This window comes from Motacilla alba, chromosome Z (genome assembly GCF_015832195.1).
Source record: "Motacilla alba alba isolate MOTALB_02 chromosome Z, Motacilla_alba_V1.0_pri, whole genome shotgun sequence".
Lineage (NCBI taxonomy): Eukaryota > Metazoa > Chordata > Aves > Passeriformes > Motacillidae > Motacilla > Motacilla alba.
This window is the reverse complement of record NC_052046.1, coordinates 53,632,371-53,887,906: the sequence shown is the minus strand read 5'-3', so window position 1 is coordinate 53,887,906 and position 255,536 is coordinate 53,632,371. Positions and strand designations below refer to the sequence as shown.

Here is a 255,536-nt window from a genome sequence, read left to right as displayed (position 1 = left end):
ATTATGTTACAGGATAAATGCTTTCTTTCTCTTCTGCCGATTCTTTTTTCAGCTGAAACTCTTCTGTCTTCTTGACCTTACTTTTTACTTCCCAATGTTGTCCTTGTTTTCAATGATAAAAACCACCACCTTTAAAATAATTTATTCACAAGGAAAAAAAAACCAGTAACAAAATCACAAAACACTACTTCTATTATTAGAAAGAAGCCAAATCTTCCCTCTGCTTGACCCTTCCTCCAAGTTATTTTCTTCATGTTCTTCTTCTCTAACAGAGGAGTCATGTTTTCAGGCTATCTGCTCCATAGTAATCTTCTTCCCTTTACAGTGTCTTTAGTGTTTCTCTCCAGTCAGGATGAAAGTCCAATCTTTCCATAAAGTGCCAGGGTACTGTATGACCAGCTCAAAATTATGTCCTCCAAATGGAGTAAACAAAATAAAATATGTATGTAGTGTGTGAATGAAACAAAGTCCATAACCTTAACTAATGCGTTCTATTCTAATTAAATAATGTGAGCTATTATGCATTAAAAAAAAAGGAGACAGAGAAAAAAGTAATGGCCTATAGATATTCTAATAACTGAATGCCATAATTATGCCTCAAGAAATATTCCTACATATATAAAAGGTATGTCTTATAAAATTTTTAAAATGCACAAACAAGAATCAGGCAATCCACATGTATTCAACAACCTTTTAAAAAGCTGTTTAGCTTGTAGTTTTGAGTTTAAAAAATCAGGAGGTTGGTCCACATGATTTAAACTGTCAGTCAACAGTGTGTATGCTTTCATTAATGTAACCTTACCTGCTCCCTCAATCAAGTGGGTTGCCAGTGCCACATAATATAGTGTCCTTTTTCAGCATTTACATTGTATAATGAGAATGCCCTCTGATATTTGTATGACTAAACTTAAAAAATGTGTTAATCATAAAATAAATTTGTTCCTGTTGCATAGACTACATGACAATGTCAGATAAATGTTATAGATGTATTTGCTGTGTACTGTATATACTGTATTTAGGAGTATATGGAAACATCACTAAGCTGCTTCTATTGCACTGAAACAGTAATTTCAACAGATTAGTCCTTTCCCTCGGTACAACCTTATATCTTGCTGCTTATCTTCCTTTTAAGCATATAAACCAGCAGTGCATAATTGACCTCTTCATCTTTTAACAATTAACTCTCAATACAGACAGCAAATACACTTTGTTCCAAAATACAGTGTCCGATTCCCTTTCACTCACATGCCTCAAGACAGCTGCAAAGTAAGGAGCTACAGAGCTGGGCACCTGTGATATCCAGGGGACAGAAAGGAGTCTTTACCTGTATGTGTAGGCATGCAGCCACCAGTAACACACTCTAGGTGTGGACCTTCAAGAGAACATCTGCTCTGACAAAACAAATGTTTTCAGACAACCTATGCAACCTTCCTACAAGTGAAACACAGGGGCAGAAATTATCTAATTGCATACACGTTAATCAGCATACACAGAAAAAAAAGACTGGTAAGCAAATGTTTTCCTTTATCATTCAGATGCTGGAAAAATAACTCGGTATAAAATCAGCTGAATTATAATGTCAGCCTTTCTTTTATAGATAATTTCTTATTTTGCATAAAACAATGTTCACTGCATGCATCAGAAATCAATTTAGAGATATCTTTTTGTTTCCTTGTAATAAAATTTTCTGAAGCTCTGCTTCAATTAGAGAAACATCTCAGTCTATTCCTATTAATTATATGGTGAGCTTCAAAACTCAGATTTTACTGCCTATTGGTTAGATTGCTTTTAGCAAAGGTAGCATGTTGTTTCACTGAAAAAGCTGATGGATTGCTTGGAAGACAGAATTTTTACCATAATTCTTGGTAAATATTTGGGCTCCTTGTATTTAAAAACCTTCCCTGTTTGTTCTTATTCGTGTGGTTGCCAGAAAATAATGAAAAGTAGTCCACTGTGTATTTTGATACCACTACTTCCATTTGAATTTTATTTCATTTTCTAAAGAGATAGTTAAGAATACTTAATAGATACTTTAAAAAAGCAGTTCTCATTAAGAGGAAATGTTTTCAATCCTTGTGTTGCAGGGGAACAGCTGAAAAGGAAAAAAGGACAAAGCAGAAAGAATAAGTAAACAAAACCCTGCTTTTCCTTGCTTTCAGACTCTATGGAACAAAAAAGCTATGACAAACCAAACCTAGTGAGTTTGGTGACCAGTTAAGTAATTAATTAAATTGAAATTTTGTGCTTGCAAATTTCAAAGCAGAGATTATGTGAAAATTGCTCAAAACACTAAGTCTTTTAAAGTACTATTTCCACCTTGCAAAGCTCATATGAAAGAAAGTCTTGTAAGCATTTTTAAGGTCATTGTAACATTAACTATGAGGGCAGTTACAGAAAGACTTTGTTTCTCAGGTATTTCAGAGACATCTCAGATCCCTTAGAGAGCTAGGACATGAAGGCATAGAGGCCAGCACATAGGGCTGTTTACATTCCCCTGAGACTGGAGAACATGTTTGGATAGTTTTCCTGGGTCTTTAAATGAGTGAATTATTTTTACTATTGCTCTCTCCTGTACATTCCTTGCCTCCCAGAGTTACCCTTCTTGTGCAAGCAAAGCTGCCGACATGTTGTAGCCTGTGTTCCAGGTAGCAGCTCTGTTGTCCTGTTTTCCTTTTCTCTAACAGAATAATGCCAGATCAGAATGAGGCAAAGAAAAAGGGAGTTCTGAGAAGAGCTAGCAGTCAGTTTCCATTGGATTAATACTTCTTTGGCATAGAATGCTCTCAACAGATAAACAGATTAAGACTGAGGACTGGAAATAACCAGACTGCACATTAATTAAAATCAGGCTAAAGGAATTACTCAGTTATTTTAAGATAATTGTTCAAATGCACTTTCCAAGACTTCAGAGTCAATTTACCAAAGACAACATGAGAAAATATTCTAGAGCATCCAAGGCTGGATGGAGCTCTGAGCAACCTGATCCAGGGCGAGGTGGTCCATGGCAGGGAGGCTGGAATTAGGTCATGTGTGAAGTCCCTTCCAACCCAAACCTTCCATGATTCTATAATTCTTCATGGATTTATTGGACTAAGTTTATTTCTGACCATGCTGAGATAAAAATCTCAACACATGTGCAAAAAAAATTCCACTTCATGGAAACCTGGTGAAAATAATGCAAAAAAGAGATAACACAATCAGATTTCATACTTTGACAGACAGCTCTAAAAAAACCCAAATGCAACCAAACAACCAAACCATGCCAGAACTTGACAGTAACTTAGTAGATGATATTGTAAGAAGGATACAAAGGATTTGGTTAGACTGCAAATGAAGCATACATTTAATACCTCCGTGTAAAAAAACTGGTTTGCATTTACAGCAGAATCAAAACTTACTTAGAACAGTGCATGAATTTTTTTTCCAAAGTGTTTTGAATTTGTCTGAATTTGAGAAAACATTTCATTGTTCTGAGCAGCCCCCTCATTTGGAGTGTAATTTAATTTCCTGTGCATGTACTTTTGCGAAGGCTTTGGAGAAAACTTACAAGCAATAATCAAAAGCAAGCTAGATTGTGTTGCCAGAATACTGCAGTCAAAAGCAAGCATCAGGCTTTTCATTCCAGGCATACAGCAGGTGACAACCGCATGATTTCTCCACTGCAGCTGGCTGTAGGACTGTAGTCTCTCTGACAGAGATGCATGCTCTTTCACAATAGTCATTCTTTCCTAAAATTCACTCCTTCTCTATATGTTCTATATTTTCCCTTTAATTTTCTTTGTTTTCTGCTCCATAAACAGTATTTTGCTCTTTTCCTCAAACAATTGTAAAACAAGAATTTATGGACCTTTCCAACCACATTCAAGTGTGAAAAGGGTGAACCAAAACTAATCCTGACACAGCTTTGAGGAGTAATTTTTTTTCCCCTGTAGCCTGCTTATTTTTCCCTCTTTTTTTTGGCAATAGAAGTAATATAAGAATGCTAAAAGAAAACCAGGACTGAAACCTAGTCTAATATCATCATCCCTTTTATTTTCTCTTAAGAATATGTGTTTATTGGTTCAGTTTATGAAATCTGCCGATTTGACTTTGCCTGGAGCTAAATTGACTGGTTGATTAATTTCAGTGAATCTTGCATACTTGCCTGTGGCAAAAAAAGCTGAGCAAAGGTTTCCAAGTAATAGACAAGCCATGACACTCAGGAGGTCTTCTGTTTGTGCCCTTGGCCATTAAACAATAACATTCTGAGAAAGGCAGAGGAGCCATATGAGCTAAAACAGAGGGTCTTTTAATGGCACATCTATTGTAAGACTAAACTTGCAGCTACTTCAGTTGTTTCTTAACATAGAAAGATAAGACATTTGGCCAGATAGGTAACACAGTGTAATCAAGAAGGATTAACAGATTTCAAGGTAACCAAGAATGTTTCTTCACAAACTGAAGACTTCAGAAATTAATGGGTTTAGAATTTTTGTTTAGAATATTAAAACATTGTGCCTCACATGCTTTAACTTCATTTGTATGTTTATGTGCAATTAATCCTGTTATGATTTCATTTTTAAGCTGCTCTTGTACCAATACATTTCAGATGCTTTATGGTACATACAAGATCTTGCTTTCTGCAAGAATTCCCTTGAATTTTACAAGTATATTCCTTGAACATGGCTTAAAATGTAAACAAGCTTGAGGAATATAACAAAAGTACAGTTTGTCAGTAAGATATTTCTAAACTACGGAGTGGAGATCACACCATTTAGAAAAGCCTCTCAGTCTGCTGAAGCGTTCCTGAATCCGAGATCGTCACATAAGACATTTCAAATATTTGTAGTAATCATGGCTGAAACTTTGAAGAGGAGTCTGATCAATGCTACCTATATTGCATTTTAAGGATCTTGCGTGATCTTCACAAATTCTCCCCTATGACTGTTTGAAAATATGACAATTAATTTTTGCCTGAAATACTTCACAGAAATTAATAATTGTTATGCTATAAAGGTTGTTTTCTAAACCTCAGTTTGTTTTTGTGCACAATCTTGTTTGAGACTGCAGGATGCTATTGTAAATAATGTAAATAATATAAATATTGCAAAGTTATTATTCACTGTTTGTTGCAAATGCCAGAAAATCCTATGGTGAAAACTGGATACTTCAGAAGATGCAGAAGTTTCACAATATGGTGCAATTTGTGTATGTTCAGTCTGTTGATCAGACTGTTCAAACTTTTGGTCTCAAATGGTCTCAAATTCTATCAGACCAGAAAATACAACTTAGGCAGCAAAGAACATTTGGCGCATCTTACAGGTGTATTGTCGGTAACATACTTTCACATTATACATATAATAGTATATGCCTGGCCTGTTTGTTTGCACCTTTTTTTTAGGATTTGGCATGGGACAGTAAAAAATCTAGACCTAGTTTTGATTACAAGTTAAAAATCCTGCACAATCCTTTATTTACTCTTATCTCCCTTCTTTTTTGTACTTTTGTGGGTCTTTTTATTCTAGTAAATGCCAATAAGATATTTTTTACAGTTCTCAAATTAACTACTGGAATTGTAATCAGCTTGCTAACTTCCAGTCTATGTCTTAAAACTCAGTGTTAATTATTATAATGTATGTATTTTATATGTCTGAGATCACAAAATCAGTTATTGCCCTGCTCCAGACATGCTATGCACGTGGATTTCAACAGTTGCCGGAGGAATAGTGGTGCTGTGTGTCTCCCTGAAGATCTTTCTCCCCTATTTCTGGGCAGACCTGATCTATTTCTTGAGATGGAAGAAGTCAAAGGCAACAGTAAAAAAGTGGGCAAAAAATGGAATTCTCTCCATAATTGACCTTTTCAGGCAGACAGTGGAAAAAAATCCCCACAAGCCATTCCTTATCTATGAAGGGATGGTGTACACTTACCAGGATGTGGACAGGAGGAGTAACAGGGTAGCACAGGCCTTCCTGCACTATGGGAATCTGAAAAAAGGTGACACTGTGGCCCTGCTGATGGGTAATGGACCTGACTTCATCCATGTCTGGTTCGGACTAGCCAAGCTGGGCTTCATCGTGGCCTTTCTCAACATCAATATCCGCTCAAGATCTCTCCTGCACTGCATTAATACATGCGCAGCAAAAGCACTGGTCATAGGAGAAGGTAAGTTCTGTGTTGTGTTTCACTTACTGCTCACTTTCTACTGCTTCCTGCTTTTATCAAACATAGAAAATCAGAGCCCTTCAGAGCTGCAAGCTCTTTATATATACACACACTTAAAAGAAGGGAAGAAAAGGAGGGGAAAAATAAGGAAAGAGATAGCATTGTCTAAAAAGGAGAGAAAAGAGATAATGTTTAAATTTCAAGGGTATAAGCACAAAATAAACCGCAGGCAATTAATTAGTAGAATAAAAAGTTTAAATCTGAAACTCTTCAAGTTGATTGTTGCTCCTGGACGACGTACCAGGAGCAACAATCATGCATCAGCAAGAAAACAGCCTTGGGAGATACTTTAGTATAATTTCATTTCCATTTCTATTTATTAATTTATATGGCTTATATAAAACTTCACTGACTACAGGAAGACACAGATTCCCTTTGTAGTTGTGATTTCCTTCAGCTCAAAATACGCACACAAAAATTTATGTTACTTTATAACTACTTTAAGTAGTGATCCCAAGGTAGCATTGCTTGGAGCAAAGATTACAGCACAACGAGCTGCACTTTTGTCCCTGTTTATGGCATATTATGTAATATTAGGCAATTTATTTAACTTTCTACTCCTTTATACAGGTCAGCAGTACTACTATAATTCCATATGAATCTGTGAGGGTTTGTTATTTGGTATATGCACCAAGTTTTGGAACAAATGTGATTAAATTAAATCACATATACTAGCATCACCAACTAAGTTCATGGTGTTTTATCAATTACAATTAAAGCCACATGAGAAATATAGGGAAATTAAGTATCATAATGATTTTTTCACTGTCCACTATGCAGGTTAGCCCTCCTGTGGCTGTGGTGGGTTTATACAGTGATATGGCATACAATTTCAGGGCTAGTAATCAGGTCTGCAGTTGAATTTATTTTAATAATTACCATGAGTTTTTTGTTTGTTTGTTTTAACTTGACAGATTGTTTAGGATCAATAGAGAAAGAATTTATTTTGAATCTCTTGGAAAATAATGTTGCTGTCTGGCTGATGAGTGCCAGTTCTCCTTTCCAGCATGTTCACACCCTACCAGACAAACTAGACAAGGTGTCTGATAATCCTACTCCATCTCATCTTAGAGCTGTCACTGACACAAGAAACACAGCTCTGCATATCTTCACATCAGGAAGTACAGGTGAGGATATGTACTAACAAAGTACAGATGCAGCTCTGAAAATTAAGGCAGTATAAATTAAGCAAAAAGACAGAAAAAGACAAAACTTGAATTTCCAAATCAGGACAGGGAGGATTAATTTATTTAGAAGCACAGTACACTTTAAAGTGTTTTTGCCATAGCTTAACAAGAGTGTAATTTCAGTTACTGAACTTTTACATAGATACTCCATGGCTGAAATTAATTTCTTGAATATAAAGCAAATACAGTCTCTAAGAGTTGCTCAGAAAGGAAGAACAGTAGAACCTCTGTTTTTGATTCTGAAGTAGGAGTTATTTTTAGAGTGGAAGAATGGGGAAATCCATCCACTTGTCAATGCTAACAACTTCATAGAAGTTATTTCTATTGCAAGTAGAAGCTGAGTGACACAGTGGGTCTCCAGAGGTTTTCCCATTCTTGCTTTCTGGCAAGGGAAACCTGAATGCAGAGTTGGCCTGCACACGCCTGTGTAGGGTGTGGACTTTTCCCCCCAGATGAAACAGACATGGCAGGGGGTTGGGAGTACATTGTCTTGCATTATCATTATCCCTTCCAAACCTAACCACTCTATAATTCTATGATTTAATAGCTTTACAGGCAGAAAGAGTGAAGGAACTGAGAGACTAAGGAGATATACTCATAAAACAATGACGAATAGGATGAAGACTCAGAACAAGAGAATTCTCCCTGTACATTGCCAACATAATTCTACCTATAGCAAAATTATTAATGCATGCTGTACATTTATAGTTATTTGCTCTTTCCCTTTGACAGGTTTCCCAAAAGCTACTATCATCACTCATCACAGAACTCTGGTTGCCTCCTTAGCATTTACTCAGTGTGGTGTGGTTTCTCAGGATATTGTATATGTTACTCTTCCCTTGTACCACATCAGTGCTTCTCTTCTTGGTGTCAGTGGATGCATTCAGTTAGGTAATATTTACCTTCCAGTAAAGTTTCATTAAGGCTATAACATTTTAATATTAGGTGAATAACTGCTTGATAACTCAAATATTATGTTTACCAAAAACCTTTTGTAATTTTGTCATTTTTATCACTTCTCCCATTTGCGGGCAATATCTAAGGTATATGCATTGTTTTTAAGCTTAGAACAGATACTAATTGTATAAATTCAGCATAAAATGCTAGTTGTATAAATCAAGCACAAAATGACTTGAGGTCTCTGTATTGTTAGCACCACTGCATAAATTCTGTAGGTTTAACCTGAAATCATATTTCTACCCTATGCCAAAAGTCTGTAAAGGCATTCACACAGGCATCTGAGGCTTGGTTTTTAGTGTCAGAAGCTAAAAATGCATTGTGGAAACTTTGAGGAGGGTGAGGCTGAAGAGCTCTGAAAGGTTTCAAGATCAGGGAGGAACAGGCAAGATGGGAAAAGTGGACTAGAAGGGATTCAAAATTTGGAAGGCCCTGAGATACCTCACACAGGACAAACAGGACTTGGGCAAAAAGAAATTTTTGAAAGGATAGAAACAGGGAAATTTGTAAATTCTTGACTGACAACACTTAGGAAGGGATGGGGTGGCAGATATGAGAGGTGTAGGATGAAGTGGCTTTTGGAATGGAAAGCTCTAAAAGAACATCAGGATCACAGAAAAAAAATAGTGTTGATTCTCAGTTGTCAAGGAACAGAAAAAGTGGAATGAAATGGAAACAACAAAGACAGCCCATTTCCTTTCCACCACTTGTTACACAGATAGAGAAGCTGTGAGCTATCATTTCGCCCATTCCAAGATCTTCTTTTTTTGGAGTTAAACTAGTTCATGATCTTGACAGAAACAAAATGTTTAGGCTGTGACCTATTCCTAACAATGGGAGATCATTAAAAGCTTTGCTTCTGTTGCTTCTGTTACTTTAAGTTTTTTGTTACTACTTGGAAAATGAAGCAAGGCTTAATTGTGCAAGTTTCATTTAACAGACAGATCCTGTTGGAAATAGCTTACAATTTATTTAGTTAGCGGAATTTATCATTAACTGAATTAAGAGAATGACAACTTTTTTTTTTTTTTTTTTGTTACAATAGTGGTAGAAGACAAGGGGTTTATTTTAAAGGTTGTTTTGAAATTTTTTATCTGTTTTCATCACATAGGAGCGACCTGTGTTTTGAAGAAGAAATTTTCTGCGAGACAGTTTTGGAATGACTGTAGGAAATACAATGTTACCGTGTTTTTATATATAGGAGAACTCTGCCGCTATCTCTGCAATCAGCCCTGTGTAAGTTCTGTTTGCAAATGCAGCTTTAAGATATAGCAAATCTGAAAGTCAGATGGATTCACTAATTTCTGAATAGTGTAGTATTTTCAATGTTTGATAGCTTTTTACAGTGTATGCAGAATTTAAGTCTTGTGTTCCCTGCTATTACCAATAGCAAACAAGTTTACACCAGCAAATGAAGTTGTGACAAAGGAACAAGCCTGGCAGGATAGGACACTTATACCCTGACACTCACAGAAGTGCCTCTGCAAAGCCAAGCTTGTTGGCTTTCTATCTGAGCGACCAGCAAGTCGTGGGTCAGTCAGGAAAAGGTATAAGCTGTAAAAGCTTAATCATACACGATGACCAAACAAGAGCCTGAACCAGATTGAATTATTAAACCATTTCAGTGCTCTGTTCCAAAGTAATTGTTTATCAAGAGAGGCCTATTATGTTCAGCATTTAGTGGATGATAGTGGATTTTTAACTTTGAAACCGATGACTGAGTTTTTATTAGTTTAAATCTTTGTCTTAGAGGTCTTCCAAAGGCACACTTTCTTCCCTGCCTGTATATATGATGATGGATATATCTGTATGAAGCCAAAGTACTAACAGTGTGGTACAAAATCTTGATCCCCCCTGAGATAACAGTCCTAAAGATCATGACAACTAAATAATGATCAGGTTTGGAACAAAGTAAAATGTCACCAAGCAGTGACAAGTCTGAAAATACTAATTTGCAAGTCTCATTTCTCAATGACAGCGTGGTTAATTTTTTGGGAAAGCTTGGTTAACTTTTTAAATTTTATGCTTGGGAGTTAGGATATTACTGAAGGGAGGTGACAAGAAGTATTCCTACCTGCCTCAGAAAACCTCATGCCCAAGCACAAAGTTCAAATGATCTCCAAAGGTATTGGTCAGAGATTGATGCAAGGACTAGGAACAAGGACGTATCTGAAAGAATTCTTCAGGGTTTGAACAGAATCTTATTATTGGGTGGTCTGTATGTAGGAGAGGGATCAAAGACAAAAAGTACTAAAGGGTACAAGACAGGATAGCTGTTGGCCAGAACTCAAGCCTGTACAAACAAGCCTGAAACAGAACTCAAGCCTGGCCAACAGCTACTACTGTATCCGTAGTGCATGGATCAAGAAACCACAAAGGAATAATTAGCTAGGCCCAACCAGTTGTGTAAAGGTTTCTCCTGCAGGAAAAAGGAATGAAAACTATATTATCTTGACTCAATAACAAAAATTTAACAGAGAAGAAATAGATACTTAACTTGCAACTAGTAAGAGGGAAAAACAGATGGCCTGGATGAGTTGAGGAAGGTGAGGTTGCTAACAGAAGTCGATCAGGTACATCAGAAGCTCTGTCACGATCACGTATCTTACTAGACTATGACCACATATAACATATAACCAGATGTTATATACATATGTAACATGTAACTTCTACTGTACCTCACAAGTTCATCTACACTGAAAGAAACCCATGTAGGGTAATAAGTCTGGTGTGGTTCAGGACTAGGACTGAATATGAGGGACCTATTGGAGTAGGCTCTACATCATACACAGGGTGTCTGTCCTGCGCTTCTTTCACTGAGCATGCCCAGGTCTCACAGTTTGGGAAAGAACATGGATTTGGAAACTAGGAGGCACTTGGGGATTTCTTCATGTGGCCAGAAACACTGTGACTAATTACATCTACTGCAAGATAACCAGCCTCATGTACCTATCAGAAGTAAATATTAAGCCCATAGAAGGTAACAAAATACTGAGAAAATATGGCAAAAGAATGTTTTTAAAGGGAACCATATAACTTTTAAATAAAGACATTTAAAATTCAAGGCAGTTCAGGAAAATGCTGCAGATTGTTGAACCAGTCATGAACCAAGGTAAGAATAACAGTTTCTCCTATTGCTTGTAATCTCTCAAACTCTTGAGTTTTACTTCAAGTCTTACAGTATCACAAAATACATTGGGGAAAAAAATCAAAACCTGTCATTTCATCCTGAAGACAAAGTGCTGAATAAGGGACGACATTACACATGAAGGAAATCTCCCAGTCAGCCTCCCAGCTGGTTTAAAATTGAGTTGGATTACATATATGTGATTAAAACATTTATTCCTTCAGAGTTACCATTAAAATTGCAAAAGAAAACAGATCTGCTTAGGTAGAAGCTGGGAATATCAAACTCCAGTTTCACTCCTGTGTTTAACAGTGAGGTTTAGTCTGCATTACGGTTGATCCTGTTGTGGCAAATAATTAATCTGCCATAAAATGCAGTTCTGGATCAAATGAAGTTGTCTGCTAATACATAGTTCACAAAACAATTTTATGTGAATGTTTTTAAAAGTCAAAAGTTTGAAATGCTGCTAAAATATTTCAGTGTAATTACAAGGCAAAGTTCCATCTTTAAATCACCTTAATATTATTTAGAAATCAAACATAATTTTACAGTTTTAAAGATTAGAATAACACTGTAACAAAACCAAAAGGCATTTATTTGATTTGAAGAAACCATTCCTGTTGACCTGAAATAAGTTTATTTTCTGCTGACATTTAGCCATAACAGTAACTTAATCACTCAATCCCAATTATACCTCCAAAAAAGTGAGGGCTTCCAAGAGTCTTGACCATAATCCTATAGACAGGGGGCTGAGCAGTCTGCTTCTATGCAGAAAGCACTTATATAAGTAAACTTTTGAATAGTTTACCACAATAATTACATCACTAACATGTAACAATAAAATATTAGCCACTACATTTTCACTGCAGATTTTATTATAAACTTTTGATGAATCTGGATTTAAGATTAAAATTTAACCTAATAATACGAGGTATTTTAAGCAGCTTTGAGTTATTCTGCTGCTTTTTCAGGTTCCATGAGGAACATGGCAGATGTGCAAAATTTTCTACCAAGTAGAAAATCGATCTTTGTGTATCACAAGTGTTTTCTAAGGCACAATTTTGTTGCTACAGGAAAACTTCTCTTTTTGGTGGGAAAGGAACTTCCATAACTTTCTATGGCACTTCCATAAAACCTATTTATTTACAGCTAAAATATTTTAAACTTTGTAACATACATCCTCTTTTTAGAGTTCATAAGGGAAAAGTCAAATAATTACAGAAATAAAGTTTTCACTCTGCAAAAACCCCTCAACCTCAGACCAAGATTTCTTATGCTTTTCTGTTTTATTTTAAAAACTAACCACAACAACAGCAAAAAACCCATTCTGTGAAGTATATTAGTCAAGGTGGCAGTTCACAAATGAAAATTGTTCTGTTAGAAAGTATTAGGTCAGTTTTAGGTATTTAGATCCACTTTTCCCAGCTACAGAATGTTTCTTTTTGCGTGTTCACAGAAAGAAGAGGACAGAGTTCATGAAGTGCGCATTGCCCTTGGAAATGGTATTAGACCTTCTGTATGGAAAGAATTTCTGATGAGGTTTGGCCCAGTTAAAATATTTGAATTCTATGGGTCCACAGAAGGAAGTCTTGGTTTCCTGAACTACACTAATAAAATAGGAGCTGTGGGCCGTGCTGGCATTTTCTCAAAGGTAAGAGTTATCAATCAACCAACCAATCAACCAATTAACCATATAATATTATTCTAAAAATTTAAAAGGCATGGGAAAGGCAGAAATCATAAATAACAGGAAGGAAGAAAATGCTTCCTTCTTTCCATATAGAATAATAATAATTGGTTCGTGAAAACAGAAGCCTTATTCTTAGCCACTTCCTTGACTCTATTCTCTGTACATATATTTTGAAGCCAGAGTAAATATACACAGTGAGTATGTAGAAGCTTGTGTACCCAACCTTTCCCCCAGAATATATTAAAAAAAACCCCAAACTGACTTGTAGAAGTGACTACCCACAGGACTGGGTAATGACGATTTTTATTAAAGTTTACTTGTCATGCTGAAAACTCACATATAATAAATGATGTGGCCAGAAACTAGTTTTGATTTGACTTTTGGTCTGAATCAGGAGATAGATATTCCAAAGCAAACTTACACGAATTTGTTCTTCGGCTGCATCTACACTCATTAAAGCTAGTGTCACACTTTCTCTGAAATAAAATTAGCAAAACAAAAAAAAAAAAAAAATTCTCAGCAAATAGAGAAGAAAAATATTAATCTCAAAATATCTGAGTTATACATTTACACATACAACCACTGTTGAAACTCTCCGTGTTTCTACCATAAAAACGCCCTGACAGTCTCAAATGCTTTTCCAATTTGTACAGTTTCTGTGAATCATGAACATTATACTACAATGAAATACTATTCAAGCAACACTAAAGATTCAGATCAGTTAAGATCAAGACCAGATTAATGACTTCTAAATGATTTCTGCTTTATATCTGAGATGCCAAAAATGCCTTGGCATGACGCTAACAATTCTGCAAGACTTTCGATCTTCTAGCAATCTTAACCACGTGAATGGAGGATTGAGGCAGGAAAGACTAATTAAATTATTAAGTTGAAAGTTTCCACTTGCATCTATGTGGTGTAATTTTTGAGATGTCTGTAAATTTTTTTTGGATTTTTTTTTTTGTCAGAGAATCATTTTGATTTGCATTCCAGCGATATTAGAAATGGATGGCAGTTTTAAAGCAAAACTGACAATTTGATCAAATGTACTTAATCCTTCATATAAATTATTTGAATCTGATCCTACTCTTAGACAATAGGCTTCTTTTTATCAATAAAGGAAGTGAACACTTACCTAAATATGTATACTTAGTGCTGCTTATCATGATATAAACACTTCCTGACAATTGCCTCTTAGAATACTGTCAGCTTATTTCAGGCTGTCTCAGGTCTCCAAAAGTCAATAAGGACTATTCATTAATTCAAAGCAATTTTTATCAAAGCTAGAAAATTAGTAAGAAAGAGGTGGTTTTAAGTATGCATATGTGTTTTGTTTTGTTTTGTTTTGTTTTGTTTTGTTTTGTTTTGTTTTGTTTTTTTAGCTTCTACATTCTTTTGAGTTGTTGAAATATGATGTCTGGAAAAAAGAGCTTATAAAAGATGAAAATGGAAGGTGTATGAAAGCACCCATAGGTAAGGAAAAATATTAGTTATCAATTAACTAACTGATAACTCAACCTAGATGATGATATTTCTGTGAGCAACAGATTTTTGGCATACATCTAGAACTTGAAAATAGAAAAAACAGGAAAATAGATCCAAACAGAGATCTGTTGCTAATATATGCAATAATATATCCAAATATTTATAAATTAACCCAAAAGAAAAAATTACAATCATATAAGAACATTAGTAATATTTGGGACCCATAATATTCTTATTCTCACTTGAGAAGAACTTGTTCCTATTCCTGGAAAAATCAGATTTTTAGTGCTTCTTTTTTTTAAAGAAAAAAAAATACCATAATTCCCAGATATGTTTTGCTCTGAGGCCAGATGTTTAAAGATGCTTTCTAAGCTTCAAATTTAAAATTCTGAGGAAAAACATAAAAATTTCAAATTATGGATCATATTTTTATATTTAGTGACAAACCCAGATTTATCTATTTAGTACCTAGAGTTGCACAGACTTTCCAAACTCCTACTTAAAATGGAATACTCCACCTTAAAGAGTTGAAGCTCCCAGACTGAAAATAAGGTAGCCTCCAAGCTGAGAATATCCTTGAGAAAAATCCTGAAAATTGAGTCTCACCAAAGACAGCACTGCATTTATTGAAGCCACATCAAATATTTATGTGCCTGTGTGCACATGCATGAATTAATCTGTGTCAAAGTTATCAATTCTGAGGAAAAGGTCTTTAACATCACTAGTTTTAGTATGTAGATTTAATTATTGTAGAGATAAAAATCCTGAAGGTAGAAGAGAGGCTTGTACAGATGACCTAAATGATAAGAGGTTATGATAGTGTCAGATCTCAATGACACACAGTAGTACTGGTCATCAAATCAGCAATTATTATTGCTTATCTTTGATATTATTACATATAACATAACATAACATAACATTACATTACATTACATTACATTACATAACATAACATTACATTTTATTGTAGTAGTACAGGAAAAAAAAAGTAGCAATCTTCTACTTTTTCTGGTAACATATTATTTGCTGCCAATATCCAAATCAAGAAAAATATTTTCTTTTTCTTGAAAAGAGTTTACTTCCTCACTACAGTCACATTAGAAACTGCACAAAAAATTATTGGGTTCTCAGTGAAATTGCTAAAATTCCCAGTTTCATGACACAACTAGAAAAATTTTGCAGGTTATTACACATATTTTTTAGACAAGTCTGAGGCTGTCACTTGATGCAATGTGAGATAGTAATGACAGTAAATTCACAAACTAGACTAGAGGATCCTCCTGTAAAAATTACTTGGGGTTAGAGCAACTCTTTTTTTAAATTCAACGTTTTTGTTTGGTTGTTCTTTTCTTATGAATTATGCATTGTATTTGCAGCAATGCCAGCTCCTCTTCTGAAAGGTAGTATGAGCTTTCATTCCATTTTCCATATTGAGTGTTCAAAAAAATGAAGAGGATCAAATTTAAGATGCAGAAATACAGCTATGAAGAAAATTACTTGTTTGAAAACATATCCTTCCATCTGCTGAAGGAGTAAAATAAAAATTTTTCGAAGATGGAATTATCTTTTAACCTCAGGAGAACATTGAGAAAAAATCCAGTTCTTCTCAGAGATAAAGAATAATAAAAGAAACATGTTAAAAGGGTATTCTGAATCAATTCCAGTGAAGTCAATGGAAGTTTTGTCCTTGTTAAAAATAAGACACAGACAGGCAGCATCAAGGAGTGATGCCCAGTAGGGATATGCTTCAGACCCCAGAGACTCTTTGATGATCAGATACATTGTGGATTAAAACCTGTTTTGTCACACCAGCACACCAGTGCTAGGGCAGTAACATCCCTATCCTCTGGAAAGCCTCAAAGCCCTCAAAGATCTTAGGGTACTATACATTTTGCCTCTACATGTATTGTTTCACTACCATCACCCTTTTCAAACAACAGATAAATAATCTTTTCAATGGGTAAGTGCTTTTACCAAGTAAGTGATGTACAACACTCTCCAAAAATCTCTTCCCTGTGGTCCAGAGTTTTGGAAGAGAAGGAAGCAAAATTATATTCCCTTTTCCACTCACCCATTTCTTCTGTTCAGGGAAGAACTGAGGTAATGTAGCAATAAGACACATAAAACCAATGTGGCTTTCCAAAGGATTTTAACATTTTAATATTTTAATATTTTAATATTAACATTTATGCTCTTAATAGCTCATTCCGTGTGGTTTTTTTTCCCCTTTTCATGGCCTGCAGGTAAACCTGGTCTTCTAGTTTTTCAATTTACTGAGGATGGCCCATTTTCTGGATATGTTGGAAATAAAGAAGCCTCAGAGAAGAAACTCCTGCGTAATGTGTTTGTGGAAGGAGATGTGTATCTTGACACGGGGGACCTCCTAGTGATGGATGAGGATGGGTTCCTCTACTTCACTGACCGGGTGGGAGACACTTTCAGGTATAGCACAAAGTTAAGAGTAAATCCAGGGAGCTTGGAAGAAATCACACATATGCAGGCTTGGATGACACAGGTCAGACTCAAACATGATGAATGTCAACTTTGTTTAAACAAAAACACTAAGGATAGAAATCAAGTCTACCAAAGTTCACTCCAACATATTGGAATTTTTCAAATACGGCACTTCTTGTATCACTGGGATCTCAAATAAGATGGCACTAAACCAGAAAATGATTCTTCAGTTAAGAACGTAGCCCATATTAAAAGTAGTCCTCTGTCACATATAGAATAAAACATGTATAAGCTAACATCTATATTAATATAAGAAATATTTTCAACAGGTGGAAAGGAGAAAATGTTGCCACTTTAGAAGTCGCAGAGACCATTGGTATGATGGATTTTGTCCAAGAAGTTAACGTTTATGGTGTAAGCGTAAAAAGTAAGACATGCTCTATTGTTTAAGAACATAAAATGAAGATAGTAATTTCTTACTGTAATTTTTCTTTTCTTGCAACTGCATGCGCAAGTACATGTAAGGATATAAGTGGTTTCAGTTTGCCAATTCAGGCTTTTCTACAGTGTTTTGAAATTTCAGTTTCAGCAAAATGCTGCATTTAATAAACATGACGTGAAATTTTGTAATGAATGGAAGAAAAATTTGGATACATTAAAAATTGTAACACAGAAGTGAGAAATATGAATTGAGAAATACGTGTTATGAAACACACAAGTTATGAAATACACAAAGAGTTATGTTATACACAAGACTTCTCGTAGGCTAAAGGCTTTCATCTGAAAAATGGTAAGCTAGCGTATATTAAAAGATAACATCTGAAACCACTATCTTATGAGTGCTGTCCAAGAACATATGTATTTTTTCATAATTGGAATGTTCTCAATTATATATGATGCTTCATAAAAATATACAATATCATGCTGAAAAGCTGTAGGAAACCAAATTACAAAATTAAAAATTTTCTCAGAAGATGCAGCCATTGAAGAAACAGGTTGAGGAAGACAAACTTTTTGTGGTGCTGAGTAACTGCTCATCATTTCCTTTGGAGGCAAATAAAGTCTAGTATTAAAAGAAACTAGCCACATGAAGAAGAAGCTGTCAAGAGACCACATTGAGAGATGGGAAACACAATGGGTTCAAAGAGAGAGGATACATAAAAATAAAATCAAAAGGCCATCATCTGAATGGTTGATCAGCAGGTGGCAGTCATGCAGTGCATGCAAATAAAACTGTAGTTCAATGTTCAAAGCATCTCTCATAATGATCTACAGTTGGAGCTCATGGAAGCTCCTCGAAAGAGTTGTTGCTACCCTAGGCAGTAAATAGCACATTAAAAAATGCCTCAAGATTCACATCAATCTTTGGTTGTAGTGTCAATAACATCTAGAGAGCATAGTCTTTCATATTTCTATATTGACTTGAGTCTCTAATATTGCCATAACAAACTTCATGCCATATCACCAATTCAGTACCAGCAGATTCATTTTCAGGAAAAGGAATACCCATATTTTTTCTTTCCAGTGCCTTTAGGCAGACTTCAAGGCTGGACTTTTTTTCTGAACAGATTTAACTGTGGCAGCTAATTTCTTCCAGCTCAGATATTTTCTCCACTTTAGATTTTTTCTTCTGTTTCAATAAATAGGATGCAGGAACTAAATCTGGTACATATTTTTGAAAAGGATTTTGTTTCAGTTTGCATGTCAAACATAATTTGATGCCTGTAATTTACTAGGAGCCACTTACCTTTTTTGTCACAAATTTGTCTGTGGGATAGAGTGCAAAGCACTCATCACTGCCTTTTCAGTGTACAATAGGCATTTAACTTTATATAGAACAAGTACAGTCTCATGCATGTCTATGTCCATCTATTGCATTACTCTTTGTGTAGGTGCATTCAGGTTTGTTTTTTTTTAATTAAGGCTCCCTCTGATTTAATTAGGTCATTACGTTGCCAGTGTTCAGGTAGGAATAAAACCTAGCAGGCAGTTCCAGCTACAGAGAATTACCAATAAAAAGACATCAGTGACTTTTTTAAATTGAATAAACCCACTGAAAGTAACTTTTAAAGTTCTCCAATACCATGTATAAATAAAATAAGTAAAGTAAATAAAATATCATATACCCTATAAATAAAATGTCATATACTTTTATACTCAGTGATGTCTGAGAAAACAGGATGGATATTTCACAATATCAATTCATTAGTTCTGAATATTACTAAATCCCCCCAAATGTTATAAAATATTCACATATACTCTTACTTGTTATACTATTTTTCATTTTTTTTTAGATTATGAAGGAAGAACAGGGATGGCAGCTATTGTGCTTAAACGTTACCACAACTTTAATGGAGAAAGACTTTATAAGCATGTTGAGGACTTCCTTCCAAGTTATGCCCAACCACGCTTTGTGAGAATCATGGTAAGACAATCAGATGTGTGCCACTTGTATTTATCTTCTGTCTAACTTGAAAATTGGTCTCTTCAACCATGTAATGCAGAATGCATTTTACAAACAGTTTCAATAATTGAAAACAAAAGGAAATAGTAGCCTAATTTCCTGTTACTATGATTGTTATGATGAATTTTAGCAAATATATGATGAATTAGACTTCTATTTTGTTTTATGGATCCATCCATAGCTAAGAATTCTAGATGGGATTAATAACTTGGCTGTTGGATTTTGCTTCAAGTTCTTTAACCAGTGTTTTCTTCTAGTCAACAGAAGACTAAGCACATACATGTGTAGCCTTACTCATAAGAGTGTCTTCTTATAACAGGGTGACATGATACATTTCAAACCTTTTCCTGATGTGGCTGTTCTTGAAGTGATTATTATCCACTGTTAATGACAAGGCACCAAAGAATTACCAGGTTATTTACAACAGATAGTTGAAGTTTTATGGAGAATTCCTAATGTGAGAATTAAAATGCACTCACATGTTTCAAAGTACAAAAGCAGAACTGGGATACAATTCTTCTTTAATGTCCACTTTCAAAGTACAATGATTATACCCCTTGTGAACACCCCACAGGCTGATCTGCAGCCAGGCAAGAGAGCATGAACTGCAAAGGGTAGGAAAAGGCTCCACATTACATCATCTGAAAGTTGGTAGCTCACAGTTTTCTACTGTTAGGGGATGCTGAGAGGCATTTGGCAGTTTTGGCTTTCCTTAAATACTGATAGATTGTCTAAAAGGCACAAATTTAAGAATTTAGAGATCGAGAAAAAATTTTTTTTTCACTAACAGATTACTGTACAAAGTAAATGTACCTTTGCATGCAGTAAGCATAGGTTATAGTATCTGTGGTGCTTCAGGACATAAGTGGTGTCTTCTGGAAAAAGATTTTGTAACAGATCTGTCTTTACAGTTCGACTAGATTGAGCAAATCTATACAAAGCTCTAAGGTTTATCTATGTGGAACTGATTAAACCTGTTTGCATTTATGTGTTTTCTGACTAAATATTTTTTTAGATAACTGAGGAGGAGCCAAAGTAAACAAAGTTACTAGCAGTACTAATCAACTAATATTTACACATGTGCAAATTTTTATTAGAGGAGATAACTTAAATTTTATTTTAAAAAAATTAAAATGAGAAAAAATTGTTGTTGCTTTATAAAATATCTTAGGGGACTACAACAGGATGAATGCCGAACTCACAATTTTCTGTTTGGAAGAAAATTTATTCCCTTCTCTAGGTCCTGAGAAAGAGGTCGCCCTAATCAAGAGTGACAAACAAGTACTTAAAATTCTCATGAAATAGTGGATTAAAAACAAAATCATTCTTGAAAAATTTTCAGCAATCCGTATGTAGGCTTTTTCTAATATAACTTGCAATTATGGTTGACTGGTTTTATGCAAATAAGACAGACTGATTTTCTCTTCTCAGTATCTTCTACTTGTTCTAAAAGAATAGCAGAGGCATGGGGACAAGGATGCAAAACAACAGGGAACTCCAGGGCTCTGTTGTGTTTTCCACCTGAGTTTTTTTAACTTCCTTCCAACAAGAACTAAAAAGTGGATCTTTTCAGCGTGGGAACTAAAATGAAACATTCACTACATTGAAAACAGATATAAGTAATAACAATGCTTGAGAACAGTCTGTTTTAAATTTTTCTCTTAGTATAAACAACATTTGAAAGGCGATTTATTTATATACCCCTTCTGCTTAAATATACCAACCATTGTGTGCAGAACAACTTGTTCATGAATTGGCATTTTAATAATTGCTGTATAGAAACTCCTTATACAGACAAATAAGACAAAAAGGCATTTAACATTGTTGGGTTTAATGTTTTAAATCAAGTTCAACAGTAGGAAATCAGAAGAGAGCCAATAGTGAAAAATCAGTCACCTCTCCACAGAGTGTCACCGAGTGCTCCGTACTCTACTGATTTTGTGGCAGACTGCCCTAAGGAAAGTTAAAAGAAGATGCATATGTTGAAACAGAAACTTGCCATCTTGTATGTTGCTTTAGTAGGAAAATTCATAAATAAAATATTCATTGAGATTTAGATTTCACTGCGCTTGTGATTCTGATAAGTGTTTAACTAAAGAAATGGTATAGTAAATGGTATGATCTATTTTATTCAGTAGGTACATCATGTTTTCACTGATATAGACTGAAATGGAATATTGCACTTTACTTGAATTATTTCTTTTGTAGGATGTTATGCAAATTACTGCAACTTTCAAGCATCAGAAAATGCATCTGGCAAATGAAGGATTTAATCCAGAAATTATATCTGAACCTCTGTATTTTATGTATGAACCTGCACGTTCCTATATTCCTTTGACAAGAGAGATATACCAGAAGGTGGTTTCTGGTGAAATACGTTTATAAAGCATAGATATAAAATTACTCTATAATACAGAAAATTTCAGATATACTCCTGATACCATTTCAGCAGGAGCCACTACGCAGTATTTGCTATAAAAATACAAGATATTCAAATTAATCTTATGGTATTAATCTTATGTCACTTCCAAAGATACAGACACAATAGCTATGTGCATTGTGTAGGCTGCACTGCATCTGCTCATAAGATTTCCTCACACATGGGTTGACATATGCTGACAAAATTTTTATTTTACATTTCTCACTGATTAAAATTATTTTTGTCTGAGCCACCATTATCTTAACCTAGATGAATATTTTACACACCTACATTTTATTCTGACTCTGCTTTTAAAATGAATAAATTATTAGACCAATAATGTCCTAGGCATTAATAAAGTCAGCCATCAGAAACATAAGCAAAACACTGCATAAGCACTGCACGTAGACCTCAGTTCAACGTTTGATAATTATACAATGTAATATTTAATTGCTGTATTTTATGTGATGCTCAACTTCACACTTTTATGGAAAATAAACATTCAGTGGTGAAATATACGTGTAGTATGTACATTATTTTCCACAATTTACACCAGAACACAGATTATTTGCAAAAATTCACGCTTGATGGTACATTATCTCTTCTTTTACTTACCAGTTGTCATATTCCTGAAGCTGAGTTCTCATGAAAATGGGACAAAATTTACTATAGCTTCTAGCTTTTACTGGAAGTGAACACCTAGAAACTCCTTTAAAAGGAGCTAGAAAGTTTCAAAGGCAGAATCAGATCAGAGAATATAACATTAGCATACCTGCTGGATGTACGTTCCTTGAGTATACATATCTGGTTTCATTTAAAAATCAAACAAGTCTGCACTTATGTGAGGGAAAACCTCCCTACAGTACAATTCCCTGAATTCATGTGACCTTTTGCCTGGATTAATAAAATGTCTGTACTATAAAGCTACAGCTCATCCCAGTTAGAGACTTACAGACTTGCATGATTTCCCCAAGCATTAGACTTATTTTTTTCTTGGTTTTCAGTATGTGCTATTACTACCACTGCTAACTCTGCTACTACCACCATAATGCGTGACACATGGTAACTGACCCAAACACCTTTGGTGCATTGTAGAGCACAGGACACAAGCAGCCCCACACCAGAACAGCTCATCACCTAAAGTAAGGAACAATTTAACTAACAAAGAAACTCTGTTATGATCACAAAGGTCCAACCCCCTTGGTGATACCATGTATCTCTCAGGATCCTCTGCCATTCCATATCAGGAGAAGTGTGTGTGACAGAAGCAGATGCAGCTTGAGATCTGGAAGGCAGTAAGTGTGTGCAGAACTGGACAGATGGCACCCAGCATACCAGACACACCCAGGGCACACAGACGTCTCCTATGAGACATAAGGTTTCTGAGCTTGGAGTGAGAGCAAAACTGCAAATAAAAACCTTTTCTTTTAAGAATTGTCCATTTGTGGACTAGAAAGTGTAGTGAATATAATACAGGTTTAAGGAAGGCCCAAGGAATTTCAATGGTTTAAATACATTATGGGACTCTATAGCACCCCAAAAATCTCCTTTGACTGAGGCAGTAAACTTCTTATGTCCTGCCCAGTTTCTGGGAATCCTATTACCAAGAAAGGAAGGGATTGGTTATTCATGACTGTTGAATACAGCGGTTTCTCCAACTACTTCTACTGTGGTCTTCTAACATGTGAAACAATAGTGCTCACCTGGAACTCTTCTTATAAGCTAACACGTAATTTCCAAAATGTCAATAATTTTCAAAACATGACATAATATTGAGACAGCTCTGAATTGGCTACTATAAATAAAATACTTGTATTTTTCCTACCACCTAAAGATTTATATAACTATGCATACATATAACACTTAAACATGTAGAACATTAAACTTTATGAGGACTATCCCTATATAACTGCTGTTACCAATACACTTAATTAAGTTTACAACATTTACAAAGCTCCAAAAGCCTCAGAAAAAAAGTGTCATTGTCTCCCTTTATTTGTATTAAGGAGATGTACAACAAACTACTGTCCTACTGCCTGTTATTTCTTTTCTCCTTCATCCTTTTAATTTAATTCCTTTAATTTAATTCCTTTCCAACATTCATTCTTCAGAAACGGTTAAAATAGAGCACAAGACAACAATCACATTTACCAGGATCTAAGCAGGAGATGGTTGAGGAATGGGTCTCTTACACCACAAAACTACTGTGGTTTCAAGATCCAGAAGAAATGTCCCATGCATGTGCAGAAAAGGACAGCTACCTATAAGTCTTAAGCACCTAAATACTTTTCTTCCTCATCTGTTGTTATAAGTTGCTTTTTGGGCTTTCAATGGAGTAATTCCCTATCTTAATTTCCACAGAACAGGAGAAAAGGATGTGAAAAGAAAACTAAGAAAGTGAACAACTATTTTTGCTACAGAATTTTAAAAAACTAAAATTTTAGAATATAACCCAGTTATACCAGTTGATTAAGTAGTCTCCCATAAGGAAGACTCAATTGGAGAAATCAATGAGAGGGAAGAAAAAGAGCAGCAACATTAAATGAAATATGGCTTTAATGCTGATCATGTACTCATAAGGCTCTCCAAGTTTACAACTCAATCCTATGAGGGACTATTCCTCTCTGGAAGGGCAAACTTTTTCAATGTTAAAGCCCTGGATTAAATGTTCCACAAAGCAGAATATGCCTGCTAGTTTCCTATGTTACTCTATTTTGAGACAAGACACAGAATTAAGCTTTCATATTTGACATCTATTAAAAAATAAATTGAGATACTATTCTCTGCATAGTATAATAAGAGGTATAATGTTATATATTTACTATATAGAGTAAATACTAAATTTAAATAAATAGCTGATACTTCAAAATTTACTATAAAAAAAAGAAAACCACAAACCACCAACAATCTCTTACATCTAAAATGCTTTGTGTAAGTCAAGTTCTTTATTTTCCCTCAAAAATTTGAAGTATTTCACTTCTCTGGTGCTTATGCTACTAAAAAAGCATTGTAGTTCCCTAAGGTATATTAGTCAGGTTCAGAGTTAATGCAAATATACATACATGTAATATTGTATTATCTGGATATTAAAAGGATTAATGTCTCAAACCTCTTTAAAATGAGGGGGTTTTAGTTGTTTGTTTTTTGGTTTTTTTTTTTACATTAAAAAACATTTCAGTAGTTGGTGTATGTTTCTTTGCTACAATGAGATGTCATAGGGAAATTTTTCAGTTTTATCTAAACACATTTTTTTAAAAAAACTTCACTCTGAATTTCACCAGAGGAAAATTAAACTCCTTTATACTTATTGGGTCATACCATACTCCAAGGAATCAAATTGTTTTGAAGGCAAATTCAGTATAATAATTACAGCACAATAAATAATTCATGGCACTGTAGTATGAGTTTATGAGTTCTACATATGTCAAGAATAAAATAGATTCCAGATAATGGCATGTAACAAGAAGCCAAAACACAGATACATTTCTTGTTATACTTTGGGGCTTTACTTACTTAAAAACAAATATCACTACATTTAAAATATAAGAGGTTTTAGAGACCTTTTAGGGATAGCCTTTAGTACATCCTTATAAAGGTTTCTTCACAATTTGAATTTGCCACTTGCAAGTATGTGTTATGTTAGCAATTTCAATCTCATAATAGCACACAATTTTCCCCAGACTTCTTGTCTTATTCAGTGTGGCATGTGGCAACTTGAACTTGCTTAACAGTTCAGTAGCCTGTGTTGCACATATTGACCCATGCACACAGCTAATTTTATCTTCCCTGATGATAGTAATTATTTTACATTAATTGAAATCATTCATTTCTCTGTAAGCCCATCAAATCCCATGCTACTTACTTAAAAAATATTAATAAATATGCATACATCTGCTTTGGATAAAAGCCCTGAAAGTATAGAGAACAAAAGTACTGAAGGCAAATTTAACTTATCTCCTAACTATAGGGGCTAAACCAGCTACCTAAACGGAGGCATCTTAGTACCCTTAGGATGCATGATGCTTTTAAGTCCCACTGCACACTTCAGTTTCTTTCACTTCAGTATGAGCACTGCATGAAAAATCAAGATTGAAGGAAAGACTTCAGTGAGAATGTCACAAGAGTAGGTACTTCTAAATGCTGGTTATGGGAGATAAGTGTAGAATTGCCCTTCAGCTTCCTGAAAATTTCAGCCTTGAGATATATTTTGAAAGAGACCTATATACAGACAAAAATAAAACTGTTTAAGTATGAACACTGAATTTATTTTAAAATATACTTTTTAGAGCGATGAATACTATTAAATACTGGAAATTATCAGTAAGGCAAAATGAACACATAGTCCTCATACCTGGGTGAATAGCATATCAGAAATAAATAGTATTACATCAGAAGGGATGAATCTAGAAAATTACTACTTTCTCACATTTAAAAATAAGTTATTAGACTTCTACTACAAAACATTTTAAACTGCCATAAGATTATTTTTAATTATTAACTTCTAATAACTTACAAGGCATATTACACTTTAGGCAGCTAAATAACATCACAAAAAATCAGTCTTACCTATTTAGTAACAAAATAATTCTGAATTTTAAGACTTTGATGTTTATTTACAATAAGGTATTTGAAGCCATAAAATACACATCTATGTGAGATTAACAGTAGGAGGTTTTTAAGAATGCTTAGATGTATAGGTTATTGGACGTCACTAAAACTATTTGAATGAGCCACAAAAAACGTAAGTATTTCTATTGTTTCTACTACATGAAAAATAGACACACAAAATAACATCAGCTAAAATTCTCATTGAGTGCTTGAAAGTGTGACAGGACATGTGCATGCAGCTGACCGTTCTAGAAGGACTTATTTCAGTTTTTCTTGGTCCACCTAATTTCAAGTGTACTTTGTCCCATTAATACTTGTCACCAGTTGTGGAGATGTTCCTCATGGAGCAGAAATCTTTTTCTTCCTCTCTTAGGTTTGAATGAATGCTATGTGTGAATCATCTGCTGAAGGTAAATGGGCCTCTCTCAAAGTTATTAAGGTTCATTTTCACTACAACTTTGAGAAACAAAAAGCATAATACAAATTCTTCTGTTGGCGCATGAAAGTGCCCAGTGATTCTGCTCCTTCCTATTCCAGTATGTATGCAGGTCAAACTCAACTGTATTTCTACAATTTTGAACAAAAACTAAACCTTCTCAGTTCAAACTTAATGACAAAATGGAAGAATTGATTGTATGTAGTGTTGTTGGTTTTCTATTCTCTAAACCCAAATCACAGAACAGTATCACATAACACCTTAGAAACTTGGCAGAATTAACTAGAAGAAGAGTTTAAAATTTTTGTTCCACTCTTCGTTATCTTAATCGTATTCTTTTTAATGCAGTAGGTGTCCAGAGTGAGTGAGTGAGTGAGTGAGAGGGAGAGAGTTTGGGCTATAGTTTCTTATACTATTTTTTGCTAACAGTGAATTTTTAGGAATTTTTCCAGGTTGACTTCCATTTTTCTGACTTACAGTAAGGCAACCAAGATTATTTTAGCTGAACAACTGATGAACTGCATTAATCCTTCTGGTTTACTCCTGCAATAGTCAGGAAGTATTTTCTGATCTTTATTGTTGCTTCACACACCCATTAACTCATGTCGTGTATCTAATTCTGAATTCTATTACTGTTCTGTTGTGCGGAGTCTAAAAAAGAGCAGATGTTCCTTGTTGGTAGGGGAACCAACATTCATTTTTAAAACAGACAGGTAAAACCCATACAGCAGCAGTACATATTTGAAGCACTTTTATGAGTGAATGAATAACCTTGTGATCCAAGCAGAAAAGGTAAAAAAATTTCATAGAATCTGGCTCTGCAAAAGATACCAAATGTGGCAGTCCTAGCTTCAAAAAAGAATTGCTGTAGGCACATGAAAGCATAAATGTTTACCCAAAACACAGAAACATGACCATGCTATTCTTTTTCTACATGTCACTCTTCTGAGTTCTGTCTCAAATGTGCCTACAGGTGGAATACCTCCAGCTGTAATCTGGACAAATCTCTCTAGCCACTTGGAACCAACTTTCACTTAGGAGGCTTCAAAGCAAACTACTGTTGCAGAACAAGGTGATGATTTCCTTTGCTATTAATCTGTTTTTAGCTTGTGCTGTAGTAGAATATCAGGATATGACAGACCAGCATCATTTTTTTCTAGAATGAAATTGGAGTCATCCTGTGAGATATATTCCTGCACAGAGAAAAAAACCCAAAACAACAAAACAAACAATTCCACAATATACAATACAAATATCTATGATCAGACTGATATATCCCAGTTGAGTCCAGAAAAAAAATCATAGCTGAGAAAACAGTACTGATTGAAGGTATGTTTCTACAGATAGATTAGCACAGGTAGTATGGGCAGATTTGGGGACTGAGAACTTAATTTTTCCAGTCCAGAATTGCATTAAATTAGACTAGTGGTGTTTCTTTGTCACCCATTTTGTGTGCTTCCATGGAGGTATCTGAAAAAAATAAAGGAGGTCTAAAAAATAATGTATTCATAGTGCCGTCAGACCAAGCCATCTACACCTACACCTCATCAGAAATGAGATCTCTGTGACTATTTGGAAAGGTATTACTGTCTTCCCGTTAACAAATTCTGTAGCCATTTTCAAGTCTGGTACCTAAGATTTCCAAGAACAACAAAGAGTTTTAGTGCTGGAATAGACTGAATGGGCAGAGCACAACAGTAGCTTCTTAAATTAATTAAGCCTTAGCTCAAGAAATGGTACAGTGTGATCAGTTTCTTGGTTTCCAGAAATAGAGGAGATGAGCTAGATGTATGACAAAGTAGTCATAAAGTAGATAAAGTCGCAGGAATCAATGTGACATTAAGGCAGAGCCTGGCCTGAACGGGATTTTTTAAAAGAAGGTGTTTAAGTGAAAGAAAATCACATAGAAATGCCCAAAGAAACAAACACCAACCAACCAACAAGAAAGTACACATAATTGGTAAAACCAGCTCAGTAGGACTGAGTACAGTTTTGTCTTTAAAAATCCATAAGAGCATAACAATAATCTAATGAAGTGGTTCATCTGGAGTAAATGCTCCATTTATAGAATATGGTTACTTTACAGTACCCTCTGATCTGTGATTCCATAAAAATTTCAGATTCACACATCATGAACAGGGAACTTCTACATGTTTCACTTACAACCACAAGAGCTACAGACTGAACTTTTTAAACAGAGACTTACAGAATCCTCAAGTAAAGCATGGTAGTAGACATCAGAGTAGAAAAAAGTACAACAAAGCAGTTCAACAACAAGACATGAGTAAGCATTTGTCTTTACATAAGACTTGTTTTAAGCAAGGACCAGGTGCAGGGGGTGCAGAAGAGATGAAGTCTCCAAACTGGCAGTGTTCCCATGAAGGCAAGAAACTCTGTTATTAATTAATTCGTTCTGCAACATTTTTGCAATAACCTGTCATACTTTCCTGAGTAAAATTTTAACTGACAAGTTAAAGATCTTTATATGACTAAACCCAGTCATTTGCGGTTTTCATTCAGCAGTGGTTCAAAGGCCAAGGATAAACATTTTACCTTATCATGACTGATTATCTTTGTAACTTTGTGAGGCTGTTTTGGGGGAACCTCTAGTTACATTACTAGAAGTAATACTCTGCACAGGTTTCAGTAGGAAAATCTGCTGTATCACAACTGCTCATTCTACAAAGTTTTAGACATTAAAAAACATTAAAAATTGTTTTAAATAGAAAAAAATGTAATTCCACTCCTTTTGTTGGCAAGAGAAGTGTACAAATTGAGTCATTTAAAAATTTATACCTGATTGTAACATTAAAGGCTGTCACTTATGAAGCATATTAAGACCACCTGCTTGTGTACATTCCCCTCTGCAGGTGGCTGGCAACTATTACAGAAAACAACAAAAGCTGCTAAAGGAGTAAATATTAAAGCCAGGGGGCAGGGGGCCTGTACTTCATCTTAAAAAAAGTCTTTATTTTTACTTGCAAGGCTTTAGATGTTCTTGAAATTGTATTCTTCACTGGTAGTTAATCTGTTCTTAATATAACAAGACAAGGAGCCTATTTTATTGCTTTTTTAAAAATATATATTAAAACAATTACCTTATCAGGACCAAGGTTGATTTTAAGCGTAATTCAGCTATGCTTTTGGTTTAGTTCTTCACACTCACAACCAGGGTTAAATTTTTAAAACTACACAGAAATTAAACGAAACATAAGCCAGGGTAAAGTAGATTAATGCAAAGAAGAAAAATGAGAACTACCATATATTACATAGATTTTAGAAATCTCTGACAACAGAATGGAGGATGTCCAACTGCAGGTAGACACCAGAAAGAGAGGGGTCTTTACTTCAGCTAAGATTTTGGAGTAAAGTGAAACACATTCCTTAAAACTATATGGCTGTCCAATATACCATCAACTACTTGACACTTTTTCAGAGCATGCCAAATGACCTGTGTCTAAAAGGGGAAAATAACTTTAGGATTTACACAGCAGTGGGGATAGAAGAATGGAAAATGTGAGTACTGCTCAACTCAACAAAATTAAGATCAAACATCCCTTAGACTATTCCTTGTTTATGTTTAGAGATGAGACCAAGTAGGATACTCTGTAAGGATTTGTTCAATAATAGTAATGAGAAAATATGAAGCTAGAAAATAGTCTCTCAAAGCCTGGAGACAATGAATTTCTGCATGACATGAGATTGATGAGAGGTCATCAGCCAGTTGCTTTGAGTGCTATGTGTATAAGCAAGATAAAAATGTGTGTGTGCTAGCACAGCTAGGTACATGTAGAGGCTTGGGAGAGACTTGGACTACACTCTACTCCCAGGGACATTGAGACAGACTGGGCTGATGTACGTTTTAATCTCCTATGTAGAAAAATGCATCTTCAGCAAGAAAGAAAATAAAAAGCAAATACAGACAGTATGTCAGTGAGAGAAAGAAGTTATTTAAACTCTTAGGACCTTGCCAGTGCAGGAAGCCTTGAAAGACATCCACATACTTCCTCTGAAAACAGCTAAGGAAAGCAGAAAAAAATAATCATTCTCCGCAGGAAGGATGAAACTTACAGGAGAATGGAAAAGGCATTTTAAAAAGTCTTTGTGTCTTGTCCTTCACTCTGCTAGTGGAGTAGCTAGTCATACTACTAATGCATACCAAAATATTTAACTAATACATAGATACAGCAAAGAAGCTAGTTGAAGCTTTCTTCGAGAAATCATGGAGCACTGGGGTGATCTCTGCAGCCCCTGAAAGCTGGAGATGAGGCACACCTCTCTACCTGCACTTGGCTTAAGTTCAAATGGCAGAATGAGTTAGTGGGACATACCACACTGAATAGTACTGGGTTTGGTTTTTTTTTCCATATGGTAGTCTGTGATAATTTTGCTAACACTCTGACTATAAAGATTCACTAATCTTGTATTTGCACTGTTATCTCTGAAAAGGAAGACCTTGAAATTGTTCTTCTGTAGCCATTATTGTTCTTCCCCACTACTTGACTGGCTGGCATGCTCAGCTGAAAAGGATTTCAACTCTTCAGAAAGGATAAAAGCTTAATAGCGTGGGGATGAGGTGTCGGGCTCCCATGTGCTAGATACTTGCCCTAATGTAGCCCTTCCTAACAATCCTGATTTCTACCTCTCAGAAAAATTAGCCAGCAACTCTTCAATCAGACATCCTCACCAACATCCAGGTAAATATGCTGCACTTGGACCGAGTGACTAAGATGACTGTTTCCAGTCTCAGGGACCTGAATGACAGCTTTTCCTTCCTGCCCCACTTACCCTCCTGCTCAAACTACCATCTTCTCGCTCATCTTGCTCCACTACTTCTGCATTGAGGTGACTCCACTGCAGGGTGACTCCAAAGAGGTGCTGTCCAGCTCCTGGATGCTCTTGTTGCTCACTGAAACTGACTTCAAGTTTTGAGTGTCCCAATCCGCTCTTCTTTTGCCTCTGACATCACAGTGAGAGGCAGACACCTGGTCTGCTTGCCCTTAAAGTTCCCCCCCTGCACCACAATTAGCTGTGGCTGCCAGGAGAAACTGGAGCTGATAATAAGAAAGAGCAAATAAGAAAGCTGGACATTCAGCTTAAAGGAGAGAATGGTCCTATGAACATAATTGGCTAAGGCTATGAACAGTTTTTCACACTAAATGTCTGTGACAATTTATTTCCTTAAACCAAGTTTAAAAGTCAGTGAAGCACATCAAATAGAAGTATTAAATGTTCAGTATAGCTTACAGACCAAGAGAGTTATATCCCTCCTGAACTCCTTTGCCATTGCTCGCTCTTCCTTTCAGACCCTCAATTATGCAGCACAGGCTGTGACAGCTGACATTTTGCTGGTGTCAGCATTTCAGCCTGGGTTTCATGTCCCACATTTGCCCTGACAGTCTGCATCTTTCTTCTGTTTTGTGAATTATATGAAGAATCCTTCCAGGACTCTGCAAATTCTCTGGGATCCCTCTTCAGGGCAGATGATAGAATGATGACAACAGCAAAAAAGAAAAAAGGCAAAAGTCCATCACAGTCCTTGCAGTTCATGAAGAACTGTTCCACAAATTTCAAAACATCAACAAAATCTGCTTTGTAGGTACTCAAGAGTTTCAAGATGAGGCTCAACATTCAATTTTTTTAATACTGACCTTCTCTTGCTAGAGATCTCACATGTGATTCTTTGTGAAAACAAACAAAAGTGCTCAGTGTGCATTTGAAGGGAAGTTAGATGACTTTTTTTTGTACTGTGATATTGTCTTAACTTTTTTCCGAGGAAAGAGAGCATTTGGGTGTGTACCTTGTGCACACAGATAAAGTTTATTGGGTGAAATGCGCAACTCAGGCTGTTTTGCAGATGAATACAAAGTCCAAGAGACACGAGGATAAGAGGTGACCATTTGGAGGCATTTTCTCCTGCGATTTGTACACTGAACTTTTAACTATCGAACACAATGTGAACAATGGAGAATTTCCTCAAAGGATAGGTTGTCTTTTGATATTTCTCTTGTGTCCAGGTAACATGCCACTGTACAGTGAAGAAGGCTGCTGCCCACCCTGCTGTGGTGATTTCAAACTGGCAGACAGCCCAGGTTGCTTTGACAGTAGCAAAAATCCCAGGGTATGACCTTGCTGAAGAGCAGTACTGGCATTTAAGGACTTTATGACTATGCTGACTTTTAAAAATGAAAAGCAGAAAAAAGCCAAAGTGTGAGTGTGAGCTGAAGGCACACAACAAAATGCCTCTGCACCATTACCAGAATAGGCCGGGTTTACTTGAAGCCAATTTACAACATGTCACCTTTCCTCCCATGTTTTTTAAAGCATCCGTGCTTTTCACAAAACAGTTGACTAGAAAGAACTATTTCAATGGATAGCAGTCTGTATCATCATGCCAAAATTACCTCATTGGCTTTGAAACACCTCCAGCATCTTGCACATAGATTTGTGGAGTGAAAAAAATGTGATTAAACCAAACGGATACAACTGGGAAAAGCAGGCTCAGGCCACACAATCACTCTTCAATTTTTTCTAAAGTTAAAAATGTTTGAGGGTTTTGTGTTTCTAGCCTAAGGTTGGAAGTGAGTTGTATTTGTGTCCCTGTTAGCTTCTCTGCTTCTGATCATTCTTAACCTAATAAAAACCGTATAGCTGCCCTACCAACCCCCTTTTCCTTAGCCTTATACCATCACAGCTATGAGAATACAACTGCAATATTTGAAACGTAAGACAGGATCTCCAAAACATTAAAAACAGCACTCTAACCTACACTTCTACCAGGTCATTTAAAACAAAGACTCCTCCTACTCAATTTCACATAATTTCAGTTTTTAAAATTGCTGTTGTCTGATGACTGTGTACTATAACCCATTCTACCACCAGAGAGGAAAATCCAAGCCACTTACTTTCTTACCAGCTGATTTGGCTTTCCTTTTACTTGGAACCATGGATCTGGAGAATAAAGCAAGGCAAAGCCACAGCTCTTAATGGAGGAAGGTATAAAAGGCTGCAGATCAGTCTGAAGCCTTTCCTTCCCACATAAGCAACTACTACAAGAACATGAAGTGATTGAGACTGGAGATAAAGATATAGCATAGATGGGATAGGATGGCAACAGTTCAATATAGATTTCGAAATAGACTTCGAGGGACAAGAAAGATGTGTGTGAACAGGATGGAAATCAGTGGTTTAGAGAAATTCTTACTACTTTATGGATTTTCTATGCTGCCTTTGTTAGAGAATTACTGCACTTTATTTAACACTTTCCTAGCATGCTGAGCTCAAGACTTCAGATAAAGATGATGTCAAGAGCATGGTTCCTAAAATATGACAAGGGCAGTTTTTCTAAAGCTTTAACTATTTTGCAGGCTTTCAGATGCACACTGCTTTAGGAGAATGTATTTCTGGCTACTCTTTAGAGAGCAAATCCTTTGCCAATATGCATGTGAACGCATTGTAACTACTACAACCATCCATTCAAAGCATGCCCTTGCACTTTTACCAAGAACCACACCAGTCACTACCAAAACACAAAGAGATAAACAAGAATTATCTAATGCCACTGGATGGGTGCCAGTAGTTTACTATGATGGAATTATAGTTGGAAAGCAATTCATAATACAGTAGCTCTTGTACCCAGACTCGTAGGCATCATCTGGTGTATCTGTGTTCCCCAAAGCTGATGGTTTTCGTCATAATCTTGTAGTATGTTTCCCAAAGGAACTGCATTTATGACATGAGTTCTTCCCCCAAGTACCTCCACAGTATTCCTCATTTGTTTAAAAAAAATCAGAAATATTATACACATCACCAACAACTAATTAATCTAATTCCAGTAGTTTAAATAGTGTTTCATCACAAATAGAGAGTTTGAATTTATTGCGAAGTGAAATATAGTCTAGAAGGGCACCGGCAAGAAGTACTACTTCTGTCTTCTTCAGGATCTTCCTGGGCTACAGAGAACTGAAAAAAGCAGAGAGCATTTACAACAGAAATTTTCCACTTATCTTTTAAAGTGGTTCAGCACTTTCAAACTATGCCAAAGGGAATAAATAGCACTCAGCAGGTAATCTACCTTAAAGGGACACAACAAAGCAATTTTTTTAGCATTGCTGGATACATAATGCTACAGAAGAGGATGCTCTTTATAGCCACTTGCTATGAAGAACAAAGTCTTCACACAAAAGTGCACAGAAGTGCTGTCATTTGTTGTCAGAATGGTCTGATGGCTAAGAGAAAAGACTGAGCCTTAAAACAGTTCCTTCACATTTTTGATAATAAACAGTTCTAGAGCTGTTAATCACTTAAGGCTTATCTTTACAAATGAATTAATTTTGAGAAGGACTAATTTTTAAGCCATAATTCTTGAGTGAATTTTTTTTTGTGTTAGGTACTCCTAAAGTACATGATCACCTGTAACTTTGGCATCGTTCTGTGGATTTCATTATTGCACCTTCAGTAACAAAGAGAAATACAAAATCAGATTTAGAAGTCCAAATAAGGCAGTCGCCCCCATAAAGCTTTGCCTAAAACTGAAACACTAACATTGCTGGGAGTGGCAAAGGAAAGGAAATCCAGGACAAGAAGGATAATTTTGTCAATTACAGTTCCTTTAGTAAGAGTACAGTGCAACAACATCAACCAAAATACAGCTACTTGTACACAATACAAAAATAAAGTTTATACTAGGAACTATGTATTGAGCTTAAAGAGTGATGTATAACATTTTCTCTTAAATAATATGGTCAGGTACACTCAGCCAAATGGATGTGCTAACACACTCTCTTTGAAGACAAACACATGAAGAGCAGTTTCTTAGTTCAGTGTATCGATATATCATACCTCAGCTAGGATTTGAGAGCAAGCTAAGTCTTTCAAGTTTTCCCTTTGCTACTGTTCTTTATCCATAGCACAGCAGTTCTACAATCAAATGGTGAGTTGAATTTTTTATAGTGGCATTTACTAGCAGATACAGAAAAGTATTATTCACAACCAGCCTAAGGCACCGTAGTTTCTACAACAGACTCAAGACATTATAAGCAAAAATCAATTTTAAAGGCAGCTATGAGTGTTTAGCTACAGTACCATGATGAACAACAGTCTAATGTTGACAACATTCTCTGTTGACCAGTGTGGCTTCTGTTTATTCTCTACAAGGAGTAGTAAAATATAGGATTTTAATTTTACTACAATCTGAAGAATGCATAAACGCTTAGCAAAAAAAAATCCCCTTTTATCTCTCCTTTTAAAAATTCCAATCATCAATCTTGCAAGACAATTCTTTTACAGACGTTTTAGAAATACAGTTTCCAACACGTTATACAGTAAAAAACCCACTAAATTATTTCTCTTCTCCTTTAAAAGAAAGTATATTGTCCCATGTTCCTCTCTCCCAAATGTATTGTATCTGCCTCTGTTATCAACACCACTGGTGAACAATGCATTTAAGCAAAATCAAGTTTTCTCCTGAAGTCCTAAAGAGCAAACTTGAACCCTTGATTTCCTCAAGGCATCTTCCCTAATAATAGCCCATGATACTGACTAGAATTAGAAGCAATATGAAATGAAACTATCATCTTGACAGCACCTGCCACAAAGACCGAAACAGCTGCCTTGCTAAAACTGCTTTAAATTCTAGAGTGAAAAGCGGGATTAGAATAGGACAAAGAGTAAATTCATAAAATTTCACTACAGAAATTGTGCGTTCCATATTGAACATCATAGTTCAAACAGAGAATCACAGCTGAGACATATGTAAAGAAGTACTTTGAATTTCAGAATATGTCCCAGACACATCACATGATGTGTCAAAAAGTTATGATTGTGACAGCCACTGTAGCTAACCTGCTTCCATTCCCCAAGGGATAGAAAAATTCAGAGGAAAAGAAGACTAGGTATTGAATTGCACACTACATACTTTTTTCAAAGTATTTTTCAAATTACCGTCAACTCTCACCGTACTCCTTCCACTTTTCTATCACAGAATAGTTAGGGTTGTAAGGGACCTTCAGAGATCATGTAGTGCAACCCTCACTTGTATCCCCACATTTCAGAGTAGGACTTCCTGCAACTACTTATAAAAAATAACCAATATTCTTAATAATGTTGATACATTATGTAATAAATCCCCAAAGGTTTTCATTGGTGTATCTATCTACTTGGTCTGCCAAAACCTTAGCTCTTACCTGCACTTAGTGCAGAGTGTTGATGAGATTCTTCTGTGCCTTACAATAATGCCAACCTTGAAGTCAGACACTTTATTGACAGTGCAGTGAATAACCTCAAGATTTTCCTATGAAAAATACCAGCAGCACATAAAATGCAAATTTGTGTCTCACTACCTATTTTCCTTTAAGGCGCAAAAAGCAGCAGTCTTGTCATATTGTTTCTGCATCTTTTACGCCTGAATCTTTCACACTTATACTCATTATCACCTTTCACACTTTTACTCATTTTTTGAAATTAAGTGAAACACCTTTTAAGAATTAAACCACACAATCATGAGTTGTCATATGTTCAGTCAAGTGTGAAGAAATATAGATCAGATTCTAGGAACACAATGAGCAACAGTGATTTCTTCCATTTCAAATACACTTAAAATAAATAATTTCAATTAAAGTAACAGCTTCAACCATAACAGCTGTGTATCATATAAAAAAACCAATAACTATAGGGAATTAATCTTGCTATTGTTATCTAATCATATCTAACCATAGGAATTTTCTGAGTCAATCAATAACAACATTTTCTAAGCTAAAACTCAGATCTGAGAATGACATAGAAAATGGGACAAGAACATTATGTTAAGAACAGACATTCTTCATTAAACGAGCTAATCACACCTCATGCTTACAATTACTTTGGTCATGTTCTAAACGTGCTCAGATCTCCAAAGACCTGGTAAAATTAACCAAATAAAACTGAAGTCATCTTGTATGGTTGGTTCTGATCTCAGTCACCTAACAGACATATGATACCAAAGTATCTATGAGGGTAGTGCAAATACAAAAGCTCCATGACAGGGGATAAATTAAGAAAAAAGAAAGAAAGGAAATTAAAAAAAAAAAGGCTGTATGGTTTTTCTCAGCGATTGTTTACTATTTTGCCTTCTGGCAGATGAAAAAAGTTATCTTCTTTGAGTTTAAGATGTTCTGGTAGATCTAGCTGTCTTTTTGCTTCTTCAATGTCTTCCTGAATTGCTGAAATGAGTGCATCTGAAAAAGGTAAGAATAGGGATATTTAAAAGTTGTTTTGTATTCTGAACATGATAACAAGTGAAAATAAGGCACCACAAAATATCAAACAACAATCATAGAAGTAGAATGTAACTATGAGGTTTGAAAGGCAGAATTATCTGCTTTTAAAATGTTTTTTTTAACATGCTAAAGTTGCATTTTTACCTGTTACCAGCACTATCCTCCTCATTTGCCAAAAGACATACTAGCAGCTCTGTTTCAATACTAACAAAACTGCATTTTAAGAAGAAATTAGTACATTTGACTTTTACGACAAGCCCATGATTTTAATGTTACTCCTCCAACAAGTGAAAGAAAAGTGTAGGATTTTAGTGTGACACATAAGAAGATGTGGGTATGTTTTTTAAATTACAAAAACATTTTACTGACATTTTAAAGGTTAACCAATAAAACTTACCAGGATAGAAAGATGTCAGTGAAGACACAGAATTTGCATGAGTAAGGCAAAAAAAAACTAGTCTGAGGGAGACCTTAAATACTGACCTAAGGAATCAAAATTTTTTTCCGGTCGAATGTATCCAGTTATGACTATACTAAGAATTTCTCCATAAAAGTCTTCTTTGAAGGTGTGGATAATGTGTGTTTCCTAAAGGAAGAGAAGTAAGTGGACAATTACAACGGACTTAAGAGTTTATTTCTCTCTCCGTAAGCATGTAGGCCTAATATCCAACATTCAAATTCTCCTTAACAGATAAAAAATAAAACGGACATTTAGTATAGCATGTATAATCCAAAATTAAAAGGCCAGAGCTTTAGTTTGTATTAGGAAGTAGAATTGCATTCTGCATGGAATTTAAAAAAATTACTTCCTTAAAGAGTAAAAAATGTTTAAAGAGAAAAGGAATGGAAAAAAAAACCAAACAACAAAACCAAAACCAAACCAACAAAAAGTCCCCAAACCAAACAAAAAGACCCAACAAACCAGTTAAAAAAGCCCCAAAACCCAAACCCCCAGACATCAGAAGTGCTTCAAAACGTCTCAGAGTAAAGATTTCCAAGGCAGGAAATGTTACTGTTTCATCAACAAGTGGATACATTAAAATAACTATGAAGATCTTGATAGAAGTAGTTGCCTCAAGGAGAGCTTTTACAGCTATCTCCTAAGGGAACTGAATGACAAAGTCGAAGAGCAAGTCCAGACTAAGACACAGACCTGACACTCAAAACTTTTTTATGCATATCTTGATCTCCAAAACAGGACAATCCATAGCATCTACCAGCAGAGCTATCATTTGGGAAGATTTTAACTACTAGCTCAAAAAAGTTATCTGCAAAAAAATTTTAAAGTATGGATTTGCCTAAGACAAACACTTAGAAGTAGAGATTCATGTACAAATAAAATAGTTTTCAACAAATAAAAGAGAGCTTTGCAAGACTCAGGAAAAGCACCAGCACCTGTCAGCAAAAAAACCCACAGCTGTCACAGCTCAGGATTTTAACTTCTCCATCCTTACATCCTTATGTGCCTTCAAGTATTTATTCAGTACATTAAGCCACCACACCTTATGTATCTATTTCATCATTTAAGAAAAGAATTAATTAAAAATTCATTACAAATTAAGCTGCCCAACATGTCCTATATGAAATGCAGATACATTGCAGAGAACAATGGATTATTACTATGTTCTAGCTTATGCTAGGGTGTCATAACCAGTAAATTCAATGCTTAAATTAAATTCAATTTACCAATTTCATGCTTCATTTGCTATCAGCAAGTCAAGCAACCATCATTTCAAGTACTATTATATTTTAGTTTTGGAATAAATGGTGGAATAGAAGAAAAAAAAACTTTATTCAACGTCCTCTGCATACTCTCTGGTTACAGAGAGTATATTCTTTTCAGAATATAAATATTAAATAGACAACAAATGCATTTCTAATGGTGCACAAATGTCTAGATACCATTCATCAATCAAATTCTGCATATCTTGTTAAAATTCATCCAGTCTTTTATTACAATAAAAATCCCACAAAAAGCAAAATTCTTACCACTGATTTCTTAATATTCTTATAGAAGGGATTCCATCCTATGCTCAAAACCATTTTATGCACATCTCCATTTCCAACACAGGCCCATCCATAGTATATACCAGTAGGGATATCAGATGGAAAGCTTTCAACTACTTGCTCAGAAAAGTTAGCTGTAAAAATTTTACAAAGTGTGAGTGACTTTGCCTAAATCAAGTATACAACACGATCTTCAAATACTTAAAAGCCAAACTCTACCTACATACTATTTACAAACTTAACACTGGTGATGATAAGAATGATGAAACATACCATCAGCAAAGTATAAAACAGCTTCATAAAATTCAATTAGTGTGGCAATACCTGAGTTACTACATCTCCTACATACACACACACACACAGAGTATTGTATAGTTTTCTTTCTCTTCTGCAGTAATAATTAATAAATACGTCACACATACAGCGAGAACATATTTCATTCTTAGGACAATTATCACACATTTACCATGAGGAAAAATGAGAAGGGAAAAGTCAACTTTCTTCTGCAGTATAAAATAGCATCTCAGAACTATTTATTAGTAAAATATTTACTGGTGAAATAAACTATATAGAAGCAAATGTAATCATTGTTTAGTCATCTGTCAGTTTTGCACAAGTTCCCTTCCAGAGGCATCTGTGGACTTGAGATTTCCTTTGAAAACTATGTATTTACAATAAAATAAAATTTCCTTCTGAGTTGAATCTTCTCTCAAAATTACTATCCTGTCTCTCTTTCCAAACTGAACAGATCTCTTCATGCAAGATACCAAACTGATTTGAAAAAATAGATGGTTACCAAATTTTTATTAAAGCTCACAGATAGTTACAGCTTCCTTTCCCTGCTCCCTAATACCATCACAACATTTATAAACGACCAAGAGAAAAACGTGAAACATTCTCAGAAACTGATGTCAGAAATCCAGCACTACAAGAGTGGTCTTATAAAGTTTCGTATCTGTTAGATGGAGTGCAATATGACTACTGACTTCAGTGTCTGGTTAAGAACAGTCAAAATTCTCTTGCAGTATTCATTTGCCTGCATTTAGACATCTGAAAGAGACTGGCAATAGGAAAATATATCCTCTGTAGGTCAAGCCCACCTGCTCTGTTTCAAACTCTGCTTTAATCCCCTTAAACTTTCTTCCTTGAAGCGATTCCCAATGCCTACTCCCTTTCCTATTCCTATCGGAGATTTATGCGAAGGGATATTTTCCCAGGCTGCCACACCACTGCATCGAGAATGTGACACTCATCTACATCCTGTATATCGTGACGATCACTAGATGAGAAAAGGAACAAACATCAAGAATCAGGGAAACCTCTTTACAGACGGGGGGGCAGGCAATAACACAAGGGAAGGGGCACGACTCTAAGCAGTGTAGGAAAGGGGGAAGAAAGGCGTCACGAAAACGCGAGTATGTAACAAGGCAGGGCCGTTCTCGGAAACTGCAAATCGTAACAAAAGCGCAGCTGTGCCGGGCAGCCGGGCGGCGCCGAGGTCAGGCGAGCGTGGTCACAGCGCCGCCGCCCCGCTGCCTGGCAGGAGCGGGGCACGGCTCCGCCCGAGAGCCGCGACAGAGACCGCCTGCAGAAGCCCCGGCCCAGCATCTCGCGGGCGGGAGCGCCCCCCCGGGACCGGCGCGGACCCTCAACCCCACGGCTGGGCCCAGCCCCGCGGACACCCCGCCCGTGTTGTTCCGGAAAGATGTGCCCTCCGCGCCCGCTCACCGGTGGGGATGCCCAGCTCCTTGGAGCCCCTGCCGAAGCCCTTCACCACCTCCCCGCGGCAGAAGTACGGCAGGTGCCTCATGGCCCTGCGCTGAGGCGCCCGCGCCCCGAGCCCGCCGCGCCGCTGCGCCGCTCACCGCCGCCTCCCGCACGGGGCGCTACCAACGACAGGGGAGGAACCGCTCGAGCCTGCGAGCCACACAGCGCTCCCGCGGCTCCTGCCCACCCTCCGGAGTGGACGTGCCCGTGCCGCATGCCCAGTGTGCCCTCCCTCGCCGGGGGCCGGCCATCGCGGCCGCAGCGGGGCGGAGCTGCGCGGCCGTCCCGGCCGCAACGGGCAGGGCTGGATGGAGAGTCCTGCCGCAGCGGGGCGGAGCGGAGCTGCACGGTGGTCCCGGCCGCCGCGGGGCGGGAGGTGCTTGTTGAGGGCGGTAAGCGTGGCCGTGCGCAGCGTGGTGCTGTCACTCGTCAGGGCCACCGCCGTGCCCTTTGCTCCTTTGCCCGCGGGTTTCGTCACACTCGGCTGCTCCGCGGGCAGCCGGGTCTGGCCCGCCCTGCAGTTTCTTGGATAGAAACTGCAGTGGCAGTTTCTTGGATAGAAACTGCAGTGACAGCTGCGACTGCTGTGCTCCAGCTGCCACATCCCGACCCTCTTACCTGAAGGGCTGCAGTGCTTGCACCCGGCGCCTACGCGTGTAGATAGGCATTGCTGCCCCCTTGGTAGCCCTAGATTGGCCTTTTCGCTCAGAAAAGACAAAATGCTTCAGTGCACAGCAGACATTCAGGAAAGCCGCGAAAACAGGTCTTTTTGTGACATGCTCCAGCGAACTGCAGTTCCTTGCTTAAAACAAAAACAATAATTCAAACAACCAAACCCCAACAGCAAACTAAAACCACACCAAAAACGCAAACCATTTTTACCCAATCTCTGCTTTTACCAGCGTGCTCACGTCTCCCCTTCTGCCATTACCACTGCTAGTGCAGAAGTCTCCTGTGGAAAAAAAGCACCGGGAGAGCAGTGCTCATTCTGTGTTTGCTCAAAAGAAAATGCAGAGCATTTCTCTTACTTCACTTCCTGTCTCTTCATGTTGATAAAGCTTATTAATGTATTTAGATGATTAGCACTTTTTTTCTATTGCCCTGCCTGATCCAACTTAAATAAATTTGAGATGGAGTGAGTTCAAAATTGTATTTCGTGAAAGATATTCATAATCTTGGTAAATTACAGAGCAGCCTGCCCACCAGCAGACAGTCTCTTTGTATCACTGATACTATAGGCCATTGGGTTCTGGGGTCTCATTCAGCACTGCTGTGCTATGTGTTTAAACTCATAACTGTTATTCAGAAACACCATCCAGAAAATCCCTGAGGTGAATTGGCACTTTCTTTTTTTCCGCCCTTTTAGAACAGTTTCCAATTTCAACAGTTTGATATGAGCCATAAAAATATTTCAGGACTTACCTCTAATTTGCTTTGTTATTTTTTTAATGCGGAAAAGAAATGTGAACATCTATGGCTTGTGCTTGTATTTAATTGTATTCCAAGTAAATAACTTTTTAAAATTGGAATTGTTTGAAGAAATGGACTTACATATCATATTATAAAGTACTGACTGTTCATGGAAGCTGTAGACACAAGCTGTTTTATATAAGAAGGCAAAAAAAAAAATTCTAAGTGATTTTGCCTCAAACTTATCCCCTTCTTTCCTTCTTTCATTTCTCTTAATTCCCTGCCATCCTTTTCATGATAACATTTAAATTCATTACTTTATCTTGAGTAGCTTTGACTGTCTTAGGAAATGACCATATGTGTAGCTGGAACTTGCAACAGAGTAGTGATAGTATATATATGTACGAAAAGAAAGAGTGGAAGGTATCCTAAGTATGCTGCTAGCAGGTCGATTCTGTTCTGCTGTTTCAGCGTGGGTAGAGAATCCTACAAAGGGTGTTTAAGGGTTTTGTAATGGAAGTATGGAAGTGTCTTGGATATGAAGTCTAAATCTTGAAATCATTGCCTAGTTGCTTAATTAATGACAGATCTTTAACAGTTGACAGTGTGGCCTCTATTTTCTGGAATGAGTTTCTTCAGGATATTTGTATTCAAAGACATACACATTTGTGTTCTTCCCCCTTGTCCCCATGCCTTTTTTTTTTTTTTTTTTTAGAAACGAATTCATCTTTTGAGAACAGATGTTGCTGTTCTTGTGATATCCAGACGATGGCATGCAGTGACTTCTTTTTCAGCGTCTGTAGATTTTGGCAAAAGGTTTACAATCTCAGTAACTGAGAAGACCTTGAGAATTACTAAGTCAAGGAAGTATTTGTTTAAGAACTAATTAAGTAATTTCACAGAAGTCTTGCTGACGACTTCTATCTCATTCTCTCAAACAGTTGTTATATGAATAATTTTTACCAGTAATCATGATGGGCTGCCATGATCCAGCTAAAATATTAGCCATCCTTCATACTGTGTCCTCATTTTTCTTTTTTTATTAAATATACTAGTTCATATTGGAGAGGGGGGTGGATCTTAAGTAGAATTTAATTACTTCTACTGTCATTTATATTAGTCAACTCTACTAAAATTTAGTAGAGTTAGTAGACATGTCTCTTCCAAAAACATCATCAAATTTTAGTGATGAACATGTATTTTAGCATTGTCAGTCAAATGAAGAGCTATTTGAGAGTTTCTACCTCCAGTGAGAAAACTCAGGTGCTATTTCAGGCAGCTAGGGAAGAACTTTGTTCCCTACTTATGCTACTTTAGCTATAGTTATTGTCATTGAAAAACATTTTTCTTTTTTTTTCTAGAGCCACAGAAACCAGAATAAAGAAAAGAGAGCACGTGTTATGTCACCTGTGTAGGGCCTATGTCAGGTTGCCTAACTGAACATAAGCTTTGAGGACTCATCATACTAACCAACATTTAATGCAGAGTAGAACATACTCTGTTCATCTTGTTTTGCAGTAAAACATAAGATTGGTATCATATCACAAGCCTGTGCCAGAGTCCCTGTCTCTTACTACTGTGCTGCAAAAGCTGCATTCCTATGCAAGGCTTAAGGTGAGAGCAGAAATATCCTGTTTCCTTCATGTGGAAATAGCAGAACCGTATCTGCTGGATACTGGAATATTTTAGGGCTGTCCCAACCAAACTGGAAATTCTGGTTACACCAGGCTCAGTGAAATATTCAGGAGCTGACTCAGAAAAGAGTGACATGTAGTAAAACTAGTAGCATTTTAGCCAGTTCCTTGGAAGTTTCCATTACCAGCATGACAAAACACTCATTGATTCAGGAGTTCAATTCAAGGACGCTCTGGCACTCCTTACTTTTAGTATGCTGAAACCAGGTGATGAAATCACAGATATGTACAAAACACTCTTGCTAGAATGTCTAACAAATACCTGCTTTGAAAGGACTTTTTCTGTATTTTAGTCTGGAATAGAAAACCCCAGAAGTTAGGATTTTACTTTTTTAAAAAAAAAAATCTTTATTTGTAGTAGTCTGAAGTTTTGTTCTAGTTGAATAGACCACTCTCTTCTAGGAAAAATACATGCACATTAGTACGATGGTACCGAGACTGTGTTAGATTACACTGAAGCAACAGGTACTATGAATATGAATGTCTGTTTAATGAGGCATAGCTGATATTATCTGCTGAACATCTGATAATTACATAAAATTCTAAGAACAACCATTTGTATGTTAGTAAACTGTGTGTGAAAGACAAAACTGGTGAATTTCAGATATTACATAAAAGTGTAGAACTTGATGCTTTTTGAAAGTTTATGTCAATTCTCAAGAATTCCTCCAGCTTTTGAATCCCTATTTCTCTTTCTGGTGTCTTTTCTCCATACCAAATCCTCAGTTAGCTCCTTGAAAAATAGAAAGTGTTGCTTTCAGCTAGCTTCCCATTATCTCTACACTTCATTGTATTGTGCCATGTGGACATGTTTCATGTTTAGTGCTCAGAAAAAAGACTTTGAATGCATTTTAAGTCCCTCCCTCTTTGTCCATTCCCCTAAAATGGTTTAATAGGTATCTCAGATTAAATATCTGTAATTAACTGATTAGGTTGGATTATATGATGGCCATCTTAATGGCAGGTGTATTGTCACACTTTTTTTTTTGCAGCCACAGTTAACCCAGATCAAAATGTTTGTGACAAGTCTGTCCTTTATTATGAAAGCAACCTTCAGTTAATTGTTTGGCAAAATATTCAGGAGAATCTTACCTATAGAGATTTTGGCAGCACATAAAAAGTTAATTTTAATAAAGCTAGTTACAGGTAACTAGCTCAGGCAGCTTACCACCTTGAACAAAATGAGATTCTCATATGTTTGACAGATTCTGGTCCAAAGTATCTTGCATTTCTCAACAATGAACACAAATTGCTATCAGAAGTCTTGCAATGGAATGTAGAAGAACAAGACTGGGAATCTAGGTGAGAGGTTAGGAGATGTTTACTGTATTGTCATGATGTTTGCAGATGAATAGATGTTAGGCAACTCAGAGGTCAGTGTCAAGCTACTTCTGCAGAAATGGTGTGGAAGAAATGTAGGAAATGACATGTAAGAAATGTGTTACAGGAAGTAACTGAGATAGATGAGGTCTATTAAGAAAGTAATAAACAATGGGACAGGCAATAGATTTTTAAGCTCATTAAATTTAAGAAATACCAGGAATAACTTAATTACAGATTTTGGTGAATCTGTATAACATCTGCTTCTTATGAGTTGTAAAGCAAACAAAAATTAGATACCAAAAAATCTTCTGACCTAGAACTTAATACGACTTGGCTCTTATTTTCTGCTTTTCATGGGGAAGAATAGAAGACAAAGGTGCTAAAGGTTTATAGAAAAAGGCAGTTACTCAGAGGGAAAAGCCTGTTAGAGGGGCATAAGCTCAAATGGGAATGAATATGGAGATAAAATGAGCAGATATTTGATGTTTATTAAGCTTCTTAAGTTTGGGAACACTTTACAAAAGAAACTAAATCAGTTTCTCAAAACTGTTTGTCTTTACTGCAGGAATTGGTTTCACAACAACATAAAGAATAAAAAGATTGAACCAGTGACCACTGAACTAATCCATGGAAATGCCATGAAGAACAGTACCCTCTCAAAACCACAGGAGATGTATTGCCCCAGGGGTAGATTAGCTTTTTTTTATGTCCCAGAATACCCTGCTTAGGCACTTACTCTTTTTACAGAAGAGATTTTGTTAGTTTTCAGCCTATGAGGGATAAAAGTTTTTCACCTATGCAGTAACATCAGAAAGAGGAGAAAATGAAAACTATTGTTGTAGTGACTGATATTGCAGGGGGGATGTAATGAAGGAAGTAGCTACAATGTTTTTCCTTGCATGGTAATTATCATTTTTAAGATCATTTACTTCTTTCCTTCTCTGGGCTTGCTGTTCCAGCCTTTATCACAGAGTAAGCAACAGGTGAGCAAACAAGAAAGATTCTGATGAAAATTTCTCATTGGTAAAAGGAACCTGTAGTTTGTAATACTGCTGCTGCCACCAATACATGACGCATGTTCAAGGCACTCCTGCATTTGTGACAGCACTGCCATCTGTATAAGGCAACCGCTCTTTCAATAGCAATCTTCTTAATACTTATATTGAAGAAATAGCCCTAATCATCACTTGTGTCTGCCACTGCAAAGAAATCCTTCTCTCTTCAAATGTGCCATTTGAGCGCAAACTCGTGTTTTCTTAACACAGGAAGTATAACAGCAACAGAAAAATGTTAGCCATAATATCTTTGATTTTTGGACTCCATCCCATTTGCCGTGCACACAATCCCAGTAATCCTGCAAGCAGCCTGTGCAAGACACAACAGTGCTGAGGACAGAAGAGTAAGGCTGCATCAGTCTCCCAAAAATCGCCTCAGTATGGGCAGAGTGCTGTCACTTGTCCTTGCTAGTAAGCCTAGCTGGGTGCTGCTCTACTCATTTTCCTAATCACACCAAAGCTATGAATGCAAAAAGCATGTACAAAGAAGAATCCAAGAAGTAATACAAGGCTTGCTCTGAATAACACAGCTGGTATATTTGTTGCTAAATCATTTTTTTGTGGAAATACAATGCTGTGTGCTGCTTCTTCAATTTTCCCAGTTCAGCTGTATCCAAATGCAATGAAAACGACTTATTTTTCTCATTGAGAGTTACAATTAAAAATCATTCTTTCCCCCCACCGCTCCTCAAAAAAAACACCGAAAAATACACCAACAAAAAGCTTCCCATCCAAACCAAATAAAACCAAACAAAACCCCAAAGCTTAGAATTGTTATAGGACATCTCCTATTCCACTTACTTTCTTAAGGGTATCCTGAGCTGTAGAGGTTCAAACCAAGTTATCTAAATCAGAACTAGCTTCATGTGGAGATGTTCTAACCAGTTTTTCCACATTATTAATATCCCTACCTCCTGCACATGGATTGCTCATTTTGCCCCACACTGTTTACCTTGGCAAAGAAATAGCAATGAGAACCCATAATTTATGCTACAAAACAGGTTCAGCAGAAAATTCAGTACAGCCAGCTTTACGTAACAGAACTAATTACCCTCAAAACTAAGGCTTTTCATAGCCATCATCAGTGTAGTATCAGACATGTTTAATAAAAAGATGAATATAATCCTTCATTGCCTAAAAAATAAACCAGAGATTCAGGAATGCTGTCAACCCTATACCAGCACATGTACTTGGCAACTAGAATGTACGAACATGGAACAGATATTTTGAGATATTTCAAAACATTTACTAGTGAGTGAGAAAGGGCACCATATCCTGGGGTGGTTTGAATGATCTTCTACTTCCTTCCTTGACAGCAGAGAAGAAATAGTATTTTCTCACATCAGACAAGTGACTTCAACTATCATTAACTGTCTCTGTAGATAAGTAAGGAAGTGGCACAAAAGGACTCAAAATGTTTTATCTGATGCCAAGAATATATATTAAAAACAAAACAAAACAAAACAAAAAAAAAAAACAACTAAGCAAACTAGCATCATCATCTTTTAAGGAGAAATCAAGCCAGGGAAGAGAATCTGTATAAACATCTGTTTTGATCCACATGTTTGTTTTAATGCCAAATATTTATTAAATGTTTATAGCCCATGGTAGGCCTATAAACTAGAATATAAGTTTCTGAGTCTGTTGCCTTGTGAAAGAACCTAGATTGACCAGTTTACTCAGAGCCCATTCCAACCTGGCATTAAATGCTTACAGGGATGAAGCATTCACAGCTGTTCTGGGCAACCTGTTTCAGCACCTCAGTGGCCTCACAGTAAAGAATTACTTCCTTAAATCTAATGTATATCAACAATTTAAAGGCATTACTCCCCATCCTATCACTAGGATGTCACTTTCACCCTTTTTTATAAGTCTGCTTTAGGAATTGAAAGGCTGTTCTTAGGTCTCTTCAGAGTCTTCTCTACTCCAGCCTGATTAACACCACCTCTCTCAGCCTGTCATTCACAGGAGGGGTGCTAAAGCCCTTTGATCATCTAAGTCACCCCCTTTGCATTTGCTACAAAAGGTGCTTATGTTGGGGGCCCCAGAGTAGATGCAGCACTCCAAGTGGAGTCTCCAGAGTAGGGGCACAGAATCCCCCACCTTGCCCTGCTTGCCATGCTGCTTTTGTTGTAGCCCAGGGTACAGTTGGCTTTCTGGGCTGTAAGCACACGTGGCTATGTCACTTAAAGTTTCTTGTCAGCCACCACACCCAAATTCTTCTCTGGGCTGCTGTCAATCCATGCTCCTCTCAGACTGTATTTGTGTTTAGGATTGCCCTGATCCAAGTGGAGGACATTGTGCTTGGCCTTGTTAAACTTCATAATATTTGCATGGGCCCACCTCTCAAGCCTATCAAAGTCCCTCTGGGTAGCATTGCTGCCCTCCAGTGTGTTGATAATACCACATAGCTTGGTGGTGTCAGCAGACTTGCTGACTTAATGCCAAATAACCCAGAAGTTTGATATATTTTGAAAAATCTTTGAGAAGCTGTGAAATAACACACAGCATCAGCAAATGCAGTTACACTTTTTCTAGTCTTCCAGTCCACCACACTCCCCTGTTTCAGACACCTCACTCTCCACATCACTCCTGAATCAACAACTCAAAATCCTCCAGAATGTTGAATTTAGAAACACAGAAACAAGCAGATTTTGTAAAGCATGGTGCTGTGACCATTTCCCTGGGGAGCCTGTTCCAGTGCCCAACCACCATCTGTGTGAAGAATCTTTTCTTACTATCCAACCTAAATCTCCCCTGACACAACTTCAGGCCATTCCTTTGGGTCCACAGAGAAGAGATCAGTGCCTGCCCCTCTTCCCCTCAGGAAGAAGTTGTAGCTTGCAATGAAATCTGTCCTTAAGACTCCTCCAGGCTGAACAGACCAAGTGACCTCATCTTCTTATACAGCTTGCCCTCAAGGCCCTTCAGCTATCTCTGTGACCATCTTTTGGACACTCTCTGATGGTTTAATGTCTTTCTTATATTGTAACTCCCAAAACTAGCCCCCAGCACTCGAGGTGAGGCTGCCCCAGCTCAGAGCAGAGCAGGACAATCCCCTCCCTTGCCTGGCTGGTGATGCTGTGCCTGATGCACCCCAGGACAGGGTTGGCCTTCCTGGCTGCCAGGGCTCTGCTGACCCATGTTCAACTTCCATCAACCAGGACCCCCAGGTCCCTTTTCATGGCACTGCTTTCCAGTGTTTCATTCCCCAGTCTGTCCATACATCCAGACTTGCCCCATCCCAGATGCAGAATCCAGCACTTTATCTTGTTGAACTTCATATTAGTGATTGCTCAGACCCCTGATTTGTTGAGCTCTTTCTGCAGGGTCTCCTTACCCTTGGGAGAGTAAACACCTCCTACCAGTTTTGTATCATCTGGGAACTTGCTTAGTATCCCTTCCAGTCTTGCATCCAAGTAATTTATGAAGATGCTGAAGAGCACAGGGCAGAGGATGGCAACCTGTGCAACCCCACCAGTGAGAGGTTCCCAATCTGATGTCACCCCATTCACTTTGACCCTCTGTGTTTGACCCGTGAGCCAGTTGCTCACCCATCCCATGATGTGTTTATCTAGCTATAGGCTGCACATTTTGTCCAGAAGGATCCTCTAGGAGAAAGCATTGATAGCTTTTACTGAAATGCAAAAAGATTGCATCGACTGACATAAGGGTACTTAAAGATCAAGCTAATTCTGATTTCAGATAAATAATCAGTAGATTAGTTTAAATAATCAGTAGATTTTTTTAAAAAATCAATTGAACAATAATGGTGTAAATAAAAATAAATTACAGGAGTACTTCTCTTAATACGTCACTTTTTCACTTTTCACTTTTTTTTCATTACAATGAAACCACATCAGTTTTGCTCCTGTGGGCTATTTGTCCATGTACATGTTTCTCAGGAATATGGATTTTTCAGTTTTAAACTGGTAAAAAAAACCCTAAGTGATTTTATTCATGAATTCCAAAATTGAGGTAATTATTTCCTGTGCATTATTTGGTATTATATATAGTGATTTTTATTCAATCAACTTTGGATCCTGAACCAGTTTCTGAAGAATCATGAGTGATACAAAAAATATCCTATAGCATGTACTTGCTTTATTACCAAATCCTTAGTATGTTCAGCATGAACCATCTACTACTTCACTTTATGACAATTAGAATGTGCAATGCAATGTTTTGCTGTGGGGAGAATGAGGATGTCTTAAAACCTTTTTTTCTTTGAACATAGCTCTTGCCGTGTGTATATACGAAAGGAGTAATAAGATGAATGATACATGCTTGTGTCTTTATTTTTGTGAGAGCATCAGACCAGTTTCCCAGAACAGTCTATCAATACACTACTTCATACAGAAACCTGCAGCAGTATGCCAAAGAAGCAAAACTGTCAACACTGGACCTCATTCTGAGATTTAAATTAATATTTCTATATTTTGTGTTCAGACAAAATTCAAATTGTCTTGATCATATCTTGAAATATTACTCAGGAAGTGGCTGCAAGAAGCAAAAGTTGCAAAAGATTTGGACACTAATGTCAATGACTGCAGCAATGCAATCTCTACATCTATGCAGAACATTTAATCAGTAAACCTAAAAGCACTTCCCTGAAGAAATAACTTCCCTCTCTATTTAATTCAGAAACTACAGATACAAGAAAATCCATATATCAAGTCCTCTTTTGTCTTGGTTTGCATTAGAAACACATTTTTGTTATTTTTTCAGAAGTTTCATTCTTTTGAGCTTTTAAGATAACTGAGCTGCTTCTGAGGACTAAGTGCAGTGTTGATAACAAGAAATTAAACCCTTTCTTTCTGACAAGGTTCTAACCTGTAACTCATCCTCAAGAGATAAATACTTACTGCTTTTTTTGTTGTTGTTATTTCCTTTTATAAAAATATACACTTATACCACAAAACACGACCACTTATGTTTATCAGAGCATTACATGATAATAAAAGGCTTAGAAATAGAAGGACCAATTGAAAAACCCAGAGCGATCCATCAGGAAATTTGTCCCTCAGGAAGTTTTACTGAAGCTGCCAGAAAAAAAAAAAAACCAAAATGCAAGAAATGTGCTTTTTCTTCACACTGGCTTGCATGGTGCTGTGTTTTAGATTTGTGCTGGAAACAGTGTTGGCAGCTCAGGGGTATTTTCATGAGCAGCACTTAGTGTCAGGGTCTTTTCTGATCCTCACCACCCCCCCCCCTCCCCCCCCAGCAATTCGGCTGGGCAGGCACAAAGAGTTGAAAGGGACACATCTGAGACAGCTAAGTCCAGCTGACCCAAGGGATACCACAGTTCATATGGCATCGTGCTAAACATATAAACCTAAGAGAAGAATAAAGGGGACAATATTTGCAGTGATGGCATTTGATTTTCTCAAAAAAAAAATTTTGAGTGACAGGGCCCGGCTTTCCTGGGAATGGCTGGACACCTGCCTGCCCATGGGAAGAGGGGAGCAAATTCTTAGTTTTGCTTTGCTTATCCGCACAGTTTTTGCATCACACATTAAACTGTGTCTTTGTCTCAACCCATGTGTTTTCTCATTTCTACCTTTCTGATCCTCTCCCCTATCATGCTGTAAGGAAGTAAGCGAGCAGTTAGATGGGATTTGGTTCCCATCTGGGGTTAATCTACAACATGAAGAAACTTGTTTTGTCCTGGATATTGAAATTAATTGATACATAAATGAAACTACATGTTCACCAGACTGTACTAAGGAAATGTACTAGGTATTCCTGACTTAGAAAGTATGAAACTGTTAAAAGTTATCACGTATGAAGAAGAAATTTAGGAAGTTCTTACAAGATACCTCAAATTTATAGGCAGTCCTAAAATCTTAGGGAAGTTCTTGTTCAGCATCTGTCTGTGACAGACATGAGACAGGCAAACCTGAATAAAATATTTACATAAGACACAGATTTAAACTTAAGAAAACAAAAAAAGAAAAGGAGTGGTGAAATGCAAAACATAAACTGACTAATCTGTAATTAAGACCCCACATATACCCTGTACCCTCCAGGGCAGAACAATAACCAAACCACTAACTACTGGGAACATAAAGAAACAAGACAGATTTGGAAACTGCAGTCCAGAAATTCAATAGGACAAATTTGGAAAGGGCCCTCTGAAAGATTGTGTAAAGGTACAGTAAAATACAGATCCCAGCAATATCCACTCTTTTGATAAAATTTCTTCATTTCCAAGAATTTACACCATCTTTAAAAGCCTGTGGACAACAATGAAATTCCTAATAAAAATGAAATTTTGCTCTTATGCTGCAGTACACCACTCTAGGAACTACTCAACAAGCAGCTGCATCTAGTTGTATGAATAAACTCATTGTAATTTATGATAATGTGCAGTTTATATGATTGTGTGATGAGCTTGCAGTAAAGTCCCAAAAAGGAAAGAACTGGAAAGAAAAAGAAAATCACACACCAGGGGACAATTCTTATTATAGATTCAAGTTACTAAATACACAGGTGAAAGGCAGTCTTGTGTTGCGGGAATTATGCAGCTGCCACCTAGTCCATGTTAGGAATTTTGCAGATGCCACCTCAACAGGGCTCAGCCCTAGGTTCCTGCCTGAAGGAGACAGGCCACCAATCTGCTGAGTAAATAACTTGTTTCTTTATCTGACATACAGAGGAACTTGAGCTGTGTGGTCCAAGGAGGGACTCCCATTCCAGTCCACACATCCCAGATGTACTTTGGTTGCTGGGCTGACATTTGTCTGAAAAATTACCATGTTCCCTTAGAAATGTTTCCTTGGTTCCTAGCTTCATTCTGATTCCATCTGCCACTTTCATCTAGTTTGGTGGTTGCATCATTAGCTTTATCAAAAGGTTTGGTCTCAGAGAGTTCTTGGAGCCTAAGGCCACAAGTACTTTGGCTTCAAGTGCTATGCAAGGCTGTTAATCCTAACAATTCTCAACACTTGGAAATACACAGTTTATTAGTTCCTTAGGGAATGGAGCACCTAGTCCAGGGATGGAAAATATCAGACTATGAATTTTATCCACAATTGACATGATATAAAAGAATTCCCATGGGAGTACTGGAAAACTAATGTGTTCAGATTTCATCCTTCCATGCATTTTTTCAGGAATCACATATACAGTACTTTTATGAACATGTTATATGGAGACTGACTGCTCAGAGGAACAGAGAAGGCTATTCTGTTTCCTGCACAACAAGTTTTAGTAAAAAAAAAAATCCTTAAAACTGAAATCTTGAAAAATTTTCAGCTGACCCCAGTAGTGCAGCCCAGCTATAAAAAAGGAACCCACAACAAAAAATAACATACTGTGAAAGTATAGCTGAAAACAAATCCAGAAATAAGAAAAGATACTGCCTTTTTTACAGAATTTACACAAAATGTCTTAAGGAAAGCCATACAGGGAAATTATGAGTAGATGTTGAAAGCTTAATGCTAAAGATAGAAACAAAGTAAAGATAAGAGGCTTATTCTGTACATACAAATAACCTTTAAAGGAACTTTAGGTTCATGGTCCTAAGCTAACATTTATGTTTGGATATGCTGGAAAAAAGTGTTGATACAGAATTCCTTTTTTCTCCTGTCTACAAGTAGCAATACCAAACAATAGAGCATGAAATCATATTAACTATAGATCTTACACCAACAGTGAAGCAGCTGTGCCCCTGCAGCCCATGAATGCCCATGTTGGAGCAAATACCTACTGCCCATGGAGAATCCCACACCAGAGGACTTGGATGCCTGAAGGAGGCTGTGGCCCCATGGAAAGCCCAGGCTGGAGCAAGTTTGTTGGCAGGACTTGGGACCGCACAGGTGGCCCACAGTGGAGCAGTCTGTTTCTGAAGGACTGCACTCTGTGGAAGGGACCTATGCTGAGGCAGTTCATAAAGAGCTGCAGATCATGGAAGAACTCACAATGGAGAAGTTTATGGAGGACTGTCTCCCAGGGCAGGGACCCCACACTGGACTGTGAGGAATCCTCCCCCTGAGGAGGAAGGAATGCCAGAAACAATATTAACTGACCACAGCCTCCATTTCTTGTCCCCTGTCTCACTTGCAGAGAGAAGATAGAGAAAATCAGGAGTGAATCTGACCATGGGAAGAAGGAAACGGGAAAGATGGTTTTTCAGATTTAGTTTTATTTGTCATTAACATGACATTACTCTGATTTGATCAGTAATAAACTTATTTCCTCAAGCTGGGTGTGTTTTGCCTCTGACAGTAGTCACTGAGCGATGTCTCCCTGCCCTTCTTTGACTCACAAGCTTTTTGTTACATTTTTTCTCTCCCCTTTCCAGCTAAGGAAAGGGAGTGATAGAGCAGCTTTGGTGGGCGCCTGGCATCCAGCCAAGATCAACCCACCATGCAGCTGTAACAACAGCTTTGATGCCTTGAGAAGCTGAACTAGAACATAGACTACACAGAGTTAAAGGAATAAAGTAGGTATTTATTAGAAGGCCTCAATGGATGCACCTTGGGCAGTACAAGAGCCTGGGAGTTAATTGTCTAATTACAGCTTCAGGTTATGAAGTTCCTTCCTCCTTTTTCCTATCTTCAATGCTCTGTTGTTTATACCTTTTGGGCCTGAAACTTTTAATGGTTGTCCTTGGTCTCAAGCTGGAAAGGGATTGCTTTGTCTACCTACCTTGTGAAGAGAACTTACTAACACTTAATATGAAGCTCAGAGCTACACACCTAGGCAGCACAGAATCTGAAAAATTTGAAAGCTAAAACCCAAGGCTTCAGCTTCAATAAAGTGAAGAAGGAAAAATGAAACAAACTTCTCTGGGAAAGCTGACTTGTGAAACCGTCAATAGACAATCAAAGGAAGGGCTTGATCAGACTGCGGATACACGGTAAGCAATTGTAAGACCAAGCTCTAAAATTTGTGAAATGTTTCAGAAGTGTAGAGAACAAGTGAAACCAATTCAAACATTAGTTCAGAATTCCTGACATAAACATACACATAGATCTGCATATATGTATGAACTTATTTATGGTTATATACATAATATCAGTACTGATTTATTATTATTTTGGGAGAGGGGACTTTCTAAGACAAATTATAATTTTCATAAATAAAATTTGAAATAGTTCAGAGGGTTGAAGTTTTTCTCATTTGTTAGTGTCTTAGGAGGACCTTGACTGATTCTTCTTTTGCTTAAAATATTGACTTTGCCAGGCTACATCAGGCTGAGCTTTCACCACTCTTGCAAAGCAGTCAGCAGGAGTAGTTCATTCCCCCAACAGACATGGTAGCATCAGGCTTGCTTCTCAAGTCATACTTCTTAACTGGATCAGAGTAACAAAAAATAATCTAAGTGGTTCAATTTGGTTTATTTGGCAAAGTTGGTGGGATGAGGTGGGATGCCTCATATGGGACACAGCTTGTTCCAGACAGTTCCAAGATGGACCCACAGCTATCCAACGGTACCTGTCAGTGACATTGGTGGCACCTCTAACATATTTCAAAAAGTGTAACAACCACTCTACAGCAGCTGTGAGAGAGTGAGAAAAATATGGAAAAAATAGCCCTATGGACACCAATGCCAGCAATGAAGAAGGGGGAGGAGGTGCTTCAGATGCTGTAGCAGAGGTTCCTCTGCAGGCCCTGGAGAAGAACATAATGGAGCAGGTTGTCCCCCTGCACCCCATGGATGACCACAGTTGAACAGATAACCACATGCAGCCCATAGAAGATCTCATAAGGAGCAGCTGGGTGTGAGTTCTCAAGAAAGCTGTAGGCAGTAGAAAGCTCATTCACGAGGAGGCTCCTGGCAGGAGCAGCTACCTGGGGCGGGAACCCATGCTGGAGCAGTCTGTCCCTGAAGTGAGACAGAGTAGAAATCCATTTTGATTTAGGTGAAATGTACATCTTTAAGTCTGTAGCTGAAAACTTAGCTGTTTAGTCTTAGTGCCTGTTCTCGTAAAAAGTCTGTGTTTGGAGAAACCGCTGCAGCTGAAGGACAAGAGACAAGGGGAGGCAGATAGAGACACTGTTATGAGAGAGGGCAGCCTGACCCAGGAATTCTTTCTGATAAAGAATTATTAGCGGCAAATGTTATGTGAAATTGGTAGAATGAATATGTATGAACCCACTGTGAAATTGTATGCATATGTATTTGAGAGGGAGATAAAAAAGGATCTGGAGTTCCCAGAGGTACACATGTCTTTTAAGGGGAGTGATCTCCACATGCGTCCAGCGCTGTAATAAACATACCGGCTTTACAGCTGTCACAAAAGTTGGGTAGTGTGTTTGCTTCCACAAATCAGAAGGACAGCAGCCCATTGAAAGGACCCACACTAGATCAGTTTGTGAAAGACATGAAAGGAAAAAACAGCATCAGGATGAAGGGCTCGTAGAGAGAAGCAGTTATGGGACAATGGCAATGACATTGACAATCATTCTTCATGCCCCTGCAGCACTGAGGAGGGAAGAAGTTGCAAGAGTCAGAAATGAAGGGGTGAAGTTGAACCTGAGAAGAAGCCACAGTGACTAAGGGGAGGGTGTTTTTAGTTTTGTGCTTTTTTTTTCCCTCTCACCATTGCACTCTATTTTTGACAGTACATTAATCTTTCTCAAGTTGAGTCTGTTTTGACCATGATGGTAACAGGTGAGTAATCTGTCTGACTTTATTCTAATCCATGAGCTTTTCCATCTTATTTTCTCATCCTTTTCTGTGAAGGAAGAAAAGTAAGACAGCTGGGTAGGCATCTGGCAGCAAGCCAAGGTCAAACCCATCACAGTGGTAGGACAAGAGGCCCCTATTTCACCCAGTGTATGTTTACAGTAATTTTGGCAACTCAGGGCTGCAATCCACTCCATATTATTTTTGATTCTGTAATTAGTACTAACTGCCAGCCAGTGTCTTGGAAGAAATTTGTCCTAGCATGTCCTTGATCATGCAGTACTGACATAGTCTATTAATATTAAACTTATTTTAAACTTACCTGAAAAATTTGCCTCTCAAACAGTATCAGAATTCTGTGTAAGCACACAACAAGTAAAGTGAAATAGTATTTTCAATATGTATTACACATAGTCTGAGGAAGAAAACATGACCTTCCCCAATGAACTTTAGGCATAAGCCACTCTTGTCCCTACAAATTAATACTGACCCACATCAGTAGACATTTTGTTCCAAAGAGAAACACACTACAATGTGCTTTAGACATGCTTTTCTTTATTTTCAAAAATGGGTTGATTTGTCTTCTTTCTGTCAGATAGTATTTTGTGTTTAAATGGTTTTGGCAGCTGCAATCATCTTCTTTGGACCTTTTACTTCAGCACATGGTGTTTGCTCTTTTGGCAGAGTCCACCCCCATCCCCAATTTATGTGGAAGCTCAGCCTTCAAGAGTTCATCTGCAAATTGAAGATTACTTTTTTTCCCTTACTCAAGTACAGAGCAAGCAGAATTGGTAATCTAGGACAAGAACATTAGGTCTCATAAACTTTACAACAAAGGTAAATGTTGCTAGGGATGTTTATGGAGAAGATAATAAAAATTTCTGGATTGGAGCAACTCTTTCCTTAGGGAAGGCTAATGCAGTAAGATCACACTCTCTTTATGAAGAAACCTTCAAGCCCTAGCAGGATTCAAAACTGAAGTTAGGATCCTCTGTCTGTCTGAGGATAGATATTAGGACCTTGCATCTTTCTAATGTTAGGTCTGAATTATCAGAAGAAATAGATATTTGGGTGTCACATGACAGAAAAATTAAGACAAATCATTTTTTACAAAGGTTAGTAGGAAACGTCTTATTACAATATGCTAGACTGCTGTCTGACTTTTCAGAAAAAGGAAATATTACTTCCTTAAAACTAGTAAAATTACAAGAATTAGCAGTAAGCATGAGGTTAAAAAAATTCCCTACAACTTAAACTTTTTACACAGCATAAAAAAGTAAGGTATTTAGAAATATTTTGTATACTTTATGTTTTCCAAGAAAAAGCCTAAAATCCGGGAGGCAGCTGTCAAATTACAAATGAGATAGAAATATCAAATTAGAAAGCATATCTGTGAGACAGCTGTGCTCCTTATTCAAAATACATTTAAGCTGTATTCTCCTGCACCATAACTATGTAAGTTTAGCCATGCACAGAAAAACTATTTTTGAAACTTTCTCAATGTTGTTTGTATGTACTTGTTCTCACTGGGTTGTTAGTCTTGCCTCATTATTCAAATATTCATGTACAAACTGATTTCATTCAAACCAATCAAAATTCACAGCAAAATCATTTATGTATTTTAAATTTCCCATATTTGTAACTTGCTTTTTGTTCATTTTTGTCTTTATTTTGCCTCTAAGTTCCACTTTTTCTATTGTTCTGTCTCTAATTCCAAAGTTGTGAACAACATAGCTTTTTTCTTTTGTTTTACAGCTGCCATATAGTGACGTCTGTCACTGGCCTGTCACATGGCAGAAAGTGTAGCTTGTGGACCCTGTCATCTTCATATTCCAGACTCAAGGTTAGGAGAGTAAAAACCAGGCACAAACCCATGTAATCTATTTTTTTTAGGAACAGCTAACAAAAACTATCCATGAACAGAAATGTCAAGTGAAACACAGTCCTTGAAATGTCACAAAGCTGCACTAAAACCATGATGGGTCTCTGCCAGCATGGTCAGCCAAGGATCACAACCCCTGTAATTATGTCAGTGTATAGAGAACTCAATTTTTCACTTGTGCCAAAAATAGAGAATAACAGACTTCTTAACTTCAATCCTCTACCTGAAATAATTACATGCAGTTATGACTTCAATATCTTTTTTTTTTCTCTCCATAGGAAGTCCTTGTTAGAGAGTACTTTGTTAGTGCACCAATATATAGCAATTCCAGTTGGTGACTTTGCATCAGACATCTTTGCATCTGTAGCTTTGTAAGTAATTAGGGCAGGGTGGATGAAAAACACCATGTGAGAGCAAACATCTGCCCCTAAAGCTTACCCAGTTCATTCTCTTAAGAATACTGGTGTTCAGCTCTACTGCTTGTACTGCGATTGCAATACTGTGATCTTTTGCAGGGGGTTTAGCAAGAGAACAAATACTTAAATTTATTTATGTTATGATTTATTTTTCTCATTTACATGAAAGACAAGACACAGTCACTGTCTATAATCATAAATTACGTGTAATTACAAAACATTACTCTTCATGGGGAAAACTAATAGGAAATCTTGCCCACTCCCCCAGATTTCTGTCTCCTGCTAGAAACTTCTCTTACCATCCTCTGCTGGATTTACAGATAAAAGGCCTTTTTGGCATGGTGCTTTATGACCAATCAGAAGTGAACAAGAAGTTCAGGCCTATATTATAGACACACTAGAAAAACAGATTTCTTTCCTCGCCATATCTGTCAAGAAAAGGGGAAAAACTGAGAACTGCCAAGCTGGCATGCAGTTACACCCTAATTCTTTACCCAGCATACACACACACACACACACACACACACACACACACACACACACACTAAACACATTATGTTGACAACATGATGATGAAAATTTGAGATCTTGCAGTCCATTCCTAAAACAAGCTGTCTGATCCATGTGGGTGGATCAGATGTGTGGACACAATTCCCTCTTCTGCTGGCAGTGTGTTCCAGTAAGAGCCTTGAAAGTTAATCTCATTTTCTTGTTAGCTTCCAGTCTCTTGATCAGTGCAGATGTGAGACCACTCAGTACAATCTCACGACTGGGATGAGAAATGGCCAGGAGACTCCATTAAGCGTGCCTCCAGCTGCCAAATCAAGCTGCATGCCAGATAATGCTAATGTGCAAGGATTTTGGGGGAATTCTGTAAGCACTATTCAAGCTGCTGCAGGCTGCAGTACTTGGGGTTTTTTAATGAGGCACATGCTCTCTTTGAACTTTCTATTATCCTGAAATTTATTTTTCTGTTTTCTTTCAAAGTACTTCGTTAAAATAATAAGGGGCTTTCCCCTAAGCTCCCCCTTCATCTTTCACAGCTCTCCAAACCCCGTGGACTATGTTTACCGCCCGACAGATATTTGAAGTGACAAAGCGAACAAGAAATCTGAGGCTTCTTCCCACTTTGCCTAAACACGTCTTACTCTTCACCGCTGCAAGTTTCGTGCACCGCTTCCCAGCCAGGTCTGCTCCCCTTCCACCCCACCCTCCCTTCCGTCTCTCGATGTTCCCTCACGGAGCTCTTCCAAGCCCACACAGAGCAGCAGGCGAGTCTCGGGCTGCGCAGTGCCGCCGCAGGAGCCCCGGCCCGGCCGGCTCCTCGTTGCCCAAGGCGCGTCTGCTACAACCACCCCGAGCCCGCCCAACGCCTTCGCCCCCGGGCACCCGGCCCCCAGCCCCGGGGGGTGCGCGGTCGTTTGGGGCTGGGAACCACGAGACAGCCCTTCGATCCCATGAGCCGCAGAGGAGTTGGTCCTACGTGGGTTCCACCGTTACCGGTACTGCAGGAAGAAGCGCCAAAGAAAGCAACAAAAAGGACAAACAAGCGCTGCCAAGGGCTCGGTGTGGCTGAGGTCGGGGCCGGGCGGAGAGGCAGGGGCGGGGCGCTGGGCGCGGCCGCGGGGGGCCGGACCGGCAGGGCCCGCGTGTGGGTGCCGGGAGGGGCGCGGGGCCGGGCGGGGTCCCGCAGCCCAGGGCAGGAGCCCCAGGCCGGCTCGGGGCCGCGCCCGCCGGGGAGGTGGCCGGGTTCCGTGCCTGCCCCTGGGCTGCTCCGCACCTGGCGCTGTGGGCATACCAGGAGCGGTTCCGAAGCGGCTGGCAGCGCGGGCTGGTCCGGAGCATCGCTCTTCCCGGGCGCCGTCCCCTGCGGAGCCTCGCAGTATTACTCCAGGAGCCGCCGTATCGTCGGGCAGGTGCTGCACTGGAGGGCAGGGAGACTCATTTGTTGTGCCTCTGTCCTTTTTTTTCTTTCTTTCCCTTTTTTTTTTTTTTCTCCCACCACCTCTTTTTCTTTCCCTACGCCGTTCCCTCTCTCCCCTTCCTTCCCCTCCTCTCCCCCCCCCCCGCCCCCACTTCCCCCCTCTCCTCTCCTTTGTGGTTCCACTTATGTCCTTTTTCTTCTTTCTTTCCCCTGTTCTTATTTTCCTTTTCCCCTTCTTACCGTGCTTTTTCCCTGTCACACCTTCTTTTTTCTTAGTTTGTTTTGTTTCCCCGCTTTCTGTCTGTCTGCCTTCGGACCCTCCGTTCGCCTTTTCCCGCGGCAGTGCATGCAGGGAACTCCGGGCAGGCTGTTGCCCTCCGGGTAGGGTGTCGGCTTGGTGGGAAATCTGCTAGCGATAACAGGGTTTAGAGTTCATGATGCTCCTGAGGTGTTGCAGTCGTAGGTTGTGGTGTTTTGTTCCCCTCTCTCTCTTTAACTCAGTGTAACTGGGAAACCCCTGAAAAAAGTTCTTTTTGGTCAGAATTAAAAAGGAAAAAAAACTGTTTAAAATGTTATAAATAGTTTTTTTGTGGCCCAGGTTGGGTGAGAGGACTGAGAAAGAAGGCTGACAGGAGACTCAGTTGTGCTCTGGCACTTTGCCTTCTTTTCAGCGTTACTCAGAAAAGTGGACTTCTTTGTGGGAAAAAGGAGGAGTGGCAGCAGGAGGGAATTGCCATTTTGGAGTCTGCTATTTTAAATGTAATTTTTAATGGAATATGAGGTATTTGACCACAGAGCTGGCAAGAATGAGAGTCAGAAATGGTAGTGAGAGAAGAGGGGACAAATCTAGCTTTTCTGTCTTTCAGCTTGAAAATCTTTGTGAAAAACAGTGCAGTAGCTCAAGCTGGAGATCACTTAGATTGCTTCTGAAAGTAGGTGTATACGAAAGAAAATATTTTCTCTCCTCATTAATTAGCTATTCTGCCTATAGTACATACCACTTACCAGCATAATGCCTTTCCTGCAAAATCTGAATTATGTGGCATAATACTCAATTCCTGAGGCCAGAAGAGCCAAAAGTTGCTAAAAACCCTGATGAATACCTTTGCCGAGTCTGCCTTTTTTTCTAACATAAACCAAATGCAAGTCAAACATACAAGCTAAAGATTTAGTCTGTTTGCTGAAAATACTATGTTTACTGAGCAAAATCCTGCTCTCCAATTTTGTTTCCACATTAGAAAACCCACTGCTAGTCTTATTAAAAGAGTTAATTTTTGGTTTTTAACAATCCCTCTCAATTTTGCTTTGGATTTCAACATAATTCAAAAGTTCTCCCTTTACACTGGTTCATAAGCTCCTGAAACTGGAAAACACCTATCAATAGAATTCTATCTTAGAAAATGTGAAAAAATGTAGTGCCACAGAAATGTGTTCTACCCAGTAGTACAAGTGAAGTAACTTTCAGTGTTAGGTTTGCTTCATAGCTCCAGAGACACCACTTTTTGCAATGGGCAGCATTATTATACATAGGATAATTGTGGTGCTGTTAGAGGAACTTAATAAAACAAACAGAAACCTCATCTTGGAAAACTGTGATAGAGTATCTCAAGGAAGTTCACTGATGATTCTTTAGCTCACTGATGAACTATAACTGTAGGTATGGCTTTAAAATGCTGGCTTCTCCATAGGGCTAAAGAAGATCTCAGAATATTTTCTATGTTCACATAGAAAATGGCAGAAGTAAGAAGCTGTCAAATTTTTGAGTACTTGGATCCCTCTTCAAGCATAGGTCCTAGTTTAGAATAATGTGAATAGGTGCGTGTTTTACCTTGAAGTAGCCAAAGTGTACAAATTACCTTGAGGAACACCGGGCAGTTCTACCGCATGTTAAATTGGCCAACATTAATTTAAAGATTTCATATTTTTTTGTTTTGTGATTTGTACTCTCAGTGTTAGTAACCTTAAGGTAAAACCTATCTTTTTGTCCATACTAAGAGGTAAGAACTTGTCACTGAATGACTTTGCCATAACATTTTTACTCTCCTTAGGTGAAATTCCTTAATGTTAGCTGTATCTGTGGCCCCTCTAAGGACAGATTGGAAATAGTAATAAAGCTTTGAACTGTCTGCAGAAGGTTTATGTGATACAGTAGTATAACAAAGTACTAGAAAGGCTAGTAAAACTGACTGCTTTTTCAATTTACAATCTACACAGAGTATATGTTCATGTGAGTGTCACTCATTTTTTGAAACATATATTTTAGAGTGTAAGATTCCTAGCAATTGAATATAATATCTTCAAATAACCTGGAAATTTGAATTTTTTTTTCCTTTTTTTAAGCTCTGAAAAAACAGTTGTCTACTTTCAGCTACTCTCAGTATTTAATTTCCATGTAGTGGTGGATGTGGCAGAACTAGTGACTTGTGGAGTTTTGTTTAAAGCCATCTTCCAAGTTGACTATGTGTTCGGGTTTTTTTCTGTAAAAAGGGAGTGTATTTTCCCTTTTTTATTGTTTTCTTGAGCACCTCTGAGGGAAAGCATCTACTCCTACCGAGTGTTGTAGGAGTTGCAGACAACTGTGCCCACATGAAAGTCTGCTGCCTATGATTTCAGAATTAAGAGTCCTGTAAAGGCTTATGGTAAGCTCACTACGTAGCTTATGACCAGTTTTTGTTTTCATTAAGACCCAAGACTCTAAACTACCTAACAGAACAAATATGAGTTCTTTGATTCATTTACAGGCATATCTGCTTTCAAGATTGTGCTGCTTCGTGTTAGGGAAAGCTGAGTAAATGACTTCTGTGTCTGGCAGATCTTTGCAGATGGCACTGCAGTCCACGAAGTCTCTCTTTGTGTTTATGCATGTTTGTGTTTATACAAGCTGCTTACTGCTTTGAGAATCACTTCCTCATCAGAATGAATGTTCTGCATAACTGAATCTGAATGGAAGCATGGTAATTGTAGTAACTACAGGATGTGTGTGCTTTGAAGCATTCTGGATATGCCTTGGTAAAATGTTAGGACTTCCCAGCAAATCCATCTTCATGGCCCCACTGGCTGGAGAGCTCCCCAGAGGCTGTCTGATTGGATCTGTTGTTGCACTCCTCCTGGCCCAATGTGTGGGTGCCAGAGATGGGAGTGGGGTTGTTCCTTCCACCAGCAGCACATCATGGTGCGAGAGCAGTGGCGCAGTGAAGCACCAGAGAGAGGTTGTGCTGTGCTGATGGCCAGAGGCTGGTGTCCTGGCTGCTGCAGTAGTGGTGCCCTGCTGGCTGTGCACCTTCACAAGCATCCTCATTTCTAGGACCAGCAGCTCCAGTCCAGCCTGTCTGCACAAAACCTCCACACCAGCTCTGGTCTCCCTCCAAGCTCTGGTATACTATTGTAAAAGTGTTTTGTTTGGTGGGGGTTTTTTCCTTTGTTTTGGAGATTTTGGGCGGTTTTTGTTTTGAAGACCTAGGTTTCTTATGGAATTTTGTGTTTACTAGAAATCACGCTGAAATTATCTTGGTTTTGTTTAGTCATACCATACAGTTTGTAGACAGTTTGTAGACAGCAATAAAGAATAATTTTGGCAGGAAAGAGGGAAGTGGGCAGCTAACTCAGCCTTTGTACTAACTGCCCCAACTACCAGCAACGGCTGTAAGTTTCCCCTTTTAATGATGACTGCCTCAGAAATACAGATTTTGACTTGACAGGAAAGCAGTAAAGAAAGGAAGTGGGTCAGGTATGTAAATTCTGCAACTGAACCTCAGTTGAGAGCAAAACGAAGGCTGCCAAGTAAAGCATTTCCTCCATAGCCTTGCAAACCTTCCTCCACCTCTCCTACAATGCAAAGTGCTGCCTCTGACAAGATAATTCTCTAGTGTGCACACTAAGGCTGTGCAGAGCTAAAGCTTTAGTGATGTTAAAAGCTTAACTAAATTCAGTCTGAAACGATATTAATGAGTGTTCTAGGCTCAGTAAGTATATTACGTGTATTGTTAGATGAAAGGCAACAAATCTTACCCTGTAAAGATCAGCTTTTGTGAATGGGATAGGATCAGATTTTAGGACTTTGAAATTGTGAGCATAAACAAATAGTAACTTATTGTTAAAATTGGTCTAAAGAAGCAGCATGGCAGTGAGAGAAATTTACAGGGAAAAAAATTCCACATAAAGGTAAGAGCTATGTTAATGTGTAAATGTTTGCAGATCTCTTGTTTTGGTGTAATAGAAATGCTGGGTCTGATTATTCTGAGCTTTGAACAATAGAGGAATTGCACCCAGCTGGGTATACACGGTCTTTCTAAATGGTATTCTTTATCCTACACTTAAGTAAGTTTTATTCTAAAATGGGAGCAGGAAAGACTTCTTAGCAAGCTTTATTCTTTGAAAATTTTAGAAGGTGAAGACTGCCATGGTCACTTTCAATTAAGACTGTCTCCCTCCACTGGAACAGTGACGGGTTGGTAATCTTCTTGAGTGTGTGTTATTTCTCAGTGCTAGTGCTCCTATAAAAACTAAGAGTAGGATAAAATAACAGTGCCAACAGCCTAAAGAAAGGATTCCAATGTCTATCAGCTAAAGTATCACAAATATAACTGTATTTGAAGTACACTTTAAGTTCTAGAAATGTCTTAATTTTTAAGTTTTTAGGCAGAATACAGTAGTTGAAGGTTTAACAGTATCACAGGTTTCGTCCTATGAAACTATATACCCAGTGGACACTATCATATATTTAGTCTCCTTCCTCTGTTAATTTAATATACGATGAATATTATTTTTGGAGGATTAGATTTACTAGTGAAAACAAGCAGGACATCAAGCACAAAACTGTGATAAGTTACAAAGCGTGTTAAAAGATGTTCTAAATTATGTTGTTGGGTTTGATGTCACATTGAAAATTGAAAGAGAATTATGGAACTTTCCTTTAATTTTTTTTTTTAATTCAAAGTGTAAGACCTCATTGTTAAAATTTCCCTCTGTGTGCTTTCCGCTGTAATTTCATGCTAGCTCACTGGGCTACTTTCCTTAAGTTTTAAATTTTCTTCCAGTTTGACTTCAGTGTACATGAAAAATACACTGTGAACAAATGTCTGCCTTCCTTAAAATAAATTAGAAATGCAGGATAAAATACTTACAATTGTAATTCTGAAAACTAAGTACACTTCAGTGTAAATAAAATGTTTATATGATGCTGTTAGTGACAAATTTGTGTCCAGGTTTTGATCTCTGCCTGCTGTTGGCTTGAAATACAAAATATTTGACTGTAGCACTTCCTGATTCTCATAGGTGTGCTAGACACTTGTGCAGTGTTCCACACCTTTCTCCCACCTGCTGCTTCCCTCAGTCAATTTGTAGTGTCACAGGCAAAGTGGTGGACCAACATGTAGTGCATCCCAGGCAGCATTACTAATGAAAAACTCTGTGATGCCATGCCTCAGTTTCCTAAATGCACCTGTTCTGAGATCTGCAAGTAGCAGCTTAAGAGCCACAGTTTAGGAATTAAAACTTGAAATGATACTGGGGTAGCTTAAAGAAAATAGGGGGGAAAAGGAAATTGTTAACGCTGAACAACCTATGGCAAAACAGCAGTGGACACAATACACGCTTACTTTCCTTAAACAGAGTTTCTTACCAGTTTTTCTGAGTAGCTGTTATTCTTAGAGCTATTAAAAAAGTTATTCTGAGGCATTGCCTTTTTTCTTGAAAGTAGTAAAAGTGTAAGAAGCCTTGTATCTCTCAAGTACTTTATATTTCATAAACTTACAGATTCACATTTTGGAAAACATTCTCTGTAAACTGTGTGGGCTTTTGCAATTAGAGGCTGGTTTGAAATGTAAACCTGCCCGTAATTATTAGGCAGTGAATTTGTGATTAGAAGTGGCATCTGAGTAGCAATGTAAGTTATTTAAGGATATCCTGTTCTTGATCAATTTTTCTGCATGAGATAGTACTTTAAAAAAAAGGAAAAAAGGACACAGTTTTGCAATACAGTTTCTAAAGTGCAGTTTTCTCAACAGCTGCGGCTGTAGCTGCTGCACAACTGCAGTGACTCTGTTCACAGAGCACTGAAACAGAAAAAAAGGTGCTTAAAGAGTAACAGAATTAATAAAAATTATCTAGTGCTTGTGCAGTAAAGTAGAAAATAAAATTGGCTAGAAACCTTGTTGCAATCCAGCATTGCAGCATACCTCCACATAAAAACAATTGCTGAATATTAAAAACAATTACGTTTAAATGATGGTAATGCAACACTGCTGTGCACTTAGATTAGTGCACTTGCTGTGACTTGATACAAATCAGCTTGAGATACAGGTGATAAGTATTGCCTCTTACCTTATAAACCTATTTCAGCAATTCAGTAACTGTTGTTCTCACAACGCTGAAAACTGAGGTGCCCTGCTGTAGTAACTTTTTTCCCTCGCCCTTCTCATCAGCTCTTCCCTGGTGGTATTTCTAAGCTCATATGAAGGATGTTGAAGAGACTGTCTCACATAAAGATCTTGAAAGGCTGCAGGGACTTCTTTGCCAGTGAGAACTAAAGCATGAGTGCCATCCAGGAAGTGAGTGGTAAGTCTTAATGATAAAGAAATCTATGTCAACCCTGAAGTGGGCATTAAACATTCTTGTCAAGCTCTAAAGCATGAATTAACAAGAAATACTTGCTTCTCAGTGGTGTCTCTGACTTCAATTTTGTTTTAAATGCAGCTGAATCATTCTTACTGAATCAGTTCTTACTGAACTTCGGTTTTTTGCATTAGTACTGTGGAAGTTTCATGAAAACTGTATGTTCCTCCTAGTGTTTTTCTATAAAAAAATTATTTATTTTTAATTTTCAACAGAATATTTTTGGCTGAACTATTCAGCTTTTTACTGTCACTAATTTTTTAAAGAAACCTTTTATTCTAAGAATGACTATCATATTCCATTTTGTTTTAGGATTTTTCCTTCCATTTCCCTGAAAAACTTGCCAAATTCCTGAGAAACAAAATTTTTTTTTGAAGTTGTTGAAGTTCGTATGAACAGAGAAGAGGATTTTTTTTTTAGCCCTGCAAAGCTACCTGGTATTTGAAATGCTGAAGAGGAAATTACGGTTTTGCTACAACTCACGCTTCAGGCTTTTCTTGGGTCTAACTCTCATTTTAGTAATAATTTCGGTTTTGAAAGTTAACCAGAAAGAAGACTTCCTAAATCGGAGACATCTGGAGCTAACAAAAGAAGATCCTATTAGCAATGTTAACTGCACCAAGATTATTGAGGGGGATATAGAAGAAATACAAAAGGTACAGCTTGAGGCATTATCAGTGTCCTTTAAGAAACGCCCCAGACTAACTACAGATGATTATATTAACATGACTGCAGACTGTGCCTCCTTCACTAAGACTAGGAAATACATTTTGGAACCTCTCAGTAATGAAGAAGCAGAATTTCCAATTGCTTACTCAATAGTGGTTTATCACAAAATTGAGATGCTTGATAGACTTCTAAGATCAATCTATGCTCCACAGAATTTTTACTGCATTCATGTAGACAAAAAGTCTCCAGAATCCTTTTTTGCTGCTGTGAAGGGAATAGTCTCATGTTTTGATAATGTCTTTATTTCCAGCCAATTAGAGAGTGTGGTATATGCTTCATGGAGCAGAGTGCAGGCAGACATTAACTGCATGAAAGATCTCCACAGAAGAAGTTCAAACTGGAAATACCTAATAAACCTATGTGGTATGGACTTTCCTATAAAGACCAACAAGGAAATAGTAGAGAAATTAAAAGCCCTTAAGGGTGAAAACAGCTTGGAAACAGAAAAAATGCCAGTTTATAAAGAAGTAAGGTGGAAGAAACACCATGAGATTATTGATGGTAAAATAAAGAACACAGGCATAGACAAACAACTACCGCCTCTCAGTACTCCAGTTTTTTCTGGCAGTGCCTATTTTGTAGTTAGCAGGAGCTTTGTAGAGTATGTTCTAGAAAACAGCAAAATACTTAAGTTCATTGAGTGGGCGAAAGATACTTACAGCCCAGATGAGTACCTGTGGGCAACAATTCAGAGAATCCCTGAAGTCCCAGGCGCATTTTCTTCCAGTGACAAGTACGACGTTTCTGACATGAATGCCCTGGCCAGATTTGTCAAATGGCAGTACTTTGAAGGTGATGTGTCCAAAGGTGCACCCTACCCACCATGCAGTGGAGTTCACATTCGCTCTGTCTGTGTTTTTGGAGTAGGAGACTTGAACTGGATGCTACGAAACCACCACTTATTTGCTAATAAGTTTGACACTGATGTCGACCCTTTTGCTGTGAAATGCTTGGAAGAGTATTTGCGGCACAAAGCTCTGTATCTGCAAAAGGACTGAAATGTGTGCTTCCTGTTAGGAAACATAGCTACAAATATTCTACTGCAACATACTTTAACATGTTACAGCAATCGTGGTGATGCTGATAATGGGTATAATCACTCTCACCATGTTGGTGTGGTGCTGCTCATGCCCTGCCTTGTCCATAGATGAGGGGGAGAAACATGTCTTCAGTATGCCTTGTGGCACACTTGAGTTTGGACCTTTAGGTAGAAAATCAGACAGCAGTTTTTGGAAAGCCAACTATTTGGAATATTTATTTTCTAGAAGGTATAATTAATGGACTTCCTTTGGCTAAACTGTTTTAAGGCATAGAAAATGCATGTTGTTCGTGGTTATTCTCAATTTTTTTTCTCCCATGAATGTAATGCTAGCTGGAAGAGAAAGATGAAGGAGTGGAGTACAAAGCAGCTGGACTGCACTTCATACTGAATACTAAAAGATCTCAGGAATGTAACATTAGAAATTATCTAAAAGCTATGCAAAAGGGGATATGCAAAGCCAGCTGTTACCATTTTACTTAGATCTGTTTGCTGCAGTTCTGTTACATGTAATTCTTAATCCTCCTGAAAATTTTGTCTTCAGCATGGAGTATTAAAGAATTCAAATCTTATGTATTCCTAAAGCACCCTGATATTGTGATAATAAAGTTTATACACTAGTTTGTAATTACATCTTCTCAGGGAAACTTCAGTTTTGTGCCTGATGAGATCTAGACTTGTAATTTTACATTTCTTACTGTATGGGGAGTTTTGCTTTTGTATCCAAAATTGCTGAAGTTTCTCAAAACTTAAAGAACTGCAGTAGTGTCTAAATATTACTGATGGAACTGCTGGTTTCTGCTTTCTGTCAAGCTCAACTTGCATTCCAGATTTTTTTAACACTAAGAACGGAAAAAATAAAATTATTTTTTTAAATTATATTGTCTCTTCCTACAATTGAAGTTCCCTCTGAAAATACCACAAATAATTCCTAATGATGAAGGCCAAAGATATTTTTCTACGCTTTTCCATACATGACTGAAGATAAGCCCTGCCTTACCTACATATGGTCATTTGTTCATGTGTCTGTGCTTGTTTAGGTTTAACTTGTTCATCTGATTTTAATTCCAGTAAAGCCATTGTTTAGTTTAGCTGCTGCACTGTGGCACAGAAGCTTGGGGATGAAAGAAGAGGACACTTTGAGGGATAATATTATTGCCTTCTGTATCAATTCAGGTTTGTCATGCATAGTTACTGCCAGCTGTCTCATTCCTGAGACGGCAATGGAATTCATTACAAGTATTAGTAAATGGCAAAACAGACTAAATTTTTTTATTTGTGAGCTGTTTCTGTAATTGCAGCATGTGTTTCTTACAAAGACAGTTCTGAAGTTTCTCCTACTTAGACATTAACATAAGGGACTGCTTGCTGTTGATCATGCAAACAGCTAGGGAGGTAAGCCGTTTAATCTGAAATGGAGCTTGTTTTTGCCAACCTCTGCCTTCAGAACCACCTGAAAGCTGTTCCTGGAGTCTTCAGAAACTTTCACATTAACAGATAATTAAAGCCTGTGAACAAGGCAGTTGAGGGAAATACCCTGTCTTCTGTCTTCTGCAGCCTCTGACTTTTTTACAAGAATGCTCTTGTAGACTGTTGTGCTTTACCACCTTTGCACAAACTACAACAAACTTCACTGCATATAGTACTGGGAATTTCCAGGAAGTAATTTTTAGCAGAAAGCAGTTTTTGAGAATTTGTACCTAAAAACAATGTACCTGAATATCTTCTATGATACCAGAACTGCTAACTCAGTTGATTGAAATCTACTTCAGTTAGAGCATCTTTAACCCTACCTCTTTCAGTCTGCTTTGTACTTAGTCATTTGTGTAACACTCTGTCTGTATTTCTGTTGTCAGTAGTACTACTACTGTAGGTGGCGAAGATGCTGCTTGATTAGACGCTTCAAATACTACTGTTTAGATAGAGTCTAGAGAGAATCTTCTGTACAGAAGGAAAAGTAAGAGAGCATAGCTGTTTAGGATATGTTTGCCATAAGAATTTCTTCTAGGGAAAGTGAGCTACAAAAAAACCCCCTCTAAATCTGACTAGAGAACAGTCATCCTGCTCTGGTAGAATATAAATGCCCAAGTCACATACCCAGCTTACACCAACCTTCACACCATGATCCTATCATCCTGTGGGCAGCTAGGAGGGAAACTAGTTTGCATTCTACTTACTGAATAACCCTTTTTTTTTCCTTTTCTTTCTTTTTCTTTTTTTTCTGTGATTTAAAGCTCAGTTCAGCTGACCACCATTGCTGGGAAGCAATGAGTAGTCACTGAAATTGTTGCTGAAGTACCATGTATGCTACTCAAAGTCCCCTAATAGCATTTAATTTTCCATAGCAGTGCTTTCTAAAAGAGCTTAGTGCATTGAAGACACTGCTCTTATTCACTCCCCACTTAACACATAAGCATTTTGAGTGGCATTAATAATCATAACAAAAACAATTTACTTGGTTTACTGATGATAACTGTGGTAACAAAGTATCCACACTGTAACACTAAGGATCACCAGGCTGAAAGCCTTTAGGATCAAAGGGTGATTTGATCCCAGAAACCTAATACCTGTGCTTTTATCTCTTGCCTGCCTGAGGTTTGGTTTGACAAGGGAGCATGTATTTGGCTCTTGCTCCTTCCTATCGAGCACAAGAAAAAATGACAGAAAACCTAAACCACTGCAGTTATAATCAAGGTCACCAGTCAGATCACCATTACTTGGTGCATTTTCAAGTGGTCTGACAATTAAAAATTGACCTAAGCCATAACATGAATGCAGTACAAGATAAAAATGAAAGAAGAGGTCATCTGCTTCAACATACATGTACCACGCTGATCAGGAGCATTTAATGCTTCCAGATTCAGCACCGTTGCCAGTTCTGAATTGCTGCAGCAGTCATTAAAAGTAATAAACATGATTTAATATAACTTCTGCTGCAATACATCACTTTTTAAATTTCTGTCTTCTTTTTTTTTTGAAAATGATAGTGGTGGTTTTCTTTTAGTCATGGAATAATTACAAGAGCTAATATTGTAGGGAGTACCTCTTCAGTCAAATACGGAAAATTTTGTCATGTAAAATGGTTTCCAAATTCCAGTTAGAAATACCATTCATTGTTAGCTTAATCTTTCAGTAATCTAGGTAAGTTTCCACAGTTTTCAAATTATCTTTTTTTCAATGGATCATTTTAGTGCATTTTCATGCCCTATAGTGCGATAAATTAACAGTAACCTGCTTTTGATAGACAACAGCCTTCCAGGAGCCTTAACAGACATGAAAAGCATAACCTTTAGATTTATATTTTTTTATTTGAAATCAAGCCAGCAGACTTTTTACAGATATACTTACTCAGTACTTAAGAATCTGACTAATCTGACCTTTTAAATTATTTCAAGATGTTACTATATCTTTCTGGAATATGTATCCTAATTCTTCTGTTTTATAGCTGAAATAAGTTGGTTTTGCATACATTCTTAGCATACAGATAATAGTTTGGATATTTTTTCTTCTTGGCTCCCCCTTCCTCGCCCCCCTTTTTTTTGTTTTCCACCTGTGTTTTTACCCCCTTCTCTTTTCTGTATATGACAGTTCTTCATACAGATGTCTGTGCTTGCATCATTGTCTGCCTTATTTGCTTTGCCTTATGTATAGTATCTTCAAAGTGGGAAATATCCTGCTCAGTACCCTCGTTTAAATACTGAGCCTCTCAAACTGAGCTTTGCTGTCGGAGTCTTAAACATGGTTGCATATCTTCTAGGATCTGCCAGTATTTGTTTTAGTTTGTCTGTTTTCTATATCTATAATAGAGCTTGACAAGAAATATTAAAGAACACAAACAAATCCTTGAAGTATAACAGTATATTTAAAAATGTATTATTTTCTTCAAAAACCTGAAGTTTTTGAAGTTTCCTAAGGAAATGACTAAGTTGTGTAAAAGGTGAAAAAAATTCTGCTTAGAACATGCCAGGATATGCCTTGAGCAGATGCCATCTTTTAAAATCCATATCACCTACTCCAAGACAGGATGCTGGAACTCTTTCTGACAGATACAGATCTAGCTGCATTTAAAAAAAAAAAAAGTATTTCCTTTGGACATGGAAAAGTAGCCTTCTGGGAGATCTAGTCACATACAACTAATGGTGTTTTATTCTGTGCCATGAAAACATATTAATCTTGCATATCTTAATTTCTTAAAAAATTTAGGGACATGACCCTCTTAATTCTCTCATTTAAACAAGTAATATTTCAGAAATCATTAAGCAGAAAATGCTTAATTACTAAAGTCCTCAGTATCTTTGATGAAGGTAGTTTGTCAACAATCAAAACCCTTTATCTCTTTTCCTTTCAGACAATTTGCCTTTGGTACACATGGGGGTGGGGAGCAGAAATATTCATAAGGCTTTAAAGTGTAATTTACTGACTGGTGTGTGATAGGTAAAGTGAAAATTGTGGTTTAGCATCAACAGTTATGTCTTTAGTATATTTTGGCAAGAGCTGTGTGAATTGCATTAGTGATGCTGGAAATGGAGATTCCCCAGTGTTGATGTGAAATCATGTTAGCATGAAAAATGTACTGGAAGAGTGCACATGACAGGTCTGCTGTCATGGTAATGCTCATAATGTCATTTAACAACAGACTGTTGTTAATTAAATGTGTTGCTTTCACTAGGCAGTTAAATTACCCCTTTGAACCTCTAGATTATTAGGATGATTTTGTAATACCTCATGTACAAGCAGCAGTTGAAATGCTGTTGACCTTAATTTTGAGTTAGTCCAAGCCACCCTTTAAGCCTTTTCAAGTTCTGCAGAAATAGCAAACCTGTTTTTAACAACATACCAAGCAGTGATGTTACCCACATGGCATGTCTTTGCTGGGCATGCAGAACAAGGAGGTACTCTTAAGAGTTAAGGTATGATAAACCTTGTAAGCCTTGCATCCTGGCACATTCAATTCCTGTTGCTACAGGGGCCCCTGAGAGCAGAGAGGATTTGCTTTTACACCAGAGCAAACCCAGGTGAACCTAAATTGCGACAGTGAGACCAGAAGCATTTATTCTTTCTGCTGTGCCTGTGGCACTGTAGTACTGAGCAGCTGCTGCCTGTGAGATATAGAAATCCTCAGCAATGAGACAGTAATGGGAAAGCAATGAAAAAATAAATATCCAGACTATACAATTAATATACAATTAATTTATATCCTCTTTAAGCACTTCTAATAGAAGGCAAAATACAAGTACCACACATATTCTTTCCTCCCTCTCCTCTTCCTCTCTCCCCACTAAATTTAATTCAAATAGCTGCTATGCCAGGAAACCCTGCAAACAAAATATTTCACTGAGATAATGTCCCTGCTCCCTAGGGCAACAGACCTTTGGAGAGCTCTTGTTCTCTTCAAATGACCAAAATCAGAAGGGCCAAAGAGAAACTTCACTTTGTTTTCACAGCAATTACTCAAAGCATTTTCCTTTGTTGGTTTTTAAACATTTCTGCCTGCTTGTGTAACTAAGGGCACAGAAGAGGTCTGTTCTTCCAGTCCCAGTATCTCCAGACTCATGGGCTTTCTCCTTCCTTAAAACACAAGACTTCTCCCACCTTTGTCTCCTTCAGAGTTTCCTACCTTCTTTTCTCCTCCTGCCATGGTCTGTGAAGAGAGGACACATGTCAAAGAAACACTAAGATCTTCGAAACATTACTTCAGCTGGCCAAGGTACAAAGTGATGTTTCAGGGAAACTAGTTTCAAATTAATTAGGTCTAGCATGTGAGGGGTGACTCTGTTTCTCAACATGGTAGCTAATTTTTAGCTTAATGTTTTAGTAAATTCAGCATCTCAAACCCTCTTAGGAATAATTGCTTTTGCATGTCTGCCTTTTATTGAGCAAACTACATTCTGCTGGGGTTTTATTTTTGAAGTCACATTGCTTTTACCTATTAATGTATCCAAATCTGCAGTCAATATAGAAGACTTGACCTTTGAAGGTTGAATTTTTACTAGTAGCCTGAAGAATCTTCAGAAAATTCTAAATCTGCCAGACTGGCAGTGCAACCATGTAATTCATGTACTTCAGTTAATTTGGATGAAATTATGAGAACACAAACCTATTTCCATCAACTGAGCATCTTTCTAGCACTAAAACAGTCACACATAGCAATTTTTAAATGTGGGAAAATCCTCCACAGGGCTACTTTCACAATCCTAAGATGAATGACACAGACTGGAACAGTCTCTCAAAAAATTGGAAGTATGCTAAGAGCAGAAAACACTGAAAAGAAAGTGACAGTCAGAGCAGAAGAGAATGACAATCAAAATATCAGAACACTTTACACAGCTCTTTCCAAGATGCTACAGTCACCAGTTGCTTTACAGCCAGTGGAGGTTAAAAAGCATATTTGAACCAGCTGCTCAAGTGAGGGCAGTAACTTAGTGACAGATGATGAGGTACATGGTGGCTTTCAAGTGAGCTGTCAACCTACTCAAGGGTGCTGAGAATGCTGGCCAGTATCCTAAAAAGGCTGTTCTCCTTCAGCTCTGATGAATCATAGAGACTGGAGAAGGCCCCAAATGGCCAAGGTAAAACAGACATTCTACCCATCTAAAGGAAGGACAAATGGAACAATCTGAGGAACTACAGGCTGATTGTCTCATTTTCAGGCCCTGGGGAAAGCATCTCTGAAGCAAGAACCCTTAGGCAAGTACAAACACACAAGGCAGAAGATGGAGACTGACTAAGTGATGCCTGATCTGATGATCATCTATGACAAAATGATTGGGTTTGTGGATGAGGCAAGAGCAGTAGATGATGCTGCTCTGGTTGTACATGAGTAAAGACTTCAGCAGACACTGTGAGGAAAAGCAGCAAGCTGGACTGGAGGAGGGTAGCTTTGAGGTGTCTGGTCTGTCTGCAGGGAGGTTACCAGGGGCTAGGATTTTTTGACAATAGTTGCCACAAGTAGAAACAGGAGAGATTTCAGCTTGAGAAACCAGGCCTCAGGAATTTTCATGGCAGGTAACTAAACACCAGGACAAGCTACCTTGAGAGGCTGACCATCTCTGTCCTTCATGGACTTCAAACCCCAGTGAGACAAAGCCCTGAGCAACCATGTCTGACCCCACAGCTAAGCCTGTTTTGGGCAGGGGCTTGAGTTTGGAGACCTGCTGCACTCCGCATCATTCCATATAACCGTTTTCCTCCTTCGGTAGTTATACAGTTACAAAACCACTGCAGAGAAGTAAGAGCTGAAGAAAAATATTTCCAGAGTCAGATAACCTATTAATTATGAACCAAATGTTTTAAATAATAAGTAATACCAGAGGTTTGCTGTAACTCATTTTCCCATGGTGCACATATCCACTTTGTCACCCCACAAGTATCAGTCCCCACAAAGTCCAGCATATTGGTTTTCATGTGTTGTCTTATTTTTAACTCAGTATTCCCTTCACAATAATACTGCCATATCTGTCTGGGATTAAATTTGGTCAAATGATTGCTTACATGAATGACAGTTTCACTCTGAGAGGCCTAGGGTGCTTGCCACATGTAACATGATGGTATCTCCCCATTACTGGCAGTCACATTTCAGAGGCTCACATAGCCCAGATGAAGCTGGGAATAGCAGGGGTTTTTTTGAACAATGAAAACACACGGCACTTCCTGGTTCTGTTGTAACCACCATCTGGCTTTGCTCACACCACCAAATGAAGTCACAAATGAATCCATTTATGAGATACAACAATGGGATGATAAGAAATAGTTCCTCACTCTTTCTTGGAGTGCTGTTAGAAGGAAAATGAGTCTGGGCTTGTACAAATCTCACTTTGGACAAGAAGAAGAATCTGCACAAGCAAGTCAGTCTTCTATATATGTCTCTAAGAAGGTATTTGGCTTTTGGCTACTTAAATATTGTTTAGTAGCTATAATGATGAAGCTGTTACTTAATCAAAGTACCTGTGATAATGAACTGTAGGAAAGCAATTCTGTTTTGTGTAATTATTTTCATTTATACTCCATCCTGCTCCAGAAGGTCTGTATGTCTGGACTTGTAAGGTACTTTTATAAACAACTGTAAGAAAGAGTAGATACTTGCTTGATTATGTAGCTTGCCATCTCTTTGGACAGAAGCTGATACATAAAATAGTTTATACTGAGAAACCACACTATAGAGACCTTTGATGGGAATATACTATCTAATATATAGTCTAACAATCCCAAGGAAAATCTTGTGTTAAAGTTTGTACATCACAATGTATCAGCGGTGGTATTATTATTTATATAAAGGCATCGGGGTTATAGTAGTATAAATGGCTTTTGGCAGAAGGCAGTATTTGGTTAATGTTTGTTAAGTGCTACTCTCTTTAACTGCTGGGTAAAAAAAGGAAAAATAACTCTACCAAAATTATTTCAGTTTCTGCTGAGTGCTCTGTGTCATTGTTGGCAAAGGTAATGGAAGTTAAAATATCAGCAACAAAAAGTGACCATTAAATGGTTTTTTAACATTGGCTCAAATTTTCTTTCCCATATTTGGTACTGCCAAAACTGTAGGAAAGGATTATGATACAATTCATATTTCATGCTGCTAGGCCAATTCTTAAAAAGAAATGAAAGCACCTAGTGTGGTACACTGAATAGTTATGTTCAAAATTACATCCATGCCCCACCACACCTCAAGTTAGAGGCATCTTGTTTCCATCACCATCTTATCTTTGATCTTTGATCCTTCACATGTGCATTTACACATCTCCCATCTGGCTCAGCCCATACTGCACAGCCCAGCAACTGATTAATTTTAAAGTCTGCACAAAGACATGCTGTAAGCGTATTCAGAAGGTTTTCCTTTTCTTCCCCTCCCTGTGTGAGAACAGCACATACACTTATTTTTGAAAGAATGAAGAATACATGTCACTGTCTACACAAGAATTTGATCTCTTCTCTGAAGAAGTCAGCAGTTCTGTAATTCCAGGTGGGTTAAAGACAAACCCTTCTCCATACTCTCCACTGCCTTGGCCAGCCCCATGCAGTTGGTGATTTCCTATGCTGGCTGTTCATGAGGTTTATGTACCTTTGTGCATAATCTCAGATAGGGAATCAGGCACATAATGCCAACATCCCTTTGAGAAAACATTTCAAATGCAGCCCACTGTGTACATCTTCACTGATGTTTGCAGATCTTTGTGCAGATACTGCATGCTGTTTACACTTTGTAACTGCTAAGGAGGAAGTATCACTGTGCTTGTCTGATACCACATTCCTTTTTCTCTGAGGCTGTGGTACAAACCAATCAATATCAGAGGCCCACTGCTAAGCTGGAAGGGTGGCTCAGAGTGATGGCAAGTCTCAAGAACTGACATCTGAAGAATGCCAGGCAGGAGAAGTCAGGAAAACACAACAAAGCAATGCAAGTTACAGGAGCCTGGACCCTGCATAGTTTCAGAGAAGAAAGTTTATCAACCTCAAAAGGCTTAAAAAAATAAACCTCAGCTGGAGAAAAAAAAAAACAAAAACCAAAACCAACCTTTTAAACATCTCTAGTTACCAGACAGAAGATCCTCTATGTTTTTTTTTTTTTTAATGGCAAAAAAAAAACCGGTAGAGTAAATTTTCAGACCTGGTGTTAAATTAAAATCTGCAAAAAAAAGGATTAGGCTATTGGATAAAACACTCTCAAATAACACTTAAGTATATGTCAATAGGCCCTTGGCATTTTTCCTCACAGAATTTATTCCAGTGCTGCAGTTCAGTATGTAAATCCTGGTTTCAGAGCTGCTCAGTCCACATTATTTCTGCCATACGGGAGTCCATCTGCTGGGCAGATTTGCGACTCTGCTGTGATCTAATTACTGTGGCTCTACAGTGTATTTTTTGAAGGTTTACACAGTACATTTTTTGTTAGATAGGGAACATCAGCAGAGGCTTGCAAAACACAGTGACTTCTAGGGAAATCGAAATTATCTACATTAACTTACAGACCAAAAATGTCTTAAAAATAAGCTGTGAAAAGCAGAACTAGTAATGAGACTCTGCTTAGCACAAGCACTTGCTTTTTTCCACATAGCAGGGAGATGGTAAGAAGGGACAGAGGATTCAGTGTTAGATGAGAAGCAGTGAAGTGGCTAGGGAAGCCCATGAAAACCTTGGGAACACAGAAGTATAGAAAAGAAAACTGCACGGATCCGTTCACTTTTTCTGGAGTCCTGGCAGTGGACGCACACTGAGTGGACACATAGTGAGGGGAAAAAGAAGAAAAAAAATCCTCAGTATGACTTTTTTACTGGAGTTAAATATTAACTTGTCCTGAGGAAGTAAAAGGCAGCAAAATAGCACACAGTTATTGATTTCAGCGTAACTTTATCCAAGTGCCCTACTGTGGCCAGTGTAAAGTAAACAAATGGGAAGACACACCACTTCCTCCAAAGAAACTACATTAAAAAAATCACAGGACACTGCACTAAAAGACAAGGGAGGTGAAGAATATATTTTGTTCTACTGAGAAAAACAGCATGAGAAAATAATGTATAATAAAATCATTATTAGACTGGAACTAGAAAAATGGAAAAAAACTCCAACAACCCCAAAACAGGAAAACAGGAAGGCTGACAAAAGGAGAAATACAAAAAACTAGTAAGAGGTAATAATAGTAATGGAAGGATGTGATGGAAGAAACTGTTCCAATGAAGTTTTGACATCTTAAGAAGTTTTCTGCACCCATCCTGCCCACCACAGCAGTGGTGAAGCATTATATATGACTTGATATTGCACTTGTGGGAAACTGCAAGTTTTGGCTGGGACACCACTGCACATTTAGGAGGCAGTGATTTCCACCACAGCTCTGCAGGGCAGGTGCTCCATGCCAGGCTGGTGGTCAGGCTGCGCTGAGCCACAGTGTGCCATATGCCACACACCTTCCTCCACCACAGCCTTTGCATGGTTCTGGAGGAGCCTGTGGGCAGCTCCCACTCAGCACTGTTGGTAAAGGCCTGCCTTTTGACAGGGCACAAGAAATTCTGTGGAGAATGTCTTTCTTTTTTTGACAGTAGAAATTATGACTAGAGGTGATTTCTTGTTAGGAAGTCCTGCAACAGCTTGAATGACTGCCAGGGGTGACTTGCTTGCTCTCTCTGTCGTAAATAGGGTCTGTGGAGTGTCTTGCTAAGAAATACCATTCTGAATGATACCTCACAACATCTGAGTGTTTTTTCTTACGGGGATGGCAACAGACCTGCACCTCCAAGGCAAAACCAGAAGCTCTAAATGAAATCATTCCAAGGGATTAAAATCAGCACATAGTTAAAAAACTAAATTATAATAAAAGCTAAAATCTTTCCACTAACCTCCCCAAAAAAACTAACACAATCTCCTCTCACCTGCAAAGTATGTATGCATTCAGTATAAATGACATCAGGCAGTGTAAAAAGATTTGGCAGTAAATTGAAATAAAATCTTTTTTACAGGCACCAAGTGCTTCTCCTCCCTGGAAAGTTAAATTTCTAGCTTACCTAAAATGGAACAACTGTTTGCGAAAATCTTTCCTTGTGGAAAATTATTCAATGTAATAATGCCTTTGTACTTTTCAGAATCTAATTCTGAAACAAGCCCATCCACACAGACTTCTACTAAATAAACAAGTCTGAGATAGCTTCACAGGCAGTGCAGATCAGGATGCTCATTTCCATCTGAAAGTTGAAAGAACAGGAAGTTAAGCATCACACATCAATCATCTTAAACAGTGACATATCTCTTGCACAAAGTCATATCCTAGTGTTTTCTCACAAATCATCCATTATCTTGTTTAACCCATGACAGGAAGTCCTCTGGTACTTATGTAGCTCTCACCTGGTCTGTTCTTTGGGCCTAAAAGTAAAATAAATTTAATTTTTAGGTTCACTACTACCAGACAGCTAAGAACGCTTTTCTTCATTTGGGAGAACATGCCCTGTTTACTACAGCAATTTATGAGATACTGCAATCCAGACATTTCTGTCATGAGACACACAGTCACTATAACTAGTATTAGAATAGATTCCAGATACTTCACATGCAGTAAATGGAGATCAAACTACATTATATGTTTATACTGCAAGAAAGCAATTTTATCCTCTGTAACCTCAGCACAGGGGTGATTTCAAGATGTCACTCCAGGGTTAATGAATGACAAGAGTACAAACCAGCCCCAGCAAAGACTTGAATCAGTGCAAGAGATCTCAAATTCCCTCCTATTGCATATAGATATGGAAATGTACTGTCACAGCAAAGCACGACTTGGGGAGAGTCGTGGAGATGGGCAACACTGCCCTAGCCTTCCTGCCAGCTCTGCAGATTTAGCCTCTAGCTTTGGGTGAGGTCACTGCTTCCCAGCACAATGGTCTCCTGGGGCTGCACACAAGTATGATGGTGGCCAGTCAGGCACAGTGAGCACTGGAGAAACACACAGCGGCCTTGTCCCTGGGGGCAGCCAGAGGGGAGAGTGAACAGGGGACATCCTGCAACTCGAATGAGGCAGGAGCACCCCAGGCTGGGATGTGCTTTGTATTTTTTCTGCATTGATGCTGAGTTACTCTTGCTGTGACAGTTAAGATTGATTTCAGCTATCTCCACTCAAAAATGCACATACCTTGTTAGATTTAAAAATCAGAGAGTTCTAGATATCTTAACAATTAGTTTAAGTGTTAAAATACTTTTTATTCAACAGAAATGAAACAGGTTGAGAGCAGAAATGGGTTACAGCCATCTACTTGTGGCAAGCCAAATAACTAAACATATTTTAATTTGTATATCACAGTGCTTTGCTCTGCTAGGCTGCTAATCTTTAACAGTAGCATTGCCACAAGGATTGCACAGTTGTCTATTCTTGTAACCACAAGATACGTTAAAACCCACTGAACATTTCTTTAGTGAGGGTGATTGACTGACTTTGGGTCTTCAGAGCCAAATAAGATCTGTCTTATTTACCAGAACATTTTCAAAAAGAAGCCTTTTAGCTAACAGGAACCAGCTGCTCTCATCTCACTATTCTTTCACCACTAAAATTTTCTCCAGTTCCTCCACTTTATCCTAATTCTTCCAGCATCATGTAGCATCACATGTGGACATGTGCACTTTTTGCAATGTCAGACTTTTATAAAACTTTAAAATTAGGCATTTAAAAATATAGCAGTACATTATTTTCACCACATACTTAAAAAAATTAATATAGTCTTATGCATTCATTCAGTGTAGACCTGCACAGCAATCCATATGTTTAGTTAGACACATACCTGTGCAATCACATACACAAATTAAAGAACAGGCACAATGCCTTGGCAACAAAGAGAGGCTTCATTGCACTGTACAATGCTTAATTTTCAAATGCCAGAGATGGTCACACTATTTATTAAGAAATCCTCAAAAGAACAAAATAACAGGAAGAAGATAAAACCTTTCCCCAATGCCCACTGCACTGTTTTTTATTTCACATGCAACATTTGATTTCACATACAAGACTGACCAAAGAGTGCTGCGTGCTCAAGTTTCCCCCACACACTTTCCAGGAAAGAGGACATACAAATTTGAATGTTCAAAGCCTGAAAAGCAAATTTGTAGGTAAATATGTGTTCACAGAGCAGACATTCAAGCTTGCATATAAAGGAAGCCAAGCTGTGATGCAAACTTTAGCCCCATCCATAGGTATTTATTTGTCTCACCTGTATCTGGATCTTCACTCAAGCAACAGATTGAGCAGCTCAAAATCATGTAGTTTTGGGTAGCAACTGAGTAGCAGGCAGTATTTTTGAGGCCAGGTTGTAGAAACAAACAGATGGCAGTTAAGGGATCATCCAACAACAAGGTGTCTGAATCTTGCTTTACCGATGTGCATCATTTACTGGCTCTAATTCAAGGCTAAACTGACAGTCCTCAGAGGAAAGACAATCCCAAAAGCACAAACATGCCAAGTCCTTTTCACCTATCTTACTTTGAATTAGTAAGTATCTTCTAGTTCAAACATGTTTTCCTTTCAGATTTCTTCAGTCATCTGTTTATTAGCCCTGTTCTGGACACAGGAAAAAGCTGTCTGGAACAAACTGGTCTTGGACACCATCTCATCTGTCACCACATCTGGACTGTTGAGGCTACCTGTAATGTACTTTTGGCTTCAAAAGTCACATTAGTTTGCTGTAACATGGTGCACAAGAGGACGTTAGGCTAGCCTAGATGCTACAGGTAATTTTAACTTCACTTGCTTTAACTGGTCTTAAGCTTTGCATCTTTCTTTCTCTTTACCTACTAGCAGCCTCAGAGAACTATGTAGTTTAATTTCATTCTTCACACAGTTGAACATTTGCTTATTTCCAGCTCCTTTTCTCTCCCCATCTGGTAATAAATGATGGGAAGTCCTGTCAGCAGTTGCAATATCTTTGGGAAGTTTGACACCTATAATTTGTGCCATGTAAATTACCTACTTCTAATTTGTTATGATGACTGATGACTTATTCAAAGACCTTCTAGGCTCAACTACTTGCACTCTAGCACTCTAACACTCACAGCAACAGGCTGAACAGAATAGGGATTCATCCTGTCTCCTGTGCAGGTACATAAAATAATCCCAATCCTATTTATAAATCCAGGGTAAAGAAAGATACCTGCAGATGTTTTCTACAGGGGATAAGATCAATAACTTCACTAACTCCATCTGGGTAGCAGAACTTTGTATTCATCAGGCTTTGTGCCATTCATAAATTGAAAGAATTACTGTACCGGTTTTGGCTGGGGTAGAGTTAATTTTCTTCCCAGAGGCTGATATGGGGCTGTGTTTTGGATTTGTGCTGAACATGGAGTTGATAATACAGAGATGTTTCTGTCATTGCTGAACAAGGCTTACACACAGCCAAGGCCTTTTCTGCTTTTTGTGCTCCAAACTGGAGGAAGGAAGCTGAGGAAGCTGGGGGTGCCTGGCAGGCTGGGAGGAGACACAGCCAGGACAGGTGACCCAAACTGACCAAAGGGATATTTCAGATTATATGGCATCATATTCAGGATATAAAGTAGGGGAAGGAAGGTGGAACAGGGGTATGTTGGGACTGATGGTGCTTGTCCTCCCAAGTCACATGTGATGGGGCCCTGCTCTCCTAGGGATGGCTGAATATCTGCCTGCCCATGGGTAGGGCTGAATAAATTGTTTTGCCTTACCTGTGTGTGTGACTTTTGCTTTCCCTGTTAAACTCCTTTTATCTCAACACTTGAGTTCTCTAGCTTTTACTCTTCTGATTCTCTCCTCAGTCCTGCTGGTGGGGGAATGAGTGAGTGGCTGTGTGGAGCTTGGCTATTGATTGGGGTTAAAGCATGACAATTACTCACACAGCAAAAGACACAAAAAACCCCAAGAGAAGACAGAACTTAACATGGCAGAAAAGAAGTATTAATATTAAAGAATTAAGTAAATTTAGAAAGAAATTCAAGGGCAACCATGAAAAAAGGTCAAATACTGGTAGGATAAGAAGTAGTGGCTCTAAACTGAAAGAGGGTAGATACAGTTCAAGTATTAGGAAAAAATTCATCACTATGAGGCTGGTGAGGCACAGGAGCAAGTTGCCCAGAGAAGTTGTGGATGCTCCACCCCTGAAAGTGTTCAAGGCCAGGCTGGATACACTGAGCTACCTGGTCTGGTGTCCCTGTGGGTAGGAAGTAGATGATCTTTAAGATCCCTTATAACCCAAACCATTCTGTGATTCTAGGATATGTGGACATTTGTGAACTGAGACAAATCTGAGGTAAATAATTCTTGCTTTGTTTTTAGTTTTTCCATGACTTTGCATCTGGAATATCATCATCAGTAGATCAGGATAATTTCTTTATCATATGAAAAAGGTCTTGATGAAGCTGTGGTAAAAAAGAGCTTTATATTGCAAAATGTTTTTGCTTCCTATCAAGTTTTCCATGAATCATCTGACTTTTATATAGCACTTTACAAGATCTGACAGATCCCAGATCTGTCTCTATTGAAATCATTCCCATGCTATTTTAGTTTTCATTGTGGTTTTTATTTCATTGTGGTTTCACTGTAAATGGAACTTGTAGCAGTACTTGCTGTTATACTTCCTGATGTACAACTGCAATGCTGGTTTCCCAGAGAAGGACCTGTGCTGCACTTAATCTCGTTAATGAAAGCTGAGTAACAATTGTTTTTCTTGGCTGAACATTTGGTTATTAGTTCAGTCCACAAACCATAAGGCATGTTTGTTTAAGGCTCATAGGAGAGTAGAGGTCAGAAATAAAATTAATTTCTATTAAAAAAATGATTGAAGTTTAGACTATTTTTCATGAAAGATAGGGTTATGAAAAGGAAAGAAGACCTGTTTGGTAAGTTACAAACCAAGAGTTATCAGGAAATTCCAGATCCACAGATGTTCAACGAGTGCCGGAAGGGCCACTCTATTTTCTTTAACATCCTTTTAGCTTTAAAAGAGATGCTGTAGCTTTTTACCTTTATTAATCAACATTTTTGTTTCACTTTTTAAGCTGTGGGGAAATGTGTATACCTTCTTAAATATTTTAGTGATCTAACTTCTTACAGAGCACTCTGTCTTTCTAGGATAATTTTTTTTCAGATATATATTTCTATGAACAATGAATTTATTTTAATGATAAACTCTATCTCAGTGCTAGTCATCTGTAATAGATCATTTCACTCCTTAGTAACTTCACTGGCTTCAGTCAGTGTTTCTGAACGCTGCTAAACATGCTGACTGCAGAAAAAACAACAGAATATTTAGATTTAGCCAGATGTTAAATTTTAGGCCACTGTTAAGTTACTTTATTGTCCTCATTACAAGCTAGTTCCTTTTCACAAAAACAAAAACAACTCCCACCCCAAATGTTCACTCAATAGTAGCACTTCAGCCACAAAACCATCAAACCGGTGATAATCTTGGAAGTCTTTTCCAAGTGAAAGGATTCTGTGGTCTGTGAAATGACCCCTGATTATCTAACTCTCTCCAGCTGCCCAGAAAGCTGCAGGGCCATGGCACAAACCTGCTTGCTCTAAGGCTCATCCCGGTACTGCTACTGCCACTGCCGCCACAGCTGCTGCCATTGCCACATCTCTTCCCACTCCATTCTCAGCAGGGGCAGCAACACAACACCAGACAAGGGCAGTAGCACTGGTGATGCCAGTAACAAGAAGGAAATCATGGACAACAGCAGAGCTGAGGACTGAAGCAGCAGCAGGGGTTCCTAGAAAGGAATGAAACTGAACCTAAATGTGAAATAAAATGTTATTTAAGTAAGCTTATAATCAGAATCCAGCAAGCTGCAAATGGGCTCTAAAATTAATTGTGCACGACATAATATACTACAGTAGTGGTTTTAAATACACTTGTTTATAGCAAATGGCAACTATTTCTGTCACAATTTTAGTAAACAAGAGGCAGTCACAGTGCCCTTCAAGAACGGGAACGTGTCATGAGCTATCCCAGTTCTCTTTCGCTCACTGACACACTGGGCTTTCTGAAGTTTTTGTACCTAAATGTGAAACTCTTCTTTCCTAGATTTTTAAAAAATTCGATCTGTGTTTCTGCAGAAGCTTTCCTGGATACCTAGATTTTGCTTCTAGGTTGCCATAGGCTGCCCATTATTTTGTCAAGTCTATTCTTAATGAACTGTAACTGTCTGGAGGAAAAATACATGTTTATTAGGCACTATTTCCCCTGTAAGGGATTAGTCATGGCAAAGATGGGTGGCAATTGTATCCTTCTTAATCATTTTGGCATCCCACCCGTCTGTACTTACACGCAGCGCCCTGTCTTGCTAGGCTGTTCAGGGCAGAGCATCACAAACATCTGCCACATGCTGAGATTGTGAGCCCTTCAAGGAAACAGGAGAGCCAACCTAATAGCCAGTACTGTTTCGATGCAGGAAATAACACCCAACTTTCTGCTCTGATTTTGGTTTTGGAACGCAAGTTATCCATTTCCAATCCCCACAGGATGAAAAACGACCATGGACTTTAAAGCAAGCTGCCTGAATAAGCATGGGCACCCCGCAAGAAATGCTTATCACATTGAGTAAATTCTCATTATTTTTCATCTGCTTTCGTGGAGTAGATCAGTTTTTCAACTCTTCTTTTAAATATGTTTAACATTTGTAAATACCGTGGCTCTCTCAAGTCTGAGACTCTAGCCCAGACAGCTCACTTCATCCATCCAAAGGGAATTCACTGATGTAAAGGGCGTCTCAACTAACTATGACATGATCCTAAAGTCACTTCTGTTCACTTCAATCTGGAAATGAGGATTCAAAGCAAAGCAATTATACAGGCCTGACTAAAATGACACAGACTTTCCTCCTGTCTAAATGAATGTGAGCAAGAGTAAAACGGGAGAAAAATAACAGTTCTGTTGAAAGGTCCTGAGCACATGCCCATGGAAACTTTTAAGAGGCCAATAAATAAGACCATCTGAGTGAAAGAGGCTTTTATTCTCAGCTTGAAACTGCAGTGGGTGAAACTGATACCCAGCCAAATTAGTATCAGGCACTCTCAACAGAACTAACTCTCTCATTTAGTAGTAGTTACTACTGTTCTGAAGTAAAAGCTTTAGCTAGTGTGTGATTAATACTGTATATTGATTTGGTGAGAGCACCAAATGAATGAAAAAGGATTTAAAAGGTAATTGTATCTGCCAGCTTGAAGAACTACTTTCCACATTTGATGAACAGAACAGCAAACAGAAGACAGGAAGTCTCTGAAGAGAACGCCAGCTAACGCCAGCTAACGTGTGGAAAAAATGTATGCATACCAAGAATGTCTGGAGGCAGGTACTGAGATAAGTAAGTCAGCTGAGGTTGCCACTATGCTAATGAGCAGCAGCAGTCAGTGGGCTCACCCTCCTGCCACAACCTCCAAGACAACGCACTAACCTTTTAAAATACTGCTGACTGTTAAAAACAAACTTAAGAGTACATCACAATGCAAGTATATCAGTATTTTGCCAACATGTGGCATCGATTTCCCATCTTAAACTGGTTAGTATTTAGAAGAAATCATTTATGAATGTCAAGAAACCCCACGCTGGATTGTTTCATTCTGTTTTCACACTACTGATGTTACCCCATTTACAGCAAAGAACAAAAGTACACATGTAACTTTCTAAAAATTATACACTAAAATCCATGCAGAGACATTTAACCTTCAAAACAAGTGGCTACAAACTCAATTTAATTAGTTATTTGGTCAAAGTCACAAAAAAAGAAAGAAGGAGAACTCCAGATGCAGTAAACTTACTACATGAAGCAAAGCTTCATCTTAGCATTCACAGAAAGAGCTTCTGGTTACCAATATAAGTGCTCACATTTTAGGAAATGGGAGAGGTTAGGAGGTTGTTTTCAGCTGCACACAGTTGCATCGACTCATTCTGAAAAGTTTTTGTCAAGATGAGTATACACATACTAACTTGTAATACTAACTTGTACTACTTATCAGGTAGTCCCCACCTACCAGTAATAGAAATGCTAGCAAAACACTTTAGGGCATGTTAGCTCTTCTATTAACAGTAATAACAGATGGCTCCTCCTGTCTTTGAAATAGAGGATTATTAATAAAAAGAATGACTAAATTGTTAGGGGACTGCAGTACGACTAGATGAACACATAAAAATAACAATATGATTCACCTTTGAGCTAAAGGAGTCTGAGTTCACTGTTCCAGTTAAGCAATCTCTTAAAAAATGTCAAAGTCAGTCTTCAGATTAGTAGGCAATTTGAAACACACTGTGTTTGTTTATCCAGACTACATTTAAGCTGGTGCTAAGCACAGTGTTGGGTCACCTAATTCACCTTTGCTCATTGGATGTGTAAGCAATGGAACATGGTGGTATGCTGGTGATCATCAAAGGCAGGTACAACTGCTTATAAATGCAGTAAAGCATATTGCTGACAAAAATTACAAGCTTTTTTATTCCTTGGCTTTACTTTTTACCTGAACTTTCACTCTCACATTGTTAAAATGCTACCTTAAGGAAAAAAGGAATCCATCCTCCAGAGTCTGAGACCAAGGCAAGGGGAAATCTTGTAATATTTTCACACAGTCACATTTTTACGGTTTTGGCTTAAGCTGTGATATCCCATTTGTTATGCCACTAGAATAGCTACAGACCTACTTATCACACAAAGATTTTTTAAAGAATAATACCTCTAATGCTTATCGAACACTTAAGCCTTCACTGAATACTGCCAGTGGTTTTGGGGATCTACTTCCACGAACGTTCCTCTCCCCAGAACAGAAGTAAAAAAAAGAAACATTTAATAGAAAGGGTAAGGAAGTAAAAGTAAAGGTAATACACAGAATAACTGGAAAACCATGTAGCCAGTATCAAGATGTGAGACTTCTGAATCTGAAAAAAGTCTCACTGGGGAAGGGCAGAAAAACCTGCAACCAGACTTTTCCTGGGGGATTTATATACCTGTAGAAATTGAGCCAAACAGTTTGAATTCAACACTGTTGCCAGTAGCTACCACAGATTTGTTACTTATTGCAATTTGCCCACCTCATAATGACCTGCTTGTCCCAGGCAGAAATACAGTTCAGCAAATCTTCAAACTTACAGGAGATCAGTTACTTTTCTGAAAACTATTCCTGAACTAAATCCAATTTTATAAATACTGGGTGACGTCTCAAATGAAGGTGTATAGAAAACCTCATCTATAAGTCTTGCAATAATATTTTTACTAGGTAGCAGACTATTTGTATGATCCAGTTCAGAACTAATTTCTATGAAGTAGCAGTTTGCTCCTTAAGTAGCATTGCAATAACAGGTAAAACAGTCTTTCCTATGTTTCACTGCAGTTAGGATAGACTATTGCATTGTTAATAGAACAGCCAGAGAATGTAGGTGTACAAGTGTACTGGCCCTAGGCTGTTATTTTGCCTATGCAAATAGTTACAACCTATTGCATCCAGTCTCAGAAATGCAAGAACAGGAAGAAGGCTAACCCAGAAGGACAGAGAGCTCGAGGGGGAAGGGTGTGCTGTGGGACAGCAGGAGCAGGACAGTGTACGGCCACAGCCAGGAGTGAACCTGGCAGCTGGTAAAGAGCTGCTCAGATAAAATACTCACTCTAAACAACAGCCTCTCTGCAGGCTGTCTTGGGAAGCAGAAATTGCCCAAGCCTGGCGTACATGAACCGATGGTGAGGGAAAGGCATTTGCTGCCATAAGCTGTGAGCAGAGTAAATTAGGCTTCTGTCTTTCTGAGCCACTGCATGGTCTTGAGGGAGAATTCTTAAGAAAAGGGAAGACCATGATCTGGCTCTACAGGAAGAAGCTACCAAAAACCAGACATGGTCAGGTTTTCACTTTTCTTGTTAATGTACTCAGAAAAAAATCTCATCTTCTCAACCGGAATCTCCAAATGACTAATTCTTATTTTTGATCTCCCATGTGCACGCAGTTTCTAACTCTTGAGTGATCTTGTAACAGCTGACAGAAATGTCTCTCTGATGAATCTGTCTGCTGATGACTGCAGCAGTTGATGACCACTACATTCAAAAACTTGTGTTTCCCAAGCAGAGGCACTGAACAGGCACCCTGTAACACCTGCATGTTCAAAAATGATGTGCAGTCAAAGTTTTTTCAATTTCTTGGATAGAGCTTACTAAATAGTAAAAAAACCCACTGGAAACCCACAGAATTTCCAAGTTATTAATATCAATATTCATATCAATATTGATTTTTAAGTAGTCTGGAGTTTTCTAAATACATTAAAATGTTTTTAGGTTTGGCCCTTTTTTTAATGAAACAATTAGACTTGTTTGCTTTCTTCTCCTCTTTCTTTTCTATCAGGTGTTGTCAGGGATACTTGTGTTGACTTCCTTATTTGTGTTTCTTTAATGAAGACAGAATGTACAGGCACCCAGCAAGGTCAGTAATTTACAAAAACAAAATCCTAGGTGAAAGCAGCACAACATAACTCAAGATGTTCTCTCACAAATGATGCCTTAAGTTTTAGCTTTCATATTCTTCAGATTCTGTGCTGCCTAGGTGTGTAGCTTTTGCACATCTCTATCAGTTTTCACCAATAACTCTGAAAGGCTGTCACACATCTGTTCCTCCATGCTCACCACAAAGATTAGTGTAATGACAAACCAAGCTGGTTAAACCAGGTGCCAGTATATGAGGTAGGTTCCTTATGGCCTCCATGACAGAAGGACACCTATCACGGGGAAAGCTCTGAGCACTTGCAGAAACTACGTGGCCTCCATGCTTCTCCCATGGGAAAAGAGGAGGTGCTGGAGCCATATGGGCACCCCATGGACTTCAGATCTGGATGTATGGAAGTGAAAAGAAACCAAAACAGGCAGACCCTCCAAAGGCTTTTCTTCCCCCTGAATTTACAAAATCTTCCTAAAATTCACACTAAGAATGAAAAAAAAAAAAAAAAGGCAAATAGCAGTGAGATGTTGTGTTACCAGATGGTGAATTGTCACTGAAATAAAGTTAAAACTAAAAGAACCACAGACTCTGCATTTTCGCAGTGTACCTGAGGAAATTCATAGGTTTATTCTGTTGGGCATAAAAATGGCTGTATCCCTAGGACAGCTGACCTAACATCCAGCCACCATTAGGCAGCAGAGCAACAGATGCAGATCTTTCAAAGCTTGAATGCAACATAATCTTTCTCAACTCTGGCTTTGCTCATAAATTTATGTAGCTACACATTTGCATATATATTTATTAATATGTGTCTTCTGTAACACATCCTATCACACCTGTCTACCTAGGTGAGTTGTCACCACTGTCTCACAACCTCTGAGCTTCAGGTCACTAAAGATTCTGAGAAACCTTCTTGTGTTTCCTCAAGATTCCCACTGCATTACATTCCTACTTTAGGAGAAGGCACTTAAAAAAAGTACCGTTTGAATGAGAAACATGGAAAAAACTAAGCCATTCATCAATAGTAATTATTCATTTGAAGCTGGCATAAAGTTAGGAAGCTTATAAATGGAAGAAGTGCTGGTGAATGGCAACAGGCAAGTAAAAACACCTAAAATGGATTAGGAGTAGTAGTAGCAGTAGTAGTAGTAATAATAATGATAATGATGATTATGATAACAACAACAACAACAACAACAACAACAACAACAACAACAACTTACCAGGCTAAGCAAACCAGAGAGGGAAAAATCCAGAATAAGCCATTGGTGATAAAAAGAGTGCCTCTTCTGGGTTCTATTTAGCATTCACAAAAAACCCCCACCTTTTCCCAGGCTGGTCCGAGAGGAAAATAGAGAACCAACTTTGCAAAAAGTGTAGCAGCTGAAATCACAGTCAAAAATGAGAAGGGTGTCTAGGCAGCCTCAGAAGAGAAATTCTGAGGGGACTTTACCCCTTTACCCCACTTTGTCCCTGTATGATTTGGCACAACAGAGTACTTTTCCCTCCACCAGCCCCCCACCACCACCCGCCCCCAGGACCTGCTAGACCAGGCAAGTAAGTTAACAAAACTGGTGACAACATTGTTTCTGTGGGTTCACATCACTAGCCTCATGCATTTTTACTCCCTTCATACTCTGGCAATTGAGAAAATGCCCAGAGCAGGTACTGAACCTGTCTGAAAAGCCTCCCATGAACTGAAAATCTCAGAACACCAAAAACATCTAGACCAGTGATCTAGCTGATCACTGCTCCCTTTAAGGCATAGCATTTTAAGATAAAGGTGCCCGAATTCAGATTTAGCAGGCCAAAATTATGTTTATTTACAGCAGCTTGGTTTTGAGCTGATGTATTGGTTTCGGCTGGGATACAAGTTCACTTTCTTCATAGTAGTTTGTATGGTTCTGTTTTGGATTTGTGGCCAAAATGACACTGATAACAAACAAATCACAGAACCACAGAATGGCCTGAGTTGGAAGGGAATTTAGAGATCATGTAGTTCCAACCCACCTGCTATGGACAGGCACACCTGATGACCAAGGTGCTCAAACCCCCATCCAATCTGGTCTTAACCAGGGGTAGGGCATCACAACTTCCCTGGGCAATCTGTTCCAGTGCCTCACCAACCTCTCAGTAATTTTTTTTTTTAGTCAGTGCTAAGCAGGCTTACACAGAGTCAAGCCACTTTCTGCTCCTCCACCCACACCACCAGCAACTGGGAGTACACAAGGAGTCGAGAGGGGACACAGTTGGAACCGCTGAACCCAAACGATCAAAGGGATATCACAACCTGACCATAAGGCAACATGCTCAACATACAGAGCTGGGGAGAAAAAGAAGGAAGGAGTGTGTTCATAATTTTTCTCTCCATCTAATGAGAGCTGTCAACGAGAGACACTTCTCACAGTTACTGTGTGTTGCAGCCTACCAGAGAGAATAGAGATTCCAAATCTCCAATTACTGAAAACTAAACAAAATTCTATTGTAAAGGAAATTTTTCCCAAGAAAATTGATTCCAGAGAAAACAGCAGCAGCCAGTACCCATGAATCTTTCCTCCTGGGAATACAGTACCTGGATAGTGTAATCTTATTGGTGGACCATGTTCCAGGTTCATCTGTTCAGTAAGTATGACTGTATCAGTGATGGAACTCCACCAAAGCCAAATCTTCTACTTAAAAGAGTATCAGACCAACTTTGGTGATCAGCAACGTCTCATTAATTTTACTGCTTGATCCCAAAACCTGCAGTTTTCAATTCACTACTTTCACCATACTGATTTTCTTTTCTGTTCCAGTGGTAATGCAGTAGGAAGTGAGCCAGCAGATAACTTGAGGTCTTTTATTGCTGTATAAATCTATGCCATCACATACCACTGTGACACCCTTGGAAGATGGCAGCTTCTTGTCTGAGCACTGCTATTGATCCTTCAAGTAATACAAGAATTCTCTCCTAAGGCAATAAGCTTTCTTTTTTTATTATTTTATATTGCATTTCTGGCCTCCATTTTTCCTCTTTGGCATAGTTCATCTTCTATTCTGTCATTTCTCTCCTGCAGCTATTTTCCACTATGAAACACCATGTTCCATATGCCCCCCGACTGCATCTTGCTCTTTCCTTTCTATATTTAATTTGTTTCCTAATTCACACTTATGATGTCTTCTGACTCATGCTTATTCTGTGCAAGTCACTAAGAAATGTGCAAAATTTAATTTTCTAAATTTGTGTAACATTTCTTCAGCTTTTTCCCCTCTGCTGTCTACATACTGGCTGAGTGAGTTTTAGTCTAAACTGAGTGAACAACAGATTAAGCCACTTATCTCCAGGTATTCCATAATTTCTTTAAATAAGGGGGGAAAATAACATTTGGAACAGAACTCACTTGTGCTTCTTTTAAGCAACGGCTCCAGGCAAATAGGCCTTCTATGCTTCAGAAGCTCTCCCCAAGGAGCACCAGAATGTGGAAGGAGACTGGAGCCTTAAGCAGAAGGACATCTGCAACCCTACCCTCCCCCAGTCATTTCCTTGACCTGTTCTTCCTTCCCCTAGTTTTCCTTTCTCTGACTGATGATTTTTGCTGTGTTCCTTATTATTACTTTTTACATCATAAAGGCCAATTTTCACATTAATATTCTGCGTGTTCTTTCAGTTCACTCTTTAAGACAGTGTTACCCCTACTTCAAATGGATGAAGACAGAGATGAAGTTCATGGTCTTCATGGCTTAATATAAGTCTGTGCTAGAAAGCCAGCACTTCATTTTGTGAGTCAGTATCTCACGGAGAGAGTCTACTTTACATACCAGGCCTCAGGGAGCAGCATGGAAAGTACTCTGTGGATTATTTTCCTACCATTGCTAAAGGCTGCTTTGCTTGCTGCCTACTGAAATACATAACAGAGATAAAAAGATAAAGTTTCAACATGGCATATTTGAATTTTCTTTTAACTGCTTATATTTTAGCAGTGAGGTTTGGACTTATAAACATCTAACCAGACAACACTAAGAAGTGAAATAAAGAAATAAATTTAATTCCTTTGAACTGTGGCTTGAAATGCTTAGAGTCTACCCATTTTTCTGATAGACTAGATACTATATGAGAAACACTGCACTTTTTTTTTTTTTCTGCAGCAGCCCTCCAAAGAGGTCACAGCTGGTCAACTCAAACACTACAGAAACCTCATTCTTTGGAGTCAGTCTTTACTCCTAAGACTGTTCATAGGTCACTATTGCAGTGTTAGGACAGGCACATGGGTCTACTGTTATGACCCTCAAAGCATTTAAAAATCATTCAAAAACAGTGCTGTGCTGCATTCAAACTACTTGCTCATAATATATTATATTGGCTTGAAAGACATTTCTTCTGTCTTTACAATCCAAATATGATGTACTATAGTGGTGACATAGTACAGTGCATTTTCACACCTAACATAATTCTGGTTTCAAGACCAAAACCTTCATCCTTTGAAGCCAACAAAGACCTTGCTAATAATGCTAACGTATATGCACATACTAGCACACAAAATTACTTTTTTTTCCTAGTAATAATAGTATTAATTTCATTTAAAAGGAAAAAAAGCAATTTTGCCTTTTGATTCCTGTTTTATATAAAAGACCAAAACACTGGATTTTCCAAAATAGAAAAAAAAGGAGATTGTAAGTGTACTTGTAAAATCAGTCATGTGTGTTTTTCTTTAAAACTAATAATTGCTGCAGGATCAACTGGCACAGATACATCAAATAGCCTACAGCAGTCTGCACTTTTCAATGTACTATCAACTACTAAAAGTCTTGAGAGAGGTTCTGCCTTATTTCCACAAAGCTACATTTAAGAGGATTATCTCAAATGCAGGAAAACAACAAGGAACAAAAAAAAATGTGGCAAGCTTAGGCTGTAGCTCCTTTCAGATTCTCAAATTTAGCAGGGCGGAGCATAGCCCAGTCAATTCTACTGCTTGGGCTGAATGGACAAACCAGAGTCACTAAGACTGCTGACAGAATTCACACTGTGTGAGCAGTAAGCGACCACTTCTTCTGAAATAGGTGAAATGTTTTTAGGAAAAATAAGTGTAAGAACCAAGCACATAATTTTTGAAGAGACTTCAGTACCTTTGCAAAGTAACTTTTTTGGAGGACAGTTTGTATTTTGTAGTTGTTGGCCTCTTGTCAAGCAGAGACTACAGAACTGTAAATCATGACAGTGCAAACAGGAACAGCTGACATTTTAACTTCACAGTGCCATCCTCTGGCCTTCTTCTGAGCATAGGAAATTACTGCCTGCATGGCAGCTGCATTTTGCAGTGGGAACAGCATGCCAGAGGGGTTGCATGACTGGAGAAAAGTGACAGCGAATGAGAAGTTAAACTGCTGATCTCCTGATGCCTGCTCAATTGGCTTCATCTGTGCCAGGCAATACAGGGACACCCCTAGAGATAAACAAATTTTGCTGCACAGCCAACACAATCTGACTTGTCAGTTATTTCCACTAGTGCCACTAGTAGGAAATTAAGGGTCACTTATTACACTGAAACTGATAATTTGGTAAATATCTGATATATCTCCAAACTTATCAGAAGTCAAGAAACCTATTTTCAACAAGTATGAAAGGTTTGTATAATCCAGCTTCTTTGACTCTGAAAATGTCTAGGAGCACTTATAGAGCTGCTTTCAGGTGGGTCGCAATTAAGAAGCCATAGCTTTAATCTTGTATTTGGTGCCTACTGGACAATGATCAGGATAGCTCCAAAAATCAGCCAGGTTTACTTAGCGGCAGTATAAATCGGCCCCTTTGACACACTTGTAGAGCGGCATGTAGGCACAGTGTACCAGGCAGGTGAGAGGACTCCACGTCCACCAGCAGCTCTGACTCCTTCCTTCAGTGAAGTCAGTAAGGCTGTTAACCTGCTCAGTGGTTTCACAGTCAATCTCCTGCTGCCCCGTAGCTTTTGACTTTGTGACATATAAGATGGACTACCTGTGGATTTGATTTTACATAATAGCACAGACACAAATCAGAAAGAAATTTAAAGAGTTCCTTCTGCTTTCTTTCAGGAACAGTACTGCTAGTATCAACAAAGCCAGGATTTTAATACATGGAGATGGGGAATATTACCATGAGAAACAAAATTTACTCAGTTTCAGTTTTTGGAAGAACAGGCAGGGAATCCAAAATAAAACAAAATATTTCTATACTATAAAAAGAAGTGATCTAAACCAATCAAGTGTTTCCATGCACCCAGAGAATAAAAACCCCTGCAATCTGGAGCTGAAAGGAAGTATGTCCAGGTGTGGGTTGCAATTCTTTATTTCTGATTCATATGTATATATATCCATACAATGCTATTAGATATTCTTGTATTGCTTAATCTATAATTTAGGTCAGCATAGGTATTTTAACAAAAAAAATTGCAACTACTAATTTATATTTCATCTCAGCACTCTGATACGCAGTAGAAAAAATCCATATATAAATCTTGTATCTGTGCAATTATATATACGATATTTCTCTTTCAACAAACTACTGATTTAGTAATATTGACATGTTATTGTTAGTATAACATAGAATTGCCTTATCATAACATTAAAAAACTTTTTAAAATATATTATTAAGCAAAGATAACCACATTTTGATCCTGCAATCATTTTTTAACTATCAATGCCCCATTTTGTTTTAATGTGCCATCTGGCTTAAACAAATTCCTTTCATCTCAGGCTGCCACCATTAATGTTATTATTATTATGGGCAGAATAATTTTTAACTTTGTTGCTTCGTAATTTCACACAAAGCAAGTAGAATTAAACTCAACTCTGAGCTGATGTCCACCATTAAAATCACAAATCTCTTATACCCCACATAGGTGTCAAAGAGTGAATGAAGATTTGTGCTGAACCTCTGCATTGCCATGAACTTTTCTTCTACAAGAAACTTTTCTCATCTATTGCATGACACAGGTCATGTGGCTTGTCTCAAGAGGCTTCAACTACAGGTCTACAAAAGATGCAACTTCATGCTACTAAATGCTTCTAATAGTTTAGATCTTAATGAAGCTTAATTAGCATTTGGAAGTCAATACAAATATTAATCTTTACATAAAACATTATCCCCAATATACTAAGTGACAGCACTTTTATAAGGCAGACACAAGCCAGGATTCAAATATCTGAGGAAAGGTGGACACTACCAGACTCTACTTTAGGACAAGGTTACAGAGCAGCAACAATGGTCAGCAGGATTAGGCCCTTCCTTTGTGAAAATTTACAGGAACTGACAGAAAGATGTGACACAGCAGACTAGCAAGTCAGAGATACCAGCACAGAGCAGAGGGCATCTATTTCGGTTTTCATGCTGGCCAATAAGAAAGCACACTTCCGCCCTTCTGACAATTTTGTCAGTTTCATTACAGTAACTGAACAACTATGCTCACAATGACAGACACTTGCTTCACTGCTTGCAGACTATCTTGCAAATACAAGACAAACTGACAGAGTTGGAAATGTGCAAACCACAAAAAAAAACCATCAAACTTTTAAATTAAGCTCAGAATAGAACCTCCAGTTTAGATCCTGCTGAAAAAATGAAGGCTCATGCTCTACTGCCTCTGCTCAAGCTTTACGCCCCAAGAAATACTTTGCTTGTTTTCTCTTTCATCAATAATTCTGAACTGAAAGCAGAACCAGAGTCAGACCATACTAACAAGGTGAATTGTTATGTCTAAGGATTTCTTTACAAAGTAAAGAATCCACAGGTGTAATTCTAGGGCATACAAGAATCTTCTGAAAAAAGAACAATATTTTAGAGAGTATGTAATAATAAGACTTCCATTAGGACTTCCCAAAAGGCAGACGAGTCAGCAGGTTTGGAAAGTGCCTATGCGTATTCATTAGGGTAAGAGAAAACATTTGCCATTTTCTTGATTCTCATCTTTTTTAAAGCAGACAAGCAGAAATCACTAGATAACTAATTTGCACACTCCTGTAAAAGCATGATCAGAGAAACTGAAGCTATTTCCCAGTAAGGAGTAGGACTTACTGTAGTATCTTTTGTGCAAATAAAGAGGACCCCAGCAAATAAAGATGCTTAGGGTTTTTCCCTTTAATGTTTTTACTGGTGTGTTCTGTGACACAGACAATAAATAGCATTATAAGACTTATTTTTTATCTAATAGAAACACTTGGAGCAAGATTTTAACAAATATTTCTAACAAATGAGTATGACTCCTAGCTTTCAGCTCCCAGTAGGAAATAATATTTGATTCATATTCTGAGAATTAACAGTCTTCACCATTGGAGACAGGATGTCACTTGAAGACTCGTAACTTTAAAAAAAGTGTTCTGGAAGAAACAGGCTTAGAGAGTAGCAATAAATTAATGCTCCAAGGATTTTAGAATATATGAAAGTAATTTACAGGATTAGCTGCTTCTAGGAAATTATGCCTAAAATAAATATACTAAACTGAATTATTAAAATAAAATTAATTTCAGTTACTCATTCATCCTCTGGGAAGTCTAACAAGACTAATTATTATTTCTTAGTATATCACACTTTTCTCTGATCAAACAAAAAAGTCATTTAATGAAGATGGAAAGATATTTCAGACCTCAAAAAACACAAATTTATAAAAGCATGAATACTTTGAGTTGGAAGGGCCCTGAAGAATCATCTAGTTCCAGCCCCTTTGCCTTGAGCAGGGACACTCTTCACTACGACAGGCTGCCCAAAGCCTGATCTAACACGGCCTGTCAAATTCAAGAAAGTCCTGCATAACAGCTGAAGTTATTTTTAAACAGTAAAGTTGCTGCTGCTCTGTGACACAAGCAAACTAACACTTATTGTAACAATAACTACTGCATTCAGCTATGCATAAACACTAATATGCTGAAGACAAAAATTAAAAAATCCCCATCCTCATTGACCTATTCATGAGGCACACTGTTGGTAAAATGGTATCCTTTTAAACAGAAATGGCACACACAGAGAAACCAATGTTAGACGATATAGCCTTCCTAATGAAAACTGTTTCTAAAAACAACAAAAATAACCAGGACCCAAAATTCTGTGGTTTCCATGGCCACAGGACTGGCCCTTTTAGTCTTCTTGAACCGCTGAATGACAGGGGAAATTTATAAACCAAATACAATTGACCAAATCACTTATTGTACAGCATGGTTGTGACTGTCTGGGTGATGAAAATCCATGTGAATCCTCTTCTTCAAATGCCTGGCAAGGATGCTTCTTATTTCAGGGTCATGTCGATGCTATTTAATAAAGACAAAATGACAAAGAACAACAACAAAAAATTAATGACTGCTCTGAAAACAAAGAGTTAGTTATTTCCCCAATTCTGAGCTCCCACAAAGTGCTGGGTGTCCTTATCTCTCATTTACTTAAATGCAGTAGTGTGAAATAACTTACATCCTATGTACATCTATGGAAGTACACACCTTAGTAAGTTCTGTTACTGTTTTATTAAAATTAACAACTATTTTTTCAGCAATTCCAATCTGAAGTGTATCAGGTGGGAAAAGATCCACTGGTGGAATGACACAACAGAGTGGCAGGAATGGGTACCCCTAAAAATGTTCCTAAGCGTATAGCTTTGCTACTTAGTGCAAAGCACGCGTCATCAAAAACTTTAGAAGTATTCTTTAAAGTAAGAAGTTGTCTTCATAAATGCTGCCTCAAGATACAGTCTTCCTTAAAGAATACATAATTTAAAATTTCCTCAATATTTATTAACTGTTACACAATGGTTCTTCCACCATGAATTATTTCCCAATATTTTTTTTTAAATCATGAAAAAGCGCAGGGAGTTGAACAAAATAGAACACAAGGGAGCATGACAATAGACAAATGCCATTGGAACAAAATGAAAGAGACAACAGAAGCAAACTAAGTGCTGGGCAGACTCCAGAGGTGTTTCAGCAGAAAGCATACAGAAAAAAAGTCTGTGTAAAACAGCTGTTCTCAGAGTGAAGTAATTTACATAAGATGCTATTTCCTGAAGAAATGACATAAGAAATAAGGGATATGACCACAGGAAAATTATTGCCACTTCTGAAGACAGATTCATATTTATGCAGAGAAAATAAATGTCATGAATTAACATTAATTTGGCCTTAAGTATATTTATTTAATATAAATGTAAATTTTCTTCTCATATTGCTTTTTGCTGCTCAGCTTATCATTTGAGAAAAACAGGAAAGCTGTTCAAGCCACAAAAGGTCAAAATCACAGTCTTTAATATGTCATTTTTTGTTCATATGTCATCCTTTGTTCTTTGAAAAACAGTTCTCATATTGACTCATTATAGAATAAAACAGTGTCTGAGAAAAAAAAGAGATGAGGTGTAACACCAGTTCAGAAATCAGGAATTTAGCTTATGGTTCTAACCTGTGTAAAAGGTATGATAAAGTGATAGCTTCTTAGAGCACTGTTTTGTTTTTTATTAAGTGAAAACCAAAGCTTCAATTTATTTATGCAACTTTTTGCTACATACACTTCTAATTATTTGCCTGTTTATTAATACTCATGGAATCTTTTGCTAAGGATTCAGGTTTACTATATAGTATTTCCTGTACAGTGTGAGACAACAGAGTATTACTGTATTTCTACAGACCTGTCAGATGTGCAGGGAGAGCAGAGGCCTCAATCCCTCTGCCCTGTGCACACTGGCCAGGACACACACTCCACTCGCTGCAGGGCTGGCTCTCCTGACATGCTGCTCCAGCAAGGAAGTGTCAGTGAGCCTACAAACACTCCCACTGATCAACAGGAAGAGCAGCACTGCAGGGTTTTCCATTTGCATACGACAGTTATGGTATCAGACAGAGCAATGGCACACCAGGGGACTGACACATTCCCATTTCCAAAGGAAAAAGTCCATCTTTGAAAGGAAAAGATCTAAAGATGCTTGATCGGGAAAATAATTACCAAAGAAGCTGAGAAGCAGAAAAGCAAAGAGAAGGCACATGTTAAGAGTGTGGCCCAGAAATCAAAGTAAAAGATTAGACTTTTTAATCTTTGAATGAGAATAGCTAGTTTAAAATTTAGGATAATGCATGGAACCATCTTCACGGTCATGCTCCACTTTTTCTATCTGTTTTTAATATAATTTAATCAGAATATTCTCAGGCTAACAATTATACCTCTCTCTGCTTGGAAATGGTTAAGGACACTTCAAACACATTCCCAATGCTACACAAATAAAACAAATCTTCAGTATATAACACATACATAAAGTATATAAAATATAAATATAAGAAAGCTTCAATGCTTTGTCTACTTGTACCACGTTGTTCCTGAATATTACCATAAAAGTATTTAGGTCTCAAAAAAACTTTAAGGAGTCTACCCAGCCTCAGTTCCTAGCAGTATGGTTGTAAAGTAATGTTAAAGTGTAATGACAGTATTAGGCACAAATTCTTACTCCTGCTCCATTGAAGCCATTTCTGGATCATTTGAGAGGCAGCTAGTTCTGGATACAAGGAAAAAGATGAGTAAACTTTTTTCTGTGTTGATTTATTTCTCTTTTAAAATATAACATCAAATCTGGGGGTGTAATAAGTAACTGTAGTGAGTATCTTTGACAGCACAAACACACAAATGTCATTTTTAGGAATGTAGGGATCTTAGTGCCCACAACACACATTAGTTTGAGCAACAAATTTTTAAGCTATTTCTTTCAGTTAGGGAAGGGAAATGCACTACAGTGATCTCATACATCCAACAGTAACAATAATCAGTGATGCCTCATATGAATATTTCATTCCCCTTTCACTTGCTACACTGCTGCCTCTACTATTTTAAATGGAGTAAAAAGAAAGCAGCTTTTTTCAACAGATTTCTCCTTGTCATATGCATATGTTTATATGACAACATTGCATATACAATGCATTTGAAAATGTTTGAACAGAAGGGATAGAAGTTGCATTTCAAGGGGGGCTAAGCCTTTTAGTTTAACAAAATGGCGGTGGTATCAGATAACTACTTATGTGAATTTATTGCTTCTGAGGCAGTGTTAACTCCTAGAATCAAAAAGGAGGGGCCAGTGTTTTAGGTATTTCTCTGCGGTTGTTTTAGAAACTAACCTCAGAAGAACTGAAGGAAAATGTGTACTGCAAAAGAGGGAACTTTTGGAAAAAGTACAGCAAAGAAGAAGCTGTTAGTTGAAAATCCTGAAGTGCATAAGCAAAAACAAGGTGACTGGAAAGAAACTTCAAAACTCCAAATCTTTAGTTACAAAAACTGCAAGGGAGAATGTTATACTAGATCCAACAGACACAGACTCCTCCTCAGGAATTTTGTGTACAATACTCACATGAGGAAAGTGCACTGTACACTTTCTAAAGCTCTACTCAGTGAGTCATGGACTGTGCACTTCTTAAGGATTTCTTTAGTACTCTACACCATACTTCCACATTATATTCAAGCTGAAGCACAGAGTTTTCATTTTAAAGTATTGATCACTACATGCCTCTGGTTTATTAAGTAACCACAGACAATATAATATTATTATCAAGCATTAATTCCCCAGCCTATCGAGCTAACACTGGAAAGACAGAAGTATTTACATACCTACCTTAACAGAGATAGCTAACCCTGACTTAGTGAACTGGGAAAAAAAAAAACTGTAGAAAGAACTACCTCTTAAAAACCGTATAAATCATCTGACATAGGAGGAGAAGAGTAGAAAATATTTAATGATCCATTTTAATGGAGTATGTGATTTCAGTTATTCCCATTACTATAGAAACAATAAAAAAAAATAGCAAAAAAAACCTTTATAGTGTAAGGGTATGATTATTTATTACTGAGATCCAGCAGTACAAAAGCAGTGAGAGGGGAAGTCAATTCTCAAATGGGGCAACTTACACAGTAATTGAAACTACAAGCTGCCTGTTGTACCAAACAAAATGTACTACACATTCAAGCTATTCCTGTGAAACAATATAATGCCAGGATTCAGCTGAAAGCTATCTTACTTAGCTGTTTCTGAAGCTTCCCTCAGTTCTTCATCCAGTCTGCATGAGTAAAAGTTATTGATATAAAGAAACAGAGAAGCAAGCAGAGCATAAGAGTGAAGCAGAGCAATAGCAGAGCAAAGAACAAATACAGTACATGCTTTTGTAATAGGCACCCAGTATGATTTAGGGCTAACACTAAAGCTCTTCAGTCCAGTATGATACTATTTATCCCTGTGCTCAACCCACCTTAAATTTCAAGTCCTTATTTAGCTCTCTTGGAGGCAGAGACAGAGAAGCAGCAGGGGTCTGAGGCATGCCCAGTGGACAGAGCTGAAAGCATTCAGTTGCTCTATCAGGTAATGTTAAACTAGCTGCAGCCTGGGCCAAGTCAAGGACATTTACAGTTCAGTGAATTTTGTTTGCAAGGGAGGCCGATCTCAACAGCTTGAAGGGGAAAGTAAGATGCCATGTCATTGCAAGTCCTCTCTCATTCAGCTGTTGAGGTCGCCTGCAGGTGAAAGGCTGTCACACAGATTCACTCTATTATGAGCAGCAGCATGGGCTAAAAAGCAAGTTTTACCTCATTCTTCTCTTAATACACTTATCTTCATCATACCTTACAAGGTAAGAATAGACGAAGGAAGAGAAAAGATGTACAAGTTCATATACAACAATCATATTGTATCGTGCTTCACTGAAAACTACCAAGCAAACCACAAAACCCATATTCTGGCATAATGTATGCCAAGGTGGGGGTTTCTAAAGGTGGGATTTTTCTTGCCCACAGGTGGTATATTTGTTCTTGGCAATAGAGCAATTATGAAGACAAAAGATGAGTTCTATTTTTCTATAGGAATTTCTCCAAGTTTGCAGCAGAAGGGAAGCTATGAACTGAACACTGCTCTTCTCCCTATGGTATGGGAATAGCCACTCACAGATGCCTTGAATGTACACAGCCACTAAATCTTCTTATTACAACACCCTGAAATGTTTGCCACCAATGGGTGTGACTGTCATTTTTCCAGGTCAGTCTTCTTCAGCAAAATCATGATCTCTCATCTGGCTGCTGCTGATGTGAAGTAGGCATTATAAGTACTAAAGTTTCTTTGGTACTACTTCTGTGATCATTTCACCTTTGGTCTGAGAGGTGAATGGACGTTTCAAACATTTTTAAGTTTACAGGGAAGAAAAAATGTCTGCAACACAGATGTGTGTACTGCCACAGTGTAACAGTAAAATACAGCAAGGAAACAGACAGAAACTCTCTGAAGTTAGACAGAAAATGTAAGGTTTCTATGAAAGGGAACCACAAGAAACTAAAATGTTTACAGGAATCAGAAGAAAATTTGTTAGGGATGTTAGAACATTATGGACAACTCTGTCAGTTGACCAACAGCATCTGCTCCACATTGTTATCATCACTCCACCTCTTAAGAAGTTACAGCAGCAAATGAACCTGAGTGAAAGTCTCTGTGACCCCGATTTTGCAACTGTAATTTACTGTTTTCTCAACTGCTATTGCCAGACCTGAGCTTCCCACTTGCTCCCTGGAATTGCACCACCAGCTTGACAAAAGAAATTGCTTTCCAACTATTGTGAAACAGGTGTGAAAACTCCTGCCTGGGTTGAGGAGTATATGACAACTTCAAAAAGTGTCACTGACCAGTCATAATGAAAACACAATCATATGCACATCTTGCACATCTACTCTTCAGACTACCTTCTAGAATAGGCTATTCAAAACTTGGGACATTTGCTAAAGAGAACAATTAAAAAAAAATTCCTGAACAGAACATCTTTTTAATAATGACTACGTGAAAACCATTTTTTTTTTCCAGTCATCCTTTCAGTCTTGATATACCCCTTCTTTTTGTTGTTTTCAAGTCTGAAGAAAAGTCAGTTGAGGTAAGCAATGCCAATCAACTTCCTACAATTTTTTAACAGATACTTTCCTTTGGAAATGCCTGTATTTAAAAAACCTCTTCACATAAGCAGCAAGAACAAAGGATCTGTCTTTCAGCAGTTGTGAATTTAACCACAAGAATTGACAAGGCAAAGACCAGTAAACCTACAGAATTTCACTGGTTTTCTATTGAATAGGCTATCTTTTAATTAACATTTCTGCTAAAAGCCCTGCATGACTGAAACTTGAAAATACTTCCACTTAAATACAGGTAAAAGCTATGAAAAAATATGGCATACATGATACCTCAGGAAAGGCCAAACAATTTTCTCACTCCCCTAGAAGTAAACAGTTATTGTGTTTTGTGTTTCAATTACACAGTGGTCTCCTACCACTGAGTTTGACAGTGAAATGTTTGAGGAACAACCCATAATCATTTTTAAAAACATCAGGAAAGTGGTTTCTGTTTTTCTTACAGTCTTTTTCAGTTTGTGGAAATAGTTTCCATTAGAATAAGTACATGCTACTGTACATCACTTACTTGACAATACTGTCTGGTATATGCACATATTCCACTGGAATCATCTCACGAAGCTCTGCCAACGTGTTGACGTACTGTATCTTACTGCTGAACTTAGAGCTGAAACACAGAAAAAAAGGAATTAATTGACTTTGCCCCCCAATCTTTTATGACATGCTAAAACCAAATGAAGAAATGTATTAAATGTATTAAATAATTAAGCATTTGGACATTCATATTTCAATTACAGACTGAGAGACTGGACTGTTAATGATTAATGACTCAAACAATCCACCTGCCACAGCTAAATAAGACTGGTAAGAGGCAAGTCCTGTGAGGTGGGATAACACTTTTTATGATGCTAGTCCTCTCTTACATAATGGCTCAGGTGTGAAAACTTCCCTGTGGGGAAGAACCAGGACTTTCACACAGAGCCTGAAGGTATTCATCCCTGACATAACTGGTGGAACATAAACGACTCAGCTTCACTGACATAAGAGGCATAAGAGCTCTACCATAAGAGCTCTAACATCTTACAAGGCAAGGTACCTGGGCATTCCCACCTGAACTTGAGTGAAGTTCATGCAATGAATACATGCAATGGACTCTGTGTTTTGTGGGCTTCCCCCACTCAATGAAGAAAGTGACCATAACTTTGACAAGACTGGAAACCTCATCACTAAGCAGACCAGAAGAAGAGGACCAAGGAGATGCCATCAGGATCTTAGAATGATGATATTTTTTCTACTTAGTTTGTCTGTGTTTGTCATGCTCTTTTCTCCTCTCCTCCTACTCACTCTTATTTCTTTCTATCTCTCCCTCACAATTACTGCTAAATAAAAGTCTGTGCTATTGACTTCAGCATACGGTCTTGTTTTCACCTTAACTCAGACAGAGTCATCTCTCTAATAATTTTAATAACCATATCTTAACACAGTCCAGCTGATTATGAGGCTACATGAATCACATTATTAAGCCAACATCATAAATTGTAATGCCTACATACTAGACAATGTGATTCGTTTTACAGTAGGAAGAAGATGCATAAAAATTTGGAAAATATTCAAATCCCTTACAGGCTACTTACATGTAAAAAGAGATGGGAAGTATTACTTGACATGGATATAATCAAAAAGACAGTTATCAAGGGATTGTCATGACTTAGCATTTTCTATTTTACACCAATTCTCAATCAAACACAATAAAACTGAATTTCATCATTTATTCAGAAGAGCACAGATCTGATTGTGTCTATTCTTACTGCAGTGCCTTTCTATGACAAAATAATGTGTTTATTTCAGCTGTGCTATATGATTCATTTATTGTGCTTGTAAAATGATTACTTGGAAAAAAGGCTAAATTGCTCAGAAAATCCACTTAAAACACAAGGCTATTTACTTGTCTAACCTAAATTATTTGGTAAGTGTGAGGTTATGAGAAATCTTTCTCATTTGGCTTATAAAGCAATTTTTCACATTTAGCTCTGGTTGTATTTAGATTGTCTTATAACATCAGTAATAGTGGCAAGCTCATATTGACCATATATATTAAGTGTAGGTCTTGAAAAACAGAACGTATTCTTTCTATTTACTGCTGACCTGCAGGTACAGCCAGACAACATGAAGCCTCTGAAATAGCTCTGAGCAGAATGCTACAGCCCCTCTCTTCAACAGACTTGTCTTCCCAATAATGCAAAGTGAGACAACTGAACAGGAATACATGAAGGTGCTGTGAACAGTTGTTTAAGCTCATTCATTGTAATTTGTCTCTGTACCCAATTATCATCACTAGGCACACACACTGGATCAGAGAGGTCACATTTTAGATGCAAGAATCACCCACGATTGTCCAGTCAAAGCATGGTAATATACAGATTCTTAGCATTTAATCCAAATTGTTATCATAGTCTGCAGCATCACCACTGCCATCTAAAGTAACCTGGCAAACTGCAAGCCAATAATAACCTTCTAAAGATGGTGGGAAGCAATTAAAAAATCTTTCAGTGGGTAATTTTTCTTTGTGACGATTTTTCTGGGTCCACTAATTCCACTACAGTGACTGATTTCTAATTCCTTCATGTGGGACTCAGTGTATGGACATCCCAGACACAGCTTCTTTCAGATTTTAGGGAAAGCATGCTGCCAAAAGTGGTAACTTTCCATCATTTAAGTATTTCTGTCAAATGCCAAGCATGTTTCACACACCCTTGAAAAACCCCTTTGAAATCTAATTGTTTTCTAACACAGCTCAAATAATTTTTGGTGTGAATATCTATAGGGGTTCTAAAAGAGTATCTAAGTCTATATCTGCTACCTCTGGTTCTTTAATTCTATATATTCAGACAATGCTTTGTCAGTCAAGATGGGTCCCACACTCCACTGAATTACCCTGCCAGTTTTTGAGGCAGAAAAAAAGATAGATCTGAGGTAGAATTGAGGGTAGCCCACACTAAGTGACTTGACCGCCCGTGACCATTTTGTTGTCCTTCAGGGTTTTGATTTCTACTGTTTAGCCCCACATCTCAGCTGATATATAATTAAAATTATGTTGCTTGCCTTCAGCTATCTCACTGAAATCTCTGCATGCCTTGTGGCAAATTAATTTCTCACTCTAAAATTCCCACTGTGCCTATCATGGGTTCAGGGAACAGCTGAGGGCTAGCAAACTAAGTTATAGTCATTGGCTTTCAATCCAATCAAGTTTTTATCTCCTTGCCTCCTGAAGAAAGGGAAGTGAACTCATAATGTTCTTCTGTCCTTGGTAAGGGTCCATATATGTCATGTCATCCTCCACAAAAGTCACACTAGCTTTGTGTCCTGCCCACCTTTTTCAGCTTCTATTTGCCATTCACTTTCTTCTTGCACCAAGACTCACTCTGCCTGGCTGAGATGGTCTCTAGTGTGCCTAGTTTCGCACTGCTAATCTGCTTTGCCAAATTATTTAGAGTGAACATTTTCTCCTGTTTCACAATGAAAAACCTCTAATCACTGCTGCTTAATATGGCTACTTTGAATAAATGACAAATGAATTGAAACAGACATGACTTTTAAAAAAGACCAAACTGTCATTTCTGGAAGCAAATAGGATGGCAACAGAAATATCTCAGGTATCAAATGCAACTCAGCAGATCCTTGTAACTACTGCTGATAATTCCAAGTATTGTTTCCCTTTTACTCTGGTATTCCAAATAGTAACTTTCAGCTTGGTCTTTAAGATACCACATCTAGAAAGGAGCTCCATTATGACATTCTGCCTGCTGCACTTTAGCAGCAATGGGACAACTCATGTGGTTACCCAACTCAATGTCACTCTATCAAGACAGAGCACCCTGGGACTGTGATCTCCACAGAGATCTCCAGTGCCTTTACTTGCAGATTGTGAGCAGAACTCCCCGAGATCTGCCATGACAGAAGTTATTCTCTGTGTGGCTTTTGTAGCTGAAGCTTCTTCTCTTGACTGAAGCAACTCTTATACACATACTTGCCTATCTTCTGCAGTAAGTGTGAGGTTTTTGAAGTTGGTAACTTTTTTTTTTAATTGTTTTACTAATCAAACCATTATTTTTGACAGCATTAAACATTTTTGAAGCCAAATGCATTCAAACACCTCAGGGCGCAGGCAGTTCCTCTTGTATGAGCTATGATATTTTAAAAACCCAGAACTGTAGCCAAGTCTTAAATAAGGTGATTATAATTACATGCCTTTTCTACATCCCTTTTCTATATGCCTTTTACCTGGATTCTGAACAAAGACTATTTTAAGGAACTGAATTCTCAGTACATACACATACAGGTTTAGAAAACCATGCCTATGACTTCTGCAATTAGATACTCTTATGAACAACTTATTTCCCCCCATTCACCTTCAAAAAGTGAAATTCAACTTCCAAAATCCCAACATGAGCTACAAAATGAGCACTGTTCAGTGAAAGATTAACAGCCATGTTTGATGATTTAGGGTGCTTATGTATTCTCAAGGACACAGAAAATTACAGGTATTTACTACATACCTTATAAAAGGTCGTGTTACAGCCAGAATTGTCCTGATAAACCATGATGGATGAACAATTATAAATGACTTCAAATTCTTCCGTAACCTAAGAAACAAAAGCAATAGTTTATTAGAAAAATAGAAAAAACACAAAAGATAAAGAAAGATCAAATACAGTAAACCCTGGCATACAGAAGAGTTACAGAAATGGACACTGTTTAAAACAATGGCTGTGGATCAGACAGGAAAACACTACTTTACCGTCGATCAATCATCTGATAACATTTCTTCATCCAACCCAATCCAGGCATCCTTCTTCTTGGTGTTGCTCCATTCAAGTAGACAATCATATAGTCTTCAGCTACCATCAGCTCTAAGGTACTGATTACATATCTGATAAAAGTACAGATGTCAGTGAGCAGTGTACACTATCTGATTAAGCCCAAACTAAATCAGACTATTAGGAATACATGAAGGCAGACTGAACACTTTATGACAAGACAGGCTTTTCTTTTCCTCTAAACAAAAGCAAACATTTAGCACTGATCACCATGGTACCTGTAGATACACAGCTAGAACACCACAGTCTTACCTGTGTCTTCAAAAATATGTGGCTTCCTTACAATAACAGAGTTTCATAGTGAGTTTTCAAGTATCACTGCTGAATTTGCTTTTTCTTAAAAAGTAATTAAATCAGGAGATTTTGTAAGGGAGAACATGGCATCCTGTGAAGTCTTAGGAACTTCTGAAATTAACTCTTGAGAAACTTCTATTCACTATTCTAATCACCAATTTTGTTCAATACAATAATAAAAGGTGTCAGAAGATACTTGTTTATACTTTGTGTGATCCTTACAGTCCTGCTATTGAGTCTGTGACGGCAAAACACAAATACTTTGACAATCAAGCCCAAGAAAACCTGTCCATCAACCTGACATCTGATGGAACTGAGCACTCAATGACATCACTTCATTTTGTGAGCAAAACACTCCCAACACCCACTATCAGACAGAGCTCTTGGGGCCAAATGCATTCTACCTAGAGAGCACACTACTCATTCAAATAAGAAGATGGTTTTAAATTCTTGTCCAGGACTACCTATGCAGATGATCCACTCAGAAGTCCCTACCCCATCTTGGAGCTGATCATCACAGGAATGTTCAAATTGTTCTCTCTACTATCCAGCCTCAAGGCATGCCTATGTAAAAACTAGAATGCAAAACCACAAGTCACACCTTAAAAGCCTGAATGCCTGAGTGCACTCACTACAAAAGACAGCTCTATCCCTAAGCATAATGGCCCCTTTTAGAGTTGTATGGGAATGCCTCACAATCTAATCTGACCCTCAAATTCCTTAGGATGCAATGTCTTTAGAAGAATTGTAGGAAATCTAGTTCTCACCAGAGAGTGGTATTTTACTTGGGCATAAAGCAGGCAACATTAACCAGACCAATTCCATGCATTTGGTAAATCCCATCCAAATCACTACCCCCTCAATGCATTCCACTGCTCATTCTTAGCAGTGAGTTGTGCACTCACTGGTTTTGCCTCCCATTTGTGAAGGCTTATGTCTAACAGCGATACAGGAAAGCAAGGGATTGCAGGGACATTCTGATGCATAAAGCTTCATTTAATAGCTACTTCAACAAAGCTACTATTTGACAAGTTATAAGATTAGCCCTTCCCACATGGCAGAACATCTAGTGCTTTAAAGGCACTGAACACCGAAATGTACAAGTATGTAAGTACAAGTGCGTAAGTGTGTATTAAAATATTACAAGGCTTTCAATTATGGAACATGACAGTCTAAAAATGTCAAGGGAGTAAGAGCTCCCTTGCAAATTATACCTATCCAATAATTTCTTATTATTTTATAATAATGGCAATTTCTTCATTATTTGAAAAGATGGACAGAAATTTTATCATTAACTAGAACAACTGAATCACTCAGAAAGCAAAGTGCTGGTTTTGTTTTCAAAGCATAGTTTTTCAAATTGAGATTATTTTTAAAAATTTTAATCTTTGGACTGGCTTTAATCTGACTTCCAGGCAGCCACAAATTAAACAGTAGATTTTTTTTAATGTGGTTCTGCGTTATCTACAAAAACTGCTCTAGAAGCTGTTTCAAGCACTTTCACACAAATTCAACCCTTCAAAGACAATTGCACAGAATTAGTCAATATAAAAAAATAGTAAGAAGATAATTAGAAATATGAAAGGAATTCAGATGGGAAAGGAGTTATTGAGGACAGTTGTTAATCAGAAGCTAGAGCTAGCTTATATGCTCCCAGAAACATACGGTATAAAAAAAGAGATTCAGTGGTTTGCAGGTCCCTCCAGATCCCTATATAATTCATTAGTAAAGAAATACCAAATATTTTAAAATATCAGTTACTGTATATTTAGCAAAATGTTGTACTCTCTCTATTTCCATGCAGACCTAGAATGGAAAGGAAGAGTTGAACTTACTCCTTTTTCTTGTTTTCTTGGAGAGACTCAACTGTCTACAAGCCTTAAAATAAGCTGCAAGTTCACAGCCAACATGAACTCACATTTATATTAATACTCCAGAAAAAGTGACCTACAAAATTGACTTCGGCAATATCCTTAAGCCAGGTGAAAAATGCTCTTAAGGCTTTCTCTGCAAAGTTAATTTATCACCAGCTCTATCTGAACAAGGGTCTTGGGTGAAGACAAAGAACAACTATTGAATGTCAGTCATGGTTACAGTCAGCTTTGTTCCTTACTTATCACTGAAGCAATTCCTTCTTCCCTTCTAAATTACTGGGCATTGTGTGTATCAGTTGCTGTAGATGACATTGGGTTCTTAGAGGCTTGACCAGGCAAATGACAGCAGTTGTTCTGACCAGAAACTAAAACACTGAGTCTTGATTTTCACACATGGAGACAATGTTAAAGGCACTGGCTGCCAACAAGTGCATCTTCATAGGCTGGAATATTAAGGAGACCTGGGTCTGTGCTCTCAGTGCCTCGTAAGCTGCAAACAGCAAAGTCCAAGTCTCCTGCTGGCTTAAGATATTACTTACTGCATTTTAGTGCAGATTTTTTAACAGCTGTAAGTGGAAGTAGCTGAAGGCACTTCAGGAGAGAGTTGCCTTCAAAATTTTGGGCTGCCAAACCAATTGCTATTAGGAATAATTTTCCTGTGATAGATTTGGAGTTATGTGGCCAAATTTGTGTCCCGCCCAACCGGCCCCTGCCACTTCCAGCTGAGTCAGGAAGAATACTTAAGAGATCCTTGTGTCAGTAATTGCCATTTATCCTGTTTTTAAAAAGCAAGTGTCAAAAAAAGGCCCAGTAACTCCTAAACCAAAGACAGCATATGTTAAAAATATGTTAAGGGATACACCATAATAATAAACAATGAACAGTGAAAAACAGTCTAAGCCCCTGCTGATTGTTCTCAGCAAGACCTGGAAATCATTAGTGAACTAGTGTAAAGACTGTAGCCCCAACAAGGAGAAGATATTGCACTCCTTGGCTTTTAGAAGAGATACTAACAGCCAGATTTGGTCCTGACAAATACACCCTAATTTGGGAAGGTGAGTAGGTAAGGGATACCAAAATAATACTCCACTGGGCAGTTTATCTAAAACTGCTATATTCCTTGTCACTCCCCTTCTAATGGCCAAAATTACCTCTTAAGGAACAACAGGTTACCTCTCACTGCATAATTCTGAATACTAACTCAAAAGACCTTGTCACATATATTGCTCACATATCACTCACAGGAAAAGATTTTCCATGACATAGTTGTAATCAGTTCGACTGCTGTCTGGCAAGAAGCATGCCGTGAACACAATGATGGCATTCAGACCATCACCATAGTATCCTGTGGAAAAAAAAGAAAAAGCGTTTTTATCTTTGTCAAAGGCTTTTAACAGGATAAATTTTTTTAAATCCTGCAATAAAGCTACTATGTCTACTGCTGAAGCATCCCCGAATGCTTCATACCAAAGGTTTGAAAATGTATGAACTATTATAAAGTGATAAAGAAGTCAGACAGTCAGCTAAGTTGAATCCTCAAAAACCACACATAACACAACTACTGGTAAACTTCTTACAGCAACCATCAAAAAAACCTTCTAAGGCTTCTACTTCTGGCTCATTACAGTTCTATGGCAATCATGTACTGAATGCTCATCTCAGATTGAGGAATAAGGGGCTAAAGAAAATATCCTACATTTGTTATCCTGCATCATTTGAATTATGTTTGGCAAAGTCCTGCAGTCCAATATCAGTTGGCCTCCAATGGCTTCAGAACATTACAATTATGGCTGCGCTCCACTATCCCTTAAAAGCTCCTGGGGATCAGTCAAATCCTTTGCTGCAGGTTTTGTATAAATTACTTTTTAACCTTCAACACTCCAGTTGTCCAATACTGGCATTCTCTGGGCTGCATCACTGCCTAATGATAGCTGTTAATCTTCAAACCTGTAGCACTACCATTCCAGGGCCCAGCATAGTTGCTTATTCTCCAAGACAATATATTTCTTTTTCATTATGGATTAATGTTGGTTAATCTTCTCCACACCCCTTTGCAGCTGCCAAGGGTTTTCTGTATTTATCATTAATAATAAATAAAAACACTACTGCATTTCAGTTGAAAGCTTTGCTTAAAGAATACATGCAATAAGGAGGGAATTTATAAAGAGATGCTGTAGGAATGGCTGTAGGTAGACAGCACTAGCGATGCAGAAACAGAAGACAGATAGAGAACACTTTTGAGTCTAGAAAAAAGAGACACTAAGGGAGAGATGACAATATTTGTGAAGAAAACTTCAATTCCCCTCAGGAACATGTTTTCACGACAAAAACTGAAGGCAAATACTAACACTTAAACAATCTTTGCAAAAGGAGATTCTAAGACTTTTACAGTGATTTCTGGATACTAGAGAGCAATATCCAAACCTAACTAAAGTGCTTATGGAACTCAAGATTTGTTGTCAGCATGTATTATTGTTCAGCTAGATTATTTAGAATTGTGCTGGTTTCAGCTGGCAGAGAGTTCATTTTCTTCACGATGGCAAGTATGGGGCTGTAGTTTTGATAAGCACTGAAATCAGATGGCTGATAATATCGAGATGTTTTTGTTATTGCTGCGCAGTGTTCACAAATCACCAAGGCCTTATCTGCTTTTCATACTGCCCCACCACAACTCCCAGAGTAACCTGAGGATCCATAAGAACTTGGAAGGGAAAGGGGACAATGCCAAGACAGCTGGCCACAAGCTGACCACAGGGATGTTCCAGACCATATGGCATGATGCCCAGGAGAGGAGGAAGGGGTAAGTAGGAGGGGACATTTGGAGTGATGGCCTTTTTCTTCCCAAGTGTTTTGTGTGATCAGGAGCTGCTCTCCTGGAGATGGTTGAATACCTGCCTGGCTTTGGGAAGTAGTGAATGAATTTCTTGTTTTGCTTTGCTTGTGTGCACAGGTTTTGCTTTATGTATTAAATTGTCCTTATCTCAACCCAAGACTTTACTCATTCCTACTCTTCTGATTCACCATGTGGGAGTGAATAACTGACTGTGTGGGACTTGGCTGCCAGCTGGGTTTCAACAACAACAGGAAAAAGCAGTATTTCTTTCCCCCTCAGGTTTACAAATAGGGAAATAGAAGGGACATTTCCTTCCTTCATAGATTTAATAAAAATTTAAAAGACTTTTTAATAAAGCAATCTGTCCAGCTGGCAGGCACAGGAATTTGGCAGTAAGAGCACATTATGGCAGGTGCATCCACTAAAATACACAGCACAGTTTGCAGTTCATGGAAAGCAAAACAATTATGTGCAGATGCTAACTAATAACACACAGAAGAAAAATCCACAGATAAATCTAAGCCACTTTTTCTCACACATGTTTGAAGAGAAGGAATGTTCACCCTAGGGACAAGTGTATTTTAATTCATCACTAAAAGCCAATAAAAGCCATTTGCCCAAAATCTCACTTAGCCTAAGCAAAGAAAAACATCTCTAAAAAATTTCTCCATCAGGATATATTGAAGACAATCTCAAACTTAGGCTGCCAAATCTACTCTTCTCTTTCCTATTTTGTACCTACCACCTAGGTTCTGAGTTTGCTGTTATCTGTCATTAGGTAGGGATGAATGTTCAGTAGATCTTTGAATCATCAAGAAATGCTTGACTTGATTTCTTATTGACTAATTTTAGTCAGAAACTATTATTATTCTTGAGATTAAAGAAAAGACTCCTGGCCCTTTAAACACCCCACTGAAGTATTGCCAAAGGGAACTTCATATGGAATGGGCCTTGCTGCCATAAAGCAGAAACTGTTTGAGTCGTCCGAAGTTTTCCATGTTAGATGCAACAATATGATTTTGTTTCCCTGTCTTCAATCTGCCACTTCATAAATGCAGAATTTAATCCAGTCCTTAACTTACTTTGATTTGCCTAGATAGCAGGAAAAATTTCCAGTTTAGCCAGCAGGAGGCTGAAACTTATTGTTAGATCTTACACTGTTTGTTTTACAATGACTAATGCTATTGACTAATAGCAAAACAGCTTTCCAAAAGTAAAAAAACCTAAATGCTCTTTATCTTACATTTGAGTGATCTAACAAAACATCAGACATGTAAAATTTGAATTCATATTATTTCATACTGAGAGTTGAGCTGAATTACCTAGTCTCCCATTAAACATTAGGTTTTCACAAAAGCTGATATAAACATAAACTTCAACATCTAGGAAATATACAAGTTTTTAACACAAATGCATATTAACTAGTTTGCAGCACACAAAAGTATATAAATAAACAACATTCGCAAAGCCCAAAAATATTTTGTGTTTGTTTCCTAAGTTAAGCCATCTGGGTATGTTTGCTAAATTGTGTCTAAGGTGTCATCACATTCATAAATCTTTGATGGTAGTGTTGTAGTAGAAAAATATTTGGAGGCCTGAATATCTTTATTAATTCTGGTTAAACCTTCTGTACACTGGCCACCATGAATATCTGTAGGCTAGCATTTAGCTGCTTTTAATGTAAAAATTAACCATCATTTATTTACGTAATTTTACCAGACAGAGGCTCAACACTGAAAACATTTTAACTTCAATATTTTAGTATCTTTAACTGATGCTGCAGATCAACAACACTGTGACAAAAGCATCCTCATATAAACTCATAAATCTTACCTATGATGCTACGCTGCCTGCCTCAGTTTTTGCAGGAATTAAACAACTCATCTTAACCCAGTACCTTGCTTAACAGATAGCAAAGAATGTCCCCCAAAAATACAGAATCCCAAGATAATCCAAATCTGAGACACCAAGGAAAAGGCACTTAGAGTGATACTGATCCATTTAAATTAATTTATACAGAAGTGTACTAGTAACACAGAATGAGAATATAAATTCTCTGAGGAAGCTGGGAAGCAGATAAGCAAATGAGAAAATATAGCAAGCACATATGGCCATTTTCCTATTTTAAATGTTTTCTTTGATATGTTATTTGCTAGTTATTATCAAATTATGTAAGAAGTCCCATAAACCAGTTCCTGGTGAAATGCTGCTGACAATTATAAATGGCAGAAAAATAGCATAAGGTGAGTAGCCATATGAATGGAAGCCCCAGAAAAAAGGATCTTTTTTCTTTTACCACATTACTTGTTTAGATCTGTGCAACCCCATACATCATTCAGCAAATCACAGAGCATTATACTTCCTCACACAACAGGTTTTGTCAAAACTCATCAAATAAAGTTTTCAAAATTTTATTTTGCTGTAGGTCAAAAGCTTTTTTCCTTGTCCCAGACAGTTTTACCCTACAATGACCAGATATATGACACATAAATGTCAGCATGCTGCTTCCAAAATAGCTTTAAATTTAAAATTATTGTTAGTCATTGCCACATTGAATTCAAAGGTTGGCTGATTTCAGCCAAAGCTGAAAAATAAAACTTTCTCTCCCCTTGTCAATATGATAATGGAACAAAAAAAAAAAAAAAATCATGATCAATAAAGCATGAATTTTTTACATCAATTTTAAAAAATGCTTACAGCTGCTCCTACCTCCATGTGAGATAACCTTTTTGTATGGTTCAATGACTTTCATATCAATTCTCTGTTCTTGTTCTCCAATAACCACCGTTCTCCATAACCTGTTGTCTTCTCGCTCCTCTTCAGCAGAGTACTCAGGGATTGATTCAGACTCCTCCTGGGAAGCATCCTTAGCAGCAGTCTGCTCTTCTGAAAAGGAGAACTGCATATATTACCTCTTCCTGCTAAACTTTAAATATTTTTGCTGTTGCATACATTTGACATGGATGACTGAAATTAACTGCATTTTTACTGTACCGGTATAAATAAGAGCAGAATGACACATATTTGAAGTAAACTGTTCTTTCTAAAACATTATTCAGTCTCTGCAGTCATAAGAACAGAATTGGAATTGCAAGTCAGTAAGCGAGGTAACAGTAAACAAAGACAGAGTGAGATACATAATGACATAAACAAGAGTACATAAAAAGCTGCAGGCATTCTATGTGAAAATACTAATGAGATCTATGAGAATTAAGAACATACTCAAGGAAGCAATTTTAACTGACAAGAACTAAAGAACACAATGTTTCATAGGTGCTCTCAAACCTTTCTACGTGTTGGGTTATCTACAGATGTGTTTCTCTGATTAAGGCTTCTTCTTGAACCACTCACACAAAATCAAAGCATATGAACCTCAAAACACACTAATTTATCATAAGAATTAAAAAAGTTATCTATGAAATCAGGAATATGATAGTATACTGTATATATACCACATATATCTACACAGAAGCTACAGGCACATATACATACATGTACTAACTATTACATTGTAAAACTGAATTCTCCAATAAATCCTACCAATAATTTCACCAGATCTGTTACAAACACCAAGTTTCTCTAAGCCCACAAAAAAAGCTTCTAAAAAAGATAGGCTGAGCACATATTTATTGCCACAATAGGACTAACAAAGTCTAAATTTCTACCACTGCCTGTTGTTTATTTTCTGCCCCTAATACAAAATATTATTACAGAATTATACTGGCAGAAGGTGGCCCTCTCTGAGGTAGATTCTCTCATGTGCAATGAAATCTGAGTCTGTGAACAATTCTCTACCTAGTTCCTGCCTGATGGAATCCTGAAAGAAAGGAGGAATATTTCACCTCTTTCCTCACTGGCTAAGTAGCCAATGAGTTAAAAACATGCTCAAATAAAATTGTATTAATGGTGGAAAAGGGGTGGAAAATCAAGAAATGTATACATGTGCAAATATAGTGTGACCATGTAAGCCTTTTTTTCCTTAAGAACTCCAAATGAGTTTGAGGAGATCTAAGGCTGGAAAAAGGACAGTCTGACAAAAAGTGGGGTTTTTTTCGAGTACGTTATTTCAATTTGGTTTAAAAGTAGCTGCTCAGCAGATTATATACTGAGGAACTGAAGAATATATTCATGCCTTTCTCAGGGCACAATGCTCATGATGTTTAACAATAGCATTCATCTTTGAAATACCACGTATTCTGTGACACTGGGAATAAGCTTACAAAATGCATAACCCACTACCTCCAAATCCGGGTATCCTAATAAAGTTTGTATGTTATCAGTTTTGCAAAGGTACTGTTGGTAGCAATATGAAAATTACATGCATACAGTCAAATTATGCAAATTTTGACAGGTCATTGCAGGGCAGCCCATTCCTGTAAGGACACAGAGTCTCCACAGAACACTACTATGCAGCTCAGGTACGTTTAGAATAGACAGATGGGATTATCAACACAGCCTACGAATACTGTCTGGTCACCTGATTCCTTGGCAAGTACAAAGAACATGACTGAGGCAGAGAAGTGTAGCTGGCAGAACAAACTTTAATCAAAAGAGGCTTGGCTACGTACGTGGCTGACCAATGTTGAAATTGCATCTGGGGTTTAAATTTTTTGGGGTTTTTTTTGTTTTGTTTGTTTGTTTGGGGTTTGTTTTGTTTGTTTGTTTGGGGTTTGTTTTGTTTGTTTGTTTGTTTGGGGTTTGTTCTGTTTGTTTGTTTGGGGTTTGTTTTGTTTGTTTGTTTGGGGTTTTTGGTGGGGGTTTTTTTTTGGTTGTTGGTTTTTGTTTGGTGAAACTTAAGACAATAAAAAATTACTAAAACCCTGATAATTTACAAGGTTGAAATTGGATACATGAATTATTTTTTAGTATAAATGGTACTAGATTGCCTCTTCCTGATGAAGTGGCTCTCCTTTACTGCCTCGAGTGTTGATTTTGCAGAGAAAGATGCACCAGTGTGAAATTCAGAAGGGATATAAATATCTGCAGAAAAAATAATCACCTTTCTTACTTTATAAATATGCTGATTGGAGAGAAGGCCTTCACTGATACTTATATATGGTTTTCAGAAATTTTTATGTCATCCAAATCAATAATCCTAAAAAGCTCATTTCCAAAACTAGCATGGCTTGTAAAGGGAATGCTGGCATGTACAGTGAAATTGATGATCAACCAATCTCTGAACAGGTCAGGTGCTAGTTCAAGACAAGTACTTTAATATTTCTGCTCTCATCTTTCATGCATATCGCAGTTCTGATAATTGTTCTTCACCATTCATTTGAAAAAGTGGGTCTCAGTAGTACTGACTTATAATACAGAGATGTTTTTCAGTGATGAGGTAACTCCTGAACCATGGTAACAGTCCTGCTTTTCTCAGTTGTCTTTTGTAGTTCAAAGGGACCTTCAGCAGTCCGATCATGACCATAGCCACTGTTCTTTCTGGTCTCAGCAGCTATGTTTTTCTCAGTATTTACCTTTCTGGGTTTGGCAGCAGTTAGAAGCATTGAACTGTGGGAGATTGCTGGTAACATCAGGATGAGTGCATACCAGCTAATAGTAGAGTACAGGAGTACAAAGATAACAAAGGTTATTTACCATGCAAATAAGCCATTCTGCACTGGTTCTTATGACTATAACCTTAGCTATCAGATTAACTTATATACAGCCAACTTCTTTTATTGCTGGCTTATTTTGATAAGATGGTGGTTTTGTTTTTTTTTTTTGGTCTTGTCTATTCTTTTCACAGCTTATCTCAGTGGAAGGTATTTTTACTATTAACTATCTAAAATAAAACTACACAACCATATAAATGATATAAATGTCACCAAAACCAGAGGGACCCTGAGCTCTTCACTTGAGAGTTTGGGAAAATTGGTCTAACTTTAAGAACCGAACAGGTCATCACATTTAGAAAGCAGAAAAAAAACCACTGAGAGAAAATGCCATCAATACAACTGCTACCAAAATCACTGGAGTTAAATTTAATTACTTGAGAGTTTAAAGGAAACATCTGTTCTACTGCAGACAAGAGACTTTTCTCTCTCATGGTGGTCACAACAGTCAAAGCATGTGAGCCTCTGTGTGTGTGTGTGTGTGTGCGCGTCAGTTTTAACCTTCACTATAAAATCTACTAGCTATCAAGCAACTCATCACCACACTCTGCATCTGCCCATAAGGAAATCAGCCTCCTCATGAGAAGTAACATTAGACATGCTAATGCATGACTGAGTACACAATAATGCCTCTTTGGCAATACCACTTAAAATAATGCAACTGTTCTTGTATGCTCCAGCAACCTCACTAGCATTAGGGAAAGTAAATGCATGGGGAAATTCAGTTTGAACTGATTTTTAAAATTTCTTTCTGCTCTTGGCTGTAAAATGTTCACACTTGTTTTCCCCTCAAACAGTTTGTGATCTGTTTGTATTTACATCAGCAATTACAATTCTTACATGTTTATGTTTTATAAGGTACTAGCAAGGAACAGGAAATGCCCTATTTTGAACATCATGAAACTAAGTAAACTGAATAAAACTTCTGCATCATATTTCTCCAAGAGAAAATCATTAATACGTAAAGAAAGAGTGAAGTTTCCATTGCACACTTCAGGGTGCATCTATATTGTACAGCTAGCCCTGCTGAGAAAGGACATTAAAATTAGTGGAACAAGGAATCCTGTTCTTCCACCATCTGAGCTAGCTTCATTATGCCATCCATATACCTTCCATACCTCAGCTTTCCAATCATGGGACTAAAAAGCAGACCCTTCTTCCCAACAAAGACCTCTCAGCATGTTGTGTCTGCCTCACTTATATACTGCAAGATCTTTGGTGCAGCCAACATATTTTGCATAAAATTATATTCCTAAGTATGATCAACCTAACTGTAATCTAGAGCTGCCCAGAGCTGCAAGAAGCTGCAGTTACCTACAGCTAGCTACAGCATTCTCTACAGCAACAGTCAGCTTCTCTCTCCTTCTTGAACAATTCTTTTCAGACAAGTTCTACGGCACTGGACAAAGACAGGACTTTGAATTTCATTCTCCCTAGGTAGCGCTCTTACTTTATTAATTCAAATGAACTATTTATTTCTGCACTCTGAATAAACAGAAGGATAATACTTTACACAGGAGGAATAAAAGTTTAAAAATAGCATTAAAAAAAAAAAAGCATTTAAAAATACCTGGTTGCCCAGCATTGATGAACCCTGTATTTACAATCTAGAATATTACCTTGTCCAGTGTATTCAAAAGAGTCAGCTTCATCAGGAGTGTCAAGGTCATCTACATTAATGTCAATTTCATCAGGTGTATCCAAATTATCATCAGACAATAAAGACCCTTCACTCTGGTCCAATGAGAGACTGATGTTTGGAGCAGTGAGCTTTATCCTTCTGGGCTGGGAACCATTAAGATCAAGCGAATTGGGAGGTTCTGAATAAAAGAAAAAAAAAAACAAGAAAGAGAAAAAGAACTGTATCTACTCCACATACAATTAATCTCCCAGGTACTCAAAAACTACCTTTAAACAAACTGGGACAGATCAATTCTAGTAACACCATGACATTAAAGATCATCTAACACAAAACACAAATATTAGCAATAATGTTTAATGAAATGAAACAAAAAATCTACCAGAGCAGCAAATGTCTGAGCTCTTAAATTATGCTAAATCCAGATTCACTTTTTTGCAATCATCAGACAAAAATGAGGTTCAGACAAAAATGAGGTTTTGAACATGCTCGGACCCACTATATTTAAGAGTTTAAAGGGCAAATATAAATCATTTGAGTTATGAATCAAGACATTGCTGAGTCTTGGGAAAACCTGTATGAGTTAAAAGCCATTGTAAATATTGGTTTTCTTATGTACTCAGTGCTGATTTACAAATACTTACATCCTTAGCTTTAACTATATAATACCATACTCAATACAGCAACAAGTAAAAAAATCTCTGAGTCTCTTAATCAGTCTTAAATAGAAGTAGTATTCAACAAGACGAGAGATAGATATACCTTTGCTCCTTGCCTCTGCCTTGTATGTCACATTTCAAGTTGTTCTGTCTAACCTAGTTCACTTAGACAGAGGTCAATTATAAAATAAATAATACAAACTATTAAAACTTTACAAGGACTAAACAAGTGGTAACAATGCCCAAGAGAAAATGTCAGTCTGTAATTATCATTTCTCAAGTGAAGAAGAAAATTGACTAAATAAAGCAAACTCAATGCTTTTTTCTCTTTAACACTGAACTGATTCTTTACCAGCACAGAAATAACATTCTCACTGCATAATAAATGCCACAGGAATAAGATACAATTAAGAAAATGTGAAAGAGCTTCTCTCACCAGGTCTCATCTCCATAGAACTGGGGCTTACAACACCCTCAGCTAAGGGGATGTCCATTCCCACATCCTCTTGTACCAACCTGAGAGGTAAATACAAAGTAAGATCTTAAAGTGATATACAGCTCATGATCTTATATAGAACTAAAATTTCCTCCAACATAGCCAGTTCAGAAGTCTGATTACAAAACTGATGCTGCAAACAGCAGAATTTCTTATTTTACACAAATGAAGTTGGTCTTCGGTTATCAAGCAAATGGGAGACATCATTGCAAGGAGCAGCAGCTACACGTTGTAAAACAGCATATTCATGACTGTATACAGAGTTACTGTATAGTAAAAATGAGTAGGTTTTCCCTTTTTTGGTATTATGTGTATCTTACAGCAATTCTGATCCAAACCAGCAATACTGATGCAGGTAATCTGTCACACTGAAAAAGTTCAGAAAGTAAAAAAGTGAGTACCAAAACTACATCACAGATTTTCAAAGACTAAATTGTTGCAAATATCTCACCTAGACCTCATTTTCAGGAAGATACTAAGAAATGCTGTTTAACATACATACATAAATACACACCGACCTACCTACACACATACATACATAAGACAAGGAAAAGGCACTAAGTGGTGAAAATAGCAACAAAGATAGTCAAAAGCTTAAAGCAAGTAGGCTTGAACAGTTTTTATGTTTACTTGTTATTTAAATATTTTACTAAATGCTTGCTGGAAGAATTGTTCAGCCACAAATGGGAAACAACATTTTAAATTTTCAGGACACTTTTAACAGCTACTAGACGATCTGCAAATATATGACTTCAAGAGAGCTTCATTTACTTTATCATAATACTTGCAGCATTTTATTCTGCACTACTCTTCTGAAATGTTTGTTTGTTTGTTTTTTCCTCACAAAAGCTGAAGAACAGAGCCTTCTTACACTTTGACCAACAGAACTGTGATGAGATCAAAGCTGGTCGTTTTCCCTGAAACAGCATCAGCTAGCTACGTTTTGAATGATTCAAGCGATTCAGCTGAACAGATCTGAATAGGTGTGGCTTATTGCTCTTGCAGTTTCTTCCTGCCCTCACATTCCCAACGAGGAGGACAACCCTCATTATTTGATTGTGTCCAGACAAGACCCTTTGGTCAATCACAGTATCAAAGTAGGAGTACAGTTTCTGTGATTTCTAGTCATTTCATATAAATTATATATAAATGTGCATACTTAGAGCTGCCAAAGGCTTCACTATGCCTAAAGTTGAAAAAGATCTTTACTTCAAGCCCAGTGAGCTCAAATTCCCAATAAAGAGCAGCAAACCAGTGAATTCCCAATTTTCAATGAGACCACAGAGAACACAGTTTAAAGCTATGGTCAAACATGTTTGTGCTGCTCAGCTTACAACCAAGCCTTGTCTCTCAATAAAAACTGATTTTACTAGTTTTGATTTTATCCCCACATACTGAATAGTATGTCTTTCATAAACACAGAGATGAACAGCTTAATGATTTTTACAAAAAAATTCAATTCTGGAATATGCTTAATTACTGTCAAAGAAGGCTTGAAACACTTTCTCTTAGGATACACAACAGAAAAGTGTAAAAATTTGATCAAAGTATCCTGTTCATTAATAAAACGAAGGCACAAACTGCCTCTAAGGTACCAGTTCCTTTTTCCCCCCCGACTCTGTACAATTATCTGTATTCAGAAATACTGAATACCACCACAACTTACATAAATAATGTAAACAAATCATTAGAGTCTTTGGCTTTTTTGTTGTTATTGTTTGGGGTTTTTTTGTATTTTTGTAGTTTTTATACAATCCATAATAAAATATGTGTAAGGAAGTCTGACTCATTCATCTGAACTAACTAGAGAGAAATCCTAATTAAAAAGAAGTGTTGTAAGTAACAGCTGGCTAAGGCAAATAACTGTAGTGCAAAGGGTGTGGGGAGAGTATGAATATTTCTAACCCATTTTACATTCAGATTTGGATTTTATGTGGGGCTTTATTAACCTTTAAAAAAATAAAACCATGAAGAGTTCTTTAATTAAACCAGCTCAGGATTAGTCAGATGATGACTTATGGGTACTCAAGGGTTTAAATTTTGGTTGGAAAAAATAGAATATTGGTACTGTCATTCAAACAATTAATTTGTGATATTTCTTACAGCTTTATCAGACCAAATGGCAATTCCTTACCTGCACAAACTTTGGAAATTACTGGAGGAAATTATTTGAAAGGAAATATTCAAAGCTGTGTGAAGAGTAAGGTAGAGCAGGACAGTGAAATGTCAGGCTTTCTGTATTAAAAAGAGACACTTTTCTCTGTATAAAACAAAACCAATTGTTAAAGAATGATCATCTTTTCCTCTGTACGAAAAGAGAATGACTGAGTTTTATATACTCTATGCCTACAGAAACAGTGACAATTATAATCTGAAAGAAAGCAATTACCCACAAGTCATTAATTCACAAATTTAGAGCTATGTAACATTTTAGCAATGCCCAGAACAGAATTATCCTACATCATGATGTTTCTAGGATTACCTCAAGACTGCTTTTCTCCCTGTGGAATCTACTTTTTTTTTTTTTTTTTAACACTTATGTACTTGAGTTGGTTTTGTTGCTTTCTCTAGGGCCTCTTACACTTTCACAACAAAATTTTGAACTATTTTTCTGCTTTCAATGGGACCACTGCAGCTCAGTTAAACCAGAATTTTTTATCATATTTGCGAAGAACAGTATATTTCTAGGTATTAAAAGCTGCATGTGAAACGCTTGTTTGAATTTCTTATAAAATTCAGCTACAAGCAGTATACTCAAAAATACCCTTACTACTGGATTACAGTTAAACAGCATCAGAATTTGTTGGAGAATTTCTACCTTTATTTTGTTGACACAGTGTTTTTAATGTCAAAAATCTGTACGGCTCATATTGGGTTAAAAAATTTGGAAAGTAAGACTCTCTGGTCCTACAAGAGCTGGGTCAAAGCAGGCATTTAAAAAGTCCAGTTGCCAAAAGCATTGCCGACGCAATGTTCTCCATTTTATCTTCAATTACATAAAATGCTATTGCCTTTCAAAAGCTTTTTAACAGAGATTAGGTTTCCTGAGGTTTTGTTTTTGTTTTTTTTTTTTAATCGTGTCAGGTTCTTATGTACTGTCAAAACCAGTCAATGGGCTTTTTGGAGAAGAGAAAGTCTGCCTTGGGAGCTAGTCTCACTTTTCCAAATACTTTGTGCTTTACCAAAAGACATTAAAGATTCCTTGCCAGACACACACATCTTAGGTTCAGTGAAAGTTCTTCATTTTTGTATGCCACAGTCAACATTTCACTCATAAATTAATGGGCAATACCAGCATATTTAAAATCATATTTAAATGTCTGTGATATTGTGCCCCAACATACGGCTTCAGAATTGCTGTCACTAAGAGAAGGAGGAGGATATGGATGAAGATTGTTTTCTACAGACACGGCTTCACATATTCTTATGGATTTTGAGAGCATGTTATGCTAAGCAGCTCAGCACCTTGCAGAGTCATTTCTGGGTGTGCAGAAGCTCTCAACAGATCTCAGCGGGAGCCCTAGCAATGGAAGGCAGACTCCAGAAACTTTAAAATAGGCAACTACCTCCTCTCCCTTTTCCACAGACTATTTCACATGCTTTCAAAATTCTAGCTTATAAAATTCCTTGCCTTGCCATAAGGGTGCAGCTTGTAACATGGATGATGTGGACAAAAATATTAAAGAAAGATTTTTTTAAATCCCCTTTTAATGAATACTTCTATTGAAGAAATAAATTAAGTTACTTTAGAAAGCCCATTCTAATCAGGTATGATTTACTGGATTGATAAAAAAAGGATCTTGGAACAGAGGTCAAAGTCAATTAAGGTTTTTTGTGTCATAAATGACTTCTTTTATGTTGTACACAGACCAGTCATTTAAGGATCAGCTGCACTGGGAATCAAGTTACTGATTATTTGCTCCGATATTCAGGTCTATGATCTTGTTCAGAAGCAGCTGAACCCCCCTTGTTTCTCAAAGGCAGATCAGAGACAGATATCAAATTCATTTGAAATAAGGAGAGGGAGGAGGCTGAAATACTTTCCTTGCTCTTTTTTTCGGTTCAGACATTCTTACAGCTCAATAAATTAATAAGCTTTAAATAATTCTTAATGCCCTCTCAAATCAATATTTCTCAAAATTAAAGTTATCCCTCCTGACTTTTCTAGGTACACTAGCATTCTGCTATTTTGGAAAGAACAGCTTTGAATATTCACAGCAATATGTCATAATCCCTATGGGCTGTGTTGCCTCACCCCTATGTCATGTGTGATCTATCACCAGTTTTCCAAGTTGCTCTGCAGCTATTATTACCAAGAAGTTAATTTCTTTAGTCTAAAACAAGATATGCTTCTAATACAGTGCTCTGAATAAGTACCTACAACGTGCAAAAGAGATCAACATTAATCCAGTTGTGACTGTCACCACCATTTATTCACCAGCTGGACTTCAAAATGTATACATTTTCTCATTTTCTATATTCATCATTGCAGATGTCTCATCTGAAGTAGAGCCCACAACTGCCAGGCACTTTCCCTAGATAAGTAAATCATGTTTCCTCCATGCTGTTCCCTTTATATAGAGAAATAATTTTATTCTTGAATTTTCACAAGATGTCAAAAGTTTTTTTATAAAGTTTCAAAACATGATGAGTCAAAGAAATGACATGTATGAAATCACCTTTGTGCATATTAATACATGCTTGATTTGGATACTAAATGTGAAGAGGGGAGATGAAGTGCAGTGGAAAGGCTAGTCAGAGGCTAGACATTTAGGCTTTTTTCATCTTCTCAAATTCCACATATTATGCAGGTATACCCTGGTTTTGGATGAAATAAGAGTCCTGCTGATAGCCCACATTCTCACTAATTTTGCAAAAAAATTGAGCTGCATTGAAAAATAATGCAGGAAGTGAAATTTTATGTACAAAAACAAGTAGGGGAACTTAAACTCACTGAGTTACTTTTGTAGCACACAGGCAGCACAAAGTTCTTCTCCTTTGAACCCATCCCATCCCCACCCTGTAATACCACCCTTATGCAAATACTGAGCCCAGGAAAACAGAAAGGAGAGTTTGGGGACTGGATATAAGAGTATTTTCCTTAGAAGGTATGAAAAAGCCCTTGGTATTTATGGAGTAATGCCTGTCTATTGAGTCTCAGCACAGCTCTGTCTGAAAGTGCCTAAGCATTAAGGAGGGTTAAGTGTTTTGCCAGAGTATGCAGTATCTTGAGTAAACCCATTTCTGGCCTGCTTGATGTGTCTCACAAAATTTTGATCACCCCACCTGGAAGATGTCTAAACTTCTTTCAGACAAAACAAGAACTCCTTCCTACTAAGAAGCAATTAGAAGTCTTAGAAGTACCTAAAGCAATCGTTCAAACACTCCAAAACCTGCAATTTACATCAAGGATGTGTTTTCACAAAATGTTTTTTTAATTGCTCCATATTGCTCCATTCCTCTTCAGTTTACAATTACAGAAATGCATACACATTTAGAGCCAAAATATGTTACCAAATACATGATCTACAACGGATGTTTTGCTATCACCCATCTCTGGGTGCTACCTGTCACAGTTTAAGCTAAGCTGGCAACTACGCATGTCACAGACACTCATTCACTTTTCCCCACCCCAGTGGAATGGAGTGGAGAACACAAAGTTAGACTTGAGGGTTCAGTGAGGAGCAATACAATCACTCAATACTCACCAAGCCATGCCAAACTCCATCCCTGAGCCACAACTGGTCCCCCCTTTGCTGGGTAACTCCCCAGATTATACACCAGGCGCAATGTTCTCTGATCAGCTTGGGTCGGCTGTTCCAGCTATGCTTCCTCCTGGCTTCCTGTGCACCTGCTTGCTTGCAGGGCATGAGACACCGAAACTGTCCTTGACTTAGGGTAAGCATTACTTAGTAGCAACTAAAACATCAGTGTGTTATCAACATTATTCTCACACTGAATCCAAAACACAGCACTGTACCAGCTGAGGAAAAATGAACTCTATGCCAGTCAAAACCAGGGCACTACTCCAACATTCATCTCACCTCATATAAAAGAACAGCAAAACCGTTTCTATTAGCACAATTAAACACTTCACACATTATTTCATTTTTAAGAAAGAAACTGTTTTGCTGATTCACATTTATATCCAAACAGCGCATATTTTGCATTCTTTCATAGACTCCACACTTGTGGCTTGTAATTTCTGCATCATTTCTCTTCAGAAAAGATTTTACAGGTTTATAGACCATCACTACAACTGCATTTTTAAAAAGAACAGCAAACATCTAGTTCCTACTTTTACTACTTGGAGTGCTCAGAGAAGAAAGTCAGTCTGTCCATCATCTTCCAGCTGTAGATGTAACGCCATAAACTGTCATAATTGAGATATGTTATTTTCAAGACCTTTAACACTACTGGATTAACAACAAATTCTAATATAATCTACATGTGTTTGAGTTTTGATGCTTATCATCCCAGGTTACAAAAGTAGCAATGTTCTGCAAAGTCAGAGGAATGTTGGACATACTTCATCATCAACTGTGTCTACAGCCAAAAGGAGATGCTTTAGGAAATACAGTGTTAATATATGAATTTCAGAAATAACGACTGACAAAATAGTGGGCTTTAGTATGAAGAAACTAGATGAAAATACACAGGAAGAACAGAGAAAGAAAGCAAGAACATTAGCCCCCAAAACCCCAAATAGATTGTGCACTAAGAGATAAAGAAACCCATTAGCATGCGTACCCACTAAACCAAAAATTATTTCCTCTAACTAGTACCCTGCTACAAAACTTCCAGACAATAAATAAGAACTTATGCAGATACCTATTCAGAGATAAAAGAGACTGCAGTGTGATTTTTTTAGGTTCAGCAGAATTAATGATCCCTAAACTGTAGAAGAGTATGCAACAAATCAAAGTGACATATACTGTGTAACAGTTAGTCAGTATCAGTCAGAGATTATGCTTCAGGTCTATCCATATACCAAGAAAATATGTGTCTTGCAAGGAATCCACTGCAGGATACATGAGACTATAAAAAAGTAATTACTTTTACTCACAGCTGCGTAAAATAATTACACTGTATACAGGTGACTTGTAAAAACGGATTAATTTTAGAACCTCCCAAGACATGAATTTAGCAACCATATGTTAGAAATCAGCAGTGCTTCTATTGTTATTTATTTAGTAGTTCTTAATCACAAATTAGTTCAGGAAAAATCTATAGATTGAGCACTATAATTTATGCATAGCATAAGACTTTTATTCCCACATCTGTATGAAAAGGGAAAGAAAATAAAAAAGCTGTGGTGGTTTGTTTGAGCCAAAAGGTTTATTAAGCAAACATCTGTGCAAATGCTAACTCATCATTGTCATACCGCTTGCTGCCTAGTAGATTACATGCTCATAATCATATTTTACAGAAATATATGTCATTTATGAAAGCCACAGAATATTTCATTGCTAAATATTAGCAAAAGTCATAAGTTCCTTGGTTTTTATACTTCGGTTTCATGTGCTAACATTTTGCTCCATTTTCAGCATGAGTGTTGAATGAAAAAGTTAGGCATAACAGTAAGAGGCAATATTCTTTCCGTAGAAAATTCCTTATATAGCCACAAGATTTGAAAACGTTAAAATTCTCACTTAAAGCCACTGAATACATTTTTAATCATTCTTTATTAATACATTTCCTAGTCTCCAATCAAATTCATTGTTTAGTGTCTGTTTATCTACCCATCTTTTCCCTTGTTCCTCTTTTTTAACTTATACGATAAGCCTCATTTTATTCCGGGAAGCCTGTCATAGGGGTAGGCTCTCCTGGCTCCTCGTATCAGCTTGACTGCTAAAAAAAAATATTCTTAAGCATATGCTGCTGCTTTCACTGCTGCTAGGCAGGCACACGCTGTCTGTCCTGACCCTTTGCCAGCTCCCTCCGTGTCACAGCAAAAGAGAAACAGGAAAAACCATGGAGGGATGCAGAGAGCCATGAAAGGACAAATCCAAGTAACAGGGATAATGGATTTCACGAGACTATTTCCTAAACCTTATGTACATGCCCATGGATCAGGAAGGCAAATGGAAGAGATCCAGGGCTCTAGCCTTCTCCAATTATATGTGGCTTCCAGACACATATAATAAAAATGCATCTTAATACAAATTGAGGGAAACTGGAAGTTCCAAACCCAGATGTGTTGCCAAAATCGGGACTTAGAAATGCAAACCAGACTGATGCTGCCAGCAACAGATCCCAGAGTCTACAAAACCACAAAACAACTTCATGGCATGAACATGGACAGGAGACAATTCTTTAGGGTGGTGCTTTTGGAACACATCCATATAACAGCACTGTCTCCAACTATGCCTCTTACAGAGAAGTGCAGAACCTGCTAGGTTCCTTGAATTACCATTTTAATAATATTCTCTTAAGACAATATTCTGTGTGCAAAAGCAAAAAGTAACAAATTCTAAGGCAGAAGTAACACCTATTTCTTTGCTTAGCATTGCACTTGTATACCATCACACAGTTTTGCCCTAAGAGCAGGGGCTGTTCTCTGTTAGGTGTCTAGATCAATGCTCCTTAATCTTTACTGAAACAATGGAAAATCACCAGAATTAACTACACAAAGTTGGGGAGTTTATGTGGAGTTTATGGGTGCTTCTCCATCAATACTGAAAGATCACAAGGTCCGGCAATATGCTGTGTAAGTTCAAAGCAGTATTAGCATTTAGAAAGCATGTTTCTGATCTCTTAATAGATGTTGTTAGTATTCTACAGATAATATTGCACATATCTAGATGATCTGTTAATCAACAACCACTCTTGAAGAAACACTACAAATGCAACATGGTAATGCCAGCAGAGAAAGTAGAAATTAAATCAATCTGATTAAAAAGATCCATAAGTATAACCTGAGAATACATTTGCTTTTTAAATCATATTTTTAAAATTTATTAACATTCCAGGGATGTGATTCCTACCTTCCACTCTCACTGAGTTATTAATTATTCCCTGAGAAAACTCAGTTTTAATTTTCCTAACTTTTAAACCAGTTTCTCTTCCTGAATGTGTGGTTCACAGTGACCATTTTCCTGCCCTACTGTGCTGTCAGGACCAACCAGCAGAATACCAGCAGCTCCAAATGATGTAACTGGCATATCAGAAGCACTTGAAAAAGCAGGATGCACCTTCTACCCAGTGCAGACATCTGCACTTTCAGGAAGTATGCTAATGATTTGAGAGTAGCTTACAGGGGAGAGGTCGCAGGATCAGAAGCCAAAAAATCTTTATAAAGTTTTAAATTTCATACCCCACTGGACTGGTCTATTCTCCACTGGACTTGTGGAAAATCCCCTACGACTACATCAATCTACACTCTATCAAGAACATTTGTTTCCAAATAAAAGCATGCTAAAATGCCTCACACTGCTCTTAATCATTATTCATAACCATTAGTTCTGAAACTGAGTTAGTACCTGAACTTCAGTGTGTTACGTATGAAATTGCCAATCAAATTGAATCAATAATTTGCAAGAGACAAATTATGATAAAATAACAAAGTATAACATTTATTTCACGATCGAATGACAAAATCAAGGTCAGCCACGAATCGGACAGAGTCTAGCCCGGGAATAGACCCTGGGTGACACGCTGCGCAGCTCTGAGCCCTGGATGCCTCAGAGTGCAGCGGCACACCACTGCGATTTTGAGTTCAGTTCTTATACTCTTTTTCTTGCCGTGGGCCAGGATATCCTTTGTCCTTTTCTTCATCAAGTAAGTCCAAAAAGCTTCTCCGGTCCAGGATAATGCTATCAAATGAAGGATGGTCCAGCTCTCGATGTCTTGGGAATAATTCATTGACTTCTTGTCTTGTGCTAGACAGAACTCGAAAGAACTGTATTTGCAATACACAAAACTCTATGTCTGGGGAGATATACAAGTAAACAGTCCCTTACTGGAAATCTCTTACATGTTAAGAGATTTCCTAGAAACAGATTACAAGCCTGAATGGATTTTCCTTGACGGCATTGTACCCCTCCCTCCGGTCGTCAGCAGCCAGGTGTGCTGCTGATGGCGTTATTCTTTACTCAACTAAAACCTTGAAACTCTGTGCTGCTGTTTTTACTTCACATGTAAATGTAGTTCTTCTGTGTGGTATGTGTGTGTCGGCGGGCTTCCCAATCTTGTAGGCTGCTTTTCCTTGGTTTCTTAAAACATGCCCAGACAAGATTCCTCATGGTAAAATTCAACTTCTTAATTCCTGTAATTATTTCTAACTTATTTATAACATACTTCGCACTTATAACTATATTACATTCACTATAACATTTATTATTTTATGAATTTTGACTCTATTCATAACAAGTGGCTATTTCTCTTTACCACTTGGTTTTTCTGTAATATTGGCAATTTCTTGCATGGCTTAATGGACTTGTTTCTCTGTATGTCCGGATGATGGCATGTACAGCACTGATGATACTTATCACAGTCCTAAACTAGGCTGGAACAAAATGCTTTAAGAAAGCATCTTACAACAGGTGAAGCATGTCTTGCCCACGTGGTAAAATGTGATGATGACTTTTAGAGCTGCTTATTACAAGAATTCACTTAACATCAAGATGTATAGATTTTTTTTTATCCATCCATTAAAGCATTAGTATTTTACTAACACTCTTTTGATTTCAAGCTCAGCTGTTGGACAATATGTTGACAGACAGGAAAAGACACATGGCAACTTTTTTTTTTTTATATTGTATGACTTCTATCTTTTCCTCCCCTCATATTGCTTTTCTTTGGTCCTATTTATCGTCTCATTCCCTGTCCTCAAAATATTTCTATTTCCTCAATATCTTAAATACTGTGAAATTCTTTGTCTTCTTTTCTCACATCTGTATCACTGTACTGCCAAATGTCTATCTTTCCATCTTTTCAATGCAAGTGCATCAATGATTTCACAACTTATAGTGTTCAATGTTATAATAATTTAGATTCCTAGCTGACCTACTATTGCAAAAATCACAGGTGACCCCAGGCCCCAGACAAGGGGAGAGAAAAATGACGAGGCATCTGACTCCATCTTCAGAAGGCTGATGAAGTACTTTATTCTATAAATCTGCAATTGAATCTGCCATGCACTCACATGCTCACAACTGCACTCATCCATGACTCTCGCTGACTGTGTCGAGATTGCCAGCAGACAATCTCGACACAGACACACTCTTGGCCTCGACTGGCCAAGGGAAGAAAACATCCTCACTTTGGGTAAACAATCTCCACATTCCATTCTACTCTGGCACAACACAGGCACAGCAAGTGATAAGAACTGTGTTTCTCTTTCTCTGATGTTCAGAGAACGTGAGTCCCAGCTATATTCCTGGGAAAAGCTGTGCCTTGCTTTTCTCCATGAGGAGAAATGTGGTAACAACCTACTACAAACTTAGGAATAACCAACAGCTACATTTTCCCTGTCTCGGCTGTGGGTGACTTAAAGAAAAGGCTCTGAAAAGGTGTTAATGTCAAATTTTAGTGCCCCTTAAAGCTGCAGTTGTTGGAGATGCAATAAACAGTAGGGGAATTTAAGTGACAATGCAGAAGGTGGAGTAGGACTTTTAGCCAGAAAATTTAAATGGAAATATCCTATTGGGTGTCAATTGGTAACTGAAATGAATTCCCATCCACACTGGGAAATTATCAGCTTGGGAAAAATACAGAAGTCCCAAACATGAGCCAGGGAACACTCCTACTCAGGGCAAACAAGCTCCACAGAAGTAGTAAAACTGGAAAATATGCAAGCCTGCAGTTTGCTCTGGCAAGAGGTTTCAGGAGCAGGAAAGATTGTTAGACCCTGCAGCTGGCGGGGTCTAAAAGGCATGTGCAAAGAGAGATGGGAGATGCATAAAGCCACCAGTCATCTTCAGAAGCAGAACTCTGTCACTGAGTTGGAAGTGCCACAAGAAGCAGTAGGAAGATAAAAACCAGCTCAAGTGTGGCAAAGAGAAGTAGCAAAGGAGTCATAGCAAAAATGCTGTGAAAGAGTCAGAGTGACAGGAAATGCCAGACTAAGTAAGTAATATTCAGAAGGAGAGAAAATGGGGCTCCTCCTTCCTCCACATGGCACTTACATATTACAGCTAGGGAAATATATCGGCAAGGTTAGCTATATGCTCTACTTTCAAAAAGCAGCCAATGGTGTATTCTGCTGGGCTACTGCCCAGCAGACAGCTCTTTAGTGTCAGCTGCCAGTGTGTAGGACACAGTCAGGTTTCATCTGTTAGCCTAAAATAAAGAAGTCCCATCTTCTGCTGTCATAGATTTTTCATAGGTGCAAGGCTATAGACAAGACCAGAAACTACAATATATATACTAAGAACTAATAATGAGTAATTCTTAAAATCCCGTAAAACAGCTAAACCACTTCCTTCAATGCCCAAAGGAAAAACAAAGTAGATAAACTATGAAATCTGTCAAGCAACTGGAATGTCACTCCCACCTTCCCCTGCCTCAGTATTATTTGTTGTTGTAGTAGCACTGTCATTTTTGGGGTATTTATACAGGACGTGATAGGAAGTGTCTCTAATCCTGAAGACAATACAGTGATTAAAAAAAAGCCTTATCAATACTCACAGGTGCTTTCAAAAACAAATTCTCATCTACGTGCTGTCTCTTATTAAGTTTGCAAGCTGCAACTTTTGCCCAAACAAAGATTGGGGCTTTAAGATGGCTTTTGTTTTTCATCTGCTTTTTCCTACACATATATTACAAGTTGTAGATAACACTGTTCTCCTATTATTGCTGAATTCTACACAGAGATGCCACAAAACTGCAACAGACTGCTTGTAGCAGGATCTAAGTTTTTTAAGTAGTGAATGTATGCAAAAACTAGATTTGTCTCTAACTACATGAATTTTATACTATCCAGATTTATGCAAAGCCACATAAAAAACCTGATCAATCACAGCCAGGAAAGAAAAGGCTATTTTAGATCTTTGTACATCCCTACCCCACACAGGATATCAGTAAAGAGCGTTGCTGAGTGAAAGAATGAACATGGCAGCCCTGGTCAGAAGAAAGAAATGTTTTGCAGGGTAAGGACTGGTGTGCATTGTTCCCTGCTTTGACCTCCACAGTTATTTTAATGCCTCCTGATAGTGCTGCTAGAGCTGTGTGCATCCTCCCTTTCTCAAAACAGCTTTGCTTTGCAAATACACATAAATCCAGAAATTACATCTCTGCCTGCCCAGCCTTCCCTTCCCCAGCCCCCTTAGAAGATTCTGGCTGCAGAAAGAAACAAGCCTGCATACATTTCCTTTGAATGTTGCTTTAAGCAGCCAATATTTTTACATTCTATATATTTCAATGCCTCCTGTATACCACTATCATCACTCTAATTTATGTGCTTACCACACTTGAAACTGAAGAATATTTTCATTCCTTCATCACAGACAGAAAAGCAGGTAACTGAATGAGCTGAATCAAGCTCCTATAATTAATTTTTTTAAAAAAAATACTGTCTGCACGAACCAACTTTTGCAGTAATTGAATCTCTTACCACTGAGATTACTGCTGCATCCTTCATCAGTTAAACTTCAAAAATTACATACACTGTTCACTGCAACATTTTAAGAGGACATTGCAAAAAATTCAAAAATCTTATGCTTCAGTAGATAGGGAAAAAAACCCCGAAACTATAATGCCAAGTAGCCTACAATGAGAGCTGTCACAAACAGTGGAGCTACCAGTAATTAAGCACTTTTAAAAGCAAGATATATGCTGGCAATGCCTTTTCATCCCTTTTTGCCCATTGTATCCTCAGAGCTAGGCAAAAAAACTGAAAATAATCCAGCACATTAGGTGACTGCGCAGTGAAGTTTTGTTTCCTAATTATAAATACCATGCCTGTGCTCAGACAAAAGAAATCCTTCTGAACTGATGTAAGCTCCTCTCATAAAGAGCTGCAACAGAATTAAAATACAGCTGCCCTGTTTTCAGTAATGAGGTCCGGAGCGCTTTGCATCATGCTGACTAGCGTCTACCCTTTTTCTGTCTAAAGTAACTGCAATAAAGAGCCGTTAATCAGAAAATCTTGTGCACATCTGCCACTCAGAGCCGAGAGACGCTTACCTTCTGAAGACTTGAAAAGGCCTCTCTACTGCAAAAATAGTAAAGATGCTTCACTGCTGCACTTCAGCATCCCTCGCTCCCTAGCAGTTTACTAGGAATACAGATCCTCCACCATTTTCTTGTCACGTGGGCAGTGGTACTGCTAAATAAGGGTGATCACCTGCCTTGACACAGCCGGCTGTGTGAACCAGCAGCTACTGGGCTTTGGTTGCAGGCGCACTTCAACAAATGCAGAGCTGTGCTTCGGCCGTGAAAATTACGATTCTTTTTCACATTCCCTGTGGAGCTTTGTCGGAGCATCATCAAACTTTGATGCAGCGAGTCAGCCAGCAGCAGCAAAAAAGCTCCCTGCTGCTTCATTTCACTGCCTGAGGAAAGCTTATGCTGTGACTGTATGACAGAAGTTCCTATGGATCCAACTTATCTCAGCCCTCATTTCTGTTTGCATTGATGGCTATAGAGTACATGCACATTCAGACATGGTCTGCATAATTTTTTTCAGTTTGCAATTTAGCAATGGGAAGGCAGGAGCAAATTTAAACAAAAAAACCAGAGCACCAACAACCACCAGTTCAGAAGGCAGGGTAGATTCTGAAAACACAAACTATGTTCAGCAGGAAGCAATGCTCACAGCCTGTGGTCCTGATTTTGCTTCTTAGGGAAAGAAAGGATACTTCTTCTCAGGCAGTGCAGTCTCACAGTCTCCTTTTATAAAAGTCTATTGCGAGTAGGGTCCCTAAAAAATCCAGGTTCCTTTCCAAATGCAAAACAGCTTCCAATCCTAATCCCCACAGCAAGGCAATAGACCCTAGGACAGCCTAACCTTCATGTGGTTTCTCTCTTTATACTGCACAGATCCTCCTGGAAAACAATGAGAACTGGAGAAGCTTTCATGTCAAGACTGCTTAGCCAGAAACAGTCAAAAACAATTTCTCTTTTCAGTACAGCTCCATGCACAGCTACAGCACACTGTAAATTACAATTCAGTAGCTCCCACCTTGTTCTTAATGGTATTAGTAATCCTACAGAGAAAGTGATGATCATCTGCAACACATGTCCAGATGTGTAAATCAGTTCCAGATGCTATTTTAAAGAAGAGATAAATACAAAGCATTTCCATAAATTTAAAAATCATCACCGATATGAAAATACACTTCCAAAGAGGACAGTGCTGCAGACTTGTCATCTTTGATGTTTCTGTCACTTAGCTGTACGTAAAATTTCCAGTGATGGTGGTGTTTCTAGCACTTTTTCAACTGGCCAAGATTTATCTCATTTAAAATCAAAAGTCCATAAAAAACCCAGTAATCATGGACCCAAAAGTCTGTAATTCCCAGACTTCCTGTATCCAGGAAATAAAGCTATGAAGTATTTATGTACAACAGAAGTCATTAGCAGCAAGATTACACAAGCTGTGAAATCAGTAATGTGGCAGAAAACAAGGTCTTAATTCTCCATGAGCAGAGTACCATAGAATATTTTTGAGATTTTAGGATGCCATTGACCAAACTTCCCTGTCTGACCATCCACGAGCCATTCTGGCAGTCACATTCACAGCAGCTGAGCTGGGACCCCACACTCACATGGTCAGACGAGGTTTCCTTATCGGTGCAACCCCACACTTCTCAACCCTTAAAATAACCTAATCATGGTGCAACAACAAAAGAACAGCTTGCGCTGGGTGCCTCTGAGGAAGGACCCTGAACACAGGAAACTCTGGGCTTTTATGCCCTCACAGTCTGAGCGTACAAAATTCTGGGGGTCGTCCAGCAGAGTCATCAGCCCCTGCTGTGTCTTTCAGTGTCCAGTCACTTGCTGGCACAACATTTCCCTGTGCCCTGTGCTCTTCATTGTGCAAAGGCCAGAACCAGTTCATGGACTCCTTAACAGATGCTCTGCTGGGACCACTTACCTCACTGAGGCTCACTGCCCAAGTCAGGTCTGTGTGAACAGAGTTGAAGTTTCAAAGCTTGTTAACACTTTAGGCTGAAGTCTGTTGCCATTGATCACACTGATTGGAACATACAATTAATTAGGTCAGAAAACAGTAGTGCTTTCAATAGTGAGGGATTTTTTCATTTAACTGCTAAACCATATTAACAAAGACCAGGTCTTCTTGCTTTAAGAAAGCGGCTCTGTCAGACCAATCTCACAATTTATTCAAAATTTCAGTACAATTAGTAAATTATAGTAAGTTGTGGGGTTTTTCCCTTTTGAAGTTGTTTTTCAGTCAGTGAAGTGCTGTTCTTTTCTTCTTAAAAGATTTTTATAAAGGTCTTGATATTTGCCACGTAAATATTAAAGCTGTTTTTTACAAAAATGAGATCATCAGGACCATCCTACAAGCAACCTTCTCAGTTGTTGCTCCTTTACTTACATGTTTGGCTTTAACCCTGAAAGCATGGTGTTTGTGTTAAGTCAAATGTTGTGCTTTGTGCTGCCAAGTACGAGACCTAAGTTCAATTCCCATTTCTATTCCATAATTTTGTAGTTCAGCGGGAGCTGGAAACATAACCGAACCAGCATGCCTGGTCCCCAGAGTGCCTGGAACTGCCTTCCAGTGGATCTGGCCAATTAAGGAACAATCCTGACAGAAGTGAAAGATGTCAGTCCCACAGGTTTCCAAGGAAAAAAAGGAAACAGGTATCCAAAGGGAAGTAAATGTTACTTTATTTTTTCTTACAACAGATTTTCATGCCTTTAAGCATCCTATATATAGCATCCCTGCTTTGCCCATAAAACAATAAGGCAAATCTGGGATCTCTAACTGACTGCCTTATTCTAGCTTTGCGATGACAGGATGACATTTTGAGAAAACATTTGGTGAAACTTTTGGTCACTGGAATCAATGTGAATTTTTTCCTGGGTTCCAGTCTGTCAGTATTTAATTTTAGTACTGGGCATTGAAATTGACTCAAATAATTAATGGCTTTGAGATTTATTTGTGACTTATTTGTGACTTATTTGTGACTTATTTGGCTAAGTCACAGAGACAGCAGAGTCATCTCAGAATTCTTATTAATCCTGTAACACTAACATATTTTTCTTTAATTAAATTTGATTATCTGTATTCACTGGCAAGCACAGGGGAATGTGATGAAAGCAAGCTTTTCTATTAATAAAACACTGGATTGCTTCCTCTACTGGGCAATTTTAATAGTCAGCAGTATAGTGGTGGTCAAAGAGGGATATTTCATAGAGAGGCAGTGGAAGAACTATCATTTCCAAAACATCATTATACATGTGAGCAGAAAATAATTATTCCTGTTACTTTGAAAAAAAGCTATCAGAAAGATAAATCAAGCTTTCTTTTGAAGTCTTATTCTAGCAGGTTAAATACATTGTGGTAGTTATTCAAAGGAAGTTGTCTTCTGCTCAGTTTTGCCACCAGTTTTCTAAGCTCTCCCCCAAACCTTCCAAATATCTCTGTTCTTATTTCTACTGTTCTCACTGCTTCTTGTACCTCAAGTCAATACATCATTTAATAGTATTTTGTTCAGCTCTTTCTAACACCTTCTAATAAAGAAAAGGATAATACTGCCCTACAACAAAGGTAAAAGCAAGAATGATCTGTATACACAGCCACTGAAATACTCTGAGGAATATGCTGGGCAAAAACTAGCATAGCCATCTGCAGTGTTCTCTCTCTGCCTCTGGAACAATTCATCACCACCAACCTTCATATAGCTGTGTAAGACAAGACATCTTCTATCAAGAAGAAAATTACCTCCCATCTTCATAAATTTTACTGCTGGCACACCTCCAGTCAGCAGCAGCAATGTACGTAATCCTGCCCACCTAACATGCTGTATAAAAAGCTGTTTTCCTTCTGGAAAGACTGACCTTAGTAATGAGCTATCAAATCTTTTTCTACTTTTTTTAGGAGTCCAAAGAAGCTCTAGGGTTTGTTACTTTCAGTGTTCATGTATTTCTGAGACAAGCTGATGTCTTTTCTCCAGTGTTTTAATACTAGTAAATATTCTTATTCTTCACTCCCTGCTGAAGCTTTTCCTTGCGGAAACAGAACAGGAGAGGATGGAAGAACTTCACCCCTAGCCATTTAAAACACCTTTGAGAGTTGTTATTTGTGACAGTGGGATGAAGGGCAGTGACCAGCAGACATCAAGATTTTAAGGCACTTCTTCATTCTAGTTTTTGTTAATGCTTTCTGTTTCAAAACCTTAATTCCCTCTTTGCTGGAATACCAGGCTCTCCAGGCTCTTTCTTGCTCCAAGGTCAGGGTGAATAAAACTCAGGAGATGTTGTTTTTCAAGTCTCAGTCTGAAGTTTATTAACCTTATCTATTACAAACTCACGAGATGTGAGCTCTCTCTAACAAGTCAAGAAAATGAGCTAAAATGGTGTCTATTTGAGGCTATTTAAGTCCCAATTATCCAATAAAAATATTATTTATGCTTCTGGTAATCTTCACCCAGATTCGTGAAGAAGAAGGAAGAAGGTGCAAAAAAAGACAACTAACCCACACCCAAAATTCTCCATCTTGGCTCCCATATATCACCATATACTAAAATCCCAAATCCAAGTTTTTTCACCCCATGAGACCACACAATACTATCCAAACTATACACACACTGTTTCTGCGCTATCACTCAATTTTTGAAGCTTCTTCCAAGATCCCAGGTCAAACAAGGTGTTTACTTGAGGGCTGGCACCCTTAAATTCAGAAAGCTCAAAATTTTCAGCCATCAGAGTTCCAACATCTCTTCTGCGTAACAGGCAATTTTATTAGAAGAAGTGGCAGACATCTGCTGGATGAAAGCACAGTACTACTACTTCAGCACAGTACAAGTCTAAACTTCTTTTTTTTTCTTAAACAAGGGCATATGGATATAAAAGGGATTACAAGACAGTTACTAAGTAAGTGCCTTCATAAACTAACTCAGCTGTTCATTGGCTAGGTTTGAGAGTGAATACAAATGATACGTTTGTTTATTTTTCTAAGATGACAGAACCACAGAATGATTTGTGTTGGAAGGGACCTCAAAGATCACCTGGTTCCTACCCACTTGACTGGGGAAGGGACATTTACCACTACATCAGGTTGCTCAGTGCCCCATCCAGTCTGGCTCTGCACACTTCCAAGGATGGAGCATTCACAGCTATTCCGGGCAACCTGTTCCAGTGCCTCACCACTCTCATACTAAAGAGTTTCTTTACAGCCTGCTTTGATGTAAATCTCTGGCAGACTCAGAGCCTGACGACTAGCACCATCAGGTGCCTTCTTGAAACTGTACTGCAACAATCAGAAAAGTCTTCGTTTCTTCTCTTACATGATGACACCAGTGTTTCTTCACTAACCTCCCATAGGCTGGCAGCTCTGGTGCATCACATTATTTCAAACTTCACTGGCCATGAAGGGCAGTTAATTTCAGTCTAAAAAGGTCAAAAGCTGCATACTGAGTTATATTTTAAGGAGGAACTTCTGGTTTCAAAACTGTCAATTAAATACATTAAGAAAACATCTCTAATTACACACTTCTACCATGTCAGTTGCTAGTTTTTCAGCTCTTTATGTAGGAGCTTTCATTGAATGGGCATATCATCTAGAAACAATGATTCCTGTATGTGTTTCATCATAGTAATTTTTTTTGTGTGTTAGCTTTGGTTTCAAAGGAATCAAGGCCTCTGTGATCATGCTGTGGCCATGCACAGAGATGCATATGTCTGCTCTCCTATAAGTCTCAAGTCTTTACTTAACTGACCAAAGATAGAAGCTTACTACAAGCTTATTGAATATGAACTACCAAGGAGAGGGGAAACTGAGGGGGAAACTACACCGCAAAAGCAACCTCTATTACACACAAAACCCTAACAGAAGAGGATTAATTACTTTTAATAAAATTAATGCTGGAAGAAACGTCCATTAAAGTTTACAACTTACCATGAAAAAATCTAACAAGAAAACTTAAACCCAAAGCAAAGTAGATTTTACTGGTTCCATGCTCCCACAATTAATTGTTAATGTGGAAGCAGAATAAGTTCCTTATTTTGCTTCTCTGGGCATCAGTATTAGTAGTGTAAAGGACAGAAATAGGCACTGCTATTGACTAAAAAGGCATTCAGTATTAAAGAACTTCTAAGTAAGATAAGAAAAAAGACTAAGCTAGACGCTATAGTGATCATATATATTCTATATCAAGAATTATTTTATCTTTTTTTTTTTGCAGGATGTACCATATTCCATCATGCATTTAAATTTTTAGTGAAAACACAAGAGCATTGACATGGTCCAGTTTTGGATTTTAATGTGGGAATTACTCTAAGCAAATACAGTAAGTTCTAAGAATAATGAATGTACCGCATACAAAATTCCAATTTGAGCTATGGTTGAGAAGCACCTCAGGATTTGCCAAAGTTCCTAAAAAACAGCAGAGCTCTTCTCAAAAGGATATAACAATTTATAGCAATAAGATGTTAACCCACCCCTATAAATCCACAGCATAGAAATGTTTTTTCTAGCACCAGTCTAAGTCCAAAAATCAGATTTTATTCCTGAGATGTCTAACTAAGAGTCTTATTGCATCAAAGTTATGTCAAGTCGAAAATGTGCTGGTTTACTTACAAATCACTCTCAATCAGATACCTAGAGCTTTCCTCTCTACATCATGGGAATGTTAAGTATGACAAGTCAAATCCCTAGGATGCTGCCTGCATGTAATTAATCAGTGTGACTTAGACTGGGACAGCATCCGCCTGGTTTTAATTTAAAATACTTTATGGGAGACAGAGGAAATAACAGATGATTTCTTCATGTCAGATTTGCAAGTGTGCAACTAGCCAGCACCTCTAAACAACTCTTCCTGTTTCCTGTCCCAGTCATTACTGGCTGTGAGCAGAACTGGCGGCATTTCATGATTCTAAGATTTTTTACTAGAAATGCATGGTTTATCAAAAAAGCATCTTTACTAATTGAAATTAGTGAACTCCCAGTGAAACCCTGCAGAAGTAATACCAGAAAATGGCTTCCAGGGCTAACAAACAAAGCACCTCCAAGTCAAAGGACATCTAGCTTTCCTAGATTTGCAGATCCTAAGCCACCCCTCCACACAGCAACATGGACACAAAACAGCTGCTTGGAAATTTTGCTTGGTTGGCTTCTCCCAGATTTCTCTTTTATAGGAAATTTCAGAATTTCTACTTTTCCTTCTGGAATGGAATTTAGAAGCTTAGAGGATTGAGCGCGACAAAAATGCTGTGCCAACCCACCATACTTTGGCTAGTTTCAAGGTCAAGCACTCGATATTTGGTTTATTTCAGGTTCTACAGGTCTGATGAGTACTTATCTTCTGCTAACACTTACGAAGACTTTCCTCTTGCTTGATGGCAGGTTTGCAAAGGAAGAGAGGTCATCAACAGAAGCACCCTCTCCAATACACTGCAGTACATGTAGTCAGGAGGGTCACCCCTCACTCCATCTGATGACACAGCAGAGACTCACTTGGCAGGAGGAATACTGCCAGCACAGAGACTGCATGTCCACCCAAAACCAGGTCCACATGTACTCACTCAATCTGCTTCAATCGCCAGTTCAATACCAACAGTCATAAATGCTCCTCTGATCTGACTAGAGCTTGAAAATAATCACAAAGACCACGACTTTCCTTCATACTTTTCTTTCCTCTACAAGCAGCACATTTTTCTGACTCTGGGCCTTGACTTCTTCTGTCTTTCTTCTCAGCAGTTCTGCATTGGGCAGAGACAGTACTTCACTTTGATGCCTCCAATCTCATCATATACTGGCAACATCATCAGTACCTGGCTTGGGCCATATCTGTTTCAGATTTAAAGGTAAGTAGTACAATCAGTGGGACTTCACAGAACGAAGACAGATTTACTCCTGCAAGAAAGCAACCTTCACATCAATTGCAAAACAACCCTAATGTGGCTCATATCAAGCAACGAAGAACCAACAATCGGTTTACAAAAAGGAAGAAATACATTGATAGTTAAATAATACTTTGCATACTTCAGACTTGAAAGTCTTGTCATCCATTCATAATGGCACACACCTCAATAACATAAATAACAAAGGAACAGAAGACTTTTGAAAGAAAATAGGTTGATTTTTACTTACCCTGATTTTTGATTAAATTCTTTGTCACTGTTGAGAAGAGCCGTTTCCTTCTTCACTTCTTGTTCTGTTGCTACATTATTCCCAAGCCTCTGTCGAGAATTTGCTTCCAATGTACTACCACCAACCACCTGCAACTCTGATGTTCCTGCAATGCCCACACTCACATTCTCAGCAGCCAGGCCATCTGAAGGAGAACAGCTTTCATGTTCAAAAGATTTCTCAAGGGGAGTTTCTGCCTGAAATTCTCTCCAAGTGTCACAAATCAATTCCTGCGCTACAAAAGATGCCAGTTCTCCATCAGGATGTCCAGACCCTGATTTTGGCATTTCTGTCTTGGCAGAAATTTCTTCAGGTGATATGTCATTTACTTCATTTTGTCCCAATATAATCCAACCCTCGTCTTGCCCACAGCTTTCGTCTGTTTTCCTTTCACCATCCAGCTTTTGAGGCACAGCAGAAGAATTTTTCTCTTCTAAGTGAACAGCGTCCCATCCAGTCCCACAAACAAGATGGTCTTTGCTTTCATTTGAAATGGATATTACCTGAAAGGCATCCAAGGAGCCTGGAGAAAAGCTTTCATGGGATTCTTGAAATGCAAAATTAATTTTGCTTCTTTCAAGGGTATCATTTGTTGCAGGTGTATTTTCTTCCTCGGTAACAAGGATGCAATCCATCTCCAGTGAAGCTGGGAGCACCGGCATCCTCACATCTTCTTTACTGTTTGTACTTTCCAGTTCAGAGCTCTTATGGGAATTTCTCAGCTTCTCCTCCCTACAAAGTAGGGAATCAGTGCCAGCTTCTGAAAGACCAGGCAAATAGAAACTCTTTTTAATTTCTGAATTACTGATTTAGTCACCATAGTATGCTTTAATCAGTACTGTGAGATAAAATTCTTTTCAGTTTGCTTGGCTCTGTTAATGTGTACTTGAATTTTATAACATCATCACATCATCATTATTGTTAAAGGTTATACATTAACACGGCAATAATCCCCAAGGCACAAACAATTCAGTGTCCCGTAGGCTAGGCCCTGGACAAACAACAGAAATTATATTACAACTCCACTGTTTAAAAGCTTTATATCTGTCTGTGATGCCTTAAGTGTTAGCCTTCATATTTTCCAGATTCTGTACTGCATTAGTATACAGCTCTGAACTTCATATAAAGTGTTAGCAAGTTCTCCTCACAGTTTAGTCACACAAAACAATCCTTTTCCAGCTTGAGAACCAAGGATATTACATCATTACAGCCTCAGGCCCAGAAAGTGTCAACAACAGCAAATTGAGGAGAGCAGTCTGGGAGGATGTGACTTCATAATCTGAAGCTGTAATTGGACAATTAACCCCAATATGTAAAAGGACCAAAACTTATACAAGTGTGAAAACTCATGACTAGTTGTCCATCTTGGGTCCCTCTTGGGTGGAGCCATGGCTGGGCTCTTGTACTACCCAAGATGTATCCTTGTAAGGCCTTTTAATAAATACCTACTTTATTCCTTTAACTCTGTCTAACCTCTGCTCCAGGTAGCCTCTCAAGGCATCACCTGAGAGAATGACACAAGAGCTCTTTCCACAATAAACGTTCTGTACACTGGGGAGACACACAAATGCCACACTTCACTCAAAGCCTCCTCCTCATAGGCTTCACCTCCTCCTTTCTCTGCCTTATGTATTTGCCCTGGAAAGCAGACTTTCTTACCATCACATGATCTTCTATCTCCACCTGGTGGTGAGTCAGGATCAGTTGTTTCTGTTTCAGATTTTCCTGTGAAGAAATCAGGATCTGGGGGAGTTACTTCAGTCATGGAGAGCAACGGTACTGAGGTGACATTTTCCTCAAGACATTCTGTGGATGTCTCAGACACCTTATCTTCAGTCACTGCACCTTCCAGAGGAGCCAGCAGTGGCAATTGTTTTTCCAAAGAAACACTGTCATAAAATGGCTGCTGTAACAAGAGCTCACTGTTTGCATACTCTCTGCCGCCAGAGGGTTCAGCATCAAAAGATGCAGAGGATGGTGGAGTACATACCATTGGTGATTGGTCGTTGGGTATTTCCTTAAACACAGGAACATAATTTTCAATTACAGATTCACACTCCTTTGCTGTGTCATCAAACAGTTGATTATTTGAATCAGATTCATCACCTTCATTACCACCAGGTAGAAAGGATTTGGGAAAGAGTGTCCATTCATCCTTTGATTTCCCTTCTGCTGCCTCACTGCCTAGCAGTGTCAGTATGTTCATTCCACCACATGTGCCTGCCAGGACATTAGTGGCTGAGGTGTCCCTGATATTATGTCCTATCCCTGTGTCAGAGTCATCCATACATTCTTCTGACCTATCTAGCTCAACATCAGTTATTGCTGTATGGTCAGTATCAGAGTATTTTACAACTTCACCCAAGGCACAGCTTTGTTCTTCCCTAGCAGGTTGATTGAAATCCATGGGAAGCAAATGTATTTGAGAGGTCGCTATTTGAGCTGTATCAGTTGGTGCTCCTTGATGGCTTGCATTAGTGAAACTTCCATGGAACATGTCTTTCACATCCAAGGATGTCACTTTTATAACTTCACTGGCAATTTCAGTTGACTCAACAGGGTCAAACCCAAACTTATTTTCTATACTGTATTCTTCTGGAATTGCAAATTCAGGAGGCTCCTGAGGATTAGAAGAGATAAGCTGATAGAATTCACTGGTCTTTACTGGTTCATAGTCCTGGGGGCTACCATTATCAGAGTGCATCTCATTCTGCATTACTAACTGACACTTTGAATCAAAATCTGCCTCTTTATTCACATTTGATCTTGGATTAATTGGTTGTCTGTCTTCAAGCTCCACTGCAATCTGAGAAGATGAGATGGAGGCATTCTTAGCTCCATATTCCTGGCACACATCAGGACTGCTTGATGACTCTGAACCATTGTCTTGGTCCCAGTGACTTAAAATATCAGGATTCTCACCATCTGATTTCAAAGTGACAATCTCCTCAGCATTAGTCCACAGGTCAGGTTCCGCTGAAAACTGATTACTTCCTTGTGTGTTATCCTGTAAAATATCTGGAATAAGTGCAGTTTGGGGAACTAATATATTCCGTTCTGGACTTGACTTTTCTGACACTTCAAAAGGTAAGTCTCCTACAGTGAAAGCACCTGGCATGGAGCTGAGCACTTCTACTCTTTCACAGGTGTCATCCTGCTGTCCTTGAGAAGTGAGACTTACATTTCCCTCATTGTCTTTTGATAGATCCAGTACAGTGATTGCTTCAACTGCTGTATTTGGTATAGCTTGTTCCTCATCTGAAAAAGAGTTCTGTGGACCCAGTTGATTTTCCTCATCTGTAGAAAACAACTGCTCTATCAAATCCCTTTCTTCTTTATCCAGTGTAAATGAATCAAATTGACTGAACTGTGACGTGTCTTCATTTATCTGAGCATTAGGACTATTGACAGAATGTACTAGTTTTTCATTTTCTTTTTCATCAGAGTACAGGGGGGCAGGTGGATTTTCATCATTACCTGTATCTGTGAAATGTGCTTCTGTTAGTTCTTCATCTTGTGAAGGGGAGCCACAGGAGTACTCATTACTATTTCCTACCTGATTTGTTACAGAGTGCCTTGAAACAGAATACTGATCTTCCAATTGCTTTTCTTCACAAGGTTGTGAACTCCGCCATTCTGAACTGTTATCTAAAAAATCAGATGTTCTTACTATGGATTTTGGATTAGTTCTTGAATCAGCTTCCAGTGACATACTCCACCTATCTACAGTTTTAGAAGAATGCTCTTCTTTATCACCAGTAGCAGAAGTCAATGCAGGATCTTCATTCATTTGATACAAATATGAGTCCTCCCCACTATCTGGTATTTTGTCAAGTGTTTCACGGTGGCCTGTAGTAGACTGAGTAGTCTTACTATGATCAATGGAGCCAACAGTCCCACCCTCCTGCAATACCTTTTTGGCTTCAATTGTTTCAGAATTTTCATTGAAGGTGCTTATTAGGACCTTCTCTCCCACCTTAGTTTTTGCACCTGAACTGTCTTCATTAGCTTCAGGACTTGTTGCATTGGACTGATCATAATCCTCTCCATTTTCAGCTCCTTTGTGCTGTTTGTTTTCACACACTGAATCTTCATTAATCACTTCTGGACATGCCTCTGAATTCTCTGAATCCTCATTTATGTCAGGACTGGATAAAGAAGATACAGTATCGTCATCTACATGGGCATTCCAAAAATCTAAGCTTTTAGGAACTTTGTTCTCTTTGCCGCTTGTTTCAAATCCTTCTTCATATTCACTCCCAAATTCCTGCTTTTTAAAAGAATCCACAAGATTTTTATTATTTTTCATCTCCCACACATCCCTGCTTCTTTCATGATGACTAGCAACTGGAAGGTCTCCCCACACATTCACAGATATATCACTTAAGTCAGGACTTGTTCCACTTGAGTGTGTATAATAATTTATTGAATTACTCCACATATTATCTTCTTCCAAATAGCTTTTGATCTGTATATCTTTTGAAAGGCTGCTTGTGGTATTTGCTATTTCAAGGACTTCACTTGCCTCAGGACTTGTTCCAGGAGACTGCAAATCTTCACATGGCTGTGAATCCCAAGCAGTTTGAGGAAAATTGTTATTAAGCACTGCAAATGGCTCTCCACAAAGATCAGTAGCAGGTTCTACATCTTCAGAGTTTTCGTTTCCCCCAGAAGCTATTTCAAGTGAAAATGAATTTTCCACCACAGATATATGTGTAATATCAGGAATACTAACAAATCCAGAAGGATTTTTCTTAAATTCATCTGTGAAAGAATTTTCATTGGTCCTCATCATTTCTAAGCTATTTTTAAAAGATAGTAAATCAGAATTACAAATGTTTGGATGGTTAGGAGTCACTTCACGTAAGCATTCTTGCCCTTCTCCCAGAGATTCTTGGGGTTTATCCATCAAAGGAATTGAAATGGCTTGGCCACAACCATTCTTTCCAGAGTCATTCCAGACACCTAAGATTCCAGGTATTTTAGAAGAATTATTTTCAGGATTAGCACTACCCTTATCAGAACTTTCAGACATACTTTCCATCTTGGGACTTGCTGCATCCTCTGTCACTGTAGCCTCTTTTCCAGCTCCCTCAGATAGCAGCTGTGACATTTTACTAGAATTGTAATTTTGTGGTAAGGGGTCATCAAAAAATTCATAATCTCTGCCTCCTTCAGAAATACTTGAAGATTCTAAACTGTTCTGCAAGACATCTTTTCTCTCTTCCTGACTAAGTGGATTGCTTTGATTGGAAAATAACACATTCTCTGTGATTAATATTTCCAAACCAACACTATTTCTCAGTTTTTCTGGGGAGGTGGTAACTTCAGTTGTTGGCTCATTTTCTTCCAAATCTGTTTTACCTGAAGATTCATTGCCCTCTTGCACTGCTTTGTTACAAATGTCATTAATCATCTGCTGCCCACTTGCCACATGTGTTCTCTTACATTCTTCTCCTTCCTTAGAGATGACAGTGGCATTATCCCAGCCTTCCTCACAACCCTGCTCACTCTGTAAACCACACGAGTCCAGCTGGTGCACTGAATCCTGAATACCCAGCTCTTCATCAATACCAGCAGTGTTTTGTGCTTTATTCTTACTAAGTATCTCACTCTCTAAGTCACATATTTTCAGATCCAAACCGTTCTCATTTTCTGAAGTTGGTGTAGGGGTGTTTGTGTCTTCTACAGGAATACTGCCCACGGCTTCTGCCTTGTCAGTTACTCTCTGTCTAGTATTTAATTCATTCTGTGACGGTGATAAGTCATTCATTGTTTGATTATATGGCAGTATTACTCTTCTGCTTTCAGATACAGGAAAGTTATTTTCACTGCTACATGTTTCAGTTGAAAAACATAGATCAGCTGTTTGTTCTGAATTAAGGCAAGGTTTAGCAGAAGTGGAAAGAACTGGAATTTCAGAATTTCTTTCTTGTAACTGGGTGATGTTATTTAGGGGAGTGTTCCAGGTATCTGTATTTCTAGTATTTGAAAAAGGTACATTTTTAGGAGATAATGGTTCCTTACTTGATTTCTCAAGTACTTCTGACTCAGCCAAGTTTGTGTTCATGAATTTACCAGTAACTATTTCTTCTTCAAAATCCTTGTCATCATTTTCTCTTTCATCTTCCATATATGTAGGTGATATATACGAATCAGATGTTGAATAATTGGTGTCTGGTGGAGAAACAACTAAATCTTCCACTATATTCGAGGAACTAAGATCCGAGTTTTTATATAAGAAAGTATCCTCCCATGGCACCACTACTTCGGTTACTTCTTTTCTGATGTTTTTATCACACATATTCCAGGTATCTGTATTTTTATATTGTTTTGGTCTATGTTTAGGATCACCAAACAGAGTTTTTTCCCCTGTGTTCAGCCTGGAATTATTTTGCATACTGTTGAAAACAAAAGTTGTATTTTCAGATTTTCCATGGTCTTCTATTGAATAATACCTTCCTTTATCCCACACTTCTGGATTTTCAATTTCATTGTCCATTGTGATTTCTGAAGAATCTGATAAACCAGTTTTTGATACAGACCATTCCTCAGGAATATTCACTGATTTTAACTCACTATCTAGTTTGGGCATGCTCCATACATTTTCTGAGGATTTACTAGCATTTCCTTCATCAAACTCGTTCCAGATTTTGTAAGAGTCTCCAGCTAGCTGGCTACCTTTTCCTTCACCACTACACCATGCATCTGACATCACAGGTGTTGGTTGGCTGACGTTCCACAGGTCTGTAAAGCTCTCCGCTTCTTGCTTTGTCTCATCTAAGGAAGCAGTTGGCAAAAATGGATGTTCACTGTTTTTCTCTTGATTCTCACGGTTCCAATTATTTTCTTTAAACTGATTATCCCATAGACCTGCTTTCATATATTCCATTTGCTTTGGCTGTTTTTGGAGGAACACAGAATCTGAGGCTCTTCTATCACTATGTTCTCGTAGTAAAGGACTTTCTTTAGAATCTTTCCATAAGACAGGACTCTGAAATACAGATTCCTGTTCACTTGAACTCCACGCATCAGCATTTCTGGAATCTAGGTCAAAGCCATCCCACCAGCTCCCATATCTAACATGAGACGGAGAGTAATTTGTTCCATCTATTTCATTAATTTTTTTTATGACATCTTGTGAGAAAATTAAAGGCTGCCCATTATCCAATGGTGAAGTATCTACAAGACTATTCATAGGAGTTGGTGGAATTCTTGAATCAGCAGATTTCAACACTTCTGGTGAAGAAGAATCACCTTCAACTAAATCAATCAAACTTGAAGTTTTCTCACACAGTTCTCCTGGATTCTCATCAAATTCAGCCAGACTGTCTTCCTCAATTTTTGTCGCAAGTAAGTCAGCTGAATACTTTACTGTATCATTTTCTAATAGGTTTATCTCATCAAGTTTTTTCTTCAGAGTGAGCTGATGCCCTTCTGATGAATCACTATTGAGAAAATAGTCATCTGCTGGGGAACAATCAACAGAACGAGAAGATGACTCAGATGGAGCTGTAACCATGGGTGCTAGATCAAAATTGAAAAGATCAAAGTTATCACTATTGCTTCCTGACTGAGACTTTTGCTCTTCAGCTATTGCTCCTTCAGGAATAGGGCTGTAGGAATCAAAGCCAGGCAGAAGACTGTGATGTGAAGAAGCACCTTCTGCAACAGGGCTATCATCACTAAGAAAAACGGAACTCTCCTTGGAAGACCGGCTGCTTCTAATGGTGGCCAAGCCACTGTCTGGACTCACAAGGTCTACATTAACATCAATGTGGGCTTGCATAGACCCATTTAGGTCTTGAGGATTTTCTATAAAATTGGCAGAACTGGGCTGTGGTTCTACATCAGAACCATATAACTCCATAATACCAGAAGATCCTTGTGAGAGTGGAGCACTTCCAGCAACAGCTTCAGTAGAAGAAGTTCTACTGTTTGATACCATTTCTGGTTGCCTTCTATTTATAACTTCCTTAATTAGAAGAAAAATTTGATCACAGGTCACTGAAGAATTTTCTTGATGATAAACGAGAATTTGGTCACATTCACATTCTAGAGGATCCAGCTCCAAACAAGGATTCTGACATTCTTCTAATTCACAGCAGATCTGTTGAAAAATGGGATATTTCAGAAGTCACTGCAGTCATGGACATAAGGCACATATTGACTATTTCATCATGTAATACAGCCATACCTGTCTCTTCCTATTAACCTACTGCTTGGCCATTGCACTGCAGCATCCTTATTACAATCCCCAAATAGATGATGTATTACAAAAGAGGATGTATTACAAAAGAGGATCAAGACAAAATATTTGTTATATGATTGGTCAGAAAACCATTTGACTTTTCAGTACACTTCTTGTAAGAAAATCCAAAAAAAATGTTTGGTTGTTTCCTTAAGAAATCTGAGTAAAATTTATGTAATTAATTTAGGAATGTACTTCTAGAATGGGGTAATTATATTAATAAAATAAATAAATGCATTTATATTGGCCTTGAAAACCATGGAGTCACTTAGCCTCCCAAAAATCATAAGTTTTCAAGACTGAGAAAAAGGTTCAGAAAGTTGCCACTGAGATAGTCTCTTCCATCTGGGGATAAATATAGTTTTAAAAAATGGAAAGAACCTAGCTCTGGACAAATGTACACAATAATAATAATTTGTTTTGATTTCAGAGCTTGAATTCTTTAGGATTAACATATACATATAGGAGTTCTGGTCACTGCCACTTATGAGGTGTTTGCTTATCACTCATTGCCAAAGACACATTTGTGTAACTCACAGTACAAACCCAAGTCAAAACTGGGGAAAAAAAACATTTCAACTGAATTGAAAACTCTTGCCTCTTTCAGTATTTCTTATATCTCTCCTCTTTTCCTACTAACTTGGTCTGAGGCAATAATAAATACCATAATCTTTCATTCTCCTACCATATAAATAAGTAATGCAGCCATTTCAAATAGCTGCTCAATTGCTGGTCAACTGTTGCTACATTTTGACCTCACTTAATTAACCAACATCTTGATATAGACTACTTAAAAAAACCTCAACATTTTTTTTCCAGGAAAAACATCTGATTCTTTTTCGAGGTACTTACTTGATTGCCTAGCTCTGCATTTTCCGAGTATACTGCTATTTGTTGTTTTGCTTGCTTCTCATCTGACAGGCAGTTGGCCAAAATGACAAGTACATCGAACCCATATTTATCTATGAATGCTTTAAGATTACCAATGAGACTCCTGTGTAATATGCAGTCCTGAAAAACATAAAAAAATTAAAAGAAATGTCAGCAACTTTTCTGGCTCTTTTCATCCAAATATGTTGTATTCTGGCTCTTTTCATCCAAATATGTTGTAAAAATACCTGAAAATGTTAAAAAGCATCAGCAGGTCTAAGAAGCAAGAAACTCCCATTTCACTTGTCAAAACAACCGTGTACCTAATAAAAATCAAGAACCAGTCCCATAGCATAGTAATGGAAGAAAACAAGAATACTAAATGCAGGTTTTGCCTTCCTAATCTGCTGGTGATACATAATTCTTACTTGTTCCTGCTACCTGCTTTTGCAACATTGATTAAAAGCACTGCAAGCTCTAGCGTATACCCATGATAAAGAAGTTGAGCAAAGGGAGTAGGAGACCTGCATAGATGAGCATGGAACTTCCAGTAAAACTCAAACTCAAGAAAGAAATACATGCAACGTGGAAGAAGGGACAGGCCACACAGAAGGACTGTAGGAACATTGAGTTGCAGGGATACAACGAGGAAGGCCAAGACCCACTTGCAACTGAGTCTGGCAAGGGATATCAAGGACAGCAAGAAGGGCTTCTATGATTTTATCAGCAGCAAAATAAAGATTATGGAAAATGCAGGGCCACTGCAGAATCAGATAGGTGTTCTGGTGATGGAAGACACAGAGAGAAGGTAAAATTACTGAACGCCTTCTGTGCTTGTCTTTACTGTTGAGACCAGCCCTCATGACTCCCAGACCTCAGCATTAAGAGAGGAAGGCTGGAGAAAGGAAGGCTTCCCCTTGGCTGTCGAGGGTTGGGTTAGAGAGCAGCTAGGCAGACTTAACACCTTAAATCCATGGGATCCACCCACAGGTGCTCAGAGAGCCACCAGATGTTGCTGATCTGCTGCTTTCCATCATCTTTGAAAAATCATGGAGAATGGGTGAATTGCCTGTTGATTCAAGGAAGGCAAATGTCACTCCTGTCTTCAAAAATGACAAGGAGACCTGGGAAACTACCAGCCAGCCGGCCTCACCTCAGTTCCTGGAAAGGTGATGGAACAGATCATTCTGGAGATCATCAAAAAGCATATAGAAGACAAGGTCATCAGGAACATAGGAGTAGTAAGGATGGATTCACTAAAGGCAAATCAGATTAGACCAATCTGATAGACTTCTATGATGGCATAGAAGGATGGGTCAATGAGGGGAGAGCAGTGGATGTTGCCCACCTCAGCTTCAGCAAGGCTTTTGATGCTGTCTCCCATAGCATCCTTATAGGTAAGCTCTGGAAAAGTGGGTTAGAGGAATGGACAGTGAGGTGGATCAGGAACTGGCTGAAGGCAGAGCTCAGAGGGTCATGATCTGTGCAGCAGAGTCCAGCAGGAGGCCTGCAGACAGTGGTATTCCCAAGGGATCAATATTGGGACCAATCTTACTCAACTTTCTTACTCAACTTAGTTGTCAGTGACCTGGAGGAAGGGATGCACCCTCAGCAGGTTTCCTGGTGACACTAAACTGGGGGCAGTGGCTGATCCACCTGAAAGCTCTGCTGCCATTCAATGGGACCTTGATCAGCTGGAGGGTTGGGCAGAGAGAAATCTGGTGAGGCTCAACAAGGGCAAGTGCCAGGTCCTGCACCTGGGGAGGAACAGCCCCAAGTGCCAGCACAGGCTGGGGCTGACCTCCTACAGAGCAGCTCTGTGGAAAAGGACCTGGGACTCCTGGTGGATCACAAGCTGTCCTGAGCCATCAGTGCCCCTGTGGCCAGCAGGTCGAGGGAGATGATCCTCCTCCTCTACTCAGCCCCAGTGAGGCCGCACCTGGAGTGCTGTGTCCAGTTCTGGGCTCCTCAGCACAAGGGAGACAAGGAGCTACTGGAGAGGGTGCAGTGGAGGGCCACAAGGATGATCAGGGGTCTGGAGCTTCTTTCTCATGAGGAGAGACTTTGGAAGCTGTGACTGTTTAGTCTGGAGAGAGAAGACAGAAAGGGAATCTCACCAATACATAGGAATATCTCAAAGGTGGATGGCAGGAGGATGGATGGTGACAGACTCTTTTCAGGGGTGCCCCGAAACAAGACAAGGAGCAATGGCCATAAACTAAAACATGGGAAGTTTCACCTCAACAAGAGGAAGAATTTCTTTATACTGGGGGTGGCAGAGCACTGGAACAGCTGCCTGGGGAGGCTGTGGAGTCTCCCTCTCTGGAGACATTTAAAACCCTCCTGCACGTGTTCCTGCGTGACCTGCTCTCGGGGACCCTGCTTTGGCAGGGGACTTGGACTGGATGATCTCCAGAGGTCCTTTCCAACCCTAACAATGCTGTGATTCTGTGATACTGGTCTATTGCTATTTCTTGAATAAATCACGAATTTTTGTTAGAAAAAGAAATACTTTATGAAATTTGTCATTCCAATATTTAATCTAAAAAAATAAATGTTAAAATATTAGTATTGAGAAGCAAAATCCACAAGCTAATTTAATTTTGCAGTCCTTCATGTATCCATGATGATGTTGTTACCCTTTTGTAACAAACAATTACCACAGATTGCTCCTACAGATCCCCTTGTTCCTGCTCTTTGAATTATGCAAATCTCAAAAACACACACACACACACACACACACACACACACACACACACAAAAGTAAGAACTGAGGCAAAGTATTTTTATACTCCTTTTATCAAAAAAGTTGCCTTCTTTCACAAACACCCCACACCAAATACACAGGAGGTAAACTTTCATGTTTCCTATTCTCATGAATGCTTGGACTAGCCCAGTTATGTAGAACTTGAAACATAAACCACACATCCACCTTTCTCAAACTGGGAACATAATGCACAAAGTATAAATGTCTTTTTTCTGCTCTCACTTCTGATAACTACTGGTCAACAAAGACATACAAATTTCATTTTCTCCTCCTTCTGCTGTTTGTATTAAAATAAGTTTTTGTCATCTTCTAGTCAAGACTTCTTTTGATGCTGCCAAGCTACACTGGCCTTGAATAAACAGCAGTTCATCATGAACACAGCCCAACTGTATGTGCAGACTGGAATGTTATTCCCCTGCATCGGTCTCCTACCTAATAAATTACTGTTTTGGTTACAAATATATAAACACTATTTATTAATCTACTCAAATGTGTCCACAAAATGCATCACCCTTTCTCTAAGTTAAACTTTTAAAAAAATTCTCTTGTTTGTCAAATGCTTTGGAAGTAGATTCCTTTCTGCAACTAGAGATGAAGTTTCCCTTTAATGTTTGCATAGTGCCTAAAAATGAGGTTTATGTGTAATTCGCACAGATTAATGCACAGTCAGCTGCCGGTTTATGAGTTACACACTCATACGTGAAATCTGAATAGAGGGTTATGGTAAGGAATTATTCTTGAAAAGCTTTCAATATCCAAACCAGTAAAATCTTCTCAAGACACAAGAATTTGGTAGATTAGAAACAGTTCCAAAATGTCCTTGAGCATGAAAAAGTCACTTCAATTATCCCATTCCTGCCTGCAGCTGGAACAATTAAAATCTATTCAAATAAAAAATCTGAACTATAGCAGATTCAAAACCATCTGAAAATTCCTGATAACTCACCTACACAACCCTAAATTATTTTATTTTAAACTAGTACTAGCAACAAAATTCAGATACTTCCGTCACAGGCATTCAAACACTCAAGTAAATAATGACAGCTGAAAACAAGTCTTAAAAACTACCAAAGGCCATACATTGAAAGACATGATAGATATATGGACTCACCCATGAACTTGGTAACCTAAATTAACAAGTAGAATGTATAAACGTATAAATGCTTACAGAAAATGAAAATTTTCCTTCAGAAATGAAAAAATGCAAATAATTTCAACAGTTAAGCTAGTACATCCCGAACTAATTACATGCATTTAAAATATGCTGTTGATGAATTAGAATAGCAGGAGATATACTGACATAGCTAAACAAAGACAAAGGTCAGTTAATTGGTCAATTTATACACTCCTTTTCTTTTACTAAAATGTGCTGGCTTAAGTATTAATTAATATTTACATAGTATACATCAGATAAACTGTGTATGTAAACATTATTAGTTGTTATAATGCCCTCTACATAACTTATAAACAAAAAAATTGTTAGCATACTTGAAATGTATGTACCTGAAATAAACAGAATCTAGTAGTACATAGATTTTGCATAGTTAACAGCAGAACTACTGAAGTAATTTAGTGTCATAACATGTAATAAAATGGTGCTTTTGTCGAATGCATATAGTTTCTGCTGTAACATAGCAATATGATGAAGATTCTGAAATTTACAAATATTTTTCGTATCATTTAGGCAAGCAGAATGAGAAAGACTTTTGAAGGATTTTTGAACATGACCTGTTTAGCAATTATGTACTTTTGTTGAGAAATACCATTTTATATAAGTTCAATACTGCTGGGAAATTTCTTTCTCTGAAACACTATTTTCCTTCTTGATTCTCAAGAATTTCTTTTTAACAGACAACGTAACTATAAACATGGATGATCCTTTAAAAAAGGCAAAATATCAAAGAAATATCTGAAGAGAATCTGTAACTTCTCTATCTCTTGCAACACTGATTCATGAAATCAACAGCCAATTACCCAAGTGATCACTACAAGTGTACATTACACCCACTTCTGACTCTGCTAAGCTAACTGTGTCAATATTAACCTGACCAAATTAAGAACAAACTGCCTCTTTTGTTCTTCACACTTCTCACATGGGGAGCACAATATGGCTTTTGTCAGAGGTGCTCCATCATTTTGGCTCAAGGAAACTGTCAGTACAGTTTGGGATTCGTTATTCATGGGCAGATACCCTGATGGGTCTAATGAAGCCTTTCTGCTGACAACTCATTTGCTAAAAATACCCAACCATCACAAAATATAAATGAGCAATATCGTAATCCCATTACAATTTTCACAACTGATGCAATTATCACAATAAAGAAGTCATACATACTGCTACTGCATTCTCTTAATATTTCATGGCCAATATTTCTGCATTCCAGTTTATTTCTAAGTGTTCACTGATAAAACTTTATGACATACTTAAATTGCAATATAATAGGGTAAACACCAAAGATACAGCACACATGCAGAGCTAACAGGCTGTGTGCCATTTGTTGTAAATCCAGCTAATTACTAGAAGCCCCCTTTATTAAAAAAAAAAAAAATTAAAAAGAAAGGCAAAAGAGTGCAGAAAAATATTCATTTTTTTATAAAAAGTTTTCAGGTAAAGGTCACTAAAAATTGAAAGAACCGTATAAACAGTATGATGTTTACCAGACTCCAGAAACACAAACAAGTGTATTTTTTGTTTTACCTCTTTTTTTCTTCTATCAACACCACTGGTAAAAATGCTCTATTAAAAATCCCTACCTTCTCTGTAACGAAAGACTGCATTTTTCAATTGTGCATTTCAATGTACGAAATAACAGCTCTTTTGCACTGATATTTATCAGTCTTCTGGAAAGAACAAAAACAGCAGCAAAATCTGCTTCCCTTATGTCAAGTTTCAAAAGACAAAAAAGGTACTGGGTCCTAAACTAAAGAGTAGGAGAAAGGGCATCTTTGAGCCTTGTTATCTTGTTCTGTGACAACCCCAGTCACACATTTAACTTTAGGCATTCCAAACTTAAGTCGGAATGAATTTGAACTGGAAATACTATAGCACTGTGGAAAGCTCATATCGCATAATGCAATGAGTGGCTGTTTAGTACTCACACCTCTTAGTACTAATGATGGCTGTGTTTTTTCAGCCTATTTCATTAAATGCAGAGTAACTAAAAAAAAATAAAAAAGAAGAAAAAAAAAGGAAAGAAAAAATAGGGATTCCTCTTAAATAATAATAAAAAAATTAGTGTGCTTTGTTCAATTAAAGCATGTTTATGCAGGTTCATCATGGAAAGAGTGTCTTTTCTACAGCATTGGTGCACTTCATCATAGTGTCCTACCAATGATCCATTCTTTATGAATTAGATTCTTTAGATTGCAGCTAAACAGGTTTTACCTGCATTTGACAGAGGTACAAATTCTGTATATTCAAATTCAGGCTTGTCCATTTTAACCTGTGTTTAAGTAGAACTTACAAAGATTCCCATGGTTTTTGTGTATTTAGCACAGCACATCATTTCTCGTCAAGACTGGGAAGTCTCAATTCATTCATAAAACCTGAGGTAGAAAAATTTTGCTCAGGTATACTGCCAAACTGCAGTTTCATTATTCCCCATTTACAGAACTAGCTGAGACAGCTCTGAATTTAGCAGCTGGGGTACAGCAACTTCACGTATCCTAAAAGACATTATGATATACATGTAATATAAGAATATCATCATGGCCCATTTGGCTTGTAACATTCTTCCTAGAGTTGGAATACCTACCTTCAGTGTTTATCACTGTCACCCACCTAAGCAACACAATTTCTTATCCATAAGCAAGGCGGCCTCCCCCATGAGTGCTGAGGTGTACAACTAACTCTCTGAAATACAGTGAAAAATGAAATACAGTGAAAAATGCTCCCCGGTGTCAGTGGGGTTTGGGCACATGTACTCAAAATACATGGCAGTTCAGAAGGGCTGGAGATGAAGCCCTGTTAAAGCACTGCCACTGCTGCACAACACAAACATTGATGTTCAGCATAGCCTAAAGACATTAACAAACATAGGTAATGGTTTGCACACTCCTGTGTATCTAATAACAATATTAGATTGGGACCTCGATATCTAGAAGAAAAAAAGTTTTGCAGCAGTACAGGAGTCAGAGAATATCAAAGTACATCATGTAGTCTGGTGTAGAGAAGAAATTTATTTCCATTTTATTTCCATCTCTAAAGGAAGAAATTCCAAGTGCTTGTAATTTGTCTCATTGTTAGTGGATGTTTTCTGTAATAGGAAAACCATGACTGATAAAGATAAAGCTTCAAGTTTTGAGCATTTCTAGTAATTAAAGGGTAAGTAGTTTGGAGTTGCTAAAAATGCAAAATAAATTAAAATATATAGAGGTAATTTTCAACTTTGAAGGCTTAAATGACAGCTCCCTTTTCAATCTGTCTTTAAAACTCTGCCTCTGTAAAGTAAGTGAAGGGACCAATCAGAAAACTTGCAATCATAGCAGTATGACTTTTGATCCAAGTAGAGAAGGACAGAGAAATGTAGTATGTTGAAATGTACTCCCTCCAGATAATTTTAAAGGTTGAAGTAAATATGATTTTTTTTTTTTGCAAAAGTACATAGAGAGGAAAGTCTTTTTATTTTGAAACCACAAGTATACAAAGCCTAAAAGTAAAGGCAACTGCTTATGCACCATACTTACAAGCAAAGATGGCCCACATAAAATATGCATAAAATATGTACAAAATTAAAATAAATACCTCCACACTGAAATGTAGCATAGTTTATACAATCTAATAATTATCTGCCTCAAAATTTATAGGAGAAAAAGATACATTATGTTTAATTAATCAATAAGCTATGTGGACATAGCCTACAATACACTTTTTTATTCTCCTTTATATTACTCTGTTTTCTGATTCTAGGTTAAGAATTTGCATCTGATTTTTCCATAGCTTGTAAATCAATTAAAAAATACTGAAAAAGACACAACCTATCACTTCAGTCACAAGGTTCATTTAGTCACATACAATATTTGATTTCACTGTTGACTGATTAGCAAGTGGAAACAAGCAAAAGGCTGAATAGACAGAGTGATGAATTAAAACATAAGAAACATCACAACTATACATATACTGACCAGGAGCTGTCTCTTTTAGCCAGCTACGTCTCAGGTGTAAGGTTATACATAATAATTCATACCTTACAAAATAATCCCCATGCAAACATGATAATGCAAAAACACATTTCTGGCTGTCAAGAAAATTTCTGGCAAAATTAATCAACCATTCATCCATTCAGGCTCTTTGCATATCCTTTTGTCAAAGAGGGAATACTAAGAGATTTCTTTCCTCTTTCACGCGCTCATTGCAATGGTTTGTAAAATCCATCAAGCCTGAGTTGATTTATTGAACTGTCTCTTAGCTCAGCAGTGTAACTATAGCAAATGAACTGGTAACTTCTTAAAAAACAGCAGTGATTCAACAATATCTGGTTTATTTGATTCCTTCTAACTTCAGATTAGCAATTTCTTAAAGGCACTGACTTGCATTATTTAGTAGTTCTATCTGCAATTTTATATCAGCACATTTTGTTCATATTGCCCTACATTTTTAATATTATCTTCTGACATTTGAAAAAGGCATTTTTGATTCATAACTGATGTAAGACTCTACCTAAATCTTCAAAAATCTTCAGGCCATCTAGTATGCTTCTACTGCTACTCAACAGAGCTTTCAAATTTAAGTACAATACTACTGTGTACTATCATGTGAGCCCTCTCCCTCATTAGGCTATGAATACTGAAAACTAATTACCCCCACCTATTTCTTTAATTACACAGACAACTTTGCATGCATATTCAACTGTTTTTGTATTTATTTATTCCCATCACTAGTAATGAGAATTGTTATAAAAAGTAGTTAAGGCACAAAACACAGAGATACACCAAGCCATTTGAAGCACATGGATTTTATTGCTACGCATCGTCCATTGAACCCCATGAAGCACATTCATCACTCACCAGCTTTGCATTTTTCTTCATAAAGATATATGACCTTTGCCTATTAGATTTCATTAGCAGGGCACCATACAAGGCTCGTCTGCAGATGACAGGATAGAAAGCTAAACAACCTCGCCTGAAGGATTTGTGAGAACAAGCCCATCTTCAATCTTTGTCCCTGGGAGGCACTTCTAACACCTGCCAACCACAGCACTATCATCAGAAAAACATTTAGAGATTTATCTTCAGGCTGGTGATTATAAGAGATAATTTGTTTGGAGTATGGATAAAGTTGGTCTAGCATAAACAAACTACAAGCTCAAATTAGACGACGAACCTCATTAACTATTGATTTAACCACTGCAAATCCATGAACAAATGTTGTATCAAAATGTTAATTCTTGATGAAAATATAATAAAAAACCAAAAACGACAAGGCAGGATGGCAGGCTATTCTTAGTGCACTTTTAATGTTTGCAGTTTAAACTGGAAATGGAGATTTGCTTTTTTTATAACATGGACAACACTACACTATTGTGATTTTCTTTTAACATGGAGTTTTGTCTGGTAAGAAGTGCTAGATCTTTTCAGTTACTGCCAATATAGAGGGATGAAACAGTGTTTTCTCTCCTACCATCAGGAACACTTCTTTTGTTTTGAAACAGTAAAACCAGACATACCATTAAAAACACATTCAATAGCAAGAAGCTAGAAGTATTATAAATGGATACCATCGCATTCAGACAGACTGAAAAATTATATATTCATTGATACCTTCTATATTATAGATATCACACATATCCTATGTTCCATAACAGGAAATAACTTTCTCCTAATCTTTGAAAATTATTTAAACTCAAGCTAAAAATAAACTCTCAGTCTTCAGCCAACAGTATATTTAGAAATAATACAGCTGCATTATTTCTGAGGTCTATTTTTGAGGGGAAAAGTTGGGGTTTTTTCCTTCTTTTATAATACAGCAGCATTCAGGCCTGTCCTCTCTTTGGCAATAGAGAGAAAAAATGCTGCCAGACTTCCTGTTGTAATCCAAAGAGAAGAGCCACAAAATATTTCCACCTGATGTTGGTGGAATATGGCCTCGGAGAATTCCATTGCACTGGCTCTGACAGTAACACAATTCCTTAATACACCTATCCTGAGAGCTCATTTGTGTATAGAAGGTAGAAGGAAACCCGTAGTACCTCCTACACTCCAGCAGTCTAAACAAATCATTCAATGTGACTTGCACTTAATAACAAAATATCAACACTTTCAACACTATTATTACTGTAGAAACAGCAAAAATCTTTTGGAAGGAACTCAAAAACTTTTAGGTAAAACATTCAAAAGGAGAAAAAACTGTGAAAATATTTCCATGGGATGACATTATCTCTCATGACTAATTGCTTCTGGACAGGAATGGTATTGATTGCAAAATTATTAGTTTAACAATAAAAAAACAAAGGCAAAATGACAAAATCTGCTGGGGAAGACAGTCATACAACCTAAGTGCTCCTCACACAGCAACACAGCTACATGTCAATTTTAGTTTTTTCTTTTACTTTTTACCTTTTCTTTACTTTTTACCTTTTACTTTTACCTTTTTTTCCCTGTTAGATTTACTTCACTAATTTAAGTATTTAATTCATAATGTCACTTCAGGAATAAACCACAGTTATTTAATTATTAAAGCAATTTCACTCCATATATATAGACAAGAAAATTATGTTGCAAGATAATTGATAGAAAATTTAAAATAATCAGCTGATAATATATCTAAAGAGCCACTTGTGCAGGATTCAGTTACATCACTTCTAATACTTTCTAAGTTGTTAATATGTCATTTTTTGATTGTTTAATCAAATTTCAGTAGTTGGTGCAGCTTTCTCTTTCATCTAGCTACATGTTCTGCCTTTTTAAAGCAGCTGTTTGATTCCTCGCAGTCTTTTGATTGCAAATAATTTTTCTCAAAAAATTTACTTCTTCCATTCATGCTCTTGACTCCAAAATACTATTTTCACCTATAGGTTTTCTTCCTCCAGTGCTGAAAATTCTTGACTTACATAATTTTTACTTTGCTGTTACTTGTCATTAGCACTCTTGTTCCCACTGTGAATTTCTCGTTCTCCTTCCTATTACCTCAAATCTTTCTAAATGCAAAATACAGTTTCACATTGACACACAATGCTCTCTAATTATACTTCAGTCTTTTTTATATTTTTTATTCTTTGATTCACAACAAATGTTCCGTTTCAGCACCACAGATCCATGTTTTTGAAAAACACTACTCTAAACAGGTTCTCTTCATACGGGAAAATTCAAACAGTAATTATTACCTTTAGATGTTCAATTTGCAAAGGCTGAACAAAAAGGCCTATTCAGAATTCCACAAACAAGAAGTTAATGGAAATCCTCTCACTGATTTCACAGGATTTGGCACATGCCGCTAATCTACATGTAAAAATTCTCCCAATCATATGATATTCATGGTATTGCATAGGCACTCAAGTTTAGCAAAAGGCCCTTCCTGGAAGTAAAAGTTCCCTGCTAAATATTTTAGTATTTTAGAAATGTATTTTCAATTATTTTGATTAAATCACTTTTGCACTGTATGCTAAATCATTGGTACTTTTGTTGACCACCTAGAGCGCCTTGTCGATAGGGAACAACTGTCTAGAATGCAACTGAAAACAAAGGAGAATTAATTTTCTATTTGTTCGGTTTATCTCTCTGCTGCGGGAAGCTGAACATCTTCTTCCAAAATACATGAACAAACAAGGATCAATGTATTACCAATGCAACTGACTTTAGCCTCATCTGGAGTGACACTGAACTAGGAACTAGAAATTGAACAAAGATGGTCAAATGTTGCACACCAAACTTTTCCACCAAAAAAAAAAAAATCCCAGACAAATAAGAGCCGCATTTCAGTTTCTTGTAATTCATTTAAGTTTCCTATGGATTCTTCTAATAAGCACTTACAGTTATGCAAACAAAATGCCTTTAGCAACTCGTTTGTTAAACAGTCAGTTCCTTCAGAAGAGAGAACAGTCATTACCAACACAACCAAAACAGGATAAAACAAAGTTTTTTGCAGATGCCTGCGAGGGGACTCACACTTGTTTACTCGAGGCAGAAGTTAGCTGTGGCACCCTTGTCTCTGCTTTACAGTAACTAAGAGAGCAGCTTTACTACTGAGATGGTTCTATTTGGTTCTCTATCCTGAGAACCAAATACAAGCTTTCTGTAGGGCTGCTTTTGGACCTACAGGACCAAGTAACCCAACACACATGCTTTCTTCAGGTTGTATCCTTCAGAAAGCTGTTCTTTGCTCTCCCACTAGACAATGAGAAGTGAAAAATGAGATGCAAAGCAAAACAGTACCCTAATATCAATCTGAAGTCAACCAGTCTGAGACACAGAACTGCTTTGGTGATACTGGCATGTAAATGCAATTAAACAATCACCCAGAATAACTGGAATGAATTTCATATTGTTCTAGTTTTACTTGATACTTACATGAAATACTCAGTGTTTAAAAGAAATTATGACTAGGAGTTTGTCAAAAAATAAAAAGGTTTTTTTCTGAAGAACAATAACACGGGGATTTTGTTTGGGTCAGTAAACAAAATGTGCTTTAATATTTAATATTACAGGAAAAATGGCACGCAAAATCATTTTTTTCCAATATGTTCAGCAGCCAGGTCAATTAATTTTCATAATCTTCAGCTCTATCAGTACCACTCCCGCAGCATAACACAAGTCTCCAATGGGCTTTACCAACTTACTGGCAATTAAACCACGTGCACTAGTGACTCCAGCTAGCAAAACTGGCTCTGCTCACACCATTACAGCTTTCTTCCATTAACTTAAATCTTGAGATAAGACTAAACATGTGCTTACTCTCTGGATCTCTCTGACTGCAGTCATTCATTGTGACTGAATCATCTTTCTAACACACTAAGAAACAGGTACTTCTTAGCAATAATGTATTATCAGAACCATGCAGTAGATGCTAAGTAATAATGAAAAGGCTCTTCTAACACTGAAAGAGTGCATCATTTAATAGTGTATCTACTACATTAATAAAGTTTTAGTTTAGTCTAGTTTAGTTTAGTTTTAGTTTAGTCCCTTGCAACTAATTGTTAAGAGTAAACAGCAGTAACACAGACCTACAGCTTCTGAAGTGAATATACCTGTATCATAATCCTTAAAAAGACGTAACTTAAAACATCCAAATTGCAAGACACAATGGTCCAGACCTAAAAGAACATAAAAGGCACTGACTAAACCTCTCTTTATAGTGAACCACAAGCCCTGACGTTCCTCCCTCAAACAAAAGGTACTGACCATAGTCCTGCTGTATTCTTCAGCAGAACATTTTTACATGCAATGTGTGGTTTACCTTCACCACTCCACCAGGAAGAAGAGGGAGAGTAATGAGAGGAAATAGTACAAGACACGGAATTCTTTGCCAGACCTTTTAGCAAACAGCTGCTCACAGGTATCAGGGAAGACAAAGAGGATATGATAAAGAAATTGAGAACAGATATAAGGAGAGGGACAAAAAGAGGGTACCCATTAATTTGGCTTGTGAGTTTATACCAGAATAATACTTATACAGAATTCTCTGTTAGGTAGAGTTCATTGAATAAAACATTGAAAAATACAAGGTAGAGCAAGAAACAAGAAACTAAATATGTACAATAGCAAGTATTGTGTAATCTGAGTATGAACATTACCAATAAAGGGAGCAGAGATGAAGTCTTGATTAAAAGACATTTAAATCTGATTTAATCTTTCTTTTTCACCCACCAGATGGTGCCCTTGCAGCACCCATGAACAAGTCAATCTCTGCCTCTGCCTACAGACACAGAGAGGTCATTCCATGTGTTCTCATACCTGGATCTGAAGGGACAGTTTAGGTGTATCACTGACACTTGAACTGTTCTTAAAAGAGAAGACTTTTCAGATAGTTCTTGGCATACATATTTTTCAAAATCTCATTAGAAGTCTGACTAATTTTAGTAGCAGCATGATCTACAGGCCATACCTACCCCTATGGCAGCTGGTATCTGCTGCGGTGTATGGATCTGTGAGGAGAATGACAGTTTGGCATCAATTAGGAGAGCACACAAACTCTTAGAAAGCACTGGAGATTTATTTTGTTGCCTGAAACATGGTTTCTAATCTGGAAATACTTCACCTCTGCAGAGCTGTGTATTTCTCCCACAGTGATGGAGAAAGCTTTGCATCTGTTCAGGTTAATGTGCTTCTGTTTCTCTGCTGACATTTAAATTCAAGGATACACAGCATTCTTCAAAGCTTGATTGGCACACGGAAGTAAAACGTGTATTCAGTGTTAATCTCCTAGTCTATTACTACTGTCTTTCATAATCTACATATATTTTACGAAATTCTTTAGTAAGAAAGGCTGTCAGAGCAAATGATGCATCAAATTCAAACAGGCCATCAAGATTGCTAATGGATTTTAATAGCAGCTATTACAGCATAATGGTATTTTCCCAACAGCTGTTTGTTTATAAAATTTTCAGTTTACAAGACCTTTATGTCCAATCCCAGGAGACATCCGTCAATTCATTTATAATCATTTGGTTCAACCTACATGTAAATGCTGTCTTATTTGCACTGGGTGTGATTGTGTAGAAGACATGAGCAACTATCACAGCAATGAAAATGCTGGGGAACTTTAATAACTAAACTAATTAGTGTATGCCTTTTGATGTTAGCAGCAAATTAAAAGTGCTTTACTTGCTTCTTTCTTCCCACTCCTGAACAGTTTATTGCAACTAAGAAAGAGCTGTCTGGATTACAGCCTATTTTATGTCCCAAACTGACACATGATTATTTGTTTAGTTCCATGTAGCTACAGCTGTCAAGGATTTTAAAACATAACACACAGCTGGGCATGACTGGAGCAACTGGCCAGCAGACAATGCCTCACTGTGCCCTGCAGAAGTGGTAGAGAAGCATTAGAGGAAAAGTATCTTGACAGGCTTATGAAGTTTGATCTGATCTGGAAAACCTATCGGACACAAAACCCATAAAAGTAGACTATGATTTTTTGCCAGGTTTGTGATGATTTGGTTTGGTTTGGTTTTGTTGTTTGGGGGCATTTTTTTGTTGATTGGTTGGGGTATTTTACTATACAAACAAGTATTTTTTGATATCTATTAGACACAAAATCAGGAAGAAATAGGAAACTCGGACCCTGGCATGCTTCTTCTATTGCGTCATATTCAGAGCTGAACTGTGTGAAATACAGGGGTTTTTTAAAAATTATTCAGAAGATAACTAGAAATGGAAGCTACTTATGAACTAAGGAAATTAAAATTGATAAATTTATTGAATGAGATTTTTTGATGTCACACACTTAGAGATGGCTGTTTGTCCAGCTCTCTTCCTGATTCTCAAGCTGCCTATGTAATATAAATTTCTGAGTAACAGTTAATACTGAAGTCTGGATAAATGCCTTTTAGTATATGTACTAATGGGTAAAATTTTTCTAGAAACATCTAGATCTAAATAATTTTGCCTCCATGGTGTAAGCAAATACCCTACTAACAACAAGCAACTGAGAATTTTTAAGGATACAGGACAAGACAGAAAGATGACACACTTCACCTTAAACACTGCCCTCTTTAAACAGCAGATGGCTCTAATTTTCCACAAAAGAAGGCTATGACTAAAATTTTCAGCCAGGACTCTCGTTTCCATCATACAGGAAACAGGGAGTTGTTATGCAGTAAGCAGGATATGGATAAACACGCTGTTACATGGGTGATATTTGTGAGCAGTGTTAGGTAGCCACCTCACAAAACAGAAATCTTCATCCATACAAGTACTGTCCTGGGAAATCAGCTTATAGTAAATGTTAATTACAACAGGCTCTGTAGATTCTGATTCTATCTCTGTGCCTGCTAATCTCTGTAGTCTGATATGCACTTAAACATCTCAAGCAATAAGGAAAATAACTAAAAGAAGAATCTATTTTTTTTTCTTGGAATGCCTTGACATTTATGGTGCTTTACATGGAGATGCACCATTTTTTCCCTCTAGTCATTTCAATACCATACCATGACTTACCATTACTATTCGGTTTACTCTGATTTTTCACATCCATTCTGCACAGCAGAGTTATTAGCAGTAATTTTCATGGCAGAAGAAGAATTAAAAAGTAAAAAAAAAAAAAAAAAAAAAAAAAAAAAAGTCTGCCAAAGGAGTTATGGTCAGATCTATGGACATGGAGTTGATATGAGGAAAGCAATTAGAAAACACAATCTAAATATGATCAACTAAAAAAAAAAAAGTACTTTCTACCTCTAAATCAATACAGTAGAAGAGCTGGGCTTAATAGAAAACCACCAATGAGATGAGACTGCAAGTCATATTTATAAACCAGCTGGTCAGAACTGTGCGGGACAATAAAAGAAGTTTTTTCAAATACACTAATGGCAATATGCAGCACAAAATTAACATTGTCCTATTACACGATAGGATGATTATCTCACAAACAGGAACATGGAGAAGGCAGAGATGTTTAATGCATTCTTTGCCTCTGTCTTCAACACTGATGACTGACCAAGGGGGTCTCAGTGCCCTGAGTTGAAGGATCATGACTTCAAGAACAATCAATTTCCAACAGATCCTGAAATTTTGAGGGACCTCTTGCTCCAGCTGGACCCCTACAAATCTAGTCCTCATGGGACTCATCCAATATTTCTCAAACAGCTACTGTCATTGCAAAGCCTCTCTCAATGACTTCTGATCAATGAGTTTTGGGAACACAGACAAGTCCCAGCTGACTGGAAGCTGATTTTCAAGAAGAACAAGAAGAAGGACCCTGGAAAATACAGGCCTGTCAGTCCCACTTCAGTGACAAGTAGTTATGGAGAAGATTATTCTGGGAGTATTGAAAAACACCTGAAGGACGACACAGTCTTTGGTCAGAGCCACCATGGCTTCATGAGAGAAGCTGCTTTATCAAACTTGATATCCTTTCATAACAAGGTAACCCACCTAGCTGATCAAGAGAAGCCAGTTGATGTGATCTTCTTGGATTTCCATAAAGCTTCCAATACTGTCTCTCACAGAATCCTTCTGGGCAAAATGTGCAGCCCACAGCTGGATAAAACACATGGGATGGGTGAGCAACTGGCTCACAGGTCAGCCACAAAGGGTTACGGTGAGTGGGGTGACATCAGACTACACCACTTGTCATTAGTGGGATTCCACAGGGCCCCATGTTTGGCCTTGTGCTCTTCAACATCTTCATAGATTACCTGGAGGCTGCACTGGAAGGTATACTCAGCCAGTTCCCAGAAAACAAAAAACTGGGAGGAGCTGCTGACTCCCTCAAAAGGCAGGGAGAGCCTGCAGAGAGGCCCTGACAAATCAGGGCAATCACCAACCATATAAAGTTCAACGAGAGAAAGTGCTGGATTCTTAATCTGGGTTGGGACAACCCTGGATGTATGGACAGACTGGGGAATGAAACACTGGAAAGCAGGGCCGTGGAAAGGGACCTGGAGGTCCTGGCTGATGGCAAGTTGAACATGGGTCAGCAGAGCCCTGGCAGCCAGGGCCAACCCTGTCCTGGGGTGCATCAGGCACAGCATGGCCAGCTGGGCAAGGGAGGGGATTGTCCTGCTCTGCTCTGAGCTGGGGCAGCCTCACCTCGAGTGCTGGGGGCTGGTTTGGGTGCCACAATACCTGAAAGGATATAAAGCTGTTAGAGAGCATCCAAAGGAGGGTAACAAGGATGGTGAAGGGCCTTGAGGGGAAGCCATATGAGAAGCAGCTGAGGTCACTTGGTCTGTTCTGCTTGGAAGAGACTGAGGGGAGCCCTCATTGCGGTCTACAACTTCCTCGTGAGAAGAAGAGGGGCAGACACTGATGTCTTCTCTGTGGTGACTAGGAAGACAACCCAAGGGTTGGCCTGGAGTTGCATCAGTTGGAAAGTTTACGCTGGATACTAGAAAAAGGTTCTTCACCCAGAGGGTGACTGGGCAATGGAACAGCTTCCCAGGACAGTGGTCACAGCACCAGCCTGAGAGAGTTCAACTCACATTGGGATAATGCTCTCAGGCAGAGGGTGTGACTCTCAGGGATGTCCTGTGCAGGGCCAGGAGCTGGATGCAATGATCCATGTGGGTGCCTTCCAACTCCACATATTCTGTGATAACAACAGACACATCACCTAAAGCCTGACTCTGATTATTCATAACTCACAAGCATCATACTGGAAAGATACTATTTTTTGATTTGGAGAGGTCTATGCAGAAAAACTTAAGGAAAAAATACTGATTCAAAATGGTATTTTCGCTCTTTGCATGTGGACCCTCCTACACCACACGATGACCACATGCCTATGAATATGATACTGAATATCTTTGCTTAGTTTTCATTGACAAATACACAAATATATGGAAGAAATATTACTTATCTGCTAGTTTTGGAACTCTGGTAAACTATTTGGAATTGAGCTTCTATGATGACACCATTATTTAATTTCACTGGATGCCATAAAAATGAACATTGTCTTAACTTATTTGAAAAGTGCAGGTGCCTTCATCTTAGTATGCCATAAGCTTCCCAATACCTTAACTTTTCTTTGTCTCATCTATGATTTTTCCAGAAGGCTGTTAAAGTACTTTGCAATAAATGAGACATATTCTGAGATATCATCACAAATAGTCTCTGCATTAGCAAGTTAGCAAAGATTATAGAGTCTTCTGGCCTATTTGTCTTGGGTTGCCATGACACCACAGTGACTGGTGAATTTTCCACTTTTAGTCAAAAGGAAATCTTAAGTGCAGCAAAAAATATGACAAAGAAAGCTTAAGAAATCTAAAATAAGGGTGTGATGGGAGATGAAAGACCAGCCCTCCCCACAAAGCTTTCTTTCAAAATTCTAATAGCTTTTCAAAGTGAGAAACTGAAAGCACAGTATTTAAAGAAAATACCTAAAAGTTAGTAAAGGCAACATTTAGAATTGAGGTCTCTACTTTTGTTTTCTGATAGAGCTGCTTGTGGAAATAAATTTGTTTTAAAAAATCTAATGTATATCTATTTTTTACTGCATACACACTGAATATTTTATATATGCAGTATATAAACTATATCTACTGAATAGTTAATATTTCCAAAGTGTCCATATGCATGTATGCATTTGTCAAGATAGTGTATTTGTAACATAAACACAGACACACACTACTGCTTAGGCATTTCAATTCAAGTTGATCCAGTACTGTCAGTAAGTAAGTATTTAGGGAATTAAGACTTTACAAACACTGTAATTCAGAACACAGTTTAGTCATATAATATACTGTGTGTCAGCAAGTTTATTTATATTAGAGATGTTACAATGAAATATTCAAAAAGTAAAGATAAGCAACAGAACACTAGCTCATTTGTGGTAATTTTTAATTTTAGAAGTCTGGGTAAAGGAAAACCTGTAATATATTCCAGAGTATATTGCCTCAAACTCCCCTGATATCACTGTTATGGAAAAGCACAGCAGAAACCACAGAAGTGAAATTTATGTAAACAAAGAAATTCAAAGCTAGGTAATAAGACATAAATACAACTTCTGAGTTATTAAATACTCTCTTCATAATGTTTTCCTTACGAATTTATAATAAATAAGTAGCTACACTCTCAGTTCTAGCAAAGCTCTGCTAAACACAGTATGTGCACTTGTCTTCATAACAAGTATTCTGTTCACCAAGTGTTACCTTCACACAATTCTGGTTTTAAGGTACAGCCATGCCGTGACACAACCACACAGCAGAAAGCAAGTAGTGCCTGCAACAGAAACTGTTTTGCAACCTATTTTTTGATTATATAATACTCAGCCATCTCAATTATACCAAGAAGTGAGAAGACTTTTTCTTTTTAGTTTAAATTGCAATTTTGAAGAACTCTGAGTACTTAATTCTTGCCACTGTTACATGCTTTCCATATGATCTCAAACATATCCTGCATTCTCCAACCCGTGTACCATGCTGACCTAAGGAAATGTCAGTTGAATAATAAAAGTAAGAGACTCTAAAGAGAAATTGAAGATATAAAGTATCAGAGAGATGACTACTCAAAAGCAATTTTCAGCTGTTCAGTATGTGTAACACACCAGCTTATGCTCTGAATAGTTCTCTATACAATAAATGAAGGGAAGGGAAGGGGAGCCAATACTCTTTAGAGTTTTCCTTGCATGTTCCTCGTACTTTCACTGCTGAACAGAATAGTATCCAAATATATCATACTATATACATACAGGAATGCTCTCTTCCATACATAACACATAATATTAACTTATTCTTCTGTACAGCGCATTATATTTCCTTATACTACTGAACAAATACTGCATTTCTTGCTGACACTGACAAGTGAAATAAGAATTATGTGGATCAGATATTCATAGATGAGAATATTAAGAGAATACTGATTTTTGGGGGCTAAATTCATAAATCTTTACGTGATCTGTCAAGATTCATAATGATCCATAAGAAAAACATTCCAAATAAATAGCATGAAAATTGCATATTACATGATACTCCTCCAGAGTTTATATGTCAGATGTTTTGCCTCAATAGCAAAGAATTTATCTATACCACAGTCGGAAATATATGCAAAGTAAAATGTAACACAAAATTTCTGACAATGCCAAACAGATGCATAGCTGGAGCAAAAAACATAATGCATTACTTGCTATGGTCATTTTAAACTGGGAGCCTTTAAAGGGAACAGACAAATTTCACATTTTTTAACACAAAGCAAATATATATCCTGTTGCCACCAACAAGTAAGCTAGCACATATTTCTGTGCCTTGGATTTCTGCTAAATCCTTGACAGTTATTTTTACTGATCAAATTACGCACTATTTATTTAATCATTAGAAACTACTCCTAAGCCATTCATAGAACTGTCTAATGAGCTGGAGGTAATCTATCTCTACTTTCACCAAGTGAATAAATTTAGCTATTTAATTGTATTTGTACTAAGCTTTATTTTAAGAGTGACAGAAGGACAGGTAACTAATAATCCTGGTAACACTCAATCCTCATCTTCATGGAAATTATAAATGCTGAGTAAACATTTTTGACATTCATCTCTCAAACAAGCCTTTGTCCTGTGTTCTCACCAAAACTGTCTTATGTATCAATGCAATTTACAATATCTAATAACTGCCTGTCCACTTACTAGGTCAGATTCTGATTTCAACTATATCTCAGAAGATGAGGAAAAAATGGCTTCAAATGAGTTACTATAAGTCACTGGAAACAATTTAGATTGGAGAAATACCAATACCAATTCACCGAAGAAATACCAATCTCTCTAACCAAATATCTTTTCAGATAGAATGAGTTTCCATGTCTTTCATGCTTCTACGTTTTTTATTCTATATAATTTGAAAAACTGCTAGTATTGATTTACTTCACATAAATTAATGGAGAAAATGCTTTCTAGAGCACGATATTTCACCAGAGAATGCAAAACAATGTCTAGAATCCTAATAAATACCGTTATGTCTGAAATGAGTTATCTCAGTAGTGACTTGGGCTCAGATTTATTGTACAGTTCATCAACTTCTCAGCATGCTGGATAATGAATGTTTCATTTACATTGCTAATTGCCAAGCCATGGTTCCTTCAACCTTTAACCCTTACGCTTTATCACATTATCACCATATGTCAATATAATTGCATTCAACATTCCAAACAACTAACTTTTCATGAGGTCAAGAGATTCTCTTTTTTAAAGCTTTACCAGTGGGATATCTTTAAAACTATCAAGAAAACCAGTAGTATATGGACAGTGGGAAGCTAATGCAATTTTTTCTTCTGAAAAACTGCTCACATCCTCTGACCCAAAATAAGTTATTTTCTGTTAAAATCACCATTTGCCCACTGTACCTAAATCATGCACAGTTCTGTTATGAGCTTCACCTTTACTGTCTGTAATTACAAAACACTATTAACTAAGTCCTAATATGAAATATTTTCTGTATCTGCCTGTACTTTTTTTTTTTTTTTTAATCTGTGGAATTATGCAGTTATTTCCACATCTGGATCTTCATTCCACATTGTCCCAAAAATTAAAGCATTTTACTGTAGGTACCATTCAGGATGCTGTCTTAGGCTATGTCTGTGTTACAAAAGCATTGCTACTTATTTCTTACATTTATATTTTCCCTCAACAGAAAACTGGACTGTATCTCACTTTCAGAGTATGTTAACTCACTCTGCACCTGCAAATCCTTTCTTTCTGTTGACTTTCACCACAAATACTTCTTTCATCCCTGAAAGCTGCACTGTCAATTGCAAAGTTTAAGCTAAATCATACACAAAAACTGTTCTGGAAAAGGATTTTACTACTGAGTGTAACTGAATCAGTTTTACGGCTTGTATATGGTCAAACTTAAGGGAGAAATGTGCTCCTGGTTGGTAACAGTTACATCAGCAGAGACTCTGGCCTTTCTCCCATTTCTTTGGAACAAGAAACTTTGAGAAGGCATCTTCTTAGAACAATTCTGAATTACAGGAAATTAAAATTTTATTTCTCACTACTTGAGTCAGAAATCCAGATGCGATCTCACAGAAAGAATTAAGCAAACTGCATTAGAATAATGAAGATGGGTAATGAAGATGAAAGAGAGTGAACCTAATTCACCTTCCATGTAGCAAAACCTTCAGATTTTGCTACATGGCAGATAGACAGGTCATATGTCTCAGATGTATCTGGTGTATGTGCATATATATACACACAGACATAAATGTATGGCACACTTTTATATGGCATGCTGTGCCACAAATCAGCAGCCCCACCTCTAAGAAAAATACTGTGGCATAATCTTGAAGCCCACAAGTTGGTGGAAGCTTCAAGCTGGTTTATAGCACACTTATACTATTTTGTGTCTTTATGTTCTATACCATAGCGGCTCACTCCCCTCTACTGCCATAATTCCGTATTTCTTCTTTGACTCTTGGAATGTCCTTTCTGACCAAACATCAAGTCCATGAGGGCTCCTTTCTGTCAGTTACTTTTATCTCCAACTTCTTGTGCAGGAACCTTTCTTGATTCTATGCCAAGAGCATTACAAAATAATAACTCTACTTGAAAATTTGAAGTATAACAGAGTTGCAGGCATGAGCCCTCAGTATATCTTGAGGTTCATATACCACTCCCTTGCAATGTGCATTTATTAAAAAAAAGTTTTAGCATATGCTGCTGTTAACATAACCTTCTTCTCAAACTGCAGATAACCCCTTTTCAAATCATCTGCAGTATCCACCCAATAAACATCTCCTTATTAGTTTTCAACAGATATGTTCCTGGATGTCACAGAAAAGGACTGCTTCTGCTCCCTGCTAGCTTGGACAAGACAAAACATTCTGATTTACCTATACATAAAACATGAGAAAAGCCTGGCATCCAAACTATAAACCCCCTTTGAAGTAGATTAGGACCAGAAATGTATGTTTTCTTCAAAGTGTTTCAATCCATTAAATGTATATAAAAACATTTTATAAAATCAAATTCCATGTTACCACTGAGAAATGAATATTCCCTCATGCACACCAGCTGAGATACAAAGTAAGTATGTCACTCCTAAATATGAAGAACTTTCAGCAGTATATGCCAAACAGTGTGTTCCTAGGAGATTTAAGCATGTGGTTATTCATTTCCAGCTGTTTCTGTGGAGTCAAACTTGGTTCTTATGTTATCAGGTTATTATCACATTTTGTGAAGGACAGTGACATCAAGCACAGGTAATCACTGACAGTGCAGAGGGCCACTTGAAAGCATGCTTGTTTTCTTAGTCTTGATGTGGATTTAAAAAATACACCCAAATTCTATGTAACTTTAAATGCATTCAGAATGTGAGTTCATGATGACTGAGTATACAGTACACAAAGGATCGCTCACCACTTAATTTACTTTAACCTCCCACCTACCTCCAGTTGACACATGGAACTAAATTAACATTGTTCTAAAATAGTTTAAGGCATAAAATCCAGAGTCCTGAACAGTCCGAATACCAGTGGCTCCAGACTCCAGCTGATACTTGCAGAAATTTAAATGCATAAGTAGTGAAATGATTACTTTCAGGGTTCTGTTCACCTGGGCATCTTTAAAACCTTACTCTGAGTTTAACAGTTACACTGCTAGTACCCCAAGCCCACAGTAAGAGAGGCTGAGGCTTGGCTTCTGAGTAAATATTGTTTATACTACAAAAAAATTCCATTACCTCAGAGGATCTATGTAAGTGTAACCTACTGAAATACTACAAACAATTAAGCTAATGATACACATGAAATACATGAAGGAATAATTCATAAGAGATGATAAAAAAACCCAATGCTTTCTGTTTATTCAGGTATCAGTATTTATAGATTAGTTTGTAGAGAAGACCAACAAGAGTCAGCACACTACAGCAGTAAAAAATACCCAAAAACAAACAGAAAAAACTTGTCATTCCAATTAACTCCTATCCATAAGATGGAGCAAGGAGAAACCAAACATAATGGCACATACTAATATACAAGCCAAATACGTAACCTGGATCACACCGGCCACCTGTGGTGACCATGCTTAGACACACGTTTAGCAGCATCCAATGAAAGAGTTTTACATTTATTTGACCTAAATACCTCCAGATGGTGTAAACTAACTATTTTATTTTGAAGACATGGAAAAAATGCTGCCTAAAGGAAATTTTACCATGATTGTTCAATGTTCAATGCACCTTCTTCTAGAACAGAATCATGAACTGTTCTGAACTATCATAGAATCAAGAATGGCCTGGGTTGCAAAGGACCTTAAATATCATCCAGTTCTAAGCTACCTGCCATGGGCAGGAACACATTTCACTAGACCAGGTTGCTCAGAGCCCCATCCAAACTGGCCTTGAACACTTCCAGAAATGGGACACCCATGATTTCCCTGGGCAATCTGTTCCAGTGCCTTGCCACCCTCAAAGGAAAGAATTTCTTCATAGTATCTAACCTAAATCTAATCTCTTTTAGCTTGAAGCCATTTCCCCTTGTCCTATCACTATGTGCTCTTGTAAATTGTCTCACTCCATCTTTTTTGTAAGCTCTCTTAGGTTCTGGAAAGCTGTAACTGGGTCACCCCAAAGCTTTCTCTTCTCCAGGATGAACAACCCCAATTGTCTCAGCCTCTCCTCACAGATGTGCATCATCCCTCTAAACAATTTTGGTAACCCTCCTCTGGACTCTCTCTAACAGGTCCATGTCCTTCCTGTGCTGGGACCCCAGAGCTGGATGCAGCCTGGCAGGTGGGGTCTCACAGAGCAGAGGGGCAGAATCCCCTCCCTGGCCCTGCTGCCCACGCTGCTCTGGATGCAGCCCAGGACACATTTGGCTTTCTAGGCTGGGAGTGCCCATGGCTGGGTCATGTCCAGCCTCTCATCCACCAGCACCCCCAAGTCCTTCTCAGTTGAATCCGTATCTAGAATGGGAACGTGCAGGTCTCTTGCTGGAACAGGCAGTATCCAGGCAGAAAAGAAAGCATATGCATTACCAAGGTCTAAGGTATAACAATAAGACAGAGGGCAGGATGCAAAGCACTGCTTTTAAGGGCATTTCCTTTTGTAGTTTTAATGTTTGCAATTACAATATGAAGTGCATAATAGCAGCCATTTCTATTATTCGGAAAAATGCATCTATTTATGCTACTGAGTTTCTTTTGCTCAGATATGCCTGGTCCGAAAGGCAAAACAGATATTTCGGGGGTATTTCTTAATATAGCAGTGCAGACCCACCTGTGGGAAAAAACTCTTTCCTTGGTCTGGAAGCACTGATTGAAGAGTGGTCACTTGGGTTGCTGATACATACAAGGCCTAGGGTGGAACAAGCTCTAAAGAGTCCTTGAAGGACAGTAATTGCAGTGAAGTCCCTAGAGAAGAAGAGAACCCACAGAGAGAAAGAAAGCATGTATACAATACTAAGAGAAAGCCCCAGGAGCTCATTGAGATTGGAGGTTTTCAAATACTGATGCTATGGATTTCCATAGCTGTGGTTGAGAAAAAAACATACCATTATTTTTTATTTATTTTATACCTCCCTTCTGTGTCTTGATCCAAATCCTAGCAGTGGCCCAGAAGATGAACACCTTTATTTAGTTGGTGATCCTCTTGCAGAGACCCAGGGAAAAGCTAAAGCACCCCATACCAAAGCAAGAAAAGTGATGTTTTCCACCAACTGCCCTTCATGGAGAAAGCACAGCCCTGGGGTAGCTGGCAGCATGCCAGACCAGAGCGAGGAAGGTATAATTTACACACCGCCATGCAAGGTCCTGCAAATCAGTCTCACGGCAAGAAAAGCGCAGCATTACAGTCTTCACAAACTCCCAGGAGAGTGGGAAATACACACATACTCAACTAAGTGCCACAGCTATATGGGCTGAACCTGAATAAGCTGATTTCAGTTTTTAAAAAAATGGAATGATGGGAAAATAAGAATATTTTCATTGCCTTTTTTTCTGTTCACTCACTGTGTGTTTACCATAAATTAGACCTGCTGAGAGTGTAATGCTGAGCAACCCATATGGCAAACATTCAACTGAGAGATGTGAAAGGAAAATAACTTTTTTATATCTGAATTATATCTAGCCCGTTTATTTAGAAAGTCTTCTTTAATAGCAAATGTTCAGAAGCAACCCAGATAACACTGTTTATATTAGAAAAGATAAGGTAACATACCCTTCAGACCAAAACCAATATATTTTCAGAAGAATATGATTCAATATGAGATTAAATAGAAAAAAAATTACACTTAAATCAGTGTTCACTTAAGATTTTTGGTTCTAAAACACAATTCCAAAGGTTCTTGGTCGTACAGTTGCCATTTATTCAAACTCGTCCTCAAATCCTTCTTCCAATGAAACAAACGACAACTAGCCTAAATCCATGGTGTTCTACCAACTGTAGAGCTGACCTAACAGCTCCCATTTAAGGTACAAAATAAATCTATTTCAACTTTTTTCCTTACTAGACTGACAAACACTGACAAGGAAACAAGCATGCACAGAGGGCTGTCATCCATGAAACCTAAAAAACAATCAAGTTCTGCATGTGGAATGCAGGCATAGACTGCTAAGCAGATCTCTCTGGCAATCTTACAGTGGGGAAAATAATGAAGAATGGAATGTAGATGATTCATTGTTCACTCATTCCTTGTGGACCTTGTGTTCACTCTTACCCTTCTTTTTCTCTAAGTCCAGGTCTTCCCATCCCTTCTCCCCCCAACCTCCATGAAGGATGGAGAGAGAATCAAGTTTCTTAAAATTTCTCAGAGAAGGTGACTAAGGCAACAACAGCAGAAAGATGGGATGGATAACATGCAGCCAAGTTACAATATATCTACCAGTGACATTTATCCTCCTGTAGAAAGTGATAGAACCGGTAACAGATACTAACTGATCCATTTTATTTGTAAAGGTAGCATCGAGGAAAGGAGAGATTTTTTTTTCCAAGGGCTTTAGTTGTTTATTCAAAGGAGGAAGAAAAATTGTCCAGAAATGAAAATCAATAATTTATCAGGTTCTCTGCTTCATTTTAGTACCAACTTTATAATCCTGTTTGACCTGAGCCACAGAGCAAATCGGCCCGTATTCAGACATATTAATTCTTTCTCACAAAACTGAGAGAACTCATACTCCTGAAGTGTGAAAAGGTTTTACAATTCCCCATAGCTTTAATGCAAAAACTGTGATTTTTTCATATTTGGGGAAGATAAAATAAACAGCTGCTACTGTTGTGCTCTGGCATAAACTCTGGCCTCAATAGGTTTTCCCTCACCAGCCTAAGGGCTGTGTTTATATTCTGTTTAGAAGTAAGAATTCTGGAAGGCAGACACCCAACAGGCATAAGAAATTCATACACATTGAGAGCTACATGATTACAGCGAATAAAGTACCCTGTTCTGCTTGCAGGGTTTTTTTTGGGGTTGTTTTTGTTTTTTTGTTGTTTTTTTTTTTTAGTCTAAACAGTAACGAAAACTCTCTGCCTTTGTACAAAAACTCAAAAATTATGCTACCATGAGAAATTAAAATCTCTCCATCCCTGAATTTTTAGTCAAAGGATAATTTTTTTTTAATTATCCACAAATAACAAATAAGTAGAAAGTTACACAACTCAAAATACTGACATTCTTTCTACTGAAAAAGTAATTAAGAAAAAAAAATAGCCAGGAAAAGAAGAAATGTAGACCTTCCTACTCTTCTTCTTTCATTTAGTAATTAATAAGTTCAATCTGTACTAAGCAACTTTGGTTAAAGATATTGTTTCATTTCAGAAATGCAGCAGTTTCAGGACAAAAAGTGGTATGTTTATGCACAGAATTTCCTATGGAGAAAGCAATGCAAGTTTACTCTGAAGTTTTCATTTTACACTTTATCAAGTCTATATGGAAAAAAAATTGTAAAAAAGTAAGACGTTGCAGTACTCACAACATACAGGAGTTCTAAATGTTGGTTTTTCTGGCTCAAAGAGCCTGCAGGTTAGACTTAATATGTATTCATTTAAATACACAATATTGTACTTAAACAATACTGCTATGGAGTTGCAGAAGAAATTACATTTTTTGGGGAATATCATTCTTGCACTAGCTTTATGATGAAAACTACATTTGCGTGGAGACATATAGAAGCTGTGAATAATTCTGAATATAGAAGTGATGATCCTTCTGCAAAAATGTTATATGTCTCCAAGGAAGAAAGGAAAATTGCAGTCTTTGGCAGAATTAGTAGTCTCAGCTAATTTGAAAATTCAAAAATTCAAATAAGGGCTGAAGGCTTTTAACTTGAATGATTTTGTAATTTTTTTAAATCTCTGTACTATAAATAAAAATATAAAAATGCACATAGAATTAAATAAACCCTGAAGTTTCCAGTTAAACAAAACACTTGACTTCAAGTCCTGAGATTGTATCCAGTTACAGAGTCAAAAAAAGGATCTTTCCCATCATCATTTTAACAGAGAACACATGTGCATCATAAAAATTTTTCAGAGCACTTGATCTGCCTAATTCAAAATTTAAAAATGTTCATATATCCTAAAATATCCAAGAATTTCATGTCTGGGCTTCTGATATGTAGTAGAAGATATAAAATTCAGTGGTGCATGATAAAAACATAGGCTATTGTAATGTTTACAAGTATTAAGCATTCTTTTACATTAGAGTTCAAAAGATGTTTCAGGACATGCTTTGCCAAATGCAACAGAAGTAGTATTTCAAGACACATCAGACAAACTTCATGGAATTTCTGCATCAAAATATCACTATTCTAAATAAAGAAGATTTTAAAAGTGGAGGGATTTTTAAGATTTTTTTGTTAAAAGCAGAAAGCAGTCACCAAACAGAATATTTGTTTAGAAATACACTGTATGTCTCTCCACATCTTGTCCACAGAATTGCTGGCTTCTGTAGTACTGGAACATAAACACTAGCAAACTCAAAATGTCTTTTTATTTACAGCTAGAGTTACACTGTAATGTTGCATCAACAGTTCAACATTTTAATTGATTTGTTTCCCACACAATAGCAAAGAAAAAACAAAAACTAAATAGCATAAAATATAATTTCTGTAATATTCCTATTGTCATCCCTAACTATTATCAGTTCTTATATTCTTATGCATTACAGCCAGATTTTAAAATGTTAAATGTTCACGCTAGGTTTTACACTGAATTTTTTTAAAAGTGCATTAAATTTCATAGAAACAACTCTTTATGCTGAACATTTCTCAAAACAGCACCTCCCGCTGTCAACGTCTATGCCCCATAAGCAGCTAGGCTGAGTGCTACTGACAAGAACTAGAAGAGTATACAAATGATAAATTAATCAGCTTTGTATAAGTCAGAAATACAGGCCAATAATGATACGGTTGAGTATAGCATTTTACTTAGCTGAAAGATAGTGCATATTTTACACTGTATTTCTTAAAGAAAATATCTTAAATTATTTAAACACATTTCATAAATTATACAAAAGAAAACAGTTTATCTTTTTGAACAATGTACTTGTGAGCACAAACACATTTTTGCTGTAGTGTTAGTAGACTGTTTATACTCATTCCTTTGATAATTTTCATAGCTATTTTACTTTGTTTATTAACTTTTGAACCAAGACTAAACTAAACTATTAAAGGCAAAATCGTAAATGATAGCTTGGACCAAATTAGAGCAGATGTCACACTAATTATAACCAATGACATCTATCCACTTCATTCACATAGTGAAATAAAAATGAAATCCTAAAAACACACCACTGCGCACCTTGCAGTGATTCCACTGTTTACCTTGCACATTTTTTAAGTGATACTACAAGTACAAAAAATTCTGATGCTTCTGGCTTATTTGATTATTTAACAAAATAATCAAATTATTTGATTATTTAACAAAATAATCAAATACACTTTGCAAAAATGACAGTTGAATAAATCAGTACATGCTGATCTGCGACGATTCCTAAGTACAATGGTCTTTGCCAGTTTTATAAGCTCACATTTTTCTCAAATCTCAAGAAGCCATAATAACATCCTACATGACTTCATGCAGAAGCATCTCACTGACTGGGGGAACTTGAGCTCGTATCACCCCCACATCATCTTCTGAAAGGAATCTGATATGAAAACTATAAGCAATCCTACTAATCACTGTAATAAATGTCATTTTTGCTGCCATTTGATTTCACATACTTAATTAGAAAGCACTCTCTAGAATCATAGAATAACAAGCAGAAGAGATCTCAAGGACGACTTAGTCCAAACTTTTTTGACAAAAACACTCTTGACAAGGTGGTCCAACACCCTGCCCAGTTGAACCTTGAAGTGCTTAATGTTGAGGAATACACCACTTCTCGGGTGATTTTTCCATGACTAATTGTTATAACTGTGAAAATTTTTCCTCTTGTGTCTAATCAGAATCTCCTCAGGAGTAACTTGTACATGTTATCCTTCATTTTCTCCATGTGACTCCTTGTAAAAACAGAGTCTCTGTCTTTTTTGTAGCCACTCTTTAAATACTAGAACCAGGTGTTAAGGTCTCACTTAAGCATTCCTTCCAAACGCATCAGGCTTCTCAGCCCTTTGATGATCTCTGTGGTCCTTCTCTCCACCCTCCCCAGCCTGTCTGTATCTTTTTTCTATAGTGGAGAACAAAACAGACAACAGTATTCCAGGTGTGGCCTGACAAACGCTGACAACAACGGGATGATATCTGCTGCTGATGCCCCTGTTGATGCAGCCCAACAGGAGCCCAACCTCACTGGGCTCCTTTGCTCCAGCAGCGCACTTCTCACTCATACTGAGCTTTTTGCTCACTGGGACTCCCTGGTCCCTTTCCACAGAACTGCTCCTCAGCCTTGTGCTACCAGCCTGTGCTGCCCTCCTGGATTTGTTTTCACAGGTGTAAGACCTTTCACCTGTCCTTGCTAAACTTCAAAAGGTTCTTCTTTGCCCACTCTTCCAGCTTCCATAGGTTTTCCTCCAGCATGGCTCTCCCTTTCAAAGTGCTCACTTGACCCTTGAGTGATTTTAAGTGCTCTGGATGACCACATATGAAGACACGGAACAGCTGGGCCCAACACCAATCCCTGGGGGACCCCACTTGTGCCAGTTGGAAAAGGAGCCATTTACCCCCACTCTGGGTGCTGCCTGTGGGTCAGTTCCCCACCCGCTGCACGGGCAGCTTGTCCAGACTCTTACACAACAGGAAGCTGTCTAGCAGAGCTGTTACACAACTTCACCAGGAAGCTGCGGGAGACCACAGAGAATACAGGCAGACAATGTCCATGGCTAGCCCCCATCAACCAAGGAGCTTACTTTGCCCTAGAAGGCAATCAGGTTTGTCAAGCACAATTTGGCCTCGGTGAACTCGTGCTGGCATCTCCCAATCACCTGGTTCATCTGACTTGCAATGAATTCTCCCAGAAGGGTTTGTGTCATAACTTTTCTAGGGCCTATAATTTCTTGGGTTCTCTTTTAAGCACCTCTTGTAGATAGGGGTGACATTAGCCTTCTTCCAGTCTTCTGGGATGTCTCCTGATCTCCACAATTTCTCTAGGATTATGGAGAACAGCCTCACAATGATCCCAGACAGCTCTCCAATACTCTTGGGTGGATATTGTAAGGTCCTATCAATTTGCAGGAGCCAAGTTCCTGTAATAGCCCATCCAGCAATTGTTTCTTCACTGACAGTGGGTCTTGTTTGCATCAACATGGATTTTTGTTTCCAGCATCTGGGGCCCAGCTGAGCTGGTGACAACAGAGGTGTTGAGAACTTCTGCCTTCTCAGTGCTGTTGTTGACTAATTCACCTCTTCCATTTAACACTGGGCCAGCAGTGTCCTCCTGTTTGTGCTTGTTTTTTATATACTCAAAGACCCTTTTCTTGTAGATTTTGATATCTTTTGCAATTTCAATTCAAGCTGAGCCTTTGCTTTTCTAACAGCATCTCACGCCCTAGCAATGTTCTTGGGGTTCTCAATAGATTTGTAACTCCCTTTCCATCCCTGGTGCGCTTCTCTTTTGGTCCTGAACAGACTCAGAAGCTCACAGTTAAACCAAGAGGGTCTCATGTTCCACCTACTTCCCTTCCCTTTGAAGGGGATTAACTGATTTTTCTGTTTTTCATGAGAGCTCTCTTCAAAAACTCACAGCAGTCACTAGCTCCTTTATTCTTCATGGAAGCTTGCCTTTCAGTCGAGCTCTGAGCAAGCTGAAGTACTAACCTGCCTTAGTACTAACCTTCAGAGTGCACAACCAGACCCCAAACTCCACAATACTGTTAGGAGATGACCTGTTTAACCTCGACCCAGAGGCATTTGATAGGGCTTCTACGGTCACTCTAGTTGACTTCTGTACATTTGAGGTTGTCCTCAACTTTAAGCGCAAGTCCCCCTCCTCTTCGTCCCTGACTCTCTTTACAAAACAGCCTATAGCCATCCATCATATTCCTCCAGTCATGGGAGTTGTCCCATCATACTCCTGTGATACCCTAACTTTCAGACCGGATGTTGAGTTCCCAGGGCTTATTCTCCTGGCTCTGCACATTTGTATAAATGCACATGAAGTGCCAGGTCTCATTCTTATCTTGGAAGGCAGCTAAGGAACAGTTGTCACTGCCGATTCGCCTGGCTTATTTCCCAGTTGGCTGCAATGCCAACCACTCAAAATCACCACTTAGATGGCTCTCCCCACCAGATTCCTTTCATATCTTTAGAGAAAAGTCACTATAGAGAATTCAGCTAGCCTAACCTCTCCACACCTGGGGTACTTGTTACAACTGGGGTACTCTGGATGACCTGAGGCATCAACTGGACAGCTACTGTCCTCCAGAAGATGGTAGTCTGGTGTTTAAGCATGAGTATGGTATTTACGTTAATAATTCACGTGTGGCCGCATTACACAGTCATATGAGGTTATGACTTTAGCCTCTTAATACTTCTGAAAAAGCAAGTGAAAGTATGTTTAAGCTTTATGTACTATATATGTTATAAATTTTCCTAAGGCAGATATCACACACTGACATTTTAAGACCTTAATTAAGGTTGATTTATTTACAAATGGTATGTTTTCAACTCTCAGAAATGATGTATTTAATGTTTTATTTTTAAGCACAATTAAAAAATAATATATAAATATATACATACTGCAAATGTAATACAGATAACAAATTCATTTAAGCCCATTTATGCACATTAGTGACACACCATGTGGCAGAAAGACTAGGACTAGAAGAAGACCCCGTGGCGATTTATTTTATATTAAATCCCTAATGGCCTCTTCTCATCTTTACAAAAATATGCACAAAAGTCCAGACTATGCAGCCATTGAAATGAATGGTTATTTATTTGCTAAACGAGAACCCTATGTTTAATGTTCCTTAGACATAAGGTAGTCTGCAAAAGTCGCATTCCTACAGCTCTATACATCATTTATTTTACATACCCTAACTTCTCACAACAGGCATCAGAAAAATACTTTTGAACCGCATTGCTATTGTAAGTTGCTGAGAATTTTGTTTCCAATTCCATTACTGGAAGATTAAATGTTAACATGTTTACTTGGGGTTTGCTTCTTGTTTTGTCTTTTGCATTAAAAACAAATTCATGGACCAATCTGCCATTTAAAATGCATTTATATTTATACCAAGAGAAAAAAGTTCCCAAATACACAATATATATACATAATCATTACAGACAGACAACAAAATTTCAAATCTTCAAAGACATAGTAATCTAACTTATTTAGGTGCCATGGTTTACCTAGCACTTGTTTGACATGCTTCAGCTAAGACAGAGGTCCGTGATTTGCTTTACAGAAGTATTCAAAACATCACTTTTCAAAATCCAGAAATAAAATTGTTGAAATTATGAAACACTGGCATTTCTTACTACTACTACAAAATAGCTTTAAAATTAAAATCTATTTCCAAGATAAGACTCTTTTTTCATAGGAAGATGATAAACCGTGCACCCAAACACTTCTACATTTCTTAAATGTCTATTGCTGGAACTGCCACTAAAAGTTCCTCTGAGGCATAAAGCCACAAAGGGGAAGTTGTTACAAGAGAAAGAACTTCCTATTGGTACTATCCCAAACTCATTTGGACTACGGAGGCTACCTAAGGACAGTCAAGCTTCCCGCAGCAGCATGAATGTGCAGGTCACTTTCTTGAGGAAACAACACTGGTGACAGCAGCCTCCACTGCAGCTCTGACATGTTCTCTTAGCTTTTACAAGTGGCATACAACCTCTACAACCTGGAAATCATCTTTATGAAGTATGTGGATGCCATGGCCAGATGCATGAAACTCAACAGACCTTCAGAACACCCCCTTGTCTGCCACAGTCAGTAGCAGATAATCACAGAACTTGTTTTCACCGATTGACCTGCTTCCTCAGGAGGTAACTGATTTTCTACAATCATAAGTTTTGTGAGCAGTTAGAATGAATTTTCATGAATGAACAGATAAAAGACTTAGTCCAACAAGCATATTATTAATCTATGTTATAATTAGCCCTTTCAACTGAACTGAACATTCATGAAACCTGGATTGTTCTCCCAGTGCCCTGTTCTCCCACTACACTTAAAAAAGCAGAGAAAAGAGTTCGCTTTACAACAGAAGTATTCATTTCTCAGGAATAATATTACTTTCCCAGAAAGCTGCATTGAGACAACATTTCTAATTTCCAAGAGAATTCCAGCAGAGAAGCAGCAAAAGATACTCTAAGGGTATAACAAAATGTAACAGAAATTAACTGTAACACATGCATTGAATTTTGCTACAATATCTTATGAGTAATCCTGATTATGACTTGGAGAAACTTTCCAGCAAAGGATACAAAAATAACTGTGATCAGGGCAGTGTACCTTTTATTCCATCCTTCTCTTCAAAAATAAAGTGGTTACATATGTAAAATTCAAGCAGCATACACTCTGACAGCTAGTCACTGTTGACACAGGTCTGATTTCCATTTACAGCTTTAATGCCACCTAAATTCAGGAGGCCCAGGATCCAAAGGTTATCTCAACAAATGCAAAGCTGTATATGGAGTGTTAGAGAAACCTAAACACATTCACACAAAATGGCTGCCCTATAGAAAGCATTTTAATGGAAGATACTTTTGAATATTTTTTTATTATTAAGGGGAAAAATTGACCTTGTGATACTTCTGAAAAAGCAAAACCACAAACACACTAGAGATTCAACACCTGTTGCCAAGCCAGTTCTTCATGTTTCCTTAATATTTAATCAGGTAACATCTGTGGAGCACTTTAAGGATGAACAACAAACTACCACTATCATTGCTGAGAAAATTGTGAATTCATTAAAGTCTGTGTATTCTGAGCTCATAACAGAATTCTAAACTGAACAGAAGGTCTGGACGGTTTTGTCATTCATTTCTTATATGTATTGTGTTTCTGACACTGGGTGAAGTCATGTGATCCCTATTGCTAAAAAAATCGAGTAAAAACCATCTTTTGCTGGCCAAGCACCAGAAATTAGGGTGCTTTCACTTCAACAAAGAGCAGTAATTGCAAAGAGCACTAACTCCAATGCAAAACGCATCTCCATTCCAATAACTTTACAAACATTATACCTAGAAAAATAAAAGCAGTTACACCCCTGAAAACTTAGTCCTTTATGACACAAACTATCCACAGCACAAAAACAGAGCAAAAAGCAAAGGAAGGTACCCACTGTTTCCAAAAAGAAATGCCATCAGAAATACTAGTAATAAAATTACTTAACAGACTGGGGCAAAAAAAAAATCATCTAACATTAGTAAAATCTGTTCAGTTTGTTCTTACAGGCAAATGAATCTCCCCTGCCCTCCCAGCTATGTAAGAAAAACAACTATGAAACATTTACTGCTTAAGCACCAGATCTTAACACTTTTTCACCCAGGTAAGTCAGCATCACATGTTACACTTCACTGAAGAAAGGTTGAAAATTTGCCTACTTTGAGAACTAGGAACTCTTGACAAAGTCAAATTGTGAGATCCAGACAAAAGGAAGACAAGTTCTGAGTTATAATTAATTTGAGCATATAGAGTTGCAAATAAGAGGTCAGAACAGATTTATCTGGAGCTTCAACCTGTGGAGCACAAGATCTGTATTCTACATCGTTATCCAACACGATTTAATGTAAAATAAACAAAAAGAAAATGTAATGCTAAATCTAGCTCCTAGCTCTGTCCACCATTAACTGAAACTGACTGAGTAAAAGAGAAAGATTTAGAACTAAAGAAGATGAATATTTTACTAAAAACTTTATAAAATCCCATTTTCTCTTTTGGGGATTTATCTTACAGCACTCCTTCCCCATCCCCTTTCCGTCCAGCCTCAGCCTAATTTTTAAGATCAAATTATGCTTCATAAAGCAGCACTTTTTTGGTGGTAAAGATTGCTTAATATTGGAACAACTAATTGAAAACTAACAGAGTCTACTTCATTTCTTGAAGCTTTGCTACCTAATTTGCTTTCTATATTTTAGTACGCAAGAAGAAATCTATGGGTAATTATTAGCTGGATTGTAACCAAAACTTGTTCAACCACAGAAGCATCTTATTTTGTGTAAAATGCATTGCAAGACACATATTATAAGAAATCTCTTAGGACCTACAAGGCAAGAACTATTCAAAAGATTTGATTTTTTTTTTAGCAGCATTTGACATAAAAAAAAGTTATGATTTAGTGCAAAAGTAGATGAAAATTTCTTCTACATTTCAAATACTTCTATATATGTGACTTTCATGCAAATGAAGAGACTGAAAATTACAAATATATACTACATAAATATGTTTTTGCTATTGATATTTTCTTCAAATCACATAGGTTTTATTAGTAATCAATATGCCAGTATGCAAACTCCAATCAGAAATAACAGTATCATGTCATTGTTCAGTGATCTAAGTATTCACATTTTTAAAATAATATTTTTAAATAATATCCAGCAACACGTAGCTCTTCTGATTAAGGCAGAAAGCTCGCACCTTCAATTTACCCAAAGGTTCCAATTTGTTTATGGCATTGTTTTTAACACACCATAGTACAATCCAAAGGGAGGGAATAATTACAATATCATAATAATGGAAATCAGATAACAAATAGCTACTACTTCTCTCAGAGTTAATTAAATCACTGAAAATTCTGCTCATACTGGAAAAAATATTGGGAACATAACTTGTTCACATGTTTTAAAGAACTATCTCCATATGCAATAAGGCTGTTAAACATGTTTTAAGTTTCCTCTTACCTCCAGTGTCATGTACACAGTGCTGATCGCTACTTTGATTTCTCCATCTGAAATCTCCTTCAGATCCTTCAGCATGACCTCCTCAATGTTCACACCTGTTTAAGGAAATAAACAAAATTTTTTTTATGCTTGTGACAGATGCACAAGCATAAATTAAAAACACGGCTTAGACCTTAATGCTGAACCTTCCTCCTGTATTTCAGGACATTGTATGAGAAGATTAAAGGTAACATTAATGTTTCAATGCTTAATGTTTCTAGAGGAATTTTTTTTAAGAAAGGAAGAAATTTAACGGAGGATACACACTGACAACAAGTATGAAGAATTAAGTCTACTACAACACCTGTGTGAACACTGAAGTTTTATGTGAACGTAATTCCCGCTGATGATAATGTACAGCTAGGCAATTTCTACGGCCTAATATGAAATCACAAATATAAAATTACTTCTGAAATAATTAATATATTGAAAAGCACCTGTGGACTACTATGGTGTTTATGAAATATTCAAAAGCAAGGAACTTAAGATATTCTGTAAACACGGTCATTCAACCTTTCTGACTGTCTTTACAAATTGATAACACCAATGAATTTTTCTTATGTCCTTCGTAACATAGAAACATTATCATCAGAAACAATCGTGTAAAACAGGAACTGCAGCCAGCCATATTGGTATGTTTAAGCCCAATGTATTGAAAATCCAGGTCACTATGTTTCCCTCATTGGATGTGTGTTGTAGTGCACTAAATAGTTATCTAGTTGTTGTATTGCACTGGGTGATTTGAAACATTATGTCACATGGATTGTACCCTTTTTCCCTCATATGGTATGTTCTCCATTCACCCCCCTGGTGGTCTGTGCCCTTGTAACCCTCCCCTTGCCCCTCCTCAGTGGTCTCCCATTGGCTGCAGCCCTCCATCCCTGCGGTATAAATGTCCTCTGGGATTGGACCACTTCCACTTTTTCCACCTGGGTGGTCCACCACACAGATGTCCCTTTCCAGCCAATAAAACAGGACATTAGAACCACCTGGAGAAAGAGCGCTTCCCTTTTGCTTCGTCTATGTAATATCCATGCGGGCGGAGTCCTAAGCTAGCCGGGATTGGACTTTACAGCCCGCAAACCCACAGATATTACAGACGTGTTTGTCTAAAATGCTGCAAAGATTCACAAAACAAATACATGTTATGTAGAGGAACATAACTACATCACATGATAGCAACAGAGATATGATAGCCAAATGTCTATGTAAAGAATGCCACAAGCCACCTATCTCAGGGCAGGGCAACAACTAAAACATCCACCAACCTTTAAGGCACAGCAGTTCAACAACCACCATGTGTTTATACAAATTATTTTCAAGAGGGAAACAAATACTAATCTGAGTCAAATAAATTAGTCCTTTCATTACTGTTCCTGTATGGAGTCCAGCTACTGCAGTCAATCTAATGTCAAGATGAACATTTACACAGTTGTCATTTAAAAAATTTTGTATATAACCTATACATTTTCTGGGGGGCTGCAACCTATTGTGCCTTAAATAACGAACTAATTCAGGCCTATAAATCATGATTTCTGCCAGAAACTGAGGAATATTTTGGCTGCATTGTCCTAATATTGCCTCAAATAATGAGTGTATTAGGTAAAATACTCAGTAGAGGTTACATCCTTCAAGAGGCTCCTGAAACTCAGCAGCATCCTACTAAAAGAAATGTCACATGTAATATATGCACATGCATATGAATATACAGTAAATATGTGCCTTGTAATACACAGAAAACAGGAGTAATAAGCCAAAAAAAAAAAAAAAAGAAGATGCATGACAGTGCCCTCCCCATGCCTCATGTGACAGGCAACCAGTACCATGCAGACTACACCCACTACATATACTTGTCCAAATTTCACATCTGATATTACAGAAAACTTCATGACAAACAGTACTAAATCGTTTTCCCTGGCAATTGGCAGAACTAAGAACTGACCTCCTACATAAAAGCTACCTTCATCACCACCTTCCAATCTGCATGCAGTTCATTCCTGAACTGTACTGATTACTTGAGTAGAGGAGCTTAAGAGAATTCATGTGAAACTTTACAGACCTGAACTACATTACCCTGTAATCTCACTGAAAGAAAAGGCAAAGGAAGCAGCATGTCAAATTCTGTCCTTATCTACCAGACAGGGCAGCTGTCTCAGGCTGATGGTCTGAATTTCCATGACTACTTTCTGCATATGAGCAGATAGAGAACAAATAAAAACCCTGAGTCTGCATGGACCCTGTGCTTACCTGATATATCCAACAGAGAAATACCCCTACGAATTTAATACTCACTCTTTGTTAAGAACTTGGTGGTAAATGCAGTAAAAATTGTAAGAGTTATTGCAACAATTTTCTTCAAGTTTTCACAGCATCTCTTCAAAAGCCTGCTACTAAATTTTGGATTCAAACATTGCCACTTTAGATCACTGAATATTTATACTCAGTACTTCTATCAGAAGAAAGGAAAAGAATTGCAACTTTCCCACTGCTTCCTTAATCTGAGTCTGATGTCAAACTGACTTCACCCATACACAGCCCCTAGTAAATCTGGGTCATAACACAAAATCTACTTCCATACAACATAGGCAATTGTAATACAATTTCTGCCCATGGGCTGACACATTTTTTATGTCCACATGATCAACATAAATTCTTGATGAACATACACTTGTAAAAGCAATATGAAAAATAAATTATTAACTTTATCTGTAAAAAATACACAAGATAATTTATGAGCTAAATAGTTCCTCAAAAGAAATCACAATTTCATTATTTAGAATGTAAGTAGCTTAATTTAAAATTAATATACAACATTTAACTGTCAATGAGATAGCATGCTACACCTATTTTCACCACACACAATAAAACAGTATTCTGATACAATTACACAAATAAATTTGTAACAGGTCTGAAAAATGGAAGGAAGTTGCCCTACCTTGGGTGTTAAACTGAGTCTCCTGGAGAACAAAGATGATTTCCTCTCGTGGAGGAAGATCTGGAAACTTTTCCTCCAACACTGACAGTACTTTCTCATGGTGCTCTGTCATTCTGTCAGTTTCCAAAGACATGCACTTGAAGAGAATGCTCCCTGAAACATTGAAAGACAAAAAAATCAATGTCTCCTGTAGATATCAAAGAGGTACAACAGAAACAAGAAGTTTTACTATATTGCTTCTTGGGGGTTCCTTCTTGGAGGTTGCTTCCACTGAGTGTTCACTGAGAGTTTCACATGGAAACATCTTCCTAACTTGAAGCTCCTAAATCAGAACTGGCTGCCTCTTCAGTGCCTCTGCTACAGCTAATTGGCTGGCCCCAGTGCTGCCACGGTGTGCAGCGTGCTTCTGTACACTAACACGGCTGTGCAGCACAGCCAGCAGCAGCCGACAGCACACCAGCCTATATTGTCCTCTCTCCAGGCATTAGACCAAGTGCTGCTGTGTTTTGAAACATAAATCCACATTGTCAGCCTTCCTTCTACAGATCTGTCATTGAACTCCTACAACGGAGATAATAAGGAGGACAAAAGGAAGAAATACTTTACTGTCACGATGTTGAGCCACCAGAACAGGCTGCCCAGAGAATATGGGGATGCCCCATCCCTGGAAGTGTTCAAGGCCAGATTGGACCAGGCTCTGAGCAGCCTGGACTACAGAAAGGTACCCCTGTTCATGGCAGTGGTGTTTGAATTGAATGATCTTAAAGTCATTGGTCACTGCAGTGTAACTAACCCTGGATAATTCTTGTCAACGGACGCACCAAAAAACACCAAATCAGACAATCAAAATTTTAAAATTTAAGAGAAACCCAGTAAATAACTTCACAGTGATTGGAACTGTCTTACAACACAGAAGTGAGCATCATGTATTTTCAGACAACTATGTGCTGCACACTAAGTCACCCCTTTCATTCCCTGGAGACCGTGATTCCATTTATCAATATACCCAAAGACAGTGTTTGCTTCCAATCACTCACAGTAAATTCAGGATGATAAAATCTTATACTTCAGCCTAAAAATAATTTATTACTCTACTGTGCACAAGAATTTCAAACAAGTGTATGATTTCATTGCATCACGCTGGGTCAATGAGCAACGAAGTACAGTAAGTGAATAAGACAGTTACTGCAAAACAAAGTGTGTAGGCTTCAGCACAGAGCAAAAAAGTGTAAATGAAAAACCTTGACACTGCCACCCTCAATCTCACCAGATGAGCTAGGATCCAAACATCTACTATTTATTAATTTTCCTTTTCTCCTATAATATCATCATATGAAATAACAAGAAGCATTTCTTCAAAATTCACAAACCACTTGCAACAAAAATAATTGTGCCATGCTAAGTAAACATACTCTTATTAAACAAATCCTTTGTGGATTAAACAATAAATAATGCTTAACAAGCCAAAAGCTGCTCCCCATCAGATACTAATTTCTAGAATTAAATACAAATACATGAAGTTCCGTTCTGTGTTTCTATTACAGATATTGTAACTGCCAATATTCTTTTAATTCGCAGCAGCTCTTTATGTCAGTCTTTCAATCATTTTAAGACAATGTTCCTGCTGTTTGACAGTATTAAAAAAAAAAGAAGACTGCATGAAAATCACATATACTTATCCAGATTGATACTTCTAAATCTATGTACACGACATAACAAGCAGAATTCAGACTTCTGCAGGTAAATAGTAATATATAAAGTATCCAGATATCTACACCCATTATCAAGGCCTGGTTTTCAGTCCCTCTAACAGGAAGAAAGTTTCTCAACCAGCAGCATTCCCAATAATTGACCTAAAAATATCCCTTTGTTGCTCAACTCCACAGTAGATAACAGTGCTTGTGCTACATATATACTCTTGAGATACATTCTAAAGCTTCCACTTTTCTAGGAAACAGTGGTGACCAGAATGATTGAGACACCCCACAACACGCTTTCAGTCAGCACAGAGCTGCATCTGGAAAAAGGGCAGCTCAGGGACCAGGCTGCACAAAGCATTTTAGCAACAACAATTTTCTGCTTTTTTTTCCTCCTCCAGAAACAGAGAGGGAAATTGCTCATGCACACACAGAGGAAATGGAGACTCCAGCAAAAGTGCTGGATCTGCAATGTGTGCTCAAATTCATCACACCTACTGAAGCAAGGTTGCAGCATATCCTGTAAAGCCCTCCAGCAGTATAAGGATGAGTTCAGCAGTCTGTCCATCTGCACAGAACCTCAGATATACAATGTATGAAACTTTTACCACAGCTGTGTGTGCTTCAGGGAATGAATATTTGGGTAAGATCAAGACAAAACCTAATACAAACATACAGGAAAACACAGAAGAACAAGAGGTGTGAGTTGTGTATCCACCCAAGCCCACCAGTTTGGAAGCCAACATGATGCAACCATCATTCACAATAGGCTGACACCTCAGAAATGTTTCTAAAAGGCTCTGGTTTTCTCACTAGTCACACCAAAACTGTAGTGCTTGCAATTGATAACTTTTCTACTAGGATGAAAGCAAGAAAAGGATCATTCTCAAATTACTAGGGTGTCAGCAAACCCCAAGATCAACATTTACTTGCCCTTTAATGCTATGATCAGTCTTCAATACTCTCATCACCAGGGGAGAAGGACACACTTCTTCTCCCCCAGGCATCCTCAGTATCCCCGTGAGGGTTAAGATTCCAGGTAGTTTAGAAAAAGAGTTCACTTAAGTTACTTCTGCTTGACCAAAGGTCAGTAGTCCATTTAGTCATGTGCTGTCTTATAAATACCTGCTGTAACAGCAATACCTAGTCTCAGAAATCCCCTGCAGATTTTACTGAGTGTTGGTGCAACTCTCCTAGGGTTTCTGAAAGCATAATGGTGGCTGCTGTCTGCTTACAAGCAGAGAAAAAAAAATATAATAGGCAATACAAGATTCAATATTATTTCTTGTGTACATCACATTTTACTACATTTTTTTTAAGAGGTCACTAGAAAATAGGCTAAGGCTCTTAAAAATGTGCATTTTATTATTTTTTGCAAAGCAGTTTGGAAGCAAAGCATTAGTTTTGCCAAAAGCAATTGCTGTGCATTAATATTAAACACGATCTAATGAAGGCAGAAGTCGTTTTGGGAAAACATTAAGAACAGTACAAGCATCTCCTGAATTATAAGTTTACGGCTGAGAGAAACAGTACAATGAAAATATAGGCATTTCTCCTGTCAAGGTTTTGTTCCATAACCTGTAAAATAAAGGAAAAAGGTTTTGTTCCATAACCTGTAAAAATAATGGAAAAAGGGGAAAACCAACAGTCCCTTATGGAAAGTATACTTCAACACTCCTCACACACTACCGTGCCCCGCAAAAAAAAAACCTGCAAACCAAAACTGTAAATATATACAATTAAGCAATCTTTACTGTGATTGACAGGAAATGAAATGAAGCTGGAATAAAGCGTAACTGGGGAAAAGAGAGGAAAAGCACTGCCTCCAAAAAAACCCCTGCTTCCATATATTAAAAAGAAGTGTCAGCCCAAGTAAGTGCAGTGTTTGGTGCAGGTCAAAATGATCCTTTCTTCCGGGTGTATATATTAAGGATGCATCAATGCAGAAGCATGTGAACCATCTGATCAATGTACAAGACAGAACAAAAAAAAAAATACTGGCCTAATTCCCGAAGTCCTTAAAAGGGCATTTCTTAACATTTGCCTGTGTGGTTAGAATAACAAACTAATCTTCTCTGCTGAAAGTCAGACTGCCCCAACAGGGCTTGAAAAGACCTCAACTATGCAGCTCATCACTAGCAAAAGATTCACATTAAAAAAATTGCTGACACTCTTGCTGGAAATCTGTCTATATTTACATGTTGTGGTTTGCACCTTGTGGCATCCTTCAAGGCCTTATACAAATAAACATAAGGAGGCATTTTTGAGAGTGCATTGACCCAAGACACCTGACAGTGAGTGCCTGGAATAACATCCTTGCCAGCTGGCTGCAACAGAGAATGTAATGATTCAGCAGTTTAATGGATCTTGAGTTTGGCAACAGTCCCCTCATAAACATCTCTTGGGAAATAAAATAATACAGGCCCAGGGCTCTGGCAGGTTCTGTAATTGTTTGCTTCTGGCACAAATCCAGAGACAGAAGAAGCTCTAACTTAAGGCAAATATGGCTGTACAACACTAATTCTCCAAGCAGGCTCTACTCAAAAGCCCAAGGGTAGAATTAGCTTGTATAATGTCTGATAAGGAGATAAAGATACCAGAAAAGCATTCACCTAAAAAAAATTAATCTTTAAATATAAAAATGCCTAAATCAGTAATGCTCACTTTAACAGGAAATGTCTTTTCTCTTTTTTTTTTTTTTTAAACATAGACAAGCAAGCATAGACAAGTTTGCTCAAAGGTGAAATGTATATACATAAACATCTGCCTTTTTAATTGAATTTAAAAACTGCTAACAGGCTTTAAGAAAAAAAAAGTTTCAAAAACAGTCAATAAATTAAGCAGTCTTGGTCACCACATGATAATTATAAAAACATGAGGTTTTCTTTTATCTTAAAGTCTCCTAGCAAAATACCCACTCGAAAGTCAGAAAATGAAAGAAGGCCTCCCAGCTCAGAGACTCAGATAGCTGCAGTTTTATGAAAATAAAATCCTAATTCTTAGCCTGTAACTTTTACTTTGGCCTTCTGTTCTGAACTTCACCTGAAATTTAGACAAACTAACCATATACACATTTACATTGGAAGTAACATAACAAAATGTAAAAAACACAACACGACCTTTTTGCAGCCTCTGTACCTGTCCCTGCGCTGCTGGGAAAAGTAGAAAAACACCAAGTCTCAAGTGCAGCTGTGTTTTGTTCTCTAGGCTTTGCCAGTCATTTCTCATACCATGCAAAAAAGGTATGCAGAGAGTTTTTATCCACTAAGTTCCTCAAATTTGCTCTACTAAATGTAATAATCAAAATGTAATTACTCATTGATTAAAAAAAATAGAATTAGCTACTATATTCCCAAAACTGTAAGTGCTATATCTAATGAAAACACTAATAAAAGCACTTTATTTTAATCTGGATACATATTGGAGGCACAAAACATGCTGACACATCCACATACAGTACTCGAACATGTTCTTGAACATTATTCAGACCTCTCCCTCTGACTCTCCACCAACAAACATGTATCCTGATATTCCTCAAAACCACTTTTTTTGTTCTGCCTCCAAAACCAATTATTATGCTTGGTCGTTTGGTTAGACTCCTGGAGAGCTACTCAAGAGAAATTTGGAGCTTACAAAATGTTTCATGGCAGGTTAACTAAAGCTTGTTAGCATGGAAAAATACTGTAAGGGCAGGCTAAATGCTGTGCTACTGTTAATGCTTATTCTGTGGAATATTTTTTAAAAAATTATCTTTTTGATTTCTTATAACATGTTTATTACCTATCACAACGATGGGTACAATGATTTGCCAAGAGTCTTGTTGCTTCTGAAGTCTAAATGTAGACAAGTTTTCATAATCCTCATTAAACAGGCCCACATTAATTTCTTAAAAGGACATTTAGCAGTTTCACATCATTAAAACTTAAAACCTATAAAATTCCTTGAACATTATCTAAACATGGTAAGTAACGGTTTAAGTTACAGTAAGTAACTTAAAAGCAGTGACTGTTCTTTCAACACCAGTTTTATTTCCAACTGGAAAGTTCTGTGCAGCAAATAAACCAAGAAAATGAATATAAATTATGAACTTCCAAGACAGAGAGGAAAATACTTCTGATTGTTGAAGCCCACTGCCACTTTGCACTCTGCTGGGCATACACTACAAAAGAAAAGGAGAACACAATGCAGATTTGGTAATACTGTTTTTAAACAGCAGAAGTTTTGCATCATGCCATTAAAATATCATTCCACAAAAAAGTACAACCATTGGGAGGGAGAAGCTTTAACTTGTAAATATTAGATTCCAATCCATATTGTTGTCCACAATGCCCCTGGAATCAACGAACTGCACAGCTTTTCCAGCTACCCAGCTGGTATGTCGACAGCTTCATTTAATATTCTTGTCTAGTGATACAGCAAAGACCTCTCATGCCTATTTTTAAATGCACATTTTTAATATTCAATATAATGTTACTCTTTAACAAACTCTTTACTCCCTGCTTCTTTTATGAAGCTTCCCGTAGTCTTTAAAGGGATTGTTAACCAAAGAATGGATCACACTCTTTCTGCATGAGCAAATTCAGAAACACTCCATTAAACCTTTCAGTATTTAATATAAAGAGTAATCTCTCACCTCTGAGGAGATAAGCCAGTTGCTGAGTGATTAACTCTGGTGCCTTCTGAAGAATCTCTTTTACGACTAAAGAGGAAGAACACGCTTGTAACTCCAGGCTCCTGTCACATTGCTCATCTGGATTGATGACTTTGACAACAGCTGATTCCAAACTTTTATCCTCACTATCAAGCAAATTTAGAAGTTATACATATATTTATCTTTACAGCTACATAGTCAACTCAGTAAGAAATTGCAACATATTTTTTTTAAATTCTGGACTACAACAGCATTGTTACAGCTACCTGAAATCTGCTATAAAGCGAAACGATGTCACAGAGGTCCTAAATCCGTGATTCTTAAATTAAGTGTTCAGAGTTCTTTAACTGCTTGATACATCACTAAGTATGGCATTTCCCTCATCAAAATCTATTAAAAACTACTGAAAAAAAGTATTTCTACATGTGCTGAAAATAGCCTTCTTTATATAGACGAGATTTAGGATTTTCCCAACAGAATATTCTGAAAACTTACAAAAATTCTTTTTTTCGCACTTAGATACTTTATGTTTCTGTTCACAATAGCAGTAACCAAGCCAAACTAATTTTAATAATAAAATACTAACTGTAATTCTTTGGAAAGAAGAAACACAGAAGTGACAGTAATAAACAAAAAGCAGATCTTACAGATCATTTTTGCTCTGCGACGCAAATGACGCACTGAGCTGACAGCACTTACTACATCAACAGCTATGAGATTCACACATTTTGTTTTCTTCAGATTTTCCCTACTTTTAGTCTAATCTATAAACTTCTCAGAGTACAATGGGGCTACAGGATGCCACTTGTCTTAAATGAAGTTCTAAGGACAGCTGGAAGTAAACAGAACCCCTCACTCTGGGGAAGACAGGCTGACCATTATAAAGAGGCTCTTCATAAAAGATTCACAATGGCCTTGTAAATGGTCCCTCTTAAGGATGGGTATTGAGACTGTGATTTTCCAGTCAACTGTGAGCCTTTTGGAAGGCTGTAGTTGGTAAAGACCACTATAATCCACTGGCCATCTTAACAGCACATATCCCAGTGTCTGGGCACCTGCAAATCAATGTAAGATTCTCATAGGAAACCTAACTAAGAAGCAGGAAAAAAACTTCTGATCTCTTATCTACTGGCCACAGGAAACTTCCAGACTATTTAACTAAATTAAAATATCTAATCTAAGACATGTGAAAACACAAGGTTTTTAAGAGTGGAAGCTCCATTAAAAGTGATGACCGTTCACCTTGTTATAGTTATTCAACTTAAAGGGAGACAAAATACATCTTAAGTTTCCTTTTTTTTGGGTCTGTGTTAACATAGCAATATCAATATTAATACAGAAAAAACGTAATTTTTGAAATAGTTCAAACTCACATAAGTTCAAACTCACCCACTTCAGTGTACATAAAACGCAATACCTTGTCAGCATGTTGCTGTTCATAAGAGTTAAAGACAATTTCCCTTCAGCATTCAGCTGATGCAAATTGATTTCATCTCGGAAGATATGGAATGACTCTGGGATTTTCAGCTCATCCAAAATAAATCTTGTCTCAGTGAAGTAGCTGAAGTCTTTTCTTGGTATGTTCAACACAGGTAAGCAGAGAACATCAGGAGGACTGACCTGTAACACAGGTGTGCATTTGTGAGAATTGGACCTGTCTTTCATCAGGATGGTATTTTAACAGAGTAAGCAATTAGAAACTGCCTAGATTTTCTGTTTCAGGTTTTCTTCCCTTCACTTAGTTAAAAGAAGAAAAAAAAAAGGTATTTCACACTTTTTTTTCCTTCCCCTGTCACTATTTGTCTCCTACAGAGTACCTGAGAAACCAGGAGAGGAAAAGGATAAAGAATGAAGCAAAGGACTGATTTTCTCATGTTATTCAACAGGCCATCTAATAACCACACATTTATTTTTGTATGGAAAGAAATGTTGATTATTTGTCTTTTAAAAACTCACTTTCAATAATAACAAAATCATTGTCTAGGAAAAATATTTTTACACTTGACTAAATAATAAGATGTCTGCAACAACCTAGAAAAAGTGAATTAAGACCACTCAGTCAAATTTTTCCATTACCTTGTCTAGAAAGTAGGCATAGGCCAGGGTAGAAATAAGTGAATCCAAATCACAGGGTTTATTCCCAAGAACAACATGGACTTTTTCCAGGCGTTTGCTCCTGTTCTGTAACACATTAGAAGACAATTGCCATGAGTGGAAACAATGACAAAAAGTCAAATGATAAAAGTTCAAAGGACAAGTTAAATATTAGGCTTTGTACTCAGTTGTAGCATTTTTCACTAGTGGCTGAAGGAATGGACCTCCTGTCCACAGGAAAGACATTCCTTGACTTCAGAGCTCCCAAGAAAGCCAAGAACTAAATTTCACAAGACACCATAGTTTAGAACCCAATGAGGTCTGAATCTAACAGAAGTCCCTTTCACAGTCAAGTAACAGATAAGCAGCAACTTAATGTACACATGGAAAAGCTTTCCAAAACACATCACAAATCCATTTAGAAAAACAGTCCAAAAGAGTGTAGAAATACACAGCAAATAATATGTAGCAAGTTGTAATTTTACTTTTACCCTTTTTTCTTCCCTTAGCTGAAATCAGTAAATAGACAAAGTAACCTTTCACCCTGAATCTTCAGAAGCGGAACACAGCTGAAGTACTCTGCGCTTTGAATTGTTCTCACTTAATAAAATTAAGAGCCTTCCAAACAAGAGGAAAAGAGAAGACAAACCTACTGTATGAAAGCAAAGTATTGACGGGAAGGATCTACCTTCTTCATAGTAACACACACACAACATATAAGACTAAGTTTTTCTCTTGTGCACGTCATTACTTTCAAGCTAGCTGCATGGAAGCATTACAGTTTATTTACTTTCAATGCTTATTAATTGGTGAAACACATGTGACTGATGCTAAGAGATGTTTCAGAAACAAATACATGAAAGTAAACATTTTTGTTGTGGGCATGTACAGGCTGATATACTTTCTTCTACTTTTAACTGGAATTCTGGGTATCAAAATTTTAATCTTTCAACAGAAGTATATAATTATTACATTACCCTTAATAATTATAAATGTGCAATTTTTCTTAAGCTAACCTTTTTTCTCTATGCCTAGTCTTAAGTCTAGGTGGACATCAGGAATAAACTTAAGTTCTCTTTCCCTTAATGCAACACAGCCATCAAAATATATTTGGGAAATAAATCCAGGAGACAGTCTCCATTCCCTATATTCTCTCCATTCCCAGGAAAGACAGCTTACTGAAGAATACAATGACTGGAACAGATACGTTCATTTATGCTGTAAGTCTTCACTAGCAACAAACTGCCTCCATAAGCTCTTTTCAGTATTATTTTTGTAACATGTTCTTCTGCAGCATGCATTTCTGCTTGATTTGCCAAGATAAAGAATGAAAATGAAGCTCATGAGCTCATCCTTTTTTTAGTACCCTCTCAGTAAAGAATTTCTTCACAATACCTAATCTAAACCTGCCCTTTTCCAGATTAAGGCCATTTGCACTTGTCCTGTCACTATGCATCCTTGTCAGAAATCCCTCTCCAGCTTTCCTGTATTTCCCCTTTATGTAGTGGAATGCGGCTCGAAGGTCTTACTGTAGTCACCTCCAGGCAGAACATTCCCAGCTCTCTGAGCCTGTCTTCCTAGGAGAGCTGCTCCAGCCCTGTGATTGACTTAACGGATCTCCTGTGGACTCCCTTAGTTCCATGTCCTTCCTGTGCTGGGACCCCAGAGCTGGATGCAGCCTGGCAGGTGGGGTGTCATCAGAGAAGAGCAGAGGGGCAGAATCCCCTCCCTCCCCTGCTGCCCATGCTGCTTTGGATGAAGCCCAGGACACAGCTGGCTTTCTGGGATGTAGGAAGGCACACATTGCCAGGTTATAATGAACTTTTTCTCCACAAATACCCACAAGTCCTTCTCCTGAACGCTGCTTTCAGTCCCTCACCACCCAGTTTGTGTTTGCGCTTGGCATTGCCCTGGCCCAGGTGCAGCACCTTGCATCTGGCCTTGTGGTTCATGAGGTTCACCCAGGCCCATCTCTCAAGCCTGTCAAGGTCTCTCTGTGGTAGTGACAGTGACCAGCAATACCTTTCTCTCCACCTTTACTGCTTTAGGAAAGGAAGGAAGCTCTTCACTGAGCTGAATTTGTTTCTCTTCTCCTTCCACTCTTGAAGATTCAAGACACATGATTTCACCAATATTTCATTTCCCCATATGCAGCTAAATGAATGGCTTTTTAGCATCTTACTATTGTTCAGTAATAATAACCCTCCAAATACTCTCCATTACACATTGTCCATAAATGCAACCCTGAAGTATGCCATCCAACCATACTGCTTATCTTACATGCCTGAGACTGCTTCCTCTTTAACCATCTCAGATACAACCAGTTTGCTTAGTTCACTGCATGCTAATCAGCCATCTTCAGGAAAAGCAGGTACGTGGATCTAAGGCTTCCTCTCACAGGTCTTTCCAAGCAAAAACCTGGGCAGAGGAAACTACAATCCAGAAGACAGAGATCCATAAGCCCAGGAAGGCTTAGCTACAGTAGGACTACAATTTGATTGCCTCCTGCAGTCACCACAGCTAAACCTGAGAGGAAACATGAACTGTCAATATCTCTAAGAATTGAAAAAATTTGGAGGCTAATGATGAAGCTAGAGCTCTTAAATCAAACTACATAGGAGATCAGTGATTTCTCTTCATGATGATGACTTTTTGTTTAGCTAGACTAAAGAAAAATTGTAAAATGCACAAACACTGGATGACTGGGATAAAATTAATTAAAGAAATTACATGTCATTTTCAGATGGCATCAGTCAGGATAACTCAATTTAAATCAGACCTGCATAGATTAATGTTCACTTGCTGTACTCAGGAAAGAGATTTATGATCATTAGGCTACTTCTGTAAGAGATCTGATTCTCAGATATCTACTATGAAGAAACTCTCATATCTGTTCAGTTTTGTTGTCTATTAATACATAAAAGCATTAGTAGGACAACTGCATCTTCATGTAACTGCAGTAAAAATACCATTTACTGGTTCCCATCTGCATCAAACAGCTGATATATTCAAACATACTGCAATACTGCCAATTGGGTTTGTAAATATTTTGATCAGGACATGTTAACTACAGCGACTGATCAAACTATAATATTCCAGTCAAAAAATTACATTGTCTCTACTTTTTTTCTTCTGCTAATAGAGAAGCTGAAGTGATCTTGCAAGGTAATAAACACCGAAGACTCACCCTAGTATAAGCAGGAATGCCTACAAAATGCTCAATGCAGCATTTTGTAGCAAAAAAAACCTTTTCCATTTCCTCCATACTCATTCACCCACCCCCACAATCACACTGCACAAATACACACTCAGCAGCCACAGCCTTGCTTTCTAAGTCATTATTTGCTTTTTGCATCAAATTTCACTAGTTCTGTCCTTAAACTGTAATGAAATCACTGCATTTTACTGCATGGAATGGGACAGCACTTGTCAAGCAAAGCAATTCTTTGAAGAAGAAACAATGCAGCTTAACACAAGCAAATCAAAAACAGAGAAGATGCAGAACCACACAATAATATACAGTGTCAGATACAATACTGAAAACTTTTCCAGCCTTGTGGCTGAAGTACCAACCAGGGGGTACAAGCTTCACAGACACAGCTCTCCTAGAGACACATAGGGAAAAAATTCTAACTGTTCAGACAAAGGCCAAGACATCAAATAATCTGTCTTTCAATATTTAAAGTAATCAAATCACATGAAAGAGGATTTCTGTACCTGAAATTCTACCTTCAAACCAGAGGTACAATTTATTGAGTAGTCATTTTGGAGCGCAACTTGCATTTACCTTAAAGTAACAAGCAGTATTATGCTTCCAGCAGCCTAAGGGCTTTTAACATGATTATACATCTCTGTTGTCATAGAAATGGTTTTAAGCCAAAGCAAAGTTAATTTAACATTTCAAGCAAAGTTCCAGTTAGTTAACTAAGTCATAGTCTTTTCAAAAGAAAGCTTTGGTCTTGAAAAAAATAGATGGTCTCTTATTCCAAAAAGAGATATGAGAATCCTTGTTTTCTCCCATTTCTGAGGTCAGTCAAAAACATTATTGCATTTCTCTGCCCCTGTAGTTTCCCCTTTATCATGCAGAGTATATGACACATAGTAATCTAAAGTACTAGCTGTTGAATACCTGGTTACATAAGGATTCTTCCCTAAGAAACACAACTGTAGTCACAAAAATGTCAAGTGGGACATATGTTTTAACCATTACCTATTGATAAAGCAAAGTCTTATTTTAATGGCCTTAGGCTCATTAAGAATATCACATTACTCCTCTTGCAAAGACAAAACAGGTCTCCTATGGCTGAAAAAGGAAAATGTTCCCAGCACAATGATTATTTAAGCTTGACTTAGCAGTACTTCAACAGTCTGTCAATGGAATTCTCTATCACAGAAGTTACTAAAATAAAAATCAAAGCCTCCTTTCATTTATGCTGCATTATTTTACTCGTTGTTTAACCTGTCTTACACAGGATTAGTGCTCTCACCTAATAACTGAGTATACAGCACACAGAAATTCAGCTTAGAAATTCAGCACACAGGAATTCAGCAAAAGAGCAAGTTATATTCCTATTCCAGGTCATCTTTAATGCTTAAAGTCAGTCAAATTTCCATCTCAAGCTACATAACTCCTCTTCCCACTTCCTCTCCACTTGCCACTTAATATGCAGAAGTGAGACTAGGATGCCTAATCAAGATTACAGGACTTGACTGTATTTATCTCCCTTAGGAATTGTTTGGCATAATATGGGACCAAACTGTTCTTTGAGATATTAGGTACAAAAGACTTAAAAGTAAGGAGTACACTTACCCAACGAGCAGAGTGCCCCTCGGGTAAATATATCAGCTCTGTGGTGCATCAGGAGGTGAGAGGTAGCAATAAAGCCCTACCTCATGCAGTGAAGAGGCTAAATAAATAATACAAAGAAAGTGTATCTGAGAAAAAAAGATGGGTTTGTTTTGATGAAGGCAGGGGAATGCAATCCAAACAATGCAGTTAATTTACCTGCCTCTCACAGACTTAACATCTGACCTTGGATTGTTAAAGTTTAGGTGCTTCTTTAAAATGAAGGAAGTAACTCTGCAACTCAGAATGAATTTACCAAGAGTCAGGCAGCATTTTAACACTGCATTTTATAGAAGCCTTTGGAGTCAAGCTTTATCTTTCTTAAGTCAGTGTAACCCTTAAGTGATGGGCACCAAGCTGAACATGAAACCATAGCCTGAAGCCAACAACTAGAAGTATCATTAGTGAGCAAGAAAACCATAGCTGGAAAAGGTGATCAGACCAAAGTCACTTCCACTTCTGCCTTTTTTGTTCAACAGGTTTTTTATCGTACCATAATTCTAAAATGTCTTTGATTTTTTTACCCATTCTCTAGTAAGAATGATGCTGAAAATACACCAGGTTTTTTTCTTGGCTTTTGTTTTTTGAAGTTTTTAAACTTCAGCATTACTTCAGTTGCTCTCTCTTATTCCACACTGAAAACCAGACACCTATTCCTCTGTAGCAGCCAGTACTGCTCTGCTTTGCCTGCTCTATACATCATTCCACAAAAACTCCTTTATTATCATTGGCAGCTTCTTTTTCCATGAGGGAATTCTATGATTGTACTGTGTTTTACTCCTTCTGAAAAGATAAATATTTGGTTGATTTGATGTAAAAGCTGAGCACAGAATAAAAATTGTAATACTGTGCTTGTTAGTAAAATGACAGTGCACTCAGAATAAAACCCGACTTTAAAAAAAAAATCTATGTTTTATTTGCAATGTTATGAGAATAGAAACATATGCTTCATTATGAGAATGCACTTTTTATTCATACAGTAATTAGTTATGTCTACACTGTTTAGATCTCTGAATTGTCCTCACTACAACACTAATATCAGAGCCACAGACTATCACAAATGAGAAACACAAAATGCATAATTAAATTCCTGTATTACTTTTAACAGGCATATGATTTCAGTGTAGTGCTAGTCACTAATAAAATTATGTTGCTTTAATGACTAATGCTCCTTTTTAAACAGATGACACAACAGCAATAGAAATTTTTAAGTAGTTTATTTAGTGAATTCATCTGGGTTCACGCTAGGGAAAGAGACTGTATGTTACCTCTTGAACACATATGCAAAGTATGTAATACATAGATCATAAATTCCACATATGGAGTGAACCTCTTTCTCTGATCATTTGGGCTGTGTCCAAGTGTCCAGTCTGCTCATGAAATCCAAAGAGGTCAACAATACAACGACCCACGGAACACTTCTTGGAGCAGCCTGAAACCACCTTGATCAATTTGCCTAAGCAAAGAATCCAGCTCAGATGTTCTCCACCATGACACACCTCCCCTTCAGCATAACCACAGAAGAATAATCTTTGTCAATACTATTGAACTAACACCCTCACATAGGGTCTTCTCAGTCACTCATGGTCCCTTCCTTTTGCACTGGCCTTCTTTTTCCAGAGCAGAATCATGCAATAACGTGCTACTGATGTCTTCAAAGCCTGACATATGAGATTAAGGAGCTGAGCCTCCATTTCATTTCATCATCTTATACCACTGCACTTTTTCAGAAGCCAATAAGCTTAGACGTATCAGGTATTTTGCCTCTACAGTCCCTACAGACATTCCTCTTGTGATGGAAAGTAGACTCCACAGAGCTTTCAGACTTGCTCTCAGGCGGCAAAGTATGTTTCAGCATAAACATTACCCAAAACCTTTTCTGAATCAGACTTCCCCATCTATCCCTGAAGCATTAAGAAGACATTTAAACATACTTCCTTCATACCATTTGGCTCACTGCAGATTTTTGCTGTGTTTTAAGCACACTATTGACTGCATTAAATAACCTCATAATCACATCTAAAGGCTTAGTGATATAGTGCCACCAATATACTAAAATATATGATAAATGCAGTCAGCATTTTCCATACCATATGCTTGTAAATGTTATTCTGCAGGGAACCAATTAAAACTATAGAAAATTTGGAACACAGACATATGGAACAAAACAAAGCAACTTATCTTGTCACCATGGTGCTTGCTCAGTACATCGATTAGGGAATGGTGATATTATAGGACAAACAAATGTCACTTTAATTAAAGTATGCTGAAAGGCAATATACAATAGCAATCTAAAACATTAGTTTTTGCTGCGCTGATGTTAGTTTTCCTTCTAATTAGATAAAGCAGGTAAAATACATTCCTGAAAAAAAAAACCACAAATATTCCTATTTGAAGTAATGCAATACTAGTCGTAATTCCATTTAAAAACTTTCTCTTTTAATATTAAATGAGAAAAAAGGTAGAAAACTGAAATGGAATGCTTGGGTTTCAGAAAAACCACTTTAAATACTGCTGAGGTTATATGATTTTTCAGGGAAACAAGTAAGTTTAAGCAGGGACTTAAAAGTTTTTCTATGCAAATGTTGTGCACCAGGGAAAACAGCAAATCTAATCCTTGTAATCCTACCACAATTCACAACATAAAAATAGCAAAAGAACTGGAAGAAATAACAATCACTTTAAAGCAAAAAGCTATGGGGAGGTAGAATCTTGATTACTTCGTTCTCAAGGCAAGTTGGGAAAGATCGCAGGAAATACGCTCAAACTTGCATTTCCCACTCCTGCCACTTGAGAGTTCAGCACTCCAATAGATAAAGTCCCACAAGGCACCACAGTGCTCCTAAGAAAGACTACAAAAAAAATAAGAACCTTGAGGTCACATTTTTTGGGTAAGACTCCTATCTTACTACTCTTGTATTGTGCCAATGACACCTTGAACTGCCATACATATGATGATAACGCAAACAGTATTTATGATGAATATTATTCCCTCTGAAACACCTCCATTTCACAAGACTTTGTCTGACATAGAATATATCCGTAACTGAGCCATGTTTTTCATTTAATGCACTAGAACAAGCAGTAGTGAGAGGAAAAAAAAAGGGAACTAAGTTAATTCTGCAGTCATCAAATAATGTTCCAGCACAACCAAGATCTGTCAAGAGCCACAACACAATAAACACATCTTCCTCATATAGAGTTATAGGCGGATTGTCACTAACTACAAAAAATCCCCACCTTGAACGGAAGGAGAACTGCAGTAATGGTAAATAGGATATTGATTGCAAAAAACTCTTATCTATCACAGTAGTTCAATTTCAACTCCTAAGAGATATGCTACAGAGAACTGAAGCATAGAATCAAAGAACACACAGAATTAGAAATTACCTCTATGGTAAGCATATTAACTCCTGCTTTAGAAGTATAGAAAACCTTAGAAAAAAACATTTCAAGTGTAATTACAAAGTAAACTAAAGCACTGTTTGTACTTTAAAGCTATAAAACTTTTTTAAGGGTATCACATTACTTCAGTTAATAATTGATAATGAACACAATATAAGAGCTACAAACACAACTTGAAAGTTTTTTTAATTTAAGATTTGGCTTAGTTTCCTTAACTTGCATTAAGGTTTTCACAATGTATTAATTAAAATTTTATTAAGCAGAAGGAAACAGGAGATATAAATTGACAAATTCACATATGAGGAGACGTTAATGACTGATTAAGATATCGTTCTCAATGATTTTTGCTGAACCCTCTTACTTAACACCAAAACGGGTAATTCATCATCCCTGGCAAATCTGCTGCCCTAGCTAATCCAAAAGACAAGAAATATTTTTAAAAATATACGGTTACAACAACTAAAGTAAATTACATTAATATTTCAACTTTCACCTTTCAATATCTCCTAGTTTTGCACTGAAGACACTATCATGTATTTTTAATCTCTGAAAATCACTGATATCTGTGCCCTCCCCCACAGAGGGACTGGCTAGATTGTCTTCAACAGTCAAGCTCTTGGTTTTCAATCAAAGAGGACACTGTCAGGAAAAGAAATTTCCATGGATTCCTATGCCTATTGTAGTTAAGAACAAATGATCCAAAGGTAAGGAGAGGTATGTAAGCTAGCAAAGAACAATGTTCTTCTCAGGCTTGGCTTACTTCCAATAAACCACAGAGCTCAAACTTGCTTACATCTGATTCCGAATGCAAAAAAATCTAAGGTACACCATCCTTCCTAGGTCTTGTCTCTAGTGGGGGTAAAAAAACCTTCAAGCAACTAACAAACAAACAAAAACCCAAAGCAAAAAAAAAGACCCACAAAAAATACCCAAACAAACATACCAAACCTCAAAAAACTAAACCCAAACGAAAAAAACATATCCATCAACAAGAACCAAAACTAAACAATGAACCAAAGAACCCACAAACAAAACCAAAACCCCTATGTCCATAGAAGGGACATATACAAGCCTATGCACATGACTGTTCACAGCATCCAGGCCCAGACTTTCCTACTGGTAAACTCTGAGGAGACTGGTAGGGCACCTAAAATTATAACCTCACCTCAGCAACTAGCAACACAACTTACTCCAACTCACGGACGTGCATTCCGTGCCAATGAGACAATTCCTGTATTTCCAGTCATAAGAATGCTACAATGTGTGAACAAAAACTTCTCTTTATCTTGTGTTCTGTATCAATGTGTTCAAGATATTAAAAGGATTCATTGCCCTTGAAGATACTGAAGCATCCAGATAAACACTTGTCAGAACAGGAGCAGTGGTAGCATTAGAAACTGGTGATGATTTCAAGGCTTTGCAGTGTAAGGTCACTGTCTGCTCCCAGTCTGGTATTTTTTAACTTATTATTTCTCCTTAGTTAATTGCATACATCTCAGCGTATCAAAGGACAATTACACAGTATTTTGTGTAATGTAAGTATTTTTCATGGAAAGAACAAATGGAATTACTACATGTAGCTTCCTTTCCCTTACATGGGAAGCATATACTGGCCTTGTACTGCTGTTGAAAGGGTATCTGTTCACCATTAATGGAATTAGAAAAGTCTGTTAAAAAGAAACAAAGCATAATTCTTTCCTTTCTTTCACCAGCTAAGTAGAACAATAATTTTTCTTAGCATCAGCCAAAAAGGATATGATACAATGGCAATATAATTACATTCACTCATATTTGAACATTTAATCCCTAGGTGAAAACAGAGTTCATATATACAAACACCAACATATATATTGCCACTTCTGAATTAAAAAAGCATGTAATATCATAAAAAAACATACTGACTTAAAAGAGATTCGAGATACTCTATTACAAGATATTAGTAAGGTGTTTAAATTTATAGAAACCCACAGAGGGTTGATGATTTGAGTCATCTTTTACACACAGCAATATATGAGAAGTAAATATTGAGAATGAGGCCTACTTTTAAAAATACACTGCTATACCTGTCTGAGGAGATCCACACTCGCTGAAACAATATGAATTTTACATTCCTGTAAAATTCCTACATTTCTGATTTCAAGGCCAGCCTTACAAATACATTGTAATGACGTCCATTAATTTGGGGAACTAGGATGTTAACAATGATGGCAGTTAGTATCACAATTAGCACCAAAATAAAAAGTGAAAATTTTATTTACTTTTTACTTCAAGCCAGCCTGTATGATATACCAATATCAACATATATACATGTTTTAATAAAAGCACGACTTAAATAACCTGTTTTGTTATGAAAGGTATGCTATGAAGCATTTGGACTGTGTAATATGCCTAACATAACATCAGCAAAAAAAATCTGCAATTCTTACTCTGCTGGCAATTAGCCTGTGAAGTCAATGGGATACAAAGCAATACTTAATAATAAGATGAAACTCCAAATGCTATTTAAAAATGTGCAACACTAGGAAAATTCATAACATAGTTAAATTAAACCTGCACCTAACTGCTCGTCATAAGGGAATTCTCTTTTCGGCTTAAAATGCTTAATTGTAATGCTTCAGTGTGGAAACAACATTCTGAGAATGCAGTACAAAATATTTAAATAACAAATTTTTTAATATATATATATTTAGAAAAAAACTGCCATCAGTTTTGGATACGTTGGAATACTCTGCAAACAGTAGGACACAGAAGGCAGATACCACCTCTAAGTAATTCCTTCATCCATCTGATGATGGATGATACTAAGAGAATGATCAGAAGCCAAAAATTAAACCAGCAAAGTCTCCATAAAAACATTCTGAAATGCAAGAAGGAAAAGGGGAGAAAGGAAAAGGGGGAAAAGTATTAGGTGCTGCATGACAGACCACCTAGTCAAAAACAGAAATAACGTTGTGGCTCAGCATGGCCTTCCTCAGAAACAATAGAAAAAACTTTTCTTCCCACAGATCATTCAGCACCAAAGATGACAGAAAGGGGAAAACTCATCTCTCTGTGACTAGAAACACCCTATTTTCAACTGACATTTGATTCCTTTGATTTACATTGTTCTCTGGCCTCCCAGTACAACTATCTAATTTATGCAGGTGTTTGTGTAAGAGCTAACAAGGAAAAAGACCTATCTACTAAAGCTCAGTGAGTTTGAGCTATTTCAAACTTTATGTATATTGATTTACATTAATTCAATTCCCTCAGAAACATTTAATTATGTAAAGTTGGAACACTCTGTAACAATAGTAACCAAAAAAATGCAGACAAAGATTGGAAGTGTAGTGAAAATAAGTTTCCATTATTCAAGTTAAGATTGCAAGTTTATTTAGACTTTTGACACAACCAGAAACTAAATAGGACACTTCTGCATTCAATAAATTTTACCATCCTACTTTCACTTTTGTCATTTTCAGGGTTTTGATTCATTAGTTGCTATGGAGTATTTGGTTTTTTGGGGGAAAAAGGTGTCCAGGGATATTTTTGCTGGAGTTTTTTGTTTTGGTTGGCGCTTTCTTTGGTTAGTTGTTTTTTTGTTTGGGTGGAGGGGGGAGGGGGTTTGTGTACGTGCACATATTCAGTCCCTAGCGTAGACCCTGTCTTACTCAGCAATCATGTTAAATAAGGTTCTATAATTTTCAGTCATCTATTCTTAACTTAAATGTGTCACACCATATTCTTGTTCAAAACAGTAATCAGTGTTAATGAACAGGAGAGAATGGGGCTTGCAAGTACCCAAGCAAATTCCCTTGCCTTGTCTGTTATCTCTTTCTACAGACTTTATTTTTCTTACAGAAGCAGTTTCTAACTCTCAGTGCAGACAACATGCTCTTCTATCACATACCAAACTAGCTCACACCAAATTATCACAAAAATGAGTTACTTTCTAAACATTCAGCAATGTGTAAAGGAGTCCTCAAAAGAAATGCTGTGGAGACTTACTCTTACAAACAAACAAACAAACAAACAAACAAACAAAAAGGTATATCTGAGTAAGGAAGCATGCCACTTCTGAGCTTCTCTGGACTGTCACAGATGAACAGTCTATCATGAGGGCTAAATATTTTAATATGAAGATAAACAGTCTTACAGCTCTAACTGTCTCAATGTCATCCTGTCTGTGTATTCTGCTGGGATCTCTGAGGGAGGGAGCTTATCCTGTCCATCCCACCAAAAAAGGACAAGCCAGTTGATTTAAAGTGCTTTCTCAAGCATCTGTGATGTTATGAATCTATCTGTTAATTACACACTTACTAATATTCAGGCTTGAAAATATATGCAAGAGTATATCAAACTATGATCACAAAGAAACAAGATCTATTTTAGATTTTGTGGAAGAGCTTGAAAAAAATTGTTTACTATATTTCTATTTGGTTCAAAGGAAGAAATAAAAGCTCTTCATATTTCACAGAAGCATAAAATCCTTGAATATCTTAAGTTGGAAGGTATTCTTGGGACCATGAAGTCCAACTCCCTCATTCTTGCAGGGCTACCTGACACTAAACTAGTGTCTAAGAGCATCAACCAGAATCTTGAATTCTGAGAGGCTTTGATGCTATGAACACTTCCACTAGAAGCCTGTTCTAGTGACTGACCACCCTCTCTTCAAGCAAAGAATCTTTCTAATGTCCAGTTTGAACATCCCCTGGCACAGGTTCACTCCATTCCTTGTAATCTATCACCACTCCCAAGGAGAGATCAGCAGCTCCCGCCACCACCCGGTGTCTTGCCTCAGCCTTCTCTTCCCTCAAGCTGAGAAAACCAAGTGACCTCAGATATTCCTTTGAAGTCATGCCCTCGAAGCCCTCAAATTTTTCCTTCAAAACAAAGCGAAAATAGAGCATTAAAAATACTTTATTTCTTTAACAGCGTTTGTCAGAAAACCAAAAAGTATTGCATGCCATATGGGCATAAGGAAAGCCTAGTTTCCTCCTTCCTTATGCAAATTTACTGAAGAGGTCAGTGTTTCCAAAATGTATCAAAGATTCCAACTCAACCGGTCTTACTGAGTAAGGTGTCTACTCCCATCACCTCAGGAATTTTCCCGCATATCTCAACAATGCCTAGAAACAGACTCCCTAGGGTTTGTGCTTCTCTCTGTGCATCCAAGTGACAGAGAATCTGAGTGTACAAGTAATCTACATGAAAGCAGTAATTTAGTGGTGTGGACTAAGTGAAAAGTGCTAAGGCTGAAATGCCAGGCTGGACAACAACACTCAGTGTTTGCAGTCCCTTTCCACCTTCCTCAGTCTTATCTCCTTCGACTATCATATATAGTCTCTTCCCAAAGAATCTATGTAGTCACTCTGGAAACATTAAAATCCAAACCCATGCTTTAAAGCGAGCAACACATTCTCACAATGTTACATCTGTAACATCTGTAACAGAGATTTTCATGCATCTGAGAGAGAAGCGGACACCTTACAATGCCTGGAATTCATTAATCCTCTGAGTTTTTCAATTGGACAGAACACATCCGATTACCCCTATAGCTGTAGCTTCTGATATTTTACTGTGACTCAAACAATTATATGAAATACAGATGTATAACCACTTCTGATTTATGGAAGTAGAGAGCAGAGTCTGCTCCTACAGACTGCTGTTAATGCAGTATCAGTAATTATTATCTGGCTGGAAGAAAAGCAGCTAAATTCTAACCACTACTTAATAGGGCAACTAACTAGGTTGCTTTTGCAACAACATCATCACGTAGCACTGATTTGGAGTCTAAAAACTTGAAATATGCAGAGACATAAATTCTAACTAGTTTAAAAGGTAAGTAATTGCGCACTCAGTTAAAAATGGAGGACATGTGCAAACAAGCAGAGCTAGAACTATGTAGAATGTCACTCCACATCTTGTTTAGCACCTTTGTTTATTTTTCAATGCAGCAAAATGCAGAAGCAAGTAGGATGATCTGGATTTTTAGCAAAAGACAGCATGTTGTAAGGTAGAACTTAAAGCAGCAGTTCAGAAACAACCACATCCCAAAGGGTTAATTTATCCTACAATATAAGATGTACGACAGAAGGAAAAGACAAACTACGCTATCACCAGCACTTAATGAAGAACCACAAAGTACTTACACTGCAGTGTTCTAAAATTGTTGAAATTTACTGAGAGTCTATACAAATTTCACACACACTGTATACTCCTCTACTCTTAATAGCAACATGGCAGTATCACAGCTCTGCCTGTTGAGTATTGTAGTGCTTGGAAAGGACAATGAGGAGAAAGAATAGGGCAAAAGAAAAGCAAAATAAAGATGTAAGTGTCTCATTACTTCAGCCTCTTTGGAAACTACAAAGCTGAGGAGAAAAGGACACAAGAAGTTAGGTTTTTGCTATTGCTATCTGCTTATTACTATCAACATTACAAGAAAGCATTTTTATATTTAGTGCTCTATTTTTTGCATACTGAGGCCACTTCTTCAGTTTTACCCAGTATAAATGTAAACAAGATTCCAGCATTTTTAGTCAAGCAGAGTTCAGTTGTCACATTTACCTAAATTTAAACAAAAATATTTCTTAGATCAGTTCATTTTCTGTATCAACTTCTGTCTGTAACTTCTGTTTTACTTGGAATATGTAAACAGATGATCTTTTCAGGCCATGAGATTATAACTGGTTTAATTATCATACAGGTCAGGGATGGGAAGTTGATGGCTACTTTGGTTTTTCCAATGAAGGCTCAACATCTTGACATTGAGACAGGCTCACACCATACCACAGCCATTGTACAAACTTTGCAAAACAGATCAAGCAAAAAACCTCTGACCCAGCCTCAGAAACTCCTCTTCCACTACAAAAAAAGGTGACAGCTAAAACTGTGCAATAATCTTTAAGATGTTAACAAATAGCTAACATTAGATTATTTCATTCATTTTCACATATGATTTAAACAGGATATAAGCAAGTGTCTCTGGAAATCAAGGACTAGAATTCCAGTCTACACCACTCCCTTATCCCTGGAATGAAGGCCTTAGTGCATAGTTACACCACTTCAATCAATGGAACTTTTTATTCTTGTCTTAGGACTGTCAGTGCTGAAGTTCTAGCGTGCATCAAATTTTCAAGGAAGGGAAGGCATCCTCACAGTAGCATGGAACTGTGTTTATGTAAGTTTATGCAGTTTGCCTTTTAGAATACGCAGAAAGCAAAGAGTCATACAAAAACGTCCCATACCTCTTCCTTTCATGCCAAAAAATAAGTTTTATGTTAAAAAGTAGCCAAGTTACAAAATTTCAAAGGTGTTTGCAGCAATTGCACAGTTTCTCTATCATCTGTGGTCTTCAGGGCAGCCAGGACGAGGGAAGAGACACAGAAATCTTGACTCCATGTTTCAGAAGGCTGGTTTATTATATTATGATATATATTATATTAAAAAAAACACACTAAAACTATACTAAAAGAACAGAGAGAAAGATGCATCAGAAGGCGAGACAAGAATAGAAAAGAATGTAAAACAAAGGCTTGTGACTCCCAAAGACTCTGACCCAGCTGCATCCTTGATTGGTTATTAAGTAGAAACATCCAACATGGACCAATCAAGGAAGCACCTGCTGAATTCCACACTAGCAGATAGTAATTGTTTACATCTTGAAGCTGAGGCCCTCAGCTTCTCGGGAAAAGAAAATCCTGACAAAAGGATTTTCACAAAAATGTCATGGTGACAATCATCAGCCTCTACAGTCGCATCTTGTCACAGAAACAAATGCACAGATTTCCTTTAGGGCAGAAGAGAAGTAGTATGTCATCTCTTTACCACAGACAATGAATGCCCTAGTGATACCATTCAGTCTGAGTAATTAATTTTGAATTTTAAAAAAGTTTGTAATTCAGGTAAGCTTGAATTACAGTATTTTTACTAGTCAAAAAATTACCACACATCCTATTTCTACTAAATCAAGAGAAAGAACAGTCAAGTCCATCTTTGCAAAAATAGAAAATTTTGTGTGGTTTCTGAGCTACAATTATTTAAATTGCATGGGTTATTGTCATTTTTATGTTAGCTAATTTTTTTAAAAATTTTAAAAAATCAAAGAAGCACAGAACCAAATGGAAAACCAGAAAGAGACTGAAGTGAAATGGGGGGTTAAACAGTATCTGGTCTTTTAACTTTATATGGCTGTTTACTTAATTAAACATGTGAAAGAGACATACAGGAACCCCGCAGACTAACCTTTCCAAGATTTCATATAGTCCTAAACACCCTCTTACAGACACAATACTCAAGATATCACAAAAAGTCATTTGTTCTTCTAAGGAATGTGACTGCTAAGGATAAAGTCTCAAACAGATTTATCTATAAGAAAACTAAGTAAACAAATATGAAACTTATGTGGACTGCATACAGGCATCATCAAACATAGTAGCTTACTCTTCCAGCAGGTTAAACCATCATGGTACTCCATATGACTCAGCTGCAACACAGCCAGGTCTGCAAATGACTCTGAATGCTGAAACATTTTGTAAGTCAAAGAAAGGCTGCTTAGTCAACTGGTTATTTGCCAACTGTCTATATTTAGGATTGTCCCTGCAAGTTCAAAAGTTTACCATTTATCACTGCTCCAGAAAATGACAAATATATTCCAAGCAGAATTCCAGAGGAATTCTGCTTCTCATCAAAGGGAATTTTTCCTCTTTCTATCCATTCCAATGACTACAGATCAGCATACAAGGTTCACCAAGCAAAATATGCCTGTCTCAGTAGCCCTCCAGATTCTAAGTCTCCACATATATCCAGGATTTATTAGGAGCATGACAGTAGCTAAAAAAAAACAATTCAGAGTTCTCTTCTTCCCTACCAACTCCTCTTCGATTAGGATTTTGTGATCACTACTGTACAAGTGCAAGGAAGTATTTATTGGAATGATAATTTTTATGCTGTCTAGCACAATGTAGCACAACAAGATTAACCATTAGGGAAAAGGTCGCTACAGCATGATGGTGTCTCACAGGCAAGGGCTGGTGTAGCAGCTAACTTGGTTAGTTAGCATCAGGGGCTGCACACAGCACCACTTCCACACATAAGACTAAATCAAAAATCAAAACTGTGCCAATCACGAACAGACATGAACACAATTATTGCAATCAAAATACAGCAAGATCTAAGTTTCCAAAGTAGTACAAAACAGGTAAACCATAAAGTAGTACAAAACAGGTACACTGCAAAATCAAACTGTGCTCTAGACAGAATTTGTTATAAGGAGGCTTAAGATTAATAAATTACAGCTAGAAGGAAATGTACAGAAGCAGGTTATGACTGTGCAAGATGGAATTGGGCCAGTGCATTAGGTCTATTAGGCGTATTACACATTATTCAGTTACTGTCAAATGATTCAGTAAACAAGGAAGGAGAACTATCTGACGCCCTCCAGATGTCATCATTTTCTGAAATCTTCCCAGTCTTTTTACTGTCCATGCTCTGTCCTTACTGTGCCACCATGTATTTGGATCTTGTTAGAATAAGGGATATCATACCTGTTGTTAAGGACCTGTCTAACTATTTTTTTGGAATAGACTCCCTTCTTTGAAGAAAAAAGAAGATAACAGGAATGTTATGATGTCATTTAAATCCTAAATCTGATCACCCTCAGGACTCCAGGCTGGCAAATAGGACTTCCATGCTGCTCCAGTCCTGCCCTTTCCACACTAAAATCCCACACCCATTCACACCTTCCCAGCATAAACACAATCATACAGTCCACCCGAGTATGGTTAAAGCTGAGGTTTTACTCCCTCTCCTTTTACTATAACTCTCTCTCAGAGGAGCATAAATCACAAATATATAAGGAACTCATGAAAGTATCCTACCTGTAACTCCAGTCTGTAATCCTGGCATCGTATTCACACCACTTACCCACTGCAAAGTCCTGCAGGCCTGTTTATCCCATTAACCTTTCCTGCCTACCCTCAGAGCTAACACTCTGGCTATCATGACCGGATTGTTTAATCACATAAACATTATTTGGTTTCAGCAGAAATGACCTACCAGCTTCCACAGCCATGCTGTGGAAAGCCTTCCCCTCCTAGCCTGTGACTCTGACTCTGACTATACAGACCTCCCTCTTCCCACCCTCCTTGCTCCAACGCATTCAAGAAAATGCCTGAACAACATCTTGAAACCTTTTCAAACCTCCTCTGCTTTGTCTATCGTTTCCTATTCAATAATGAAACATTAAGTTTTATCTTCAGACAGTCTATAGCAGAGGAACAGAAAGAGTAGTCAGATTTCATTTTTCTGTGATGCTGTCTTTATGCTTAAAGACATTTTTCCAAACCTCAGCAACTTTGTGGTTTTTTTCTAACTCCTATGCAAAACTGTCATTTGCTAAAATGCTAACTCATAGGTTAGGAAACATAAAACCAACTATTACTACCATACTACCACTTTATATTTATCTGCTCAATCTAGTATGCCCAACAGAAGCCAAAGATAGAAAATGAACTGATTTTTTAATTAAGTATTTGCACGTAATCTAGTACAGCAGAACCATGGCCACCCTTTAATAGTGGTGTGATACCCTACTACACTGCACTGAAATGACTTCGGAATTTATTTGTGTGTAGAACAAAATATAAATTATGTCAGCCACACAGGCAATGATTCAGTACCCCAAAAGTTAACCAGGACAGAATTTGACCTAATCATTACCAATATGGTGTGCTTCACTTATCACTGCACCAGAGACTGAAGAAAAACAAGGTATGCAGGTAATTGTTTAAAAATGCTATTTCTATCATCCCAAACCATGAAAATCCATGGGGAAAAAGCATTTTTAATTCTCAATTTCTGCCACATGTTTGTAGTCTGTCTGACTTTAGTAGGAACCGTAAAAGGCTATTAAATTACCCAATATATTTTCCTTACAATTACAGATTGCTTTTTAAAGCAGTTTTACATATGTTCATCTAGTTCACGTTTGCAGAGGCCTTCTCTCACTCCTCTGGGAAATGGTCTTCCTTGCAAATAGACCTAATATGCTGGAAATATTTTCTTTATTAAGCTTCTGCTGACTGTTTTGCAATTACATACTTATACCTATGTACCTGAGTGAATGATTCCTTCCTTTCTTTGCATCGCTTATAGCAACCTCATAGATCCAGACTGCTCTCATGTCTCAGTGTAGCAGTAATTTAATTAGTTTTATGTTTAGTTCATTCTTTTTTTTTCTTTTCATATCAATTCTTTAAATAATTTTTATGTGATTCCCTGAATTCTTTTCCAGTTAAGAAATATTTCTGATTATGTGATATCCATAAAAGAAGGAAGTATTCCATTTGAAACTGCAGCATGATAACAAAAACCAGACCTTCAATATTACCATAACTGCTCATAACTTTGTTTTGTTTAGAAATTTACCTCAGAATTATGTTGGTACAATGTTTATTCTTTTTTCCCTAATACTAATAAACACTGACTCTATAGCTGCTGCTGCATAATTTCTTCTGATAGATTTAAGTAATAAAATGTTAATCAGCCATAATACTCCGATTCTGCAACCATTTTAGGGGTATGTACAACTTCTGTATCTGAATTTTCCAAGTAGAGTCAATATCATTACTCATACTCTTTAATTCTTACCTAGCATAAGTGCCTTGCTAAGTGGAGTCAAGTCCCTTGTGTGCTGCTGAATGAATGCAAAGAAGACACATGAGAGGGTAAGACTTGATTCCTTGTCCAAACGTTTAAAAGCTTTTTTACTCCTCAGCTTGGAGATGTTCAGCAGTTTCTGGGAAAATAACTTCTGCTTCTATTCTGTAGTGTCTCTCACTTCCTGTAAAGCCAGAACTATTCCAACTAAATCAAATACTATTTTCAAAGTAACCACTGCCTATCATTGATAAAAAACTCCAGATTGGAAAATAAGAGGCACTGTGAATAAGCATGTAAGTGACTCAACTTGTTTTTAAACTGTGGTCACATAAATCTACTCAAGTCATGCCATCATCACTAACTGTTCTTTGAACTTCTGTGCCTCAGAAACAAGCACAACATTCATTTTTCATATCTATCAAAGCAGTGCCTTAAAAGCCTTTTTAACTATTCTCAAGGGCATCTCCCTGGTCAAGGGTCTGGCCCTCAGTTATATTTTCGTCAGACTGGAAAATGTCCAGTCACACAGTCCAGTATTTATTTGGGCACACCTGTCTGGGGTCATAATACCCCATTTGTCCAGTGTGTACCCTGCCAGGTGCAACATTGGTCTAGCATTCTGGTCTCTTTTCTTGTATCAGCAAGGGATTAAAAAAACCTTCAATTTCTCAAGAGTTTGGGGTTTTTTTCCCAAATACTGTTAACTGCTGAAGATGACATAGCCTTTAGAAAGATTATTTCCCCAGCTAATTTGCTATTCTCTGCAGAAGGAAGACCATCTTTCAATTACTAGTTTGAAGCACTTTGGTGCAGTATGTGGTTATCTCAGTATCATCAGCACATTAAGCCTGTCTGGGGTCCATTCTGTTCTCTGACTTCCTTGAAGCCAGCATACAAAGCATTAGGTTCTCCATTAGGCACAGACCTAAAGCCAGGGAAGAAGCACTGGCTGTCCTTGTTTCAGCATCTCTCAGAGGCTATTCTGTAAGCTTATTTTTAAAATTCTTACAGCTTCCTTCTTGACATATTCCCTTGATTTAGCTTCTCATAGTCATTCCACTTCACTGTAACAATCTGAAGCATGTAAGATTACTTGAAAAATACCTGATTTAAGTACCTTCCTTAGTACACAGTATTCCATGTCACAGAATTACTGAGGAAGTACTTTTTGAATGTTTCGTTCTCTAATTGACTTTAGCATCTTGATAACTGCTCTGATAATCAGTCTGAAGTTACACCACTGAAACCTTAAACTTTTGATTTGTTTTCTTGAATAAATTATGCTAAATTTTATACTGACTGATCAGTAACTCTTCTCCAGCTGGATGGTTTGCCTGTACCTGAAAGAGTCTAATCCCAAGAGATTAATAAAATAATACAGTGGGGAAAAGACAGTGTTTGTAAAGCATGACGTTTTTTGTACAAAATTGTGTGAAGTTAAGTGAAGTTCTGAAATAACTACATAAGCATGCAGAGAAAGACAAGCAAGTGCTTTATCTGGATCTTCCAAAATATTACTGAAATATTACAGGCCAATAAACAAAATCACCCAAGAAAAAAGGGGTGTCATCCTTTCATGATATACTACAGAATTAAAAGCTCAGGGAAAAAAAGTACAAGAACAAATGGTCAGTTTTTCAGTGAAGAATAACCATGAAGGATCCTCCAAAAGAGTATGTGCTGAGATATGTGCTGTTTATCGTATCCATAAATAATAAATAATATTACTTCTAGTAGGAAACGCAGGCAAAAAATGAAGTGGGAAAAGCTGCAGACGATACCAGATTATTTAGGAGAGTCAAATTTGTAACTGACTACAAGAACTGCAGAAAGGACTCATGACACTGAGGGACTAGGATTAATAAAACAGTAAATGGAATTGAGGGCCAAGAAGTGCAGACTAGGGAAAATGTGAGAAAACAACCCCTCTTCATTTTCAGCTGTACTGAGGTGCTGTACACTGTCAGATGAGCTTTAAAAAAGGTATTACTAAGCAGCAAAAACATAATGAATTCACGTTACATGATACTCTGAAAGCACCAGAAAAATGCCTTCTGACAGTAAAACAGAATAAGTAAGATAGCAAGAACCCTTAGGAAAATGGGGGGAAAAAAAAGAGAAGACAATTGCACAACTGCCAGTCTTTTATGCTGTTATAACTTAAACCTGACAGGCAGTTCTGGGCTCCCCAGCTTCCAAACGGGTAAATAAAATCTTCAGAGAAAGGGCACAAGGATGAGCAGAGTGATAGACTTATGCTCATATATGAACAGGCAACAGAAAACTTTAGCTTAAAAATGTCAGAAAGAAGACAAGAAGGATATGGTACTACTTGATTAAAGGCCAGAGAGCAAGTGAAATAAAAATATTCACTCAGGTAGAAGCTTCATGCAACACACATTGAAATTGTCAGGCAATTTATAGCAAACAAAGAGGGATATTGTTGCTGTCAAACAAAGCACATGATAAAATTGTAGAACTCACTGCCTCAGGGATTTTGTTGAAGCCAAAGAATAAAAAAACCCAGGCACATGACATAGCCAAATGTATGGAAGATGGTTCTAGCTGTGGCTAACATTTTAGTTCAGCTATACATTTTGATCTAAGCTTTCAGCACCTGATCAGCTGTACTGTTTATAATCTCCCACTAGACAAGGTAGAATGGTTCAGAAGGATCTTTGAGCTCATCTAGTCTCACCTATTCTTGCTTTATAACTAGACATACAAAAAAATGGAGAAAAACCTGGAGAACTGAACCATAAATGTGAAAAAAATGTCAGCATGGAATTTCTTAAATCCCATCATGTATTGCCTTCAAAAATTTTGCCTCCTTGGTTTTACATAAATTATACGTAACAACTTCAAAGATTGGTACTGAAAATTACTGAGGGTGTTTTACAAGCTATGAAAGCAAAATCTATTGTTTTTTAAGAAGGAATAGTCTAGCTGAGGCTTTATTATTAATAGATAATGTCCAGTGAATTTTCCTCTCCAACAATCGATGAAGGTACACAATACTAAGAAAACAAAAAACAAGCATGCCCTTTGTGCAGCATAGTCCGAGGCTATAATTTCCTCCGCGGAGATAAATAGCCTTGATTAATGCTGTGGCTGGATCCAGACCCAAATGAATGACAAAGCACTTCCTGTAATATATTCCCCTGCATGGTCTGGAGCAACTGCTCTTCTGGAGAAACTTTTCCTTTACTCATGCTGGGCAGCAACCACGTAGTTAGTGCACTGTAATCTGTTTAACCTAAAAAGAATACCTATGGTGTGAAATGCCAGTGCTGTGACATTAGCATCATCAGGCCTCTCAGATACAACTGTAGGCCTTTTAGCATCTTCCACAGATATGGCTGCAGTAGCACAACACACAGCAGCTCCTTCCTCCTTAGTCATGCACCCATTCCCCTGCACAGCTTTACCTTACATCAGTGTTAAAACAAAGACCGTTCATTGCTTGGCCGCAGCTCAGCTTTTGGCTACCAGCTGAGAACAATTCCCCACAAAAGGGCTGACCAAGCTGAAAGGAAAACACATCATTGGCCTCTCATGTTGCAGAATGCAAATCTTGAATTTCTCTGGATTACCCTTTTCAGGCCACTGTAGTACAGAGTAAACAGGCAAATTGAAGACAACCTATAAGATTTATGGATCTGTTCTGAACTGAACACACCAGTGCTCAGATGCTTCATCCCCAGCCATTACCAGCTGACATGCCCATACATGGACTCAGAAAGACACTCTCCTGCCACAATACCACTCCTGTAAAGGAGGCCTCCTCCAAAACATGTCTTTTCCTCTCACGACTCAGAAGGTATAAAGAGAATTCTGCATTTCTTTTGAAAACACACATTACAGGAATATAAAGGTGCTCCTGTGGTGTGTTCAGTTGCCATGCTCCTCCCTTGATCTAAATGAAAGAAATAATTTTATCTATTCTTCATGGGTCTCTTTCGATTCTGGTTTTCTAGACAACTCCTTTCTGATCATCAAAAGCTATTCAGAAAGATTAGTGCAATATTTTCTTTTAGAGGTGAACAAATTGTTTTTACTGCTTGCCACTTATTAATGGGAAGCATTATCTCTGCACAATTAGCACCTATCAAGTAAGACTACCTATGATGTTCTTGAGTAGAAAGTTTGTCAAAAACCACCATCTCCATCTCAAATTTTCTAATACATTAAATTCTAATGCGAAAAATGTATTAAGAATTTCTAACTGCACTGTGCAGTATCTTTTAAGAAGGCTACCAAAACTACAACTGCTTATATGAAAACATAAGGGAAATACTTTAAAAACTCCGAAAAATACATTCTAAAACAACTTCTGTTGGCATGTGACCAGAATTACACACCTCATGTTTATTTACTCTTAATATTTGCCAACACAGTTAAATATTAAGGAAGCCACCAAGGGATTCATTTTCTCATCTTTTTCTCCACTCCTCTAAAAAATTAGTTGATTCTCTGATTTCCAATGCATGCCAAGACTGGATAGTATAACAAATCATCTTTTACAAATCATTTTAGATACAGAACCACATCTGTCAAAGAAACAGCATCTTGGGCTTATGATGGCTCCCTCTCCAGAGATTCTTAACAGATCTATGAAACTGGGAAGGCCCTACAAGTACCAAATACCCAAACACACAGGACAAGCAGCCGTGGGATAAACCCAGCCCTACTCTTAAAACTGAACACATTTCTTAGAGCTGGATAGCTAGGGGATATGCAGGCTATACACAAAAGGTAAGAAGTCAGTAAAACCAAGTTTTGCAGAGAAAATCAAAATGGAAAACGAGTTGGCCTAAGACCATCCCAGTCTTAAAAAATCCAACTTTTGCAGTCCACATAAGGGGGGAAAGAGCACACACTGTCTGGGGTAGATTAACAGTCACTGTAAACAAAATAAATACTCAGAATTTTCAGTAAAGCCCTACTAACAAGTCATTTGAGAACAGGATCTATATACCTCTGTGATTCCTACCACGGTATTAGCGACTGATGGCAACTGAGAAACAATTATGATGCTGAACCTTGGTAATCTTTGCATATTGCGCAGTTCATTAATATCTTGCTTACCCAAACTTATCCCCTACTGCTAGTGCCGTTTAGACCACAGAAATAACACTTCTTCAGCGACTTCGCGTATTATTCCCCTCCCTTCAACTATGCAACTTGATGCATCTGAAAGTCCCAAGAAATGTGCAAATAATCCTCAAACGGCATGCTGACACCTCCCACAATGCCCGTCAGATACGGACTCGTGGGTTCGTAAATCACAGCATTATTCAGCAGTGACTGAAGGGCAGCAAAGTGTGAGAAGAAAACGCACCCTCAAAACACGCCGCAGCCCCAGCCGCTGCGAAGGTCAGCAGCCCCATCCTCTGCCCGCCGCCCGCCCGGGAGCACCATAACCCTGCCCCGAGAAGTTTCGGAGAGCACCCGCGGGCGCCGCACCCGGGGCTGCAGGGGCGAGGCCGATGGCTGCAGTCACCGGCAAGTCGGGGAAGTCCCGCGCCCGCTGCGCCCCACCGTGACTCACCAGCCGGGACTGGGCGCGCTGCAGGAACTCCTCCATGGCTCCGGCCGGGCGCAGGGCAAGGCAGGAGCTCGGCCGGGCTGAGCGCTGCCCGCCGGGCGCTGCCCCGCTCGGCGCCCCGGCTGCCCCGCGCCCCGCTGCGCTGCGGAGCGCCCGCCCCGCCCCGCCCTGGCCGCCGCGGACGCTGACGTCAGCCCGTGCCGCAAGGGCCGGCGCGGAGCCCCGCGGAGCGCCCACAGCGCGCCGGGACCGGGCTGGGCTCCTGCGCCGCGCCGGGCGCCAGGCCCTGGGAAGTGGCGGCTTGGTCTCTGACAAGAATTCCTGACCCAAGGACGGGGCGCGCCGAGACCCGCCCGACGCAGGGGCTCCGAGCAACAGGCACCAGCCAGTGGCTGCTGCGGTTTGCTTGGGCGGCGGTGTCTCAGTTCTCACTTCACGTTTAGTAGGACTCATCAGTGGAAGGCTCGAGGCACTGGGGTCATCAGAGGCAGGGACCGTTTCGGGGTCCCCTTCCCATGGTGGCAAAAGTCTGGAGGGAACCAAGCAGTGGGTTCAAATTGCAAAAGAGCAGGTTAGATTAGATGTCAGGAGAAAACCTCTTCTCAGGGTGTGAGGCGCCGCCCTGGGAAGTTATGGATGCCCAATCACTGGACGAGTTCAAGACCAGTTTGGATGGAGCTCTGCAGAACCTGGTTTAGTGGACGGTGTCCCTGTCCATTGCAGGGGAGTTGGGACTAGATGTCGTTTAAGGTCCCGTCCAACTCAAACCATTCTATGATTCTACATGTTTCACAGTCAAGCCTCAGTAAACCCTGCCCTGTACCTCAAACCTAGGATCATTTCTAAATATTGTGCCCACAGTCGCATTTTATATATATATATTCAATTGAATAGCTCACAAAGGAGCCTTCTAGGCTAGAATCCACTTTGTAGAGAAATAAAGAAAACCGTCAAAGAGCTGGAATCCAGTACTATAGAAGTCAATGGGAGGTCACGCAGTGAGTGCAGAGTAGTCCAGAAAGCGACTCCAGTGCTCTTACACCACTAGTATTCCCCACAGTGTGGGGTTTTTTTCCCACTCTAAACAACTAACCTGAATAGTGCAGTTCTATTATTCCACTCAAGTTGTGCCTCACTGAGGAGTGAGTGATGACTAGTTGTTAATAAATTCAATGCTATGAGATCTGGGATTTTTCTCTCTTGTGTATTTTTTGCAGCTCATTGAAGATATTACTGTAAGAGCTAAAAGCTCCTGCTTCCTTATTAACAAACTTTTTCTTATAATTGTAATTTACTCTCATTTGATTTGTTAATTCTTCCATGATATCTTGCAGATCCTGTTTCCTGCCATAATCAATCTGCTCTGCCTAGTCATATGTTCCAATTGGAAATTGTTCTGGGGAACAGAAGAAATAAACCTTCATCTACATCATAACCGTCTAAAACTGGAAGGTAAATCTTTATTAAAATACTTGAGTAGGCAAATTATATGAAGCAGAGTACTCTAAATGACAGTGTTCTACAGGGAAAAGATAATTCTGTTTCATTTACTGGAACATTTCTTCTTCTGAAATGCATTTGTCTGTTTGCACTTTAATTTATTTCAGAACTCTATCTGAATTTGGGTTTTCTAGTTGTTCTGTGGAAAAGTAGGTCTCCTGAAAAATTACAGGGTTTGCACAATATACTGTCATACTTGTAACTTGAAATTGAAGTATTACAATACAGAAATTGCTGTGTGACTTAGGATGCAGAGATGAGGTTGACTAGCAATGTATTGCCAAGTAAGAAAACAATATGCCCTGCACAAAGACAGGGAATAAAGTATATCTCTCAGACTTTAGTAAAGTCTGTGAAACAAAATTAAAAGATCCACCTTGCTACGTGACCTAAACTGAAGTTTGGGAAATTGATGCTTTAAAAGGTCATTTTTGTGCATATGTATTAAAAAATAATTTTAAAAAAGCACCAGAACAGCAAATAGTTGAATGAAAAAGCTGAATTTGCTAAACAGGCAGGAAAGTTGTGTTCTTATGCCTCATACCAAAAAGCACACTCACTTTTATATGCTGTAAATAAATGCTTTGACTAATTGCTTCTTTGTACATCCACTGAACAGATCTGTGCATGTAAATATACCTCTACATTGTAGTATCCAAGTGGTCGTTCACTGAATCCAGAAGAACTGTGTGGATACTTCATGATCCCCATGTTGGATTTCCAGAGATGGCCTCAGTTCAGCTGCACTGAAAACAAAAGAGAGTGTACCTGAGCTGCCTGAAAACATTAGGACTAGATAGCTTTTGCAACTGCTTTTTTAATAACTTTTTTGCCTCCATAATTATTGTATGAGTTACATATTGAATGATTAATTATTCATATCCTATTGTGCAAAACCATGGACAGAGTACCAATCTTTGTATCTGTTTAATATTTAATAGAAATTCCTAAGCCTTATTCTCCTCTTTTCTACCCCACTTCTAGCCACTAATTTACTTCCACTTTACTGAAGGGTAAATTGGAGATGAATCAGGACCCAGATTATTTTTTTATCCTCCTTCTTAAAGTAGCTAAAACCGCTTCACAGTCATCCAGAGGCTCTTCCAAAGGTGTGTTCTTCATTTGACATGTGCAACTCATCTCCTTACTAAATCTGTGGGAATCATGTATGTGTCCCAAAGTGAGAATTTGCTCAATATCTCATTCTTAGAATCAAATTATTGAAAAATAGACTTGCTGAGCAATACTGGCTTCTACATAAGCACATTTACAGTATGTCTTGTCGCACTGAAGGGACTAAGACTGTGAATTGGGAGTTCTCCTTTGTATGTCTTTGTTGTTTTGAAAATGGAAATACAAATAATGTCATGCTTCTTCAGAGAGTATGGTTTGGAAGTGAATGCTTCTTTGTTCACATGGCAAAGTTCATTTTTTAATTTCAGCCATTATTAAAGTATGTCTAAATATATGATTATTTTGCTGTGTCTTTTTACTGTGTCCTAAAAACCCCTGTAACTCTAGTAATGATGAACAATGTCTTACACTTCATGTTCTTCTAAAACTCCTCCCATTTTCACTGTAGTTATCCAGGGAAAAGTAGTTTCTATGATACACAAACTATCCTAGTAAAACCTTATGTCCTCATACAAATTGTGTGCTACCAAATAATACAGACTTTTGTGATATTCCATAATTTCTGTGGTTCATATAGATTTTGTTTATTCTTCAGGCATACAGTTCAGATCGTTCTATTCTATATAATGGAGCAGTAAAACCAGTGTTTACACATGTCTCAGAGCAACTCAGAACTAAACTCTGTAACTCAGTTTAGCAGTTTTACAGCTTACTAAGGAAATAGAAGATCTGTCATAATACAGCAATCTAGCAGTCTAGCATTTCTATCAAAATGTATTTGTATGATAAACACTTCAATAATGTATTAACAATCATTTTCATGTTAAATAAGGTTGAGGTTCCCACTGCAAGACTTTTTATACTACCACAGTAAGAATAAATACTTCCTGCCCATGGAATGAGAATGTAACGTAATTTTAATTTTAATAATAGTGCAAAAGAAGTTCACAGCTCTCAGCTCTTGTAAGAGGATATTATTTTAAAGTTTGAAAGGAAATAGGTGATTTCACAAATTACTGAAAGACTAGTTCTCCAGACAGCCACCCAAAGAAACAAAAAAGAACAAATCTGTATGTAGCAGAAGTAGGCTCTCAGTCATTTGCATTGGTACTCAAGGCATTTTACTTTCAGAGTCACTATGATTTCCAGATACACCTATGAAAGCTACTGTTTTTTTCTTGAAGAGTTTTACCAATATGTCATGTCCTTGGAATCACCAATTATCCAGTCTTTGGTATCAAGTGTCTTCACTTCCTGTGTTTAGTATTTCCACAGTTTTCCATATTTCAGTTGCCCTGGTCCCAGGATCATAGAATTGTTTAGTTTGGAAAAGACCCCTTACATCATCAAGTCCACCCATTAATCCAGCACCAGTGTGCACCACTAAACTGTGTCCCTAAATGCCACATTGATAAGTCTTTTCTCCAGATTGAACAACCCCAGCTCCCTCAGCCACTCCTCATAGGTCTTGCGCTCCAGAGTTTTCACCTTCTCTGGATGCTCTCCAGCCCCTCAGTGTCTGTCCTGTAGTGAGTGAGAGGCCCAACACAGAATTTGAGGTGAGACCTCACACGAGTACAGGGGCTATGCTTTGCTCCCTTTGCTAGTCCTGCTGGCCTCACTGTTGCTGATATAGGCCAGGATGTCCTTGGCCTTCTTGGTTACCTGGGCACAGCTGGGTCGTGTTCAGCTGCTGTCAACCAGCAGCCTCTGGTTCTTTTCTGCTGGGCAGCTTCTCAGGCACTCTGCCTCCAGCCTGTAGCACTCTTGCGTGGTGTTCTGGTGACCCAAGGACAGGATCTGGCACTATGCCTTTTCGAGTCTCATACCACTGGCCTTGACCCATCGATCCTGTCCGCCCAGATCCCTCTGTAGAGCCTTCCTGGGCTCAGCAGATCATTCCCACCCAGCTTGGTGCCATCTGCCATGACTGAGGGGGCACTCAGTCAACCCCTCACCCAGATCATCGACAAAGATTTTAAACAGAAATGGCCCCCAGTACTGAGCCCTGTGGAACACTACCTGTGACTGGTTGCCACACTATAGTGGCAACCACACTATAGTCACACTATAAAGACAGACAAAAGGAAACCATTCAAATATCAGAAGACTTCTCAAAACATGAAGACTGTCCATCAAGAACGCGTAAAACCTCTATGCTGTGAATGCCTCCTTTCTTTCTTTAGTGAAAGTGAGCATGAAAATGGGGGCAATGAACTCATTGTCTCTTTTGCACTTCTGGTTTGCCCAATGTAAACCAAGTAGTATTAAGAAACTTTGTTCTCCAAGGGATTACTTTTAGTCTGTTATTTCATTCCTAACCATAAGGTAAAACTTAATAACATGCCCAATTTCTGGAGTATTAGTTCTGAAAAAATTAAATTGCCACTGCTTTTTTTGAGGGGCAAAGGAAGAGAAAGAAACCATGCCTGGCCAGGAGGTGACTCCAAAAGGTCTGATACAGATATCTGTTGAGGTTTTCAAAGACCATAATGCATTAACCATATTTTAGTTGTGAATAGCACATAATTCCTGTGTGCTATTCACACAATAATTGTCTGTTCTGTTCCTCCTTACAAAACTGAATAAGATACCAGAGTGTGTATTTTTGAGCCAAGGCTAGCTACTAATTCAAAGCCAAAAAGCAATATTGAATCAATACCAAATGTACTTGGAGGTATCCCAAACAATGGATGATTGAATGGCTTTCTGTGTGGGAAAGTACAGGCTGAAGGTGGACAATAGAGCTGCCAGTTTAGTCTGCTCCCAAACTACAGTTTGTACCAAATAAGCATGAAATTAATTGTGAGAAGCCAGAATCCAGATTCATTTCCCATCAGCACTAGGTCCATGGAAACCGAATTCCCAGGTTGTTCATCAAATTTCAACACAGCTGTATTCTAAGGCAGGTTATTAGAAAAGTTAACCGTCTGTGCTGCTACCTCTTTCTTACACCATGTATGCTGATAATTTAGGCAAATTCCGTGTGCCATGTGAATACACCTCCAACGGTACAAATGAACAATCTAAATGGCAGATTGTGTTATGTCATTTGCACAGCCTCAGCACAGGCTACTTGTGTGAAGCTAGTCCCAGTTCAAAGAAGTAGTTCTGGTAGATGGGCTCAGTTTAACCAAATCTCCTGTCCACTTATGTCTTGGAAGTTAATTGAGGGAAATTTATTCCTATTATGCTGCCATATACTAGTAGTATTTAAACTAGGCAAAAAAACATGTTTCCGAGGGTAATCACTGTCAAAGTAGGGGGTAAGGGCTTAAGATACTTGACTTAAAACATTAACACTGTTTGCTTTCCATGTGCGTGCGTCATAGTACTCAGAAGTTTTAGGCTGCAGTGAGCACAAGGCATTTTCAAGTTAACTCTATGAAAATTAGAGTACACAGTACATAAAACTTCTGCTACAGAGATTACCATTGATCAACTGCATATCGTATGTTTATTATTTTTCCATTTGGTGATGTTTAGAATTTCAAGGGAGCATTCTCACAACTATTAGTTTGAAAGGGAACAGATTAAAGGGGAATAAGAACACAGATTAAAACGGAATAAGAATGAACCCCAGATTTCAAATTATAGAAAATTACATTAAGAGAACCTTGGCTCTGTGGTAATAATTGTGAGATATATTACACTGAATAATACAGTGGTTACTATTTGAAAACTGAAAAGTAATGCAAAAACTTCTCATTTTGCAAGTTGACCAGAATATGCAACTGCTTATCAGAGACCAGTTAGAAGTAATTTTTAAGGCAGAAATTACTTAATTAGTAGAATACCATGTTATCATTTTTAGTCAGGTCTTCTCATTCCACAGACAAGTAACATAGTTAACTACAATTACATTCCTAAAAAAAATACCATGTTATTAGATTGAATACAGTTCTTACCTTGACCTTTGAAATTCATACATGTTCAGCAAATTCATAGGACCTTTGCTTTGCAGACAATGCCAAATGTTTAGCAGATACAAGAAAATTAAGGCTTGTGAGTGGTCAGTTTCTTTAGCTTGCCTACAACAGGGGATTGGAGCATGATGGTCTTTAAGACCCATTTGATGCAGGCCATTCTTTGATTCTACAATACTATGAAGGTCCTAAATACAAGTAAAAGTATTCTATATGATTAATAAAAGGTAATAAAGGATATTTATGGATATCCTAACTTTTTATCCCCTAACTTTTGGGGTTTTTTTTCTGTAAAAGAAATGCAGTTCTTTTTAGGACACACAAATGCAACAGTAGAATTACAAAACTGATAGGGATCTGAAGGTGTAAGTAATCTTGGTTTGGACAAAAAAAAACAGGCTATGGCAGAAGAGCATAGAACTCAGAGCACACAGTCTTTCCTTCAAGTGTGAGTTACAGTTGCTGATTGTATACTTGTCATAGTTTTGGCCAGGACCCAGAGGTTTTTTATACCATCCCATGCCTTTGCTTGCTCAGTCAGTAGATCACAAGACTCTTAATCCCAGGGTTGTGGGTTGGAGCCCCACACTAGGCAGCAATGTCATGGTTTAGGAACGGTACTCTCTAATCCAATGCCCACACCCAAGACTGTCCAAAACCAAATGCCATTCTCGCTCGCTCTTTCCCTCCCCCTTCCCACTAAGGTGGGATGGAGTTGAGAATTGGTGGCACAAATGGTGAATATCACGGTTTGAGGTAAGAACAATTTACTGAAAACAGCAATGAGGTAAGAAACAGCAACAATATTAATAACAAAATTGTATTACTTTTTCATGGAAACCAATGAAAACTACAGTTTTGGCGTCTTTTTGGTTATTTGGGGTTTCTGTTTTCATGGATTGTCTTACTATTATTAAACCAATGGGATTAATGCCAAGGACTTGCATTTATTTTCTGCTTCAATAATAGTATGTCTTGTATTCAAGACTTTAGCTTTTCAACTCTTAGAATTCATATAGTAGAGATAACAGTCTTGGCCATTAATGATCATCAGTGTCACCGCTAAGAAAAGATTCATGTTGGTCTTATTTATTAAGGGAATCAAAATGTGCTATTATGTTCCTAATTAGTTTATTTATTCAAACTCCCCTACTTACCCACAGTACAAATACAATGCAGACAGCTGTTGTAGAAGCTTCTCTATGCAGCTCTGGAAATGAGGTTTTCTTTCAACTAAGGACACTATTCTAATGGAAAAAAAGAGTGGAATAAATGTGGATCTTTGTACTGTGAGGTAAACACTGCTGTTGGATGCATGAAGTTGTGTTAAAGATAAGAGCTGCTGAAGCAAAGAAGTATCTGAGAACTGTGGTAGATCATAAAATGTTCTATTCAAGCTTCTCCTCCTGGGCAAGTATATAATTACAAAAATAAAAGATTAAAAGCAGTCAAACAAGCAAAGAATACTTTGTCACTTTTAATGTCTATTTCCCACAAGAAAAAATATATTTTAGAATATGAAAGAGTATTTTATTCATTTCTTTCCTTTAGAAGATAGAGAACACTAGTATCAGAATCTACAAACAGATTTGATGTGAAAAAGACATCCCTGGAGAGATGAAATAAAAGGCTTCCTTTACTGTTATGCAGCACAGTGGCAGAAACAGTAAAACACACAGTAGAACTGTCATAAAGTTTATCACAAAAAAATCAAGAAACAAATATGAATCTATGCATATTATTTTAAGAGCATGTATTTAGAATATTTTTAAAGTCTTTACATTAATTCAGTGTTCATTGACTGTGTGCTTTTTGCTGAAGTATGAGCAATGTGTTTATCATTCATTTCAAGCATTGTTAAGCAGAGACCAGTAATACAGCTAAAACTATCACATTCTGCTTTCCTCATATGAAGCCCACCTTTTGCTTTTAGGAAATACAATTGAATATGATTTTTCCAAACCAGTTCCAGAAAAAACGCCATTAAAAGACACCATTAAGGTCTTGATAGACAATCTGTTTCATTGTTTGCTTCAAAAGATTAATGATTATCCCAAAATGCTTTAAAAATATAAAACATTGTTTAGGTCACTTTCCCAAGGGGAATTTGTAGCTGTGAAATGACATACAGTCAGTGATATTTTTGGAAGGATAGAATACATTTTGTTAGCAATGTTGGTCTATGCTTTTATGTGAGTTCTCCTCTGGATTATCTCTCTGTGGGGATGTTTATTTGCTTCAGGAAAGAAGAAGACAATCCAGGATGCTCTTATGACACAGCATCTCCCAGGCTAAGCCATAAACTCAGATACAGTGAAATACTCTGGTTATTCAAAATAGAGAATAGTATTTCTATTCTCTATTCAGATAAGAGGATAAGGAAGCAAAGTCTAATTAGTAAGTCAATAAAAATCTCTGGTGGGATAAGATTGCCTTAATTTCTTGTGGAAGTAAGGAAAGAGAGGTTAAGAGGTTGATGAAGGAGTAAAACAGTACTTAGGATTCTCTAAACCCTCACTCATAGTGTGTATAATAAAAATAGAGCAAAAGTTGAGATTAGAAGTTGTTCCCTTCTCATCTGCTAACAGCATATAAACAGTGACTTCATAGTCACAAGATAGTGGCAATCATAAGATTAGCATGCGAGACAGTTAAATATATACCTCAGTAGGTTTTCTGAGTGCTGAATTCAGTCCATTTACTTACTCAGTGTGCAATTCCATTCACTTTAGTGGGAACATTTTTTGTAAGACATTTTTTACAACCTGGAGAAAATTGTAACATGCATGTACATCGAATTTTTAAAAAATGGCAATAATTACAGTAGTGTGTGGAGCCAACACTGAGCCTAAAAAGAAGCTTGGTGGCAAATTGCAGTGGTGTAGAATAAATAACCGCTAAGAGTGATGTATATGGCAGGAATAGACTAATCAGTGTATGAGGATGTCAGAACTAATTAATCTTTGATTTAAGAAGTATAAGCAGAATAAACACATATACTTTTATTATGACCCCCTGAAGATGATAGTATTTATGCTTCTGCATAGATATCCCTTTTACTCTAAGGGAAATTTATGTTTTACATTACATTTCTTTTCTCCCCTGAACAAAGGAGAGTTTTGTTCTATCACCTGAAAGTGAAATAACTCACCAAGACAAAATGCAAAATGGCAGTGCTTTCTCCACAACGATTTTTTCTCTTTTTTTCTTTTTTTTTTTTTCTTAGTAAAAGATGAATGACTGCATCTCCTACAGTCATGAAAATGTTCTCCACCCAAATCACTGTGGGCAAGATTTCCTCCTTCTTACCTATCTTCATTTTTTCTTCAACCCTAAAAATTGTCTAATCCACAAGTATTGCATTTCCATAGGGCAACGAGGAAGAGAATACAGGACTAACCAAATGCTCATTTTCAACTGAGTTCAAAGATACTGTAGTGCTTTATGACTGCCAAGTTCCCATTTTTGGAATTAAACTAAAAGTTGGTATTGGGTACTATATCTTCCTCACAGTTTCTCAAAATTTAGTTATACATGCTGATTTCCTTTGTTAGCATTGTTCTATCTTCTCATGTTTATGGTTTCATATGTGCATGACACTAAGAAGAGAGTCCTAGAAATTGCCTCCTTTATATTTCTAGTGATTGTAGCTCTTGATAAGTAATTCCTTTGGGATCCTTTCCCTTGGCTGTACATAGCTCATCTACTTGTACCTTACAATTGTCACTTCCTGAAGAGCTCATATTTATCCAGAACATGCACAGTTGTTGAAGAGAAGAGATACTTGAACTGTGTTATTACAGGAAGAAAAACAGGATTTTGTTTCACAGCCCAAAGCTTCGGTAAGCAGAATCAGAGAAAGGTATTTCTTGGAAGATAACATACAGGCACCCTCATGTCTCTCATTGCTTGCAGTCCAGAAGGACTTTCCTGTAGGAAAGTAACTGTAATCTGAGTAAAAATAAACTAAGCTAAACTGATCATTTTATGAGGGCGAAACTTCTTTGAAGCTGCTCAACTTTGAATTAATCTTAGCAACTGTTTTTTCTGAGGACCATTTACTGAATTAGCATAATTTGCTTCAAATAAGACAGAGTATAGAAGAAAAAATACACTATTGATTTTTATAGCAAATTCTCAAGATACCCAGGAAGTATTTCCTTGGTGAGAAACTGATCTATCTACTTTTCCAGCTAGATTGTACTTCGACTTCTCCTCTAGCTCTCCTTCAGATGGGTAAGTCCAAGGTAGGGGTGAAGGATAAGAGGCTAAGGAATCTGTCTATATAGAATTGTTTTCTACCTTGGAGAGCCAATTAAATATAAACTGCCTTGGGCTTTTAAGTGTCTTCAGAATGCCAAAGCTAATGTTTCATTTCATATCTTAATTTATTTCTTTATTATTCAACAAAAATATTTTAGTTTACATAGAACAGGTGTTATTTCTGTAAATGGTAGCTGTTTGGAAATTATTCCAATTTAACTGACAATAATCAATTTTAACACTTGGTGATTTGTCTTTCTTGCTAGTATCAGAGATAACAGCAGTCACCAAAAAAGAAAAATTATCTGGCAAGTGTTGCCCTTTTTTCCCTTACCTGCACTGAGCTCTGACAAAAGGTTATCTTTTTTCCTTCCATTTACTTTAATACGTGAGAACCAATATTGTCTCAAACCCTTTGTAAGGCTCAGATCTCACAAGCAAACAAACACCAACTTTAACAAACACTTTATTTAAGTCCATTGAATACATGTGTTAGGTCGAGTACATCTTTTTATATTATTTGAACAAGGGCCTCATTTCCCAGTATTGTTTACTGAAGTTACCCTTCCCCTTTTATTTAAAAATATTCATCAGATCTGGGAAATTATGTCAAAATAACAATAGTAGCAGCAATAATTATCACTTTCACTATATAAAAATTGTACCATAATCATCTAAGTTTGGCATGTCATTTGACTGTAATTCTCCTTCCTTTCAAACACAAGAAAAATATCAGTGTTGGTGGTTTTGAATTATTCATGTTATATTCATCTTTCTGTCTCAAGATTTCCAAAAGTAGAAGTAACAATGCCATACGTGATGGAAGTCCATGTAAAATTCGTGAGAAGCATATTTGTCTCAGAAGGGATAGCAATTAAATAATTTTTCAGTAGATGAATTAGAGATAGTAGACTGAAGGACTCATTGTCTCTTCAGCTGAAGGACATGCTACTAGTCTTTATATTCCCACTCTAGTGGCACACAGCATCATAGACCTTAGAGATATACAAGCAGTTTCATGGGATTCTGCTCTGGCCACCAGTGGATTAATTAACAAAAGTGATGAAAGTTAATTTCTGCTTCAAGGCTCAAAAGAAGGGCTGAGATTTTGATTGAAATATTAAAATAAATACTGTCCATATTAATTTCAACTTTCAGAATGAGTTAGCATTGACTTCTTTGCTTGAAAGTCTCCTCTAGTAACCTGTGATAGAAGACAAACAATTCCTCTGTTTGACTCCCAGCAACTATTGGAAACTAATCATGATATAAACATTAATTACTAGAGTGAAACTAGTTAAAATGGAAGCTCTAAGGTATTTAAGTAAATTGAGTTGAAAGAATCTGAGAAAGCCAGTCAGCTCATGTGTAGACAGATAGAAAATTACAATATTCATCTGAATGCCATTCTTTATATTCCAATTCTATGTCTCAGTGATCACACTAATAACATGTTGGAATTGTATCTATGGTTTACAGTTGGACAGTAACTTTACAGCTGATTTCTGCTAGAATGTCTTCCGGCTTATGCTGGGTTTTGGTAGGGTTTTTGGTAGCAAGGAGATTGGGTGTCTTCTATGAGAGAAGCCAGAAGCTTTCTCCATGTCTGACAGAGCCAGTTCCAACTGGCTCAAAGAATCAAGTCCATAAGCAATGGTAATAGTACCTCTGGGAAAACCCTTTCATGAAGGGGGGGAAAATGTGCTGCAAAAAAATAATCAAAAGTCAAAAGAGAGAACTGAGAATATGTGAGAGAAACAGCCCTTCAGATACTGAGGTGCATGGGGAAAGAGGGAGAAGAAGTCATCCAGGCCCCTCTGCTCTTGCTCAGAAGCAGAGATCCCCCTGCAGCCTCTGGTGCAGCCCATGACAAGGGAGCTGTGTGCCTGCAGCCCATGGAGGTCCATGGGGATGCAGAGATCCACCTGCAGCCCTTGGAAGAGCCCACTGTGGAGCAAGTTAATGCTGGAAGGAGGCTGTGGCTGCTGAGTCACATCATGTATCCATGTTGGAGCAGTCTGTTCCTAAAGGACGGCATACTGTGGAAGGGACCCACTCTGGAGCAGGGGAAGAACATGAGGAGAAGGAAGCAGCAAAACCAGTATGTGATGAACTGACCAGAACCCCCATTCCCTGCCCACTTGTGCCACTGCAGGGAAGAGGTGGAAAATTTGGGAGTGAAGTTGATCCTGAGGAGAAGGGAGGGGCGGGGGGAAGCTGTTTTAACATTTGGATTTATTTTTCCCTACTGTATTCTGATTTGATTGGCAATAAATTAAATTAATTTCTCTTAATAGAGTCATTTTTGGTGAATAGTCTCTTCCTGTTGTTATCATGACCCACAATTCTTTTATTTTATTTCTCTCCTCCTGCCCAGGAGGGGGAGGGACAGAGCATCTGTGGTCAGCATCTGATGTCCAGCCATGGTCAACCCACTGCACAGCCATAAGCATAAATATAATAAAAAATTACCAGCCGAAACTATTTAAACCACATTGATGGTTCTACAATCATGTTTCTTCTTCTGTACTTAATTCTGTCTGTATTTCAGTAGCACAACCTGAGAGGAGGAAACAAATTAAAAATTCTTTCTAGTTATCTCATAGGCACACATGAAAAGAAAAGGGAAGAATACCCTTAGGTATTTTAGGTATTCTATATCTAGCCCACTATTATATATATATATATATATATATATTCTATATATAACCCACTTAGGTCTTGCAAATTTCACAAAATTTTTACAGCAAGAGTCTAGTCTGTCAATTCCTCTGTGCTCTGTGTTTAAAGCTAAACAAATTATGATGTGAAAACATGAAAAATCTCTCCTCTGAACCTGTTGAGATCCTATCATAAGTACTGTATATTTCCAGTATATATGCAAGTGTTGTTCATAAATTATGAATATCAATTTGGACAGGTGCAGACACTGATTGCTTTGAGCAGAAAAGAACAGCAGAAAACTCTGCTCTGAAGTCTATAGCTCTTATGTGGCAGATATATAGCAGGTACAACAGGATTTTTTGAAGGTCTTGTAAAACATCAGTGTAGTTCAGTAAGCCAGCCAAAAAAAGCTGTGCTCTAATCGGAAAAAAAAAGATCAGTTTGTTCTCACCACTATTTCATGCTGGATGTTCAGGGAAGGAGACATTCTAGCATCATTCTACTAATTTGATTCATGTTCTTAACAGCCTGAAAGGTGAAGGGATGTTTGGAAATTATGTTAGGAAAGGAGGATAGTATGTGTGTCTACTTGAGACAATGGGAGAAAAGTTCAAAGCTAAGACCTGATGAAGCCCAGTCCAGTAGACTTTTAGAATTCCAAAAGGTGCTGGAATTAAAAATGGTTATAAAACCACAGCAACCATCTTTTCACACTACGAAATACATAGTCTTACACTCCTAGTAAGCTAAAAAACAGCAAATGTAACAGTTGCTTTTTAAACTGGAATTCAGTGATGGCACAGACCTTTCCCAACTCAGCAGTAAACTGTGTTTCTATATAAACAAATTAATACCAGGAATTCTTTCTTTTCTTAATGTATTCCATGAGCTATGGGTTTATGTGGGAAAGAGAACTGTTCTTACACATTACGACCTTTGTTTTAACCTCCAACTGCTACAGTACTCCAATTCTGAAAACACACAGTCCTGGAATGATGCCATGTGCACACATTGTCACGTGGCCCAAACAGGTGTCCTTTGCCTAGAAATTACCCTATCAATTTTTGTCATAAACTTCATGTTCAACTTACTAAACATCTAGCTCTTCCACAAGTACTCAGCCTCAAAGATAGAGACTGAGCTAGGGGCAGGGCACTTCCATGTTAATTGTGCCAAATTTAAGAAATTCCTACTTTCCTGTATGCTGCCATTTAACATTCATAGCTTTCTAGAGGTAGAACTTCATAGTACTTTGCCAAGTGGAGAAGGGTTTGTACCTTGAAAACCGCCTTAAAATACACAACTATCATACAAATGGGCCTGCTGGTACCAGCAACAGGAGTCTGCAATAACATCTTAATGAAGTATTTACCTATGAAAATACATTTGAATTTGTGAATAGCTAACAAAAGAGACAGCTGCACAGTTTGGTGTTCTGGTTTTTTATAACATTTATTTCCTTAATATTAGAGGTAAATTGCATCACTTACAAGCTGGAACACTAATTGCTTCCAACTTTTAAAAATCTGTTATATCCTTCAAGCATTTCCCAAAATTAAGATGTTTTTAAAAATCCCAAGCTTCCCGTTTCTTCAAAACATTATTTCAGTGTAATAATTTCTCTTCTGGGAACTGCAGTTTTGCTTTATAATGCTGTCTTTTTCTCTCACGCAACTGGTATTCTGCCTGCTGAACTCTTTGCAGTCCTCTTACATTTGCACAAAGACAGATATTTCTTTGTTAATTGGCATATTAAAAATTTATGGTGCACTAGGATGTTTAATATTTAAACACAATGTTTAATGTTTTCTGTTGCCATTTCTTTCCTGAAATAAAACCAACAGGTATCATAGAGAATGCTGTCCTTTTCCAGACTATTAGAGTTCTTATTTTGACTTAGCATTTGGGATAGATAACATCATTACTCCAATATCAGCAAATATTTTCTATAAGTTGAAGATCACACTACATTTTGATTCCCAAGGCAGCCAGCCTTGATACACTGCAGTACTGTAAATCAATCTGGTTTTTTACTTTTTCATTTTTTTCTGAGGACAGCTGCTGACATATAAAAAGGATTACCAATCAACTACCTGAAGGGAGACTTTATTACCTGAAGGGAGCCTACAAGAAATCTGGAGAGGGACTCTTTACAAGAGCATGCAGTGGTTAGACAAAAGGGCAATAGCTTCAAAATTAAACACAGCAGATTAGATTAGATATTAAGAAAAAATATTTACTGGGAGGGTAGTGAGGCATTGGCACAGGCTGCCCAGAAAAGTTGTGGGTGCCCCATCCCTGGAAGTGTTCAAGGGCAGGTTGGATGGAGCTCTGAGCAACCTGGTCTAGAGAAAGTTGTCCCTGCTCATGGCAGTTGGGTTGGAAGGAGATGATCTCTCAGGCCCCTTCCAACACAAGTCATTCTATGATTCTATGATATGCACCATTAACATTAAACTTGAAACTATTTCATCAGGGAATTTTCCATTTCCTAGTTAATCTCTTCCACACAAAGCTTGGAGTCTACAAAGTACTAAATTCACTGGTGAGGCAGCTAAATGCAAAGTCAAGATTTCAATCTTCCTGCTTTAAAGCAAAAAAGCAGAATGTAACAATTTAAACTGAGAAGAACCAGTGTTTAAAGCAGAACATGAAGAACCTGGAACATTTGCATTAAATATTCTTCTCACCCCAGGCTACTTCTCTGTTTTCAAGCAAATCAGCTGCAGCCCACTGACTTTCATGGACCAATTTAAGTCTATGTTCTCCTATCTGTGCACAAATAAAAAAATGCAAGTACAAAAAAAAAAAAAACCTCATGTTACATTACTGCTGAACTTCCTAGGGACACATACGAGCATTAAGAAAGTGCCTACAAAACTGTTTCATTCAAATATAAACTGCCAAGATAAAGCAATGAGATATTAGAACAGGCCAAGACCCATACATGCTGAATTCTTTTGTCTAGTTCACCTGTGTCTCACCCAATCCGACAACTGGTCTAAGGAACTTTCCATGCTCCTTAGCACTTTTTCACTTACTTGGGATTAAAGCTATAGAATGAAGCTTACCAACCCATATTCTGTTCTTCACAGAAAGGGTGACTGGGTATTGGAATGGGCTACCCAGGGAGTTGGTGGAGTTGCCATCCCTGGAGGTGTTTAAGAAAAGCCTGGATGTGGCATTTAGTGCCATGGTCTAATTAAAAAGGTGGTGTTTTGTCATAGGTTGGACTCAATTATTTCAATTGTCTTTGCCAATCTAATTCTTTCTGTGATTCTTTATTAGAGGATGAGTCAGATGATCCGACTGACATCTCTTTACTGAGGGGAGGGGAGGGGAGGAAAAGGAAAAGGAAAAGGAAAAGGAAAAGGAAAAGGAAAAGGAAAAGGAAAAGGAAAAGGAAAAGGAAAAGGAAAAGGAAAAGGAAAAGGAAAAGGAAAAGGAAAAGGAAAAGGAAAAGGTTTGATTTTGGGCTTTACTCTGACTATATCTCCACAGAAAGCACTTTTTCATTTCAAATCTGTGAACCTTCTCCAAAAATGACACTTTTGAGCTGGGAATAACTTTTGTTGGCATTAATCTTTTCTGACCTTAAATGTCCCTTCTCTTATGTTATCTTTGACACCCATTAATATGGAAGAAAATCGTTGGGCAGATATTCCATCTAAACTATAGAAGTTCCATCCTCAAAAAAATCTTCAGAATTCCACAGCTGAAGAAAGCTGTGATACTTACTTCAGGATTATTTTATTATTTTACACTTAATTATCTTCTAGGCATGCCCAAATTTGCTTGTTTCCTGCTCACAGTCATCCTTGGAAATAAAGATTGCTTTGCAGAGTTAGGTCCCTGCATCTGATAAGTTATGCAAGCAAAAGTTGTTTATTTAAAATTAAAATAGCCAGGACATATATTGCCTATCAGTAGTCCAGTGACTTGGAAAGGTATTTTATTTGCAGATATTATTTGAAGGTTTGTAGTACCAGAAGAACTATTAGGCAGCTGAAGAAGCACTACATTCTGGACTGTCCCCTTCCCAGAGAACAAAACCTTTTTTTTCTTATTCATAGCTGATTGCTGTTTTTTACTAATACACACTAATGTGTTGTGTTTGTTTTAGTTAGTTTTGGTTTTTTAAAGCAAAAAAAATCATCTGTAAAACTTCTTTTATAAAGTTGGAGAAAAATCCTGAAGTAGAGATCAAAAATTTTCTTCTAAGAACGGTCTGGCAGGAGTGCTATACAGAAACAAAGCAGTTGGTTTGATTCTGAAGCAAAATTTGTACAAAAGCAAAACAATAACTCACCAGACTTCAAATGAAATCATATGTCATAAGCAGAGTAGCATATATCAGATCACACTCTGTTGTGTGTCTCTTTGGGCTTCTTCTTATATTTGCTAATTATTATTTCTCCCATTTCTAACATACCATGAGGTAATACACTGTTGATGACCAGGCAACATTAGAGAAAAATTATAAAATAGCAGATATGGATCACCAGGCAAATGCCCTAGGAAGGAGCTTTATTTTAACATATTCAGCTACGGCATCATGGTTCTAACTGCAATAGGCAGCCCTAAATTTAATATGTAATTTTAATATCTGGCATCAGATATTTTTGTTTTCCTCATGTTATCAAAGTTCATATAGATGGAAACATTTCTTTGTGTGTGCTATTTCATACCTCACCTGCAGCTCTGCTCTGTCCAGTGACATGGAAGATGCTAGGCTCACTAGGACAGCCAGCCACTCTCTGAAATGAAATCTAGAATATAATGGAACTGTCTTTGCCTAGTATCCACATTTAACAGTCATTTAGTCACCTTGGCTTCACTTCATTTAAAAAAAAAAAAAAAAAGAAAAGAAAAGAACTTCAATCTCACAACAGAGGAACACTTAAAAACATACTGTAAAAGCACCCCATGTGCAGCCCGCATTTGGGTCTGGGGGAAGCAGCATTCAACAGCACCAGAAGGGTCATCCATGATCACCTCACATGCTCGCTCTGCAGGCACAGCACCCATCCTCCTGTTCGGTGTGGGGCCCTGGCTGGACAGACAACGGAGGCTTCAGACAACTGAGTGGAGAAGTTTCAAATGTTGAATGGGAGGGGTCTAGCCCTCAATGCTCATTTTTCCCAGAAGAGGTAGCGTTTTCCAAGCAGAAGAGGAACACACTACACTAAATTTAATTTCAAACAAGGCTGTCTTAAATATGTCAAAACCCATTAAAAAATATATGCTATTTGGAATTTTAATAAGGTCCCCAACAACTCCAATTGAATATGCTCTCATACTATCTACCAGCTTGGCATATATAGCTAGGTGCATTGTAAATAGTTCACTGTAAGTAGTATTAAAAATGTTTTTTATTAGGACAATTGATTGATCATACCAAAGAATTAACTCAGGTTTTGAGGGAACTGAATTTATGAAAAGTGCTCCAGTGTGAATTTGAAGGAAAGGTGTGTAAATTTTCATTTCTCCAGAAATACTTTATGAAATAATGAAAAACATATACAATTTTAGTAACTCAGTATACTCAACCCTAAGCAATATATTGCACATTTGATCTAAGAATTTACCCTTTTCTCTTATGTCCATTATCTTCATGTGAATGGCCTATATTTAAAGACAAAAAGGACTCAAGGACACCAACTTCCTGAATAAAATACTAGCCTTTTGAAGGAACCAGTGCTGTCTCCTAAAGAAAGAATGCCCTCTACTGCTTGGTTAGAGAGCTGCTCCATAGCAAAAGGAACTCAAAACCATGTTTCGTATGGACTGAAAACTTTGGAAAATACATATAACAAAAAATACTAGTGTTATTACTCTTGTTGTTGCTGCTGTTGTTAACAACAACAACAACAATAATAAATTCTATATCTGAAATATTAGGAGATGTGTTATGCTTATATAAAACCAAATGTTCTTTAAAAGCATTTCTATCTGCTCTACTGTTCATTTTTCATTACATACCTGCAGTGCATAGCCCAAACATCTTACCCTAAACAAATATGTATGTGGGATATTTTCTCCATAATACTCAAATGAATAAATTTTAAAATAGCTAATATCTTTACTTTATCAGTAATTGTTTTCACATGCATTTTCCTTAAACTTTATATATTTGCTGCCGGTCCTCAAACTTAATACACCCCACCTTATTAATGTATACAGTCTCCTTCAAAGACACATGTATATTGTTTGTCCACAGTTCTTTGCCGTTGGAAACCAACCAGCTGAAAGTCTTACACCTCTAAAACCTTCACAGCATGCAATTTTGAGGCATGCTACCACACAGAAGTGCCTTAAAGCATCATCAAGAAACAGCAGAGACATGCATGCTAATTTGTTTTACCCCAACAGAGGAGAAGCTGATGAATGCTACTCTGGGAACTTACCTCAGATCTGATTCTGTTTATATCAAATTTGTTCCTAAGGAAACCCTGTATTTTCTTAAAGCAGTAGAAAATTTTCTGAAGTGGGCTTTAAAAAGTCACAAACTAGGATCTCCAGCAGCATATATTCATCTTTTTCCTGCCATTTTTTCACTAATTTACTTGGCTGTCCAAGTAACTAAAGAGAAAGTCTAGGGATGTGAACAGTAGGCTCATTTTTCTTTTCTCTAGTAAGAGTTCTTTTGATTATATGACACTAAAAATACAAACTCAAAGACAGTTTAGTTCATGGCTGTTTAAAAGAACATAAATGATGAATATCTGGAATACATGATGCTTTCTGTTTCATTCTTGACAGTACTTCACATTCTTGCCCATTCTCATGGCATGAGCTTTTAGGCATTGTGGAACTCAAAAGGCTAATACCAAAAGACTGAGGAATTGCACCCCCAGCAAACACATCTGAAACTCTTTGTCTTCACATCTTTGTCTCACCTGGCCCTAGATGTGGAAAAACAAGCAAATTCATTACCTTGATTTTTTTTTTTTTTCCTGCCAGATATGAATTTGAATTTTCCTTCATTCCCAATGTCACAATTGCACTATCTGGAAAAAGGCTTGGAGGTCTGGAGGGAAGACCCTATTTTCTCATATGGAAAATACCAGGTCAGGTATTAGGTCAGGTCATTCTACATTAAGTGAGAGAAACTTACAATGTATACTGTAGGACAAAATGTGAGAAAAAGAATTTGAAATCAGATATGAGATGAGCCAGTATTCACTAAACACTCTCAGATCTTAAACAATGAGACCACAATTTCTAGGAAAAGAAATTATATGTTTATACTGTTCCAAAATAAAACAGAAGCTTTTATTTACTTAAAGAAAGAATGACAGGTGTGTATAATCTCATACACAGAACTTGATTCAGTTTCATGTAAAAAACAGAAAAATCCAGTTTCATGCCAAACACACTGAGAACATCAATAAAGAACAACTTATTTAGAGACATCTCAGCCTCCCTATAAGAAAATGACTTTATTTTGAGAAGGAAGGAACTGCGAACTACACAAACCTTGATCAATGTATTGACCAAAGTTGTTACAGTGTGTGTATAAAAGGACCAACTCTCAATTCCAGACGAATTCAACATTATACTTAATTTTCAACAAGCAATGGCAGATGTAGCTACCATCATGGTTATTCATGGACATTCATACATATTTTCTGCAATTATTCTTATGTTCTAGCCATGAACTGACCTGATTGTTTCAAGGACACACTTCCCCAAGCCTGCGTCACAGTAACAACCACAGTAAGAATGACTACAGCAAGTGTGTACAAAGGTTTTTTTGTTGTTCTTCAGCTTCTTCTGTAACACCCACACAGGCATAACTTGGAGGGATACATGTCTGAGATAGCTTTCATAGTAATAATAGTGTATCTGCCAAAATTTGCACATTTTCACATCAACAAACACACTCAAAATTTAACCAATCTAAGAATTTTACCTTTCTGTGAGGATAAACTGAGTGTTCAATCTTCAGCAGTAATAAACAAAAATCCCGCTCATATACTGTCCAGGATAAAATATACCATCTCCCAAATAGAATACCTTATCAAACACCTTTTACTTTCAAAGAATATATACAAGCTCCATGTGCGTTTGTCCACAAATACTATCCATTACATACAAGCATACATGTATGTGTATACATACACACCTATCTATTTATGTATAGATGGATGGATGATCTTTTCCATATTAAGAATCAAGGATTTAGCAGTATACTAATGTAGCACCGAAATGAAAAACAAGATTGCAATGACAGAAGTACTATTTTTCATTGCTGCCAGAACCAAACCTAAAGGAAAAATGATTGCTATCCAACCTCTGTTTCTTCTGTTGGGTCTATCATGAATTTCAGCTGTTCCAGAAAGGACTGAAACTCAAAAAGAATCAGGCTTGTTTAAGAAGCAAGATTCTTCTGTATTCACACAAAATAGTGATCATTAAAATTATTTTTTTCTTTAATTAGAAACAAGAAATTTATTTTAGAATTTTTTATTATTTTGTTTCTAATTTAAAGTTTGTTTTTAAGCACATCCTCCAGTACAAATTAATTTCTGCACTTCCACAAAAACCATAACAGCAGTAATGATAACCTGGTTTCTCTTAGAGATGTCCTCAAGCAAACAACAAAAGGTATTAAGAAGGATTTAGAGTAATTAAATGTAAACTAATATGATTCATAAGAGCGGAGGATTCCTAACATAGAAAGAGAGAAATTATTTTTCTGAAATCATTCAGATATGAAAGCATGTTTATTGAATTCTTTTCTAGCAGAACTACAGTTAAAAAAAATAGGACAAGACTGACAGGAAAATTAATCAAGCAGCATTATTCAGCAGCATTATTGAAGTCACATAAAAAGATACTGCATGCTTGTAGATTTTGCTATCTTAGCTTAGAGAATGGCGCATAACAAACATCTCAAAATACCTGAAGGCCATAAACTCCAAAATTCAAGTAATTACTTAGCATTGCCAAGATAGTATAATTAAAAATAGTGGGATAATTGTAGACGAAGTGGGAAAAGCTTCTTGACCATGAAATTTGTACAAAACTGGAACAGCTTTCTTTACAGGGAGATCTGTTGCTCAAGTAATTTGAGTTAGAATGCAGAGCACACATGAAAAAGCCCTATAGGGAATGCTCTGCATTGCTTTGGCAACAAACCTAGTATGTCTTTCAGCTATAATTTGTATGATTTCTTGGGTTTGGATATAAAACACATGGGAACACAAGTCAAGAGTTCATGTAACTATTGTTTTTGATTGAGCTGAGTGCCATATGGTGTAATAAAGATGAACTGATGAACTGATATAAGGTTAATTTTAAGTTATGGAGATGCAAGACATTCCTGTCAATATTTTGGCCAAAAAATGCCACCTCACTGTATAGAATAACTAGATATAACATAAATTTAGATAAAATGCACTGGTGGCATCAAGGATTCTTCAAAATCTTCTTTACATATTAGTCATTCCAAAACTTTCCTCATGTTTCCATTACTGTCAGAGCTAGTATTCAAGCTATCTGTAAGGAATTTTGTCGAGGCAAGCTGGAAAAACCAAGTGATGCTTCCTACCCAGAGGTTGCATCCATATTTTTTGCACTGAAATACTGATTGTGCTGTGGTTTTAACCAAAATAAGCCTTCTAGGTCTCCAAGACATCTCCACAGACAGCTATGACACTGCCACTTGTGAACTACTTCTTATTTCAGTACATTTTCTAAAGCAAGAAGATAAAGTCAGACATCTTTAGTTCTGTATTTCTTAACTGTCCTTTTGCCTTTATTAATAAAAACAGCATACACAACTACAAAAACCTGGCAACAACTGAGTGACCTAAATGAGTGACTTAAGGCAGGCCAAGTTGTCTTTCTTTTCTGATCCTCTCTTCCTCATCAATTATTTGTGAAAAAATCAAAGGCATATGGACAAGACAGACTCAGGCACATATTCCTGACTAAATATCATATCATATCGTATCATATTAAACAGAGCCAAAAAGATGCATGCAGAACTTTTCAGTCTTCTACAGCAACCATGCAATGTAGTGCTTAACACACAAAAAACACCCCACAATATCAACATGCACAAGTTTAATATTTTCTAGTGATCAGCAAAGATCCCATCCTGAAAGAGGGCAATTTTTCCAGACACAAAATTTTACAAAATTTTCATCTTCTTGCTTCATTTTCATGCATCTGAAGTTTTATTCCAGGATAAAGTAACAAAATAAGAAAAGTAATTTATTTTTAAAAGTAATTAGTTAAATTATTTTTTAAATTGCCCTTGCCACTTAATAATAAAATCCTTATTATGAATATGTTAGCACTTGGTGCAAAACTCTGTGGAAAGAATTAAGCCCCCAAGCTTTTACAGTTTCATAAAGACATTCTACATATAGGAAATTAAAGTGAAATTTATGTCACTTTGATAATGGCATCACTTAAAACCATAACAGTTAATTAACTAATTAACAACT

The 255,536-nt window shown here is 37.7% G+C and overlaps 5 protein-coding genes and 1 long non-coding RNA gene across 22 annotated transcripts in view; 3 read left to right on the top strand and 3 right to left on the bottom strand.

The window, feature by feature from the left end:
• Positions 1 to 1,235: 1,235 nt before the first annotated feature.
• On the top strand, positions 1,236 to 38,097 carry LOC119695582 (long-chain fatty acid transport protein 6-like). Of its 5 annotated transcripts, none has more exons than XM_038124369.1 (11): positions 1,236 to 1,506; positions 5,846 to 6,144; positions 7,119 to 7,331; positions 8,124 to 8,282; positions 9,460 to 9,584; positions 12,932 to 13,126; positions 14,548 to 14,638; positions 16,894 to 17,092; positions 17,434 to 17,531; positions 19,399 to 19,529; positions 21,777 to 22,505. In XM_038124369.1, exons 2-11 carry the CDS (start codon positions 5,895 to 5,897, stop codon positions 21,951 to 21,953), a joined length of 1,638 nt encoding a protein of 545 aa, XP_037980297.1. In that variant the 5' UTR covers positions 1,236 to 1,506; positions 5,846 to 5,894; the 3' UTR covers positions 21,954 to 22,505. The 5 variants fall into 5 exon arrangements, 4 of the variants coding, with proteins under 4 accessions (XP_037980297.1, XP_037980295.1, XP_037980296.1 ...); XM_038124367.1 differs by having other exon boundaries at positions 5,665 to 6,144; XR_005255251.1 differs by lacking the exon at positions 1,236 to 1,506 and adding an exon at positions 19,888 to 20,025 and having other exon boundaries at positions 5,635 to 6,144; positions 21,777 to 21,915.
• Positions 35,620 to 42,256, bottom strand: RFK (riboflavin kinase). The gene is made up of 4 exons (XM_038124370.1): positions 42,022 to 42,256; positions 40,276 to 40,427; positions 38,770 to 38,872; positions 35,620 to 38,244 (listed from the first exon to the last, which is right to left on the bottom strand). The coding sequence occupies exons 1-4, from the start codon at positions 42,101 to 42,103 to the stop codon at positions 38,114 to 38,116; spliced, it is 468 nt and encodes a 155-aa protein (XP_037980298.1). The 5' UTR covers positions 42,104 to 42,256; the 3' UTR covers positions 35,620 to 38,113.
• Positions 42,257 to 60,353: 18,097 nt separating this feature from the next.
• On the top strand, positions 60,354 to 76,391 carry GCNT1 (glucosaminyl (N-acetyl) transferase 1). Of its 2 annotated transcripts, none has more exons than XM_038124821.1 (3): positions 60,354 to 62,053; positions 68,823 to 68,955; positions 69,325 to 76,391. In XM_038124821.1, the coding sequence occupies exon 3, from the start codon at positions 69,459 to 69,461 to the stop codon at positions 70,737 to 70,739; it is 1,281 nt and encodes a 426-aa protein (XP_037980749.1). In that variant the 5' UTR covers positions 60,354 to 62,053; positions 68,823 to 68,955; positions 69,325 to 69,458; the 3' UTR covers positions 70,740 to 76,391. The 2 variants fall into 2 exon arrangements, with proteins under 2 accessions (XP_037980749.1, XP_037980748.1); XM_038124820.1 differs by lacking the exon at positions 60,354 to 62,053 and adding an exon at positions 62,258 to 62,392 and having other exon boundaries at positions 69,325 to 71,662.
• LOC119695748 lies at positions 62,261 to 89,503 on the bottom strand. 2 transcript variants are annotated; one of them, XR_005255368.1, is made up of 3 exons: positions 76,398 to 89,503; positions 62,641 to 62,917; positions 62,261 to 62,400 (listed from the first exon to the last, which is right to left on the bottom strand). It is a non-coding gene; the product is annotated as an uncharacterized LOC119695748 (long non-coding RNA). The 2 variants fall into 2 exon arrangements; XR_005255369.1 differs by having other exon boundaries at positions 62,641 to 62,806.
• Positions 89,504 to 98,952: 9,449 nt separating this feature from the next.
• PRUNE2 (prune homolog 2 with BCH domain) lies at positions 98,953 to 232,098 on the bottom strand. 8 transcript variants are annotated; one of them, XM_038123549.1, is made up of 20 exons: positions 231,593 to 232,094; positions 206,130 to 206,234; positions 205,471 to 205,673; positions 204,036 to 204,199; positions 197,706 to 197,858; positions 194,732 to 194,826; positions 157,151 to 157,309; positions 149,707 to 156,157; positions 148,009 to 148,807; positions 125,727 to 125,806; positions 124,612 to 124,812; positions 120,093 to 120,269; positions 115,793 to 115,895; positions 112,304 to 112,435; positions 112,062 to 112,148; positions 108,074 to 108,172; positions 106,210 to 106,245; positions 105,648 to 105,686; positions 104,093 to 104,140; positions 98,953 to 101,921 (listed from the first exon to the last, which is right to left on the bottom strand). In XM_038123549.1, exons 1-20 carry the CDS (start codon positions 232,040 to 232,042, stop codon positions 101,900 to 101,902), a joined length of 9,603 nt encoding a protein of 3,200 aa, XP_037979477.1. In that variant the 5' UTR covers positions 232,043 to 232,094; the 3' UTR covers positions 98,953 to 101,899. The 8 variants fall into 8 exon arrangements, with proteins under 8 accessions (XP_037979477.1, XP_037979480.1, XP_037979478.1 ...); XM_038123552.1 differs by lacking the exon at positions 105,648 to 105,686; XM_038123550.1 differs by lacking the exon at positions 106,210 to 106,245.
• A 6,634-nt stretch (positions 232,099 to 238,732) lies between these two features.
• The window catches only part of FOXB2 (forkhead box B2), a 27,261-nt gene continuing 10,457 nt past the window's right edge, over positions 238,733 to 255,536 (top strand). For 3 of the 4 annotated variants that reach the window (XM_038125246.1, XM_038125247.1, XM_038125245.1), the window contains exons 1-2: positions 238,733 to 238,905; positions 252,731 to 252,814. The gene's annotated coding sequence lies outside the window, so the exon portion shown is untranslated. The remainder of the gene's footprint in view (positions 238,906 to 252,730; positions 252,815 to 255,536) is intronic. The other variant, XM_038125248.1, reaches the window with a different exon arrangement.

Excerpts from the sequence above, each read along its gene's own strand:
- LOC119695582 (XM_038124367.1), top strand. The coding sequence starts at position 1,404 with ATGTTTTCAGACAACCTATGCAACCTTCCTACAAGTGAAACACAGGGG. Across the intron at positions 1,507-5,664 it reads TACACAGAAAAAAAAGACTG|ACATGCTATGCACGTGGATT; the intron begins GTAAGCAAATGT and ends GCCCTGCTCCAG. Across the intron at positions 8,283-9,459 it reads CAGTGGATGCATTCAGTTAG|GAGCGACCTGTGTTTTGAAG; the intron begins GTAATATTTACC and ends TTCATCACATAG.
- RFK (XM_038124370.1), bottom strand. The coding sequence starts at position 42,103 with ATGAGGCACCTGCCGTACTTCTGCCGCGGGGAGGTGGTGAAGGGCTTC. Across the intron at positions 38,873-40,275 it reads AGAATATTAAGAAATCAGTG|GAAACACACATTATCCACAC; the intron begins GTAAGAATTTTG and ends CTCTTCCTTTAG. Across the intron at positions 38,245-38,769 it reads AAAAAATTTTGATTCCTTAG|ATGCACTCATTTCAGCAATT; the intron begins GTCAGTATTTAA and ends TACCTTTTTCAG.
- GCNT1 (XM_038124821.1), top strand. The coding sequence starts at position 69,459 with ATGCTGAAGAGGAAATTACGGTTTTGCTACAACTCACGCTTCAGGCTT.
- PRUNE2 (XM_038123549.1), bottom strand. The coding sequence starts at position 232,042 with ATGAGTCCTACTAAACGTGAAGTGAGAACTGAGACACCGCCGCCCAAG. Across the intron at positions 156,158-157,150 it reads ATGCAGAGCTAGGCAATCAA|ATCTGCTGTGAATTAGAAGA; the intron begins GTAAGTACCTCG and ends ATTTTTCAACAG. Across the intron at positions 148,808-149,706 it reads AGATAGAAGATCATGTGATG|AAGCTGGCACTGATTCCCTA; the intron begins GTAAGAAAGTCT and ends CTGGTCTTTCAG.